Source organism: Vigna unguiculata, chromosome 4 (genome assembly GCF_004118075.2).
Source record: "Vigna unguiculata cultivar IT97K-499-35 chromosome 4, ASM411807v1, whole genome shotgun sequence".
Taxonomy (NCBI): domain Eukaryota; kingdom Viridiplantae; phylum Streptophyta; class Magnoliopsida; order Fabales; family Fabaceae; genus Vigna; species Vigna unguiculata.
In genome coordinates, this window is record NC_040282.1 from 39,554,656 (window position 1) to 39,832,334 (window position 277,679).

Here is a 277,679-nt window from a genome sequence, read left to right on the forward strand (position 1 = left end):
ATTTAACTTCATAGTCTCGTAACGTTCGTTTTCTGGTAACGCAATTCTTTGCACTTTGACTTTGTTATTATTTCAAAAAAGGCAAGAACACATACAAACCTACATTTGCTTGCTTTATTGAATGTGTAATGGATTAGCAAGTTTGTTCGTCCCACCTTACGTGTGACCCGGTGAGTTGGCGAACTGGACGGGCCATATTATTGTGGATAGGCATGTTCAAATATAAATCCTGACTTACGTTTATTCAGTTGGGTTGACAGGCTTGCTTGTTGTTCCAACTGTAAAGCACCTAGAGTTTTTTTTTTTTCTTCTTATGAGTGATACTGAGGGAGAGAAATGAACATGAATAATTATGTAACATGCTCATAGAAAGGACCATAACCCTTTATGTAACTTTTGCCGGTTACTTAATTTCAATGTTTCTAATTTGGTCCCTTCATCAAATTAGAATATTGTTAGCATCTATACATTTAATATATCATGACGTGCACTTTGGCATCTTAACTATAGATTTAATTAATTAGATCATTTTAATACGTTGACTAATAAGATAATGACCCTAACACATTTAATCCAGTTTAACGTTCTTTTGGTGCAAATTTTTTTTTTTATCGACAATTATTAGTTGTTAGTGGGGAGAGTTGAATCCACAATTCTCCCACCCTCCTTAAGCCCTACCAAATTAACCTTATTTCTCCAAATTGTTAGTAGGAGATATCAAACACACGACCTTTCCCTTCCTCTCTTTTGGATGCGTGACGTGTAAGAATTGTTGGGTCGGACTGCATGACATGAGTTGGTGCAAAGACGACACATGATTAGCGTGAATTAAGTATGCAGTGACAAAGAGCATTAATGAAGGATGTTGATGCAATATGAAATTATGAAAATGTAAACGATGCAAATTTTAAAGTGAATTAATTTTTTTGGCAAGGAGCATTGGTCAACTTGTGCTAATGCAAGATGAAATTATGAGAATGAAGCGTGTAACAATTCAAATGAAGTTCTTGGTGTAATCATTTTTTACACAAAGTGAGACATTGCCAAACAACTCCTACGCTTCAGATCCTCCTTCGATAGACTTTGTGTTCCTGTTAGTAGATGGAAGATACCAAAAATCTTCTTTCCGATTATTGTTTTCCGGATCCAGAAAAATCCTCATTGATAATTCCGGTGACCACGTTTCTTGAAATTTGTTATCCGGATTTCATGTTCCGGTTGCCAAATTTTTTGGATTTAGTAATTTGATATATACTTCCGGATCTGGGGTTATCAAATCAGAATAGTCATTTAGGTGCAAAACTTTCTTGAAGGGTAAAATGAGAGAGATTGAAAACATTGGGGGTGTAGGAAGAAAAACGTGAAGTGCAAAAGAAGCCCCAAGTTTACATACATAGGCCCAATAACTTGTACGCATAGGTCCACTATATACGCACAAGTTATTTGGCTGATCCCCGGACCTAAGTAAATTTTCGAAGAACAAAAAAACAATAAGAAAAGCTTTAGAAAACTAAAACTCAATTTTAATTACTAAAATAAAACACTAAAGACTAGTTTACTTGTTAGAATTATTAAATATGTTTATTATTTTATTATATTTCATGTAAACACAAAATATTATTAAATAGGAGGGATGTCACAAGTTTACTTAGTCGTAATTAATTTTTTTTTTCACTGGAAAAATTAGCTTTCTTAACATCTATAAATTTTTGTGTTTTTGAAATTATTGGAGATAATATCCAAATTTAAAGATAAGGAAATGTTAGAAGCATTATTATTTTTTAAAATCACATAACTGTTAACTTTTAAAATAAGAACTAAAACTATTTTACTTATTGAGATCATTAATTAAATTTCTATATGAAAAAAATATACATTAATCAGTTTTAAGTTTATATATTATATAAAATGTTAAAAGTGTTAAGATGTTAGAGACAAATATAATTTTAACATTAACAATATCATACAAATAACTTTATCAAAAGAATCCAACCCAAGCAACATGTACAAGAGATCACTGTCCACTGTATTCTGCAACTCTGTTTCATAGTATATCTTTATATGCAAGTGTCAAGCTCACTTCATGAAACAGAGATGAAGAATTAATATATAGACACATTTGCTAAATCAAGCACCAAAACTATGCAGCAGCCACATCTCAAGTAGCATATCTGCTTCAAATGTTTTTTGTGAATCATTATTGCACTTCACTGTATGTGAAAACTTTGATCAACTAATGAATGCAGCACTCCAATACTGAAGAAATAATATTTTTCACTGATATCCCTAAATGCTGTTTGCGAGACTTGATGTGAGGGTAAAGTCCCAAAACATGCTCTGGCATAAAATCATGGCGTGTTAGAATCCCAACAACTGGAGGTCTCTGCAACATGTAGAGTTTGTCAGCATATTTTTCATCAGTGAAGCAAAAGAAGTTGTAATGTTAAAAATGTGTTTGACAAAAACAGCTTAACTAAGTACTTATTCATTAAACTAAGTTGTAATGTCCAATTAAAAACCTCAGCTTATGGACTAAACTAAAGTGATCAATATTCAATGCTTCATGAATTACTTATATACTACTTTCATTACTTTAGGAACTGTTTATGAGAGAAGGTCTTAATTCAAGGAAAAAAATTGATGGTTTATTCAGTTTAGAATCTTCAAGTAAACACAGAGATGAAAAACTGTTATGTTTACATGTGATGACAGATTCCGATGAAGAGGTTTTATTTTTTAAATTTGTTTTAAGTCTTCTAAACTCTTGAGTCACTGGATAAACTATAACAATCTTTGATGAGAGAAAAAGCACTATACATACCCCTTGGCTCTTGGGAACAACACACATGTGCCTGAGTCCATGTTGGCGGAAAATAATAGCAGCTTTGGCAAGTGGCATTGTCTCAACAACAGTGTAAGGAGATGCATTAGTTATGGGATGGAGATCAACATACATATCCATCTCTTCCTCATCAATATCAATATCCTCTAGTTTGATACCCTTTCCTGATCCTGCTTTTCCAAAATCTAAAGTAGAAATTCTTTGGAAGCTACTTTGATTTATGAAATCCTTATCATTTGAGAAAATCTTCTCCTTCAGCATAACCAGTAAATGAGACCTCAGTACAACCCCACATAATTCTGGTGCCTCTGTTAAAGGTGGTTCATCAATGACAGGAAATCCATTGTGCCCTGTAGCATTCAAAGCATGCCATATAATGCCCACCTTTTCAATGCCAGAAAAGGTAATCAATGGACCTGAAACAACATCACGTGCCACTAAATTCTTCATGTAAGGTTCTGCATGAGCCTCCAAATAAGGAAGTCCTTTGATCTGAAGTATTAGATCATAGACACCCTTGTTGAAGCTGTCAGCCACAGTTTTTGAGACTAATAAGACCAACATCACTAGTGGAAGTAACAAGAGGTCATTAGTGAGCTCAAGCAATATGACACAAATAGAAACTGTCATTCTCATAGTGCCACCAAGGAAGGAAGCAGCTCCAAGTAGGGCAAAGAGTCCTCTGTCAAGTCCGGTGATCGGTTCAAAGATCCGGCTAACAAGACGGCCGTAGGTAGCACCCGCAAGTATCACAGGAATGAAGAGCCCGGATGGAATGGCAATACCATAAGTGATTATCCCAAGACAGTAAATAGTAGCAAAGTAGATAAACAAACTGGAAATATGAAACTCTTTGGTTATCTTGGGGCTGAGTAGATTGCGAATAGCATCATCATTGGTGTTCAGAAAGAGGGAAGCAAGATCATTGTAGTATCCTGGAGGGCACTGAAAGTTTTGATATTCTCCGGACTCATCAACAGAGGGACAGGCCAATGTTGAACTAGAAGGACAGGGAATGCAGTGTGCAACCCATGGCAAGAAATAAAAGCAACATGATGTCAGAAGAGCAATTGTCACAACAAGAGAGATTTTGAAAGCTGGACCTTTTCTGCCAAAACACAAAGAAAGGGGTTATTAGTTACATTGTTAATACATTACAGGGTTAACCATGTTTATGATCCTTAAACTATAACGTGATTTTGATTTTCGTCTCCATCTCAAATTTTGGTGTTGTTAGGTGTCCATACTCAAAATGCATGAATGTAATTTTTTTTTTGCCTAATAGTTTTAACTGTCTCTTGGCATGAAAAAAACGAATCACGTTGACCTTTTAAGATGTTGACAGGAGGGGAACCTATGGACCGCATCCAATGTCATTTGTCCAACATAGTTAACCCTACATTATATTATACTACCGGTACTAGTTTGATTAGGCTCTTGTGAAGCAGGGAGCTGAGTGAAAGTGAGAAAGTAAGGATGAACCTATCCTTAATTTAAGTGGCTAAAGGTACTACTCTATTAATCAAGGCTAGATGCACCCTTTTTTTCTCTCACTTTATAGGTATGATGCAGCAAGTAGATGACTTAAGAACTTTTTAACTTTGAATGTGAGACATACTCATTGATGATGCTATATGTTCGAACAACCTTATCCACAAGGTAATTATATATGCTTCCGAGAATTCCACCAACGGCTCCCAAAAGTAGTACTGCAAATATATCGCTAGCACTATATGTTATATTGGCTGAACCAACATCATACAATATCAAACCACCTGCACCAAATAGCCCACATTTTCCTGTGGCACAAAACTGAATTGCAACTCTTAAAACAACAGCAACTACTGCAGTTGTGAAGAACGTCCTCCAAAGAAGTGCACTCCGCCACCTGAAGTTGTGCCCCATGGAAAAAAAATGTTCAGTTTTCTATAATGGCAATACTTTAGATGAAGCAGAGTTTCTTTCAAAAATATTTTAAATAGAAGGTGTATAACCTTTATGCAGAGAACAATCAAGCACTTAAAACATAAAGTAGAAGATATATTATGCAGGCATCATCTTTGTTTGTCCAAGGGAAAGAAACAAAAATCTTAATATACATTTCCAGGATTAAAATCTTGGTAATATAATATTTGTGCTTTTCAAATAACATCTTATACTGCATATATTAGAAGATAATATTTGTTTGTTATTAATAGTTTGAGATTGTAGAGATTTTCTTTCAACTAGAATTACAAATTTGCAATCTAAAGATACCATGAAGTTAGAAGAGAGAAATTTTTGAGAAGAAATATATACCATGAAGCTGCCTCTTCAAGGGCAAAGAGGACACCACCTACTGGTGCACGAAAGGCAGCAGCAACACCAGCAGCTGCACCACAAGTAATCATGTCTCGCCGGTCTCGGTCGTTTTTGAAAAATCTAAGCCAACTGCAAGTCAAGTGATACTTGCGAGATCCACCCTGTCCCAATAAAGAAGCTATGCAAGCACCTGTATGTACCATAGGTCCCTCTTTGCCCACCACAAATCCAGCAGAAACTCCAAGGATGGAACCAAATATCTGTCACAGTTTTTCCATAGGTTTCATACAGAAATTTAGTATCCACCAAGTAAAAGATTTCAATTTGTACTTAGCACTAAAAAGGAAAATCAAAACACTTGATACATTAGGAACGAATCAAGAAAAGTTAAGATCGTCAATGAATATGTTGGTTGTTGGAAATTTAAGTGAGTCTAAGTCTCGCATTAGATAAAAAAGAGAATGTTAAATATTATATAAAAAAGAAGACCCATAAATTTATTGACTTAAGATCTTGAGTGAAAGTGTTGTCAATCCTTTATGTAAATTGAGCTTATCTCATATTTATGTAATCTTTCCTAACAAATTCCTTCAAAAGATTCATGAGTGATATCGGATCCATTAGTAGTATCAGAGTCCTTGGCGGCACATTTCATCCATACTACACCTCTAGGCAGGAATATTTTGTTGTTGGGATTGTATCCTCTAAAGAAATCTTAACAACACTTTCAACATATATGATTATGTGAAATTTATTACCCATTGCGAGTCAACTAGCCCAAATAAAATAACTTATATCTGTACAACAAAGAATTATCTTTTGAATTTGATGGGCAATTTGTCATAGTTTATTCTATTCTTATTCACTATCACCCTAGAATGAGGATAAGTTTTTTTATTGCTTAGCCATTGAAGTATATTTCATGTCAAGAAACAAATTCACCCCAAAGTTTAAGTGTACACACTGGAATAGGTTTTATTTTATCTCTTAACATTTAACATAGCTACGTCTATCTTCTCCATATTATTTTACAGAAACACACAAGAGAGAAAGGGTAGAAAAATCAGTAAAAGAAATACACGTCACAATAAATAGTATGCATACAATAGCCTATCTTGAATAATTAAGAAATTGTATTAACATAACCTTGGTAATATCGCCTGGATTGAACCCTTTGAAAGAGAAAGGAATATAGTAAAAGGCTTACTCAAAAGACAATACTAACTCTTCACAAAAATTCTTTCTTCTAAAATAGAAAGCTGATGCTGTGTAATTTTCATTTGTTCAAGGTACTCAAACTTTATATGTGTGCTCATGCTTGCTAAGTCAAAAGAATCAGACCAGAGGTAGACTTGGTTCTATTATTGTTGTAGTATTACTTACTTTTACCAAAAGGGTGCTGGGAGCCAATATATAGTGAGCATCCACGCCATTGAGATATGCTTTTACCTCTGGAATGCCAGAGCCTGCCGCTGCTGGAGCAATGAAAGCACAAAGTGCAGCAGCTGCGGCTGCTAAACATATATTCACACCAGCATATGCTAAAAATGCCTCAAGATATCTGCACTGGAACTTCTAATCTGTGAGAATACATGAACGGTAATGCCCGCCAACCATAATTACTTAACAAGGATTTGTGGAGTTTCCTGAGGAGAAACATTGTTAAAAGTCCTTCTACTTATATATTGTTCATCTTATACAATTTTATTCAATGTAGAACTTTTACCTCAGGTTAAATTCCTAATAGGATCTGTGATAAATGATAGCAAATACTTTGAACCAAGGCCCTAAAATAGTTTCTTCAAGGGTTTGTTCATTTATTTGGTGAATCATGATGGAAAACTCAACAAGCTTACAATATCAAAAAAGACAAAACGAAAGGGGAGTATAAGGGAAAAAGAGTAGTCACAAATTTATTACTTATTTCTAGAAGCATACTATACAATATATCCATTTAAGTCGGTAAGCACATGGCACATGGTCTATAAACCAATAATTTTGAGCAAAGGCTTTTCTGTACTTAGGAATAAAACATTTTCTGTGCTTCACTCTTTAGAAAAATGGAAAGAGACACGAAAAGCATTACAGAAGTATTGCTTGTGAAGTTATATGTGATAGGAATTCAAGTCTGAGTGAGAAATTTGATATTGAACAAAAATAAAGAAGATGAAAAAATTTACAAACTTATCTTTCATGCAAAAGTAACTTAGGAAAGACACAATTAGCATTCTCACACAGAATCAATAAGCAACACATCTGGTTGGAGCTAAGCTAGGAACAAGCTCACCTGTTTTTAGTCATGAGAGTGGTGGTGAGAAGCAGCTTGAAACCAGATATGTTCTCCACTGCAAAACTGTTAAAGAAGCCAACCAATCCAGTGCCTAATCCAATAAGAAGAGCAAATCCCCACTTAAGCACAGTATATTGGATCTGCTGATGCTTCTGTCTGGACCTCCAGTCATGCTTCAATATATCATTATAAAAAATCCTGAAATTGAAGAATAAGGATTCTACCATCTCTGCTAATTCCTTCAGCAACTACTAAAAAGTCCTGAAATGTTCATAATATAAAGAAACGGAGGTTGCTTACTCATAGTCAAGGCTTTCAATAGGGCTTAGGTTGGAACCAACTATAGCGATCTGTGAGGTGGTGTTGGTCCTCTTCACAAGAAGTGGCTTTGTATGAGACATGCTTCTGTCAGATAACCCAGACCAGTACCTTCTATTTTCCTCATACCCATCCAACAGACCTTCAATTTCTATGTCATGCTCATAATCACCACGGTTCACATCATCTTCTTTATTCATCTTCCCAGCTGTGTCACAAAAGGAACTTAATTTATAGCAGATGTATAATTATTACTCAGAACCTGCAAAACTTGTGGTGTGTGTGCTCTACATTATTGCAAATCCAACCCCAGTTTTCAACATTTTACAGCTGAAAGCACTAGCCTTGAAAAATTGACTCTTTCCACAAAAAGGGGTCATGGGAAAATTCTCTCACCACAAACTAATGGCTCCTCAACCCAGATGAACCAAATCCTGTATATGCCCAACCCAAATGCAAACACATTATGACAATTAACCAGAAAACAAAAAAGAAGAAGCTTGAGCTGGATAGAGAAAGCTCTGATAGAAGTAGCAGAGTTCATTGAATTGAGCACTTAAAGAAGTAACAGAATTTACCTACTTTCACAGCAATCAATGATCTTCCTTTTTCTCAGGAGTGTTCCAATTCTGGAGATCACCTCAAGAAAAAGTTCGTTATCAGAGCATCCCTTTGGAAAACCAAAATGATTGCATAAGCTTGGCAGGAATATCCAGACAAGACACTCAATAATTCATTGCAACGTATTATGGTTAGGACAACAAAGACTTTTTTCTCCTTTTAATCAATCGATGCAGGAAAAAAAAAAACAACCACAGAAACAGCAAAATCAAAACACAGTATTATTCATTTGTGAGAAAATGTTAAAATTGTGTTCTTACCAAATTATAACACATGTACAAGTAGTAAATGATTATAAAATATCTGATCAACTTATTTTTGTCTTTTTCTCACTAATTTATTATAATGTTTTTACTAACGATTTTTACTTTTAACTATCATTTTCAAAACAGAAAACATGGACAGCTGGAGTATTTATTTTCATAATATGCAAAATATTACCTATCAAAGTCTAATAATTAAGAGTACAAGTATTTTATGATCTTTAATTTTGTTGAACTAACATCTTCTTCGATGCTCTTCAGTAATTCCTTTGACCCCAAAAAATATAACACTTGTCTATTTTTCTATTATATGTTTTAAATGTATATTTGACTTTTCTGTCAGTGTTGTCAGCAATCATGAAGTACCTTATTTTTTTAAAACAAAAGATAATGCTGGTGACAGCATTAACATGTTCAGGTAAGACAACACGTTTTGTAATATATTTTCAGGTTTCAATTTGCAGTTAACACAAAGTGCTGACATAGTGCTACCCCACTCTCACATTCTCTATAGTCTTTTCTGTATAACTTTATATATTATATTAGTTCGGTTATTTTTAATAAGAAGCGTATTCCAAACAAGATCCCAACTTATAATTTAACATGCAGATTCATGTTTTTTTTAATGTAAATGATTACTAGATTCTCCTGTTCTCTTTTTATCCATTAACTTTTTCTAGTTATTGATATTTATATATGTTGTAAAATATGACGTGACTAATATGTTGTAAAATAATAAGTTTGGTTAAACAATTCTAAAATACAAAATGAAAAATATATATACGAAAAATTATAAATTAATTGTCTTAATATTTTACATTGAAAATAGTATTTTGATTTTCTATATGAATTAACTCTAAGTTGTTGAATAGAATCTCTCTTTTAAGTGTAAAGAAAACGTAACTGAGATCTATTACGTTAAGGTTAGATTTCAACATATAATAATGTAGATAGGTATTTATTCTCACTGTTGCCACGTAAAGCGGTGTAATTGGCAAATGCTTTCACCAAATTTCCCACACGACAAGGACTCTTTTGTTATAAAAAGAAACCTTGTTGAATTTGTCGGGCATGAGGTTGGGAATCAGTGTTTGTCACGCAAGTCCAAGAGAAATAAATAAACAAAACAATGAATATGATAAATAATGGAATGAAAATAACAAAACAAGGTATGGTGAAGTTTTATGTTTTCTTACCTTTTTCAAGTTTATACGAGAAAGAGTAGGAAAGGAAAAATAACCAAGAGTTCTTTTCTATGCAAAATTTTAAAATAGAAAATAAGATAAAATAAGTTATCTCCTCAAATCAAGCAAAATTTATAGAGATAAAACTGATTTTCATAAATCACAACATGAAATATTAATAAACATATTTTATTTCACAAAAGAAAATTGTTCTCGTGTAATATAAGAAATCTTATTAACAATTCGCATTTTTCATTTAAAATGTTTTCTCTCGATCTACGTATTAATCGGATATAATTTATTTTATATATATATATATATATATATATATATATATATATATATATATATATATATATATATATATATATATATAAGTGTAGCAGTTAGATGATGATATATTTCGGCTAATACTGTTGAAAACCCACATATGAGAACATATCAATAAAAACATATTGAAGGCTTTAAAAAGATATAATATAAAAATGAATATTTTAACTTTTTTTAAAACGGATCAACGGATCGGGTTAAAATGGATTGAATGTGTTTATGGACTGACCTACCTAATTCAATCCATTTTTCATCCTTAATAACACACGATAATTATTTAGAGTGAAAAGAATTTTGAACAGAAAAATTTGATTTGATCGTACTTTGCCTTAAAACTATTTTGTAAAATAAAAAATAAAGAAAAAAAATACATGTTTTGCAAAGTATTGAAAAGAGTTTGGGAGATGAAAAAGAAAAAGAAAGCTATTTGGTTAATTTAGTTTCGGAATATATTTTTTTGTTTGCTAGTTTTCATCTTGCTTGGTTTCAGAATTAAAAATAAAGGTGAATACATAAAAAACTTACACAATTTTGTTTCTAAGTTTTAAAAGCAATTACATTAGAAATAGTTTTGAATTCTTTTACAAAAGAGGTTACTCAGAATAGAAAGTATTATTTGATAGATACAAATTAAAGTGTCATTTTAGTGGCCCACTTCAATTGAGAATATGGTGTAAATATAATGAAAGTTTAAGTTGTGAATTGGCTAGCTAGTATAATATATTATGTTGTCACGTTGCAACCTAAGACAAATGTTGCTCTTTATGGTGCGAAGTGCAAAGAGGTGCTAGATGATGATCTTTCTAGTTTTAAGTTAATTGTGATTTACTTACTTAAGATGTATTGGTACTATAATGTTTTGGTACGTTATCAAATATCATTATGTGATTTACTTTGATTGTGATATAGTGAATGCTTTCTAATTTGTGGATAGAGTAACTTTACATTCATAAATATGTAGATAATTGATTAGTAAGCGAAGCTAAAGTTCGATAGTAAACAAGCTAAAAATTAAATTTTTTTGAATATACAAATAAGTTTATACAAAAGTATGTACTAATTTTAATCTATTAAGAAGTTACTTTCAAAGAGATATAAGAATGACCCATTGATAATTATCGATAAAATAAAATGTTAATTTCGATTTTCTTTCTTTTGTTTTTTAAGTTCTTATGCAAAACTAATTTTCTAAGTTTGTCAAATATCTATCTTGGCTTAAAAGTTAAATTAAACCCACTTCTCTTTTTTGGAAGTTGTTTGTTCTTATCATTGTGACATTTTTTTTTTTTCTAATTTGAGCCTTACTCTTGTCAATAATTTTTGGTAGACTATTTATTTTTAAAATACTAACTTCTTTGCTAGAACACTAAATAAAAGTTGACTATTAGATTTTGAGTATTAGTTGCATCCAAGGAAAACAAAACAACTATGGCTAAAGAGAATGCTATTATCATAAAATAAAAATTCATTACTACTAAAAGTCGTGTGTAAAATGTGTGTCATAATTGTTCTTGGTACTCTTGTCTATTTGCAAATTGTTTTGTGTCTCTAGTGAATTTATATATTGATTTCATTGTAGCACATATAAAAATTAAATTTTCCACTAATGGATGTATTGAAGTCTAATTTTTTTTTGTCTTCATCAGCTTTTCATTTCACAAATTTTTAATAATTTTTTAATGAGATACACTTTCAAATAATAGACATCTTATCAAAAGAAAATTTTTGTTAATAATTATTATAATCACTATTAATTTATTCTCCGTATTCCATACTTAATAGTATTAAGGAAATTGAAACATTTGAACTGCTTATAACAGTTAAAGTTACATTCGTAATGTAATTTTGTATTTTTATATCAACGTGTATTGTTAATTTACCAGCACATGTTTTTTTGTTTTTATTTTGATGGATCTCTTTTATAATGAAATATATATTTGTTAGAGATGTGTATAGAGAGAATTAATTTAATGATGGAATCGTTTAAATGATAGTTGTCCTTATATATTTGTTTTTTGTTTTTTTAAAGTAGTTGGTGCTGTCTTCTTATCACTAATTATGCATATTTCTATAATTTCAAAAATATGTAATAATAATAAAAAAAAAAAAAACGAAAGGAAACATGGCCATGTTTTATACTATGGCCATTAAATGAGTTGGGACCAACTATTCTATCCTTTGATGGTATTTGTCCTATATTCAACAAGTTGAAAAATATCCTACATTATTTTATATATCCAAAATTGTGAATATTTTGGTATTTTTTTTTTTAAGTAAGTTTATTTAAATATATTTTATTAAAATACAAATTAAATAAAATTAATAGTTTAATAAATAAAGTTGAATAAATTATACGAAAAAATAAAATTTATTTATTTAACGATTTCAATTTCGTAAATTTAAATACAAAGTATATAGATCTGTAAAATAATTATCCAGACTATTGATTTTATTCATTAATAACTGTTTTAGTTGTTCAACTTAAAAAAAATTAAATAAAAATGATTAAAAATAAATAATTATCACAATACTTAAACTTATTTAGTTAATAGAATGCAATTAACTAATTTTATTTGTAAGTATCTATTAAAAATTACTTATTTTACGTATATTTTGTCTATATATATGTCACAAACACCCTTTTATCAATAGTAATTTTGAACAATTTAGAGAAAGTTGAATTGTAAATTTAAAATTTGTGGTAGTATTAACTATTGTAAATACTTTGGAGACTTACTAATTAATTGTTTTTTTAATTATATTATTGTGGTAGTGTTTTGAAAGGTACGGAATCAGGCCAAAGGGGTATTGTCAATATAGTTATTTGATAACAGTAAAAAAATTATAGATGGACATTTTTCAACTTTTGTATTTCTATCTAATACTTATTAAAAAATATTTTTTAAATATTTTTATTTAGTTCTTCTTAAACTATTTTATATTTCAAGATAGAAATATAGTTTTATTAGTATTAATGGATGTAGAATAAAAATTTGAGTGTACATATATCATCATTCCAGTACACATGTCGTTGGGTTATATATTTACCAATTTTTTTTTTCTAAAATTAATTTATCTTTTTATCTTATTTATTTATTTATTTATTTTCAAATTATTGTCCTTTTTATAGGCTTTCATTCATTTCTTAATTTTTTAAAAGAATAACTTTATCTCTTTATTCAAAGAAAGTTGAAGTTAGGAAATGCATTGTTTGATCATGATTTTCTGCTACCATTGAATTTATTTAAAATTAAGAAATCAAATTGAGCTGTTTAAAATTGAACATAAATGAAAATGTTAAATAAATAAAAGCGATTAAAAAAAACATTTTTAACTTTTGAAGGGTGGTTGGTAGAATGACAGTTAAAAAATTCAGTTACAACCAAGCCATAGTTCACTGTTCGGTCACGTGTTTTTTCTCTAAGTAGTTGAAACCATGGTTTCAATTATTTGATCGGATCTTTGGTATTTATTAATCCAAATAATTCAAATAATTGAATCTGATCATAGATCCAAATTTATTTTATTTTTTCTGCAGAATTAGTGTGAATTTTAATAAAATTTAAACATTTAGATTAAAATTTAAATATTTGGATGAAATTAAATTTATAATTTATTTTTTTATAAAAGAAATATTAATTGAATTTTTTAAAACTTGTGACATCGAGACTGACATAATTGAATTTGGCGAGATCGATTCGTCCAAATTTTGGCATGGATCGACGTGGTTGAATTCTGTCAAATTTTGCCAAGGTCGACTCGTTGACTTTCGTCGGGGTCGACTCGATCGACTTTCGGTCGGATCAACTTGGTCGAACTTCAGCCATGGCCAACTCAGTTGAATTTTGTTCAAGGCCGACTTGGCCAAATTTTGGTTGGGGTCGACTCGGCCAAATTTCGACGAATTTCAGTCGGGGTCGACTTGATCGAGTACGGCCAGATTTCGGTCAAGACCGATGCGACCAAATACGGTCAAATTTGGTTCAGGATCGACTCGGCCAAATTCCGATTGAGGTTGACGCGACTATATTTGGCCGAATTTTGGTCGAAGCCGACTCAATCCAATACAACCAAATTTATATCAAGGTCAATTCGACTAAATAAGACCAAATATAGCCAAATTTGGATCAAGGCTGACTAAACCAAAATTTGACCTGGGTTGACTCGACAAAATTCAGCTAGGATTGACTTAACGAAATTCGATCGGGATAGACTCGACCGAATACGACCAAATTTTGATAGCGACCGACTCAACCAAATTTGGCCAAATACGGTCAAATTTCATGTGGGCCTAACTCTGCCGAATTTGGCCCAATACAACCAAATTTTGACTAGAGTCGACTTGGACGAATTTGGCTGAATACAGCTAAATTTCGTCTAGGTCTGACTCGATCGAATGCATCCAAATTTGGGCCAAGACTGACTCATCCAAATTTTGATCGAGGTTGACTCGACTGAATTCGGTAAAATTTTGGCAGGAAACCGATTCGACTGAATACAACAAAATTTTGGTTGAGGTTGACTTATCCATTTGCTCAAATTTTGTTCGGGGCCGACTCTGTCGAATTTAGCTTAATATGGCCAAATTTGGGTCGGGGCCAATTGGACAAAATTTCGGTTGGGATCACCTCGACAAAATTTTGCCCTGGGCCGACTCGGTCGAATTTTGGTCAAGGCTCACTCGACCGTATTCGGCCAAATTTTAGCTGAGGCCAACTCGACTTAATACACCAAAATTTTGGCTATGGTTGACTCAACTGAATTCGGCTGAATTTCGGCTAGGATCAACTCAGTCGAATGCGACTGAATTTTGACAAAAGCCGACTCGACCGAAATCGATCGGGGTTGAGTCTGTCGAATTTCGACTAGGGTCGACTCGACCGAATACGAGTTGGGATTGACCTTTCTCGACCTTCATCTTGGACCTAGAGATGGCAAATAAACCCGTCCCCGTGGGTATTGTCCGAACTCGTCCCTGGGTTGACGGGGAATCCCCGCATTGACTGGGTATGGGTATGGGAAATCTCCGACTTTTTCAATTAGGTATGGGGATGGGGATGGGGATGTACATAGCCCCGCCATAATACCCGTCCCCGCCATTCTCCATTCTCGTTTAAATTATTAAAATCTTCATAATTAATTAAGTAACCATATATATATATATATACTTTATATTTTTTATTTCTTCTAATTATTTTGTTTGTATGAAACTCATTCGTATCCAATATATTTTTCATCTTATCATAAATCTTTTTGTAATTATGTTAAAATGATGTATGTAATTAAAAATTTTTATGTCTCACATTTGAATATTTATATTATTTTTTAATATTTTTATTTATTGTATATTTTCCTTTCACATGAGAATGTTTAATACTCTCAATTTAAGTGTTTAATAGCATAAACCTTTCATTTACAAGGTAATATAAAAAAAAAAAAATCTTTACTTATTATTAATAATTTTTGTTTCATTTAAACAATTTTTTTTGTTTCTCTAAAATAATTTTTGTTATTTATTTACCATTGAGTATATATTTGAAAAAAAAAAAGATCTCTAAGGTATTTTTCATCTTATCATATCCTTAATTATACATTTATTTTCTTTTGTGTGATTTCTTTCAGTAGACTCTCAAATTGTTTCTAAGACACACATTTGTTATTTTTTAATACTTTTATTGTTGTTTATTTTAATCATGTAGAATACTCTTTTGATATATTTATCTAATTTTTTTTTATTTTCTAACTCATTATCAATCATACTGTAATATTTTCACTATAATTGTATAAATAACTTTTATTTACTATAATATAAAAATTTAATGTAATTGCCATGAATATTTTTTTATCACCATCCAACATATATTGGAGTTCAAAAGATCTTTTGCGACATTTTGATCAAGTGATGTATTATAACTTTTTGGTTAAATAATTCCTTTGGTCCCTATTTTCGTAGTAAAACATCAATTTGGTCCCTATTTTGGGAGATTTGATGCAATCAAGTTTTTTCCGTTAGTGGTGCAGTAACGGTGTTAAATGGGGCGCTGTGTAAGTTTTTGAATTTTTTGAATTTTTATTAATTTTTTTTGAATTTTTTTTTATTTTTTTTGAATTTTTTTTAAAAAAATTAAATATTTGCCACGTGTCAAGCTGACATCGTGCCACATGGTAGTGATAGTGTCACGTGTCACAATTATGCCAGGTGTCATTTCCCTATTCTTAATTTGGTCCTAGTATTTTAATTTTTGTCTCAATTTATTCTCAATTTTTGTAAAAGTGGTGTAATTTTGTCCCTCTCCAAATTTAAACCAAATTAAATTTGTATATAAATGTGCACAAATATTTCTATCAAAATTGATATTTCAAGTTAATATTTTTAACAAGATTAAGTTTATTTTAATTTATATTTTACATTAAACTTTATTTTAAATTATTTTAAAGTTGTTAATAGAAAATAATGCTAATAACAAAAAAAAAATCATAAATTATATTGATATTTTATTACATCATACTTTAATATTATTTTTTATTTGAATTTATATTTTAAATAATTGTATTTTTTAAAATGTGTGAAATTCAATAATTTTTATACAAATGTTTTAGTTGGTGTAAAAAGAATAATTATATAAATTTAAGAAAAATTAACTAGTTTACGTAACAATAAGAAACAAATAAATTTGAAATTTGAAAACAATTTTAAGTAAAATTGAATGTGAAACAAATTTAAATAAACTTAGTTTTGTTGAAAATATGTAATAAAAATATCAATTTGAATAAAAAAATCAAATTTAATAAAAATATTTGTATAACATTTATATAAAAGTTAATTTTTGTTTCAATTTGGAGAGAGGCGAAATTCCACAATTTTTACAAAAATTGGGACTAAATTGAAACAAAAATTAAAATATATGGACCAAATTGAGAATGAGAAAATGACATCTGGCATAATTATGACACGTGGCACTGTCACGGTCATGTGGCACGATGTCAGCTTGACAAGTGACAAATTTGTAATTCTTTTAAAAAAATTAAAAAAATAATAAAAAAATTAAAAAAATAAAATAAAATATTCAAAAAATCTAGAAACTGACACATGGCACCCCATTTAACATCGTTACTACACCACTAACAGAAAGGACTTGATTGCATCATATTTTCCAAAATAAGAACCAAATTAAGATAAAAAAAAAAATTGAGGGACTAAATTGATATTTTGCTACGAAAATGAGGACCAAAGGAATAACTTAACCTAACTTTTATTAGTATATAAAAAAAATATTGATTAGAATTTAAGAAATTGAAGTAAACAAATATTTAAAATATATTTTAATTTGAATATTTGTTTTTCTTTTATATTTTAAAAAAATATTTTTAAATTTTATCAACTAGGTTTCATTAATGTTTGCAAATTTAATAAATATTTTTGTTCTAATGAAATTTTATTTGGTATTCTAATCTAAAATGTAAACAATTATAATTTATTTCAAAGTAATTGATATTGAAGAAACAACCATCGTCCTATATATTTGATAATATTATGTTTCTTTTACTATAATTTTTTATTATTTTATAAAAAAATAATTAAAATTAACACTGAAGTGGTAACACAACGGGTATGAGTATGGGTACTAAATTATACCCGTTACCCGGTGGGGATGGAGATGAGACAAAAGTTTGATACCCGTTGGGTTTGGGTATGAGACAAAAATTTGATACCCGTTGGGTTTGGGTATGGGATGGAGATGAATATTTTTTATGGGGATGGGTATGGGATAGCGAAACCCGTCCCCGCTCCGCCCCGTTACCATCTCTATGGACCTGTTCGTCTTAACTTTCGATCAAGGATAGCCCATCTTGACCTTTTGTTCAACCCAACCAAAAAATTATATTAAAATTTTGGATTAAATATTTTGAATTTTTCATTTTTAAAAGTTTCATCTAACAGATTTGAAATTGGGATTGGATAGTTACCGATAAATAAAATTTAATCAAAACAAAAAATTAAGCCTCACCAAACCTAAATATACCAAATTTTAGTCGGAAAGGAGTTCTTAAACTTGTTGAGATATGCTTTTTTTTTTTTTCTCGCAACTAAATTAATTAATATTAAACTACAAATCATTTTCTGATATATTCGAGGAAAGAGGGAAGATTCCGCGAGCCCGTACTTGAAAAACGGGTAGATTATTACCGAAGAGATAAATATTTAAAGAGATAACAAAAAGTATAAAACTAGAGAGATAGAGAATAAGTGTCTTCTTTGAAAAAAAAACAAAGAACATGTTATAGAATTGATAGGCCTGGCCCATCGGACCTTACAATTCCAACTAATTGGCATGATATATTATATTTAACCATGTATTTATATATCACAAAATTAAAAATATAGAAATTTAATTTGGATATATTTTAAAATAAAAAACATCATATTAAATAAATTATTATTTATTAAATTAGAAATATATTATTTATACATAATTGTTTAAACACTTATATCTTTTAGATAAATATCTAAGTTTAAATGATTCGAACTATAATTCAAGTCATAATTAAATCTAAATTATATATATAACTTTTATCCTATATTTTGATCCGATTGATAAAGTGTAAAAAAATAATTATATACGACAAAAAATAATATGAAATATTACTTATATAAATATAATTAGATTAACCATTAAGATTAAAAAGATATTACAATTTGGAAAATCCTTCGAATTAAACACTGACGTACACAAATAGAATTTCAACTTTGAAGGAATGATCATGACAACAATTATAGCAACTAAAGTAAAAATTTATTACTTTTTCAGAAACAAAAAACACATTTGCTCATAAACGAATATATGATCTTTTAATTCTTACATTAAATATCCTTGATGGAAGTTAGTTACATGAGCTTCTTATCATTAAAAAATATATTATAATATGGATATTACAAACACGAGTTCTTTAAAATCAATATTTGAGACTTGCATTAAAATATTTTGATTGATAGAAACTTTTACAAAACCTTTTCACTAGAGATGTTATAATAATAATAAAAGATATCTCAAAATAAAAACATATACAGAATATTTTCATTTATGTTTAAATTATAAAAAAAATCCGGATCAATGTAACAAAAACACTATCCAAAAATAACATTCCTAACCGAAATTTCTTAATTATAAACATATAATATGGTCGGATAAAACAAAATACCAACTCCTTGAATACTTTATTTTAACATGTCGTGTTAAAACCAACTTGTAATTCCCTTTTGACAAAAATCACCCGATTGGCTTCTTAATAAAACATGTCAAAAGGTTATTCAACATTTAAGTGATAATTGCAATTAAATTGAAATTTAATCTTATAAATTCTAATCCATAATATTGGGTTGATGAATATAGTACATTTTTTAAAGTTTCACACCACTTAGTAAAGGGAGTGAGTGATAGTAATTATATAACGGACTTTAAGTTTATGATGTTTATTGTCATAAGTCAAAAACACTTTTAAGTAAGTATTTAACTTTTTTTATACTCTTGTAGTATAGTGTTGTGAAGTTTAAGTTAAATTATTGCTTTGGAAAATGTGAGTGTATTTGGGGTTAAAGGGCAGAGAGTTGTTATATGTGTCGTACAACTTTTCACATAATATTTTTCAATGATGGTCATTAGACAACGTTATGGTTTTTCTCCAGGTTTGAAGTTTTCATGTTATATTCTTTTGTTGATTTTATTTCTCTATAGATGGGGTGGTGATTCTTAAGAGTAAAATGTTGATGTTTTTCATGATGACATGTTTTTCTCCCATCAGAGTGGTATCAATAACTTATGGTTCGATAAAATATTTTTAGTTTGCTTTGTGGCTACAATTTAATTTGATCTTCCACAAAAGGAGAAGAAGAATATGAATTCTTTATTGTTGGAGAATTATCATTGGTTGCTAAAAGGAAATTCTTGGGATGATTTAGTTCCAAGTGAGTATATTATCCATGGTGGAGTATGATTGCTTGTACAAACAATGAGGATGCATTTATTTTAATCATGGTAGAGATTGATGGGTTGATGAAAATAATATATCTTAGAAAGTCCCATGTCACCCAAGATAAACAAGGAAGTGAGCGATAATAGTTATATAATAGACTCTAAGGAGGGAACTCAAAGTGGGTCAGGCCTGACGAACCGACCCACCAACTCAACTTAAAAATTGTGGGTCGGGTTAAGTGATTGAACCTACAAACTCATTGCATTTGGCTCGACATGACTGACATCCCGATGCGTTGCAGGGCGGGTTTATGCGAGCCAACCCGCAACCCGTTTGCACCTAATTCATGTGTTGTGATGCTTTTATTTTTGTCAACCCATTTTCATTTTCATTTGTATGTTTGTGAGAGAGGTCGAGAAGCAACCCTTTCTTCCCTCCAAAAGTCTATCCCCAATCTCTCATTCTCATCTTCATCATCTTCTTCTCCATCTATCACATTTTCATCATCATTCAGTTTCATCATTTTAGTATCCAACATTTGAAATCGCACACCTAACAGAAAAAGCCAATACTCACATAAACACTCACACAAATAGATAAACTCACTCCATTATCACGTTTCAAACCATCACACCTTCGTCGTTGGAAAGGTCGTAAGAGACAACAAGGTCATCAACAACACGTTGGTGACTCGACGTTTGTTGATGCGACTAGATTTGGAAGGAGGAAGTTGTGTGCCTACATTTGAGTAGAGAGGAACGATGGTGAAGGCTTCAATTTCGTTTCTCGTTTTGTAAACCACAATGATCATAATTGGGGTTTCTCAAGTTAGGGTTTGGAGGCTTCTCGATTGGGGTTTTTTGATGTGGTTGCGATTTAGAGTTTTTGATCTGCTTGTGATTTGGGTTTCTTAATATGTTTGTGATAATTTTGTAGGTTGGGTTTTTGTAGTGGGTTTTTGTTGGTTGTGATGGTTTTGTGGCTTTTTTTTTTTTTTTTTTTTTGCAGAAAACAAAGAATTGGAGAAAACGAAGATCATTGATGATGAAGAATAACACAATGATTGGAGACGAAGAAATGGTTTGTCAGCCCGCCAACCCAAATTTGGCGGGCCAAAAGCGGAAAAGGCCTAAACGGGTCGGACTGACCTGTTTTTACATTGGCGACTCTAAGTTCACAATGTATTTGAATTTTCTTATATTTTTGTAGTAGAATGTTGTGAGATTTATGTTAAATTATTGTTTTAGAAAGTATCAATGTATTTGGGTTCTAAATACATACGAGAGTTGTTTATGTGTTGTACAAGATTTCACATAATGATCTTATCTTATTATCATTAGAAATCGATCATTTTTTATTTTATTTTAGAGTTTTTATGTTTGCGTTGATCTTATTTATTTATTAGTAGATGATTCTCAAATATAAAAGATATTGATATTCTTCATGATTGATATTTTTTATGATGACACGTTTTTGTCCATCAAATATATTTATGGCATTGCACAATCTATAAGTTTATATTATATATCTTTATTCTCTTTTTGTCACCTGCTTAAAACAAATAAATTGATATTAAAAATCTAAATATAAATCGAAAGTTTTATATTAAATAAAATAAAAAAGTTAAAATGATATAAAAAAAACATAAACATTAAGTTTCAAGTTTTTATATTAAAAATGATATTAAGATTATGTATGAGTAACTTATATCTTTCTGAAATCTATCAAGAAAAATTCAAACACTCATGCCATTGCTAATACTTTTTTTTTTTTTCTAATAAAACAAATCCTTGTTATAACACAATAATTTGTTATTCTAGATATTTTTGTTTTAAGGAACTATTAAAGTCTTCTTTCTCTACCACACAAATGTTATCTTAATGCTATAAGTGTTAAAATTGGTTATTCGATGCATACATTCTAAACTAGCTGTGATTTTTAAGTTTAGTTTAGTTTTATATCAAGTTAACGGAATTACATTAATAATTTTTAATATATATATATATATATATATATATATATATATATATATTTATTTATTTATGCACATGCATATTATTGCTGTTGTCAATTAATACCCTTTTATTAATTTTTCATCTTTCATCAAACAATTTGAAAGCAGGTTTTATTAAGTCCTTTTAATTAAATAAACAAAGTTGAAGGTTGTTTTATCTATATAAAGATAAAAAAAATCATTATTTTAACAAAATGTATTGTATTACAAATATTTCGTATATAAATATATATTTTATTTTAACTGTATAGAATAAATATAGATATTTATCCCGAACTAATAACGCGATTTAGATGTTTAAAATCATTTTATCTCTTAATCTAAATTTTCATTGTTCTGATAATTTCAAATATGAAAAAATTAAATTTATATTATATTATATATAAAAATAAATAAATAAACGTGGAGGCCACGGTATATACCACTACAAAAACACAATACCCTAATTTCTCTCCCCGACTCTCTTACCCTGTTTTCAGCTCCGGCAACTTCTCTTCCGGCGCCGCCGCTACCTCCGCTTTTATCTTTGCCGTGACCTTCCATTCCTACGCGCTTCAATAGGTATTATTCTCTTCATGATATCCCCAATAGGTATTATTCTCTTCATGATATCCCCAAATTAGGTTATGGATGATTTCTGAATTGGGGGTTCCCTCTTTTTTCCAAATTTATTATATTTATTTGATTGGGTCGCTGAGCTGAAATTATCACGAAGGTTTCAGATACATAATACAATAATCCTTTTTCATATTTTAATTAACAATAATAGACTAAACTAGGTGCATGCTTGTGAGAATTTACTCTTGCATGTTTTTAAGGATTTTTTGTTATGTTTAAAAGATTCAAAATAAAGGAGTGCAAACTAATTGTATTTTCTTTACACGGATAAAAAATGTATCACTTTCAACTGAGTTTTTGAATGTTAAATATTAATAATTAATAATGTAGCAAATACAAAATATACTCTTCTTGTTGTGTTCTACCGTGTTTGATCATGTCTACAAATGCTCTAAGCAGTAGAGAATGCACATTTTTTTATGTGGCATTAAAATGAAGGAGTTTCTAGTGGAGAAGTCACTCGTTTTCTGTTTGTTTTTCTTCTTTTTTATTCAATTTTGGTGAGCATCAGTTGTAGTTAGTTAATTTGTGAGTTTATCATCTGAAACTGTCGATGTAAGAAGAGTTGTTTGAGCAACGCTGACCCCTTCTATTTTTTTTTTTCCATAAAAGTTTCTATCTAATATTCAAATTCCAATACCTTAATGTAAAGTCTAATAAGGTGAGAACCTGCATCCACAGATTGAGAGTATGTGATGGTTACGTGTTTTAAATGAGGTGTTTATTGTTTAAGTTTATTTATATATGAAACAAGGAACCTTTATATGTTTTTCTGATTTGAATTCTGGTGCTGTAGATCATCAATTTGATTACTTGGGTCAGATTTCTGTCATTCTCAATCATGGCAACTAGTAAGTGAAACATATATGTTTTCCCTATCTGTTTAATTGGTACCTATACCAAGTTTACTCATTCATGTTTTTTGTGTGTCTATTACGTTATGGTCTTCTTTGGTGGAAATATTTTTTACTCTTTAAATTAATATATCTGATGACTATGGATTTCCTGCAGGACTTCAGTTTGAAAATAATTGTGAAGTTGGAGTCTTCTCTAAACTTACCAATGCCTACTGCTTGGTTGCCATTGGAGGTTCTGAAAGCTTCTACAGGTTTTCATTCATCATGGACTATTGAAAACATTGCTTAGTATATATATATATATATATATATATATATATATATATATATATATATATATATATAGGTTTCAATTTGTTATGATAGTTTTATAGATGAATTCAATATGTGGCTTGATACAGTGTATTTGAAGCTGAGTTAGCTGATGTTATCCCTGTGGTCAAGACATCAATTGGGGGTACTCGGATTATTGGTCGTCTTTGTGCCGGTAATGTTTTTCTTATCCTCATTTGTTCTTTGTTTCTCAAGTAGTTATAGTCCATTGAGATGGATCCATCCTATAAATACTTATTTTCCTTTTCTAATTAACCAAAAACTGCACTTATTTCTTCTTTCTAGTTATTTTATCTTAGGACAATGATACTTTAACTTACTTTTTTTGACCCACTTTTAACCCACCACCTCGATCACCATTAGATCATCACATCACATCACTAAAAAGAATAAAAAAAGATGATCTAATGGTGATTAAAGCAATGGGTTAAAAGTGGGTAAAAAAAAGTGGGTTAAAATATCATTTTCCTTTTATCTTATTGGACATAATTAATTTTCCTTACAATTGGTTTGCAGGAAACAAGAATGGGCTTCTCTTGCCCCATACCACCACAGATCAAGGTGATTCTTATTTCTGTTATGTTTGTTTTGGTTCTTTGTACTCTATTATGCAATTTTACTATCATGTTCTAGGGCCCGATAGGTTTTGGAACTCCTGTCTTCCCAAACCAAAATTCATCCTATTGACTTTGTGAATAAAATATGTCAAAAGGTTACTCAACATCTGCTTGGTGATTCTGATGGCTGTTAGCACATTGGATGAGTAATCGCTTATTTTGATAAATTTTTTTACTGCTATTGTATAGCTGTAATTGAAAGGATCCTGACAAATTACTAGTTTAAATGTCAAATGATTGACTTCGGGTTTTGGATTGGTTAGTGATTGTGCAATTAGCTGATTTCATAAAGATTCTGAATTATGCTCATTTGTTTGTTAGTATCTCCATCTTTATCAACACTCTAGTCTCTATTCCTTTAATTGCTCCCAATTTTACTGAGTTTTGATAATCTATTATTTCTTTGTTTGTTCAAATTCTGTATATTGAGACCCGAGGATGGGATTTCTGGATTGACATTATATTTTTTAGAGTAACTTACCCTTTTTGTTGGCAGTATATAATCCACTCTAGTAATGATATACTAACTTATGGTATTTGAATTTTTTTTGTCTGTTATTCCTGTAGAACTTCAACATTTGAGAAACAGTCTACCTGATCAAGTTGTTGTTCAGCGTATAGACGAAAGGCTATCTGCTCTGGGGAATTGTATAGCATGTAACGACCATGTGGCCCTGACACACACTGATCTTGACAGGGTATTGCCTTATTGTTGACCAATTATTTTTTTTCTGTAACTGTTTATTCATATTTAGAATTAGAAATTGATTTTCATCTGGAGCACGGTATATTATCACATATATTGCTATCTCTGAATCTGAGCGCCTTAAATTTTGACAACTCAATATTTAGCATGTATCAAAGCCTAGGGAATTTGATCACCTAATGCTGGTTTTTGTTGATAAAACAAATCCGTTTATAACTCAAAATGCTATTCTGGCTAATTCTCTACCCAATCAAGTTTTGTTTGTCTGCCAAAAACGTTCTCTTATTGCTATGCATAGGTAATTTCCTATATAGGTGTCAAAATTAACACAGTGATCATTTTATTTATATTAATCCATTTTTCTTCTTCAAACGCTGTTAGTCCATCATCTTTATTTGCATCTATCTTTGATCTTTGATTTTATATATAAATCTTGGCTACCTCGAGTATTCAATATTAAGCTTTTGTTCAGGAGACTGAAGAGATGATTGCAGATGTTCTTGGAGTAGAAGTTTTCAGGCAGACCATAGCAGGCAACATTCTTGTTGGTAGTTACTGTGCCTTCTCCAATAGGGGTGGTTTGGTGAGTAAAATATATTATTAGAAATTCATAATCTAGACATCTATATACACTCTCTTTTGACATACCCTCGATGCAGGTCCACCCTCATACTTCCATAGAAGACTTGGATGAGCTTTCTACGCTTCTTCAGGTTCCTTTGGTGGCCGGAACTGTTAACCGGGGCAGTGAAGTGATAGCAGCTGGAATGACAGTTAATGACTGGACAGCATTTTGCGGTTCAGACACCACTGCAACAGAGCTATCTGTAATTGAGAGTGTTTTCAAGCTGAGAGAAGCTCAGCCTAGTGCCATTGTGGACGAGATGAGGAAATCCCTCGTTGATACCTATGTCTGAACTGTGTTAGTAATAATGTTATGTTTTGTGCAACAAGATATTGCACTGCTGATTGTTAAGATATAAGTTTTGGCGATAGTTTTGATTTTGTAATGTGGACATATTTGTTCCCATCTGTTTGTACTTTTCATTAACTGTGATATCATGTAATATCTGGTGATCTTCGTGATACACAGATCAAATGCATGTGTGGCTGTTATTGCGTACCTCGTGTTGACGACTTAAATAATTGCTTGGGAGACTCAATGCAATCATATTCTACGTCATTTAGTAACATGTCTATAAACTAAACTCTGAACAAACCATGTTGAAACTTACTGTATGCTAATTTAGTTTTAATATTGTGGCAACTATGAATTGGTAATTTGAATTCCTACACACCATCAGGGATGTTGAGAATTACAATCACAAATAACCCATGGTTGCGAAATTTGCGTTGATTTTAAGGCAGTATTTTTGGCCATTTCTTCTACACCTCCATAAACATAACTTGTTCCTATAAATTTTTGTATTCTAAAATGTAGAATATTGTAGAATTGTAGAATACAAAATATGATTTTTGTATTATAAATTGTACACTATATAGAATAGAATACCAAAAATTATATTCTGGATTGTATATTTTGAAATACAAAAAATTTTATTCTAAAATATAATGAGAAATATCAAATTTATATTCTAAATTTCACAATTCCATGTACAAAATTTTATGGGATCAGGTTGAATTTACAGTTTTTCAGCACATTTGTCTGCGTAATGAACCGAAATCAAATCAAAATTTGAAGTCATGGTGACGCCGAATCGTTTAAATTTCGCAAATTGATTTTCGTGACGGTTGGCATCATTAGTTCTTCGCACCCATCTATTTTTTTCTAGGTTTGGAAATATGCTATCTTATCAATTAGCCGTATAGTTATATCATCGAATCATTATTCTGATTCACATAAACATTATTAAAACAAGAAATATGCATCTAAATAATGTTTAATATCGACATTAATACAAAGATTCATAAATAATCTTAATATCACTTAACAATTAGATTATGATATTCCTAGGCAGAATAATTGATGATTAGATAAGAAACACTACTTATAATTATATTGTAAACAAAATTTCACTACATTTTAATATCTATTGACGTATAATTAACATGAAATACCCAACAGAAACATTTCTTAAATCTTTGCTACTTTTCTAAAATCAGATAATCACTGGCGAACTAATAGGCCACCACCTTCCAATAACAATGTTATACTGGCAGAGGACAGCTTCCACGCAATTACATTTTCAGAAATCGAACACTGTTTATCAGCAAAAAATAAAAATAAACATTTCACCACAATTTAACATACATAGTTCTAAGGAAGTGCGTGTATGTAAAAAACGTTTCACAAACGAATAGGAACAGAAACCAGAAACAGCTCAACAAAATTGGTGAAACTGGTATGTTTGACCCCGCCACAAAATCTCAAACAGTTGACCGAAAACACCCAATAACTCATACGCTAGTTAATAAAGTCTTTAAAATAAACTAAGGTTCACAAATCGCTATAGCAAACAGTACAAGGCACAAAAAAAACAGCCCAGTCAAGGACCCAAAACTTCTAAGAATATTGATAATATTTAATGAAGACCAAGAACCTAGTACGTCATCAACTCTATCAAAAAGCAGTGTCAATTGAACCGAGATTCTCAGTCAGGAAGGATTTGTTCATTGTCAGCATCTGCCTCGGTCTCAATCTTGGGTTTTGAAGAACCTGAAGCTCCAGGGGCCTGCTTCTTCTTGATTCCACTCACTATATCATCAATCCTCAGAAGCATGCAAGCAGCTTCAATGGCAGTCTTAAAAGCTTGCGCCTTCACATTGTAGGCATCCCAGATCTATCATCACAGTAGAGCAGAACATTTTGAGTTCACATACTTTGAAACAAGATAAGGTGGCAAATTTCAGGAAAGAGGTTCGGTAACAAGCAAGATAATGACTATTCTGCTAAGGAAATAAACAGAGTGTTTCTCACTTTGTTGCCTCTTCTGGGAGTAACTGATAAATGTTAATTCTAAGTCTGATGAGATTAAGTCCAGCAGGCAAAATAACAAATGGCAGCTTTTGGTATCATTCAAAATATGCACATGCAACAGAATAGGATGAAAGTGAAATACCTTGCGCTCTTTCATGTCAGTGATGCTACCGGTAGTTCCATCTATACCAATCCATGCATTTTCCCCATTTGCGTGCTAGTATTTTCAAGAACACAACGTTAAACATTATCAGACCTTCATAGGAAGACAGTATACAAGTGCTACCAAACTATTCTTACTTTTCCTTGGAGAGCAGTCATAGTCCGGATGACATTTACTCCACAATTTTGTGCCAAAGTTCGTGGTATAGCTTCAAAAGCAATGGCAGCAGCTTCATACGGCCACTGATAGTCAACAAGAATCCTAAGTGAGAACCAGTGTAAACTGCTACAGATAAGAGATAGAACTCCAATGCACCAAATATAAACAGTACAGCTACTGGTTCATATAAACTAAACTCACTTTTTCTATGCCCTCGATAGAAGAACTCTTCTGTTTCAAGGCAGCTGACACTGTCAACTCTGTTGCACCACCTCCAGGAACAAGTTTTGGATTTTTTATTATGTTCCTTGCAACAGACATGGCATCCTGAAAAAAAAAAGTTTACGTAAGCAGTATGATATGATCAAGTTCCTAGAACATTTGAATAGCTTACCTGTAGGTTTCTTTCAACTTCATTTAAAAGATCCTTACTAGCTCCCCTTAGTAGTACGGTGCAGGCCTTGGGGTCTTTACAATCAACAATGTATGCAAAGTACTCATCTCCAATTTTCTTAATCTCAAATAATCCAGCACCAGTACCAACGTCAGATTCCTGCAATTCATCTGGTCTGTTCACAATAACAGCACCGCATGCCTTAGCAATTCTATTATTATCAGTTTTCCTCAGCCTCCTGATTGCACTAACTCCATGCTTGCTCAGATAATGACAAGCCAAATCACTCAGACCCTTCTCCGTGATTACCACATCAGGCTTAAACTTCAGTATCTGCATGCACATCTCCTCAATATATTCTTCTTCCATCTTCAATAAGAGATTCCAGTCTTCTTCTTTGAGTAGTTCAGCATTTGTTTGGTTTTCACCCTTTTTATACTCAATGGGACAATCAAGAAGAATGATGCGTGGGTTAACAATCTTTCTCCTCATTTTGCCAGGTGCAACCACATCTTTGTTTATCATAACACCCTTGAGTACTCTAGAATCCTCCAGCTGCCCACCAGGGACCTTTTCAACCTTAATATAATTTTTTATATCTACATCTCTCAAACCTTGGCCAATCTCAACACCTACTGTTGCAGTAGCATCAATAGCTAAATCCTGGAAGTAACCAAGGAAGAATATATCAAACATAACTCAACAGATCCTGAAATACTATGTAATAGCAGAAATATAATTTTCAACAATCAAGCATCATCAGGTTTAAAACCTATTGACTCAAGCAGTAAACAACAAAACTGAAGAGCAAGAGCTAAATGAAATCAAATCACTATAAAACTAAGTTTTCACGTATCTATACAAATGTAATAAAGAAAATATATTAGTTTGATGAACATAGAGAAATAACCTAAATTCAGAGGCCCATCTAACTAAATGAAGATAACTTAAAACACATTTGTTTAGAAGAAAAAAAAAATTAGATAATGAGCAAGTAAACTGTATTCATCAAAAAAACAAGCCACACTTTCGTGAAAAAAACAATGTACAGATGTCAGGTAACATCTAACATCATTGAACACAAATCGGGTAGATAAATTTACCTACCAGGCTTGAGCCAAAACTCTCCTTCGGGGAAAATATTCAGACTCAACAGAAAATCACTGAGACATGTCAGTAACTAACCACAGCCTTCCTATAGATAACTACAACACATAATTGAGTAGCTGCTACAAAATTGTACTACCATATAAACGCCCTATTACAAAAATAACTTCTTCATAAATGTCCCACACTACCTATTACTAATTCCGGCCTTCTATTTTCAAATTTCTCCTAGAGTCCAGAAGCACCACATTTCGAGATGCTTTCTGCACAATCTAGAAGCTTACCGACATCTTGACTCTAGATTGTAACAGAATTTAAAGAATAACCATTTACCAGAACAAACATACAGCTCAACAATTATATCAAAGAAAAACGAAAAATTAGAAACCTAGCCCAAGAGATAGAGGAAAACTCACAGCAATTAAATCCCCAAATTGACCTGTGAATTTGGTACCTATGCAGCTTTTTACCAGCCCCAGCATTATACCTCCTGCAGTTTAATTAATCATAGCTTTCAGTTATACATGAAGTAATTAAATGGAGCCATCATGCATGGTTACTGAACATTACTCAAATTACTAGAAGATTTGCACTAAATTTTAATCCAACAATGCACTGGCAAACTTGAAAGAAATCACCTCCCTGTTGTAACTGAAGTATTTTTATTTTAGAAAACTTACCAAGGCTCTTGGTCTACAAGCCATTGGAGTACAGAATTGAAAAAGTTTAGCACACCATAAACATTTTTGGTCCAAAAGTTTGGGAGAAGAGAAGGTGCACCAGAAAATGCTTATATACTTAAAGGGGACATTCATTTGATCCCATCCTATAAAAATGAGTGAAAACTCGAATTTGCAACTTGTCAAATGTAAGACTCAGGCTTCCTTCATTTTACCAATTCCTTAAGGATAGCAAAGAGAAAACTTTTTTCTATTATTGAGGAAGAAATTTATTACACAAAGGTAAAAACTTGGAAAGAGACTTACGATCCTGAGCATCAATAGGCATTGCAATTTTGTCAAGAACAGCAATAGCATCCTCCAAAGCTTTGGTATATGCTGCAGATTACATAATCGTAGCATTCATTTATATAAATAATTTTACAGATTGTAGGAGAAAACCACTCATTAAAAGTATACTAATAAGTTACCTCGGCAAATAACTGTAGGGTGAATTTTGTCAATGAATGCATCAGCAACATGAAGCATCTCACCAGCTGCACCCAAAATACAAGATAATGATTACTGTAAGACAATATGGTGGCCCAAAAATTAAAGTAAGATCAGATCCGCTATTCAGAAAAGTATAACAAAATCCAGAATTTTCTATTAAATCACACAGAAGCATACCAAGAATGATGACAGATGTTGTTCCATCCCCTACTTCTTGGTCTTGGGTGCGACTTAATTCAATCATGGACTGTTTACGTTACAAGAGAACACTGTTAGAAAGTTTTATAATAAAGAAAAACTAAGCCAGCCAAATCACAGAACCGATGGTCATAAAATTCTAAGTTTGGAGTGCAGTGTGTATAATGTATAATGACAAAGCAATATCAATGAATTCACACAAAAGATACAGCAAATACCTTGGCAGCTGGGTGAGCAAGGTCTAATTCACGTAATATAGCATTTCCATCATTGGTAACAACAATTCCTGTTGATTTGCAATGAAAAATAATGAATGAGCACCATATATATGCAAAGGACACGAGGGTCTTCAATAAGTTGTAGTATGGTTTAAAACATGAAAACACTAACCTCCTTGAGCGTCAAGAAGCATTTTTAGCATGGACCTGGGTCCCAATGTTGTACGGACTACATCAGCAACAGCCTGGCATTCGTCAAAAATATTAGATTAGAAACATCTAATGAACATTTGTAGTAACAAGTTAGGTACTGTTCAAATATTTTTTTTCATAACTACTTAAATCAACATATGAACCTTAGCTCGTGAAAAAGTGAGACGTTAAATTCTATAAAAGTTAAGCAAGTTCAGACAATTAAAGAAGAAAATAACTTCTTTTCTTCTTCCATGTAAATGCACACATAAAAATTACCTTTGCTGCCTGAATAACAGCATATCTCACTTTAGCTCCAGACTCCCGTTTCAAAGAGTCCTCTGCAAAATCAAATACACAAAAGACAAAGCCACTTAAAACTTAAAACCAATAAAATGCGAAAACAGACACTAAAATCATTTAAAAATAAAGAAGAAAAAGAGAAATTATGAGCGTAAGATATGACAAAGAACTTACGGAGAACGAGAACTGGCGCGTGCATGATTTTTTGGATTCAAAAGATTCCGAGAATTTTCACAAGCGAGAACTAAATCCAGCAACAGAGGATGTGCTCCTGACGAAGCTCGTGAGAGTCTAAGTTCGCTAAAGCAAGTTAGTTTCAAACTCAAACGCCGCGAAGTAAACATATTAACGAGGAATCCAGAAATAAAGCAAGTTAGTCGTCAAACTCAAAAACAGTTTTCTCTTAACAAAACGACGCAGATTCAAACATTTTCCGCATGTAGAAAACGGACAAAATGAAAATATTATCAGTGAATCCAAAAGCAGAACCCTAAATCACAATACGAGGGTGGCGATGCAGTAAATGACGACTCAAACAGCACCAGATCAGAGACGAATGCTTGTTACCTGAACTTGGCCGGAGAAGGCTCGATCGGTACCGGAAGCGGCGAGAGAAACGGTGGTTGGCAGCAGCGGCGGCGGAGGAGGCGCTAGGGCACAGAGAAATGATCGAGAGATAATCGGGCGGAAGAGTGTAGTGTGAGTAACTACGCTGAGGTTTTCCGCCAAAATGTGCTAGAAAACCCTTGAACCTCCCAGCGCCTCATTTTATTGATTTTACTTCTTTTTACCTTTTCAAAATTATTACTGTTACTTTTTTTTTTTAGTTATACTTATATCACACTATTCAATTCTACTAATAATTTATTTTTAACATATGATTACGAGTGGTAAATAATGAGAAGAGACTCGTTAATTGAAATTACAAAAGATAGACGTAAATACTTTTACAATTTTCTGATTAATTATTAATTATTATTTCTGATTTATTATTAAAGTTTAGTTGATGATAAATAATATATTCAAAACAATTATAACTAGTGACAATCGCTTTGTTTTTAATTATTATTAATATTAGTATTCATATCACTTGTATATTTAACATGGTTCTCTTTTTAATTATATTTTTTCATCAACATATTCGAATTTAAGATTTTACTCTAGGAGATCGAATTACTTAGTACGCGAACTAATGACCAGTTGATAAAAAATATTTAAATTTGGATTTTGTAAAATACACACTTATATTTCTATGAAGGAATTATTATGGTAAGCTCTTAACATGGACTAAAGAAAGTAAATAAATTTATTATGTCTTAAATAGTTGAATCAAAAGTCTCTAATATAAAACTTGGTATATTTTTAGTCCTCTTGGTTATGACTGGTTATAAAAACAATTGTAAAAAGAGTGAATTTGTGAGAGAGTATTGAGTGGGGAAAAAAAATAATAAGTGATTAATTTGATCATTTGTGAAGTTTTTTTCTTTTATGTGATGTATGTGTAGAACTATCAAATATAGTCCAAATCAACTCAAATTGGTTCGACAAACCAATATTGAAAACAGGGTAACTTAACTTAAATTTTCATAAACTATATCTTTTGTTGACATGTCAAATCAAATCATATTATGTTGGTCTATTTTAAATTAGTTAGTTTAGCATTAGTTGAATTAAAAGTGAATCATTTAACCTATTTCACTACAATGTTTTATTTCATTAAATATTATTATAGTTAAATAAAATATCAGCTTACATAATTTAATAAATAAATTAATTAAATATTTAACATTATTGAATAACATTCTTTTCATTAAAAAATGAAATTATTGACCTAAAATTAGTAAATAATTATAATAAAAAAACTTATGAAAAATGATAAAAATATAATAAAAGACTATTAGTAGTAGTTTATATCAATAGATTAGGTGAATAAATTTAGTTTAAAAATATTTATTTAGAACAATTGTATTTTTTCCAACCCAGCCCATTTGAATAGGTGGTGTACCGGATTTAGAATTTTGAATTATTTTTTAATGTTGCCGGACATGTATGTACGACGATAGTTGGTAACAATGTCAATAGGTAAACTAATCAATAGTGAAAGAGATGGAGGGAAGTGGAGAAAGATGAAAAAAGATTGTACATATATATTATACTAGGATCCTCTTTATCTTTTACACGTCAAGGAGGTATACGAACAAACCATAAATAAAATAAACCCTAAATCCTAAATTCTTAACATAATATTATCAAAATTGGTAACATAATATTATCGGTTTGAATAGTTATTTGTAATCTAAACTTTAGAAACATCTCATGTTACTGTATTCACCACTTTTTTACTAAATAGGGATAATTAAATTTTAAAATTACCTATCTAGGTTCCTTTAAAAAAGATTACATGTAGAATATAACGATTTCAGTTAAAAATTAATTACACTGAAGTTGCCACAAGAAATGACGACTTCCGTTCAAAAATAAAGTTGTCACACTAGATGACGACTTCTTTACAATGAAGTCTTCTGTTCCGGTGTAAGCACAACTTGACCTTTTAGGTATTTTTTTTTAAAAGGAACCATATCTGTAATTTTCAAATTTAATTAACTCCGGTTGTTAAAAAAACCGCGCATTCACAGTACCCGCAGAATGATTCAATATTATCTATTCGTCTTGACCAGGTAAAGAGATGGACGAGATGGACGAGCAAGGAGGAGAAGGAAAAATAATTCAATTAGAGAACAAAAGTTTTTAGTTACAGTTAAGTTGTATATTGGTTGGCTGCCCAGGTATCAAAACAAAAATTTGAGCAGCATTTTACAACGTGCATCAAAAGAAATTTGTTCAAATGGTAAAAAATTGGGCTAGTATCTTCACCAGTAATACACTTTGATCCTGCCTATCACCTGACTTCCAGACCCTGAAATCTTCAGCAAAGTACCCAGCATCACTCCAACGTCTAAGAGAATTCAAGGAAAATGGTCCTTGTACGTTACCCGCGGGATCTCTGTAATGCCACACACAGAGATCCCCCGACTGCACAGCTTGAACCAATTTTGTAATGCTTGCTTTTTCATTTTCTTCTTTATCGTCATCGTCATCATCGCTCAGCTCTATAACCTCGGATGGTTGCATTTTTATGCTGGGCAGCGTAACCTGAATCTCAGATGGCTGTATCTGTTTGCTGGACAATGTAACCTGAACCTGAGATGGCTGTATTTGTTTGCTGGGCAGTGATCCAGAGATCTCCGCTTCATGTGATTTAGCTGGCTTAGACATGCCACTGTTATATGCAAAGTCAATTTGTTGCTCTTCCGGTTGTTGATCAGCTAAGTCATCATATATCTCTATAACATCCAACTGAGATGCTTGTATCTGTCTCTTGCGCAATACTTGAGAGATCTTCACTTCGGGTGATTCAGCTGGCTTAGACTCGCCATTCTTATGTGATAAGTTTGTTTGTTGCTCTGTCGACTGTTGGATAGAAAAGCCATCACTTAGCTCTAAAACCTCAACCTCAACCAGAGATGGCCCTGTCTGTTTGTTGGGAAATGCTTCGGAGGTCTTCCCTTCATCTAATTGGGATGGCTTAGGTGTGCCATTTCTATATGCAGCGTCTCTCGGTTGTTCTTGCAGCTGTTGCACATATAAGCCACTGCTTGTGTGAATCTGAGATGGCCAGATCTGTTTGTCGGGCAGTGATTGAGAGATCTTTGTTTCATGTGATTTGGTTGGCTTAGACACGTCATTCTTATATGCAAAGTCTGTTTGTTGCTCTGGCTGCTGTTGGACAGGTAAGCCACAGGATCGGTGCTCTGCCAAAATATGCGAAGAACATCAAAGAATGACATTAGCATAAGCTTAGATGAGTAAGTACGCAAAATTACCATTAAACACATTCACAGATAAAAAACCAGCTTACAGTAAAAGAGAGAACCAAGGAAAATGAAAGTGTTTATAACAAACCTGTAGTGTCATGTGAAGCGCGGTTCGAAATAGAGCTATTCTTTGTGAAATCCAAAAGAGGAACCTCTGGTGGTCTTCGGAGAATGGGAATGGACTTTGGTGAGTTGCTTTGTGGTTTTACAAGATCAGCAATATCCAGTTTTGCATTTGTAACTGCCTTTGCGTCCTCAGTCACTAAAGATGATTTTGTACAGGCGGCCTGCCAGAACTCCTGTAAATTGTTTTCTACTTTTTTATCTCGATCATCTGGAGTGGTAGATGCTGTTTCTTGATCATCTGCAATAACTTCAGGAAACTCACACAATAACCGTTCCTGCTCATCAGGTCTCTGAAGCTTCTCTCTTCTTTGTAGATATTCCTCCAGTGTACTTCAAATTGATTAAGGAATCTTTGTTTCAAACAAATCCTTTCTTAAAATTTTACTTAAAAAGGATCACTAAACAAACCTTATACACATGATCAGGCAAATAATTATATTGCACAACGTTGATTACCACGACTGACTGCTTTCTAAATCAGATGTGTACTACAGCACAGTAAAAAAGTTGAGACCTAACTAGAAGGTATTGTAATGCAATCAGTCAGTATGACTTTCGAAAGGAGTGGCAGCTTTACGGTGGTATTTAGTTTTATTACACAAAACATAAGTCTGATGCTGGATTTAACAGAGGCACGGAAGCTACCCCCTCCTCTCGCATGTCACTTGGGCATAACTCAAGTGATCGGTGTTTGGAGAGCAATTGAGTAAATATACAAGGTAGGTGATGTGGCTAGGAAGATAAATGCTTCTCCCTAAATTTATCCAACAATGACATTGAAAGAATTAATGCTGGAAATATTAGCCAATTAAAGAAGAATTATACAAGTGTCCGATGAAACACAGACAGACTGAAAAAGAATTGGTTTGATGACCCAAATCAATCAGGTGACCAACTCTAACTGCTTGGGTCCATGTTTAACTCAATCCCAAAAACTAGCTCATAAGATGAAGGTTGCCCACCATATATACACACTACAAAACTATTTCTAGTTAGAATGACACTAGTGTTTTTGTCAATACACCCGTCACACCCAAAAGTAGTCCAATAAAAAATCTAGGATAAACTCCAATACTAGCGTATAATTTGGGTTTAGGGCAAATTCAACCCCAAAAGTCACTTCATAAGATGAGGGACACCCTTTATTTATATACATTATTTAGTTATCTATAATAGATGTAGGACTTGGGTTTTTATTGTTTATTTATTAGTTGAATAAGCACATCAGTATTATTATTATTTGCAAAAACAAAATAAATACAAAAAATATAAATCTAACAATCAAGGATCAGGAAGTAATGAAGCTGTGTCATGGGTTACTATGTATATATAAATTGCCATAAATAGCCCATGATGGTTATTATTTATTACAAATAGTACAGTTAATGATAGTGTAGTGTGGTGTGTTAACTAGGTTGTTGGCATCTTCTGATGCAAAAATTGGATGGGAAAACATACCACAGTATAGAAAAAATTGTATAATGAATAACTGAAAAGGATATTCTCTACGCCAACCCTTTTCATTAGCTCGATCAATGAGATTTTGTAGCAAAGTAAGTTCTCTAGCAAGCCACTGAAACAAAATCATCACATCAAAAGAAAGCAGAAATAGGAAATATTAGAGTAGAGTTAGGCGAAATGAACCCAGATATCAAAAGGGTAAAATAAATATGAAAGAAGCATGTTAGGGGCATGCCCAGTTTCTGTGTAAACACAGAACCAACAGGACAAGTTTATACACCTGAGCATGAATGTAAAAATTGATAATTGACATACAGACAAACATCAACAAGAATGGGAAAAGATATCTGGGGTATGGCTAGCATGTATTAATAAACACCATAAGTAGTATCTAAGAGTTGTCCAATACTTGAACTCAGGTATTCTATATATTTCCAAGAGTACTGTAAAGAGGTGATAGAATGTGACACTGAATGGAAAATTCTATTTCCGATGTGTCAGTGCTGGTAACCGATCAATTAAAAGACAGCATGCAAATGAAATTATTATCAAGTTAAATATAATTTGCAACGGAGCATGGTTTGCCACTAGCATTGCAACGTATTGAGAATAGAAACTCATAATAGAAGTATAAAAAAAGTCAAGCTGCTATAGAAACGAATTTTGGCTTTTCCTGGTGCATAAACATATTACAAGAAAACATCAGCGTATAAACAAACACCAATATTTTGGGGTAAAAAGCGGGAGTGGCTCAGAAACTACTCCAGCTGCCGACTTATAGCACACAACAATAACCAACCAAGCGTTTTCCCATTAGGTGTGTGCTTACTTAAGCATGTTTTGAAGATCACTTATTTATACCAGCTTTCAAAGAGAGCTTTAGAAGAAAACGGAATTGTTTCTGAAAGTAATCTATTACCAAACATAGACTAGGTGGTGCTGTCAACACGATGAAATATAGGACATTCTGTTGCTCTTTTTTTTTTCTTCCTAAATAGAGACTTCACACACTTAATTATGACTTGGGATTTGGTTAGTGAGCTTGTGATCAAGCTATTTTTTCAATTTATTATTGGTAAAATTTGTTAATTGAAATCTATACATTATTTGTCATTTATATGATATATTTCAAGCTATTTTTAATGTATCCTCCGTTAATCACAATTTGACGATATTCACGTTTCAAAAACCAGCTTGACAAATTATGAAGAAATCATGAACAGAAGCACAAACAAAGCAACTAAAACACAAGGTTCAGCTACAATTCAGTGCATACATGCTTAGTCATATCCTCATGCAATATTCTTGCTCTGTGCTCCATATCCGCCTACAATGTATAAAAGAAAGTGTCACATTACATACATTTGTTAAAGCATCAGACACAGTATCTAGACTCTAGAGTAAAACATACTTCCATGAATACAGAATACACTGCTCCATTCCTTTCAGTTCACAATCTATGGAAGTGGATTGTCATAGTGTTATAAGAATTTTACCATATTTAAAAAAAAAAATTCAAAGCAACTGAAAGAGCTTACAGTCATAGGTTTCTTGACCAAGCCATCTTTCACTCTTCGCTGCAAATCCTCACACTCCTCCTGAAACCAGAGTCACATAATCTCAAACCCATCATCAACTTGCAGTTAACATGTGCTTAATTAAAACTGTCACTTAAGTAATCAAGCATTAATTTGATAGAAATTAATCAAGAACAATGAATGCATACAGATACCTAAAACTTTTGGCTTAGCACCAGAATCAAGGAATAATTACAACTATTTTTGCTAAATAAAGCAAAAGAAAGCAAGATAAAACATACCTCAGAGAAATTATCATCTGAAAGCATTTGAATTCTGATGTCCTTAAAGAAACCAGAAGCCTGAAGGTGAATTTCCCCATTTACTTCAGAACTCTTTTTCATACCTGGGTACACCCAAAAAAATTACACATCATCCAATTAGAAGAAATAAATGTCATTGTCTACTTTTTCTATATATGTCACATTCAATTGTCAATTGCATGCCAAATTCACAAATAAATAATAGATTAAGACAAAACACAAAGAGAAATAATTCCAGGAAGGACTGTGGAAAATTAACTAGAAAGCAACTGGATTAGAGTTTTTTTTCACTGTTATTTGTTGTGAATTGTCCAAAGTATTCAATTAGGATGAATCACAGCTGCAGAAGACCTATATTAATGTTGTCAAAAAGCAGTACATGATCATGTACAACTTTTTCCAAGTTATTAAAATCGTACCCAACATGAGATTATTAGATTAGATTGATTTGTTCATTGTCATTCATGGTGAATAAATCAAATCAATCAGTAAGCAGCCTTGACTTAGGGCATGCTTGGATGAACTTCTCTACAAACTAGATTCTCCATAAACTAAAATTAGCTTATGCATGGGTTAATTTGTAGAATCTCTCTCAGATAGTTTATATAATTTTTTATTAACTTGTACACAAGTTAATTTTAGCCTATAGAGAAGTAAATTTCATTTATTTTTTCTCTTCTAGAAAAACTTATAGTGAAGTTCGTCCAAATAGATCGTGTACTAATAATGCCAAAATAGAGTTCAAAATAATAAGCACATGAGGTTTGCTTTATTTATGAGGATCCCGGCAAAAGTGATGTAACAGGCTTAGTTAATTTTGTTCATTGTTATCTTTGTGAATACTCTTCAATCAAGCAAATTTGACTAATTTGCCAGATCATCAGATGCATTTGATGTAAACAATAATGTAAAAAAGAGAGTAAGCACATTTCAGTTTTTTTTTTTTTTGTTATAAACCTCCGCTTGTTAGAAACATAAGAATTCAACTTAAGCAGTTGTCGAACATACCTACTGAAAGCGAACTGTACATTTGGAAGAAAAAAAATAGCTTTTATTTGAATGCAATGTTATAATTAATGAACAGAGGCCAGATTACCTGTGACTTGCAAAAGCTGGTGTGAGTTTTTCTGAAGGTAATCATTTGGGTCATTTTTTATTCTTATGAAGCTTCCAACCACTTTAGTCTCAAAAGTTTCAGGGTCCGTTAGAAGCTTCTCAACTAGACTTCTCTTCAAATAGACAAGCTTGATATTGGCAGGAACAACGGCAGCAAAGCAGCTCCTCGGTTTTTCAAAAACCGGTTTCTTCAGTTGACTCCTCTTCTCTGAAGGTGCTGTTCTCGGGGTTTCACACATTGAAAAGGCATCATCCTCTTCTGAGTCAAACAAAAGATCATCAGAGGATTCCTCACGATTCTCCGCAAAGTGTGACTCAAGCAAGTCATTGATTTTCAACCGGCTAATGGTCTTCCTTTTAAACAGCGAGTGCAGCTTCTCATCACACTCAATTCTCTTCTTTTTTGTTTTATGAAGGAGATTTTTCTGCTTAACATACTCCATTACAATATTTGCAACCTCGCTTTGAGCTATCTCCTTGTCTGTATCTCTACCAATGGATTGGAGAAACAAAATAAGGGAAGCCGACCCCCATCCTAGAAATTCCTTTTTCTTTGTCCTGTATTTCCTTTTCCTCCTCATGGGTGTCTGGACCTTCCCATTAATTTCCTCCATCCAGAAAGAACCACCATGAGATTCATCATCCATTCTCCCTACCATAAATAGACCCAATTTCAACCTTCTCCACTAAATGCTCGCAGTCGTCTACCTTTCCAATTCCCCCCTCCCCATGCTCTCTCTGTCGCCAATCCACTAAAACTTAAATTGATTAAAAAAAAAAGACATAAATTGGAGAAGCAATTAAATATTTTCCAGACAAAACGATTCGTATCAATAACATAATTATAACAAGAAAACATGACATGCATCTTCCATAGTCGCTGAAACCTAAAAGAAAAAAGAGTTGAACTGAAACCACCACCTAGAATCAGAGAATATAACATGAAAACAAAAAAAAAAATTAACTATAAGAAACACACATTCAGAGGCAGAACGAAACAAAAACCCTATAAATTCGTCTTCAACAATACATAAACATGCGCAAAGAAACATGCAATTCGGTGAACGAACGAAGAGTTAATAGACAAAATTGAGCGAGCAAGAGAGAGAGTAGTTACCTTCGATGAAAGGCGCGTTGGCTGAGAGAGAGAGACAGTTATGAGATAGTAGCGGCGAAGGTTCGAGAAGAAACAGAGAACTCTTCTCTGATCGATTGTGGAGGCAGCTCTGAGAATTGTCTCTGAACAGAGTGAACAAGTGTCACTGAAGAACAAAGTGCCAAATGAAACTCGAATCTAACTATGAGGAAAAATAGGATGGGCCCACATGACCAAATACGAAAACACATTCTGTAACTTTTTATAGATATTAATCTTTTATAGAAAATTATTAGATGTTAGTGACATATTTAATTCTCTCTACACTTCGTGTTTCTGTGGTTTTTGGAAGAAATAAGAATAAAAGTTTTTATAATGTTTAATTTATTATACAATGTTTTGGAACATTTTGGAACATATATTATGCAGTGTTTAAGTAAATGCCTAAGATTTATTTATTTTTCTCTTAATTTTATAAAACTCGGATTGCATTTGGTAGGAATAGCTAAGTAATATGTATTTTTTTTTTTCAATTTTCTATTTTTAATTTAAATTTTATTTCATTTAGACGTGTTTGTAACAATTATATTCTTATTTTAAAAAAAATTATAATGGATTAAGAATGCTTCAAATATTCTATCTCATAGGTTGCTTTGTGGTCTAGAGAAATAAATCTATGGTTTATTGTGAGAAAGAATATAAGTTATGAAGAGAAAAAAGTTGTCAACACTTTATTTAAAAATAAGATAAGTAATTTTGAGTGATTTGTGATATGGAACCTTAATAATTATATATATTAATAAACAAAGAGGGTATAAGATTTACAATATTTTTGGATGGTTGTACAAAGTGACATAGTTTGATTAAGTAATTTCAAATTAGATGTATTATGTTTGATAATTTAATCATAATATATTTTTTTTAAATAAATGGATATAGTTTAAGAATATGTTTAATTCAATCGCTTAATAATGTCAAATAACACATGTTTTAAATCACAGATGTGATGATAATAAAATATTGTTAGATTGAATATTTATTATTAAACTAAATAAACTTTATAATGAGAGTAAAATCATAATTTTATTTTATGTAAGACTCAAGAACATAATAATTTGATTGTAATCCGTTCACTTAAACAATTGATACACATATACACAAATCATGATAGTTTTCACTTTAGTAACCCATGAGTTTAATATCTAAAAAGTGCTGTTTTTTCTCTTTTTTTTTTAATCTAAAAAGGACACTTCGTATAAATACCCTTATGAGACTTATTCATTTAATGATTAGAGGAAATACTTGCACATGAACCTTTTTTGTTTCAAAGCAATGTAGTTTTATACTCATATGGAGTGAAGACAAACTTTGATTGGATCTTTATAACAAATAGCAAAAAACTGAATTTTCATACTCACACCATTTCTATCTTAATTTTAACAAATTTGACTTGAAGTTAAGAATTCACTTTTACTACTTCACAAACACAAATAACTAATATTTATACTTCAATATCATTCCTAATTTTTTTTTTCTTAATATAACTTGTGTCAATTATAGTATGTCTCTTTTCTAAATAAGAAATTTTAGAGAATGATGTTTTCAAAAACATTAAAGCTAGAGATTCCTTAAGTTTAAAATAATCATCTCTTAACTACTAGATGTGAATTATGGATGAAAATATTTTTTAGTAAAATTATTGAACTCCTTCTTCAAATGAGTTTTCATTTGATGAAGATTCTAGTTAATCATAGATATTTTCAAAATAATCAAATTGATCTTATATTTAAACAAATTTGTGATGTTATATTTAAGTTACATATACACATAATCCTTATATTGATATAATGGATTTAATTTTTATAAAATAAAAGTTATTTAATATAAAGTCTATTCGAAACTAATAAATGTCATAATCGTATTGTGATTAGAGTTCAAATTTAAGACACATTTTTATATATTTTGTAAATGTAATTAAATAAAATCATTGTCACTGACAAAAAAAAATGATAAATATATATAGTGTGAAATTGAGATTGATTAATTTTAAAAGTATAAATACTCGCTTTTCGATAAAAATAACTATACCTAAAATAAACTAAAACACAACAAAGCCTACATTTTATGTATATAATAATTTTTGTAAAATGAATTTCTGTTAGAAAAAATAATTTTGATAGTTTTGTAGTCATGTATCATACATTTATGAGTAGTTTAATATGCGATTTTCAAATAATTTTATACAAAATTTAAATAATGAAAAATCACAAAATATAGATGGAAAACAAAATTTTTGGAACTCCAATAATAATTAAAAGACATTAAGAAGTCATTACTAAATTACACAAATTAATCCTTATTAAAAATAAGTTTAATTATTCATTTGGTTTTTTTTTTTCAAAAATGTTAAATTGGTTCTCCAATTTTTTTAAATTTCAATTTGGTCATGATTTCTAAGAAATTGATATAATTTTGTTATTTTCGTTAATTTTTTAAAACGAATTAATGATTTTTCCTATCAAAATTGGCATTATGATTATGTTAATTATATCAATAAAACAAATTATCCTTACTAACAATTTCAATTTTGATGAAAAATCCTTGATCCGTTTTAAAAAATTGAATGAAAAAAACTAAGTTACATCAATTTTTAAAAAAATCATGACCAAATTAAAACTTAACAAAACTAGAAGAACAATTTAATATTTTTAAACAAAAACAGAAAAACAAATAATTAAACCTTTTAAGTAAGAATAAATAACCATGAACATGCGGTATCAACCTAAACTCATCACAATTTGAATGAAAAACACTTGTTTTAGCCTACTACAAATATTATTTGGTTTTTTAAAATTACTGGTATGGAATTCATACTGTCTCGTTATTTTATCATATATATATATATATATATATATATATATATATATATATAAATTTAAAAAAATTATATTTATAGTTTAAATATTTAGAAATATAAATTAATTATTTTAACATTTAAATCATTTAACTTATAAAATAATCAAATAAAAAACTTGAAATATATACTTAACTAAAAATATAATATAATTTTAATTTTTTAATTAAAAAAAATTAATAATTTAGTATATAAATTATTTTAAATTTACATGTAAACTAAAAGTATAAAAATCAGGTGAGCCGTGAATTATTGAAATATTAAATGCACTTTTACGAACCCGCGTAGTTGGCCGGTAACCCGCCCCGACCCGGTGCTACATGTTTTGAATAATTGTATCTAAAGATTGTTGGCATGGCATATGAATTTGTCATAATTATATAAATATAATTATATAAATGACCAATAAAATGAAATCTTAATCAATTAATTTATAATAAATTAGACTCATTGAACTTTATAACATTTTTACATAACCCAATTTAAATCAACTCAACTAAAAACATGTTAATTTAGATCGAATCAACAACATATGCGATATGTAAAATAGTATTTTGAAAGAAAACATGAAATTTACCCAAACATATATATATATATATATATATATATATATATATATATATATATATTATATAGTACAGACATTAAATATATAAAAAATATATTTTATTATGATTTATTTAAATAGACTAAAAATTAAACGAAAATATGATTATTTGAACATGAAAGTTAATGTATAACAATTAATAATAAAATAAATTCATATCATTATTACTGTTTGAGGTTTATCGAAACTAGGGATGTCAAAAAAATCCGTATCCGCGGGTATTTGCGGATAAAACCCGCAACGGGTAGAAAATTGATATTAAAAATTGATACCCGCTACCCGTGGGTATGAGTATTTTTGATACCCGCATGTTAACGGGGCGGGTACGAGTATCATAGTATCCGTACCCGTGGATATGAGTATTTTTGATACTCGCATGTTAACGGGGCGGGTACGAGTATCATAGTATCCGTACCCGTGGATACCCGTACCCGCTAAACTTTACCCTTATATATATATATATATATATATATATATATATATATATATATATATATATATATATATATATATATATATATATATATTAGTAAAAAACATTATGAATCTTCATTCAATAATGGTGGATTCTTACCCCACAAATGAGTAAATTACTTCCATATACTGTGGAGGCATTGATGTGTCTCTAAGACTGGTTGTGGACCAACATGGAAGGTAATGAAATTAACACTTTTACTTAGATATTTTAATTAAGTGATTGTTAGAAATTTTTACTGAACTTCTTATGTTTTAAGGTTCTTCTAGATTAAAATTGGACAACCATGAAACTTTATACAATGTCGCAAGAGGTGGACATTGATGAAGTTAGTAATTTCTTTAATATTTTATTCAAAAATAAACTATAATATAAATTAGTAGTAATTTTTTATTTGTTTGTTTTTCAATAATCAATTGGAGAAAGGGGACGGACTTGTTGATCTAAGCACTAATTATGATTAAATATTTATTTTTTAAAATATTTTTGTAAATACCCGCGGGTACCCGTGGATATCCGCGAATATGAAAAAAATAGATGGGTACCCGCATAACGGATACCCGACGGATATGGATACGGGTACGGGACAAATATTTATCCAGCGGGTAGGATATGAGAGAGCTACTACCTGTACCCTACCCGCCCCGTTGACATCCCTAATCGAAACACACACTTGCAATAAAAAAGTCAAATTACTGAATCTTATTTCTTTTAGCACAATAAATGGAAAATAACGAGGGGAGTAAACTTTTATTGTTTCTGTTAAAATAATAAAATAAAAAATATTTAATACAATTCAATAATAAAAGAATAATAAATTATTAATTAATATAATACAATAGTAAATTAATGAAAACAATTCATTATTAAAAATTTATAAACTTTTGTTGTCTCAATTAATGAAAATAATTAATTGTTAAAAGTCACAAACTTTAATCGCGTCAATTAAAAAAAAAAGTTAGCATAATTACAAAATAAAAGAACATTTAATTATTAATTAATACAAATTAATAATATATTAATGAAAATAATTAGTTTTTTAAGAAGTAAATAATAATAAATTAAAAGGTTTGCGCATTTATTAGCTTTATATTGTCACAATTAAATTAGAATATTAGAAGAAAATACTAAATTAAATATTATAGAATTTGTAGATTTTAATTCGATGTAAATTGTTAACTTTTTAAAGTTAAAATACAAAATTATTTTTACGTATTTTAATTATTTATGAAATCAGTTTAGTAAAATTTAAGTTAACATTAACTATTTTTTTATAACAGTTACTCATAAAATTAATTTTAAGTGATTTTAGTTATTTATAATAAATAATATTTACTTTAGTGTTCATTGACTGAATCAGTGCTAATAAAATTTAATTATTATTAGATGTTTATAGACTTTGCTTAATCTTGAATGTTAATAGAGACATTGATACATTTTTTATTCAATAAATTATTTTTTTAATCTTTTAATAAACTACTAACTAGTTTAATTATTTATAACTAAATGAGAATATATAAACAAATAAAGTTATGACTATAAAAAATATTTAGTATATTTAGAATATTTATAACTTTTCAGGTTTTTAGAAAATCTACATCCACAAGATAAAATCTAAAAAAATTATCAAAATATAAAAATTTATTTGTAACGGCATTACAGTAAACTTCCCCAAAAATTTTAAAAAAATAAATACATAGGTGCAGTTTAAAGAACCGAAGTAAAAAGGTGAGTTTCTTTCTCGATAACATGTGAGGCCAAAATATAACATGTGAGGCCAAAAGTTGATTTTTTTTTTCTTGGTCTTATATGTTGCGGTTCTAAAATCAAAACATAATAGCAAAAATAAAATCAAAAAATAAAATCAAAACATAATAGCAAAAATAATTAGCAAAAATAATTGCGGTGAAATAACTATTTGTACCGGTGATATAAACTATTATTTCACTACACCATTACTTAAGTTAAAGTGATAGTCAATTCTAAGAACCTAAAACTTTTCTCCATGTGCTGGTTTCTTTAATCTCTTCGTACCAAGTTGCATTTAGGAAATATGAAAATGATTTTTCTTTTTGAAGTTATGCTTAATTGAAAATCCTAAAAGCAAGGAATAAAGTGCAAGTAAAAGAAACCACAATGCATAGTTTATGCTAGTTTTTATCCGAACACACAGCATTTAAACTACAACATTTGCTGAATGCAAATGATGAACAGCACTAGCTTTTATTCCAACTTTTATTCTGTCTTCCCTTACACAACAAACAAAACTCAAGGGCTTTATTCATCTGAGAGAGACTTCATCTTCCTTTTTCTTACTCATCATCTTCATCCCTGGACTTGCAAGGTTTGTAACAGAAATCAGCAATGTCAAGGCAACGACACTTGCCTGGCATTGATCGTGTACACATGCAGGATTTGCAAGCCGAGTGACACGAATTCAACCTGATATCTGTACAATGGCATTGAGGAGGTATTGATTTAGTGCAGATGCATGAATCGCAGCATGGTTCTGAAGACTCAGAAGGTTCATCGCTTGAGTCATCATGATGATTACTTCCGAGGTGGTTCAGATCCATGGCTGCAGTAGTAACCCCTACAAGGAAAAGTACCAGCACACACACCTTTAGCACCATCATCTTGTTTTCAAACTTGAGAGTTTTTTGTTTTTGCAGTGAAGATATAGAAGAGCCTCGTGAGAGTTGTTTATATAGAATCTGTAGATGGAACAGTGAATGATTATCTGTTTGTTGCTTTCTGCATTGCGTGTGAAAGGTGGCACACATGCACAATATCATACCTGAGTTTGCTTACACGATTGCTATATGCCGTGTCTCTTTCATTGTTCGTGATGTAAAAACAAATGTTTTCTTATGGAAACAAATAATGAGAGAGTGTAAGAAAGTAAAAAAAATCTCTAGTATTTGAAGATTCAGAAAGGTTGATAATGGTGATGATAAACATTCTGCTTAGTGTATTTGATCATGGCACAGAAGAAGTTAGGCTGAATTCATGACATTTTGCAAATCCTGTATATGTGTAACTTTCATTTCATGGCAAGTGTCGTTGCATCGACACTGATATCTGTTACACACCTTGCACGTTCAGTGGTGATGATGATGAGAAGGAAATGGTGATGGAATTTTTTGAAGTGCGTTTCAAATGGACAAATCCCTTTTTGGCTGTGATCGTTAAATGAGGGAAGACAAAACAAAAACTTATTTACCCAAGTCGAAAAGTGACAAAACAGGACAACAGAGAAAAAAGAGTTTCAGGAATCTTGCAATCGTGTAAGCAAACTCAGGCATGATATCGTGCATGCGTGCCACCTTTCACATTGCAATGCAGAAAACAACGAACACATCACTGTTCAATGTCCATAATTGAATCAGATCCTTATTCCATGTGCAGAGATTCTTATAAAATATGTTAAAGAAATAAATTTTGAAAACTTTATCTTATAACATGAAATGAAACGATGTGTTTCGGAATAGTTAAGTATGAGTAAAAAATCTCATTTGGATAGAAAAGACAAAGTTAAACACTTTATAAAAATAAAGACTCATAACACATTTATCTTAAAATTTTGGTGTAAAAGTGGTGTCAAATGGCTTGTATATGTAATACAAATGTCATATATATATATATATATATATATATATATATATATATATATATATATAACCACAATCTCTCAATAACCATGATCATAATCCTATATGAAAATACATATACATAAACCTAACAGTGGTATCAAAATCGATGGTTCGGAGTGACGGACCACATAACAATAACCATGAAGGGAAATATATCCATATAAAAAGGAAAAAAAAAACACGGGACTCACCTTTGATGGGAGTTCGTTGGGAATAATCCAAGTGTGAGTCAAAAGTTTCACATTGGATAAAAAAAACAAAATTAAATACTATATAAAAATACATACCCATAATACCATTATCTTAAGGTTTTGATGTAAAAGTAATGTCAAATGCCTTGTATATGTGTAATAAAATATCATATATATTTATATAGAAGCACAGTTTCCCAATAATCACGACCATGACTCTATATGAAAATAGATATACATCAACCCAACAGTCTTCTAAATAATTTTGAAATATAAGATAAAATAGAAACTATTTAGAACATGTCATTTTAACCGTGAGAAAAAATTATCCAAATTTAATCGAATATCATGTTTTTTGTGGTATAAATAAGCATCTGGAGGGGCATTTTGAGAGCAAGAACAACACAATGGTGGTAAAGGTGTGCTTGATGCTACTTTTCCTTCTGGGGACTTGTAGTGCTAGCTTGAAGGTGTCTGAGGTAGGTCAAGTCATCAAAAGTGGTGATCATCATGAAGCAACTGATGAGCCCTCTGAATCTTCAGAAGCATGCTGTGATCGATGCGAATGCACAAAATCAATACCTCCTCAATGCCGCTGTTCAGACGTAAGGCTCAATTCGTGCCATTCAGCTTGCAAATCATGTGCCTGCACATTTTCCATTCCTGCACAGTGTTTTTGTGGTGACATAAACGACTTCTGCTATAAACCTTGCAAGTCCTCCAGTCATGATGATGATGACTGGGATAAGTAATGAACAAGTTTAATGTAAGCTCTCTCTAAAATGGATGAAGCCCTTTCGGGCTTTGTTCGTTGTGTAATGAGATCAATAAACTTTGAATAAAAGCTCTTGTTTTCGTGCCACATAACGTCTTTTCTGCAAATCTATGTCTTCTTCATTCTCTGATGCAAGTTTCTGAGTTTATAAGAGGTTAACACCAAAGTTAATATTTTTTTAATATGATCAGATACTCATCTACGTGAGAAAAGGCTAAAATTCAGTTAAATTCTTACATAAATTACTGGTGTCGAACATTAAATATTCTCGTTTATATAATATATACAAAAATATTTGCTGCCTTCTTCGTGATTTCAAAAGTTATTAAATAGCTTTAGTAATTGTACAGTATGTCCAGTCGGTCAGGCGGTCGTTACTAACCCTGACCATCGGTCTCACGGGTAAACGAACAACCACGTGGTATCATTAAAGGACCATCGGTCAAACGGTTGAATATATAAGTCACGACTTAACCATACTCATACCCATCGGTCCGTCGGTAAAGCATCAGCGATGGACTTCTGACGTTAAGGGTCCATCGGTTCATCGGTAAATCAACAGCGATGGCCCTTCAACCTCGAGGGTCCCTCGGTCCATCGGTAAAACTTCAGCGATGGCCCTCCAACCTTGAGGATCCATCGATCCATCGGTAAAATAACAGCGACGGATTTTATAAAATCACCTGGCGGTCGATCGGTAAAACACATCGTTAACTTGTCAACAACACAATGTCATCAACCCAGCCAAGCGACCATCGGTCGCACGATTATATAGCTTAAGCCAAGGATTATCGGCTAAACGAGTCAATAATCTTCATTAAGGGGTCATTGGGCCGTGATTAAGAAACCCTAATTACAAGCCCATGTTGAAGCTATAAATAGGGCCCAAAGGTAGGTTGGTGAGGATCTTAATTGCGCATTTATTACTACTGATATTCTGACACACCGATCGGCCCCTCCTGACTTAAGGTTTAGGGTTTTTAGACAGGTAGCCCGATCGTCATCCCAACCGATCGAGCTAAGGAGTGGATTTCGTTGAAGTCATTGGAGAGGAGGAAGATAATGCGAAGTGAAGGAGTTCATTTAGCAGGCTCTCGGTCCCTACACCCGAAACAGTAATAATCGTATCGTGTGTTGGTTTGGCATATATAAACGGTATAAATGTTTGGGCCCCGATTAGAGGAAGAAGGAAATTGACAGAATTTGGATTTTTGTTGTACTATTATTTTAATTGTATCTTCATAATACATTGAAGAAAATATTTAAAATATCAATACAATATATTTTTAATGTTCAATAAAGAAGAACACCAAAAAGAGAATCTAGACTCAAATTCACACTAAATTTATTCACGGGAGATCATAAGGATAAATTTATATATTAAGATAGATTAAGTTAGGACCTAGTTCGTCGGACCGATCCGCATGTCCGACAAAAGCGTGGAGCGATTCAAATCTGGAGGTCTGGAGGTCTGCAGTAGCCTGGCTAGCATAAATAAAAAATTTTATCTGCATAACTTTTTACCTCGTATTTTTTCTGTTTTACGGTTTATTTAAACTACAGTTTTATAGTTTTATTGGTTGTTGTAATTTGTAGACAAAAGCAATTTTACAGGATGTTAAATAATTGTATGACACTGGCGGAACGTGAAGAAAATATTTAAAGGTGTTAAATTAATTTTTTTATATATAATTTTTTAATTAAAATAATTATTTTTCTTTATATAAATCATGCAATTCAAACTTTTTAACTTTTAATCTTCTCAATTTATTGAATTCACATAAATAAGTATTCTAATTTTTATTTCAATTCAAGATTATTCAACTAATTCATTGCATGTAGTTGAAAATACAAAATATCAACATTTTATAATGTTGGGTTATACTAATTTGAGAAAATATAATTAGGGTTCATGCCAATTTCATACAAAAAATTTCTAAAATCATAGTTAAGGTTCATATTAATTCGAAAAAACTTAATTTGGGAGAAATATCATAATGGAAAGAATCATAAATCTAACATACATAAATCATACTAAGATACGTATTCATGAGATCGTGTGAGTCTGCATTGTTTGTTCTCTTTATTTTCCAATTTTTTTTCCTAATCTGTCTTTCTTTTATTTCACACCTTTTTTATAACTTGTTGTGAAAGAACCTTATATCTATAGAACTTTAATATTTTTAATCGAGTTATTAATCTACCAAATTAATTTTTATTTTACTTTTTAAACAAAATATATATATATATATATATATATATATATATATATATATATATATATATAATTAAAAGCTTGGGGGAGTTCTGTTTTTTTTCTTTCTGCAAACATAATTTTTCATTCTCCCAGTAATATGGGAATTCTTTCAATACCTGAACATTAACTTGAGTTTCGGATTATTCTAATCTTATATTAAAAGATTCACTTTATATTTAATCTAATCTTATAAAATTAATTCATATAATAAATTTTACATCAATTTATATATTATGAATTTTATATATTATAATTTTGTATTAATTTTAATCGACAAATATCTAGCTAACATAACTTACAATGAAGTATTCATAAAGAAACAAAAACACAAGTTAAATGAATTCATGAAATTAATCGTTGCTGGTGCAAATCAGGTTATGATCCTAGTACTGGTATGTAAAAAGATTCATATGCTCTGGTGTTGTAGACACCAATTGAAGGGATGAGAGAAAAGGAACTCAATGTGGTCTAAAGAGGTATATTGTAGAGATGAGAGAAAGAGATCTATCATACATATAAATCTTGTCTATTTTCAATATTTTAATTATTTTTGTCTGATAATTTTTTAGAAAAAATTAGAGTCATGACACTAATTCTTGAAGGAGAAAATTCCAATAAACATGAACCTTTATTATTTCTTTTCTTAGTAAATTTTTTATTAAAATTTATATGTACAAGACCAAAGGTTGGATATCCAACGTATCAAAACTAAGGAAAGACAAGGAAAATGATGGAATTAAGTTAGATTTAAAGTTCAATCTCAACGATAGTTATTGTTTGTTAGATTTATGGTATTATCCACTATTGAACTATTATCGAACTATTTATTAATGTTTAGTTTCATTGATTTTTTTGGAATTAACTTAGTTTTAAAGTCTATTTTTTAACATCTAATTTAATATTCTTAAAAAGTTAAAGAAAAATTTTAATATTAAAAAAATTCACGTGTTTACATGATAGGAGGCCTTTAAAATGTAGGACCATCTGCTATGATTTTCATGCATGATATGGCTTCTTGATATTTTTTTTTTCTGGTTCCCTCTTGAGTGCGACTCAAACAAAATGCATGTACGCAGAAGTGTTTGTCATTGAAAAGAAACTCACCAAATTCTAGGAACGTGGTTTATGATGATGCAATTTGATGTGAGACATCATTTTTATGCTACAATTATGGTAGATTTTGGTGCATTTTGCTTTCGAAAAATAAAATGAAAAGAAGCATCTTGGATTGTGATTGTTTGCATGGCTTATCATGGAAGGAAATGCACGCAAGCCAAACATGAAATACGTGCTTTGCACGATAAGGACTTTCTTTTTTGGAAACAAGCTCTTCTCGGAAAATATATTTCTCTCAAATTATACGTTTGTTTTATTTTTAATAATTTTATAAGGAATTTCATTTATTTAACACTTATACGTGAGATAGGTTAGAAAATTTATACCTAGTTTATATTTATCATCTATACCTATATATTCATATTTATATATATTATACAAAGGAAATTTTAATGTGTAATATGATGTAAATTTATATAGGAATTTGAATTTCTGAAGATATGTAATATTGTCATATGAAAGCTGAAGTAAGTGGGAGTTAACTTTTGAAGAAAGGATTATGATCTTCTTTTTCTCATGTTGGGAATAACAATAAAAGTTATAAAGAAAACAACACATTCACGATTACATTGATCAGACACGTATGTTATAATATTAGGGAACTTTTAGCTATGGAATCATGTAATAAATAAAAAAAAAATATTAGCTAAGTAAAATTTTAATATATACAAATCCGGAGCATAATTGAAAATTTTAATTTGCAAATAAGAATTTACTTTTTTTTTTAATTGGATGCAAATATGTGATTGTGGAAATTAGTATATGATCAATTAGGTCTGGATCATATAGACACAAACCATTTCTTTGGTGCACCAAATAACTTCAAATAATTGAAACATAAATATATAATTAAATTCCATTACAATTTTTTTTTCTGTGTTGACAAAAAAAATAATAGAATATATTATTTGTTTTATCTTGATATTTCAAGATTTATACAAGCATAAAATTGCTGCGGAAAGGAAGGGTTTAACAGAAATGAAATAATTCAGCAAAAAAGTTATTTTGCTTAGTTTTTTTATCAGTAAAAAATATAATTTCAGTTAAAACTATGTTCATTGTGTTTTATTTATTTAAATCAATTTAAATTTATTAGATTCATAATGTGTTTTCCAAAGGATGGGTGATCCTTGAAAAAAAAAATGATATAGACAATCACTCAAATTGATGCAATTGCATAATAAAACTTTAATTTTCCTTTTCTTTTTATTTGTTAAAGCTTTAAAATTTTCTTTCGATAACCCAATAATATTATAATACTACATTCAAATTTTTGTTTTAAGAAAAAATATATAGACAAAAAAAACTATTTCATTTTGATAATTTTCTACCACAAACTTGACTAATACGATAACTTCATTTATAGTGTTTTTTTTTATATATTATAATAAATATATACGCAATTTGAATAAAATAAAATAAAAATACGAAATAAATTATTTAGAAGCGTATTGAAAATTGTATAGTCCTTTTGCTTTAAATAGAAACGACAAAACTGGTCCAATTGAGTGGTTGTTGTATATTATAAAAGCATGTCCATCAAACTTTTTTACGATCCATAATTTAGATTAGAAAGGGACACATATTTAATCTTCTTCCACTTTGTATCCTTTTGACCACATTTCTTTATTATTCTTTCCAATACTTTGGAAAGGTAAGATTAGATAGACTTAGATATCCTTAATATTATATCAACTAACTCCAACACAATTTAATAATTACACTTTGAAGTTGTTTAAATATAATGCCAACATATAAAAAGGACTTGAGTGAAGAAAACAAAAATTATATGCGAAATTATTTCATATCTTAAAAAATTAATCTCGTATAACTTTTAATATTTTATTCTAAAATTAAAAGTCTTTTACGTTACAATTTGATTCATCTTCAATTTTAAAATTCTTTTAAGATTTGACAGGTTTACATAAAATAAAATAATAGTAATAATTATCATAAAAGCAATAATAATAATAATAATTACCGTCATAATAAAAATAAAAAAATAAAACGAAGATGAAAATTGATAAAGTCAAACAATTCTTATCACAAGAATAAGAAAACAAAGTAAAATTGTAAGTGAAAAAAAGATAGAAAGAACCTAGATTGAGACACGTAAAACATTCTTGTTAGAGAGAAAAAACTTTCACTATTCCTCAGTTGGTTAAAGCAATTTTCTATATGTTTTATTATTGATAGGAGGAGAAGTTCTGTTTATACATACATGGTCTCCCATAAAAGATACAAATCAATTAGTTAATACAAATATTTTGAATATTTACATAAAGAGTAATAAATCATAAATCATACGAGGATCAATAATATCAATCATAGGAGTAGATATATCAAATCGACCATTCATTCATAACACTATTTATATTTTAGCGACTTATTATTATTGATTCTAAATTAGTCTCTATTTTTAAATGAGATACTAATTTATAATCAATAATGATAATGATAAGTATCTAAAATGTTGGAAAGCTAATGTTATTTAAATTCTAAATTCTAAACCAATTAATAATATTTTATTATTTTTATCTCTAAATTTTATTGCTATTTAATAATTTTTTTGAAGTGAAATATACCTTATTTTTAATTTGGTTGCTATTCAAGTAATTATTTCACATAAAAATGCTGCCCTAAAAGATAATTGATGATGCTGAAGACTGAATGCAAGAAACTTCATAGTTAAGTAGTAATAAGTCCAAACATTTTTTTTTTTTTAAATTTCAATGGGCAAAATAAGCATAATATCCGAAGGAATAAAAGCATATATTTAACCTAAAATCAATGTAACATTTTCCACGGTATAAGAAGTTTGACTTGTAAATTGTAATAAACTTCTTTACTTTAATTTTTTTATGCTCTGAACTCTCCACAGTGTGCAATGGTAAAGTTCAAGAAGCAACAAAGTGAAAGTCCCGTTGAAGTTAATAAATATTATATCAGAAGTTTGGTAGTCTCATAATATAAAATATGCAAAAGTCTTCAAAACTTTCTCACAATGAAGGGTTTCTTTAATGGCAGCTAAACCTAATTTAATTGAATGTATGCATCAAAGCATTTCTAATTTTAGGCTATAGTATGGAGAAAAAGGCATATGCACTGAATTGACTTTGTAATTAAGATCTATTCAGCACAAATTCTCATTACTATATCAGAAATTTTTAAAGTTATGCTAAACCATAATCAATATTCTAATTAATTAAATGCATTTTTTTTATCCCATGATTTTGACTTAAAAGATCTCTGCTTATTTTTGAGACGAGTGGTCGCTATTTGGTGGGTGGGTAGTTCGAATTGGATTCCTCTAGATTCCATTTTTCCAATGTCCCTACATTCCAACAGAGGAATTTTAATTTACTCTCGTGTATTTGTTTAGAAATTTTTGAATAATTAGGAGAGGAATAACAAAAAAAAAAAGGAGTATAAAACAAAATAAGTTACGTAAGAAAGCTATAATAAGCAATAAAAATATGAAAAAATTAATTAAAATTATCATAAGTTATTTAAAAAGATAGTTAGCCCATAATTATATGAGTCCAGATTTTCTATTAATTTTTTTAAGTGTTATCCAACATTAAAAATATATTGTGTTAGTTTGTATTTTAAATATCTTTTTAGTATATTTTAAAACGTCAGAATTAATGGTAATTAACAGATTACAAAGACATAATAAAAGAACGGTACAAAATAAATCACAAGAGAATCCAAATTCCAATTATATGTATAACATTACATCATCTATTACATTTTTCTCATCAAGACACTTATATTTTTATTAAAACTTATCAATAATTATAAAATTATATGTCATTCAAATAAGTGAACTATTATGGATGCAACGGGCGTGAGAAGGCATAACGTGGGAGAGACAAAAATAAAAAAGAAGTTTTTATTGGTAATAAAGTTATCTTTTTAGAGTTTCAGAAATAAAGATCCTTTTAAGAATAGTCAACAAATAAATAGGTGTCTTAGAGATTTTTATGCTCAATTAACGTTTTTTTCCAAAAAAATTGTTTTTTGTCCAATAAAGTTAACGTTTTTGTTTTTTTTTTATAGATTATGTTTTAGTAGAGTTTTTCTTTTTGACTATTTTTTTTTAGAGAGGATAGGACAACCCACTTACTCATTTAATTATATTTCTTCGTGCCGATAAAAAAATTAATTTATCAATAATAACATTAATATACTTATTTTTTATTTTTATTTATTGTGAGTGTAAAGTCGAAAGTCACACATTAAATTATATAATATATAAAAAGAAAAATTCACAATCTCATTGAGATTTTAAGTAAAATCTTTTGTATGCAAGTTAGTTCGAAAAATCATATAGATATTCAAACATTATTTCCAAAATAAAACTAGAATTTCATTTAAGTAGCACTAAACTCATTTTTTTTTCTCAGGTAGCACCAGCACTAGCACCAGTAGCCCCTAGTTGCCAACATATCTTTTTGCTTTTGATGTTGTTCCACTCACACTATTTTCCACTATATATAGAACCCTTGTGGCTGGGAGAAAGAATCCAAAAGGATCACGGCATTCATATATAGAAGAAGCAGCGAAGCACACACTCACAACACATAATAACCCGTTAACCACACAAAAGAGAGAGAAGCACAGAAATTTTACCATGGAATGGAGATCATATTATCTTGATATGATGCTTGTACCATTAGCATATCTGGTAAACGTTGCTTATCATGTTTGGTTGTGGCATAAAACTCGTACACAACCCTTCTCCACCACAATTGGTATCAATGCTCATGCACGACGCTTCTGGGTGCCCTCCATGTTGAAGGTATGCTAGAAACCTCACCTTACAAACTGTTTTTTGGGATTGAATTAGGCTTAAAGTCCACTTCTAATATAGTATCAAAATCTATCCTAACGAGATTTCTGTTCCACCCTTTATTGGAGGCGTGACAGCTTATAAGGCACCACAAAATAGTTCTTAACATCTTTTGATTTTTCTTATTATGTTTTAATTCATGGCAGGACATTGAAAAGAAGAACATCCTAGTTGCACAAAGTCTGAGAAACTTGATTATGGGATCAACCCTTATGGCCACCACAGCCATTCTTCTCTCAGCAGGTTTGGCAGCAGTGATAAGCAGCACCTACAGTGTGAAAAAGCCTCTTGATGATGCTGTCTATGGTGCTCACAGTGAGTTCATGATAGCACTGAAATATGTGACACTCCTCACCATATTTTTGTTCTCATTTTTCTGCCACACTCTATCAATAAGGTTCCTGAATCAGTTGAGCATCCTTATTTGCACACCACAAGATGCCATGTCCTTGGTGACCCCAGAGTATCTCACAGAGATCTTGGAAAAGGGAACTGTGTTGAACACTGTGGGGAACAGGATCTTCTACTCAGCAATTCCTCTTTTGCTTTGGATCTTCGGGCCAGTGCTTGTTCTCTTGTGCTCTGTTGCCATGTTGCCTGTGTTCTACAACCTTGACTTTGTTTGTGGGAAAGTGAAGATGATGGTGGTGAATGATAAAAGTGACTTAGCTTGATTTTCTGGTGTTCTTCACTTCACCCGAGACCAACAACATGGAATAGATAAGGTTGTTGCGTATGTGATGTTTCGAACTTTGTCATGTAAAGGTAGTAAGTATAGAAGCTTTATCGAAATAATTCAAAATGGCTTTTCATAAGTGGCTTTGAATAAGATTGCCATTAGCCTTTTATGTGTCACCAAAGCTTTTTCTGTGTGGCACTAGAAGATCTTTTCATTGCTCATAGGCCATGACAAAATGTGTAATATTTTTACCATGAACATCTTTTCATTGCCGAATGAAATAGGCCATGACAATGTGTATTTAAACGATTTACATTTATTGATTAGTATATTAAAACGAAGAGTTAACATTCTCGTAGTATGTTAGTGACCCGGAAAATATCAAAAGATACCTTATTACTTTCGCACCAAACAAATTTTTACATCTACTTTATATTTACTATTTTACTTTTCAATCTTTCTTTTTCTATATAAATACAAAAGTTTAATTTTTTTTAACGACTAAAAAACCCCTAAAAGTGGATTGTCAAGTGATGTATTTTGTGTTAAAAAAAGATTTTTCATATCAAAATTGACTTCACCACAAACAATCCATGGAACAGAAGGACGCCTAAGATTGTGATAACTATCTCTATGATGGTTGTTAAAAAATCATAATGATATGAAGTTTAACATTTTTTACTGGGTAGTTGACATGAATAAAATAAAATGGAAACAAAAAGAAGACATGGATAAAGGAGAAAGAAAGTCACATGAAAGAAATTAAGTACACGAAAGTAATTTATTATTCAAAACTAATAATATTTTAATTTATTCAAATTGAGATGTCAATTAATTAATTAAAAACTTTAAAATTTTTAACATGTTTGAAATTTGCCTAATCAATCTCTTTTAAAAGGACATATAAGATCACTCTCGAACGTTACATTAATAAATCAACATTTATGAATTTTGAATTCATTTTGTATCCCATCCAAATCAACATTATTAATTAATTTGTGTTGATTTTTGTTTGTTAAGTTTGATTTTTGGTTAATATTAAATGTTGATTTCTTTATAGTTATATGTATAGATAATTAGTTATTTAAGGATTGTTATGTAAGGATCCTAATTTTTCATCACTCTATCAAAAGAAAGTAGAGAAACTAAACTCTCCCAAATTTTATTATTGTCATCAAGGTAGTTAAAATTTGATATTTTGAATCACAATATGATAAGATTTTATGATTTTACGTTATATTTACGAGTTAGATCCTACATATCATAATCGTAATATAATAAGACTGGTATGATCATCGAACAAAATCATAAAATTTTGTAAATCATTGTTTTTTTCTTTTTCAAATTTTCTGATATAGTACATGTTCATATTCTTTAGTCAATAAATTTAACTTAAATTAAACCTAATTAAAAGTTAATATAATTACAAATTTTGCATTGTTATATGTGTTGAGTCACACAACCACCTTTCACATAATTAAATTAAATATTAATATAATTAAAATTTATTTCTCAATTAAAAATTAATATTAACTACAAAACACTGCCCAATCAAAATTTAATACATTTATAATTTTTTAATTTTGCAGTTACAATTTTCTATAGACACAAACGTTAGTATTTATTAGTTAGTATTTATTAATTATAACGTTAGTATTTATTAACATATAAAGAAAATTTATTATTTTTTATATAAAGAAATTTATATTAATACTATTTATGAACCAATATCAGATAATTTCTTTTGATATATTATTTCTCATTAAATTTCTTGAGAATTATGATACAATTTATTAAATTTTAATATATATATATATATATATATATATATATATATATATATATATATAAAGTAATAAGTTGTTATGATTTATTTTTTTTTCTTATTTTATTTTAATTTTTTTCGTATTTTTATATTTTATTACGTTAATTATTTTCATCTATTTAAAATCTCAAAAAATAAAATTAGATCAATTTCTACTTCCAATCAAATTCAATAATCATTTTATTGGTAAAATATTATTTACTTTACTAACATTCAAGCACTAAAAACTCTACCACATTTTGTTTCCTTATTTACCTTAAAACATTAACAAACTAAAAGTATTTATACATTCATTTAGCTTTTGTTTAAATTTGAAATATTTATAATATATTAATTAAGTATGAAGTATCGTGAAAGTTATTAGTTCTTAAAACTTAGTTTGATCAAGACTTTTGGTTTGATTTTATTCCCGATGATATATATATATATATATATATATATATATATATATATATATATATATATATATATATATATATATATATATATATATAAATAAAATTGATTCTTCATGTTCAATTTCACGATTTACAATTATATTAATCTTTATCTTGATTGTGACTATAATTCGGTTATTTTTCCTATATTTTTGTCGCAAAGTCTCGCAAACTCATATCTCTAATCATTAATATATATTCAACTTCTTTAGTATGAACACTCCTACACTTTGCCCCCACTTTTGAAATATTATTTCTTCATTTTATTTTTTTGCCAAACATGTTTAGAAAATGTGAAAATGTATTTAATGTGTAAAACTATCCTTATCCTACCAATCCTCTCAATCTTGTTCATCTCTCCCTCAAGGTGTAGGTTATGTTGAAAGTGATGTTTTTGTTGACTTCATCCTCCTTAATTAATCAACATCTTTGTTTCATTTTAAATTTAGTTATTTGATATATAAATTATAATATACACATATTTTATAATAATTTTATTTCTTAAAATATAATAATTCTTTTATAAAATGGATTAATCCACAAACGAATTACGTCTTGCTACATCCGAGCAAGTTTTTGTAGACTAAAAAAGAAACCTAATTCAATATAAATAACACTTTTTTCCACGGACATAACCTATTACACAAACTTTTTAAATTGATTGATGAGACAAATCTATTTAAATAGTTGTACGTTCAATTTATTATAATGAAATTTGTGTAAAGTCTAGACATTATTTAATTCTCGAGCTCTAAAATTATGATAATAGTAAACACATGTCACTGTCCAACAATGTTGGTAAAATAAAATGCAAATCCTTCAAAAATAAAACATCACCCTTTACAATGCTTCAAAATCCTTAATAAATGTGAAATTAAATTCATCTAGTGTTAGGCTTTTCATAATACCGAACCCTACACTTCTATCTTCAAATTTTGAAATAAGCATTATATTTTCTTCCAAAAGTTCCCAAACTACATCTCATCAAAATTTGACTAATCTGAAGCTTATTTAAAATTTGTTTGAAAAACTTTTCCTCCTTTTCTCCAATTGCCTCTCAACACAAACCCCTGCTTTATATTTAGACCTTCAAACACGTTTTTTTTTTGTTCACTAAATTAGTGCAAATTTTTTATTGAAATAAATAATTTTAAAAAATTATGTAAATGCATAATAATGTATGAGAAAAATGATTTCAAAATAAAGAAGTAGTTTTGTTTTGAAAACACGACTTTAAAATAATGTTGAAGAAATCATATTTTAAAAGAACATTTTCAATTTTTAAGAGAATTTGTATTTTAAATACACAATTTATTTATTTTTTATATATTTGCACATAAGTTGGACTATACACGACTTATTTTTTTCAATTCCATATATATATATATATATATATATATATATATATATTAAACACTAAAAAATCTCTTAAATAATAATCAAATTTATTGATAAAAAAATTATTAGTCTCTATAGTAACTACTTTAAATAATAATTTATAAAATAAAAATTATTGATTGCTAGAATAATCACTATTATAAATAAAAAATAATAATTGGTAGTTAAATTAGTCACAAATTAATTAAAGACTAACTTAGAAACTAATTCTTTTGACAGTCAAAATTTTGATAGCTAATATTTAGTGACCAAATTATAAACTAATTCTTCTGGTAGCCAAAACTTTTGGTAACTAAATTTTACAGACCAATTTGAGATCAATTATAATTTTTTTATTTATAATAGTGGTTATTTTAGAAACCAATAATTTTTATTTTATTTTGTTAATTGGTATATAAATTGATCATTATAGTAATTATTAATTTTTTGTGATTAAAATTAATTGTTAACAGGTAATCTTTTTGTAGTGAAAGTGGTGAACAATTTCTTTTTATTATTTTTTTCAACACTTTTACTGTATCAGTTATTTTCCATTGTAGTGATTTTAAATTTTTTATATATTTTCCAAATTTTTATATAAACATCCTTTTATCTTATATTGTTTTTTAATAATTCAATAAATTGGGTTTTCCAAATTTTGTACCTTTTTTAAAATTTTAAATGATTATCTTTTTATTCCGAGATATCTTTTTAATACTATGACTAGTTTAGTAGAAATATCTTTTTCTCTGTGTATCCATTATTTTAAAGAAAAAACATAATAATTTGTATTTTAATTTACTATGTTATTTTTGTTATCTTCCTTATACATAATCTTTTCAAGTTTTCAGGTTCTTATTTTAAAATAACTCCTTTACACTACAAGAAATCTGTTAATTATCAACGGATTAATATCGACAGATTAAAAAACGTCAGTATGTATAATTTTTTGATAGATTTAACGACGGATCTCAAGCAGAAAAAATATCAACGAACATTTTCATCGGCAATAACACAAGAGACATTTGACGACGAATTTATTTGTCAATAATACCACAAGAGACATTTGGCGACGAATTTATCTTTTGGTAAGGTGACCAGACAATTACTGACGGTTGACCGACAAATTAATCCGTCAGTAAGTTCGCAGATTAAACTTAAAAAAGTCAGATTAAACACATTCCCCGAATTGCAAAACTCGTCAGTTCTTCTCTTCTAAACACATCACTGAAGTCACCGCTACTGTTGTTGTCCACTGCTGTTGGCACTGCCCCTGTTGTGTCACTCCCAATTGCTGCCGGGACGACCTTTTACCGACGGATTTCAACCCGTCGAATATTAGCTACGACTCTTTTACCGACAGATTTCAATCCGTCGGAAAAATTAGATTATCGACAGATATTTGTTGTTATTGACGGATCTCGACCGTCGATATTCCCTATTTTTTTTTTTAGTGTTAGACACTAGTGTATTAAGTGGTACTAATCTCAACCCAACAAATTAAGAGATACTCAATATATTTGTGGAGATCTAAAATCTGATGGTAGTACTATAGTAATCAATGTAATAATAAGGTTATAAACCAAAATGCATGGTAGGTACACTTTGCCTGCCAAAAGAAAAAATTGAGGAATATTATGAAACAAAAATTATTTTGAAGATTCCACATAGATGGAATAAACACTAAAGATTCCTTTTTTAACCGTTATGAAGCTTGCTCCAACAAAGTATTCGTTGGATGGTTCCTTAATTTTGTTCTCTTCAAAGTAAACACTGAGATTCTTTGTTTAGATTTAAAAAATATGAAGGAACCAAATTCCATCTACTAAATAAAGTGAGTGCTATGCTTCACACGTATGGTGATGCCATGTTAGGTGTGCAAGGGACAAATTTGCATATCAAGAATATGTATTAGGGATGCCCTTTGGAACAATAACCAACATAATTTGCATATCTACCTAACAAGTTTTTCAAAAGAGAAAAAAATATGAATAATCGAATATAAGTGATAAGGTAACTTAATGATGAGATAAAAGAAAAAGAAAAAAAAAATCATAAATTTGATTTTCGATTAACAATTTAAAAAAATAAAATTAATTTGGAAAGTGAATTTAGAAGGGAGAACGAGAAATGTTAAAGATTTAACTGTTCTCACTATAAAAAATTAACAACTAACACCATGCCGTATTTATTTATAAAATACATGAGATGGTTTTTTTTTTTTTTTTCTAATTAACTAGAATCATTTTAAACATATTTTCAACTTAAAACTTTAAAAGAATGAATATGTATTTTTTTATTATTTAACTTTTTCATTTTTTCTTAACTTGGATTAACATCTTAATTCCTAAAAGTCGGCAACTAATATCGCTTTAATTTTGAATTAATTGTGGATACATTGTAATATATGTTTTTTATTATTATTTTCATCTGGGCTCTCTAACTCATTCCTAGCACATTCTAGAATCCATGCCAAACTGATAAGCTTTTAATGGGTTCAGACTCAGATTTTAATTCCTAAAATAGGTGCCAAACTAATAATCTTTTAATTTCAAATGGGTCTGGGTTCATCTTAGATCCATTGTTTTTTTTAATAAAGAAATGAGCTTAAATATTATATAATAAATCTACGGGAAGCATATTCGGAAAGAGTTAAAAGCATGGTTTATTCTTAATCACCCCGGCTTCCAACTACTTTAGCATTTTGGAATCATTTCAGAATGCTATGATCTACTTTCTCTCATTTTCTTATTCTTTTAGGTTATGACTCATTAACTAATATTATAGTGTGACTTTGGATCAAAATGCATATTTGTACGATGAGAAACATCTCTATTTCATAACATTTTTCAATCTTTAACTCCACCTCTTAGAAATTCAAGTTTTTTTTTTTTTAATTAGAATCTTCTTTTCACAACTTATTCAAACAACAAATTTAGAGTTACGGTTGTGAAAAAAAAAAGACACCATAAAATATTGTAAATTAATATAACTTTTTAACAATTAGTTTAAAATTATCATTAAAGGTAGAAAACACTGAGAGTCAACAATGATTACTTATAGAAATATAGTTAAAGTCAATAATTTTTAAAAATAACGATGATTTTTTCATAGTCGACATTGTTTCCTTTATTTCGGTCAAAAAATAATTAAACTCTACCAAACGAGTTTATGAGATGATAATCATCCTCTAGTTATATACTTTTTAGATTCTTTAAACCCACGATACTTGAATTTTGTTAAAAATAAATTTAAAGAACTAGTACATGCATAAGAAAAAAATATATATACCGAAGAATATTAGATAGGAAATCATAAGATGTGACACAAAATTGATGATATACGAATGGAATATAAATGGTTTAAACTAACTATAGTAGAATGGAATATATAGAGTTGTTGAAATTCCCTAGTACTACTAGTATATAATAAGGAGCTTCTTTCACAACTCATTGGTGGAGAAGAAGTGCACAAAGTCATGAACATATATATATATATATAGAGAGAGAGGCATTGTTCACCAAAATTGAATTATAAAAGACTCATTTGAAATAGGTAGAGATATATATAGATGCATATGGAATGGAGGACATTTTACCTTGATGTGACGCTTATACCCTTAGGGTTACTCCTAAACCTTATCTACCATGTTTGGTTATGGTACAAGGTAAGGACACAAGCTTCCTTAACCGTCTTCGGAATAGATGCCGACGGTCGCCGTTTATGGATTCCCGCCATTATCAAGGTATATATATGCTTCCTAAAATTTCATACACTTAGAGTTTAATTCATACGTTAAAAATTCAAGTATACTGTATAAAGATAAACACTCCTTAAGTCATTGTTTAAGGTTTTGAGTTAAAAATGATGTCAATCGTTTATACGAGGGGATTCACATTTGAGTGGTATTGTATGTTTCCGATGAAGTAACATTATTTTATCTTATTTTTCATATGGAAGGATATCGAGAAGAAGAACATTATAGCAGTGCAAAGTGTTCGGAACATGATGATGGGGTCAATCTTTATGGCGAACACAAGCATTGTTCTCTGTTGTGGGCTTGGAGCAGTGATAAGCAGCACTTACAGAGTGAAGAAGCCTCTCATAGATTCAGTTTATTATGGAGCACAAGGGGAATTTGTTGTGGCACTAAAATATTCAACCATCTTTACAACATTCTTGTTCTCGTTTCTCTTTCACTCTCTATCAGTTAGGTTTCTCACCCAGTTGAGCATCCTCATTTGCTTACCACAACATGTCATCACCTTGGTTACCCCTGACCAATATCTGACCGATCTGTTGAGAAAAGCCACCATTTTGAATATTGTCGGAAACAGACTTTCACACACCGGACTTTTCCTTCTGCTATGGATCTTTGGACCTGTCATCGCATTCTTCTGTTCTGTTGCCATGTTGTTGGTGTTTCATGAGGTGGACTTTGTTGCTGGGAAACAAAAAACGAACTTAGGAATTCGTGAGGGGAATGATGGCTCACTGCTTGAGGTTTGAATTAGATTTTCGAGTTTGACTTTATAATTGTATTGTGAGGAGTATTTTGCAAAATCTCATTACTAAAACTGCGCCAAACAAGACAAGTTAACCAAACACGGCCAGAAAAATGAAGAACATAACGCCTCTGTTGAAGTGCCTGTTACGTGGGGATAGATTCTCAGACATGGCTACTTTAACTTTGATATCCTCAATCTCCTCCTTTAATGTGATTTTTCTCTTGTGCTTATATGTTTGAGTGGACCATGATATTTTCTTGTGCATTGTTATTTCTCAATTCCATATTAGGTTTGGGGACTTCTTACTGCACCCATTATTTTTTTCTTCACCGTCAAACTTTTCATTGCTTCCCATTTTGTCCCCTCCTAATTATGTATTAAATAATTTAATGTAACTATCATCTTCTTCCTCCCTGATATTGAATCAAGCATTAGTTCTCGTCATTCTTAAATGCTTTGCTGGTATACTACTTCAACAAACTAGCCAAACTCAAAAGAGTATTTTGGACATTATAAAAAATTTGGGGTGCAGGAAGAAAACAATGGGATGCGAAGAAGCCCATTTTCTTTCTTTATATACAACTTCAATTATATTTTAGTGTATAACTTCTAAAAGAAAAATTGATACTATCGAATCAAAATATGTCATTAATAATTAAAATTCGTTGATAAAATTACCATCTATAAATTTTACCAACCAATCATAAATTTTGTCAATAGTTACCAACAAAAAAATTCATTAGTAAAAGAAAAAAATACATAATAAACCACAAAGAGATTAGCAGCTTCAACTCTGCACTAAGTTGTAATATTGCTTCTTCACGAGAGACCTATAATCGGAGATACTCACTGTCTCATTCACCAACTCATGGGTTTGACCAAAGTGATAATTCTAGCCAAATTGTATCAACCTTAAGATACAAGTTTTAAAAAATTCAATTTAAATTTCTTTTATAAAAAATAGATTATGGATTTTGAACTTGATCCAACTATTTGAACTGGATTTAAATCTTGATCCAAATATTTAGATTTAGATTTAGATTTTAAAAAAAATCTAAACTTATTTTATTGACAAAATAAATTTGGATCGAAAATCTAATCTAATTTTTTAAATCTAAAATACATTGAATCATTAAAAATGCTATCCATAAACATCATAAAATTCACCGTCTTAGATCCATTTGTAAATCCAAATCCACCCTAACGTCATAGCTCTTTGAAACCGAAAGAAAAGGTCACACAAGTAGGGTTCGAGTTTCGAGATTGAAAAAAAAGGGAAATGAGATGGACAGAAAAGTAATAATATGTTATGAAATAAAGCAAATAACAGATAAAATAATAGATAATAGAGAAGAGAAGAAACGAGAGGAAACAAATAGAGAGTAGAGAATGAGAGAATATGGAGCAACTCATCTGTGTATTATTATTGATAGGAAGAGTCCTATTTATACATACAACATGTAATCCATAAAAGAAACAAATCAACCTAGTTAATACAAATATTTACATAAAGAGTAATGAATCATATGAGTATAAATCATATGAGTAAATGTATCAAATCAATGGACAATCATTAATTCATAACACTCTCCATTGAGTGTCCATTGATAAAAGAATGTGCCTCGTTAAAACCTTACCAGGAAAAACCCTTTGGGATAAAAAAACCTAGTGAAGGAAAAAGAGTACAACATTCTGTATTCTGTAATACAATATTGTTCATCACATATTCTATTTCTCCCCCTCATGTAAACTTACATAATTAAGGTGACAGAGTCCGAACTTGTGCATCATTTGCTCAAAAGTTCTTCTTGGCAAAAACTTCATAAATAGACCTGCCATATTTTCACATGAATGAAATTTTGGATATCTATATCATTCTCTCAATTGAACAATACATTATTGTCTTCATATATGGTTGTTGATTCCATCTTTGTCGGGGATAGTCACAAGTTTCTTGCACATGTTGAATTATAGACCTTAACTAAACATATTCAACACTTTCTGCGTAATTTTATATGATTAGACGATGTTGCTACTGTGGTTTGTTTCATATACCTTCATGAAACCATTGTGCTACCACATGTGAACAAACATCTTGTTTGTGATTAACCATTGTGACATTGTAAGAATATGTAAAATAACATGCATATACATAACCCATTGGTTTGAATGTGAATCATTTGGATGAAATAAGCTCATATTCGTACCCTTAAAGTAATGAAGTATATGTTTTACTCCAAACAATTTTCTTCTTGTAGTTGAAGAACTATATCTTGCTTAACAAATTTACAACAAATACAATATTAGATTGAGTATAATTAGCAAGATACATTAGTGTTTCTATCACACTAAGATATGGTGCTTCTGGACCAAGAAAATCTTCATCATTTTCTTGAGGTCTAAGAAGAGTCTTTATCAACATCTAACGACCTCACAATTATTGGAGTGCATAATGGACATGACTTGTCCATTTAGAACATTTTAAGCACCTTAATTATATAAGCCTTTTGACGTATAAAAACACCTTTATTTAAATACTCAATTTCTAATTTCAAATAAGACTTTGGCCTTCAAAGATCATTCATCTCAAATTATTTCTTTGAGTAATCAATTGCCTTTGTGAGCTCATTAGGAGTTCCAACGGTGTTTATGTCATCTACATAAACAATAATTATGACAAATTCATTTTTGGATCTTTTCATATAAGTACAAGAACAAATAGGATCATTTCTATAACTTTTTAATAAGTACTCAATAAGACGGTTATGCCACACACGTCCTGATTGCTTTAAGCAATAAAAAAGCATGTTCAATTTTATTGAATAACCCTCTTTAGAATTTGTCTTGTTGGGCAAATAAAATCCTTTAGGGATTTTCATATAAATATGATTCTAAAAAAAATAGGTTGTAACATCATCCATTATATGTAAACATTGTTGTGCAACAAGGATAATCGAATATTGCAATGTTGTTGCATCCAATACTAGTGAATACGTTTTTTGACAAATCAATACAAGGTTTTGTGAACAACCTTGAGTAATCAATTGTGCTTTGTATCTAACAATTTCATTATTCTTAATTTGATTTTTGCGCAAAAACTCATATGTACTCAATGGATTTCGCACCTTTAGGTGTGCGAACTATAGGTTCAAAAACCTTTCGTTTAGCAAACAAATATAATTATGCTTCTTTGCATATTTTTATTTTGGTCAATCATTTCTTTGTCGACAATCTTCAATGATAATTGGTTATTGATCCTCATTGTCATTCATAGCATTCATCGTTATATTATATGTAAAAGTTTTGTCAATGTTGCCTTCATTTTGGTTCCATATTATATGATTCATGACATAATTTATCGAGATCTCATCATTTTGAAAAATTTGAGGCACCTGAGGTTCTTCTGGAACCGAACCATTAATTATGTCAAATGAATCTTTTGGGAATTCAACCTTTTCGATTAGGTCATTTTGCATTTTAGTTTCCTTTCTCATTCAAGAGTTTTTATCTTTGGAACTACACTAAAAAATTCTTACATGAGAATATTAGGTCACTAACCAAAAACCAATTGTATAATAGAGTATTTGTGGTAACTTATTGGCTTGACGCGAATCAATAATACAACATGCGAAATTGCATATTTTCAAGTAGTCATTGGAAGATTAGCTCTCGTAAATAATGGTCTTGCAATCAATTTTAGACGTTTTAGTAATGATTTCGCAAGTCTATTTTGAGTATCAACATGTGTTACTAGATGCTTAACTTCAATTCCAATTGATATACGATACTCATGAAAAGCATGAGATGTAATTTCACCAGTATTATCAAAACAGATTTTCTAAATCGGATAATCTGGGAAGTGAGCTCTTAATTGTACTAATAACTTTGCAATTACTTGATTGTGAGTTGATAATAAACAAATATGTGACCATCTAATTGACGTATCATTTAAAACCATGAAATATATAAATGTTCCACATGGTGGGTGTATTGGACCACAAATATCACCTTGTATTCGTTCTGAAAATGAGATTGACTCATTTCTAATTTTTCTAGTGATGGTCTATTTATCAGCTTCTATGAATGTATAGTACATGAAAACTCATTGATCTGAAGAAGTTTATTGATTCTTAAGTGGGTGTCAACATGAGTTTTTCAACCCTTTTTTCACATCATAATAGATCCAGGATGACACAAATGATCATACCAAACAAGGAATTCATTTTGATTCGTAAACTTCTGGTTTACCATGACATGCCTTTTAATTGTACTAATATATGCATAGTACTAATCATCCAACTGATCATGTCAAACAAGGCATTCATTTTGATTCGTAAACTTCTAGTTTACCATGACATGCATTTCAATTGTACTAATATACGTGTAGTATAAACCATAAGAAAATGTTGATAATTTCTCCAATATACATTTTTTTTTCAACTCAATCGTAGATATATAAAGATATTTCATATATTTTTCATTGTTTGTCTCAATATAATATCCATTTAAACAAATATCCTTGAAAATTAATAAGTTTCTATTCAACTTCTTGGTAGAAGTATAATAGCTCTTTTAGAGTCTTCAAATATATTTGTAGTACTATAAATAATACTAACATTGATGTCTCACATTATCAAACAAGAGAAAAATTTATTACTATTGAGAATTGTATAAGTTGTTGCACTATCAATAAGACACATATCATTTGGTACTAGTGCAAACATTCGTTTTTCATATAAACGTAAATATCAATATGATATTTATTTATTTATTTAACACTCTCATAATCAATGAGGTGATCAATGCTTCCATTTGCTTTAGCAAAGAAAATAATAATATGAAGATGAGTAGCATCCATATGGCCATAATCAGAATTTTTATAAGCAAAGTGTGTTTCTGTGTTTTTCTCATTCTTTGTAAGATGTTCTAGTGTACAAAAGTACAACTCAAATGGCCTTTACCACCGTAATGATAATATATACTTTCATCTTTTTTTCAATATTTTCACATTTTCCTTTTCCCTTTTATCACATTATTGTGCCACTTCTGGTGACAAAATGTGTCTTTGAAATTTTCTTTATAACCATGTCCATAATCAATATCACGATCACGATCATGAAAATATAAATCAAATATTGCTGCATTCACTTCTGGGAATGGAGCATAACCAATTTGGACAGGTTTCTTGATTTTCTATCAAAAGCTCATTGCTTTGTTCAGCCATACAAAGGCATACAATAAATTCATAATATTTATTGCTGCATTAACTTCTAAGAATGGAGCAGACTAGGCGGATCTCATGATTTTCCATCAAAAGCTTTATTGCTTTGTCCAGCCAGCCATACATATGCATGAAATAAATTCATAATATTTGTGAAATCTCTTTTCACAATATTTTTGTCATGAGCAAATTAGTTGTTTAGATGCTTTATTTCTTTATTTAATGGTATCCCAATATCCATTGCATCTAAATATATTTCAACATTTAAAATCCAATATAAGGAATTCTTCCTTGTAATATCAAAGGTCACAAATCTAAATTTTGCAACGTTTCGCGTGGTTAGAACTAGCACATAAAATAATAATATTAATAATAATAATCATCAAAATAATAATAATAATCACCGTCATAATAAAAATAAAAATAATAAGACGGAGATGAAAATTGATAAAGTTAAACAATTCTTATCACAAGAGGAAGAATTTTTTTTTTATCAGCACAAGAGGAAGAATATAAGATAAAATTATAAATTGAGAAAAGATTAGAAAGAGTCTGGATTGAGACAAGCAGAGCACTGTCGTTAGAGAGAAAAAACTTCCATTAGTTCTCAATTGGTTGGAGCATCGTGCTGATAACGTGTTATAAAATAAAGCAAATAACAGAGAAAATAATAGATAATAGAGAAGAGAAGAAACGAGAGGAAACAAATAGAGAGTAGAGAATGAGAGAATATAGAGCAACTCATGAGTATAAATCATATGAGTAAATGTATCAAATCAATGGACATTGATTCATAACATAATAATAATAATAATAAGGAATTCATATTTTAAAATAAAATATTAGGAAAATATAGGATTAATTCGTTAATTGTTTTAAAATTGTTTAATTGAAAACTCCTTATTTAATAAACAGCTCAAGCATTGAAAATATTTTATATTGCCATTATTTCTTTTAGAATAAATCATATATTTATATTAAAAGTAATTCAACAAAAATATAAAATTACTTTGGCACGATTATATTTAGTCCTATATTTGACAAAATCAACCCTCTTAAATCCTTTTTATTGTTAATTTGAATCCCTTAATTTTAAATTATTTATATAATTGGATACGAATATTATTTTATAAATCAACTAGCATCATACCCGTGCCTACGCACGGGTCTATATTTTTTATTTTTTTATTTTGTATTTGCATATGAATTTATTTGTGTTATATTATAAAATTGATATAATAATTAATATACAAAAGAATAATAATATTATACAGTTAAAATTTGTTATTGTGAATTTTGGTCCCGTATAAAATAAACACTAAAATTGTTAATAAGACTACTAATACTAATAATAATTATAATAACAATACTAATAATAAGAAGAAAAAATACCAATAAAAAATATAATTATACTACATTGTTAACTTTTGATTTAGAGGATAGTGTTGGCTAATAAACCGTAATATAACACTCAACCTACTGTATTCGATAAAGTCCTATTAAGATTTCATTTTTTAGCTTAAAACCTAATATAACGCATAAATTTATTTAAATTCCTAATTCATACCATACTTAAATCCTAGTGTGTGTGTGTATATATATATATATATATATATATATATATATATATATATATATATATATATATATATATATATATATATATATAGATATATAAAAGATATTGTTATCACACATTGACTCTCTATTAATTGTTTGGTACAACATACATGTTTTACGATTAGAGTTGTTAGTTATATGTTATATTAAGATGAATATATATATATATATATATATATATATATATATATGTATGTATGTGTGTGTATGTACTTATAATTGTTAAAATAAAATATAGGTATATTGTGAACTTTGGTCTCGTGCAAAGTATTGTGCACACATGAATAATCAACCTAAAAAAATAGAGATATACAAACATATTTTGAGATGATATGGTCCCTATTAAAAAAAAGTTAGAGAAGCCTGAAATTGATGTTAAAAGTTTTAAACAAAAATACATGCAGATGTCGTTATCAACATTGACATTGAATTTATAATAAAAGTTAAACATAATATAACAAATACGAAAGTATTATAGTAATTAATTTTGTTTTTAATATTCAACAAATAATTAATTTTGTTTTTAGAAGTTTCTTCACACTACGTATATATCTAAAGGTTACTTAGAAATTTAGAACTTTAAAAAAACAATTTTAAGGATATATGTATATAAATAATAATTAATACTTTAGAGAATATATAAAAGGTAAAAGTTACTTTTATTACAATTATAAAATATAGTTTTAATTTGAAAGAAAACTTATCACTTTTTTCTGCAAACTATTCAAAATAATTAGTAATATGGTGTTTTGTGATTCAGATTTATTTTTGAAAAACTTATATAAAACATTCTAAAATAAAATTATAAATGTCTTTTTTATGTAAAGCAAAAGTGATTTTTAATGAAAAAGAAATAACTAAAACAAACCGAACACTTAATTTTGCTGACAAGCAATAACTTACGAAATTCATTTACATTTAAGCATATGAGCAACTTTGTTTTTACTATCGAAATCTGAAATTTATGAAATTTTATGTATTTGTTTCATGGCAATTTATGGCAATTTCTATTATTCCTTGCTGCCATCTTTATCTTATTCTGATGTCCTTGTAGGTATTCTGCTTTTTCTATAAATGTAATCACAAAAACCACGTCAGTAAAAAGAATCACTTAAGGAAATTATATCTTCCTTGTTCAATATTCTAATGTCTTCTACCTTTTAGAGAAACAGCAGGAAAATTTTAGCATTGTCAAATTAAGTCATATCAGTGGTTTATACTAAATAATTCTCAAATCTACAATTCAATTTCTTCAACAATAGAAAAAGAGAAGAGGGACAAGAATATAAATGGAAGCTATAGTTTTCTCTCATCCAATTCTTGAAATGTATATAATTTCTTTAACTAATTACTAATTCATTCATTTTGTCCATATCATTGGTAGCCTGAGAAAATAGTAAGGCAAAATAGGGAGAGAAGTTATGGAAGGCTTCCAAACTGTTCAGAAAAAAATTATGATTAAACAACACTATATTTTTATTAATAGACAACACTATATTGGAAATAAATTAATAAAAATGATAAAAGTCCACCTTTGGAACTCTTTGTGATTTCATCCAAGATCTTCTCCTCATCAAACAATAACTTTTGCAATTGTGGAATATTGTCCTCAAGTTTTGGTATCAAATCAGTGCATTCCTCGCCCTCTTTCATAAGGGCTTCAATTTTGGATGAATCCTGACATATAAAGTAGAAACAAAAGAATTAGATGTCTCGTTGCAATGAACTATGACTTGCTTTTCTACCTTTTCAAGTTTTTCCCCTAGCTTTTTGATCTTCCGGTAGTTAACATGAAAATTGATTCAATTACAAAACTCATAAAATCTTTCCGGTAGTTAACAATATGATATCTACATAAATTACTCTAATTTTAGTAGCAGTTAAGGAAAAAAGTTATATTAATTTTAGTTGATAACTCATCTCAAAAAGTGAAGCCAAGGTTAAACAATGTTTGTCCTTCATTGAAAGACACAAAGTTCCTCACATTCTCCAACAAAAAAAATACTTGGCTAGAAATAATCAGCAAATGATAAGAAACATCAGTATCATCTCACACTGGACTTTCCTCCATCTGCTCTAGCTAAACCTATTCATCCTAGAGAAACCCTGGAGCAAAAGCAACACATTATTGAAATATTACCCAATAATATATTCATCAGCAAAATAAATAAAAAAGCCAACAGTTAGGGAGACCTGCATGGAGGACCCCATCAATGAAATCAACTTGTCTAAGCATTGGTAAACTATTTCTTTCCTTTTCATCAAGCTTTGCAACCAATTTTGTAGCCTCAATAAGGATCAAGCTTTTATAAGATAACAATAAGGATCAATTAATAATTGAAGCATTAATTTAAAAGGATTAAGTTAAACTATCTAAATGAATCAGGCCTTCAACATATGCATGAGGAAGTTGCTTACTATGTAGACCCACATGTGGATGTTGTCATCCTTTGGACTCCATGCATATCCTATATGTGCAAGTGTTTATTTGAATTGCTGCAACATTTCACTTGAAATCATCAACAACATTTCACAACAAAAAGAAAATCTTACAAAAATTCCCATCAACAAAAAGAAAATTTACTTTGACATCCCCTCTGTTAATAGCGACTACAAAAGTTCAGAAAAAGAAAAAATGAGAAGCATTTGAAGCATAAAAAAAAGACTAAAAATCAAATTTTTTTAATCCTCTTTTGCAAACTACCTTAAATCCTTGCCTCCAATCCTTGTTTCTCCAAACCTAAAAAATTCAAAATCAAAAGTTCTCAAAAAAATTAACGCAAAATTGCATTAAAGATTTAACCTTTCTTCAACTTTCTTTAAAAGGGAATAAAACCATTACATGAGGAACTCGTAAAACATAATATTGATTAAAATTTAGAAAACAACCAATAGCATGTTTGGAGCTAACACCTGTTCTTGTCTTCGTCCTCGATATCACAATTTTCGTTGATATGTAGAACTTCTAAAAAAAAAAACCAATGAACCATGAAATAAAATCAAATAAGGAAACAAAACCTATAAAACCTAAAATAAAATCAAGCATACCAGGAAGAACAAAACCTATATGTGCAGGTGTTTATTTGAATTGTTGCAACATTTCACTTGAAATCACGAACAACATTTTACCAAAAAAAAAATCACCTTACAAAAATTCTCATCAACAGAAACAAAATATTTACTTCAACAATCCCCTCTGTCAACAGTGACTACAAAAGTTTAGAAAAAGAAAAAGATGAGAAGCATTTGAAGCATACAAATAAAAAAAAAGACTAAAAATTGAATCTTTTTTAATTCCCTTTTACAAACCACTTTAAATCCCTACCTCCAAGTCTTTTTTCTCCAAACCTACAAAATTCAAAACCAAAAGTTCGCAAAAAATTAACACAAAAATTTTAACGGTTGAATCTGGGAAAAAACAAAAGTTCTCAAAAAATAACTCAAAAATTTCAACAGTTGAATCTGGAAAAAACAAAAGTTGAATCTCGGAACCAAAAAATGGAGGAGCAGGGAGTTTAGGAGGGAGGAGACAACGAAAGATTTAAATTCCTCGTAAGCCAGAATCCCAAAAGATGGATTTGTAACTGAGTGGGAAGAGTTAAAAGGGTCAAAAGAGAAGAATGACAAAAAACCTCATTTTTTTTCTTGGAACCGATAAAATGGAGGAGGAGCAGAAAGGGTTTTTAGGAGGGAGGAGGAGCTGAAAGGGTGTTTATGCGGGAGAGAGGACGAAAGGGTGTGTAGGAGGGAGAGAAGACGAAAGAACTTTGAAATTCGTAAAATTAAAAACCTAAAAGTTAAAAAAGATGAGCGGGAAGGGAAGCACAAAGGTTAAAAAAGTTAAAAGACAAGAATGACAAAAAAACCAAAAAATTGGACAGATGTCAAAAAATTAGATATGGGTATAAGGGTAACGTTCAGAGGTGTTTGTTTTCATATATTTTAGATTTTGTAAGATTAAATTAGTTTATTTCAATAAAATTTATTGTTAAATTAAATTTAAAATTCATTTTTTATTATATTTTTTGTAAATACTTTTTATTTTATTTGTAATATATAGCAAGTTATATTTATAATAATCATCGTAATTTTTTTACGTAAATCTTTCTTGTGGCGTGGAGTAAAACACTTCTCTTTGTCTCTTTTCTTCTCCCATCAGTTTATCCAAAGCACCCCTCTTATTCTATTTCTTCTTAAATAAGTTCTTCATCCTTTCACCCTCAACCAAACGAAATGTAAGTACAAAACGTTCCTATCTTTTCATTCATTGGTAATAAATTTAACTTTTTTCCTACCTAAACTTCTTTAGCACGTGCAAATGAGCATTGATTAAATGTTTTTTCTCTTTCTCTCTCTTTATATAAATGCAGCTAACTAGGGTGAAAAAAAGTAAAAGACGAAACAGTAGATGAAGAAGAGAGTTTAATTTGAGATGGAGTGGAGAAAATACTATTTGGATGCGATATTGGTGCCATTAGGGTTAGTGATGATGGTAGCATATCATGTTTGGTTATGGCATAAGACTCAGACACAGCCCTTCACCACAACCTTTGGAAGAGAAGCTGATGGTCGCAGATTATGGGTTCTTCTCATGATCAAGGTATTCTTCATCTTTCATATATTCTCCCAAAGTTTAATTTTCATTACATTTTAGAACTTATATAATTCATTTTCATTTCCTTCTAAACTTTTCATTGTTTTCCTCTAAAATTAACAAACACAATTCACTTATCCTTGTCCTTAAACTTAATTTTTTCGAGTCTCCTAATTTCTTCTCTCTCATTTTCATCTTACTTGACATTTTTGTCTCAAACAAACACCTCACTCATTTGCAAAAACAATAATATAGATATCCAAAGAGTGACTTTTAAACAACTAATAATTTGATTATGAAATTAGGGAAGTAAATCGATGAAAATAATAGATTTGAATTTTACTGATGCAGGATGTTGACAGAAGGAGTATCGTAGGAATCCAATCTCTTCGAAACTTGATCATGGCATCAACACTTATGGCGACATCAGCAATTCTGATATGTGCTGGGCTGGGAGCAGTGATAAGCAGCACTTACAGTGCTAAAGAAGCAATCGATAACACAATTTTTGGAGCACACGGAGAATTAATGGTGGGTCTCAAATATGCGATTCTCCTTGCAACATTCTTATTCTCATTTCTCTGCCACACTTGCTGCATAGGCTTTCTCAATCAAATCAACATTCTCATTTGCTCTCCACAAGATCACAAATCCTTAGTCACTTCACACTATTTAACTCACCTTTTCGACAAGGCCATCATCTTGAACACACTCGGAAACAGGCTTTTCTACTCTGCACTTTCCTTCTTGCTTTGGATCTTTGGACCTGTCCCAACTTTCCTCTCTTCAATGGCCATGCTGCTTCTGCTATACAACCTAGATTTTCTTTCTGTGCCAAATGGTGGTTTTGTTCATGAAAATGACAACACTTAGTATGTCTCAGTTTAAAGCACCAAGAAAAGAATGTGTATCATATCTCTGTCACCCAAAGTTGTTGTATGAGTATGTGTTTATGTATCAAAATTAATCCAGAGTAAGGATATAGATGAAGAAATATTTATCTGGGTTTACAATCTTTTTTCTTTTTTTTTTGTTTCTTTAGTCTTTCATTAAAATTTTGATGCATCGTACGTGACTTCTGAATTTTTTTTTTCTGTTGACATTTGTTTATGAAATAAATGAAGAAGTGTGTTTATGAATTTAAGGAAAGTAACTTAACCTAAGTTGTAGGAAAATAAACAATCTAATTTCAATAAACATAATTTCATCCCTAAAATAAATAAATAAAAGTGCGTCTAAAAGGAGAATAAGCATTTATATTTGTTTTTAAATTTAAGTATACTTTAAATTTAAAATTGAAATATTTAGTGACTGAACTTGAACAGAAATTTGAGGGGACCAAATTATATTTGTTATATATAAATTATTTTTTTTGATTAAAAAAAATTATTTCTTCATATCATTTATCCTATTCAAAATAAGCACTCATAATAATAGAATCCAAACAATATGACAATATATATATATATATATATATATATGAAAGAGTAACATAAAGTTTATCATCAACAATAATATATTAAAAAAAACAAAAGTTACCTTTAGTTAGTGTTTCTCTATACTCTTTCAATGACTTTAAATATTTAATAATCGAATCAGAACTAAAGCTAATTGCAATATATAGATTATTATAGTGCTTGCTAAAAATTCAGCCATCTTATTTCTCAAATTGTTCTTGATTATCTTCATTGCAAAAAAAGAGTCATGATAAGACGAAATAATTTATCAATCAAGTAGAAACTTCAGACTTTTTTCCATTGTTAACTTCCCTCCAACTTTTAAAACCTCTAAAAAAATCATTCAAAAAGTTAAAGCATGTTGATGACAATTAACTCATTGCCAATTAGAATTCAATAAAAATCAACTCAATTACATGTAACAATGAAAACATCTACGTCAGGCTGTCCACTTGGTTTTTTACTAAAAAGATAGCACAGTAAACAATATGCAACATCTTTTAATGGCGAATACTCTAACTATGAAGGAAATAAGCTAAACACTGAAATCTTCTTGGATGATCATCTTTACTAGACAACGGATAATTTTCTAGATGCATTTGATATGGATCCCATTTTAGATAGCCCTTTTGTACCTCATCAATTTGATTTGGTGGGTATTGCCAAATTTGAAGACGCTTCCCGGATCACGTTCTAAAGCATTTTCAAATTCATTATATGTAACTTTAGGAACCTTAGAAAGTTGTTTTTTGTTTTCTTCAATTTTTGGACTCTTATGAAGTTTCTCAATTTTAGATGACATAGATGCATTTTTTTCATCTTCATCACAAGCCTTCCTCTTGAAAAAATAATCAATTCTTTTACTCTTTACCATAAATTCTAATATAAATTTGTCACCTCTCGCCTATTTAGATAAAATTATGAATACCCAAAATTAAATCTTAAAAGCAAGACTCAATATTTTAAGAAAATTAATAACTTCTAAATTATTATTTCCCTCACCTTAGAGTAGATTCCTAATCTTGCTCTTCCCTTACACTACTTCAAAGCCTACAATAGCTCTATCTACACAAAGAAGAGTTTGATCAACAATTAGAGCATGATTTTATGATCCTAACAGGTAGAGATATACCTAAAGCATAGAAAAACCACATACAAGAGGAAAACATATTGTTTCAAAAAAAGGTAAAAGATGAACTTTCTCAAAAGAATAAATTGTTCGGTCCAAAATGTTCCTTAACTCCTCGATTTTGGCGTAATGCAATTTGATTTTAAAAATAATAAAAAATTGATGGTGAAAATTGAGATGAAAATAAGATGAGAGAAAAGATGGAAACATGGAAGAGAGAGAAACCAAATAAAAAAGTATAAAACATTATAATAGAGAAGAAAAACATGATTTTTAGATTTTAAAAAAACTTTTTCAAACTAAATTAATATAACTAAAATAATAATATAAATAAAATAATAATATATAAATATATTTTTAAAATATATAAAAATAAAATAAATAAAAAATCTTTAGAATTAATATAAATAAAGTAATATATATATATATATATATATATATATATATATATATATATAATTTTTAAATATATCGAAAATAAAAAATCGTTGGAGGTGGCTCCCCTGTCAAGCTTTTGGTCCACCACTGCACATTTTTAATATAAGTTTGTGTTTGGTTTCCTAAAATCTAAAAATTGTGTTGGTGGGATAAAAAAACGGTTTTATGTTTGAAATTGATATTTTTAAAATTTATGATATTCAACATTTAATAAATATGAATATGTCACTACTTGCAAAAAATTTTTGACTCTTGATCATATCTTAATATCATTAATTCAAATTCACATGTTTATGGAAGTGTTAGGTATACAGAAACACATTTGTCAAATTTTAAATGTACTAATTTCACAATACATATATAGCTATTTTAGAAAAAAAATTATTTAATCATATATACATATATACTAATTTCTACAATTATTTAGTTTTAAATATTCATTTTTATATTTTTTACAATAAAAATATTTATATTTTTTCAAATAAAAAAAAATGTATCGATAGTAAACAAGTCTAGTTGATGAAGTGAAATGTATGTTGCTCTAATAATGTTAATAAAGATATGAAAGAGTCTACTACTTTGAGTTGTTGTTCAAACTTTGGCTGGAGTTGGATCAAGGTCGACTCTAGGTCTAATCAGATAAAGTCTTTGCTTTAGGCTTCTCTAAAAAAAAAAGAAAAAAAAAACTAAACCTCTAATATTTTTTAGTTTTGGTATATCTCTATTAAATTAATTGTAAAATTATATTTGAGAATAAAATATAATTAAAATATTACGAATGACTATTAATTTTTAGAATAAATTATTTGATTAGTAAAAATGTCTCATTTTTAAATATGTTTGTTGGTCATGCATAGGTTATTACCTACTTCTTGGGAATGTATATGAAATGTTTGAAAAAGTTTTTTGTGGTATATGTGGAGAATAGAGTAAGATGAGATAGTTTTTTTTTTTGTAAATGGTAGAGGAAAAATATAAATAGACTCAAATTTGATACGTGACATTTTTCAAATGATATTAATGTAGATTTAATAGAAGAGATCATATTGAGTATATTTAACAAACAACAAAAACTCAATTGAATAAAAAAATAAAGACATAAATAAATTATAAATCGTGTTTATTTAGACTTTTATTCATAAGAGTTATAATTTGTTTATGTTTTATGAATTGTAATTTTTATCATATATTTAATGTGATATGCATGTTTTGTATTTATTTATTTAATAAATTTTCATATCATAAAAAATAATTAATCAAATTTAAAATATCAAAATAAGTAAGATATCAAAGTTTATAATAATAAAGATAACCATATTTGAAAATAAATTATCAGCTCAAATATGAAGATGAAATTAGTATCAAACACAAAAAAACGTAAGCCTATTTTTCCTTAAATACATTGTTATCTTGAAATTTAATGCTAATCTGTAAAAGTTTAATTTTATCCCTACTTAGAAAACATGTATCTAGACACGTGGAGTAAAACTACACCACTTAAATGTATGGTCTAGAAACGTATTGAGTTTTGATAGGAACTAAATCTTTAAATATTTTTGCGGGAAAAAATCATATTCATCTTTAATTATAAAAGTTCATGATATTTATTTAATTTTAAAATTTGTACATAACATATTAAAAGATAATATTTTTATATAAAGTTTAGCACATAAGAAAACTAAAATAAAATAGAATTTTAATTCAAAAGAAAGCAGAAAATACTTTTTAAAAATATTCTACGCCTAACTTCCTCGTATAGTACGGAAGAAAAAAGTCTTCGTTTTTAAGTTGCTTTAGTGTCCAGTATTATTAATAATTATCAGTGAATTATTTTAGTCAAAGAGTTGAAATTTAAATTGTATGTATAAGTTGGTTTAGATATTTAAGTTTGCATTTATGATATGAGGTTTATGTTTATGTGTTTACATTAGCCTAATCAAATATAGAAACGGATTATGATTATTGTTATCTTTATTATTTATTTTTAAATCTAAAATCCTCTCACATTGGATATGCAAGCATCATCTAATTGGGTTAAGCTCATTTTCTGATATATTAGTTTTCTGAACTCTAAAATTATTATATTCTATAAAAAAAAATTGTTCCGTACAATATAATATAATTATTCTGTGAAATCCATCAACTGATAATAGAGCCTAGGATTGAGTATGTTATGTTTGCTTATATTATAATAATATTCAAAGTTTAATATATTAATTAATATTTAATTGTGAAATTGGAATCACCAAATTGTCATAAACTGAACTTTCTAATTCTTTGGATTTTCATGAAAACCAAATATTAACTAACATCAAAAGGTTGATGTCATTCACAACCTATTCTTTAAAAAGGAATAATTTTAAAACTAAACTCTTAACTAATCACACGTTAACAAAAACAAAATAAAATCCTTCAACCAAGCAAAAACATATGCTAATTTAATTAATTACTTGTACTCATAAATTTTATTTCCTTTTCTATAATAAATTTTAACTATTATTATTGCTGCTATTATTATTTTCATTTACTAAATAATAACTCTAGTTAAATTAGCAACTTAGTTTAGCTAAACAAATTAGTAGAATAAATATGTGGGTTAACTATGCATTTCTGTGTAAGAGAGGACGAAAGCCCACTACTAAAGAGAGTTAAAACTCAAACTAAAAAAAGGAATTTCTACCTGCACCACCCTTTTTCTTCATGCACTCCCATAACTACTGAAATGACCGAAGTATTCTTCACTAACAAGTTATTTTACACCCTGATATTTCAAATATTCCTCGCTTTGTATTTGAAAGCAGCGCACGCTGATTTGTCATCCCTACCTGCATAAGGAATTATTTTTTAATAATTTTCTTCTTAATTTATAAGCTGTAAAATACTATGTTTTAATTTAATAACCTATGTTTTAATTTAATAACCTTATTTTGATTTAATTAAATGAGTAGAAATAACAAATTTTATAAACTTATTTATTAAAATGATTAAAATTACTAATTCTATAACTTATATAAACATATTTTGAAATAAATATTCACAGTGAATTATGTTGACCAGTCTCTTGACTCTGTAATTGCCCTGGCGCTCACAGAGTACAAGTCATGCGACAATGGTCCAAGCACTTTTTATTACTGGCCATGCTAATTGTGCCGCATCCCCATCTTCCGAATCATATATAACTTTTAAATTGTGGAATGCGAAAGCATTCCCACCTCTCCTCTTCTGCAGCTCCCTTCGTCTTTCGCCGCCACTCTCCCTTCATGTTGGCCATTCGTTGTGACCAAGTCAGGTGGTGGCGCACGGTGGATCCCTTAAAGTGTCCAAGGTCCTCGCCGATATGTCGAGTCCGTACATTGACTGACGCGGGATAACCCACGGGAACTCACTCTGGAAGGTGCGTTTCTTTCTCAAGATTTGAAGTTTCGCGCTTGTGTATTTCCATTGAATTTTTTCTTAGATGATCATGAATCATTACAATTTCTTTTGAGTTTTCAAATTGCAATCCATGAGTAGCTGATTATATTATAAGGCTTTGTATTGTTTTGGCTGTTTTGAATCAGTTCAAGCCGATGCTGAATTCGTAAAGAACCTTTTTAATTAATTTTTTTTTGGGATGAGGTTTTCTATTTGCTCTGGACAACAATGCTGTGGTTGTGGCTTTCAAATCTTTAGATGTTTTGTAGAATTGAAAGGAAATGGGGGTGCGAAAGTCATTTTTTTCTTTCGAACTTCAATTTCAAAGTTATTTTTAATTTTCAGATTATACATTTCAAAATTAATTTTTTAAATTAATATAATCTGAAATTTTGTTTTATTAAAAAAAATGTGATTTTCATATTATGTAATCTGATTTATTTTTTCAGAACTGTATAATTCAGAAATATTTTAATATTCGGACTGTACGTAGATTGGATGTTTTTTATATTTACAGAGGTGCAGGACGAAAATATAGTGATGGTAGGAAGAATTAGGCATAAAACAAAGATGAGAAGCAACAAGAACTACTTCCAACTTTATGTAACCCACGAATTTCTTGAATACTTATCATGCATTTATTGTTGGACTTTCCAATGGAAAGCCCATTCCAAAATGCAAAGAAGTTGCATAAAATTGTGGGAGTGCAGAAAGAAGCACTCGACTAAGTAAAAAACAAAAGTAAAAACAAAGCAACCATTAGAAACTATTGTTTGGTGCATTTTTTTTTTCAAAATAAACCTATTTAAAAAAAATTGCTCAAATAAACTCATCTCCACTTCAATTTCTAAAATAGACTCATATATTGTTCACGCATTGAGAATTTAATGTCTGAAGAGCCAAATTCTCAACAATGAACAACACCACCAAATTCTAAAAATTGAAAAAAATTAAACTTAAATATGACTCTTCTAAGATCAAATTCTCAACATATTCATTTCCGCGTAAAGAAAACCTATTAGTATTTGATTTGAGAAAATCAAATTCCAACCTAATTTTTTAAATTTTATGCTAAAATGGAAAAAAGTGAGTGAGAGTTGTTTGAAGTTAAGAATTCGGCTTCTAGTGACTAGTAAATAGATATAGTTTAGGAATTAAAGTAGAAATAGGTTTATTTGAGTATTTTTTAAATCAGTTTATTATTGTGGGGGAAAAATTATTAAAATTGAGCCACATCATACGAGTATTATGTTACTCTACCGTCAATGTTGGCGTGCTACCAACAGCAATTTAAAAAATTCTTACAATATTTGTGCAGCAAAATCTTTTACATAATTTACTATTTATTCTACACTGTTGTTTGTTTTTTTGTGTGTTTTTCCAATTATGTTCTTTTATATTTTAACAGTTATTGCCGCGTTTTTGGTGAGACTTTTGTTTTTTACCTGAAATGTATGCATCAAAGGGAATTAAATAGAAAAAAGGTTACGACATAGCAGTTATAATCGGTGGAAAAAAAGATAAAAGAAAAGAAAGTAGTATGAACAACAAGAACGGAAAATGATTTGAAAGTGATGATTCAATTTATTAAGTAGAAGAAAAAAAATTAAAAGTAACGACTTTGACTTTTGAAAGCAACCCTTATATGATGGATTGAAGGCATGAAACAAAAACCAAAGCATTTTGCGAGTTTCGTTATTATGGCATTAAAACAAGCACCTATTTCTTCTTCTTCTTCTTTTACGTCAAAATACAGTTATGATGTTTTTCTTAGTTTTCGTGGTACAGATACCCGTTTTGGTTTCACTGGTAATCTATACAGTGCTTTGAGTCAAAGGGGAATCTTTACCTTCATCGATGATGAAGCTCTCAGAATGGGAGAAGAAATCACACCTTCTCTTCGCAAGGCAATCCAAGAATCCAGGATATCCATCATTGTTTTCTCCAAAAACTATGCTTCCTCAACATTTTGTTTGGATGAACTCCTCCAAATCATTGAATGCCACACAAAACAGAACATGTTGATTTTGCCAGTGTTCTATGACGTAGAGCCATCACAAGTGCGACATCAAAGAGGGAGTTACCAAGAAGCATTTGCAAAGCATGAAGGTGAAAAATTCAAAGATGACATTGAGAAGGTTCAACAATGGAGGCTGGCTTTGCGTCATGCTGCGAATTTGTCTGGTTTGCATTTCAAAACTGGGTAATTCATCTCTGTTACAAATTATTAGTATATAACAACAGTCTCTCTGATTTGCCAAAATGCATGTGACACTGATTTGATTGCTCTTGTATGAATGGCAGTGAAGAGTACGAGTCTGAGATAGTGAAAAGGATCGCAGAAGAGATCTCCACTAAGCTTAATCGACCTCCCTTGCACATTGCTGATTATCCTGTTGGTTTGAAAGTTCAGATGCAACAGATACAACAAATCATGGGTGATGAGTTTGATAACAAAGTGACCATGCTTGGGATTCATGGAATGGGAGGAATAGGAAAATCAACTCTTTCACGTGCGATGTACAACTTGATGGCAAATCAATTTGAAGCTTCGCACTTTCTTGCTAATGTCAGGGAAAAGTCAGAGAAGGACGGTCTAGTGCATATCCAGGAGACAATGTTGTCTGAGTTGGTGGGGGAAAAAATCAAGTTAGGAGATGTGCATCGAGGAATTCCAATACTACAGCATAGACTCTGTGGGAAAAAGGTCCTCCTTGTGCTTGATGATATTAGTAAAAGAGAACAATTGCATGCAACTGCTGGAGGACTTGATTGGTTTGGCCCTGGTAGCATCATCATCATAACAACAAGGGATAAGCATTTGTTAGATGTTCATGGAGTTCAAAAACAATACATGGTTGGTGAAATTAACGAAATGGAAGCCCTTGAATTGTTTAAGTGGAATGCTTTCAAGAACAAGGAAGTTGATCCATGTTACAAGGAAGTCACAAAACGTGCAATGTATTATGCCAACGGCCTTCCACTGGCTTTGGAAACGATAGGCTCAAACTTGTTTGGCAAAACCTTGGATGAATGGGAATCTGCATTAGAAAATTATGAGAGAATTCCAAATAGAGATGTTCAGGAAGTTCTTAGAGTTAGCTATGATAGTTTGGATGCTTATGAGAAAGAAATATTTCTTGACATAGCTTGCTTCTTCAGAGGATGCTCTGTTAAATACGTTACATATACGCTTGAGGCAAGAGGTTTTCCTACAAAATTTGGTCTGAGAGTGCTGGAAGAAAAGTCTCTCATTAAAATTCGGGAATGTCGTCATGAAACTGTGACAATGCATGACCTGATTCGGTGTATGGGAAAAGAAATAGTTAGACAACAGTCAGCTCTGCCTCACAAACGGAATAGGTTGTGGTTTTATGAGGACATTGTTTGCGTATTGGAGAAAAACAAGGTAAGAGTCCTATTCCTTTCCATTGCTTTCATGAGTTGAACCTGTACACATTTCATGATTCTTAACTCTCGATAGTAAGAGCCAACAAAACTTTTACATTTTGTGAATTCTAAATTTTATGGTTCCTTTTGTGCTTTTGGCCTGAAAGGAAAATGATAAAATTGAAGCGATGATGTTGGACATGCCAGAACACCAAGAAATCCAATGCAAACCAAAGTTGTTTGGAAAAATGAAAAGCTTACGGATGCTTATTATAAAAGAGAAAGTTTGCTTTCTTAGAACCCCTCCTGCTCTGCCGAACAGTTTGAGGGTGCTGGAATGGCAGGGATATCCTACAACTTCTTTACCGCGTAATTTTCATTTGAAGAATCTTGTCATACTCAACTTGTCATATAGTTACTTTGGATGGGAAAAACCACTAGAGGCATGTACAATTAACTCTACATGATTTAAAATTAATTTAGCTTTTGGTTGAACACTTGATTCTTCAAAAAAATAAACTAATAACTGTAGACTTGTTATTTTGCAGAATTCAAAAGTTTTGAGACAATTGATTCTCAAAGGCTGTAAGAATATTAGACGAATACCTGACATGTCTGGTTTCCCCAATTTGACAGAACTCCGTGTTGGTGAATGCACAAATCTGTTTGAGATTCATGATTCAGTTGGATCTTTACTTAATCTTAAAAAGTTTTGTGCTGAAGGATGTAGCAAGCTCACGATTGGTCCAAGTCGCATAAAGTTGATATCTTTGGAGCATCTCTGCCTTCGGGACTGCAGCAGTCTTGTTATGTTTCCAGAAGTATTGGCACCAATGCACAAACTAAAATACGTTGACTTGGTAGGAACTGGCATAAGAAATCTGCCACTTCCAATGCAAAGTCTTGACGGTATTCAAGCATTGTCCCTTGGGAAAGGCAAAATGCTTGAAATTAATGAATCCTCCAATTTCTTTCAAACCCTGCCAATATTCTTTCCTAATTTGACAACATTATATTTACGAGACTTAGACATTACAATCCTTCCTGCCAGCATCGAAGAATATCACTCCTTGAAATATCTGCACGTGACCAACTGCAAGAAGCTTCAAGAAATTAGAGGACTTCCATTGAGCATAAATGAGTTCTCAGCAGCAAACTCTCCAGTTAAAGCCAACTCTTTGACATCAAAACTCAGACAGGTGGGTGTGTCTATCTTCTTTGAGTGACTCCATTAATTAGCTGTCTTTCTTTTTCCAAACTCATCATTCATATGACATGACCCGTTTCACAGGCCATTCATTCTGCTGCAATTAGAATCTTTGTTCTCCCAGGTCGGAAAATCCCAGAATTATTTGACCACTCTAGCAGGGGAAACTCTCTACTTTTTTGGTTTCGTAAAGAATTGCCCTCTCTCGCTGTGTGTGCTATTATTGGAGTCTGGGAAAATGTCAACCCTCCTTTCGTTGCCAGGTTTAATTTCCATGTTAGAGTGAATAATATTTATAAGTGTGTTTCTTGTTTCAGTTGTGGTAATATAAACTGGACAACTGAGGATAGTCACATAATTATACTCAATCGTCAAAAAGATTTTCAACATCCATTGAGTTCGGATATTCAGAGAGCGCTTCTGACGAATGAGTGGATTCCTGGGAAAATATTGTTGAGCATAGAACCAGATAATGATTCAAATAAGTTGGGAGAAATCAAAAGGACAGGGGTTTATGTAAATCGAACATGTAGTAGAATGGAGGATGTTCGGTTCAGAGATCCTTATGATCTCCATAAAGCAAGTACTACGGAAAATAAACTTGTGTTGCTTAGTGAGGCATCTGATACACAACAACAAGAACAGTCCTCACCTTTATTAAACTCCACAACCCCATTGGAATCTGCTGTTGGGGAACAACCTTTGAATTATGTGTACAACAATTCAGATTCAAAAGAATCGACATCCCCTGTTGACTCCAATAACCAAGGTAAATTATCCTTTGTCTTTCCTTTCTTACTCTTTGATCAAATTAGTTCTGCTTCTATTCATATTATACTTTGGTTCAGATGGAGTGCTTCTAGATGATCAACCAATATTAGCTCCAAGTTTTGCAGAGATGCAAAATGACGAGGCCAAAAGAGAAAGGGCACCACTGATATTAGAAGTTTCAAGTGAGTTCACTGCTCAGAGCAGGGATTACAGTAAAGTAAGTATGAAAATTGAGTCCACAGCATCCCAGTCACGTAAAGTTGATGAAGTAGAAGCAGGTTTGGAAACTCAGAAGCAGTTCAGAAATTCCATGGTCTTGGAAAATCAGATACACCAAAGGCTGACCATGATTAAGAAAATGGAAGAAGAATTAGGAGATAAACTCGGTGCTATTAAAGCCGACATCTCTGCCATTGAAGCTAACAACTCTTCCATTAAAGCTAACATCTCTGACATTAAATCTATATTTCTCCAGACTGATCTGAGGTACAACAATTGAAATAGAATTTCTATAGTATGTGATGGATGAAAACAATATTATTTTCATTGTTCAGATTCTAAAATTTCATGGTTTGATGTGAGTTTTGGATGCATCTCAATATAATAAAGATGTTATTTTGACAGTGGAATATCGAAATGCTTAGATGGTATATAGGCATGATGATGATACACTTAATTAGAAGCTCTTGTTTCAGTGGCTTTTTTGTTTTCGATTCGTTCTCAATTTTATTTGGAAAGTTTCAGTGTGTTAAGAATTGGAAAGGTATATATATAATCACAATCTCTCAATATTACAATCCCTTACGAAAAAAATAACCCAACACTTGTTGTTCATTTTAAATTGAACTCACCACTCATAAATTTTATGAAGAACACCTTTTGATAATTAATTTTAACAAAGACCGATTGAAAAATATTGGTCTAACAATCCTCCAATTTTTTTACTAGTGATTAGCACAAGGAAAGATGAACCTTTGGATAACATTTCATTAGTATGAAACTCGTTCATAACTTTTTTGAACTTAAAACTCCTACATTACGATAAACTTTTCTAAAGGGTACATTCTTTTTCTAAACATATAAGAATTATTTCACACCTTCGTCCAATTGTTGTTCATCTTCCATCCACCTACCTTCCACTTTGCACTTTGTTTTTCTTCTCCAATTCACCATTTAGTGAATAAACTATGTATTGAAACCAACACCTTCGATCCACTTATTTCTCAATTTTTTATACATCAATTATTTGTATATTCTCTAAACTCCTTCCAAAAATTTGTTGGATTTCTTCCACATTAATCTACCTTCTTCACCCTTCTGTTCTTTGTTTCTCAAAGTTCAAACACAACCATAACACGCAAACCAAAATAAATTATCCAAAGATTACGATACACATCCAAATCTTATAAATTTCCCTTCACACTTCTTTTATATTTATTTCATATTAAAATAGGGTGGCTGTTATTGATCATAGTATTGTTCCCACCTAATATTTTTGGGAAGATAGTGGTATTATTGTATGTTATTTAATTGACCGAAACTATTCACACTACTAAAATATTATATATTTCCTCAATTTTGTTTTGAATTTTTTCATAGAAAATAATTGTAAATTTTGTTATGAAAAATGATTTGCAAGAGATTGTTACCAATTTTTTGCAAAATATTTTGTACAAAACATGTTTTACAAAAAAAATATGTAAGAAATACTTGCGAAATTTATAATTTTGTAGAAAATAATTATCCACTCTGTCAATTAAAAATCTTAGAAAAAATAGAAAGAAAATATTTTTTTTCAAAAATTTTATAAAAAAATTTCAAGAAAAATTCTATGAAATATGAAAATTTTCAGTAATGTGATAATAATTAATATTTTTTTTCATAATAGAATTTGGTCAAGCAAAACAAAAAGGATATCCTAAATATATACACATCAAAACATATACATAAATCGACATATAAGATAAGATTTGTAGTCACTTTATATATTATAAATTGACCTTACTTACGATGAATGTAATACTTCAAACTTAAGAACAAATAAAGTTGTATTACTCAAATCAATATTAACATATTAAACTAAACCTGATACCAATAACAAACCACTGTAATATTTTTTTATGTATGTTATATATATATATTTTAAATTATATTTATATATTATTATTTTATTTATATTAAATTTAGTAAAATTTTCATTGTATTGTCTATTTTATTTATATATTTATTATTTAAAAATAAAAATAAAAATTAATTTAATGGATATTGGTTAATAAGGTAATAGGGTTCTATCCCTAGTTTAGTTATAAGGTTTTTTTTACCATAAATGATTAAAAAACAATGTGAGTAAAAAGAAAGGTAAAGAAATTGATAGGAAAGAAAAGATCGAAAAACACACAATATCTCTCATGTGATTAGTATCTTATTATGATTTAGGTACTTATGATCATTTATTAACGATATTTTTCTCAAATTAAATTTTTTCCAAATTAGTATGCCTAATTATGATTGTAGGGATTCTTTTATAAAATTAGCATGAACCCTAATTATATTTTTCCGAAATTGGTATAACTTAAATTATGAAATTTAAAAATTGTTGTGTTTTTCACTGTATATATGGTAAAATTTGTAAAATTTTATAGATGTATGCATCACGAATTTTTATGCACATAATAAATTAGTTGAACAGCCTTGAATTGGATTAGAGATTAAAGTGTTCGTTAATTTAATGAATTAGAAAGATTATAAATTAAAAATACATACAAGAATTACTTTATAAAAATGATTTAAACAGAAAAAATGAAAAGTTTTTTTATTTAATTTAAAATATAATTTATATATAAAAAATTTAATTTCACATTTCTAAAATTTTTTGATAAGTTCCGCCACTGCCAGTTACTTTGTCCAACTATTATAATTCTCTTATCTAAGAAAGGGGATTTTTACAAAAAAAGCTAAAATATCATTTAGAGTATGTCTTATAGGAGGAAATATACGTGTTTTAAAACTAAAAAAAAAAGTGATTTTCTCATAAAGATTTGATATATACCTCATTCTTGTTTAATGGGAAAACGAGAATGCAAAAAAGCTATAAATTTAAAATATCATTTGAGTCAAATAAATACATCCGCTTCAGTAAGTGAACAAATTATTTCTTCTAGAAGCTTTTTGGCTCTAAATAGCTCGTGGGAAAAAATATATTTGAAGGTCAACTATGGTTATGTTTCTTAATCTCCACCAAATCAAGAATCACTAATTTATTTCAATAATTGGCATTTATTTTGAATAATAATCCACAAAAGACATAATAATAAAATAAAGAAGTGATTCCTTTTCTTTCTCCTGGAGACATGGAAATTCTTTTAAAGGGTAAAATGTGATGTCTATTAAAATAAAAATGAAGCATAGTTTCTTAGGTCAATAAGCTACATTTAATAACGTCTTGGGATCCAACCACCAGCAATTATAATGCTAAATTAATGATATTTTAAAACCACATGCGATTTGGTCCCCTAGATAAATACTTGTTAACCATAGTGTTTATCTCTAAGCACTACAAACTAATCACTCTCTAATCTCTCATAGTGTCACAAATATGAGCGAAGAGGAAAATGCAGTGCGTTTCGGCATTCTTGGGTGTGCTAACATCTCCATCAAGCTATGCAAAGCCATAAGCAAAGCACCAAACGCGAAGCTCCACGCCATAGCCAGTCGTTGGGTCGAAAAGGCTGAATCTTTCGCGGCCGAACAGAAGCTACCTAAGACGGTTAAGGTTTATGGAAATTACGAGAATGTGTTGGAAGATGATGAAGTGGATGCCGTTTATATTCCTCTTCCGACGGGTTTGCATGTGACATGGGCGGTGAAGGCGGCGGAGAGAGGGAAGCATGTACTGCTGGAGAAGCCGGCGGCGATGAGCGTGGCGGAGCTTGACCGGATTCTTGAGGCTTGTGAGGGTCATGGGGTGCAGTTCATGGATGGCACCATGTGGATGCACCACCCTCGAACGGCTAAAATGAAAGAGGCTTTATCTGATGCTCAACGCTTTGGTCAACTCAAATGGGTATGTGCAAATTAATCAATTCATAATATATATATTTCCTTTTTGTTCTTTTTCTTGTGAAAAATATAGTTTAAATTTGAATTACCTTATGGATTCATTATTGCATGAGTATACATACTAAAAAAAAATCATTAAATAACTATTTTGAGAGATTATTTAGAATCTAAATTAGTCTTTAATATTAATCATTAATATTTTTGTTATCAAAAATTTAGTCTTTAAATTAGATTAAGATTAAGTTAGACACTAATTTTCTAATTGTTAAATTTAGATTCTAATATTAATTAAAAAATTTATTATAATAAAAAAAATTTTAGATACTTTTATAAATTAATATTTAAATTAGTTATTATAATGATTAATTATTTTTTCTATAAAATTAATTGTTATATAGTGATTTCTTTTGGTAATTGTTAAATTTTTTCCTTTTTTGTTGGTTTTGGTTTAGAGATAATCGGTGGTATTTTAAGGTTTCCTAGAAGGATTTGCGAATTGAAGTTGTTAAATGAAAGGTTTTTTGAAGTTTTTTTTTTTTTCTGTTTTCGGGGATTTATTTAATTAGTTTACATATATTTATCAAAGCTTACAATTAAAATCTCGCCGTATATTAACAAAACTTGTATACATGGTAGGCTTTTTCTATTTGATTTTGGCAATTTTAGAATATCTTATTTTTTAAATTTTTTTAAAGAGGAACAAATTTTATATTTGTGTTATCTACTTTTTTCATCGTTTTCTACATTTTAAAGCACTCTCTTCTTTCACGTCTTTTATTTATTGTAAACTTTTACACACGCGTAGATGTTTGTCTTTTCTCGAGCTAGCTTTCTACGAGAAACACATCTACACTCAATTGTGATGCTCGAAGTTGAGGAAAGGTAAATCTAGTAAGCATAGGTTTTTATTATTTAATTAATTCATTTTGGTTTTCTTTACGAACTAAACTCAACACGATTAAACTTGTCTTTTGGTGTCAAAAGTTTGTCACCACTTTACTCGACACAATGTTATTCAACTTTAGCAGATCGATAAGAATGCTGAATATTTAACTATTTTGTTACATAATTTTTACACGTGACAACACTTTCACATTTTGTTAATAAAATAGGTTTTTTTTTCTTGCTAGCAAAGGTGGTCTGGTTCGAAATGAAATGGCTGTGAGAGAAAGTTGATTTTTATATCGTCCATGTTGTAATATGAAAATGTTGTCATTTGTTACATTTTCTTTTTTTATAAAACGTGATTGGACGATACAAAAGATTAAATATTATGCATTATTGATGTAAATATTATACAAAAGATAATTCCTTTCAATGCCCCCTTCAGCCCAATATCATACTTAGGATTAATTGTCAATACTGACATTATTCAACTGCTGACTTAAAAATTAACATATACTAAATTAAAAATTATAGCCAAATTGCGGATATTTTAAAAACCTAAATCATTAAAAGAAATGGAAAAATGAAAATTATAGATCATGAATCGTAGAGGCAAAAAATTCAATTGTTCTTATTACATATTACATCTGTAATATATTTGTTGACTTCTTTACTTCATTTTTTCTATACCTTTACTGATATAATATTAAGCACTCTAACATTCTGTTCTTTATTTAAATAATCATTCAGTGTTTTCTTGATATATATTTCCAATTTTTCAAAATGATCATTTTTATGTAAAAGGGACTTTGGAATCACATGTTTTGAAAAAAAAAATTGAAACAAATTTTTCAGAAATTTTGGAATAAAATTTTTGGAATGCATGAAATACATTTTGATTTTTTCTTCTTCCAAAATATGACTTTTGAAACACATGATATTATCTTCCAAAACGAATTTTTTGAAAAATTATACACATTCTGTAAATAAATTGTTTTTCTGAACACGTGAAATTTGTTTGGGGAAGAGTTATTTAGAATGTGCTTTTTTTTTCGTGTTTTCTCTCTTCTTCTTCCTTTACAGTATTCTCTCTCGCTTATTTCTCCTCTGCAACAATGATGGCCACGATGGAACAGTGTCTATTTAATGATAATGGCAGCAGCAATAATGAAGGGTAGTTTAGTCTTTTTATTAATATGGACCGGGTAGTTTAGTCTTTGTAATTAATATGGGGCTGCATTATTAGTAACTGTGGAGGTGCAGAAAGCAATACCTTAAGTTATGGGCCATTATATATGATCCAAACTCTTCCAAAACTTATATATGTAAATATTAAGAAGCCTGTTATAACCTAAGTCAATCTTACAAGTTTTGATATCACAATAAATGCAAAAATGAGTTTGATGTGATTGTTAAAAATATAAATTTTAAATCTAATTCAATTCTATGATAATCATAAGGTTTATAATATGTGGGTTGTCGATATATTATATATTCTACATTATCTTATCTTTAATTGACATGTTGAATAGTGATACTGTGAGAGATTAGATTAATATTGTGTTTTGTGTTTTGCATGTGTTGTTGTTCTTCAGATACACACTTGTCTGACATACAACCCTGGTCCTGAATTTCTGAAAAGTAGCATTCGCGTGAAGGCAGATTTAGATGGTCTGGGTGCCTTAGGAGACACCGGTTGGTATTGCATCAGAGCCATCTTATGGGCTGTGGATTACGAGCTTCCAAAATCAGTGCTTGCATTCCCAGGAGCCATTCTCAACCAAGAAGGTGTCATAATCTCTTGCGGCTCTTCCATGCACTGGGAAGATGGAAGATCCGCCACCTTTCACTGCTCCTTCTTATCCCACCTAACCTTCGATGTAACACTTCTGGGAACAAAAGGCTGTCTTCGTCTGCACGATTTTCCCCTTCCCTTTGAAGAAAACTTGGGTTATGCCACCTTTTCGGAGGCCTCAGAGTTGGACTATGCCAACATCGAACCGGGAAGGTGGTGCCCTAAGCCGAATGAGCACGTTGTGGAGACACAGTTTTCTCAAGAAGTTTGCATGGTTATGGAGTTTGCTGATTTGGTTCAGAAGGTTAAGAGATGTGAAATGAAGCCTCAGAAAACTTGGCCACTTTTGAGCAGAAAGACTCAACTTGTGTTGGATGCAGTGAAAGACTCCATCCACAAAGGTTACCAACCTGTTCAAATTGTGAGTTAAATGATGAAGCATATATAGCAATTTTTTCTGCAGCATTTGTCTGAGTGAAAATGGAGTTAAATAATATATATAACCTTTTCATAAATAATTGGTGTGCAATTTGTATTTCTTACCGATCTTTAAAAAAAAGAAAACTGCTCACTGATTATTTATGATGGTGTTGTTTAATCTGATTCCATTTTTACTTAGACTAAGTTAGATAACTTCTTTCTGTATACCTGTTATATATGTACAAAGATGAGAATCAATGTTTTGGCAAATTGCAACTCTTGATGTGTTTGCTTAATTGTTGAAACTAATTTATGTTAATTATGAGTACATGACGTTTATAACTGATAATAGTAGTAATATTTAGAAGAAATAAAATTACAAGTGCCTGATCAACACTAATTTATAGTTTCTCCCAGATAATAGTAGATAAAACTATTATGCATTTGCATACACAATAGTATAAAAAATAGAGATTTTTTTAACATTTACGAAGGTGCAAAAGGAAAATATGGGGTGTGAAAAGAAATCTCTTTATGCTTGGATCTAGTGTTTTTATTGCTTGGGCTTGTCACTCATAGAAATGAATAAGCTGATGGCCCATGCATAAATATAGTCATTTGGTAGATGTAATTTTAATTTAGGTATGCAAAATATAATTAAAATTAATTTAAATGTATTTTTAATTTTTATTATGTAAAATTACTTAAAAAATAATTTTATTTATATATAAAAATTAATTATAACTGCTTTTGTTTAAAAGTTAATAAGAATCATTTGCATGCACTTTTAATTTGGTAGTTGTAAATATATAAATATAGTTTTTTTTAATTACTTTCTTTTGAAACAATTACTTTCTCTGCAATGCAACCGGGTTGTTTAATAACTTCTTTTTTCTCGTTGACTGAATTTATGTAAGAATAGCAATATCAAATAAAAGTACTTTGGAAACTTCTTTTGTTAACATACATTTGCCGAGAAAAAAAAATTAAAAATACAAATCACGTTATAATAATTTTTTTTTTATTAAATTTGAGTTTACAATATATTTTTATTAAAATTTATATTTACAAACTTTAATGCAAGCAGACATTTTGGACTAGAGTTACACATTATGTTAAAAATGAAGTTCCACATCGGTTGGTTTCATTTTCTGAACTTCTAATTTTTATTATATGAAGGAGTTAGATTGTTTTTTTAAAAGTGATTTAAAGTTCTTTTAATATTGATTTTATTTCATAAAAAAAAATTAAGAGAAAAAAAGTTGATGATTTTTATGGTAATGATACTTTTCGTTTTAAGAATTATTTTACTTATTCTTTGGAATATATAATAATAATATAAAATTTATTTAAATAATGCATTTTCAATTGTTAATTTTATTTTGTTTTTATTTTAAAAGTTTTATATATTATTTTACTCTCACACCTAACACACAATCACAGTGGTGCTCTAACTCTAAAGTAAGTATATTTTTTTCATATAAATTTAATCCCTTGTTATTAGTTAATAGTAAATTGTACATGTCTAAAATAATTGGTATTATATAATTTAAACCATATTATGTTTGAATAGTTGAGACGGTGGAAAGAACAAAATAATAATAATAATAATAATATATTTTACTATTATAAACTGTAAAAGGTTTTATAGGAATAAGATGGAAATCAATAACTTTTCATCTCGTAGCTATATTTGCCTAACCACGTGGTGAACCGAACTGAGTCACCAATCAAAATTAGGTTTCAAATGTCATACCATTGTCAATCGCATTAGTTGGTTACATTTTCCAAACCGAACAAAATCACCGAAAGCAGAGGATGCACAGTATAAAGACATACATGTTAGATTTTCCCTTTAATATCTCAGAAAGTGTTTTTCGTAGCTCAAAACATAATATGCTTGGAATGTGTTTTATTACACATGTATTATAAGATACACTCAGACATTTCTAAGATATGTTAAAAAAAATTGTATTTATTGAACATTTATTCGATGATATGATCAGACATTTTTATGTCGTTTTATTATACATTTATTATAGGATAAGCTAGTTCAGAATGTATGTCTTTCCTATCTTTTTGTCACACATATTCGGTCTATCTATAATTATTTACAATAAATTAAATTTTTTATTGATTTTTTTAAATTTTATTTAAGTAAAAGAATTTTAAAATTACAGTTATTCTACCACAGCCAATAAGATTAAATATATCTTTTATTTATCTATCTTCATTTTTTTTGGTCTTCTATAATTTCAATAACTATATAATAGCTTCTACACCATTCACATATGAATTTATTATATTAAATATATTAAATGAAAAGAAAAAGCAAAACAAAAATATTATAGTGAAAGATATTTAGAGGTACTTTGAGTTTTTTAAAACAACTCTTTTATTTAATACTCCCACATCACATTTCAAAAGTTTCTCTACATAATTACAATTCAACTTTAAAATAAAAAAAACAATATTTTATTATTTATAACAATAAATTTTATTTTAAATAATAATTAAATTTAAATTTAAAAAGTACAAAAGTACAAACTGTTTAACATTCTTTATACTTCCTGAAAAAAAATAAGTACAATTTATTTAATTATGATATAATATAAAGGAATTAAAAGTTATTATTTTTCAATATATAAAGCAACTCATATAAGTTACTTTTATTGAAAATATTTTAAAAGGTATATAATTATTTTGTTACCAAAAAAATGTTTTACTATATTTCATATTCAGGTAAATAAGCTTAAAAACACTATAAAAAAAAAGAAAAGAGAAAGAGTAACAAATACTCTTTTCATTTCAACGCTTTAGTTAGTACATGACACATAAGAAACTATAATGGTTATATGTAAAAACTAAAATACTCCATAATTAATGTAAGAATTTTACAAAATTTTGTACCATATAGGAAAAAATATTATAAATGTTAACTTGGATTTTAGAACAACTAGTCTTAAAAGCACAATGTATAATGACAAATCATCACACTTTCCTTTATGGATTTTCTTGTGCTCATATTAATTTTCTTGTTCTAGTTAAATATGCATTTATGGATTGGAAAAGATACAAAATTTGTTTTAAATAAATAGTAATTTAAGATTCTATTATGATATTATGATAAGAAGTGAATTATAAACTTAATTTAACTTTATAAAAATAATTTATAAGATGAGATTTATATTCATTTATATATTTTAAATTAGTTGATTTTATTTTAGTCGATGTGAGAATTTTGAAAAAAAAAATATTGTGAGAAAGAGAAGTAAGGATATGCTTAAACAAGTTTTCTAATTTATAAACGAAAAGGACAAAAAAGACTAGAAAAGTGAATTTTGTTAAAATTACATATTTGCAACGATACCTAAAATAAAATCTAAAAAACTTGTGGAAAAGCAAGAAAACATATTTTCTAGGGGCGAAAGGTATCATGTGACTTATGGTCCTATGTTAATGTTATAGGGTGAGGTATGGTATGCCATCTCAGGCTTTTCCAAGCACTATCAAAAGCATGAAAGCAATTTGTCATAAAGCAAACATGGAACCATAAGGCCAAAAAAGGGGACACAAACCCCACAACACCCCATCATCGTTTCACTTTTTTCTTATTCATCATCAAAAAACATTGTCAATTTTCAAAACCTAGACTCGTGTGCTATATAATGTTATTCCATGCATCTATCTTAACTATTTCTTCGTCATTTTCATGTCCATGTTAATTGCAAGTGTTTATTAATCATGACGTGTAACATTTAAGGCCGAGTATTCTTGATTTCAACTTTCTAGGTTGCTATTTGAAATCTTGTGCGATGGATCACAGTTTCATCCTAAGCATGCAAAAAAGGTCAAAAGGATAGTCACCTCATGCCACCGCAATCACTAGACAACAAAACTTTTCAAAGAATTGATTTTTGAGGTGATGTTCAAATCTTATACTTTTCATTCAAAGTTGTTTTCTAATTACTGTTTCAGGGACTTGTGTTCTCTTTTGCTAGCTACATTGCATAAACTCCAGAAAAGATCTCTGTTATCACACTGTAAAATATGTTCATATTATTAATTGTTGAATCACAAATGCTTTATTTTCACCATAATTATCGCAAAGGTTGTATTATTGATATGATTGAATGAGCATGTAATAAATATGTTTTACACTGTTAAGACTACGAAAATTGAGTACATAAACTGCCTTTTACATAAGTGGGTCTATATCTTTTTTGTTTTGGTGACATTCTATAGTAGCTTCAAATTTTAGTTTATATAAAAATTACTATTTTAAATTGACATTTTAGTTTATATGCAAAAAATGATAGATATATAATAATTTTTCATCACTTATTATTAAGAGTTTTGTTATTTTTTTATCAAACACATTTTACTTTGCTATTACTAATTTTTTTTACTAAATATTTTAAAATAGACAGATAATTATATAAATATAATTAAATTTGTGGTGCTTAATGAATAGTTTTTTCAAAATACAAACATTATGCATCATGCATTTTATATATATATATATATATATATATATATATATATATATATATATATATATATATATATATATATATTCATGTATACAATATTTGCATAACTATGCATTCTTGAGACCTTCATTGCATCTACAATATCATATTTACAATCGTCTAATTAACACATGTGGTAGACGTACTATCCAACAAAGTAAGGTAAGTTGACATATTTTTATCACTACAAGAAAATATTTTATTAAAATTAATTTTAGTAACCAAAAGTTGTTAGTCACTATAGTGACCAATTTAAATATCAATTTACTATTGGTTACTAAAATAGTCACTATTATGAATAAAAAATTATAATTGGTTATTGTTTTATGACAATGAAATGGGAAAAATGATGGAGTACTTATTGTTAAGACTTTGGCAAGTGTACCAAGTCGCGCAAGTAGTAACCGGTAAGACCGGGATATCGTTTCCCAAGAGACTCGTGTATACTAATTAATTGTGTAATTAGTGACTAATTTAAACTAATGAATAAATTCATATTTTGAGTTTCAATGTATGAAATTAAATTTTGCATAAATAATTAAAATTGAACTTTGGAAGTTAAAGGCACATAGTGAATGGAAAAGATTAGAAATGATATGACTTGATATTGCCGGGGTTAGAATTGAAGAAATTGAAGAAATGGAAGAAAAAGAGATACCAATAGGAAGATGGAGTTGTTCCCACAAGCCCTAACACTCCTTCAAGCTCTCCAAATGCGTTCTTCGTGTCTCCAAAATGCCAAAGATGCGTTTCCCCTCGCGAAAACAGAAAAAGAAGAGCCAACTTGCCACATCAGCGAAAACTGGCGCCTTGCGGAAGGGTCTCACCGACAGGCGCTAGCGACAAAACAGTGGGCAAAACTACCCGCTACCGCCCAGCGGTGTCCAGGTCCCGCCAGGCGGTGACTAACAGTAGCGCCTGTTTGGCGCTTGGCTGGCGGTCTGTTCCGCTTGGCGTTGGCTTCGCGTCGTCAGGTGCTTCCTGTTGACATTTTCCTTCTTCTCCTTGCTATTTCGGGTCACTCATTAGTCTGGATTTTTGGAACAAAGCTTCCCATCTACAGAAAGGACACAAAAAATGGGGATTAGTGGTATATTTAAATCAATGTAACCCAAAATGTATTTATTTACAAAAGTAAGGTAAAATTGAGAATTAAGTAGGTTAAAAGCTTTGGAAGAGATGATTTTGCTAATGAAATATAGCTTGGATAATGGTAAAAATTAATATTATCACTTATCCATCGCAAATTTTGTGATATGTTAGGGTATCATGATCGCGACACAGGAGCAAACACAAAAAAGTCTGTTCCAGTGAAGATAATGTTCTATTTACCTATAATTCCAAAGGTGAAGTAGCTCGGGCGTGTTACATAATCCCTCATAAGGTGAAGCTTGGAAGCATTTTGATCAGTTACATCCAGACTTTGCAACCGATCCACACAACATACGCTTGGGTTTATGCTTTAATGGATTTAACCCATTCACTCAATCATCAATATCCCTTACTCTTGTTGGCCAATAATTGTCACCCCATACAATCTTCCCCATGAAATGAGCATGACAAAGCCATTTATGTTCTTAAGTTGTCTAATGCCATCCAACGACAGGAATTTATGTGTATCTTGAATCTTTGGTGGATGATCTAAAGAAGTTGTGGACTGGTATAGATACATATGATATTTCAAGAAAGAAGAATTTTATCATGAGAGTCGGTTTAATGTGGACTATAAATGATTTCTCTACATATGGGATATATCTAGTTGGGGTACTTAAGGTAAATTGGCCTATCCACATTGTATGGAGCATTCAAAAGCCTTTACATTAGAAAATGGGGAAAAAAAATTGCTGGTTTGACCCACCACCTACAACAACACTTGATTTGGTTTAGGAAGAGTAAGGTATTAACTAACGGCCACAGAAAATCCTTGTTTGCCAAAATTACAAGGATATGGCGAGTTTCATAACTGGAGGAAAAAAAGTATATTTTGGAATCTTCCTTATTGGAAATATAATCTCTTAAGACACAACCTAGATGTCATGCACATAGAAAAGAATTCTTTGACAATATATTGAACATTGCCATGAATGTCAGTGGTAAAACCAAAGACAATGAGAAAGAAAGGATGAATCTCGCTTTGTATTGTAGTCGCCCTGACTTAGAGCTCAAACCGCTAGCTAATGGAAAAAGATCTAAGCAAAAAGCCATTACTCTTTAAGTATTGAGGAAGCGAAATTAGTTTGTCGTTGGATAAAAGAACTCAGGGTGCTTGATGGTTATTCATTGAACTTGGCAATATGTGTTGATGTTGAAAAGGGAAGGATACACAAGGTGAAAAATCATGATTGTCATGTGTTCATGGAGTGCTTACTTCCTATTGCATTTAGTACATTGCCAATGCATGCTTTGAATCCCCTAACCGAAATAAGTAATTTCTTTAAAGATTTATGCTCTACGACATTGAGATATGAAGATTTGGTTATAATGAAAGAAAACATTTCACTAATTCATTGATTCAATGGAAAATCTCCTAATTCATCTTGCATATGAAGTTAGACTTGGTGGTCCAGTTCAATACAGTGGATGTATCATTTTGAAAAGTAATACATGATTAATGTATTTCATTTCATATAAAATTTCTTTAACTATTACGAAGCATGACCCATTTATTGTATTTGTATAGTTTTGTGAGAGATTCTGAGCTATCAATAAAAAATAAGGTAAGGATTGAAGGATCGATACATGCATCTTACATATACCGAGATACAATTTATTTGTGTTCCCATTATTTCAAAAGTTATATGTTGTCATTACCGAAGTAGTAAAAAGGAAATGCGAGTTAAAAATCAAATATGTGTACCATCGCTATCCATCTTCAGTCATCCAACTCGTTATATGTATATAAATTTCTCAATTATAATTCCTAAAATATATTTTTCATACAACATAATACAGAAGTTATAGTTTTGTAAGGTGTAGCTTACAAAAAAGTTGGTCAGTAAAACATATTTGGTTTTGTTATCTGGTTTGTTTTTAAGTAACATTACATAATAAAAGAAAAATATTCAATGCATTTTTTTCATTTGAGTTAGTGTTAAAATGACAAAAGTAGATTTTGGGTAAAACAAATATGTTCATGAAGATACTCTGTTGAAACTACTATCAATGAAATAAGAGCTGAAAAAATTAGCTGTAGTTTCACGTTTCAATTCTTTCACATAAAATAGTTTAAAAATATTAGAAAATGTTATGGTATTGGAAAACTTTCATTGCAAAAGTAGATTATTGATTATTAGTAATAAAGGTGGAGCTCCATGGAAAATCATAATTAGGGCAAGAGGATTCGCCGCAAAAACCTGTCGGCGCTGACAATTGTTGACCACGCTAAGTTAATCATCAATTACAAGCTAATAAAACACATTGCTCTAGGTTTGTCAACTCTCACAGAGTTTAATATCAGTGATTTTGCAAAAAAATAGATTTTCTTCACTTTATTGTCATTGATAATGCTATTACTACAGTTTTAAAGTTACTAAGAATGATTCAAAAACATGGTTTCATATAATAAAATAATGAAAATATTAAAAAAATCAAACATTTGATTAATTTAGTAGGCGGTGATATTTTAAGTTTTAACACAACCAAATATGAGTTTAGTTATTTTTTAAAGGAGTTAAGTGTGATTTTTTTTTTAAAAAATAAAGAATTATATAATTTAAATGTCTCTTAATAGTAACACTTTTACTTCTTTCTAATAAAGAATACATGTTTATAATATATAAATATATAAATAAGTGCAGACAGAAAGAGACTCATCTTTGGTATAAATTTTATTTACAAATTCAATGGTGGTTTTGCTAAATACGAGGGTCTATTAAAGAACAAAATTCAATACTCTCTTGCAAAGAAATTAAATGTATTGTTAATATCTAAAAAAATTGGCACGCCAAAACATGCATAATTCAAAACAAAAAGGGATAAAAGTGTAATACAACTAAAAGAGAATTCATATTTTAAGAGAGTACTGAAACTTAAGAACATTATAACTTGTATAACTACACTACTGCAGTGAAAGTGTTATACTAAAGTTATTTTCCATGTCTAAAATAAGATTTTAGTTGATAATAATCGTAGTGTATAACCTTTGATAGGCTAATAATGTTTCTTTTAGAACCATATTTCATTATTCATACGTGTTTATGAAACAAGTTATCTAACATTTATCAAATTATATTACATAAAAGTGCAGAAATTGATTATCTTTTGCATAAATTTTATTCAGTAATCGAATATTGTTTCGCTAAGTTCGAGGACCTTATTAAAGAAGAGAATTCAATACTCTCTTTGCAGATGGTATCAAAATCTTACACATGGACAGAACTGTGATAGAGTATGTAGAGGCAGTTGGTCCCAAAGGAAGTACCTTCTAATTAAAGTTAAAATAAATTTTTGTCACTACAATATTAGTCCAAAATATCAAATTGTTTTTTCTTATTCTGACTTTTTAAAATTTTACCCATAGTTTTCTTTCTTGTATGTCTCTACTTAGAAAATTTTGATATTGAATTTTTAACATATTATTCAAAATAATCATTATGCATGCTTAATTTGGGACTTTGCGAGTCTTTCATAAAAATAAACAGGGTGATGTTTTAATGTTCTTGAGATTAAAGTCGGAAATCAGAATCTTCAAAACAAGAAAAAAATGAAATACTATATGTTTTTTTTATAATTTAATTACAAATTGTTTTTGAAAAATGATGTTATACGTGACATCAACGTTTTGAGAAAATAATTGAAGTTTCCTTGTTTCAAAACAAGCATCACTGTTCTTCTTCTGACGCTTCATTTAGATTCCCAACCATTTGTGTAGTCATTCATTCATATTTGCTCACTATTTTCATATAACTTTTTTTATATGAAGAAAATTCAAGCCACACACTCTTACATATTTTTACATGGAGATGATAACAAAGTTACCTTGCCAATTTGAATTATTTAAATCTTATAACATATGACCTCTTTAATATTAGAAAATAATAATTTTCTTTTAATAATATGTCAAGAACTTTTATTCCACATTTTTTTTCTAAGAAAAAATGTTTGAGTTAAAATATTTTAAGTTAAGTGAAAATGTGCTCGCTTAAGAAAAGATATTTGAACTGTGAGTTATTACCAAAAAGAGCTTCTCATTGCTTATAGACATCTATTCACATACGATGTAATATTAACACGTAGAAAATTCATATCAACGATTCGATCATTCTAACAATTTGAACAAAACAAATATTTATCTTTGAACTTTTACATCTCACATACAAACTTTACAACCCTGTAGAGATAAAATTATATTTAAAATATTGATTAGATTTAATTATAACAATTTTCATTAGAATTTTTATATTATGCTCTCATATTTAGTAAAAATGAGAAACAGAGTCAAATATCTAAAACAAAGACAGAAAAAATATATTCCTTATAAAATATAACAAAAAAGTTATTTGAAATATAAATATTTAATAAAATATTTAAATATCTACTCATGAACTGTTTTCTAGATCCTTCCTACAAGGTCAATAAATTTTAATTTTATTTCCATATGTTTTTATCTTTTAAAAGACGTTTCTAATATTTATTATTTATTTTGTCATTGACCATTCATGTATTTAATACAATTAAATACAATTAATGCCTGTGGTACACTATGATACTTTAATTTTTTTTTTCGAAACCACCAACTCGGCTCTACACCTAATTTAAAAAAAAAAAATAGTATTTATGGATTTTATGGAGCAGAAAACAAAAGAAAAATCATGTTATAAAACTAAAACTAAAGTTTATGTATTTTACAAGAACTAAAATACTTTACATTTTCATGAATTATCAACGAAAACCAAAACTAAAACATATTTATTTAAAAAAAAAAAAAACTAAAAACCCAACGAAGGTAAAAGTAAAATAAATAAAAAATTGTCTTAAAAAGCTTTAATTTATATTTTGGTGTTTCCCATTCTCTCCTCCATGACGAGCCTAGACACAAAAAAAGAGAAGAAAAAAGAAAGTGGGCCTAAAACTTGAAGGATTGGTCCCCTCTGTGGCATACCCTATCAAGTAAGATCTTTGGGATGTGTTTGGCAATGTGGCAGTCCGGCGGTGTGACTTTCACAGTGTGGCTTTCGGTTCCTATCTAAAGCCACTTCCCACTTTTGGCATTTTGGTGAATGCGCCACAAAAATTAATTCATATTATTCAAAACCCTTATTTTATTATATTCTAAATGCTACAATTTACCATACCTAGCACCACCTTATTATAAATACAGACATAGATGATGCACCAAATCATGCAGTCTCAGTCTCTTCCTAAGAGCAACTTACATGAAGAGGAACAGAGAGTGATGCAGCCAAGGATGACTTGCCGGCGTTATGCTGCATGATGCTTTTTACGGCGACTTTGCCGGCAAGTGGTTCTTGGCTACGTTTGGCTCTTTTCTTCTCATGTAAATGCTGCCTAGGACCAATTATTGCATCAGAAACTCCTTCACTTGCAGAACTTGCATACACTGCGGAAATATTGTGGTAAGTAGCCAAACTTGTGTTTTTGTGAAGAGTTTGAATATGTTAAATGTCCTTTTCTGTCATGTTTGTTTCCTTGAAGCTGCACTTATACAGGATTTTTGTTTATTTCGTTGAGAAAGATATGTAGGGAGAAACGGTGTAAAAGTAAAAGCTTTGTGTGGAAGTGTAAACTATGGACACTTGAAAGCTATTATGCAGAACAAAAATGGAAAAACATGAATGAGTTCTTTATGCTTTAATCTTAACATAGGATTTTGTATTTGTTTTTCCTTTTGTTGTTTATTATATAAATTGGTTTCTGCAGTGAAAACAATAGTTTTTTTTGGTATATTGTTTGACAGAGAGGTTGTGCATGTACGTGTTTTCTAGTGTTCTGCTTAATTGGCGTAGAGATCAAGATAATATGTCAGCATACAGCCAGGCCAAGAAACAGAGAATTGAAATTTTGAACTTTGAACAGGTAGTCCATTCATGCCATACATTATTGTCATTTTCTTTGACCAATTGAACATGGCACCAAAAAGATCCACATATTGATGAAGGTGATGTGACTGAGAGTGAACAAAAATTACAAAAGCAAACATGTATTTAGTCCTTTGTGTTTGTTTATACTTCATTTTTTTTGTATCTCTTTATTACATAACACTGTTGATCTCATTTACTGAAGATTTTAATTATTAGTTCCGAACAGTGATAGTTTAGTAAGGTGACAATGTATGTCACGGTATGAAAGTGAAATATATGTTGGAAAGGCACGTTTATCTGTGCACTGTCCGTGTCCATGTGCAAGAAAAATGCTTAATTGCATGCACATGCTGAACTTTTTGTACGTGGGGCCATCCAAAGTGGACCAAACAATTATATCTCTGCTTCTTTTGTACATTTTGAGTCTCCCAAAATGATTCCTGAAATGCATCATGTGCAGCAGTTATGTGTCATTGGTACGTAAGCAAAATTTATTTTTCTTTTCACATCTCTATATTATATGTATGTTTTTACACATAAAGATTATCTGCAATATTCATGTGTCTATGATGTTCCATCATCATTGAGTTATGGATAGCATTTATGAAGTAGCGGCGTACATTTTCATCAAGTGGACCACTCAAAATCTCTTTTCTTTCATCTAATTTATGAACTAATCTAGGGTTTTGTCTCACTATTTGGTTTAAGCTCTCTGTCATGTTACAGCAATTTTCTTCTTTCTAAAGCTCTCTCTTATAACTTCACCACAACCACCATTTTCTTTAAAAAAAACCTAATATTCTTCAATTATTTTCTGTCAAATGTTCATGGAGAGAATCAAATTAAGGAAAAGCCTTAGCCTCCCTTTTATAAGAAGAGGAGAAAGTCCCTTACAATGTTTTACTGGATGTGGGACTTCTTCTTCACATTTTCTCTGTTCATGTTCTTCACAGATTTCTCACATCACTATTAGAAACTCAAACATTGCAAGGAAATGAAGAGATAGATATAGAAGGGTATTTGAAGCCTTTCACGAATGAAAATACACAGACAGAAGATAAAATGACAGAGATTCCTTGACGACATCTACCAAGAAAGAGGCTGTCGGAGACACTAGATTAAGCAAACAAGAGTGAAAAATCTTGTATTGATATTCATTTTTGTATATATGCACTGTAAAATTTGCTAAAGCGATTTCATAGTTTTGCATGTTTCAGATGTTGAAGTTGTAGTGGAATTTTGGTGTGAACATTTTCCAGTTTCCGGCAAAAATTGTTCTCGGCGGTGAGAGTGGGACAGGACGAAGTACATAACGATAACAATGTCTTTTTTTTTTTTTGTTAATTAAAATTTAATCAATTCTAATCTTTAACCATTGAGATAATTTGATAACAAATTTAAGGACTAACAATGTCAGTGAACTCGGAGATTATTTAATATGATTCTTCACCCTGAAATCCACCTGAATAAAAATTGCATGAACTTTAAAATGACATCGGCAAAATCGAGAAAGAGAAGAAAAGGTTGAAGTGACTAAAATATTAGATTTTGTTTAGAAGTTTATTAAAGTTAATACTAGTTAATTTTTAACTGTTAAAAATGTGTGTCTGAATCAACTAATGAATTTTAAATTAGAGTGTTAATTTAATAAAGACTGCGTTAGAACAGGTGCAGTTGTTTTACTGTATATGACAAAGATCTTTAGTTTTACATACTCTTCAAATTATTTGAATCATTTTTAGTCTGAAAATCAATCACATTTAATGTTTATTGACTCTTTTTAAATATTTGTTTTAGGAAAAAATTAAACTCAAATCTATTTTCAGAAATTCTGCATCATATTGTTTCTTTAACAGTTGAATTTTTTAAATTTAGTTATCATTTTAGATGTTCTTTTTTGTCAAATATATATTACTTTTCACTTAATATCTTTAATTACTTTATACATACACAATATATATAAACTACACATTTGCTTAAATTGTTGACATTTTTACTGAAGTGTTTAATTAAACTACACATCTATATACATAAAAAACTTTCATTAAAATCCTCCAAAATTATTAAGCACACACAAATTCACTTCACCCTCAACAATAAAGATTTGCTCAATTATGTATATATCCTTTTTATTTGTGGGTTGTAACATGAGAGAGGACCCAAAACACAGAAGCTTTCTTTTTGGGCTATTGCTGATCCATGACAGCTTTAAATAACATTGATAGAAGCAAAACTAAATTGAGTAAAAAGGTTGAGAGAGGAAGGAGAAAGCACTATTGAATTCTGTGAATCTAAATTGCTTGACACATGATTCAAAGTTTGTTCATCAATTTCAGAGTCTAATGAGAGGTTGATTAATGTAATGATTACTTTGTATGTGAGGAGCTTCACAAACACAAGATTTTTTTCCACATAGATTGTGTTATTAGAAGGATAAGGATCCATTACATAACATGACTTTGTTAAGTACTGTTCTAGATTGGTTCTGCATTGGATGCTGAAAATGGCATTGAAGACTGATCATAAATATATGGTGTTTCTGAGGAAGCCACCGGTTTACATTATTCCCGAAAAGGAACAGAAGAAACACATGTGTCAACATCATTAATTTCATTGAGAAAGTAACCTTGACATTATCACAAACTTCTGAAAGTGCACACACAGTGAAAGATGGCAATTTATTACAAAACCTGAAACATAGAGTTTCCCCAAGTAGAGTGATGAAGCCATTATGGGATCCGTTGACCTTGCAGAGGATAGAACTGTAATGCAGAAGAACTAATAATCTGTCATTGTCAGATTGGAAAAAAAACAACAAGGGTGTAACAAATTCTTACTAACACAATCAAAAATCTATGGGGACCTCGTAGATTGGAAATGCCAACAACTAAATCATAATAAGATCAACAATGATACGATTTAGAACCTGTGTCTCAGTTCCTGTTTACTCCACAGTTTCACAATTAGTGGCTTTAAAAGGAATTTTAATTTCTACAAATTCAATTTGAAACAGTGTTACTTTCAAGCATGATGACTTTGTTACGAAGTGAGCACCCATAAGCCATTGTATTTTGTTGCATTCGAGCTTTCAATCCAACAGGATAATTGGCAATAAGCAAGTGACTTCGATTAAGCTTACCAGATACATATCTGATTTTTTGAATCATCTTGTACTTATTAAGTAAAAAATAGTTTAGTAATACAACTTCCTCCAATGTTTAAATTTTAGGAATTCACTAAGCTTAATTCATCTTTATGAGTATTATCTGCTGTTAATGTGGGCTGGTTTATTTTGTTTTACTTTTTTCGTTTTTGGTTTAGAAGAAGTGTGGGTTCCTGCACCTCCATATTTTCTTCCTGCATCTCATATTTTTTGAAAATTCCAATATACCACTACCAATGCATAATTATGGTTGAGATCGTCCGATCCATAAATATTTTGAATTGTATAATCTATAATACAAATTTACGTTTTAAATTGTATAATTTATAATATAGAATTACATTCCTGATTGTACCATTGTAATGTAATTTTACATTACGAATTGTATAATCTAATATGCACATGAATTCATGTGAATTATGGAATCTAGTTACATTCCACATATCCTTTATCGTGGATCTTTTGTAGTTAATTTCTATCTTTTTCATTACACTTCATATTATTGCTATCTTCCATTTGTTTTAATAGACATTTGTGAATGTTTTTAAGGTGGAGGTGAAGAAGAAAATGGAGTGGAACTGGAGAAAAATATGAAGGTGCCGGAGAGGAGGGAAGAAGAGGGAGGCAAAATTGATTTTTTACTTTGTTTTTTTGTGGGTGTAGTAAGAAAATATGGGGGTGTAGGAAGAAATTTTCAAAAGTGTGTTGAGGTGATCAATTTCGGGCCACACACAAGCAAATTATTCTTTATTCAAATGTACATAAAAACTAAATAAAAAATAACAATATCATCCCATTATGAACATTAAAAGAAAAAAATTAATTATTAAAATAAAGAATAAGATTAAGTTATGCAGCTACCCACTTTTGACATGCAAAGCAGTTTTGAAATGCAATACTATGATTAATAATAGTCTCTTATTTTAATATGAAGCAAATATGATTATAAAAGAAGTGTGAAGGGAAAAGTATAAGATTTGGATGTGAATCGTGATGATGTGATAATTTATTTTGGTTTGCGTGTTATGGTTGTGTTTGAACTTTGAAAGACAAAGAACAGAAGGGTGAAGAAGGTAGATTAACTAGGAAGAAATTCAACAAATTTTTGGAAGGAGTTTAGATATACAAATAATTGACGTATAAAAAATTGAGAAATAAGTGAATCGAAGGTGTTGGTTTTAATACATAGTTTATTTACTAAATGAAATGTTATCCAAAGGTTCATTGTGCTAATCACTAGTAAAAAATTTGGAGGATTTTTAGACCAATATTTTTCAATGGGTGTTTGTTAAAATCTGAAGAAGCAAGCTATGTGAAGAAATATTTCTTTAAAAAAATATTTAAAATGTCCTTTCTTTAAAATTGTGTAACTAAAAGATTGGTAGAATAATATAATGGAGTTAGTGACGGAAATAATAATTCATTGCTTAATATTTCATCACAAATTCAAATTAAACCATTCATCTGTTTTTTTTTTTTTCGTTACAAATATTTTCACTGTTGTCTAATGAATAAACTCGACACTTAATTTTTGTGCTTCGAATAAAAGAAAATCTCTCATTAATCGAGAAAGTAAACACTTAAGAAAAACGAAAAATCAATATCTCCGGTGAAAAATTGAGATAATAAATTCAATATTTCTTATGGAAATTTATAGAAAAATATTTAACTTGTGAAAAAAATTAAAGATACACATAATTCAAATTTGAAAAAACTCATTCAATACTAAGAACTGTCATTTTTCTTAAACTTGGATTTCCTCACATACCAAACCATAAATTCTACAGTATTCAATTTGTTTAGAAAAAAAGAATATTATTGTGTATAATTTTTATTAATCATTAAAATATCCTCTTGTACAACTAATATAAAATTATTATTTTATTTAATATTTTCTTAGTCAATTTTAATATTAATTATTATACAAGGCTTACTAAAGCTCACTTTGAATATTAATTATTGAATAAGTAGACTAAAACCCATTAACTATTGAATAACATCAAAGAGTAATAATAACAGTTGACTAAAACCCATTAATCATTAATTATTGAATAAATTGTTGAAATGTAATACTTATAATTATTAAAGTTTGAAATATAATACTTATTTTTTTGGTAATTTTTTCCTTTGTAATTTGGAATGAATACTTAGATCATAAAATATAGTTTACGTTTCATGAGCTGAAATTGTATTCTCAACGACACAGTTCAAAATTCCTAATTTTATATTGCGTAATTTAAAAGATATTTATAAATTTGTATAATTTAAAATACATCTTTAAAATTAAAAGTATATTTGGAATTATATAAATTAAAAATGTATTTTAAAATACATAGTTTAAAGATATTTAATTATAACCAGAAGTCAATTATTAGACTAAGTACTGTTGATGGCGATTGATGGTATGAATCAATTTCATTAATTACATAAAATGTAAGATGTGTTTGGTTCATCATTGAATCAATTCTCCATATAAGAATTAGTTATTTTTCTCTTGAATTTTTTATTTTTTAATTAATTTTGAAAACTAAATATGTACGATTTCCACATTTAAAAATTAATTATAATCAAGTTTACATCATTTTGATATAGAACTAAACACGCAAATCGTCAATTTATAACTCCGTTCTTATCGGCGACATCCTTATATGTGAAATGAATTCATGGTTATAAATTACGTGAATTTAACATTTTTCACGTTTCAAACGCAAGCATATGCATATATCCAAGTAGAATCCAGCAGATTTTGACTTTAAATTTGAAATAAAATAAATGTATGATTTTCATTTTAAAAATGAAAAAGGCTAGTAAAATTTGTCAAATTATGGAAAAGAATTATAGTTTGGACATAAATTTTCTTCTATCATTAATAATAAATATATTTAATAGAGAAAATAAAATTGTCTCAACTCATATACAAAAGAAAAAAAAAAGAAAAAGATATATTATTATACTAATTTTTATTCTATTTAAAAAACATGCTTTTTAATTTATTTTTTATCTTTATCTTTTTACATAATATATAATTATCTTCTAATATATTATTTTTTCAAATAAATTTATTTTAGGTATTATTATAATTTTGACATCTCAACTAATGTGTTAAAATTCTTTAATAATTTTGTTATGACATAAAATTTTATTAAAATTAAAAATAAATAAATACAAACCACAAGAGATGATACTAAATTGGTGATAAAAGTTACATTTAATGAAAAATAGACTAACTATATATATTTTAAAAGAATTAAATAAATACATGAAGATAAAATATTATATCACTTATATTTATTTTAATGTATATAATTTTAAAAGTGTTTGACCCTTTTAATACAAATCTTGAAAAAAAATTAGAAATAACTTTCTTTCTCAGTGAGGTTCTTTATCATTTATTCATTTTAGATATGGACATATATAGTAACATTTGGTGAATGCAAGTATTGATTTTAGATAAGATTATGCAAAAGTATACGTATGGCCATTATAATTTATAATGTTTATTTTAGTTTATTTGATGGTTCTTGTGATGTGCAAAGGAAATAGGAAATATCTATGGGTATTTATTGCTTATTCAAATGTATGTACACAAACACACCCACGTCAATACTTCTTATGATTGATAGGTACAATTCTTTTTCAAAAAATTGAATTAATTACCATTTTATTTTGTGGTCCAATATAACTCAAATAATCCAAAATTAAATTTTCCTTATGACGGGGTATGTGACAATGATTGGTTTAACATTCCATAAAATTAAATAAACATTTAATTTATAGAAATTAAAATGGTGCATACAATAGTTTATCCCATAAAATAAATATTAATAAACTTTTAAATATACATACTTCTAAAGAAGTATATATAACGAATAAGAGTTTTATTAGAAATTTTCGTAAATGCATTATTTTTTACTTATTATTTAGTTAACATGTTTTAGATGAAATTTGAATTTTATTTTATTTTACATCTTTGGCACTTTCATTTTGTAGTAGTATTTTATAATGCAATTCATCTCAATTATACGAAATATTTGTTTACGCGATACATTACACTATTTTAATAATTTAATAAAAAGAAATTGAAAGTGTGTTATCTTGTGTGAAAAATTCAGGACTGTTTGTAAATAAGAATATCTTTTGTAATAATAAACCATAGTATTATGAATTCATGCATATTTTACTGGAGATTTAAAAAATTACGTTGTCTGTGGCACCCTAATGAGTGTGTTGCTCATCCACCATCAAAGTTTTTAGAAAGAGTTAACTTTTTTATAACACTATTTCCATGTCATTCAAAAAAACATTTTCCACAATTTTAGTATTTTCTCATATCATCTTCATTAATCATTCTTTCACAAACTTCTTTCTTTTTCTTTCTCATCTTTCTACTTCATAATAGCTATGAAGAAACTGATATTTCACCTATATAAACAATCAAGACATTTTAGTGGCAAAAAGCAAAGAACAATTAACCAATTCTGGTAACAAACCGTATTGCATATTCATCAGCCAAATTAAGCAAAATCCCAGATGGCCTCTCAATCAATCTTCAATTCAGAATCCGACGAAGATCATTGGGTAATCCAAATCAACCAAATGGTGAGTGAAAGCCACAACTCAATCTTGAAAAAAATACCTGTTTGCATATTCCATGTTCCCAAATCTTTGAGCTATGCTAAACCAGAGGCCTTTTCTCCCCAACTTATAGCCATTGGTCCATACACCCACTTTCGCCCTGAGCTCTATCCCATGGAAAGGTTCAAGATTTTTGCTGCAAAAGCGGTTCTCGACCACTTCAACAAACATGACCTCAAACAAGTAGTCCAAGAATTCCACGACACAGCAACCTTCATCCGTGCTAGTTACCACAAATACTTGGACCTCAAAGATGAAACCTTGTTATACACCATGGCCATTGATGCTTTGTTCTTGTTGAATTTCTACCACAACTATCTCGATAAGAAAGTATCTGGCTCTTTCATGATGGGACTAGAGGACCCAGTTCAGTTATCCGGTGTGAAGATAACTAGGAATGCCACCATAAGGGACATCCTCATGGTGGAGAATCAAATTCCGAACTACTCTTTGTTGAAGATCTTGCTGTTTGAAAGCCCCGAACCTCCTCATTTAGTTCAAGAGTACCTGGGTTCGATGCTCTTGTCGTTCTGTCATCAGCATTCTCCACTTAAGTTCACTCACACCATCACTTGTTCTGAAGCTGTATCAAAGCATCACCATGTCTTGGATCTCATGTACCATTTGGTCGTATCTCACGCTGTAAAGTCTGAAACACCGGTACCTGATCAAGGCGAAGGTATGTGTGGGATAACAGAGAAAATATAAGATGATTATTCAAAACTATTAATAACTTTCGTGGTAATATTGACTCTACCACAGGTACTTCTGAACTCCAGAAAAGCTCAAATTCTGAAGCCATAGCAATTTCCTTTAAGAAATTTAAAGGTGTATTAACATGGACAGTAGAATCTTTAAAGAAGCTGAAGGACGTGAATATCCCTCTTGTGAAACCCGTTAAACGACACCTAGATCCAGTGCTAAAAGTTTCCTCTCAACTTGACGCTCTTTCATCACATCCAAAACTTTCTGAAGAAGAAGAAGAAGAAGAAAGTCATATGATTGTCAACATCCCTTGTGTCCGTGAACTTGATTCAGTAGGGGTATTTTTCCAACCCGTGGAAGGTGGCAACATGGCCATTGAATTTGACGAAAAGAGGGGCATATTTTACCTCCCTGTGGTGAAACTGGACGTGAACTCTGAAGTGATAATGAGAAACCTTGTGGCTTATGAGGCCTTGACCCAACCAGATTTTCTGATCTTCACAAGGTACACGGAACTGATGAGGGGAATCGTAGACAGTGTGGAGGATGTGAAGCTTCTGAGAAAGGCAGGGATCATAGAGTCAAGTAGCACTCTGAGTGTGGAAGAAACTGAGGAACTCTTCAACGGAATGAGCAAATCCATTACACCCACCAAAACCCACAAGTTGGATGAAACGATAAACAAAGTGAACAAGTACTACGATTATAAGAGGAAGACGAACATCTTAAAGGCCTCAACAGATTATGTGTACAGATCATGGAAGCTCTTCACACTTCTTGCCACCTTTGTTCTCTTGGCCATGACGGCTATTGAAACGTTCTGTGCAGCTTATGATTGTCATAGGTATTTTGCACCCGAATGAGGTTGTCATTTTGTTTTCTACTTTTACTAGAGCATGGTTTCGAGTGTGTGATGTTTCTGAGAAAATGAAGTACACCCTAAGTTAGACTTTCATATATGATGTTATTATGTATGTTTGATGCGTTATTCAACTGGAACTAAACTATTGATTATATATATATAACTTATAACTATTAAACTTGATGAACTTGATTTGTGTTAAAGATGATGTTATATATGTTAATGTTATATAGACAACTTATAACTGATATGCGTGTAGACAACTAAAAAAATATTAAGTATTCATAGTTAAGGGTTCTTAAATCTAATAATTTTGTATTGTTGAGGAAAACGATTTTCTGTTTCTGAATAAATGTTGCAAACATATGTGTCTAAGAAATAGTGGAAAAACATTGGACGAGGAATTTCAACAATTTCAATAAATTTAAATATCTAATAATTGAATCATTTATAATTAAATTATCTTTATTTTTTAAATAAGTAGTTTGGATGAAGTAATTGAATATCTTATATTTCAATTTCCTTGTTTGAATAAAGTATTTTTATTTTTATTTTTCGATGAACTTAACTTTACCTCTACCTTTGAGTCTAGTATAGTTTGACCTTTAATTCAGTACGACTCGTCTTGACTTTTGTTTCAAGTCAAATTGAGCCGATTGAACTCGAACTAGTTTAACCTAGGTCAATTCGAATCGATTCGACCTGGGACGATTTGAATAGATTAGATCTTAGCCGATTCGAATTGATTTGACCCGAGTTGACTCGACTCAACTTTGAACTAGGGTAAATTGGTGTAAACCTTATGTCAATGTCAACTTCACTCGATCTTCGGCCTCGGTGGACCTAGTTTGACCTTCAACTAGGGTCGACTCACCGTAAAGCCATCTCGTTTGGACCTTCAGTTTGGGTCGACTCGGCTTGAACTTTGGCCTAGGTCGAGTAGACTCGACCTTCAGTCCAGGTTGACTCAACTTGACCTGCAACATGGGTCGACTAGGCTCAACCTTTTGCCTAGATCGACTCGGTTCAGATCCATCTCATCTCGACCTTCGACTTGGACCAACTTGGTTCGACCTTCGGTAAGGTCGAGCATACTCAACTATTCTTCAAGCAGAATCGACTCATATTGACCTTCAATCCAAACCGACTCTGTCGACCTATGATTTGGGCTGACTCGATCGACTTATGGCCTGGGCCGACCCTATTCGACCTTTAGCCCGGGCTAGCCCGACTTGACCTTCAGCCTGAACGGACTCGTCTCGATCTTCTACTCTGCTTGACTCGACTATTTGGACCTTTAAACCTTTTATGTTCTAACAAATGAGCAATTGCGCAACTTTGAGAACTTGAATTTTCTTCCTTTTTTAGTAAATTTCGAATTCTATTATTTTAGTTAGTTGAAATGTTTTCTTAAAACTCTTCAATTTCACTTTAATTATCCAAACATGTCATTTTCCTTAGAAGAATTTCAAATTCTTCAAATAAATAAATTACTCTATTAAATTGTTTCATCCAAACATATCATAAAGAATGATTTTTATATATTTTCAACTACTCCTATCATCCTAGAATAGTAGTATATTTGATGTAGCTAATTCGACCGATATTAGTAGACAAATACAAATAAATATAGATGGTAGTTTCATTTAAAAAAACATAAAAAGAAAATTGAAAGTAAAAAAAATGTAGGAACGGATATAGTATTAACGTCGATCTAACGTGACGGAAATTTTTTTAAAAGAACTAAAATACTAAATTAAATTAAAAAAAAGAAGATGATAAAAATAAACCAAACCTATATAGTAGAAGACTAAAACATTGATTAAATCCATGTATAAATTAAAAAAAAAAAAACTAACAAAAGAAACTAAAGTTAAACTTTAGGGCTTTAGGGCTATAAGATGATCCCGGTGTGTGAAATTTGTAAATTAGATAAAGTAGTTTTAGTTTTTTAAATTAATATGAAAAACGTTTTTAAATTGATTTCGACAATTGAATCCATTGATGTGTACTTTTTGAGATTTTATATTGCTTGTGATCACAAAAAATATATATAAAAAAAAACCATAAAATTGGTTGTGATAAGAATGGTGTAGGAAATGGGTGGGTATGATTGGGATGGAAGTTAAGGGAGTTAACTACAACGATAAAGCCAATGGATCAAATATGAGAAACAAAATTAGCATTTGTTAGGTTCACGTGATAAAAATGGGAGACAAGTGGGTGAAAAGAGTTTCATGTGTGGTGGGAGAAAAGACAAATAATAAATTGACTTTACTTTAAAGGACAATATAATATACGTGGACACTTTTGTTTGATATATTTATTATACGTTTATCTTTTTCTTATATATTTAGATAACCATTTTAGATGTCAATAAAATATTCTCTAATTTAAAATAAATTATTAATTATTAGTTTTGTAAAGGTTATTCATTATGAAATTATAAGTCAAGTTCGCATCCTCAAAATTCAATAATCCTTTATTATTAACAGAAATAAAGTATTACTAAAAAAAAAGAAATACAATGTATTATGTATTTAAAAACAAAACTATTTTTTTCTTACACATATTTTGTTAGAATGTTGCTTTACAGAACAATATTATAATGTGGATTTATATAAAATACATCTTTTATACGTTGTTGTTATCATGATATCTACAAACACTTGTCAACAATATTTCCTTTGATAACAGGATCAAATTTTCCCTCGATAGGATTCTCATTCTTTTTCAGCCACACAACTTCTAGTACGTCCTGAACTATATTTAATTCAGTTTCTACCACTATGAAGCAGGCTTCAAGTTTAATGTTTTTTCAAGAAAAAAGTTTTAATTAACTTTTTAAAGATTGACCTAACCCAATTTAGTCCCAATGATTGGTTTGGTAGTTATACACAAAAACCAGTTAAATAAGTCAAGCACACTTTATATTGAAATAAATAAATTGGGAGTGCATCCAAAATGATTTAAATAGGGTGATAAAACGGGTCTGCTCGAATATGGCCCTTCAAAAACAGACCAATAATCATAACTCGTCCCGTATAGGACTAGCCTGTCAGGTTTTGTTGTTTCTTTTTTTAAAGTTTTTTAATTTGTTTTCAATTTTTTTATATTTTTATATTTTTTAAATTTGTTTATATATATATATATATATAAATTATTATTAAAGTCATATTTAATGAAATAAAATATTTTTTAAACTTTTAATTCATTAGTTAATGTTTTTAATGAGATAAGTTAAAATAATTATTAAATTTACATATTAAATTACTCAATTATAACTAATAATTTAAAATTAATTTGTAGGGATTAATGATTTAAATTATAATACTATTATATATTTGTACATTTAAAATATATAATATAAAAAAATAATCTTTTTAATTATTTATTTTATTTTATTTTTTTAAAACGGGCCAACGGATCAGGACGAGCTAACTCGTACTTTAGCCTATCAAGTTCACGAACTGGACGGGACGGGTCAGAACGGACTGCCAGATTGAAATCTTCAACCTAACCCCTTCTTTTTAACATGGGTTGACGGACTAGTTCGTTAGACATGACCCGTTTTGTCACCTCTGTATATAAAGTACTGGAATAACCAAATTATGCATCTAAACATGCTAAAACACATTCAAACTGATTTTAATCAATATAAAATAACCAACTTAAAAATAAACATGAAACGATTTTTATAATTTTATTAAAAAACATAATTTTTATCATTACTTTAAAACACATCTATTATTTTTTTTATTGAATTTTAGTAAAAGAAGGGATTTTTTAAGAATATAGTTTAATTAAAATAAAACTTAAAATTGGAATGAGAGTGGGACGTGGGAACCAATTGGGTGCAGGAATTAATAAAGAGCAAAATTAAATATATAAGGGTGCGGAAATATTAAAACGTGGGGGTGCAGTTGGCAGGAAACATAGTCCATCAAACAAACAAATAGGATGCAAAGAATAAAAACAAGGGGTGTGGAATGACCAGGTGCACAAAGTAAAGATCCAATCATCAGATAAGCAAGAAAAAAAATGAGAGTAAAGATTACGGGTGCAGAATGTTAAGAAATGGTGGTGCACAAAGTAAACATGGGTGCATAAAGTATAATTAATGTGTGGAATGTAACGAATGTGCATGTGAAATCAGTAAAAGAAAAAACCAATAGTGAGGTGTGTGCATTGAAATATAAGGGTGCAAAAAATAAGTCCAATTTAAGTCTAATTATAATATGGGGGTGTGGGAAATTAAAATAATGGGATGCAGAAGTAAACTTTAACGGACCGAATTTTTCTTCTATTTTCGAGACGGGGGCTTCTTTCTGCACTCTCAAACCTTCTCCTGTACTCCCAATAATTACCCTTTTGACCTTAATCAAAAGTATGAAACGGATTCCGAAATCCGTTTCATAAATTTTCATGTTTTTTTATGAAATGGATTTCAGAATCCGTTTCAGAAAAGTATGAAACGGATTCCGAAATCCGTTTCTAGAAAAAAAATTAAAATTTGTGAAACGGATTTCAGAATCCGTTTCAGAAATGTATGAAACGGATTCCGAAATCCGTTTCACAAAAAAAAATTAAAATTTGTGAAACGGATTTTGGAATCCGTTTCAGAAATGTATGAAACAGATTCCGAAATCCATTTCACAAAAAAAATTAAAATTTGTGAAACGAATTTCGGAATCCGTTTCAGAAAAGTATGAAACGGATTTCAAATTCCATTTCAGAAAAATATGAAACGGATTCCGAAATTCGTTTCTAGAAAAAAAATTAAAATTTGTGAAACGGATTTCGGAATCCGTTTCAGAAATGTATGAAATGGATTCCGAAATCCGTTTCTAAAAAAAATTTAAATTAAAAACGTGGTTGTCGTTGATGTCGCTGAGGGAGGAGTCGAAGGTAGTGTCGAACTCGACGGCGAAGGAGATTGAGCTGGGGAAGGGTTTGGGGAGGCCCATTGAGAGGGCGGGGAAGTGGGTGGAGGAGGCGATGAGGAAGGCAAGGCCTTCGCTGGAGGGGCAGAGGGAGGAGAGGATGGAGAAGGAGAAGCGGGAGGAGAAGGAGGCGGTGGAGTTGGTTTGGGGTCAAGAAAGCAAAGGGTTAAAAGGATAATTATTGGGGGTACAGGAGAAGGTTTGGGGGTGCAGGGAGAAGTCCCCTTTCGAGACCCTAAGACAACAAGGGTCTTCTTTTGTTGCGTGAGGGCAGCCCCACCTTCCTCCATTTCAATTCAAACCACAGCAGATAGTTGCGATGAAAATTTCGTTTAAACTCACATTTTGATTTTAAAAATTTGATGCAAATTTAGTTGGGATGTATATTTATGAAATTTTAAAAATTATATTACAATATAAAATTATGAGTGTTAAAACTTTTTAAAAATTATAAAAATACTGAGAGATATAAAATATATGATAGATATAAGAAATATGTTATAAAGAGAACTTGTTATTTTATTTTACTCGTATACTATATATATATATATATATATATATATATATATATATATATATATACCATTCACAGCGGAACAAGAAGAATCACACTCGACTCAACTTGTGAGCTATCGAGTAAGTAGCGGCCTTTAGAGCTGGGATAAGTAGGGTAGCAGCTAAGATTAAGGCCTCTCCTCAACCGAGACATAGAACTCCTAGCTCTGGAGCTGATTGAATTGATTCTTTTAACAGCTACCGAGTCTTCTCCTCGCTCACTGAACTCCCCCCAATCTAGTCTCAGGTCAAGAGATAAGAGCGATGGCATACCTTGAGTCACTCGCTTCCATTGGGCGAACTTTCATCTGTTCTCTTTCAGCATTTATGGTCAAATGAACCACCTTGCTTATCACAGTTAGGTCGATTTTATTTGATCCTCATCTCGTTCAGTTTTGATGGCCGCTAGTTCCTTTATTACGTCGTTCAGTTCAAAGAGTCATTCGGGTATCTGCTTTCAATGTTTGCTAGTAAACAGTGGTTGTCTCCTTGATACCCTCTCGCCCTTACATACAACGTATTTGAGTGCTTTTTAGTAATATGATACGCTGTGAAGTGAAGAGTCGACAACTGCAGATAGGCCTCTCCCCCCAATGCAAGGAAAGGAATGTTCCCTACCTATCCGGCACCTTTTACTGGAAGCTAGTCCTTCCCTGCTCTTGAATAGCGTAGTTGTAAAATCCTCTCCTTTCTTCGTTGCAGAACTCCCTTTCTAGAAGAAAAGAAAGGGTCTACGCTCACTTATTTCTTAATAAATGTATTAGGACCTCTCTTTCATTTCTCAAGGCAGATGATTTGGACGATTCCAATACGTTTATCTCCGAGCTAGTCAGTCTGTTCCTCTCGCTATCGGTCAAGCAACTATGTACCTTTCAGTCGGTAAAGTGGCTTCGCTCTTTCCCCGCGCATTCCCCTAGCAGTGGATTCTCCAACTTTTGCAAGAGTAAGAGTGGAACCACAAGTCGAAGGTTCCAGAACCAATGAAAGAGAAAAACCTAGTTCTCAAAGGCTAGGAACTCCGGATATGAGATTGGACTAGACTGGGCTAAACTTTTTATAGTTCATGAGATCAAGTAGAACCGCTTACTTACTAATTACTTAACACTAAACATCGTCACTCTCGAGCGAAGGTGGTATGGAATTGACGATACTTAATACTTTAACTAAAAACTAAACGAGCGGGATACATATGATACCACACCTAAAGACTCTGGAACGCATTTATGCCGGATCTGATTGAACTTGCAGAGTAATACAAGTTTTTCAGAGAAAGGAAGAGATTCTCTGTGCCATGAAAACAGGCTTTCCCGTAGATAGGTTGTTAATTTACTCTCCCTTCCATCAGTCAGTCCCTATAGAAAAGAGATAGGAAAAGTAATTTAGACACTTCGCGAAGGAGGAGAGGATTGACTTGCTTTTCACCTACTTTGGTGAAGTTCAAGCACTTTGCTTTTCGATTGTATACCAGAGAAATCTCCATCTTTTTGATTAATGATTGAGTGAGAACACAAAGAGTAAAGCCTAGATTGACCACTTCACTTAGCGTACTTAAATCTCTCGATATCATATTCATTCCACAGTCATTCATCCCTACGATCCTCCTGCGAATTCCCAAGCCTTCTTTGATTTAAGTGTGCACACTTTTTGTACAGATAGGGACCTAATCCGAAGCAGAATAAGTGAGGTTAGCCAAGCAGACTTTCCCTTTATAGTGCTTATTGAGTCAGTGATAAAGACTTAACTAGTATATTTGAAAGAATGGAATCGCTGAAAAGGACTCGAAAGAATGAATTGACCTCCGTCCTTCTCCCCCAATCATAATCCTCTGTGAATGCTACTGCTTGTCTTAATGGCAAAGACCTGCTAGTCGGCTCTTTTTGGGGCATTCTTTGGTGCTTGATTTGAGCCTCTAGTCATCCCTTTTCTACCTACTCTATTCTCTTAAAGGCTAGAGGCAAGGCTCAACATATATATATATATATATATATATATATATATATATATATATATATATATATAGGAATGTCAAAATGGGTCGGACCCGATGGGCCGGCCCGCCAGCCCGACCTAAAATACATGGGCCGGGCCAAGAAATTCAACTCGTCAACCCATGACAACCCGACCCGTCAAGCCCGTTGGCCCGTCGGGCCAGCCCGCGGGTCAAAACGGGTCAGCCCGCGGGCCATATAAGTTAATGAATCACGTGCAACAGGTGGGTGGTGGTGTGGTGTGTTTAATTTTTTTTCATTCTCTTCTCTGCTCTGCCACTGCCAGACTCATTCCTTCATTCCTCTCACTCAGCCTCGATGCAAAAGAGAAAACCTAACCTACCCTAGCCACCTCCGTCTTCTTCCCCGTGTGAGGCCACGACGGCAATACTTCCACTCACGGCTGCAACTTCCTCGCCGTTAGCATCGGAGACGAAACCTACCACACCCATCTCCATCTTCTTCTATTCGTGAGGTGACGACAACACCACCTCCACCCATGGCTGCACCTCCCTCACACCGTCGTTAGCATCAAAGTCGGCATTGCTGCATCTTTTCCAGGACGCGTTGTTGGCTAGGAACTTCGATGATCTCTTCTCCATTATTGTTCAACCTTCTTCCTTCTCTTTAAATGGGTCTGGTTGTGGGTGTTTGAGGTGAAGGAGAAGACAATAATGGGAGCTAATGGTTGCCGAGATGTTAGGAGAAAGTTAGGGTTTCTAATTTTTTGTTAATTGAGAATTAGGAGATAGGGTTTCTGATTTGGGAGTTTTAATTGGGATTTCTGATTTTTGGGTTTCTGATTATAGAAATTGCAATTGGGATTTCTCATTTTGTACCTGATTTGTGAATTAGGGTTTTTGATTTTATGAATTAGGAATTGGGGTCTCTGATTGTAATAGGAAGGAATGTGAATCTGATTTTTGGTTGCGTTTTTGGAATGTGTCTTTCTTTCTTCCACTGATTATGTTGTATCTTCTTTACATTGCATATGTCCTTTGTTTCAGATTCACAAACGCACCATATTTCTTCAACCCGACGTAGGGATAAAGGAAGAGAGGGGGAAAGGGGCGGGCCGGCCCGCCAACCCGTCATTCCGTCTATTGGCGGGCCGGGTTCAGATTCTCAACCCGTTTAATAATGTCGGGCTGACCCGGCCCGGCCCGATTTTAACGGGTCAAAAACGGGTCGGGCTGAAACGGGCCGAGTTGACCCGTTTTGACATCCCTATATATATATATATATATATATATATATATATATATATATATATATATATATATAACAAAATGTAATAGAATATAAAGTTAAATAATTTTACGTGATTTTTTTTTTCTGAAAATAAAGTTATAAAATTATTGATTTGAGAATTTTTTTCCTTTTACAAATGAATTTAGGCAAGATACATATTTAAACGAGTGTAGAGTTAAGCGAATGTTTCATCGGGCAAACCCGTGTCTACCTTGCCAATCCGTTCAGCTAACTCATTAAGTTCCTGTTGTCCAATTGGAAAGAATTAGCAAATTAAAGTTTTTAACACTGAATAATATTTTAGTATGGTAGAACTCAGAGCCAATCCACATTCATAAAACATATATGCTTGCCTCATATGACATGTTTTGAATGTCCTCATATGACATGTCCTGAATGTCCATGTTGGGTCTAAGAGGTTGAGAGTGATGTGTAAATGGTGCATGCATTAAGGAAGAGGTTGAAGGATTTGTTGGAAGTGTATATGATGGAACAAGACGTAATGGATAATCAAAGTGGATGGAGTAATAATAAAAGGAAGTTGGGTAAATCGGATAGGAAAATTCACGAGGAGCAACTGAAGAAGTAGATGAGAGTGGAAGACGTTGATGTCCAACTCTTTCATATTCTGTCATTCTATAGTCGTAGGCATTTACTATGTAATGAGAATCTATGTTACTTCCTCTCATTATTGTGCACTCATCAAGCCCAGACATGTTTCTTCCTTTGAAATCTATACCTTTCAATCTAATCCTGATATATCAAAAACAAATTGTATAAATCACAAGCCCAACCTATCTGTAATGGAAAATTAGAAACCAAAATTTCAAATATTCGATTCATGAAACAATTGAAAAAAACATCACACGACTTTGGAACCGACAACATCATCCTTGCTAATCAAACCAAACTCAAGCCAACAGAGACTTACCACGTTATGAAGTCACAATTTTTCCTTCTTATGAAAAAGCAGGTGAACCCCAAAGAAAGAAACAACAATGTTTCTTTTTTTTAACACTTGTGTTAAATCCATTGTAATATCAATTATTTATAGGTATGGTATACGTTTTAAGGTGAAGATTTAAAGATAAATAATCAATTTTAAATATTTAATTCTAGATATCTTTTGTTTGATTTTGGTGCCACTAATTATTCTATTTATCTTTCAAGATTATATAAAGAAGAGCTGATACATGTATTTACTCCATAAATATTAAATGCTATATCTATTTACGATTTAAAAAATGTAAAGAAATGTGTAAAAGAGTAAAAATAAGATTGCATTTCCCATATTTATGTAAGGATGTCATTATCTTTTCATATTTAAATATATAATTTGGATTGATATTTCTTTAATCATCGCATTGAATCAGATTTTAGTTAATCTTAAAAATACATGTAAAGAAAGATTCTATCTATCTATAAGAAATATAATATAGATTAGCAAATATAGAATATATCTATTTCTATATATACATGACAAATTCTTTTTTCTATATAAAATAGATTAACCCCAGCAGAATCTTTATTATAGATGTTAACAAGAAAATATTTTCTTATTTAAAATTAATATAGTGGGAATTTAGTGAAAAGATTACTTATGAGAGAACTTCTGGTAGAAGTTATATCTAATTGTATCCCTTTCATTTAATTAATGCTCATATTTCATTTCATTATTACAAATGAATCAATTTTCTAACAAACCAAGAAAATAAAGATAGAATATATCCATATGTACAAACAAAAATAAAATAAAGTTGATTTACCCTGTACATAATTTTTTTTCACTTTTATTTTCTTAACGGCCACTTTTTTTTAATTCAATTTAAAAAATTTATTTCTAGATATCCCTTTTATTTGATTTTAGTATCATTAATTATTCTCATTTATTTTTCATGATTATATAAAGAAAAGGTATTACATGCATTTATTCTATAAATATTAATGCTACATCTATTTACGGTTTAAAAAAGTAAAAAAAATGCATAACAGATAAAACATAAGATTGCATTTCCCGTATTGATGTAAGGATATTATACTTTCACATCTATATAGATAATTTGGGTTGATATTTATTTAATCATTACATTTTAATCAGATTCTAACCAACCATCATAAAATACATGTAAAAGAAAGATTATATTTATCTATAACAAATATAATAAATATTTTTTATGAGAAATTCTTGGTTCAATATAAAACTAGTAACTAAGATAAAATATTTTCTTCCATTATTTATTATAGATGTTAACAAGAAAATATTTTTCTTATTAAAAATTAATATAGGGACAATGTAGTGGAAAGATTACTTATGAGACAAATTCTCCTAACAGTTATATAATTTTATCACTTTCATTTAATTTGTGTTAATATTGCATTTCATTATTACAAAAGAATCAATTTCTAACAAACCCAAAAAATAAAGATAAATAAAGATAGAACATACCCATTCATACAGACAAAATAAAATAAAGGGAGTTTAAAGTTTTACTGTACATAATTTTTTTTACTTATATTTTTTAACATTTACTTTCTTAAATTCAACTTTAAAAATTTAAATCTAGATATCCTTTTGGTGCGTTAATTAATCTCATTTATCCTTCAAAATTATATAAAGAAGATGTTTAACATGTATTTATTCTATAAAAATTAATGCTACATCTATTTATGGTTTTAAAAAGTAAAGAAATGTATAACAGATAAAATATAAGATTGCATTTCCCATATTAATTAATGTAAAGATCGCTTTATTTTTTCATATCTATATAAATAATTTGGGTTCATATTTATGTAATCACTACATTTTAATCAGATTCTAACCAAACATCATAAAAATACACGTGAAGAAAGATTTTATCTATCTATAACAAATATAATAAATATTTTTCAACAAATATATGATAATTTTTTTTATCAATAAAAAATAGATTAACTAATAACCCCAACAGATAAGATAAAATATTTTCTTCCATATTTTATTATAGATAATAACAAGAAACTAATTTTCTTATTTAAAATTAATACAGGGACAACTTAGTGGAAAGATAACTTATGACAAATTCTGTTAACAATTATATCTAATTTGATCACTTTCATTTGATTAATGTTAATGTTTCATTTCATTAATACAAATGAATCAATTTTCTAAGATAACAAGAAAACAATATCCACATATACATAATTTTGTTCACTTTTATTTTTTTAACAACAAATTTTTTAAATTCCGTTTTAAAAATTTAATTCTAGATATCTTTTTATCTGATTTTCGAGTCGTTAACTATTCCCAATTGTTTTTCAAGATTATTCTATAAAAATTAATCCTACATCTATTTACGGTTTCAAAAATTATAGAAATGAATATCAGATAAAATATAAGATTGTATTTCCCATATTTATGTAAGATGATGCTTTCATATCTATAACAAATATAATAATTATTTTTCTATAAATATATGATAATATTTTTCAATATAAAATAGATTACATAGTACTAACCCCAAAGGATAAGATAAAATAATTTCTTACATCTTTTATATAGATATTGCCAGAAGAATATTTTTCTTATTTAAATTTAATATAGGAACAATTTAGTGGAAAGATTATTTATGCACAAATTCTCTTAACAATTATATCTAATTGTATCCCTTTCATTTAATTAATGTTAATATTTCATTTCATTATTACAAATGAATCAATTTCTTAACCTATCAAGAAAGTATAGATAAATAAAGATAGAACATATTCATATGTACAAACAAAGATAAAATAAAGGTGATTTACCCTTACAGTGTACGTAATTTTTTTAACTTTTATTTTTCAACAACTACCTTTTTAAATTTAATTTTAAAAAATTTAATTCTGGATATTCTTTTATTTAATTTTGGTGTCATTAATTATTCTCATGGGATGTGAGACTGAAAACGAGAAAGGTGAGTGACTAAGTTGGAGGGGAAAAGAGTGAAAGCTTGATGGTGTAGGCAGTTAATGGAGATGTGATGGAAGATACAACACCAATGTTAGGATTTTAAGAAGGGATATCACTGGGAAAATATAATACCAATGATACCTGAACCTAACTGCGTACGTCATTGACACTACTCTTAACCCAAAACTTTAAGACAATGGATTCATGAGTCTTTATTTTTATATAATGCTCTACTTTCTCATTTCTAGCCAACGTGAGACTTAGACTCACATTTAAATTCTTAACAATATATACATATTTTAAAAAATATGCTAAAGTATATATTATTTCATCATGTGTAATTCAATTTTAAGAAAAGTAAATATAAAGAACCGGAATAATGACATTATAATTAAATAGTTAATCAGTTATTTTTTTTATACAATTTTATTAATACTCTAATTTGGTAAAAGTTATACCGATACACTTTTAACTCTCTTTTAGTTTATATAAATTAAAAAAAAAAGCAAAAAAAGAAACTGAAGTTAAACTTTAGGGCTATAAGATGGTTCCGGTGTGTGAAATTTGTAAATTAGATAAAGTAGTTTTAGTTTTGTAAATTAAGATGAAAAACGTTTTAAAATTGATTTTGACAATTGTATCCATTGATGTGTACTCTTTGAGATTCTATATTGCTCGTGATCACAAAAAATAAAATAAAAAATAAAAAAAAAACCTTAAAATTGGTTGCGATATTAATGGTGTTGGAAATGGGTGGTGGATATGATTGAGATGGAAGTGAAGGGAGTTAACTACAACGATAAAGCCAATGGGTCAAATAAGAGAGAAACAAAATTAACATTTGTCTTAAGTTTATGTGATAAAAATGGGAGACAAGTGGGTGATAAGAATTTCATGTGCGGTGTGAGAAAAGACAAATAATAAATTAACTTTACTTGAAAGGACAATATAATATAAACAATAAAGGTCTTTAGGAGAAAGCCATGAAGAATTAACCAATTCTGATACCAAAACGTATCTTGCATATTCATCAGCCAAATTAAGCAAAATCCCATATGGCCTCTCAATCAATCTTCAATTCAGAATCCGACGAAGACCAATGGGTAATCCAAATCAACGAAATGGTGAGCAAAACCCACAACTCAATCTTGAAAAAAATACCTATTTCCATATTCCATGTTCCCAAATCTTTGAGCTCAGTCAAACCAGAAGCCTTTACTCCCCAACTTGTAGCCATTGGTCCATACACCCACTTTCGCCCTGAGCTCTATCCCATGGAAAGGTTCAAGATTTTTGCTGCCAAAGCAGTTCTGGACCACTTCAACAAACATGACCTCAAACAAGTAGTCCAAGAATTCCACGACACAGCAACCTTCATCCGTGCTAGTTACCACAAGTACGTGGACCTCAAAGATGAAACCTTGTTATACACCATGGCCATTGATGTTTTGTTCTTGTTGAATGTCTACCACAACTATCTCGATAAGAAAATATCTGCCTCTTTCATGGTGGGACTAGAAGACCCAGTTCAGTTATCTGGTGTGAAGCTAACTAGGAATGCCACCATAAGGGACATCCTCATGGTGGAGAACCAAATTCCGAACTACTCTTTGCTGAAGATCTTGCTGTTTGAAAGCTCCGAACCTCCTCATTTAGTTAAAGAGTACTTGGGTTCGATGCTCTTGTCGTTCTGTCATCAACATGCTCCACTTAAGTGCCCTATCACCATCACTTGTTCTGAAGCAGTATCAAAGCATCACCATGTCTTGGATCTCATGTACCATTTGGTTGTCTCTCACGCTGTAAACACTGAAACACCGATACCTGATCAAGGCGAAGGTATGTGTAGGATATATAATAGAGAAAATATAAGATGATTATTCAACACTATTAATAACTTTCGTGGTAATATTGTCTCTACCACAGGTACTTCTGCAGTCCAGAAAAGTTCAAATTCCGAAGCCGTACCAATTTCCTTTAAGAAAGTTAAAGGTGTATTAACATGGACAGTGGACTCTTTAAAGAAGCTGAAGGACGTGAATATCCCTCTTGTGGAACCCGTTAAACGGCACCTAGATCCAGTGCTACAACTTTCCTCTCAACTTGATGATCTTTCACCGCGTCCAAACCTTTCTGAAGAAGAAGAGGAAGTAGAAGAAACTCGTATGGTTGTCAGAATCCCTTGTGTGAGTGAGCTTTTTTCAGTGGGGGTGTTTTTCCAACCCGTGGAAGGTGGCAACATGGCCATTGAATTTGACGAAAAGAGAGGCATATTTTTCCTTCCTGTGCTGAAATTGGATGTGAACTCCGAAGTGATAATGAGAAACCTTGTGGCTTATGAGGCCTTGACCAAACCAGATTTTCTGATCTTCACAAGGTACACAGAACTGATGACGGGAATCGTAGACAGTGTGGAGGATGTGAAGCTGCTGAGAGAGGCAGGGATCATAGACTCAAGTAGCACTCTGAATGTGGAAGAAATTGCGGAACTGTTCGACGGAATTTGCAAATCCATTGCACCCACCAAAACCCACAAGTTAGATGAAACGATCAACAAGGTGAACAAGTACTACGATTATAAGAGGAAGATCGACATCTTAAAGGTCTCAACGGATTATGTGTACAGATCATGGAAGTTCTTCACACTTCTTGCCACCTTTGTTCTCTTGGTCATGACGGCTATTGAAACGTTTTGCGCAGCTTATGATTGTCATAGGTATTTTATACCCCATCATTGAGGTTGTCATTTTCTTTTCTACTTTTACTAAGCATGGTTTCCACTGTTTGATGTTTCTTTAAAAAGTAAGTTAGGCTTACATAGGATGTTTGTGTATGTTTGATGTGTTATCCAACTGAAACCTTCAATTATGTGATGTGATATATATATATATATATATATATATATATACGCTTTCTCTCTTTCCTATGCTCTTGAAGTCCGAGTTTTTCGCCATTGCAGTACATTACAAGAGTAATTCTATTACGCGACCATCGTAATTTAAGTTAAAAGTTTTATATTAAGTAAAAATATAAAAGAAAATTATAATTATTAAACTTTATGAGCTTGATTTATGTCAAAGATGATGTTAGATATGTGAATGTTATATAGGCAACTTATAACTGATATGCGTGTGTACAACAAAAAGATATTAAGTATTCACAGTTAATGGATTCTTAAATCTACTAATCTGGTATTGTTGAGGAAAATGATTTTCTGTTTCTGAATAAATGTTGCAAACATGTGTGTCTAAAAATTAGTGGAAAAACTTTAAAGAATGAGTTTTATATAGTTTATGTAGAGAACAAATGTAGCGGTTGTTATATGTATCTGTTTTGCTTGGAACCAAATTTGTTGTAAGAAAAAAAAGTGATAGGTTTGAATGAGAAAAATGAAACTGTACTCAATTTTTTTTACTAAAGATTATAAGGAAGAATATTTGTTTATTGAAATAATGTATTTTGAAAATTTATTATTAAATTGAAAATCAGTTCATATAGATCACATATATCATATAAACAAAAAACTATGTTGATATAAAATTTTTTAGTTTATTATATATATATATATATATATATATATATATATATTATTTTAGGCTTAATTCATATTTTGGTCCTCTAATTAAGATGTATGGTTCATTTTGGTCCCTTAATTTTGGTGAGGTTCAATTTAGTCCTCTAGTTTTTTAAAACAGTTTAATTTGGTCCATCCCGTTATCTTTGGTTAAACGGCGTCAGAATAGTGCAGTTGTGTCACTTTGGAACAGAAACGTAGCATGTTTTTTGATAGCTGGACATCAATATACTATGCTCAGGTGACAACAAAGTATATGGAGGGAGAATTGGTCAGCCCTAATTTCACAATTCATCTTCTTTGTACGGGAGTTCTTCAACATTTGGACATTTGGTATATGTTGATTGTGAATGATGTCGAGGGGGCACTCTTCTTCTTTGTAGTGTAATTCGCAGAGAATGCAAAATCCAAGCTCATCCAATCCTGGTGATGGTTTTTCCTCTCACAGTGGTGGCTTTTCCTCTCACAATGGAGCACCATATTGCAACTGTGGGCAGCGAACACTTCCTCTTCGAATCCACAGCCAAGACGACAGCGAATACTTCATCTTCGAATCCTTCTTCTTCGTTTGGTTTTTCCCAGATTGATTATGCTTCTCCACCAAATCCCCCAATTTGATCTTCAATTCCCTATTTTCAAAGAATCCTAACCCTAATAGATTTACCCCTTTCAAAACAAAGTTAATTTTTTTAACTCAATTCCACATCACCCAATCTCAATACAATGCCACCTAACCCTAATCATATTAAAACAATCTGCCGTTAATTTTTGTAGCGTTGTTAACGTTGATGACTAAATTGAACCTCTTTCAAAAACTAAAGGACTAAATTAAACCTCAAAAGAATTAGGGGACCAAAATGAACCTCACATCATAATTAGAGAACCAAAAGATGAATTAAGCCTATTATTTTATCATATGTAATTCCATTTTAAGAAAAGTAAATAAAGAATCAGAATAATATGATATAATTAAATAGTTAATCAAGTTAATCTTTTATACAATTTTATTAATACTGTAATTTGGTATAAATTATACCAAGACATTTTACCTCTTTCTAGTATATATAAATTTAAAAAAAAATAGCTAAAAAAGTAACTGAAGTTAAACTTAGGCTGTGTTCTTTTTGGAAGATAGATTTGGAAGAGAGTCAGAAGAGAGATTTGTGTGGATTTGAGTTGATGAATATGTATGTTTTTATGAGTGGATTTAAAGGATAAAGTGAGTGAATTTGAAGATAAATTTTATAGGAGTTAGTAAGTGATTTGAGTGATGTGATAGATTAAAAATTTATTTTAATAGATAAAATTTGAAGATTACCAAAACACCCTTGATGATAAAAATAAAATAAAATAATTATTAAATGGGATAAAAACATTAAAATTTAATAATATTTTAATTATTATACATATATATATATATATATATATATAAGTATATTATGAAATAAATAAGATAAAAATACTAAATTTTAAAATTTTTTATATAATAAAATTTAATAAAAAATTATAAATTTATATTATATTAAATTATTATTATTATTTTCATAATAATAATAATTTAAAAATATAATCATTAATTTATATATTTATTATTAATTATCATATATATTAATTTTATTATTTATTATTATACTTAATTACTATATATCATTTATTATATACTAGCGAACACATAGGCGTTGTCGCGCCTATGTATTCGTATTTCTTAATTTTCAAGAAATTTAAGTTATGATCAATAACAAATATATAATTTTTAAAATAGTTGTTAAATATAAAATTAAAAAAAAATAAGATACATAAAAAGAAAATTTAAATAATGATTTAAGACAAAAGAGATTTCTAGAAAAATGATTAAAAGTAAATTATTTATAAAATAATTAATTTTTAAAATAATTAAAGGTAAAACATGTATTATGAAATGTAGACTCAAAAAGAAGAATCCTCTTTATTATTATAGAAGATTATAGAAGATAGAATAGATAGATAGATAGATTATATTTATATATATATATATATATATATATATATATATATATATATATATATATATATATATATATACACACACACACGTTTTGTAAATTAGTATGAAAATCGTTTTCAAATTGATTTTGACAATTGAATCCATTGATGTGTACCTTTTGAGATTTTATATTGCTTGTGATCACAAAAAATACATAAAAAAAAAAAACCTTAAATTGGTTGTGATAAGAATGGTGTAGGAAATGGGTGGATATGATTGGAATGGAAGTGAAGGGAGTTATCTACAACGATAAAGCCAATGATAAAATATGAGAGAAACAAAATTAACATTTGTGTTAGGTTTATGTGAGAAAAATAGGAGACAAGTGGGAGATAAGAATTTCATGCGTGGTGGGAGAGAGGACAAATAATAAATTGGCTTTACTTATACGTGTACACTTTTATTTGATATATTTATTATATTTTATCTTTTTGTTATATATTTAGATAACCATTTTAGATGTCCATAAAATATTTTCTAATTTAAAATAAATTATAATTATTAGTTTTTTAAAGGTTATTCATATTAAACATGAGTTAAGTTCGCATTCTCAGAATTCAAAGATCGTTTATTATTAACCGGAATAAAGTATGACTAACAAAAGAGAAATGCTGTAAGCCCCATTTCAGTTTTATTTTTGTTTGGGCCTAGCCATTCGTGGGCCTAAGACCAGTCCAGTAAGGGGGTCCCAAGACTCCCTTCTGCTTTCTCATTTCACTTGTCTCCGTTTCTGAAGCTGTCTCCTTATCCCCTCTTGTTCTTCGGCTAGGGCACGAAATTGTCCGTCTCGGATCTAGCAAGACTCATACTTCTCCAGGTAAGTTGAGCTAATAGGCCTTCTGGTCCCTTCTTTTCATTCCTCCACTGTTGAAAAATGTTAGTCAAGTTAGAGTTAAAGTTTCCTAACTTCGTCTTGCGCGAATCCTGATGTTTCAGCTCACTGCCTTGGCCTTGGAATTGAAGTAACCCTTAGTCTCGGGATTGTTTTCGTTTTGGTTAGCCTCTGAGCAAGGTAAGGGAAGCTAGGGTAATCGTCTTCTTAAGTGTTTTTACCTATTCTGAACGGATCTTGTGTTTTGGTGTTTGAATCTTGTGGCTTGATGTATGAAGTTGGTTGCTGGGTGTGTGTGTTCGATCAGATGAGAGAATGCATGTACTGGCAGGTGAGAAACCTGCTAATCTCGCCCAAGCGAGTAACCCTCGCCTAAGCGAGAATAGCAGGGACTCACCCCTGAATTTCACCTCGAGTTGTCGCCTAGGCGACAAGCATGATTTTTTTAGCGAGGCACAGTCTCGCCTGTTAAAAACAGATCTGTCTAATTATCTTAACCACAAAGGGATCTGAATTGATTAACAAGCTTTTATATGGTTTAAGATGAATCTTGAATAAATCTTTAGGTTTTAAAGCTCAATTAATCAATTTCGCAGTTCTGGGTTAATGGACTGTTTAAATCAATCAAGAAAGATTATGAGAGAGAAGAAATAAGCAAGACACACAATTTATACTGGTTCTATTCAATGCGAATCTACATCCAGTCTTCTCCTAAGTAACACACTTAGGAGGATTCCACTAAACAGAAAGGTTCCAAGAATTACAAGCACACCTATGTAATTCTAACCCCCAAAACCCAAGAACTTGATTCAACAATCAAGAACTCCCCCTAGGAGCAATGCATCCACACAATTGCACCTAGGTCCACACTTCAAACACTGAAGCTACTGTAATCAGAAATACAGAAAACAAAACAAGAAATGAAAACACCTAAGCTGTGCAGATTTGACTTGATGCTCCTTGAATCAAGCAAGATCCATCATGGTAGAATCAACCATCACTTCTTCTTGGATCTGTACTTGAGTTATCTTGCAGAATCTTCTGAAACTTTGTGTCTCTCAGATGGCTCTATCTCAGATGAAAACTGCGTGATCTTTCTGATTTTTTCCAGACCCAAAACAGATTCCAAAACAGCTTTTATACAAAGGTTTTTGCTGTCACTAATTCGATTAGCAATTTACCTAATCGATTATCGTGAGTATATTTTCACTTACTTTGTACCATACTCAAAGCTAATCCATTAGTTAAAAAACTAATCATATGCAGAATTACACAGCAGGTCTGAAATACATTTGATAATGGAAAAACTGTTAGCCTAATGCATAACCTAACAGAACCAAATCTATGTTCTATTCTAAACCAGTAGACATCATCAAAAACATTCTTCATTCATAGGTGAAGTAGCTCCCCCTACCAACATCGCCTAGGCGAGACGTTGTCACCTGAGCGAGAATTCGATGAAATTCTTGCAGTGGTCACTGTTGGACCCTCGCCTAGGCGAGAAGGGGTCGCCTGAGCGAAAACGCCTGGGCGAGGATCTTCAGCTTAGGCGAGAATTCGTGACAAGGGCTGCTGTGTTGGCTGATGCTACTCCATGCTTATGTTAATTACTTTCCTTATTCATAGTATGTGATCATGCTTAGTATGTGTACTTGATTTGAACTGAAAAGTAGTCATTGTTATGTATGATTTATGTTTTGAATGTTGGAAGATATATTGTTATGCATGTGATGAGCATGAGTACAGAAACATGATATTCTTGAGTGTCTGAATGCACTGAATTTGGGTGATTGATAGGCATGTGATATGTGTTGAGAGGGAGTTTCATGGGGAAAACTCCTAGTGATATATATATATATATATATATATATATATATATATATGTATATATATATACATATATATATATATACATATATGTATATATATATACATATGTATATATATATATATATACATATATATATATATGTATATATATATATATATATATACATATATATATATATATATATATATATATATATATATATATATATATATGTATATATATATATGTATATATATATACATATATGTATATATATATACATATATATATATATATATGTATATATATATGTATATATATATATATATATATATATATGTATATATATATATATATATGTATGTATGTATAAGTGCATGCCTAGTGTATACCTTGATATAGGAGATGTCTAGATAAAGGAAGGTATCCTGAACTCTAATAGACCTTCACGCTCATGTAGAGCAGAATGGTTTATGTGGTGAGAGTGGCAGGAGGTCCTAGTCTTGGGACAGTTTGGGCCCGAGACATTAATGGATTAACCCTGTGTGTGGTTGGGTGATAACCCCTTGCGTCTAGACTCTACAGAGTTTAGAAACCAGCACAGGTGCATACTTCCTTTAGAATTCTATATCAAGTGTATGATCCGGATATCGAGTCATAGGAACTTGCATTTGTCTGCCCTCTCATGATTGGAATGTTTATAAGTTCATTAATAATAATCTGCTTTGTCTTGTACGTGTTTTATAATATGTTAATGACGTTTGCACTAGCTCACCCTTTGCATTTTGTGTATGTTCCTGTACTGTCTTTTCTTTGCAATGATCACCTCTTGGTGGGAGCAGATGGGGCAAATCCTGGTGGTAGATCCGATGGGGGCAGTGGTGCTGCATAGCTGAACCTGTTTCTTGTGGCTCCTAGGAATGACGTTTTGGCTATAGAGCTTCTATAAAACTCTTGTCCTAGGACATATCTCTTTTGAAAACTATCTTTTCTTTTGACTTTTAATTGTGGTTAAGGCACTGTGATTCTGCCTAAGACTTTTACATGTTTATGGATGACTGTAACAGTGATTTCCCTAAATACTTTTTTTGATTTCCCTGTTTATATGTTTATAGCTATGTGACGTGGTTATTCGGTAGAATTAAACCTACTTAAATGGGATGTCACAAATGCAATGTATTTTGTATTTAAAAATAAAATTATTTTTTTCTTAGACATGTTCTTCGGTTAGAAGGTTACTTTACAGAACAATATTTTGCCATTAAATTAAAAATACATAATAACAAATATTTTATTATATATTGATTATGTTAAACTCTCTAACACACCAAAAACGAGAGTAATCAAGTATACGTTATTATAGACTTCTTTTTTGTCTTCATGTACTTTCGTCTAATATATGCTAAATTTTCACTATGTGTTTGACACTGTTTATAGCATTAATCATGTGCCAAATAATAATATTTGACTACTACACATATTTTGTATGATGAACTGAACAGTATTTTCAAGATTTTCTTATGACTTGTCTTGAAAAATAAGAGAAAAATTAATTTATGTATGAGTTAAAATAAGACTTTAGATAGGTGTGAATACGAATTAACTTCTAGAATTTGTTATTTTTTTTTATCCAGAAGGTGTGCGAGGTTGAGATTTAATGAGATTAAGAAATTAAAAACTATAGAACTTTAATATATTAGAAATGATAAAATTTATGATATTGCTTAAATACGTGTTAAGTTTGATAAGAGATTTTCACATTTATTAGCACGAGTACAAATTTATAAATATTTTTTTTTTAAATTATATATATACTTGTTTCATCTCTCTTTAACTTATTTCTGTTTAAATTTATTAATTATATCTTTTAATTATATTTTTTTGAATATATACTTGTTTCATCTCTCTTTAACTTATTTCTGTTTAAATTTATTAACTAATCTAAAAAGCTTTTTTCATTTACTAACTATATTCTCATTTATTATTCATTTACCTTTTTTATACAATATTTCATTCTCCAACTTATTTGATTTTCATATTCAATAAAAACATTATCAACTTTATACATCGAACTACATGGTCTATTAATAATAGCATCCAAAATGTTTCTATCAATAGATTCAATTAAAATCTTGATTATTATTCCAAAATTGATAATTGACGTCATAAAGCATACATGGTCAATAATTATAGATAAAAAGTATTTTATTCAGAATTATCTTCTTGAAAACGTATTTAAACTTGAATAACTTTCAAGAACTCATTCTTGAAACTAATTGTTAGAATTAGGATTTAGTTCTAGAGAAGTGGGTGAATTGAACCATCACCAATTATTTAAAGTAATATGAAAAATTATTATTGAACTTATCGATCAATATCACAACAAATTAATTAAAAGATATGTTAGGATGCACGGTACATGACAAGTATAATATGCATTATTATAAGGAAAATGATTTTTTAACACCTAAATTTTGATAACTTTCTCTTACAACTTGATGTGTCATCTTTTAAATGGTCTTATATTTTTCATTCTTTCATTTTTTTTATATATCTAAACCAATTAAAAGATGATACTTCAAGTTATAAAAAAAATATTGTCAAAATTTAGTTATCAACATATCATTATTCTTATTATAAGTACATGGAATAAAATGAGAGAATGAGAGAGAAAGAATCACATTAGATACATCCATTTACCTAATTACCTTGAGAGAAATCTTGTATACTTTTAAATTTTACAAAATCCTTCAAGAATATAACACTCTACAAGATTTTAAACCCTATAAGAACTTTCACTACAAAAAACATTAATTTTAGGAGAGATTACTAACAAAAGTTACAAAAACCCCCACTAATAAATACACAATAGAGATTTTTTAAATCCCCGGTAGTTGTTTGGAGTTTTTGTAAAAATCCCTAGTAAATGTTTGTATTTTTGAATGAAACTAGATAAATTTCAATTCTCTCTCTCTCTTTTTTTTCTTTTTTCAAAATCCCTCCATTCTTATTTCATATCCCGATCAACACTCTTTACTCTCATTTTGTATTCTGAAATCACTCTTCTATTTGTGTGAACCTTCTGCAAATTTGAACCTCGCATGACCCTTCTCTTCCTACAAATCAGAACCTTGTGTGACCTATGTGCAAATCTTCATTTCTCTTTGAATCGCAGCTTCCGATCGGAGTCAATCGTGTGCCCTAGTTTCCAATTTCTCTCATTTTTTTCTCTGTTCGAGACATGTACTGAAGAATACTGAGGTTAATTGGTTTAATTTTTTCTTATAAGAAAAGTCTGTTTACTTCTTATTGAGAGAGATGTTGATTGAATGGTTAACCATGGCGTGTGGGCACGAATGAATGAGCACTGTTAGTGTGCTCTCTAGAGAGTGTGAGACTGAAACTTAGAATGGTGTGAGAGATAGAAAAGGAGAAAAAAGAACACGAGTGATCATAGAGTGTTGTCATTTTTATTCAACTTAGAAGTTTGACCAGGCATTTATGTTGAGATTTTCGTTGCAACCCCAAATGATTGAAAATTACAGTAAAATTATGGAATCTGAACTTTCGTTGCCTCAGTTATGATTGGTAACCAAAATTGAAAAAATATGTGAAGAAAACAAAACCCCGCATGTGAACTTTGTTTTCGGAATACTTATTATTGGATTTGACTTGAATTATCATTTTTTATATAAATTGATTGGATTTTTCGTGTGTTGTAGACCGTTAAATTTATGACACGGATAAACCCTATCCTACGAATTTATAACAATATATTAAACATTTAAATACGATAATTTTCATTCAATTGGTTTGATTTTATTATCTTATAATTAAATTTTTGATTGATAAAAAAATAAAAAATATATTTCCTAATAAAATATTTAAAATTATATATGAAAATAAATTATTATTTTTAGATTCTATTTCCAAACACATTGGATTGCTATACTCTTACTTTAATTTCAAAGTGGAGTTAGATTTTGCTTTGGTCCATTTGTGGCATATATCTTGAACAACAAGCAATGGTTCTAAATTTTACGAATACAATGAAAGCCACAATTTTATTAGAAGTCACCAATTATATGAATAATATTCAGTATTCAGAACTATAATCTAAAGACTGTTTAAAAAACTCTCTGCTGTGCTGGTTTAACATTTTTTATTCTTCTAAAGGTGAAAACATTGCATTTTTTTCCTTAGATGATGACAAATTTATATAAATAATGTCATCTTGCTTAGATTACGCATTCAAAACCGTCATCGAGAAAATGTGTAGGTGTGAAGTGTTTCATGCGATTAAAATGTGTTGTTTGGGTGTTGGAATTCTCTGGTATTTGATTCTACATTTACCAAAATGTCGGAAATTTTCTAAGAACACCTCCATATTGGTCCCGTTGCACGTCCACCTCGTACTCTGCCTTATCGTACTACCAAACAGACATTTGTTTGTTCCCATTCAATTGCAAATTAACAGACCTTCATGAATCTCCTTTGTGAACACAAAAAACTCATCGTTATCTTTTGTCCTCATTTTAATCTTGGGGACAATTTTGGAGGAAAGGTTATTATCACGTGTACAAATGGCTATTGTCACGTGCACCAATGACTCACATACATGCAGGACCAACAATTTGGATAAGTGGTCACCAACTTCTCTCTCTCAATCCCTCTATCTCAATACTCTATATTACTGAATTGCACCTTATTTTCTAGGGCTTCTATTTCACCCATTTTTATTGAATAAATAAGTAGAAAATGTGAATACGAAACCTTTGAATAGAAAATCACTAACAAGATAATTAGACTAAATTACTTATTTATTTTTGTTACATATAATTTTACATAATTCCTAATTACATTATATTAACTCCCAAATCTATGTTGGTACCAACATCATCGTTGAAACGTTGAAAGAGATGACAGGAACATCCAAGAAGATTTCCTAATGGGTTACGAAAACTTTATATGATGAAATTACATTTAAATAAATATAAATAAATAGATGAAGTGACATGTAAAATGATTGCACATAGATTCTATTAATGAAGAAAATTAAAATTAAAAGCCCTTGTAGTGGAGAGAAACAGAAGCAATGGCCTATATATAAAATTTCTCGGTTTCGAAAAGCCAAGATTTAACTCACACACTAACACGAATTTCACAGAACAATTCATCAGCAAAATTAAGCCAAATCCCAGATGGCCTCTCTCTCGATCTTCAATTCAGAATCCGATGAAGATTGTTGGGTCATCCAGATCAACGACATGGTGAGTGAATCCCACTTCTCACTCTTGAAAAGAATACCTGTTTGCATATTCCATGTTCCCAAATCTCTCATCTGTGGCAAGCCAGAAGCCTTTGCTCCCCAATTCGTAGCCATTGGTCCATACACTCACTTTCGTCCAGAACTCTATCCCATGGAAAGGTTCAAGATTTTTGCTGCCAAAGCCGTTCTAGACCACTTCCAAAAACATGAACTCAAACAAGTGGTCCAAGAATTCCACGACACAGCAACCTTCATCCGTGCTAGTTACCACAAATACCTCGACCTCAAAGATCAAACCTTGTTATACACCGTCGCCATCGATTCTTTGTTCTTGTTGAATTTCTTCCACAACTATCTCAACGAGAAACTATCTGGTTCTTTCATGAGGGGACTTGGAGACCAAATTCAGTTGCGTGGTCTCACACTAACCAAGGATGCCATCGTAAGGGACATCCTCATGGTGGAGAACCAAATTCCGATCTACTCCTTGTTGAAGATCTTGCGGTTTGAAAGCTCCGAACCTCCTCATTCAGTTCAAGAATACTTGGGTTCGATGCTCTTGTCTTTCTGTCAGCAACACTCTCCACTTAAGATAACAAACAGCCCCACATGTTCTGAAGCCGTTTCAAAGCATTACCATCTGTTGGATCTCATGTACCATTTGGTCGTCTCTAACGCTGTAAAGTCTGAAACGCCCATACCTGATCCAAGCGAAGAAGGTATGTATGTGTAAACTCAGTCATAATATAGAGAAATTATAAGATGATTCAAAACTATTATGATCTCTGTTAATAACTTTCGTGGTAATATTGACTCTACCATAGGTATTGCTGCAGTTCAGAAAAGCTCAAATTCTGAAGCCATACAAATTTCCTTTAAGAAAGTCAAAGGTGTATTAACATGGACTTTAGGGTCTTTAAAGAAGCTGAAGGACGTGAATATTCCTCTTGGGAAACCCCTTAAACAACAGCTAGATCGAGTAATAAAAGTTTCCTCACAACTTGATATTCTTTCGTCAAATCCAAATGGCTCTGAAGAAGAAGGAGAAGAAGAAGAGGAAAAAAAAGATGAAGAAGCTCCTATGATTGTCAACATCCCTTGCGTGCGTGAACTTGATTCAGTCGGGGTCCGTTTCCAACCTTTGGAAGGTGGGAACATGGCCATAGAATTTGACGAAAATAAGGGCATATTTTACCTCCCTGTGGTGAAACTGGATGTGAACTCTGAAGTGATAATGAGAAACCTTGTGGCTTATGAGGCCCTGACCCAACCAGATTTTCTGATCTTCACACGGTACACAGAACTGATGAAGGGAATCGTAGACACTGTAGAGGATGTGAAGCTGCTGGTGAAGGCAGGGATCATAGGGTCAAGTAGCACTCTGAGTGTGGAAGAAACTGAGGAACTATTCAACGGAATGAGCAAATCCATTGCACCCACGAAAACTCAGAAGTTAGATGAAACGATTAAGAAAGTGAAAAAGTACTACGATTATAAGAGGAAGACGAACCTCTTGAGGGCCTCAACAGATTATGTGTACAGATCATGGAAGTTCTTCACACTTCTTTCTACCTTTATTCTCTTGGCCCTAACGGCTATTGACACGGTTTGTTCCGCCTATGATTGTCAAGGGTATTTTAAAACCAAATGAGGTTTTCATATCTTTTATACTTTTGCTAGCCTGGTTTTGAGTATATAATGTTTCTGAAAAATTAAGAACAGCTTCATAAAGTTATACCTTCATAGGATGTTAAAATGTATGTTTGATGTGTTATGCATCGGAAACCATCTGTTATATGATTGATATTTTCTCTCTTTCTTTTTATTATTTATTGCACTTCAGATGTCTGAGATTTTCGCCAATTCCAACCCATTAAAGAGTATATGTTATTATGCAACTGAAACCCTGAACTAAGGTTGGAAGTAGACTGAACAAACTCATAACTAGTTTGGGTTGTCTATCGTTTCAATAAACTTGATTCGTAAAAAAAAATGTTGAAGTTAAACAAAACTATGTTAATTAAATAAGAACAAAATTATGTTATTTAATGAGCTAAATTTGGACCACCAAATATCACTTTCTGATGTGAGAGTTTAAAATATACCAATATTTTATATCATTTTTATTATAAAGGTAACTGTGAATTATTTCTCACTTTGAAAAAGGCAGATTTGGCATCTAGAAATACCTAAAGGGGTAGCAATAAATAACTATAATAGCTACACAAACTACCTAGAATCTCTGTTTTTTCCAATTAGTAAGGATGAAAAGGCTTTTACCTTGTTTTGGAAGGAATATGTGGACCACATCAAAGAGACAGAAATGGTGTTTTCACGATAGAGAGGAAACATAAAGAAATGATGTCAAAGAAGTTAACGTGTTAAGTTATGTTTGATGCAGACAAACAAAGTGTTGTCACATAACAATTACGTCGACAATTTCTTTTCTTTTTGTTCTTTTTTTCTTCTTCAGAAACTAATGGAAGAAGTTCTTATATCAGTATGTGGAGACCAAGTGTCGAGGTGTATGCACCTTTTATGTTTAGGAAACAAATTTGCAGTAAAAGAGTTGATAGTGAAATTGTATTTACATATTACTTTTTACTGAATATCACATCCTTCAATATTTTTTTTATTAAATCATGTTTTTTTAAACTTATTAAATTTAAAGTCATTTCTCATAAATCATATTTGTAAAAGAATTATGTTTATATGAAGTTATTTGATATTTTGTTTATATGTATATCAAAATCATCATGTAATGTATGTTCTATAAAATATATTAAAATATGAATATTTTTGTTATTGTTGGTCATTTAAACAAAATTAACGTAGACAATCATATGACGTTATAATTAACGGATCAATCAATAAAAAATATTTTGTTTATGAAGATAGTAATCATGTACTTTGATCTTTCCATTAAAAAAATGTGTTAATAAGAAGTTCAAGTCAAACTTAATTTAGGCAATAAAATGATCTCATTAAGTTGTGCATTTTTGCGGTTGTGAAATTTGTAAAGAGATATGATTAGGGATGTGGAAAAATCCGTAACTGTGGGTATTCGTGGGTAAAACTCGCAACGGGTAGGAAACGAATATTAAAAATAGATACCTACTACCCGTGGGTACGGGTACTTTTGATACCCGAGATGAGTACGTACAGTATCTGTATTCGTGGATACCTGTACCCGCTAACCTTTAATTCACAAAAATGTCCTCATATATATATATATATATATATATATATATATATATATATATTAGTAAAAAACATTTTGACGTAAATTTTTCTAAGCTGCACATTTTGTCTTGTATTCTGTCTTCATTCTTCCAGCTTCAAGTATTGGTACACTGTCTTCTTTCAAGTACACCCCTTAACGTTCTTCTCTTTCCTTTTTTTGAAATTGGGCGGCATATATATCAAACCTTATATAGATAGTGACATTTATAGTATACTTGTTATCAAATGATGGAATCAAAATAAGAGTACTTGACACGTGGCAGTTGAGGTTTATTATTCTTTTATTTTGTTTATTTTTCAGGAATCAATCGGAGAAAGTGGGCTTGTTGATCAAAGCACTAATTAAAGAATTTTCATTTTGTTGAATGTCATTTTATATTTATTTTTATAATTATTTGGACTTGTATGAACTTGAGTTTATTTGAACTTTATTTAAAATTTATGACAATGATGTATTTTATTTTATTTTATTTGAATTTATAATTAAATATTTGTTTTTTAAATAATTTGGTAAATATCCGCAAGTACCTGTGGATACCTGCGGATATGAAAAAAATAGGCAGGTACCCGCATAACGGATATCCGACGGATATGGGTACAGGTATGGGACGAATATTTATCCAGCACGTAGGGTACGGGGAGCTACTACCCGTACCCTACCCGCCCCATTGATATCCTTAGCTATGATATGTTAGCAAAGTTGATTTTGAAAATTGGGTTGAATGATTTATATATATATATATATATATATATATATATATATATATATATATATATATATATATATATAATTTGAGTTTTAATATTGTTTGTAATCAACAAATATAAAAAAAAAAACATATAAATAGGTTGAAACAATTTGATACCACTTGTTAGGTTTACAGAGAGGGTTTCATTGGAGAGATACAACACTAATGAGACTTGACCCAACCACATAAGGCATTGACACCATTCTCAACCAAAAACCTTAAGGCAATAGGTTTCTGGGTCTTTATCATTATATAGTGCTCTACTTTCTCATTTCTAGCCAATGTGGGACTTAGACTCACTTAGATTCCTAACATCCTGCACATATTCAAAGCCATTATGCACATGCATTGAATGCCTAATTCACAAATCAAATTACCAACAACTTATGATTTGGCAAATACCAGTCAAATAAAATAGATTCATCATACTACTAAGAAGAATATAGCAAAATGCATCGTTAACTTTTTTAGTATCTCATTTAGCAAACACACTTCAAACATTCAAACATGCTTCATATATCTAAATGTGGCAAAACGAATATTAATAGAATACCAATAAATTATATATATCTAAGAGTTGAAGTGGTGTCTCACATATATGTTAAAAACAAAATCAGAGTTGAATTACCTAGGTTGAATTAATAGAATCCCTCACCCTTGCGGTCTACACCACCAACACTCCAACACTGTAGGGCCACCACTTTGACACTATAATAACCCTTTTTTTCAGTTGGCCTCCCACCACCTCGCCTTCACTTAGGTAGATAAAAATAGCTATAACACGGGGTATTCAATTGGGAAAATAGCTGCCAAACATTTCTGAAATAGTTATTCAATCAATTGGGAAACTAATTTCTTCAAATGATAAATATATTCAAATATGAGGGATTAAAACTCACTAGCTCATTTCATAGAGAATGCGAGAAAAATATCGAAGCCACCATCTCCCTTTGGTGCCCACTACCCACCTCCTTCAGCACCAAAGAGAACACGAATATGAACCCACTACGTCTTCCGGGCCCAACAGTCGACAACTCCACCACGTCTTCAGGGTCGATCCCGCTGCTCTTCAGTAACCACAACTCACGAGGGCCGAAATGGTTTTTTGTTGAGCGCCAATTAAAGAAGAGACTGAAACTTTCTGGGTGAAGGGATTGAAAATGAGAAAGGAGATGGAGCAAAATGAGAATGGAGAGAAAGAAACTCTCTGCGTGCGAGAACGAATACGAATAGAGTTAAAATTTGGTAAAGTTAAAATGAGACAATTGGTAAAATTAAAATTTATCTCAATTTTTCACCTACTTCTTTAAGCGTCGGCCAACCCATTCTCCCTTCTAAAAATAATATTTTTTTTTTAACTTAGGCCAAGTCATCTCTGCAAAATTAATTTTTTATTTTATTTTTATTAAATTGTGTCGCCTAGCTCACGCTACTGATTGCGTCCTTTAGCTCTCCCTACTATCTTAATCTATTTTTCCATTAAAAATAAGATAAGAGTGTTGGTCAACCAACTCTATTCTTTAATAATAATGTTTTTCTTTTCACTTTACTCCAAGCCATCTCTGCAAAATTATTTTTCCTTTTCTTTTATTTTTGCTAACTTGCGTTGGTTAACTAACGCTATCGATTGCGGCTTAATCTATTATTTTCCATTACTTTTACAAAATAATATCAAAGCGTCCCTTGAGCGACGCTAGTCTAAAATACAATTGTGTCCCTGAACCATTGCTCTGAAATTTATATTTTTTTTAATGCGTTTTTTTTAATATTGAGTAACTAGCATCCCTTAAGGGACGCTAAGAGTGATTATCAAGAGTCGCATAGCCCACGCTAAACTTAACATTTTATTTTGTGACTCTTAACCATCGTTATTTTTTACTCTAATAGCATGTAGGGTAAAGCTGACGCTAATATTTCGACTCTAATTCCTTGAATTCTTGTAGTGTTAATATCATTTATTCAAAACAAATATAAATTTTTTCATTAAAAAACCTTAGTTTAATATAAATTTTTAATCCGAAAAATTCAATCTAATTGATTCGCAATCTGAACAACTCAATTCTAATTAATCCAATAAAATAAATTAAATGACTAAATATAACTTTTAAAATATTAAATTAGTTATTTTAGATCCAACTCACAACTATGCTTATCTTTACTAACTATAATTGACAATAATGTGAAGAAAACAAAACAGTGCCACCCACATATGCAGACCAATGACATGTGAACTTTGTTTTTGAAATACCTGTTACTGGATTTGAATTGAATTGACATTTTATTTGTAATCACTTTTAAATTGATTAGATTTTTCGTGTGTTGTAGACCGTTAAATTTATGACAAGGATAAACCCTATCCTACGAATTTATAACAATATATAAAAAATTATACAGGATTATCTTCGTTCAATTGGTTTGATTATATTATCTTATAAAATAATTTAAATGTATTAATTTTATTTTTATAATAAATCACATTAATTACCATTAAATAAAAAATGTAAATATTAAACAATTAGTAATGTTCGAACGCGAACCCATACTAATATTCCTAGCATTCAAAACTCTCTCACATACATTAAGTCATCGAGAAAATGTGTAGTTGTGAAGTCTTTCATGCGTTTAAAATGTGTTTTTTGGGTGTTGGAAAAATCTCTACATTTATCAAAATGCAGCTCAGAAAATTTCTCAAAAACATTCAGTGAGTTTCTCTAAAAAAAACATAACTTTGCTTAATTTTTAACTTTATTTTTATATTTTATTTTTAGAAAATTAAAATTCATCATTCAACACATAAAAATTAAAAGAAGTTACGTGTGATCGAATCCATCTCTTGCATCGCTCTCATTACGCGTCCACCTCCATGAACCTTCTTTGTGAAGACAAAGATTCCATCCTTAGCTTTTGTCTCATTTTAACTTGCGAACAATTTTGAGGAAAGGTTATTTTTCACGTGTTTGTCATGTGCACCAATGAGTCACTAAGTAGGAGCAACAATTTGGAGGCTTCGTAATATTACATTTTTCATGCAAGTGGTCACCAATACTCAATATTACTTATTAATTTTTATTAAATAAGTCACTAAAAATGCCTCATTCTACGTACAAAAATATCAATTAATATGAAATGTATGAAATAACAATTAATTTTTTGTTGAAAGTAAATAAATAAATAAAGTCACGTGTAAAATGATATCACATTATGTTTTTAAATGAAGAAAAACAAATATTTTAGAAGCCTTTTTAGAAGAGAGAGAAGCAATGGCCTTTATATAAAGCTTCTTTGGTTTCGAAAAGCGAAGAAGAATTAATACACACTAACACGTATTTCATACATCATATATATTCATCAGCAAAATTAAGCCAAATCCAAGATGGCCTCTGTCTCGATCTTCAATTCAGAATCCGATGAAGATTGTTGGGTCATCCAAATCAACGACATGGTGAGTGAATCCCACTTCTCAATCTTGCAAAAAATACCTGTTTGCATATTCCATGTTCCCAAATCTCTGAGTCGTGGCAAGCCAGAAGCCTTTTCTCCCCATTTGGTAGCCATTGGTCCGTACACTCACTTTCGCCCAGAACTCTATCCCACCGAAAGGTTCAAGATTTTTGCAGCCAAAGCCGTTCTAGACCACTTCAAAAAACATGAACTCAAACAAGTGGTCCAAGAATTCCACGACACAGCAACCTTCATCCGTGCTAGTTACCACAAATACCTCGACCTCAAAGACGAAACCTTGTTATACACCGTCGCCATTGATGCTTTGTTCTTGTTGAATTTCTTCCACAACTATCTCAACGAGAAACTATCTGGTTCTTTCATGAGGGGACTTGGAGACCAGATTCAGTTACGTGGTCTCACACTAACCAAGGATGCCATCGTAAGGGACATCCTCATGGTGGAGAACCAAATTCCGATCTACTCCTTGTTGAAGATCTTGCTGTTTGAAAGCTCCGAACCTCCTCATTTAGTTCAAGAGTACCTGGGTTCGATGCTCTTGTCTTTCTGTCAACAACATTCTCCTCTTAAGATAACTCACAGCCCCACATGTTCTGAAGCTGTATCAAAGCATTGCCATCTGTTGGATCTCATGTACCATTTGGTCGTCTCTGACGCTGTAAAGTCTGAAACACCCATACCTGATAAAAGCGAAGAAGGTATGTGTAAACTCAGTCTCTATTTTAATCTTAACATAACATGAATGTTGTTATTGTTATTCCTTTTTTTCTTATAAAAGTTTTCGAGAATCATGGAGACATAAGTGATGTTGCCATGTTGGACTACCTAGCTAATTATTTTCGTGGTAATATTAACTCTACCACAGGTATTTCTGCAGTCCAGAAAAGCGCGAATTCTGAAGCCATAGCAATTTCCTTTAACAAAGTTAAAGGTGTATTGTGTTGGACAGTAGGTTCTATAAAGAAGCTGAAGGACGTGAATATTCCTCTTGCGAAACCCTTTAAGCGACAACTAGATCGAGTAATAAAAGTGTCCTCTCAACTTGATGATCTTTCGTCAAACCCAAATCTTTCCGAAGAAGAAGAAGAAGAAGAAACTCAAATGATTATGAACATCCCTTGCGTGCGTGAACTTGATTCGGTCGGGGTCCGTTTCCAACCTTTGGAAGGTGGGAACATGGCCATAGAATTTGACGAAAATAAGGGCATATTTTACCTCCCTGTGGTGAAACTGGATGTGAACTCCGAAGTGATAATGAGAAACCTTGTGGCTTATGAGGCCCTGACCCAACCAGATTTTCTGATCTTCACAAGGTACACAGAACTGATGAAGGGAATCGTAGACACTGTGGAGGATGTGAAGCTGCTGGTGAAGGCAGGGATCATAGGGTCAAGTAGCACTCTGAGTGTGGAAGAAACTGAGGAACTCTTCAACGGAATGAGCAAATCCATTGCACCCACGAAAACCCCGAAGTTAGATGAGATGATCCAGAAAGTGAACAAGTACTACGATTATAAGAGGAAGAGCAACTTCTTCAAGGTCTCAATAGATTATGTTTACAGATCGTGGAAGCAACTCACACTTCTTGCCACCTTTGTTCTCTTGGCCATGACTGCTATTGAAACGGTTTGCTCCGCCTATGATTGTAAAGGGTATTTTGATACCAAATGAGGTTTTCAAATCTTTTCTACTTTTGCTAGCATAGTTTTGAGTGTGTAATGTTTCTGTAAAATTAAGTACAGCTTAAGTTGATGTTATATGTGTTATTCAAACCATATGTTTCAATTGTATAATGCATCCATAAAATTAAGTACAGTTTAAGATATAATGTTCTTAAAATAGTCTCTAATATTATTACGTGCTGTCACAAGTCTTTTAATGACATCATTCAACTTCTATACTTAAACACATTACTACCAAGACATAATTAATGAACTCCACAGTCATTACATAGAATCACTCCTAACATTTACAATTCTCTAACACAATTAATGATAACAATACTTAGTGACCAACTTATTATTTGCTTCGGTCAACTTCTTTTTAACCTTGACCGACTTATCCTTAAATGAGTTTTTTATTGTCTTTATGGCCAGTTTTTCATAATTATTTATAGACTTTAAACTTGGTCTTTCAACTTCTAGTACCTACCTTATCAGATGTTATAATGTATGTTTTACCTTTCTACCTCTACTTTTAGTTACCTTTTTGTATTCTAGAGTATTTAAACTCAATATGTAGAGTTTTCTCGTCAGTTTTAGTCAATGAATAAAACTTTCTTTCTTTTCTCTGCTATTCTGTTTCTCTGATCTAATATGGTATTAGTTTGCAACCCTACCTTCCGCATTTAGTTTTTTTTCAATTCTTTCCTTGTGTTCTTCATGGCTTCTCCTGTCATCGTCAATCCCTTACCGCTGTCCCAGTCTTGGATCCCCATGATCCTTTATTCCTTCATCATGGTGATCATCCAAGCAAGAGTCTTGTTTCTACGTATCTGAATGGTGACAACTTTGGTTCTTGGAGGTGCGTAGTCACCATTGCTCTTGAATCGAAAAACAAAATGGTTTAGTTGATGGATCCCTTCCCGAACCCACCGACCCAACTCAATTTTCTTTGTGGAAAAGAAATGATAGCATAGTGCGTTATTGGCTTCTTAATTCGGTAACAAAAGAAATCGCTACCAACATCATTTACTCTTCTACTACTGCCATCTTATGGGAAGATTTAAATTCTCGATATAGGCAAAATAATGGTACTAGGGTTTTCCAGTTGAAGAAAGTGATTTTCTCTCGCCAACAAGGCTCAATGTCTATAAGTCAATACTTTGCCATGATAAAAAAGTCTCTGGGAAGAATGGGGTGATTTTCAACCATCTCCTTCCTACACTTGCGGTGGCGTTAAACCCTTGATTGACTATCTGCAGTCTGAGCATGCCATGTCCTTTTTAATGGCTTAAATGACAATTTTTCCCAAATCAGCGCTCAAATTCTTCTAATGGATCCTATTCCTTCCATTAGCCGTGTGTTTTCTCTTGTGGTTTAAGAAGAAAAACGACAATAGGTTGGTGTTCTAACACAACAATCTTCACAAATTGCTTTTGATATTCCTCAATCCCAAAACAAACCACAACAATCTAGTTCCACAAAGAAAGAGCGATCAAGATGCAGTTATTGTAAGATTCTTGGTCATACTGAAAACAAGTGCTACAAGAAACATGGATATCTAGCCGGATACAAGAAAACCTAATTCTGATGTTCACCAAGTCACGAATTTCAACAAAGGAGTGACCCCAATGCAGCTTACTAAGGCTCAATATGATCAACTCCTAATTCTTCTTCAGAATCAGGTAGCACCTGTTGGTTCTTCCCAGCAACCACATCCTTCTAATTCACGATATGTATAGTTTCTCCTTTTTTAAAAATTTAGCTTTCACCACATATCCAAATAAAGGAAATTCCTCTGTCTGGATTCTTGATTCAGGAGCGACTACCCACATTACATGTTCTTTGGATAATTTTATTTGCTTTAGTACTTTAGAAAATCAATTTGTATATCTTCCTACTGAAATGTTGTTCTTGTTAAAGCCATTGGCACGGTTAAGTTAAATGATCATATCATTCTTCACAGAGTTTTATTCATACTAGATTTTAAAGTCAACCTTATCTTTGTAAGTTCTCTCACTCAATTTACACAAAACAAGATTCTATTTGACAACTGTTCTTTTGCCATACAGGATCCCCAGGCATCGAAGGTGATTGACAAGGGTAGCATCCGGGATGGCCTCTATATTTTTCAAAATACTTTCAATAAACTCTGTAGTACTTTGATGCCTTCTTCTATTATTCTTGTTGGCAATATGCATACGCATACGAATACTTTGAAATGACATTATAGATTAGGCCACTTATCTGATGACATTCTTAGATTGATTCATGTTGATAAAAATCTGCATTTGCCTAGTAATTTTTCTTGTAAAACTTGCAGTGTATGTCCCTTAGCTAAGCAAAAACGCCTTCCCTTTACTTGTCATAATTACTTCTTTGATGCCTGTTTTGATTTAATCCATTGTGACATTTGGGGACCCTTTCATACCCTTACTTATGGCAATCATCGATTTTTTCTTTCAATAGTTGATGATCATAGCCGTTTCACTTGGATTTTTTTACTGCAATCTAAACAAAAAGCCTCTGTTTGTATTAAAATTTTTTTGCAATTTGTTAAAACTCAGTTTCACAAATCCATAAAATGCTTAAGAAGTGATAATGCAAAGGAATTTTTGCTAACTGATTTTCTCGCCTCTGAAGGAACTTTGCATCAATTCTCATGTCCTTATACACCAGAACAAAATTTTGTTGTAGAAAGAAAACATCAACATTTGTTAAATGTGGCTAGATCTTTGTTATTTCAGTCTAATGTTCCTATTGTCTTTTGGGGTGACTGCATTTTAACTGCTACATATATCATCAATAGGATACCATCTCCTGTTTTAAATAATTGCAGCCCTTATCAAATTCTTTACAATATTGCTCATGACTATTCCAACTTTAAGATTTTTGGGTCTTTATGTTATGCTACTACCCAGAAACAAGAAAGACACAAGTTTAGTCCCAGGGCTGAACCTACTATTTTTATTGGTTATCCTATTGGGTCAAAGGTTATAAGTTGTATGACCTTGAATCTGGAAAAATTGTTATCTCTAGAAATGTGATTTTTCATGAAAATATTATGCCTTTTATCATGCAACATTACAACTCTACATCAAAATTAAATTAGACTAGCGACCCTTTTATCCATATTGTTGATCCTCAGCCAGTAAATGATTTTTCTCCTGCCACAAACTTTTTTCAACCACCAAGCACTGAAAACAGTCATCCTTCTCATAATGAACCTAATCATAATGACAATAATGATTTGACTGATCAACCTAATATTCCTAGAAGATCTTCTCGCAACATTCGTCCTCCTGCTTATTTAAATGAATATATTGTTTCTATGCCTAACTTGCAGTCATCTAATTCTATATGTCACTCCATTTCATATGATAAGCTTTCTATTGCATACCGCAATTTTGTTATGCAAATCAGCAGCATTTATGAACCAACACATTATCATCAAGTTGTTCGATTCCCTGAATGGCAAGCTGTTATGGATAAAGAGCTTGAAGCAATGGATACTAATCACACATGGGATATTGTTCCTCTACCTAAAGACAAAAAGGCCATCAGCTGTAAGTGGATTTACAAGGTAAAATATAATGTTGATGGTACCTTAGCCAAAAGAAAAGCTAGACTTGTAGCACGTAGGTTTACACAAGAGGCACGTATTGATTTCCTTGACACTTTCTCTTCTGTTGCTACTATTACTACTATACGTGTTCTTTTATCTTTGGCTGCCATTAAACAATGAAATTTTATTCAGCTAGATGTACAAAATGCTTTTTTGAATGGCTATATAGATGAAGAGGTATACATGAAAATACCACAAGGTTACAAGACCCAACAAAATGCTAATGGTAATCTTGTTTGTCGGTTGAATAGATCTTTGTATGGCTTAAAGCAAGCATCTCGACAATGGTTTAAACATTTTTCTACATCACTAAAATGTCATGGTTTTATACAATGCACTAGTGATTATTCTCTTTTCCGTTATGGTGAAGAAAACAACATAGTTTTTTTGCTAGTATATGTCGACGATATCATTCTTGCAGGACCAAACACAGATTGTTTAACCAGTTGCCAAAACATCCTTCAGAATCTTTTCAAGCTCAATGTTGTAGGAGATCTGAAATTTTTCCTTGGACTTGAAATTGCAAAATCTAAACAAGGCATCAATCTATGCCAAAGGAAGTATATCATCCAACTCCTACAAGATATTGGTTTTCTTAATCCCAAATCTGTTGTTATCCCAATGGATCCCAATCTACATTTGACCTCCACAGATGGTGACTTGCTGCCTGATCCTTCTGCATACAGACGACTACTGGGCAGACTCATGTACATTTTGTATCTCTCGACCTGACATTTGTTTTGCTATCAACAAGCTCAGCCAGTTCATGAACCAGCCTCGGACATCGCATCTTCTTGCAGTTCATCAAATTCTTCGCTACTTGAAGACCAATCCTGAACAAGGGTTTCTTTTCTCTTCTCAATCTAGTTTCACCCTTAGTGTTTATGTGGCTATTGATTGGGGCAGCTGTTTAGACAGTAGAAAATCCACCACTGGCTTTTGTATCTTCATGGGTGATTCTCTCCTTACTTGGAAATCAAAAAAATAGCTTACCGTCTCCAGATCTTCAACAGAAGTTGAGTACAGGGCTATTACTTCTATCACTTCAAAGTTACTTTGGCTCAAGCAACTCCTCCGGTTCTTTGACCACTAACCTCAAAAGGTTCTTCTTTTATGTGACAATGTTTCTGCCATCCATCTATCATCCAATCCTGTTTCACATCAGAGGTCTAAACACATAGACATTGATGTCCATTTTGTGAGAGAACACGTGGAATCTGGTTTCCTAAGGCTTATCCACGTGAAGTCACATCAACAAGTTGCATATCTCTTCACTAAAGCCTTACCACATCAAAAGTTTGCACCGCTTATCAGCAAGTTGGCTCTCCAAAACATTTTTGCTCCAACTTGAGGGGAGCTTTTACCTTTCTACCCCTACTTTTAGTTACCTTTTTGTATTCTAGAGTATTTAAACTCAATATGTAGAGTATTTTCGCCAATTGCAATCCATTAGAGTATGTTAATATGCAACTGAACCCTGAACTAAGGTCGGAAGTAGGCTGAAAAACTTAATTAGTTTGGGTTGTCTATGGCTTCAACAAACTTGATTCATAAAACAATGTGTTAAAGTCAAACAAAAGTATGTTAATTAAATAAACGAGCAAAATTTGGGCCACCAAAAATATCACTTTCTGATGCGAGAGTTTAAAATATACAAATATTTGTCATTTTTTATTATAAACATTAAAACTTAATATGGCTAAAATTTACCTTTGATTTGGTTTTGTTGTGAGTTATTTCGGGTAGTATACTACACTACCTAAACAAACTACCTAGAATCTCCTTTTTATTACTTCTGGGAGGAATATGTGGACCACAGCAAGCTAAGAAACAGAAATGGTATTTTCACGATAGGGAGAGTTGTACCAGGAAACAAAGAAATGATGTCAAGAGGTTAACGCGTTAAGTTATGTTTAAATTTATGCAGCCAAACAAAGTGTTGTCACAATCATTATGTCGACATTTTTTTTCTTCAGAAACTAATGGAAAATATTTCTTTTATTAGAGCTATTAAAATTGGTTGAAACCCGAGAGTCAATCCGGCTTCCATGGGTTTGGGCCAGATCGGGTTGATAATTTTTTATAAATTTCAATACGGGTTTATTTTTGACCCGGTTCACTTAGAATCCGGCTCACCCGAATTGAACCCGTGGTGAGCCGTGTTGACTCACAAACCTGCAAATAAAGGGTCACACAAGTTTTTTTTTGGTAAGTTGGACTTTGCATTTGGGTCATGTTATGTTGTTTTTTTAGCCAACACATAGATAATTTGTATTTTTATGATTTTGGTTTGTATTTGGATTGCATTGGAATTTATTTATATTTTAATTAGAATTATAATTTAGTTTTGACCCCAAAAAAATAAAGAAAATGTATTTCTTTTTAATTAAGTGAGCTTGTGAACCAACCCATTCAACCCACCAACCCGTGGTGGACCAGACTGGGTTCGAATTTTTTTGACTCGCTAATAAGTGAGTTAAGTTGGGTTGACTCATTAAGTGATCAATATGTGGTGGATCGAATCGGACCGGGCCAGGTTACCAATTTTGACAACTCTACCTTTTATAGACCAACTTTTTTACAAACAATTATTCACCTTAATAAAACATTATATTAAACTTAATTGATAAGTAAATTAATTAAAATTTAAGTAAATTGAATAATAATTATATAAAATAAATTCATTGTGAAAATATCATGACCCTTTTTAACTTTTCCAATAAATATTTTATCAAGAAGTTGAAGAATAGAGATAAGAAATATGAGTACATACAAACATCGTACAAGACATCCTATCTATTCGTAATAAGGGGACCAACCAGCCGTTGGAAAGGAACTTGTGATATATATATATATATATATATATATATATATATATATATATATATATATATATATATATATATATATATATATCCTTGTTTTGCACATGGGTGGTATTACGTTCACACACCCGTCAAATAAAAAACATTCGCTTTAGAAACCTTAAATAGTGATGTGCTAACTATTCTTTACTTTATTTTTTAATTTAAAATCTTGATATATATATTATTATATGGTTAAAGTGGATTGTGAAGTGAGAGTAATTATTTTTGAAGAGTGTCAAAATACATTTTTCCTTTGCACATTATAAGAATGTTTCTGAGTGCTAATTAAATTACAGCAGGAGACAACTAAAAGGTGTTATAAAAATATATATTTATATGAAATTATTTGATATTTTGTTTATATGTATATCAAAATCATCATGTAATGTATATGTTCCTTAAGAAATATTAAAATGTGAATATTTTTGTTATTGTTATGCATTTTAAATAAAATTAACGTAGATATGACTTTATAATTAAATAGGTAAATCAATAAACTTTATTTTTTATAAAAAGTTATTAACAATGTAAGTTCATCTCTTCATTAAAGATGTGCTAAAAAGAAGTTGAAGTCAAACTTTAGGGCAATATAAGATGATCTCATTAAGTTGTGCATTTTTTGTATGATTGTGAAATTTGTAAATTAGGTAAAGTGGTTTTAGTTTTGCAAAGCAATTATATGGTAATTTGTTTTTAAATTGATTTTGAAAATTTGGTTGAAGGATATATACTATTTGAGTTTTAATATTGCCTGTAATCACAATACATATAAAAATGAAATTTTAAATAGGTTGAAATAATAATGAATGTGATTGTGATTGAATCGAAGTGAAGAAATTAATAGAGGAATTGGATGGAGGGAGTTAACTACAACGACGTGTTTGAAGATAAAGGCAATTAATATACGCAATAATAATATAGACTTTTTGTCCGCATGCACTTCTTCCAATATATGCATGCTTATAATGTCACTATTACTGCGTTGTTGACACTATTAATTATGTGTCAAATGCTATTAGCTTTTCCTATTTGAAATATTTTGTATGGTGTTTGAAGATTTTTTATATATATAAATTATCTTCGGTAGAACAAATAAAAAATTTATCTGTAAAGTAAAACTTTATTAACTCTAGTTTATTTTATTTTATGATTATTCCCCAATATCTACCAGGTTGATATTCCACAGAACTAAAAAAATGACTTTCAATTTTTTATCAATTTTGGCACTGAGAACCAAGTTAACCAAGACATCAAACTTGACTAAGTTCAAAATTTACGATAACTACTTTTATGAACAAAAATTTTTTGTAGTAATTATTTGGAGGCATTTGGAGTTTGTTAATCCATTTATGCATGTTACTAATTAGATGACGAGACATTTGATTATTTTAAGAAAGTCATCATTGTTTATCCATGCTAGATAAATTTCTTCACTTTAACCTTCAGACCACTATTCTTGACAAAAATCACATTAGGTCAGTAATGTCGTGATAGGAGTTTTAAACTTTAAAGTAGACAATACATTAAATGTAATAGTCAATAAAAGATCATTATTGTTCATGAAGAGATTTTAGCCCCTCATTTTCTTTTATACAATGATTAATAATGTTTAGGGTTAAATATATTTTTGGTCCCTTAACTTTCAGTAAATTTTGGAATTAGTTCATTTTGAAACTTTAGACCAATTTAGTTCTTCATCTTTCGAAATACGTGAATTTAGTCCTTTTAATCAAATTTTGTTAAATTTATTTGACATCTCAAACACATTTCATAATAATATTTGACTTAACATTAAAGTAAAAATGTGTCAAAAAGTATAAACAACTCCAATACAATCCTGAAATGTGTACAAAACATCAAATAAACCTAACAAAATTTGATTAAAATGACTAAATTCATATATTTCGAAAGATAAAGGACTAAATTGATTTAAAATTTTAAAATAAACTAATTCCAAAATATAAAGGACCAAAAAATATATTCAATCCTAATATTTATATCTCTATTTTGATTTTCATATCTATTTCAAAGTTTGATCCGTTTAAATTTCCATATTTAAAAATACATATATTCAATTCTTTTTTATCGAACACTATTTACTTTTTCTTGGTGACAAATGCGCGTTAGTCTTTTGGTTTTTAATGTCAGTTACGAAACTGGTTTAACATTAATATACATATTTTTTAGAAAAAAGTTAAAAATACTTAGCGTAGCTTCAGAACTAACATAGTCAACTTTATTTATTGACGTCCAATATTAGGAAGATCGTCTCCATCATTAACACATAATTATTTATTAAAATTAGTTCAAAATAGTTAGTGTCAACATAGAATGTGCTATTAACAAGTAAATTATATAAAATTTATTTTACGTTTTTAAAATTTAAGAGAAAGTTAACATTTTGGGTCGGGTTTGAGTTGGAAAAACTGACTTTAATAAAGTTGCAATTTAGTCGACATTAACATTTGAAAACTACTTTGATATTTTTCTTGTTGTGATCAATTATCTTATTTTAGGATAAATTCACCAACTGGTTTATTTGGGAACTAACTATGAATCACATGTTCATGAAATTTTTGTACTATTTCTTACATGATTATGAAACACATGTTTTTATGACTCACTCACTCACTGCACGCTAACACAAAATTTAAATTTTAAACTTTTCTAGATATTTTTATTATTTTCTTTATATGCATGCATTTGAGCTTTAAAAACAGACGTCTTAACTGTTTAATATACAAAAAGTTAAAAACAAGTTTTAACAAATAAAACATGTTTTTTTTTTCTCACAAACAATTTCTTCTTCTATAGAAGCATTCCGTTGTCTACTTCATCTTTTTTATTGTCAAAAGTATAATATAAGAAAGAAATTAGGGTGCTCCAACCCTTAGTATAAAGACCTACTACTATATGCATAAAGATAGCAACCACTTTTGTTATTCTTTGTCAATTATTGGGTTAATCTTCAAATTTGATGGAAGAGAAGTTCATCCCAATTACATCCAACACTCATAAGTTATAAAGATTATTTCGATGTTGAAAATAATTCAATTGAGTTTAAATTTTATATTGAATATGAATAATAAAGTTAATAATATAAGAAAAAAAACTCATAAACTTAAAAATGGTGTAAATTTTTATATCAGTTGACTTTATATATATATATATATATATATATATATATATATATATATATATATATATATATATATATATATAATCACTTCCTAATGACCTCTTAAAAAAGAAAAAGAAAAAACCCACCATCTATAAATTTATCTATCTAATACATACAAAGATCTAAAATATTTGAGTTTGAAATACATACAAGATCACGTATGAGGTTAATGTTGGGAATATGAGTCAAAGATTTTGGGTTAAGAGTGGTGTCAATTTTTTATGTGTGAATTAGGCTCATGCTCATTGATGTTGTATTTCTTCGGTGATCATCTCTTGAAAGACCCAACAATTAAAATCCATAATACATCATTTTGGTATTATTATTTTTTAAAAGAATTATTTAATCAATATTTAGGATAATACAAAAATACATATGAAGGTAAGTACAAGTATAGCGACTATATATCCAAAAATAACGCGTACAAGATACATATTTCATATCTAACAAATGATGGAAATGAAGATAAATATATTTGTGCTCTATTTTTATCCATGGTTTTAACCATATTAATATGGAAAACGAAACGGACACGAGAAAAAAAAGAGAAAGAATTTCTGTATTATTCATCTGAATCGACCAATACAAGAAAAAAACTTTAACAAAATCACAGTTCAATGTTTCCCATTTAAATACTTAAAATATTTAGTAAATATTTATTGAAATTGAAAAAAAAAAAAAATTTGTCAATCTGCTTCATTCTTGAAGTTGTCAATGGAGCTAAAATGTTGTGTCTACAATCTGCTTTGAATTTGAGAGTTGGATCTATGATCAGAAAGTTCCAAACACTCCAAATCCTCGTCGTCAACATTTCTCAAACACTGATCCACCATTTCATCGCTAACCAATTCTAACTTCGATGGTTCCCACTAATTAATAAAGCAAAATAGGAAGGTAAAATTATTCATTAACACAGCATAATAATCAAAATAAATCTATATAATTAAAATAACACATTATACAAGTTAGTCATACCTTTGGTTTGTTGTCTTTGCTAAACAGTCTTGCTCTTGAACCCTAAATTGTGTTTCAGTTCAATAAAATCAAGAAACAAAGAAAAAAGAGTTAATAAATTTAAGGGTTAAATATGTTTTTGGTCTTTCACGTTGCAGTGAAATTTGGAATTAGTCCATCTTCAAAATTTTTGACTAATTTAGTCATTCATCTCTATAAATGCGTTGCTTTAGTCCTTTTAACCAAATTTTGTTAAGTTTATTTGATGTTTCAAACGCATTTCATGATAGTATTTGAATTATTTATACTGTTTGACACATTTTTGCTTCAATGTTAATTCAAATATTATCATAAAACGCGTTTGAAATTTCAAATAAACTTAACAAAATTATATTAGAAGAACTAAATTCACGCATTTTTAAAGATGAAGAACTAAATTGGTCAAAAATTTTAAAAAGAGACTAATTCTAAATTTCACTGAAACTTGAGAGACCAAAAACATATTTAACCCTAGATATATTTAACCCTAAATTTGAATACGAACCCTATTTTGTACACTGAAAATCAGAAAAAATTAACTTCCAAATCATTAAATGGAGATGTTCCAAAATAATTACCTCATAAAAATCATTGCTAACTGTTCTTCTAAGAATGTGAGCACCAATGGTATAATCCCGATGAAGGCATTGTTTAAAGTTTTGAACACGCCCCAGTCTTATCTAATTAGACAAAAGAAAAAAGAACAACGTATTTAATCGATTGATCATACATAATTAATAGTTTTTTTTTTCACAAAGATCATAATTAAGCATATTAATTTCATTTTTCTTCTGATCATACTTACCGATTTCAGAAATATTTTGAGGCTCAAGGGACAAGATGAACTCATGGAACTTAATGCATCTTTTATCCACTTTTCTCCTCCATTTTCCAATTCCTTTTCCTATACATAATTCAAATGATATCCCACACTTATATATTCAACTTAGAAACTACACAAATTAGAAAAAAAAATATAAAAGAAAAGAAAATCACATCTTAATATTTTTACATACCAAGCATATAATAATTTCCTCCACTGTCCCTTTTGAGAAACATTTGTTTATAACTTCCAATCTATTTTCAGTGACAATTCAGCTTTGATTAGTTGTCAATTATATTATATGTCTCAAGTCTTAAAGTGCACAAATTTAATCTTAAGAAGATGATTAATTATAATTTCATAATCATCACTTACCTTTTAAATGAACTATCTTCCTTCAGAACTGCTTTATCTGTGAATGTTTCTATAAGTGTCGCCATTGTTACATCCGAAGTAATACTTTGCAGAACACTTTCTAGTGTATTTAGCTTCTGTTACACAGAAAAGAAGAAAATAAAATCACAAATTTATTTGGCTAAAGAATACACACTTCAAAATAACCCAAGGAATTCAATGTATTAAAATTCATCCTAATCACAAAATTTTACTATAAATCATTTGTTTTTCAATTTAACAGCATGAGAATTTATAAAATAAAGAGGTATTAAATATAGTTTTACCAGTGAATGGACAAAATGAGTAGCTAAACCACATGCTACCATTTCTGCACCATCTAGCTTTGCACCAGTCAGTCCAATGTACTCACCTAAAAAATCAACCAAAAGTAACAATATATATTATTTGATTTTATTTCTAATTGATCTAAATTTTCAGCATAATATAATTAATTTCTTCCTAATTTTTTTAGTCTAAAAATAAAAATTAATTAACAAACAACATATTTAGTTACCAAAATAGCCAGGTAGTCTAGAAAGGAAGTAGGATGCACCAACATCTGGGACATGTCCAATGAATGTTTCTGGCATCGCAAATATCTACAAACATATAATGAACAAATATATAATTTTTTTTTAGAATTATACAATATATATATATATATATATATATATATATATATATATATATATATATATATATATATTTAAGAAGAGAAGTTGTACCGCTTTTTCAGTGACAACCCTAAAATTCGTGTTCATGGATAGACCTGCTCCAGCTCCCATGACTATTCCATTGATGAGAGAGACCTGATTTCAAAACCGTGTAGATTTTCTATTAATTAACGAAACAAAAAAATTTACATTATATATGTAAGATATGGATTAGTAGAGATAAATTCTAAAATGATGAAATTTAATTTTTTTATTTTTTATTTTTACTTAACATAAAATTTAGACTCAATCTTAGATATGTGGATGAGTCTTTTGAGAGGGGAAATTACATATACATTGTCTAAAATTATATACCAATATCATTTTAGCTTTCCACGTTACTAATTCAAAATTATTCTAAATCTTAATATCACAAAAGTAAAGATTAAAATATATAATAATTTTAGAGACTAAAATGGGCTTTTTTGTATTTTGGGGTCAATTTCTAATCAATTTTGTATAAATGGGTTCGTTACTTTTTTTTTTTGCAAAAATGGGTCAAGTCGTCAGGGAGGAGGACGACATTGAAGATGAAGTCGTCCTCCCCCAGACCGGTTTCTTTATTTTTCTTTAATCATTTGGAAAAAGTGAAGTCGTCGTCCTACATGACGACTTCACTTTTTCATTTTTTTTGTTTTCTTTTTTGTTTTCTTTTTCATTATTTTTTAGTTTAAATTTATTAAAAAAATAAAAAATAAAAAATAAAAAAACATTAATAGAATAAAAATAAACATTAAATTAATATATTTTAATTTGAATTAATAATTAAAATATAACAATTAAGTTAGTAGAAAATTATAAAATTAAATAATTATAAATTAAAAAAAAATGATAACTGAAAAATTTTAAAAAATAAGAACAGATAACAAAAATTGAAAAAAAAATAATGATCAAAACTGAAAAATAAAAAAAATAAGAAAACTAATCAAAATTGTTGAATTAAAGAAAAAGGAAAAAGAAAATCTGAAATATTTAAAAAAGAAAATAATTAAAAGTGAAAATCTTGAAAAAAAATTAAAAAAAAACTAAAAAGTTTGAAAACAATAAGTGAAAAGTGAAGTCGCCATGTTAGACGACGACTTCACTTTTCAATTAAACCAAAACCGTTCTGAGAAGTAACGACATCATTTTGAAAAAAAAAAAAAAGCAAAACCGGTCATGGGGAGGACGATTTCACTTTGAATGTCGTCCTGCCCCATAACGACTTGACCCAATTTTAGAAAAAAAAAATTAACGGACCCTATTTTACAATTTTTTGGTCAAAGAGACCCTGAAATACAAAAAAGCCGACTAAAATGATATTTATAATTTTAGATAATAAGTAATTAATATTTATAATTTTAATGCACTCACCGTGGGCTTTGGACATGTTGCTATAAGATACTCCAACGTAAGCAGTTTCTTGTAAAAGAACAAACTAGTGGTCCAGTGTCCTGCTTTCATGTACAAAATCAACTCATGCATGCCATAATAAATTACTCACTAATTTTTTACTTTAAATGATAAATATAAAGTAATCAATATAATTTTATTATTAGTACCAAAATCTCATATAACAAAAATTAAACAACTTTCGGCCATAAAAAAATTGTACCTGCAAGTGAACACACGGTTACCGACACAATATCACCACCAGCACAAAAGGCTTTTCCATTAGCCTATTATTGATCAATTAGATGAAAAATAATTATACAGATAATCATTTAATTTAAAAAAATAGAAAGAAAAAACGAAATAAAAAAAAAACACTTGATAAAAGAAAAATAGTTACCTTTAATATCACAAGCTTCACGGAAGGGTCTTTCTCATACATTTGTAAATATCTTTTTATTTGACAAATCTGCGTACAGTCAAAGAATATATTGTCAATTTAATATAATTTCCACACCAGAGTGGAAGGAATTTTGTTTCATATCAGGTTTTCCTTGTATAAGAGTATATTAAACAACAAAAACGAAAGTTTTATTAAATAAATAATTACACTATTTATCTATTTATTGCATAAAAACTTACCATATCAAAACTAAGGGTATTGAGCTTCTGGGTTCTGTTCAGAGTCACTGTCTTTACACAAGAATTTCCAGTGAAAAGTACCTTAAAAAGGTGGAATATAGTCAAACAGAAAGAAAACACACCGTTATTATAGAATTTGTTCCCCGAAATTTCAGGAACATTGTATATCTTAACATCACTTTTAAGGTAAAATTATAAAATTCTATACTTTGAGAAAAAAAATTTCTTACGTGTTATTTAACTTTTTATTTTTATTTAATATGAAATTTTTAACTCATGTTTGAATTTCAATAAAATTATACCTAAGGTTTTCTCTTTTTCCATTTCTTTCCGAATCCATTTTTAACCTTTAATTAAGACATCTTTACAAAATAAAGCTAAATAAAAGTTTCAAGTTTTAACTGCTTGAAACTTAAAGTTAAAGAAATTGAGATGAAATCCAACCTGACCATGCATTTTTAACAATATTCTCTTCATGCTAAATTTAAATTGCATATTTAGTTAAAGTCTCTTATTAAAACACTATTTTATTGAAAACTAAATACTAATAATTTTTGATAAATCTATCTGGATAGGACACTTAATTTATATTAATTTATATTGCAACAAACAAGTACAATTGTTCGAAATGATTGCTAAGAAACAATCATCAGTGCTATTAATTACAGAACTTAAACATCACTATCAAATATTATCTGTTAACTATTAATGTATAGGAAAAATTTAAAAATAACAAGGACCAGTTAATATTATTTCTTAACTAATATATAGAATAAGTGCAATGTACAAAATAAAAAATGTATTATTTTGTTAAGAATTGACTTAAACTTAATTAAATCAGTGAAACTTTCAACATAATTCTCACGTCGAAACATATACATATCGAGTGTGAGATTAAACATTTTTAAGTGGTCCGATAATAGATGAAAGAATATATCCAACAAACAATAAATCTCGTTAAAATAGACTTCAACTTGTGACTCATGTTAAGAAAAAAACTTTAAGTTTAACTCAACTTTACAAAATTAACTTATAAAATAAGATTTATACTTTATATATTATAAGTGACCTTATAAATAAAGCATTAATGGCAGAATATAGAAAACCTGGTCTGCTTCTTTGTGAAAGTTGAGACTGAGAGCCATATGTTGCTGTATAGTTCTCCGATGAAAAAGGTTTAGAAGGAAATAGATGCATGCCTTAACACAGAAACTGCTCTAGATATATATAATATAATGAAGAAGAATGAAAAAAAAAAACTTGGTCTCGTTAATCACATATATGCATGTGAATCATACTCTGAATAGTTTAATGAAAATTCAACGTGACATGTTTTCTGCTAATTCCACAGGTCCTCACATCTGGTTTAGTCATATATACGCTTCACGTGTATTTAGTGATGTTCATTTATTATCAAAGGAAATAATGGATTGCGTAGACGTTAAGAACATTGTGCAGACAAGTTAGGCAGACAATTAAATTAATTTAGTGCATTGATTTTTATTTGGATACATTCAATCATCCTATATCACTTAGTAATCAAATTTAATGATAATTTAAATTCTTTTCCTTTTCTTGCATACCACCTAACAAAAATACTATATCAAGGCAATGTTGAAAATGAAGTGTCCTCCTTAAGGAAGTATTTCCTAATTTAGTGCATACCAAAACTTGTTTTAATCATACATCCATCAATACATTTTGTTTTTTTATCCGCAAAGACTAGAAATGACAACGAAACGAGACGAAGCGGGACTGAGTTTCGCTATCCCATATTCAATATTAGAGAAAAAATTCATTCACATTCCTTTACTTAAATCCAATAGATATCAAATTTGTGTCTCATCTCATTCTACACCGGGTAGCGGGTATAAACTGGTACCCATACATGTATATCTATTTTCTCGCTTTCTTACAGTTTCAATGTTAATTAATTAATAATTATAAAATAATAAAAAATTATGGTAAAAAAATATAATATTATCAAATATTCAATATTAAAGAAATTATAATTATATACATTTAAAATTAGAATACCAAATAAAATTTTATGAGAACTAAAACATTCATTAAATATTTAAAATGAAATAAAACGTAATTGATAAAATTTTAAAATATTTAAAAAATATAAAAGAAAAACAAATATTCAAATTAAAAAATATTTTAAATGTGTCCTTACTTAAATTTTTAATTCTAATGAAATTTCATTTTTATACACTAATAAAAGTTATAATACCTCACTTGATCAAAATCGCATAGAGAACAAAGATTAAACTAATAATAATAATAAAATTTTAACATAGATCTTTCATTTTTTGAACTTAAATATATGTTGGATGGTGATAAAAAAAATATGGCAATTACATTAAATTATTAGATTACAGTAAATAAAATTTAATTATACAATTATAGTGATAAATATATGATAATGAGTTAGAAAATAAAAATAATAATATAAAAAATATCAAAAAAATTATTCTATATGATAAAAATAAATAAAAATAAAAATATTAAAAAAATGATCAAATGTGTGTTTTAGAAACACCTTGAGATGAAAAATATCACACAAAGAAAAATAAATATATAATTAAGGGTATGATAAAATGAAAAGTGTATGTATGTATGTATGTATGTATGTATGTAGCCCGCCTTTTTATTTTATTTATTTATTTAATTTTACTATTTTTTAATTTTTATGATAAAACTTTCAATGTTTAAAAATTGGGAAATTTTAAGAAGTTCACAAAATTAAGTAAAGACTTTAGAGAATTGGATGATAAATTGATAATTCAACATCTTCGTCATGTTCATACTATGACATACAGAATGTATTCTTTAAGTTTTAGCACATTAAAAAAATACATAATACTTGTCTTTTTCAATTATACAAGAATTTGAAACGTTAATGCAAGAGTCCATAAAAAAAGTAATTAATATACAAATGCAAGTTTTTTTTTATGCGGGCTTGCGGGCCAGCCCGCATGGACTGCAGACTTATGCGGACCGGACCACTGCGGACCTGTAGGCTCACTACTCTGGCCCGCCGCACTTTTTTTTTCGCAGGTTTGTGGACCAAGCCCTAATTGCCACCCCTAGACATATATGTATTCCAATAAAAACATGATTTTTTTAATCCTTCTAAATTGCATCGATTACACAACCCTTTTAAATTTACACAAAATAAATTATCAATGAAAAAAACACAACCAAATATCACATATAAAAAAAACATAGATCCATCATTATAAAACATTGTATATTAATAAAACATTGTATCTATTTTATTAATTATTTTATTTATTTAATTTAATATAATGATAAAAATATATTTATAGGTATTTAATTGTTATAAGTTACATATTAATTTTAAAGTATATAATAAAATTAATTAATTAAATCTAATAAAAATATTAATATGTAATTGATGTCGTCGGAATCGATTAGCTTGCGTTATTTTCAACCTTCTTTGTTTTTACTTGCATATGAAATGAGAAAGTTTAAAAGAAAAAAAATGTGTCATTTTTTGTATGATCCGTGGGATCTTTCAAATTTGATTAGCTTGTTGTGACTTGTTCAATTTGGTGCAACCAACATAATATTATCTTTAGAGAAAAGACACCGAATAATAAAACAAAATTGAATTTGTTATTTTCAGGTCTTGATCATGATTATAAGGTATAATGAAGGGGTTTTCTACTTCTTTTGTAGATTGTCTTAACATTCCTTGAACCAGTTGACATGACCTTGTTGAATTCAATATGCATGACGCTAATGATCTCAATGTAAGCAATGAGAAACATGAAGGAAAAAGGAACGACAGAGAAAAGGTAAAACATGAAGAAAAGAAGTGTCTTATTAATTGTGAATAAGAGTACACATGGTCTCCTTTTATAAAAGAAGAAGAAGATATACACAGAGGAAAAAAGAACCGGTTAGGAAAAGAAACTAACACTTGTCAGGAAAAGAAACAAACACCTAGGGACCACACTGACACACAAAGCTGCTAAGCACCGCTTTACTACTTATTTCGTGAGATGGGTATTGTTCTCTTAACAGCCCCCCTCAAGCTGGGAATAGATGTCTATCATTCCCAGCTTGGAACGAAATTTATGAAAAACATAAGGAGGTAATGCTTTGGTAAGGATATCGGCTTGTTGTAAATCTGAAGAAATTGGAAGAAGTTTGATGACGCCTTGCTGGACTTTATCTCTAATGATATGGCAATCAATTTCTATATGTTTAGTTCTTTCATGGAAGACTTGATTTGATGCTATTTGTATGGCTGATTGATTGTCGCAATAGAGGATGGAAGGTTGATGATGATGGATGTGTAGATCTGTCATGAGGTAAGATAGCCATTGCACTTCACAGGTAACTGCTGCCAAGGCTCTGTATTCTGCTTCAGAAGAGCTTCTGGATACTGTAGGTTGCTTCTTTGATTTCCAGGAGATGGGAGATTGGTCGAGATACACAATATATCCACTGACAGATCTTCTTGTGTTTGGGCAACCAGCCCAATCAGAGTCACTAAAGCACTTGAACTGAAGTTGGCTATTAGCAGCAAGGAATATTCCTTGTCCAGGAGTTTGCTTGAGATATCGAAGGATGCGTAAAGAAGCTTGATGATGTTGTGTAGTAGGAGCAGAGACAAACTGGCTTAAGTGGTGAACGGCAAAGGTGATATCCGGCCGAGTATTGGTAAGATATATGAGTCTCCCAATTAATCTTCTAAAGGATGAGGGATCTGCAAGAGGCTCTCCAGTACTGGTTCCAACACGCTTGGAGAAGTTCATGGGAGTGGCAACAGGAGCAGAAGCAAGCATTCCAGTGTCTTTGAGAAGATCTAAAGTGTATTTTCTCTGACTCAAGTGAATGCCCTTGCTATTCCTTGCCACCTCGAAACCAAGGAAAAAGGTTAGATCACCAAGGTTTTTAATTTTAAAGGTTTGATCAAGAAGTGCAGTGATGTGAGTGATTTCAGAAATGTTATTTCCTGTAAGGATCACATCATCAACATAAACAAGCAGTGCTGTAAAATTGGAGTTAGAAGCTTTTATGAATAATGAGTGATCTGCAGTTGCATGTTTGTAGTCATGTTTAAGAAGAAAGTCAGATAATTTGGAGTACCATTGTCGACTGGCCTATTTCAAACCATAAAGAGATTTTTGAAGGTGACAAACCTGATTTTCTTTGTCACAGTTGAGCCCAGGTGGAAGTTTCATATACACTTCTTCATCTAAGTCTCCATGCAAGAAGGCATTATTTACATCTAGTTGCTTCAGAGGCCAGTTATGTATGGCAGCAAGAGATAATAATAATCTAACAGTGGTTATTTTAGCAACGGGAGAAAAAGTTTCAGTATAATCCAAACCTTCTAGTTGTGTGTATCCTTTGGCTACAAGCCGGGCTTTGTGTCTCTCAATTGTTCCATCAGCATTGTATTTGACTTTGTACACCCATTTGCATCCAATGGCAGTCTTATGAGCTGGAAGAGTGGTAATGGTCCAGGTATTGTTCCTTTCTAGGGCTGCAAGTTCTTCTTGCATGGCCTTTTTCCAGTGCTCACTTTGAGAAGCTAATTCATAGGTTTCAGGCTCATGATTGGCATCAATGGAGAGAATGACCTGTTTAAAAGATGGAGAAAGCCGGGCAAAAGAAACATAGGATTCTATGGGATGCCTAACTTTGAAATTCACAGAAGAAGCACTGTTAACGTGGAAATCATTAAGGTATGCAGGGGGAACTCTTGGTCGAGTAGACCTGCGAACATTAGTTTGCTCAACGATAGGCTCTAAAGCTTGGTTATCAATCTGATTATCTATAACAGGCTCTAAAGCTTGGTTATCAATATGATTATCTATAGTAGGATTATTTTCAATAATAGCATTAGCATCAATTACAGGAAAATCATGCATGATATTCAAGTTGTGATCATTAGAAAAATTGGTTTGTGTGGAATTGCCAATCTCATGCTTGATATTAGGAAACTGGTTTTCACAGAAAATAACATTCTTAGATATGTTAATATCATGTGTATGCAGGTCATAGACAATGTAACCTTTCATATTAGACTTGAATCCAAGAAAAAGGCCAGGTTTGGCACGAGGATCCAGCTTCTTCCTGTTAGCATTTAAGGTGGATATATAACACAAACATCCAAACACACGCACATGACTTAAATCAACTGTTTTGTTGTATAGCTTTTCAAAAGGAGAAGAATTATTTAGAAATGGGGTAGGAATGTGATTTATTAAAAAGACAGCATATATGACAGCATAATTCCAAAAACTCATAGGAATGTTAGCTTGAAAAATCAAAGCACGAGTAACATTCAATATATGTTGATGTTTCCTCTCAACAATCCCATTTTGCTCAGGTGTTTCAACACAACTTGTTTGATGCACAATTCCTTCTGTATTAAAGAAATTGATCATATTAAATTCAGGTCCATTGTCTGATCTTATAATCTTGATAGTTTTGGAAAACTGAGTTTTAATATAGGCAACAAAGTTTACTAAGTGAACACGTGTTTCAGCTTTGTTTTTCATCAAATATATCCAAGTGAATCTAGTGCAGTCATCAACTATAGTGAGGAAATACCTATCTCCATCTAAAGAGGAATAAGAACAAGGACCCCAAATATCAACATGAATTAAATCAAAAGATCTATCAGCATGAGAAAAACTATTAGGAAAAGGCAATTTCTTTTTCTTGGCCATATGACAAACAGCGCAATCATCAACATTTTTGTACTGAATATAACAATGTTTGTCTTTCATAACAGACAGCCTATTAGCAGATAAATGTCCAAATCTAATATGCCAAAGATTATTCTTGCAAACAGTATTGCTAGGGACAACAATATTAACTCCAACATTGTGAGAATCAAGCACATAGAGGCCATCAGAACACCTAGCTATACCAATCTTCTCGGCTGTTTTTTGGTCCTGTATAAGGCAGAAATTTGAGGCAAATTCAATTTTGCACTTAAGATCAGAAATCAATCTATAAATAGATATAAGATTATAGGCAAAATTGGGTATATACAACACATCTTTTAAAACAAAATTGGTATGGAACTTAACGGTGCCAGCACAAGTAGCTGTAACTTTGGTGCCATTAGGAAGATTAACAACAATAGGCTGAATTTCCTTATAAGAAATAAAATTTGTAAGAGAAGATGATATGTGGTCAGTGGCTCCAGAATCTATGATCCAATTACACAATCTTTTACCTCTACATGAATTGATGAAGACAACACGATTACCTGAATATGAGTTGCAGGAGGTGATGGATCCAACTTGATTGATTGCAGAAACATTTTTATTGTCCTCAAGATTGTTTTGCTTTAATAAAGTCATCAAAGCTTGGTACTGTTGTTGGGATAATCTGAAATCCTGGTCAGCCGAGCTCTGCACAGAATCACCTTTTGTTTCTTGATTAGTCTCAACATGATTGACAGAATTACTTTTAAAGAACTTGTGTCCAGGTGGATAACCATGCTTTTTGTAGCAAATATCAGCAGTATGACCATTCCTTCCACAATGTGTGCATACTTTCCTGCCATTAAAATTTTTAACATTCTTATTTTCAAAGCTCTGTGGATACCCATTTTTTTCTTGTAGCAATTGGCTTCAGAATGACCATTCTTGCCGCAGAAGGTGCAGTTGTTTGAGGCAGTAGTAGCATTAATTTTTGATTCCACCGATGTAAAGAAACTATTCCCCATGATCTGCCTTTCTTGTTGAGATACAAAAGAGAAAATTTTGGAGATGGGAGGGATGGGTTCCATGAGAAGAACATGAGATCGTATATTGTTGTATTGATCATTCAGCCCTCTTAAAAATTGCATAACCTGATCTTCAGTTTTCCTCTGAGTGATTTTAGAGGCCATCTGACAGGAGCACTTGGTGGGGCAATTGCATGTTGGGTCCGGACGAAAGTTATCTAATTCATCCCAAATGGTTCTTAATCTTGTAAAGAAGTCTGTAACACTAAGATCCCCTTGTTTCAAGGAGGATGCTTCCATCTGCAGTTCTGAAATTCTCAAAAGATTTCCTTGGAAGAATCTACTCTTCAAATCTGCCCATATTTCTTCAGCCTTGTCCATCCATAAGATGCTCTGCCTAATGGAAGGAGATACAGAATGCACTATCCAGGAAACAACCATATTATTGCATCTTTTCCAAGCCTGGTACAATGCATCTTCTTTTGATGGTTCGGATGCAGTGCCATCGATGAATTCTGACTTGTTCTTGGCACTTAGAGCTGTAACAAAGGACCTGCTCCAAGAATGGTAATTAGTGGTATCCAGAAGGGGCGAAACAAGAGGAACAGCGGGGTTTTCTCCAGGGTGAAGATAAAGATGACTTTGCAAAGAAATGGTTTGCACAGGTTGAGTGGTATTAGACTGCACCAATTCTGCACTCATGTTGGAAAAAAAAAAAGAAGAAACCAAGAAAGCAAGAAAAGAAAGAAACGGGAAAGAGCAGCGGATGCGTAGCAGAGCTCTTCAAAAGAAGAGCTCTGATACCATCTTAACATTCCTTGAACCAGTTGACATGACCTTGTTGAATTCAATATGCATGACGCTAATGATCTCAATGTAAGCAATGAGAAACATGAAGGAAAAAGGAACGACAGAGAAAAGGTAAAACATGAAGAAAAGAAGTGTCTTATTAATTGTGAATAAGAGTACACATGGTCTCCTTTTATAAAAGAAGAAGAAGATATACACAGAGGAAAAAAGAACCGGTTAGGAAAAGAAACTAACACTTGTCAGGAAAAGAAACAAACACCTAGGGACCACACTGACACACAAAGCTGCTAAGCACCGCTTTACTACTTATTTCGTGAGATGGGTATTGTTCTCTTAACAGATTGGTTACTAAATCGTGGGTTGCATTTCAAATTTGTAATATCTGATGGAAGATAATTAGGTATCTCTTAGTACATAGCATTTCTAGTTAATAAAAATATATACAAACGTAAGAAATTAAAGACATTTTTTAATAATTTCACTTGAAGCAATTCATTAGCGTAGTGTTCTACTTATAATTAGAGTATCTTGACTAAAGTTTCAAGGAAATTGATGTATAAACTTCATAATTATTATGATGTTTGTGGTAACGTTAAAGTTAAATTTTGTAAGAACATGGATTAATTAGTAAGAATAAACGTTTATTGCTAAGGTTGAAATACAAAATTGTTTAATTAATTTGAATTCATTGTCCATGAGGACTTCATAAATGCCATAATTAATCAGGACTAATAGATTTTAGATAATCTAGTCTAGAAGATGTTTTTGTAGGGAAATGAGAACACAACATCATATGAAGAAAGTTTGAAATGCAAAAGTTCTGTTTGAGAAATTCAAATTTACAAGGACAATGAATAGAAATTCAAATCTCTATTCATTTTCATATTATCTTATAAATAACCTTTAAAAAAATTACAGTAAATATATACTATTATTAAAGATTTAATATTAGAGGAACACAAAATAATTGTATAGATACTTTAAAATATGTTATCAAATGATTTTTTTTTATGAATGTAATGTAATTATAGAAAAAATAAATAGCTATACGTAATTACAATTTTATGATAACTATCACATTTATTATTCTTGAAAATTTTGAGGGGAAAAATACTTTTAATATAGTAAAAACTTGTAAATATCAAACCACTTTGAATTTATATTTAGATTGCTAAGACTACTATATATGATTTAAGAAACCGTCATTAGTTGTATCTAAAATAATATATAAAGGAGATTTCTCTTTTTGTGTCCACATTTCAAAATACTAATTTTACCCTTTAAATCTATAACAATATATAAAGAGGATTCCATCTTTTGTGTCCACATTATATAATACCAATTTTATCCTTTATAATATAATTATTTATAAAAAAATTTAAAATAATGGTTATTTTTACCTATTTTCTATAAAACTGTTTATCTTTTTATCTTTTTTTATTCATCAACAATTAATTTCTCTATTCATTTCACTTTATTTTTAATAAATATAAATTTATTTTATATATTAACTTAATAACATTAAACTATTATCATCTACTAACATATACTATCATTAAAAAGTGTGTACACAGGCGCGATAGCGTCTGTGTGTACACTAGTAATATATAAAGATGATTTCTCTTTTTGTGTCCACATTTCAAAATACCAATTTTACCCTTTAAATATAATAATTTATTAAATTTTTAAAAATTGACCGTTACTTTTACAAGTCTTTTATAAAATTTATTTCTTCTCTTCTTCTTTATTTATCAATGGTTATTCTTTTATTTGTTCTGATATATTTCACTTTATTTTTAATAAATATAATTTTAATTTATATATTAACTTAATATCATTATAATATTATCACCTACTAATATAATATCATACATATTTAAAAAATTATATACGTGTATATATATATATATATATATATATATATATATATATATATATATATATATATATATATATATAGATATATATATTAAGGAGGAGGAGGAACTTTATTGCTAAAATATTTACCTCATATAAATCATTGCCAAAACTTCTTCTTGCCAAGTGGCAGGCAATGTTATAATCTCTATAAAGGCATTGATCAATGTTTTCTACCCTTCCTTTCCTGATCTGAAATGCATCAAATCATTGTTTAAATTAGAACATATATATATATATATATATATATATATATATATATATATATATATATATATATATATATATATATATATAAATATATATATATATATATATTTGTACAACATTGAATTCAGTTACTATAATTTATATCTTTTTTCTATTATACTTACTGATTTTAAAAATATCTTGAGACAAGTAGGAGAAGACGTATGCATGTAGCTTAATGCATTTCTTATCCATTCTTCAGCTCCATTTTGTAATTCACGTTCCTATAAACATATGAGTCAAAATATTATATACTTATTCTTCAACATATAATGAATACAAAATGTTTGCACAAATACTTACCAAGGATTGAATTATTTCTTCCACAGTCCCTTTCGAGAAGCATTTGTTTATAGTTTCTAATCTTTTTTATTTCATGACAAGAATATTAATGTGTCAATTCTCATAAAACACAAAATCTCTAAGAAAACAACCATGTATAATTTTTCCTGATTCACCTCCTAAAAGGACTGTCTTCTTTCACATCTGGTTTGTCAGTGAACTTTTGTAACAGTGCAGTGATTGTTGAAACATTTGGAGAATTAACAACTTGTAAAGCATTTTCCAATGACTTTAGCTTCTATTACACAAAAACAACAACGAATTTTGGATTATGTTTCTTAAAAATTACATCATAAATCACAGTGTAACATTATGTTTTGTTTATGGAAGTATTTTGATAGATGAATATAAGTTTTTCTGTTGAAGGCACAAAGTGTGTGGCTAAACCACATGCTGCTATTTCTGCTCCATTCAAACGTGCTCCACTCAACCCTAGATATTCCCCTGCATATATTACAAATTAATATCAAAACAAAAAAGCAAAAAAAAAAAAAAAACACAAGTATTGTTACACATCTAAAGAGCTTACCAAAATAGCCAGGAAGTCTAGAAAGGAAGTAACTGGCTCCTACATCTGGAAAATATCCTATGTTAGGAATCCAAGTGTGAGTCTAAGTCTCACATTGACTAGAAATGAGAAAGTAGAACACTATATAAGAATAAAGACCCATAAACCTATTGTCTTAAGGTTTTGGGTTGGAAGTGGTGTTAATACCTTATGTGGTTTGGCTCAGGTCTCATTTGTGTTTGTATCTCTCTAGTGATACCCCTCCTTATAAATCTAACATCCTATAAATGCCTCTGGCATTGCAAATACCTACAAATAATCGATCATAGTAAATGCTTCCCAGTCTTACAATTCATGAGTATTATAAGAATAAGGCTTATCAAATTACATATTCAGTAACATTCACATGTTAAAGAAAAAGTTAGGTAGAAAGGGTTAATACATTTTTCTGATAAAACTTCTGGTTTAGTTACAAACTATTTGGATGATTGAAATAAATTTAGGTTTGGTGTTCTAATCTAATTCTGGGGGAGAACAGCATATGCATACAGTTTTTTCAGTGACAGCCCTGAACCTCATGTGCATGGATATTCCTGCCCCTCCTCCCATCTACTCCATTGATCAGAGAGACCTGAATCCACCAACTTTGAAACAAAACCACTCAAATGGTAACTAAAATATTATGAGATGTGGAAGAATGGATATATGGTTTGAGACTTAACCAACTCACCATAGGCTTTTTATAGGTTGCTATCAAATGATTCAGAGTAAGTTGTTTCTTGTAAAAGCTAGCAGCATAGGTCCTGTGTCCTGGTTTAATTCAGGAGATTGACATATATATGTATTTAAACATTACAAAGGGATTTAGTTTGTCTATAAGAACATAGTTTCAAAAGTAAACATCACTCATTAAATAACATTATAGTTCAACATGAAGGGTTAAGTCGTGGTATTGAGTTTATATTTCATGATATGAGTTATGGTTATTGAGAGATTATGGTTATGTATATATGACATTGGTTTCTGTTAGTGTCTAGTATATATTATGTTAGGTTATCTGATACAGATGCTCACTTATGATCCTTTTTGTTTGTGAATCATAATGCTTCTATAGATTGTGACCAAGTGTTTTAGTTGGGTTGTGGCCGGTGATGTTATGATTCTAAGTTAATGCATCAAATCATACAAGGTTTTTTTTTTTTTTGTATAAAGGTTAGAGCACCCCTCAAGTGCTCTGTTGATTTAATTTTATTCTTTGTTGATAAAAAAAATATGACATTGGTTTATACATATAAGACATTTGACACCAATTTTAACCGAAAATCTTAAGACAATAATGTTATTGACCTTTATTCTTATATAGTGTTTGACTTTTTCTATTTTATTCAATGTAGAACTTTGATTTAGACTTGAATTATTCCCAATACATAGATTCGATCTCTCTTCCTGCTAACAATTTTGACAAAATAAAATTGATTTGATAAATTTAGAAAGAAAGGTGTGAGATGCTATGGTTCAACTCTCTCACTAACAAAAACTAACAACAAACATTTGTCACTAAAAAAAATTGCTGAGTAACTGAATATTTCTCATAAATTTCTTGGAGGTTCTAGACAAGTTTGACTTGCAATTGAACATGTAATTGCTGATTCTATGTCACCACCAGCACAAAAAGCTTTTGGTCAAACGTAGATTCAAAAGACATAAATTTACGTATTGTAAAATACCAAATGTAAACTTACGTCTGATGCAAAGTTGATTAACGTAAAAGTACATGTGGTATCAAGGAGTCAAATGTAAATTTTGGCTTGTATTTTCCACATTTTAGCACCAAAATTTACAGCCAGAAGTAAATTTACGTCAGTTAATAATTCATAGTCAAATATAAATTTAACAGTTTTTTTAATATCTTGTTCTTTGTTGGTTTTAACGTAACACCAAAACTTGAAAACCAAAAAACAAATCAAGAACACCATATATATAGTGTTAGAAATATTTTAATATAATTTAAAAAATAAATAATTAAAATAAAAATTTTACTGTTACTCATGTTTTTATAGACATTTTTTTATGGCTAACGGTTATATTCTTATTACTATTTACTTCTTTGTCTCCCTTTACTACCTATAAATACCACCTAGGTGCATGGGGAAAGAGACAATAATAGAAACAATAAACACTAGAGTTCTCTAAAAAGTGTTCTTCATTTCTATATAATCTTTAAGACAGTGGTGTTCATAAGGTTCGGAGATCCTTTACTGCACTCGATCGATTATAATTGTTGATCTTTTATTAATATTCATTGATTTATATATATATATATATATATATATATATATATATGTCTTAGTGTTTTTATTATCTTAATAATTATTATTATATCATTTTATACTTTTATTATTATTAGTATTATTTGAGTAATCATTTTCTAATATATAGTTCATTTACGTAGTTCATACAAAATATAACACAGTCAAAAGTACATAATACAAAGGATAACAAAATGAAAAGAAAAAACTACATAAAATCTAATCTTCTAGTAAATGTTTGAAGAGATAAGTTGATCACTCTCATCTTATTTTTGACATGTCATCTTTTGACAATGGGGACGCATATTGTAGTCCTAAAATAGTAATACAATGTTAGCATGTGTAAAGTTTCACAAAAATATACAATTCATGAACAAGTTATAAGTTTTTACATACTTTTGTCCAATCACCAACGATTCATGTCTTAATTATAGTTTTAATCCAATGCATCTCATAATATCTACATCCAAAAGAACTATTCAACCTATTACACTAAAATAAAGGGAAAATTTAAGTTCACATATAACTTCTATACAAAATAATTAAATTATAGGTGTGATTCCTAACCTTTCAAAGTTATAAATTGAACATTTTTTTTATCTCCTATGTAGTAATTGGTTTGATGTTGCCACAACTCTAGTTAAATTGAAAAGATGTTAGTCATAATTGTTATATACTAATTGGATGTTATGTAACATTACCTTTGTAGAAAGTCCTTCGTGTCGGAGTTGAGTTTCTTATGAATGAAACAAAACCAAACAATTAGGTAATCATGAGTAATCATAATTATTAACTTCCAATAAAACTTACAATGAAGGAACAATTGTTAGTTCAATAATTACCATAACTTAAAAAGAAAAACTCAGTAAATAAGACTAACCCTTCGATGTAAGGACCCAAATAAATACATCTCCCTAATATGATAATCCAATCTGTCATATATTTTGTGCTAAAAAATCTATACACCAATGAATTAAAATGTTAACTCCCACAAGGAATAAAATTATTTTGACTTTAGTATTATTTACTTTGAATTAAGAGAATTCTCTACCTCTTATTTTTTATTTGAGCACTGTTAACTTTTTACTTTTTTCTGGATCATTATGTAAATGGAATTAGAGTGTTAACCATATGTTGTATTCTTATGAGTTTTCACATGTTAACATGCTATACTTTTTATTGAATATTTAATAAACCATCCTAATAAAATGCACTTTTGGCAACATTGTCATGTCCCTATTGTTAAAAGGGTAGGAAGGTACGGTAGTTTGTTCGTTTTTCTATTGATCAATCTGAACATATAGAAATAATATTATTTTTTATATATGAGGAGGAAATTGAATAGTGAAAGAAGGAAAGAGTGAAGATAAGGAGGCCAAGAGATATAAAAAAATGAATGGTAATGGTTTGTTGCAAAACCATGACAATGACTATGTAAGGTAGATATTTAAAAAAAAAATCGTTTTACAATATTCAGAACAAATATATATATATATATATATATATATATATATATATATATATATATATATATATATATATATATATATATAAGTAGAAGATGACAGAAAGTGCTGATATTAAGCTTTCAATCGTCTTGGAAAGTAGGGTAAAAAATAGAACCCTAACGTACTGTGTGTTTCCTTTCATAGAAACACAGGGGACTGATTTGCAAGAAAACAAAAGACGAGATAAAGAAAAGGTACGAAAATTGAGATAATTCTTTTTAAATTTTTTTATGTAACGCCCCATTTAATTTAATACATAAAATTAAAGGAAACGTCACACAGAGATAAATCAACAATGCAGTCCTGGGGTTCATAGTGTCACCCCTACAAAACCAGGCACACCACGATGCCAACTAAAAGCAGGATAACCGTTTACTTAAGAGTTTACAATCCAACAACTACGAATACAGGGGCCATAGCCCTAAAGAAAACATGAAAAGAAGAAGCGTGAGATCTAGCCCAGATGGCTAAGTTGCTGGATCACCGTTTCCCTGCTGACCACGAGAACTTCGCCCATCTGCTCCCATCAACCAAGTCGATGATCATCGCAAGAAAGAACAGCCACATACATCACAACCATGCAACAAAACGGGTAAGCTAGAGCCAATCAACATATTCAACATGCAATCAAATATATTCTCATCATCTCATCCACATAGCAACCAAACATGTTATGACTCTTCATTCAATACACTACGACTCGACTCGACTCATCCGGATACGTATAACTCGGTCGGATTCAGCGGATGCTTGCACTTGTGGTGGATACCCCTGCTCGACCCTGAGCTGCTCGATCCTGAGCTATGTGATACCAGTGTTACAATGAATCAAAATCTCTCCCACCACAAGGTTAGCCCTTAGTGAGTTTCAGGCCTCCTGCTACTCCCACCACAAGAGTCAGTCCGCTCTAAGTGAGACTAACTAGCTCCTCGGAGCGTCAGGATGCAACCTTACCTTGAATCCTTACCTAGTTATACAGATGGGGCACCACCATGAACACCCCCTAGCAGGGGCCATGGAATTACGTCCCGACCACTGAAGCGCGACCCCGGAGGTCTCACCTAGAGACCCCAAGGAATTACACGCTGACACGGACCAACGTTCATAAATCAACGATAAGAGAATATTGAATTATATTTTTCAATTCCATAACAACCCTTGAAGTTTAATCCTCATATCAATCACATCTCGAATCCATACCTCCGATCATCACCACCCCAATGAGTCTGGGGCCTAGTCTCATGTCAATATCATGTTCCTTTAATTTCAAACCACACATTCATTTCTCATGCTAAGCCTCATACCAACCCATTCATCCACAATTCATGAATCATGCCAAAAATATACTTCATGCTCCATTACATACATGTTCATCATCATACAATCATACTCAACCAACATGAATCACTCGGGAAGCATTAAACATCCAAATCACAGTACTGTCTCGTCCAGCATCTCGCTCAGGCTGAGGGGTCTCGCTCAGGCGAGCCTCCCCCTCGCCTAGGCGAGAGTGCCAAAAACAAGGGCATGGGCAACACGGGATCTCGCTTAAGCGAGATCCCTCTCGCTTGGGCGAGTTGCCTGCTCGCTCAAAAGTTGAGCGAGCCGCCTGGGCGACGTTTCGCGCAAAAAACTTAGGCGAGCTCCCTGTTTCATCTCGCCTAGGCGAGATGGACTCGCTTGGGCGAGATTAACAGGTCGCGCCACTGTTCTTCACTGTACAACCATGTTCTTCATCCAAACTACTCATGCAAAACACTCTAACATACCAGAACAAAATATCACACCATAAAATCAGCAACCAACTCGCACACGGTTCAGAATAATGACTCGAAACTAAAACCCTAACTTCCCGTACCTGGAAAAGCTTAGCGAAGACCTCTACTACGTGGCCACGAGCACGGCAGCTCCAAGGATGCGCTACAGGGCTGCGGTGAGAGTGGAACAGAACCAAACAGGTGGGTTAGCCAGGGCTCTTACAACAGATCACGAGAGATACAAAAGGAAACTAGCACGAACTCGAAAGTCACTTACATGGAGTAGAGAATAGCTTCGAGCTAGCTTGAAGATGGCACAACCTAACCCTAGCAGAGCTTTTCGTGAGAGGGAGAAAGGGCTGACGGCTGGTTTTCTGAAAGAGTGAGTGTGAGATGGGATTAGGGCAACATAGCAAGGTTTATATACGTTGGGCCAACCCTTAGGCCCACTTACAAGGGCAGCCCACTAACGTTAGGGCAGAAAAGAAATGGGGCCTTACATTCTCCCCAACAACAAAAATTTTCGACCTCGAAAATAAAGACTCACTAGGTAAACAGATGTGGATGTGATTTTCTCATGTCCTCCTCTAACTCCCAAGTCGAGTCACCCGTCCTCCGATCCCAGATGACTTTGACAAGACTGACGGTCTTTCCACGACGTTCCTCAACCTTGCTATCCTCAAGAGCTATGGGTGGTACTTCCATTGTGAGATCTTCCCTGATCTGGATATCCTCAGCTTCCAACACATGAGCCGGGTCAAAAACATACTTCCTCAGCTGTGACACATGAAACACTGGATGAAGGTTCGCCAACTGCGGGGGTAAGGCTATCTCATAAGCCACTGGCCCAATCCTCCTCGTGATCTGATACGGGCCAAGGAACTTGGGTGAAAGCTTCCTTGAGCGGAGGGCCCTTCCCACGCTCGTGGTTCGGGTCACCCTCAAGAACACATGATCTCCCGCTGCAAACTCCAAAGGCCTCCTCCTGCGATCCGCATAGGCCTTCTGCCTACTCTGCAAAGCCAACATCCTATCCCTCACCATCCTCACCTTCTCGGTGGTCTGCTCTAACAACTCTGGTCCAACTAATACTACCTCCCCATCCTGATACCAACAGAGAGGAGTCCTACACCTCCTGCCATAAAGAGCCTCGTATGGCGCCATGCCAATGCTCGCATGAAAGCTGTTGTTGTAGGTGAACTCTATCAAGGGCAACACTTCGTCCCAAGCGCCCAGATGATCCAATATGCAAGTCCTCAACAAATCCTCTAACGACTGGATCGTCCTCTCAGACTGGCCATCAGTCTGAGGGTGATACGCTGAACTCATGGTGAGCTTGCTACCCATAGCACTCTGCAACGTCTGCCAAAATCGGGACGTGAACCGTGGGTCTCTGTCTGAAACTATGCTCGAGGGGACTCCATGAAGTCTTACTATCTCCTTAATGTACAACTGGGCCAGCTTGGCCATAGACATCCTCAAGTTCATCGCCAAAAAGTGAGCACTCTTGGTCAACCGATCCACTATCACCCAGATAGTGTCATGTCCTCTAAAAGTCCGTGGAAGATGAGTCACGAAGTCCATGGAGATGCTGTCCCATTTCCATACCGGTACCTCCAATGACTGTAGAACGCCACCGGGTCTCTGATGCTCCACCTTCGCCTTCTGACACGTCAGACAAGCGGACACAAACTGAGCCACATCCTTCTTCATCCCCTGCCACCAGAAAGTCTCCTTGAGGTCCTGGTACATCTTAGTCATGCCAGGATGTAAGCTAAGGCGACTCTTGTGTCCTTCCTCAAGGATCAACTTTCTCACCTCGGCATCATCAGGTATACATACTCTGCCTCAAAACCTCAGTATGCCATCATCACTCACAACAAAGTCTCTAGCCTCATCTGATCCAAGCTGTTCTCTAACTCTGTTCAGACTAGCATCCAACAACTGCCTCTCTTTGATCGAGCCCAAGAAGTCACTAGATATAGTAAGGGTACCACACCTAATGGACTCGGACCCCAACTCCACCTGTAGCCTCATGTCTCTGAACTTCTCTAGTAGCTCTGCCTCTTTTATCATAAGATGTGCTGTGTGTACCGTCTTCCTACTCAAAGCATCTGCCACTACATTTGCCTTTCCCGGATGATATAGAAGCTCGAAGTCGTAGTCCTTCAGGAATTCCATCCACCTCCTCTGCCTCATGTTCAGCTCCTTTTGATCAAACAAGTACTTTAAACTCTTGTGGTCGCTGAACACTCGAAACTGAGCACCATACAGATAGTGCCTCCAGATCTTCAAGGCAAAAACTATAGCCGCCAACTCCAAGTCATGAGTGGGATAGTTACGCTCATGTATCTTAAGCTGCCTCGAAGCATATGCCACTGCCTTCTTTTCCTGCATCAAGACGCAACCCAGTCCAAGATGAGACGCGTCGCAGTAGACCTCAAACGGTTTCCCCACATCTGGAATTACCAATATAGGAGCACTCGTCAATCTCCTCTTCAGCTCTTGAAAGCTCTCCTCACACTTGTCCGTCCAAGTGAAGGGTTGATCCTTCCGGGTAAGCAAAGTCAGAGGCGCCACTATCTTGGAGAACCCCTCTATGAATCTCCTATAGTAGCCCGCTAACCCCACAAAGCTCCTGATCTCTGTGGCTGATCTAGGACTTTCCCACTTTACCACGGCCTCGACCTTCGCCGGGTCCACTGCAATCCCCTGGGCTGATATCACGTGCCCCAAAAACTGAACCTCATCCATCCAGAACTCACACTTGGATAACTTGGCATACAGCTGCTTCTCTCTCAAAACACCAAGCACCAACCTCAGGTGTTCTACATGTTCCTCCTGAGTCCGGGAGTAGATAAGGATGTCATCTATGAAGACCACGACAAACTTATCTAGAAAGGGTCGGAAGATCCTGTTCATATAGTCCATGAACACTGCTGGGGCGTTGGTCACGCCAAAAGGCATAACCACATACTCATAGTGGCCATACCTGGATCTAAAGGCTGTCTTCTGTACGTCATCAGCCTTTACCAAGATCTGGTGGTAACCTGATCGCAGATCTATCTTCGAGAACACTGATGACCCATGTAACTGATCCATCAAGTCGTCAATCCTCGGGAGCGGATACTTGTTCTTGATAGTCATCTTGTTCAGTTGCCTGTAGTCCACACACAGACGTGAACTCCCGTCCTTCTTCTTTACCAACAACACTGGTGCTCCCCAAGGTGAAGTGCTGGGTCGAATGAACTGTTTCTCCATCAGATCTTCTATCTGTTTCTTGAGCTCTACCAATTCTGCTGGAGCCATACGATACGGAGCCATCGATACCGGACCCGTACCTGGGACTAGATCAATAGAGAACTCCACCTCTCTACTGGGAGGCAACCCTGGTACCTCCTCCGGAAACACATCCACAAAATCCCGGACGACTGGTATCACAGACGTCATCTCTCCTCTCTCCACCCCCATATGCGTGAGGATCATGTAGCACTGCGCACCATCCTGTAGTTCCTTCATAACACACTGGGAAGACACCAACTCCAGCCCCTCTGAGTCGGGAAACAACAACTTCTTCTCCCGGCAGTCTATCAGAATGTGATTGGCAGAGAGCCAATCCATCCCTAAGATCACCTCCAACTCCTGTAGAGGTAGGCAGATTAAGTTCACCCTGTATCTGCGTCCCTCTACCTCTACTGGAAGCCTAGCGCACAAGGACGACGTCCTGACCAAACCCGACGCCGGAGTAGATACTGCAAGCTCACACTGCAGCTCGCGCACCGGCAGACCCAACCGTTCCACACATGCATTTGACACAAAAGAGTGTGTCGCTCCAGAATCATATAACACACAGCAAGAAGAACCAGCTATCATACAACTACCCATAACCAAGTTACCTGAGCCTGATGCCTCAGCCCCTGACATGGCGTACACTCTGCCCGTCGCCTGAGGCCTGTTGCCTCTGTCCCTCCCCTGATGCTGCTGGGGTGCCTGAACTGGAGGGCGTGTCGCTGCCCTAGAAAGGTTGGGGCAATCTCTCCCAAAGTGGCCTTCCTTGCCACAGTTGTTGCACCTGCGGTAACCCTCCCTGCGGGGACAAGCATACCTCGGGTGAGGTCCTCCACATGTGTAACACTGCACTCGACCCTGTTGAGGAGGAAGACCCCTAGACCCCTGGGACTGATGGTGAGGCCTATCATACGGTCTCCTCCGCTCCTCGTGTCTGGGCCTGGACCCCGATGGTCCACCGATCCTCTGAGACGGCTGTGTCTGCTGTGGGCGCTGGCCTTCCACCTCGCGCTTCATCTTCTCCATCACTCTGGCCTTTTCTACCAGAGCAACAAAGTCCTTGATGGACAAGGGTGCCACCATCAAGCGAATATCTCCTCTGAGGCCGTTCTCGAACTTCCTGCATCGCCACTCCTCATCTAGTGGTAGTGTATAGAAACGGCTGAGATGCTTGAACCTCTCAGCGTACTCAGCTACAGTCTTCCCTCCCTGGGTCAACTGGAGGAATTCCACCTCCTTGGCGTATCGGATACTGTCAGGAAAGTACTCCGATAGAAATCTCTCCCTGAAGACCTCCCATGACACGGGCTCATCCCTCTCCTCCAAGATGGATCTGGTGCTGCTCCACCAATGCTCCGCCTCTCCCGTGAGCATGTACACAGAGAACGCCAACCTGTTCTCTGTAGGGCACATCTTCGCATCATAGATGCGCTCCAGGTCCTTCAGCCATTGGTCTGCGGCGTCAGGACAAGTCTTCCCGTCAAACTTCGCAGGGTGGTGCTTCAAGAAATCCTCTAGACTCCACTCCCTAGCAGCAGGTCGTGGTTCAGGACCAAACACAGGGGCAGCCGCCCTGTTCTCCTCCAACTGACGGAGGGCCTCCATATGCTGCCTATGAGCATCCTCAGCAGCTACCCTCGCAGCCTCCATCTGCTGCATCACAGCCTGTTGCTGCTCAAACGACGCAGCCTGTCGTTGCATGGATGCCTCATGTTGCTGCATCATCGCAGCACTTTGCTGCGTCATAGCTGCTACCATCGCCTCTATAGCCCTGGCGATATCTGGTGTGTCTCCCTGGGATGACTGAGAAGTCCTACGAGGAGGTGCCATAGTCCACTGGCACACAGAAAATCACTTGGTTAGGCTCGATAAAGGCAAGAATTTAACTAAGAATACTCAGAAGATACACAGAGAAAGCTAAGCGGGCATCCAAGTCCACAGACCTAAGGGATAACCGCTCTGATACCATAAATGTAACGCCTCATTTAATTTAATACATAAAATTAAAGGAAACGTCACACAGAGATAAATCAACAATGCAGTCCTGGGGTTCATAGTGTCACCCCTACAAAACCAGGCACACCACGATGCCAACTAAAAGCAGGATAACCGTTTACTTAAGAGTTTACAATCCAACAACTACGAATACAGGGGCCATAGCCCTAAAGAAAACATGAAAAGAAGAAGCGTGAGATCTAGCCCAGATGGCTAAGTTGCTGGATCACCGTTTCCCTGCTGACCACGAGAACTTCGCCCATCTGCTCCCATCAACCAAGTCGATGATCATCGCAAGAAAGAACAGCCACATACATCACAACCATGCAACAAAACGGGTAAGCTAGAGCCAATCAACATATTCAACATGCAATCAAATATATTCTCATCATCTCATCCACATAGCAACCAAACATGTTATGACTCTTCATTCAATACACTACGACTCGACTCGACTCATCCGGATACGTATAACTCGGTCGGATTCAGCGGATGCTTGCACTTGTGGTGGATACCCCTGCTCGACCCTGAGCTGCTCGATCCTGAGCTATGTGATACCAGTGTTACAATGAATCAAAATCTCTCCCACCACAAGGTTAGCCCTTAGTGAGTTTCAGGCCTCCTGCTACTCCCACCACAAGAGTCAGTCCGCTCTAAGTGAGACTAACTAGCTCCTCGGAGCGTCAGGATGCAACCTTACCTTGAATCCTTACCTAGTTATATAGATGGGGCACCACCATGAACACCCCCTAGCAGGGGCCATGGAATTACGTCCCGACCACTGAAGCGCGACCCCGGAGGTCTCACCTAGAGACCCCAAGGAATTACACGCTGACACGGACCAACGTTCATAAATCAACGATAAGAGAATATTGAATTATATTTTTCAATTCCATAACAACCCTTGAAGTTTAATCCTCATATCAATCACATCTCGAATCCATACCTCCGATCATCACCACCCCAATGAGTCTGGGGCCTAGTCTCATGTCAATATCATGTTCCTTTAATTTCAAACCACACATTCATTTCTCATGCTAAGCCTCATACCAACCCATTCATCCACAATTCATGAATCATGCCAAAAATATACTTCATGCTCCATTACATACATGTTCATCATCATACAATCATACTCAACCAACATGAATCACTCGGGAAGCATTAAACATCCAAATCACAGTACTGTCTCGCCCAGCATCTCGCTCAGGCTGAGGGGTCTCGCTCAGGCGAGCCTCCCCCTCGCCTAGGCGAGAGTGCCAAAAACAAGGGCATGGGCAACACGGGATCTCGCTTAAGCGAGATCCCTCTCGCTTGGGCGAGTTGCCTGCTCGCTCAAAAGTTGAGCGAGCCGCCTGGGCGACGTTTCGCGCAAAAAACTTAGGCGAGCTCCCTGTTTCATCTCGCCTAGGCGAGATGGACTCGCTTGGGCGAGATTAACAGGTCGCGCCACTGTTCTTCACTGTACAACCATGTTCTTCATCCAAACTACTCATGCAAAACACTCTAACATACCAGAACAAAATATCACACCATAAAATCAGCAACCAACTCGCACACGGTTCAGAATAATGACTCGAAACTAAAACCCTAACTTCCCGTACCTGGAAAAGCTTAGCGAAGACCTCTACTACGTGGCCACGAGCACGGCAGCTCCAAGGATGCGCTACAGGGCTGCGGTGAGAGTGGAACAGAACCAAACAGGTGGGTTAGCCAGGGCTCTTACAACAGATCACGAGAGATACAAAAGGAAACTAGCACGAACTCGAAAGTCACTTACATGGAGTAGAGAATAGCTTCGAGCTAGCTTGAAGATGGCACAACCTAACCCTAGCAGAGCTTTTCGTGAGAGGGAGAAAGGGCTGACGGCTGGTTTTCTGAAAGAGTGAGTGTGAGATGGGATTAGGGCAACATAGCAGGGTTTATATACGTTGGGCCAACCCTTAGGCCCACTTACAAGGGCAGCCCACTAACGTTAGGGCAGAAAAGAAATGGGGCCTTACATTTTACCTTATGAGTAGAAAAAAAATGGAGGAAGTATAGTAAAAATCTATAACAATAATAAAGAGAATTCCCTCTTTTGTGTCTACATTTCATAATACCGGTTATACCTTTTATAATATAATTATTTATTATTTTTTAAAATTAATGGTTATTTTTACCTATTTTCTATAAAATTGTTTATCTTATTTTTTTTATTCACAAACAATTAACTTTTCTATTCATTTCACTTTATTTTTAACATTTCACTTCATTTTTAATAAATATAAATTTATTTTATATATTAACTTAATAACAAAGAGGATTCCCTCTTTTGTGTCCACATTTCATAATATCAATTATACCCTTTATAATATAATTATTTATTATTTTTTAAAATTAATGGTTATTTTTACCTATTTTCTATAAAATTGTTTATCTTATTTTTTTTATTCACAAACAATTAACTTTTCTATTCATTTCACTTTATTTTTAACATTTCACTTCATTTTTAATAAATATAAATTTATTTTATATATTAACTTAATAACAAAGAGGATTCTCTCTTTTGTGTCCACATTTCATAATACCAATTATACCCTTTATAATATAATTATTTATTATTTTTTAAAATTAATGGTTATTTTTAATTATTTTCTATAAAATTGTTTATCTTATTTTTTTTATTCATCAACAATTAACTTTTCTATTCATTTCACTTTATTTTTAACATTTCACTTCATTTTTAATAAATATAAATTTATTTTATATATTAACTTAATAACATTACACTATTATCATCTACTAAGATACTATTATTCATATTTAAAAAGTATAGTAAAAATAAACATAATAATATTTCGTTATATTTAATCAATTAATATTATTATATATTTTAAAATTAATATGTAACATATAATAATTAAACATTTATAAATATATTTTATTGTTATAGTAAAATGAATAATTAAAATAATTAACAATATAATCATAATATTTTGTTAATGTATATTTTATATTAAAATAATTAATTAATTAAAATTAAAATATGTTTAAAAAATATATTTTTAAACATATATTAAAATATTTTTAAAACTAATTCTATAATTTTTTAAAATATATATTAAAAATAAAATCTGTTACAAACTTTTTTTCTCACTTTTTACACATTTCCTTTAATCCCAACCATCTCATTTTTCACTCTTTTGTTTTCATCTCCTTTGTTACAGGAACTTTAAACATGGTAAAAACATGAAAATAAAATAATAAAAAGTCTCATTAAAAATAATAAATTTTGTTAATTTTATTTTCTTGCTTAAAATTATAAAACAATTCATTTTAGAAGAATTTTAGGTAAAATAATTTATGAGCGAATTAATTTTCTATAAAAAAGACATTCAGAAAATGGATAATCGCTCTGCATAACTTGTGTCCTTTTTTATATCCCTCTTATTTTTGTCAGCATAAATTAGTTTTTTTTTTTTTCAACTCAAAAGTTGATCGAGAAAAATTTATCAATCATAAATGAATTAAGTAAACTAAGCTTAAATTTTATATTTCTAAAAAATAAGTTTTAGTGTTTAAATTTGGGTTGATAACATTGATAATTGCCTTTCTCCAGCAGATATAGGAGAATAAACACTTAAAAAGTCAAATATTATTGTATTGTAATTCTCAACAACAATTCTTCTCCTATAGAAATACAATGAATTGGCTAGGGAAATGTGAATTTAGTTTCCAAGAGAAGAAATAATGGTTTGTGATAGAAACAATGAGTTGAAAAATTCACTTCAAGCTATAAAAATTGTTGAATAATAACTCTCTACAACAATTATGTTCAATGAGAGACACGAGAGATTGGCTTGGAGAGTGTGAATGGGGTTTCCAATTGAGAAAAGAAAGGTTTGAGTGGAAGAAACAACTAATTTTCATGGAAAAAATATTAAACGAAGGAGCTACAAACACATTAACATAAAAGGGGACAAATATGTTTTACTCAGTCAAATTTGCGTACTCAAAGCTTCATCAATATCAACAGAGTACAGAGAAAACGTTTTTCAACATTTTCTTTAGTATCAAGATCTATGAATATATTGTTTTTTGCTTTGAAGTTGATTCATAACATGTTTTCAACTAAAGATAATATATGAAGAAAAGAAACACGACACTAGATCCTGCAGAGTCAAAATGTTCTTTATGTGAATGAGAATGTTGATCATATATATCATGTATTCTTATGAGTTTTTTCACGTGTTAACATGCTACTTTTGATTGAATATTCAAGAAGCTATAGAATTAAAATGCAATTTTTGCAACATTGTGATACCCTATGGTTTGTTTTTCTATTATTTGGTCAATCTGAGCATATAGAAATAATGTTATTTTTTATACCATACCAGGCAAAAGAACTAGCATATATAGTTATTTTCAGGTCTTGATCATGTCACTTAATCCTGAGAAGGGAAAATAATTGAGTTCAAGTGAGAACAAATTAGAGATGAAATCTCTTAAATAAGGGGTCTGGGCACAGAAGCAAGAAAAAAAAACAAAGGAAAACTGGTTTGATCTGAGTAGTGCAAGCCTTTACAAAGACGATGCAGAAATTGAAAAAACAGTGAAAGGAGGAAAGAATGAAGAAGGGTGAGAAAGATCAAAAGAAATTGTCCTCGGGTTAGTTACAACTTTTTTTTATCAAAATATACTTTTATATATTTTGTATACAAATATTAGTATTTAGTAATTTGTTGACAGAAAAAGTTGAAGTCAGAACATCTACCTTTTAAACTATCTTTATTCCTCAAAAATATTATTCAAAGATTAAACTCACTCATTTCTAGTTTCACGCATGAGATGTATATACCTCGACGTGAGGGGTGTGTTGGAAGTCGTACATGAACTAGGAATATGACTATTTTATAGTATATAAGTGAGGGTGCAACCTATCTTACAAACTAGTTTTGTGAGGTTGAATTAGACTTAAAGTCCACTTCTAACAAACGAAAAGGGAAGAGAAGATATTTAAACTTGATTAAACTCGACTTCTAAACGATACGATACTATTAAACGTAAACATCAGGTTACACGAAATTTCTTAATTCTACATTGGTGGCTCTTATCGCTACGTGAGACTCGTGCTTCTTAACTGTTTAACATTCAACTATATATCTCTCCTATCTTTATACCATTTCATACACGGTCATCTTCTAAGTATGGCATGCGCACAGCTACCAATTCCTGCAATGAGGTATGAACAAAAACCTAATATGCAATGCCTGTGTATTGGTTGCTTATATTAGTTGCACTTTAATCATAAAACACACTACTATTTGATTTTAATTTATAATCCCATCCACAATGAAGACAAAAATTAGATGAACTCATTTCAGATCCTTGATTAAAAAAAAAAGTCACTATTAAAAGTCCAGAGTAAAAGTTGATGCTAAATTTTGAACTATACATTTTGTTACATTGTACAATTATTTTGCAGACTAGAAGGAAAAGTGGCTTTGATCACTGGTGGGGCAAGGGGCATTGGTGAGTGCATGGCAAGGTTGTTTTCCAAACATGGGGCAAAGGTTGTAATTGCCGACATTCAAGATGAACTAGGTCAAGCAGTTCAAGCTGACATAGGAACTGAATCTGCATCTTACATACACTGTAATGTGTCAAAAGAAAAGGATGTTGAAAATGCCGTTAACATGGCTGTGTCCAAGTACGGAAAGCTAGACATAATGGTGAACAACGCTGCAACAATAGATGATGCCAAAGACATCATTCTGGACAATGATGTGGCTGAATTCGAACGTGTTGTTAGAGTCAATCTGATAGGTCCGTTCTTGGGAACAAAGCATGCAGCAAGAGTGATGATCCCAGAGAAAAAGGGAAGCATAATAAGCATAGGAAGTGTGAGTTCAAGTGTTGGAGGGATTGCAACTCACGCGTACACAAGTTGTAAACATGCCATTGTAGGACTCGCGAAGAATGGTGCTGCTGAACTTGGAAAATTTAGCATCAGAGTGAACTGTGTGTCACCCTACTTCATCAGTAACGAATCTGGAAAAGGGTTCTTCAAACTTGATGATGATGGTAGCTCAAAAGTTTACTCAAATCTTGGAGGAGTTGCTTTGACTGAAGAAGATGTAGCACATGCTGCACTCTATTTGGCAAGTGATGAATCTAAGTACATCAGTGGCCATAATCTTGCAGTGGATGGTGGTTTTACAACTATTAATCCAATTTTCGGTCTCTTTTCACGATCGTCTTTGTAATTTTCGTTCCTTTTCCTTCCTTTTTCTATGATTATGCAACTGTGTTTTCCATGTATTAAACTGTTAAATTTCGTCTATTTCTGAATTTGTAAAACGCATAAAGTCACTTTTGTTGAATAAAAAATGTCAAAAAGCACATGGGGTGTTTGTAGTGTAATAACTTTTCATCACCTATGTTGAGGAGTTTCATCTACATGATGAGAACAGGAAAACTCATAACATTACAATTAAAAATATACATTAAATTAGCTTCCAAATATTAATGTTAATTAAGCTATGAAGCTGTTAAAGTCGTTAAATTGATTCTAGTGAAATATAAAAGCTTAATTTGTTTTAAAAAAAATTCAAATATATAAAATTAATTCTAAATAATTTAGCTCGTGATAGAGACGGTTTAACCAATTCTATATTCATGCTAATAATTTTCAATTCTTTTGTAATTAATAAATATATATTAACGTTAAATTAATATTAGATGTAAATCTAATATTAGATATTAATAGTCATATCAACATAATGTCAATTAATTTAAACCTTCTTTTTTATTGAGTAAAAATGATTATCACAGTAACACCAGGACATTTTAAACTGATATTAGTCTTATTTAAATTTAATATTTATATATATTTAAATTAGAGTTAAATATGTTTTTGTCCTTCGACTTTTCGTGAAAGTTAAGATTAGTCCCTCTTGACTACCTTAAACTAATTTAGTCTCTTATCTTTATAAATGCATGAATTTAATCTTTTTAACCAAATTTTATTAAGTTTATTTGACGTCTCAAACACAATTCATTATAGTAATTTAGTTTGTTTAGACCATTTGACACATATTCACTTCAATGTTAACACGATTCAAACGTCAAATAAACATAATAAAATTTAGTTAGAATGACTAAATCCACTCCTTTCTAAAGATAAGGGACCAAAAGGTTTTCAAGAATAACTATAATTCCAATTTTCACTAAAAGTTGAAAGACCAAAAACATATTTAACCCTTTAAATTAGTATCGACTAAATCAAAATTAATTTGTATCCATGAATCCAAAAGGCTTAAATTTAAATATAATAAATCTCTTAACAATTTTTCTCTCTCATTCTTAATATTAATATTTTCCCACTTATATTCTTCATTCTCTTCATCAACACTCAACTCATTCTCCCACATTTATTTTGTTCATTTACACACATGTCCTTTATCAACATTTTTTCATCTACTACATAACTAGTTTGGGTAAAATTTACACCCATTTATATATATACTTTAAATTAGTATCTTTATGTGAGACTTCCAACATTATACAAGAAATGTTTTTGAAATTACTCACACTAGCGTTAGTCAAATTGACAAAAAATGACAATGTTATAATTTGTCATTATCATTAGTCATTTTACACTAACAAAATCAATCTTTTTTAATTCTTGACTTACTTAGTCCTCATCATTTTGATATTTTTAAGAAAATTGACAAAGAAACTTCCTTTCTTAAAAAATAAAAATAAAAGATAAAAGAGCAGTTCTTTTTTTTTTTTACTCCTCAAAATGATACTATATATAAGACAAAGGAGAAAATACAAAATAGAAAAGCCTCGAGAGAATCACGTCCCATCAAAACTTCAATTTACTTAATACTAAATTACACCTCAACTCCACTTTATTCATAGATTACTTGTTGAATATAGTTAATATGGCTAACCAGCAAGAATGAGTTGAATTAAAGCTCGTAGCTTCAATCTACAATTTGCACGCAATTTGGTAATTGGATCTATCAGGAAATCGAAGATATTCCCACTCCTCATCATTGATATTCCTAAAGTATTCATTCACCATTTCTTCATCAACAAGCTCTAGCTTCGAAGGCTCCCACTATAAACAATACAAAACAAAAGTGCCAAAAAAACTTAGGTTTAAAACAGATATTCAAACTATATCCATGGAAATGGAACATTACATATTATGTCCTACCTTTGGCTTGTTGTCTTTATCAAATAGCTTTGCTCTCGAACCCTTTTCAGTACATCCAAGACAAGAATTGTTATAACATAAAAATATTAAATCTCTATATCCTAATTTAGAGAGAAAAAAAACTAATGTACAGTCAAAATAGTTATAATTTCATTATTGATGAAATATATGAACAAAAGAGAGTCAGGGAAATATTTACCTCGTAGAAATGATTGCCAAAAGTTCCTCTGAAGAAGTGGCAGGCAATGATATAGTCTCGATGAAGACATTGGTCAATCTTTTCTACCCGCCCTCTCCGAATCTAACACTCATCAAAATCATTCTCATTAATATGGTTGCAAAAAAAAAAAAATTAATGTAGCAGAAATTTGATTGTAATATTTTGCAAACAACTAAAGTAAAATTTCAGAAAATTCTGATAAAAGATTAGAAATAGTAACATTGATTAATATTTAAAAGCATCATGGAATTTCACCATGTCGCTTTCTTGGTAAATAAAAAGACAGTAAATAATTATATTTCAAAATTATGATCAACAATTAATACTAGTTGAGTTTTATCCCTGTTGAACTTACTGATTTCAGAAATATCTTGAGGCTAGTAGGACAAGATGAACGCATGAAGCTTAATGCATTCGTAATCCATTTTTCAGCTCCATTTTGTAATTCATGTTCTTCCTATAAAACATTATCATATGATTCAAAATTATATTATATACGAAGCATTCAACACTGTAGGAGAAATGATGAATTTTTGCAGAGAGAGATACTTACCAATGATTCAATTATTTCCTCCACAGTCTCTTTTGAGAAACATTTGTTTATAACTTCCAACCTTTTTTTGGTTACAGTGGAAAACCATTAATTTGTTATGTGTTTCAATACTCAAAAAACACAAAAATCTAAAGAGCAGAATCCTATATAAGTTTTCCTGATTTACCTTCTAAAAGGGCTGTCTTCTTTCACGTTTGGTTTCTCTGCGAAGGTTTTTATCAGAGCAGAAATGGTTGAAACATTTGGAGAACTAAGAACTTGTAAGGCATTTTCCAATGACTTTAGCTTCTGTTGCACATAAAAATAATTTATTTGTACGGATTTATAATTCGTACATTATTAAAACTAATTACAATCAAAGTATATTAATTAAGGAAGAAGTGATAGTTTTATACTATTGAAGGCACAAAGTGTGTGGCTAAACCACATGCAGCTATTTCTGCTCCACCCAAACGTGCTCCACTCAACCCTAGATATTCCCCTGCATATATTACAAAATAATATCAAAACAAAAAAGCAAAAAACAGAAACATGAGTATTGTTACAGATTTAAGAAGGCTACCAAAAAAGCCAGGAAGTCTGGAGAGGAAGTAATTGGCTCCAACATCTGGAAAAAGTCCTATAGATGCCTCTGGCATTGCAAATACCTACGAATAATCGATCTTAGTGAAAACTTTTACCGAAAAAAACCTAATTGAGATATATTTTCAAAAGTTGATACTTAATTGACACCTTTTTAAAAACGGATACCTAACTAACACATCTAAACAAAAGCGATATAATTCTAATTCTGGGAAGTGATGGTGACAGAAGCTTACTGCTTTTTCCGTGACAACCCTAAATGTTGTGGGCATAGAGAGACCTGCTCCTCCTCCCATCACTATTCCATTGATCAGAGACACCTGATTCCACATTTATTCAACTTTTCTTAAACTTTTCTTCTATTTCACCACAAAACAAACAAAAAGTAATTTTGTGAAACTTAACAAACTCACTGTTGGCTTTTTATAGGTTGCAATCAAATGGTCAAGAGTAAGCTGTTTCTTGTAAAAGCTTGCTGCATAGGTCCAGTGTCCTACATTCACATATATGTACATAAATCTTAAAAATATCAAACACCTTAGTTTCAAAACCAACATGTTCTTGAAATATGTTGGATTAGGGAATTTTTGGTATAAATTTTGCTAGTTTTGGACAAGTTGTACCTGCAACTGAAGACGTAATCACTGATACCACATCACCACCGACACAGAAAGCTTTTCCATTACCCTATAGTTAAAACCGGGAAAGAAAGAACGGTTAATAATGATATTGGAAACTCATCATACATAAAGATATTTAACTAAATAGGTTGTTCATTTCAGAAAAGAAAAAAACAATTGTCACAAGCTCAATAGTATAATAATAAAATTGAAAAAAAACTGCAAATTTTGGTTATTTTTCTGATTCTTAATACAACAAATACTACTAAAAAAACATTTGCCGGCAGGTGATGATTTGCTTAATTTACCTTCAATATCACAAGTTGAACTAAAGGGTCATTCTCATACAACTGTAGATTACTTTTTATTTGACAAATCTGCAAAACAAAAAAAAAAAAATCCATTGTCATTCTTCCACAAACGATGCTATCTCTTAATTTAAAATTGTTTACATTATTTTGTTATTAATTATCAGCCAACTGTCTTTGGTGACTCTTCCTTGCATCTAGCGGGTATCCTTTAAAAATTAATCCACTTGAGCCCCAAATAATAATGACAGCTCAATTAAATAACCTTCCTAGTAATCAAAGCAATCTATTTTATGAACTTACCATTTCATGGTTAAGGCTGTTTAGCTTCTGAGGTCTGTTTAGTATCACTACCTTCACACAAGAATTTCCAGTGAAAAGAACCTGTGTAGAAGTCATGCAATAATTTATCATAAAGAACTTCATATAATCAATTCATTATTAAACTATTCTTTTCATCTTTTTATATAGTTATCTCTATTATAAGGATTAGTTAGAACACAATTGTAATTTTAATTTCTGCACAACCTTTCTTTGCAGTTTATCACTGTCCAAAGAGTTTGTATAGCAGAACTATCAGAAAGTCTTATCTTGTATCATAAGGAACAAGACTTATGTGTTTAGAGATTAAAAGATATATATGAGGAAGACAGTAATTATAAGAATTGAGAGAATACTTAACCTAGCTAGTCAATTTGATAAATGACTATAAAATTTAATATTTTTTTTATCTAAGCATATTTCATCCGGTTTTAACAGATAAACTGTATTAGTAAAATTGGAATATAATATAAATTTAAGGTTGATTATAGGGTTGTATGACGTTTATCAAACATTCATGTAATAATATTATAAAAAGATTTTCATTGAAAAGAAGAAGAAAACCTGGTTTTGATCCCTGTCAAAATTGAGAGTGGGAGCCATGATCGTGCAGTGTGAATTTTTACAATAAGACACTTTTGATTGAAAAGAACTCAATAAAACCTCTCTATTTATAGATCTCAGAATAAACATTAGCTTCAGCCTCTGAATGGCAAAGTAATACTATATTAAATGAAAGAGACATTGTGGTTGTTGGAATAAGAAACAAAAGTCACGAGGTAAAGAAGATGTAGGAAAACGAAATGAAAAGAGAATAAAATAGTCAAGGTGGAAAGTAAGCATTGTTGTGGTTTTTTTTTTTTAATTAATTAAGGTTTGGTCTGAAATTAACTTTATAATGAATTTATATTTAAAAATAGATATATTGTAGTCTAGGAACGATTATATATACATGTCAAACTATTTTATATATGCATGACAAAGTATCATTTTTTTAACTTTCTATGATAACAAGTAGATACAAAATATTTAAAATATTACCGTCATCCAAAAAAACACATTCCTCTTATAGGTTCTTTTCAAGTAAAATATATCATGTCTTGTTATCTAAGTTATAAAAAACACATAACTATGGATTCTAGACTTAAACTAAGAACATTATAAAAAAGATATAAATTTCACTTTCAAGTATTAATATCGACAAAATCGCAACGATATTAACATTAACTTAGTAATATGGTATAGAAGATTCATATTTTAAAAAATCCTAAAATTATTTTTAAATTTTCTTATTAAAATAGATACTTAATTTAACGTCACTAGAACACAATTTATTTAAGTTAATATCAATTAAGCTTACGGTAACAATAAAAAATAAAATAAATATTAAAAATAAATAATTTTAGTGTTACCTTAATTGATGTTTTATTTATTTTAATATTTTATTTATTTAAGTTAATATAGATCGAATTAACACCAAATAATAATATAAGTATTAAAATAAATAAAATTAATATCGCTAACTGTAAAAAAAAAAAAAGTTTGTTGTGAGTCCAAATATTTTGATTCATATACAAAATATAAAATATGTAAACCAAATATTTATTTTTTTAATTTTATTAGATAAAATCTAAAATATTTAAAAAGATAATAATAAAAGAAAAATAAAACATTGGCGAATTCTTTTTTTCAAATAAATAAAAGTTGACTTTTGATGGCCCTCTCAAAATAGTGTTGGTTAAGTCAATAATACTTCATCACTAATCTTAAAGTTGAATTAAAATTAGTTTAGTCTGCGGACCAAATTTTAAAACTAATTTCTCTACTTAATTGTACACATAATAAACAAAATAAAAGACGTCCTACGGTGTTTTATTACTCAGTTAAACGATGTGATATAAAAAGATCAAATTAAACATAAATTACAAAATAAAGGTCATTTTAAACGTTTGAAAAAAAAATTAAAACCAACAACAAACTGCGAAAATAAAGACTAAATAGTTATTTAAGTTAAATAAATAATATCACAATCAAGTAAATATTAACCTAATTTATTAATACTTATTTTAATTAATATCAATTAAATTGGCACTGATATCACCGACTCTGATCATGTCTCATTTTTATCCATGGCGTATTATTTGGGAAGCTAATTTAATATGTTCTTTTATAACAAATTATCATACAATTTTATAAAAAATATATTAAAAACTCCTCATGTTTTTGTTATGAACATATAGGTTCTTTTAAAAAATCATCATAAGATTACAAGTGGCCTCGTAACAAATTATCATGATCAAGTCTTACTTACATCAATCAAGTAGTTTACAAAAATCGTTGAGTGTGAATTCAGATAACTATTTTAAATAACTAAGATGGTTAAGTCTTACATTAATTATAAATAGTCAAAACTATCATAATTTACAAGAATTGTTGACTGTGTAGGCAAATGGGCTTTAACAAGCTGTCATGATTAACGTTGCATCAGTTACAAATAATCCTAGTATCCTAGTCTACAAGAATTGTTGAGTGTGAATATTTAAAATAAACACATGCAAATATCATCAAAAACTGCTTAATTTAAGGATGGTTCGAGGATATTCAAGTTAATGTGAACACGTTAGAGACAAATGATGATAAAAAAAAACATTTCGTTAGATTTTGAAAAATCTAACCACTGATCAAAGGAGACAATTCATTTGAAGGAACATCTCCTCGGATACTATATGCATATTCATGTGACTACATGCTCATCTTGTTCCATGAACTCAACTCCACTAATCTTAGTCATAATCAAATAACAAGGAACATAGACTTAAAAAACACAACTTATAATTGAAATTGAGGCAACTTTTTTTCAAAATATAAAGATCTTTTGTTATAAGATATACATATATAGATCTTGTCAACCATCCATGTTCCTTAATTTGTGAATAATTATTATATTCTGTCTTATGGCTGATATCATACTATACACGTATACATGATTGCAAACAAATATTAAATTAAAGATTGTGGTTGTAATTTTCAGAGACAAAAGACTAGGTAACAAAACTAGTTGTAGTGCTAAACATTGAACAACAAATTCATAAAAAAATTACTTGTGTGGTCAATTAGAAATAATAAACCTTGCCAACTACAACAACAAGAATAATCTACACTTTGGGTCAATGTTTAATAATAGTAATTTGAACACTTAGTAAATTATTTTGTTTTATGTTATTTTCCTCATCATTGACTAGAGGGATAGAAATGGGAACAAAATAATAACCCAAATAAAGATTTTCCAACAGTTACCCCCAAATCACGGAATAACTCCTTACCTCAATCAAGAAACCATGATAAAAATATCCCATAGTTTGTGAAATCTCATTTTAGGAATCTAAAATTTATTCAACAAACTTGTTTAATATCTCTTAAATTTCAATAGCTATTTTATCTTTGTTTAGGCTAAAAGTCACCTTGTAACAAAATTCTTAAATTTCTATTTGAACCGGTATTGATTGATCGGTTTTACTAGACATGTCAAGCCAACCTGGCTCACACGGGTTAGCTCACCACGAGCCGGGTTGAAAATGAGTGAACCCAACCCGGCTCACTTTCTGGTGAGCCAGAAATTTTGTAACCCGGCTCAACCCACCACGGGTTGGTAGGTTAAGTGGGTTGGCTCACCAACCCACTTAAAATTTTTTTTTTCTTTTTTTAGTATTCAAATATTTAAATAAATTTTTAAGTAACCCCTGAGATAACAATCATAGTAAAATCAAAAATCAATGTTTTGATCATGCTCACCACTAATATATGAAGAATTATTTTCAAAAAAATATCCATTAGTATAAGAAAGCATGACTAATATTACAAATTTTCTGTCATGCTATTCAACAAAATATAAATAAAAAAACTATACATTTTTTTCATGCTAATTTAGAAAAAATTGTTTATAAGATGGTTACTTGAGTAATTTACTATAAAGATTATAGTTAAAGATTAAAGTAACAATATATATATATATATATATATATATATATATATATATATATATATATATATATATAACTTGACAATCAAATTAATTAAACATTCAAACTATTCAAATATAATTAAGCAACATTCTAGCATTTAAAAATATTAAATTGTGAACAAATATAAAAGAAGTAGTAAATAATTATTAAAAAAATTTAAAAAAAATTTAAAAAAAATTAAAAAAAAAATTGTAAAAAAATGTTGGTAGGTTAAGTGGGTCAACCCACCATCAACCTGGCTCGAACCCATTTAACCCGTGGGTTAAGTGGGCCGAGTTGAGTTCAACCCACTTTTGAAAAAGTTAAATTTTTCTCAACCCAACTCGGCTCGAACCCGTGGTGAGTCGGGTTGGCTCACGGGTTGAAACCCATTTTGACATCTCTAAGTTTTACACTTCTCTTAATCTTTTGTTATGGATTTGGAATTAGTCCTCCCATGATTTATTGTATTCATTTTTTTTATATAATTACAAGACATAAAATTTTATAATCAAGACATGCCATTATATATATATTTCTTGATTTTTTGGGTGGTTGGGGGGATAGATGCGTAAATAAAGTAAAATTTATATGGCTGTTGGAATTAAAGAATAGCCACTGATCGTATATAAATAACCAAAGGGGGTAAGGGTCAGTGGGATTAGGTATGCGGTATATACATATATATTATTTTCGTTTGTCATAGTGTGTATATATTGTATATTTATTAATCATCTTTATATAAGTTAATGACGTTCTCTATCATTTTAATATATATTTCACTGTTCCTGCAGCAAGCTTATTTTATAAACAATAATGATCATATATAATAAGTTAACAAGTACTGACATTACATATTCTTATTAAAAGTAACATTACTTCCTGTTCTCCAAAATATATACATCTTTGGAAAAAAAAAACAAAATAATACATTTTCAGCTTAATAATTAATGGCGACATCTACGCTTATTAACTTAATTTCAAAATATTATGATTAATAATACATTTGTTGATAGAATGCAGTGTATACCTACCCATTTCGCCATGATTATATAAGGAACTGTGTTTATATACGATCACAACACCCAATCTTAGACACTGCATAGAGATTGTTTTACAGTGATCTGGCTAATATGGCATGCATTCAACAATTGCCCCTTCTTGTAAGAAGGTATGCCGCTGAATTTTCTTCTAATTTTGATTCATTTTCAATACATGTATTGCTATTTGGACTTTAATTTACAATCCCATGATGAACACAAATGTTACATGGGTTCATCTCACACTCTGGACAACACAAATAAAAATTACTAATTTGTCAGTTTTTATATTCTGCATCTTCTCCAACCCTAGATGGTTTTTGGATTAAAACTTCATTTGCATACTGTTGTAAAATATTTCGCAGATTAGAAGGAAAGGTGGCGTTGATTACCGGTGGGGCAGGGGGCATTGGTGCGTGCATGGCAAAGCTGTTCTGCAAACACGGGGCAAAAGTGGTGCTTGCAGACATTCGAGACAACCTAGGTGAAGCACTACAACGTGAGATTGGAACTGAATATGCAACCTATGTACACTGTGATGTGACCAAAGAAATCGATGTTGAAAACGCCGTTAACACAGCTGTATCCAAGCATGGAAAGCTAGACATAATGGTGAACAATGCTGCAATAATAGATGATGGTAAAGCCAGCATTCTTGACAACGATGTGACTGATTTCGAACGTGTTGTTAGGGTGAATCTGGTTGGTCCGTTCTTGGGAACAAAGCATGCAGCTAGAGTGATGATCCCAGCGAAAAAGGGAAGCATAATAACACTAGGAAGTGTGAGTTCGAGCGTTGGGGGTGTTGCAACTCACGCATACACAAGTTCTAAACATGCTATTGTAGGACTCGCGAAGAATGCTGCTGCTGAACTTGGAAAATTTGGCATCAGGGTGAATTCCCTGTCATGTTACTGCATTCATAATGCTCTTGCAGAAGGGTTCTTCAAACTAGATGATGAAGGGTTCTCAAAAGTTTATTCAAATCTGAAAGGGGTTGCTTTGACAGAAGAAGACGTAGCAGAAGCTGCACTCTATTTGGGAAGTGATGAGTCTAAGTATATCAGTGGACATAATCTTGCAGTGGATGGTGGCTTTACAACTATTAATCCAAGCTTTGGTTTGTTTTCACAATCATCTCTGTAATTTTCCTTCTCTTTTTTCTATGATTATGCAACTGTGTTTTCCATGTATTAAACGGTCAAATTTCGTCTATAATACAAAATACAAATGATGCTATAAGACAAAGGAAAAAATACAAAATAGAAAAGCCTAGACAGAATAATGTCCCATCAAAAACTTTAATTTACTTAATACTAAATTAAACGTCAATTCCTTTTACATTATTCATAAACTACTTGTATAAAGTTATTATGGCAACCACCAAGAAGAGTTCAATTAAAACTTGTAGCTTTGCTCTCGAACCTTTTCAGTAAATTCAAGAGAAGAATTGTTACAACATAAATAAAACTAATGCCTGTAAAGTTAAGGTAGATTTAAATTTCAGTAAATTAATAAACTTTAATAATTTAGAAACATATTTTTACCACGCATGTGAAACATCGTATTCATTTTTTTTATCAAATAGTTTCATTAATCACTTTTAAAATCATGAGCAGAAAAGTTAAAAAGAAAAATTACTATTAAATTTAAATGTTTATTGGAATCAGTTGACAAATTTAGAATGGTATACATATTTAATTATTCGAGATTATTTATGACAAGTTTGTGTATCAAGTCAGAATAGGTTTTAAATTTCTAAAATAAATTATTAAACACACTCTTACTAAATTTCTCCTCCCAATCATATTTATTTTTCTTAGTAATTCAAATCATGTTTTATATTTACCTCAGAAATTATTGCCAAGAATTCCTCTGAAGAAGTGCGAGGCAATGATATAGTCTCGATAAAGACATTGATCAATCTTTTGTACCCGCCCTCTCTTAATCTAACAGTCATCAAAATCAATCTCATTAATATTGCAAAATTTGTAAAAATAAATTTAAATGTACCAGAAATTTGATTGTAAACTTATGAACACAACGTAAAATTTCAGAAAGTTCTTATAAAAGATACTAAATATTGTAATATTGATTAATATTTTTACAATAAGACAGTTTTGAAAAGAAGGCACACAAGTTGAGCTTAATAAAACCTCTATTTATAGATCATTGAAAAGAAGACACACAAGTTGAGTTCAATAAAACCTCTCTATTTATAGATCTCATAATAAATATTAGCTTCAGCCTCCAAAGGGCAAAGTAATATTATATTAAGTGAAAGAGACATTGTGGTTATTGGAATAAGAAACAAAAGTGACGAGGTAAAAAAATCAAAAATTATACTTTGACAAACAAAATATTGACAAACTATGACAATTTGTATTTTACACTACAATAGTGTTGTTTTACTTTTTATTTTTTATTTTTTTAAAAGAAATTCACTTTTGTTAGGAAAAGGACAAAGGACCGTCAAGTTTGTTAAAAAAAAATTGTCAGCATATCATTCCCCTAAATAATTTAAGAAAACGAAATGAGAACAGAGTACGACTGTTTATGTTTTTGTTTTAATTAAATTTTTGGTCAGAAATTAAATTTTTGATGAATTTTTAGATTTAAAATTTGATAATTTAAATTATTACATTATTATAATATTATTTTTTTATTTTTTATTGATATTTTTATTATTTTTATTTTTAATAATTATAAATTTATTAAATAATTTTTTAAGCAATAAGTATTTTATCGTTCATAATTAAGATTTTATTAGATAATTTTAAAAAAGATATTATCTTTTACTAGATGATTAATATTTTTTTTAATAAATTGAAAAATATAAGTAGGTATATATTTTGTAGTGGAAATCTTAAAAATTTAAGAAGTTATTAATATAACCAATTATCAATAGATTGGTTATTTCAATTACAAAATTTAAGTACAAATTCTAAGTTTAGATTTTATAGTCTTTAAATTAAAAGGTCTATGAAGTTATAAATTAACACATTTTGGAAAACCTTCCATTTTGGACGAGGGAGGGATTTTATCTAAAAAGAGAGTAAAGACTCATTCTAAAAGTTGGAAACATCCATTATTATTCTTATTTTAATGTTTAAAATGTATAGGAACAAACCTCATTATTTAAGAAACATTAGATATAATATATCTTAATTCTTTGTTATTTCTGTTATTCAATATATTAGAGGTGTTTCCAGTGTTATAAGTGCATCAACTCCAAACTCTTTATAATTTTATCATATAATTATTCTTTGTTGTAAGAATTGTTCTCCCGTATCAATTTTCATTTATCCATATAACTATCTTTATGATTACTATTTTTTTATTATTATGATAATTATTATTATTTAATTTTTTTTCTAACATTCATAGAAAGAAAAATTGTTGTTCTACTTTATATTGACCATTATTCATGTTATTGAAAAAATAAATGGTAATATTATGTAATATGTTTGTCATGATATAATTAAGTCATTCTTAAGTAAGTCTAGAAACATTTATGTTTAAAAATCTTGTCTACATGTAACAACAAATGAAATCATGATTCATGTTCAAAAACTACTATTTTTTCTATTGTATGAATTGATGCATTAAAATCTTCTACTGCAAAAACGAAAGATGTTTTATATCATGAACATATTTGAAGTGTTGTGTATGATAACATTTATAAAATAATATGTCATTCTAAAACTCCTTTTGAGTTATAGGAAGCTTCACACTAAAATTATGCATTGCAAAAGAAAAATATAGAGTTTATCTCAAAAATAATTTAATTTCAAATGATTGATAATAAATCTAATTTTAATCAGATTCATAAATTTGAAAACTTTGTTTATCACATAAATTTAAAAGGAATTATTTTACTTGACATTTATGAATTTTATGACTTAAAATGATCTCTTCATGATTTCATTGTGCTCAATTTTTAAAACATAAGATTGCTAACTTCTTTTTTGATATTTTGATTGTAAGAAAAAATCGTCTTTTTTTTAAAGCTTATTAAGAATTTTTAGTGTAATTCGAAACTTGGAGCTAATAGATGTTGTTACAATTCCCAACTTAAAGATATTATGTCATTAACCTTAAATTAAATTATGTTTTTAAATTCCTTTTAACTATAAATATTATCTATTTGCATAAGAAAAAGACATAACAAAAACAATAATTTATACAAAATTGTTTTCAGCCTTCTTATCTATATTGTCTTTTAAAATATTGGTTTTCATAAGATTTCGATATTTTTTTATTACATTCGATCGATCTAATGAATTATTATGTTTGGGACAAGAAACGCATAATAGTTTTTAAAACAATTTTTTAGGTAAAATAACCGATATAAAAAGTGAAAAAATTTTATACTGCCTATACCTCGGTATAAAAAGCCTTTTTATTAACTGGTGTAAGATAAAATTTCTACAATCATAATCTTTTGAATTTTTCAAGAAAATTGACAAAGAGGAACACTTCCTTTCTTAAAAAATTTAAAAAAAGATAAAAGAACAGTTCTTTTATTTTTTATTTTTTTACTCCTCAAAATGATACTGTATATAAGACAAAGGAGAAAACACAAAATAGAAAAGCTTGACAGAATCACGTCCCATCAAAACTTCAATTTACATTACAATTCAATTCCTCTTATGTACCTTAATTCAAATGTAAATGTAGACACACTCCACTTTATTCATAGATTACTTGTTGAATAGTTAATATGGCTAACCACCAAGAATGAGTTGAATTAAACCTTGTAGCTTCAATCTATAACTTGCACACAATTTGGTAATTGGATCTATCAGGAAATCGAAGATATTCCCACTCCTCATCATTGATATTCCTAAAGTATTCATTCACCATTTCTTCATCAACAAGCTCTAGCTTCGAAGGCTCCCACTATAAACAATACAAAACAAATGTGCCAAAAAAATTTAGGTTTAAAACACATATTCAAACTATATCCATGGAAATGGAACATTACATATTATGTCCTACCTTAGGCTTGTTGTCTTTATCAAATAGCTTTGCTCTCGAACCCTTTTCAGTATATCCAAGACAAGAATTGTTACAACATAAAAATACTAAATCTCTATATCCTAATTTAGAGAAAAAAAAAACTAATGTATAGTCAAAATAGTTATAACTTTATTATTGATGAAATATATGAACAAATTTATTTGAGGGATGACGCTTAAAAAGTGATTAAAACTTTTATTACATAGTAAAATTTAAGTTTGATTTAACATCATTAGATAAGTTGAATAAAGTGAAATTTATTCTCACTTATATACTTATATATTGTAAATAAATTTTATCTTTAACTAAATCAAGATCTTTAACATCCTTTTATACCGAAGATATTGTGCGTTCACGTAGAAAATCCTCTCATTTTGAATCATTTAAAATCTATCATAGTCAAAACTTAAATTTATTGTTCAACCTATTATCGAACATCCCGCATGAAACATGTGTCAAAAATGTCGTACCAATTAAAGATATGATTAAATAAATTTATCGTTCAACCTATTATCGAACCTCCCGCATGAGACATGTGTCAAAAATGTCGTACCAACTAAAAATATGATTAAATCATGAATCAGTTTAGTTAAGTTTAAATTTTTCTAAACTAATAAACTTGAATAATTTAGAAACATCTTTTTATCACGAATATATAAATCTATCTCTAGACAAAAATATTATATTCATTTTTTTTATCAAATGGTTTCATTTAGGGATGGCAATATGGGTCTGGTCTGTAGGTCTGCGAAAAAAATGCAGGGCGGGCCAAGGTAGTGAGCCCGCAGTGGCCCGACCCACATAAGCTCGCAGCCTGCGTGGGTCATCCCGCAAGCCCGCATAAAAATTAAAAAAAAACTTGCACTTGCATGTATTAATTACTTTTTTTATGGATTCTTGCATTAACATTCCAAATTATTGTATAACTGGAAAAGACAAGTATTATGTATTTTTAAATATGCTAAAATTTAAAGAATACATTGTGTATGTCATAGTATGAATATGAATATGATGAAAATATTCAATTATCAATTTATTATCCAACTCCCCAAAATCTTTACTAAACGGGTCGGACCGACCCGCATTGTCATCCCTAGTTTCATTAATCACTTTTAAAATCATAAGGTGAAAATTTAAGAAGATTACTACTAACTATAAATTATACTACAATCAGATGATAAATTTAGAATGATATATTTAATTATTCGAGATTATTTATGATAAGCTTGTGTAGAAAGTCAAAATAGGTTTTAAATTACTAAAATAACTTATTACACTCTTTTAATAAAATTTCTGCTCAGAATCATATTTAGTTTTTCTTAAGAATTCAAGTCATCATGTTTTATACAGAAATATTTACCTCATAGAAATCATTGCCGATAGTTCCTCTCAAGAAATGGCAGGCAATGATATAGTCTCGATAAAGACATTGGTCAATCTTTTCTACCCGCCCTCTCTTAATCTATCAGTCATCAAAATCATTCTCATTAATATTGCAAAATTTGTAAAAAAATAATAATAATGTAACAGAAATTTTACCACATCGTTTCCTTAGAAAAAGACAAATTATGATGAACAATTAATAATAGTTGAGTTTTATCCCTGTTACTTACTGATTTCAGAAATATCTTGAGGCTAGTAGGACAAGATGAACGCATGTAGCTTAATGCATTTGTAATCCATTTTTCAGCTCCATTTTGTAACTCATGTTCTTCCTATAAAACATTATCATGTGATTCAAAAAGATATTATAGACGAAGCATTCAATATTGTAAAAGATAAATGATGAACTGATGCAGAGAGAGATACTTACCAATGATTCAATTATTTCCTCCACAGTCTCTTTTGAGAAACATTTGTTTATAACTTCCAACCTTATTTTGGTTACAGTGGAAAACCAATAATTTGTTATGTGTTTGAATTCTCAAAAAACACAAAATCTAAAGAGCAGAACCTATACAAGTTTTCCTGATTTACCTTCTAAAAGGGCTGTCTTCTTTCACATTTGGTTTCTCTGCGAAGGTTTTTATCAGAGCAGAAATGGTTGAAACATTTGGAGAACTAAGAACTTGTAAGGCATTTTCCAATGACTTTAGCTTCTGTTGCACAAAAAAACAATTCATTGGTATGGATTTATAGTTCTTAAACATTACATTATTGAAACCAATTACAGCGAAACTTATTATGAAAGTATATTATACTGTTGAAGGCAGAAAGTGTGTGGCTAAACCACATGCTGCTATTTCTGCTCCATTCAAACGTGCTCCACTCAACCCTAGATATTCCCCTGCATATATTACAAAATAATATCAAAACAAAAAAGCAAAAAACAGAAACATGAGTATTGTTACAGATTTAAGAATGCTACCAAAAAAGCCAGGAAGTCTAGAAAGGAAGTAACTGGCTCCTACATCTGGAAAATATCCTATAGATGCCTCTGGCATTGCAAATACCTACGAATAATCGATCATAAAAAAAAGTGAAAACTTTAACCTTTTTCTAATAATTCTAATTCTGGGAAGTGATGGTGGCAGAAGCTTACTGCTTTTTCAGTGACAACCCTAAATGTTGTGGGCATAGAGAGACCTGCTCCTCCTCCCATCACTATTCCATTGATCAGAGACACCTGATTCCACATTTATTCAACTTTTCTTAAACTTTTCTTCTATTTCACCACAAAACAAACAAAAAGGTAATTTTGTGAAACTTAACAAACTCACTGTTGGCTTTTTATAGGTTGCAATTAAATGGTCCAGAGTAAGCTGTTTCTTGTAAAAGCTAGCTGGATAGGTCCAGTGTCCTACATTAATATGTAGGTAAATGTTAAAATACAACAACTTATATAGTTTCAAAACCACTGATTCAACATGTTCTTAAAATATGTTGCATTAGGGAATTTTTCTTATAAGTTTTGGATAAGTGATTGTACCTGCAAGTGAAGACGTGATCACTGATACCACATCACCACCAGCACAAAAAGCTTTTCCATTACCCTAGTTAACACCACAAAACAAAGGATGCTTACTATATCAATGATAATGGAAACTTATCATGCATAAACTAATAATGTAGATATTTAACTAAATAGGTAGTTAATTTCAGAAAAAGAAAAAGTTGTAATTAATTAGCTCAATTAATCAAAGAAACTGCAAATCTTGCTCTTTTTTCTTCTGATTCTGTATCCAACAAATAGTAGAAAAATTCACCTGCAGGGTGATTTGCTTATCTTATTACCTTCAATATCACAAGTTGGACTAAAGGGTCATTCTCATACAACTCTAAATTACTTCTTATTTGACAAATCTGCAGAACAACAGAAAAATCCATTGTTATCATTCTTCCACAAAAGAACCTATTTTCTCTTAGTTTAAATTTCGTTGGTGACTCATCCTTGCATATCCAGCGTATGAAATGAGGTATCCTCTAAAAATTAAATATATTGAGCTCCAAATAATGACAGCTCAATTAATTACTTAACCTTCCTACTGTTAAATGGAAGCAAATGATGTTAAAGGCATTTAAGAATTGGCTTTATGAACTTACCATTTCATGGCTAAGGCTGTTTAGTTTCTCAGGTCTGTTTAGTATCACCACCTTCGCACAAGAATTTCCAGTGAAAAGAACCTGTGTAGAAGTCATGCAATAATATATCATAAAGAGCTTCATATAATCAATTCATTTACATGATATATTTATCTCTAGTTTAAGATTTAGTTAGAAAACAAAAATGTGAGTTTAATTTCTGCACAACCTTTCTTCGCAGTATATTGATGTCCAAAGAGTTTTTATAGCAGTACTATATTATCATAAAATCTTATCAGAAGAACAAGAAGAAGAAGAAGAAAACCTGGTTTTGTTCCCTATGAAAGTTGAGAGTAGGAGCCATGTGCAGTAGGAATTTTTACAACAAGACAGTTTTGATTGAAAAGAAGGCACAGAAGTTGAGCTCAATAAAAGCTCTCTATTTATAGATCTCAGAGTAAATATTAGCTTCAGCCTCTGAATGGCAAAGTAATATTATATTAAATGAAAGAGACATTGTGGTTGTTGGAATAAGAAACAAAGTCACGAGGTAAAAAAGATTTAAGAAAACAAAAAGAGAATAAAAAAAGCTGTGGGAAAGGAAGTGCAGTGTTCATGGTATTTTTTTAAGTAAGGTTTGGTCAGAAATTAACTTTTTGATGAATTTAGATTTAAAATTAGATATGGTGTACTTTAAGAATGATTATTAATGTTTAGTGTCATTTCAACTTCATCTAATGCTTCATATAATAAATGTCAACTAATTTTATATATACATTCCATAATATCAGGAGTTTCTCCCAATTTTTAAATAACAAGTAGATAAAAAATATTACTTTCAGAAAAATAAAGCATTTCTCTTAGAGGTTCTTTTCAAGTAAAATATAAGAGGCATAGGACTGTGGATTTTAGAGTTTAGCTGAGAAGGGAAATAAAAATAAAAAAAACACATGTTGTGTTATGTTGGTGTTAGTACGAAGGATTTAGCCACGTTGACATCTACTAGCTAACACCAACGAGTTTTTGGTCAATTGAACTTTAGATAAATATATCTTTGTAATTTGAAAAATTATCTTTTGACAAAATATTTTTTTTATAAATTTAACAAAGTTTCTATAAATAGAATTAAAATAGATTATTTTTTTATTTTTTAATTAAAATAAAATAATAAAATAGTTTTTTTTTTCCTTAAAAGAAAAGTAGTTTGTCAAAGTTTATAAAAAAAACTTTGTTAAATAATCATTTTCGTTGTAATTTATATGATAATTTGATAGGTTAACACTTTTTTGTTGTTAGTCATGTTTTCTGACATTATAACTTAATTAGTAGAACAGATGTAAGGGTTTTTGCAAGGCTAAAAGAAAGGCTGACTGATTCAGATTGAGTCTATCCCATTTAATTTTTTAATCTTTTTTCTTTCTATAAGGTTGAAATAACCTATATATTTCCTATATTTAATTCGCTTTTCCAGTCTAAAAAGAGGCCAAAAACTTATTTTAATAAACAAAAACAGACGTTAATTATCATTCAATAGTGTTGTTGAATTTGCATCGCAGTAGATCTAAAACCATGGATGTTATACAAAACGTTGACTTTTTATAGTCATTTCCAAATATTACTTTTTAAAATTTTTCTTAATTTAGAAAATATGTTCCAGATATCAATCCAATGTTGTGTGCCATGTGAAGTAGTAGAGTCATGTATAATTACTTGTTAGTATTTTATATTTGTTTTAATGTTCTTTATTTTGTTTAATGTAATCCCAACATTTTTTTAAATGAATTAATTTTGTTTTTTTTTTTAAATTAAAATCAAATTTAATTTTTATATAAATGTTATTTTAATATTTTTATTAAATATTTTTGGTTTAAGGTTAAAGATGATTTAAAATTAGAATAAAAATTTTAAGAAATGGAGACTAATTTTAAGAGCTTAAACATTACATAAAGTATTAAATAAAAATTAAAATTAAGATTAATACATTTTAAAGAAACTGTTGTAATTATTATTATGATAAAATATTGTCCGTTAATTATTTAAATGATGTTAAAAAAAGATTAAATTGAATAAAATCGAAAAAATTTGATATTAGTTTAAAGAAAAATATTAAGAGTAAATTAAATAAATTCAACGAAGACAATTTAATAATTTTATATTTTAAAGATTTTATATTACGTAATTTTATTTAAAATAATTAGAAAATATAAAAATATAAAAATATTCAAGATACGTATCCATGCGTATTTACATGTATAAAAAAATGTGTGGGTATTTTTTATAAGTACATGATAGGTAATGAGGTGAGTAAGGAGACAGTTTTTTGACGAGTCAAATATGGATAATTTACTACTTATATTCAAGCGGACTTGTCTACACTTTTAAATAATATAAAATTAAATTTGAAAATAATTTTATGATTTTTAACTTTTAGAATAATATTCTTTTATGTCATGATAGAGTTCACTTTGATTTTAATCTTGTCGCATTTTGACCATTTGAAAGCTAATTTAATACTTTTTATATAATAAATTATCATACAACTTTATAAAAATATATAAATATAAAAAATTGTTCATGTTTTCCTCATGAAGAAATAGGTTGTTTTAAGAAATATTTAAATTTGTTTTTTTTATTAACATAAAAGTTGGAATTAGTTTTTTTTTTTAATTTTGGACCAATTTAGTTTTATATCTTATAAATATGTTGATTTAATCTTTATAACCAAACTCAGATAAGAAAATTATAAATAACTAAATTGAGTTTTTTGTATTTTAATGTTTACTGAGTTTTTTTATTTAATGTTTATTGAGATTTTTTATATTTCAAACGCGTTTGTCAGTTAACATTAAAGTATAAATGTCTCAAATAATGTAAGCAACTCAAATATATTATTATAAAATACGTTCAAAATATCAAATAAATTTAACAAGAATTGGTTAAAAAGACTAAATTCACATATTTATAAAATTGAGAAACTAAATTAATTAAAATCCTATTATCATTCTAATTTCAATTTTTATTTAAAGTTAAAAGAAAAAAAAAAACTTATCTAAACCTTTAAAAAACTATCATGATTGAGTTCTGTCCCTCTTCTAACAAACTATCAGGATCAAGTCTACCATCAATCATCATAGTTTACAAGAATTGTTGAGTGTGAATCCAAATAACTCTTTTAAATAACTAGGATGGTTAAGTCTTACATTAATTATATAAAAGTCAAACCATCATAATTTACAAGAATTGTTGACTGTGTATATATACAAATGGGCTCTTTACTGTCATGATTACGCGTAGCATCAGTTACAATCATGTCCTAGTTTACAAGAATTTTTTAGTGTGAATATTTAAAATAAACACATGCAAATATCATCAAAACTGCTTAATTTAAGGATGGTTCAAGGATATTCCAGATAATGCAGACACGTTACATCATAAAATAAAAAATAAAAAATTCCTACCACTGATCATCTTTTTATAAACTAAGGAAACATCTCCTCGGATACTATGCATGTTAATGTGAATATATATATATATATATATATATATATATATATATATATATATATATATATATATAACACTAATACGGTTCAGCGACTTTTGATCATGTCTCATTTCTATCGATAGTATTATTTAGATGCAAATTTTCTATTTTTTATAATAAATTATAATTTTATAAAAATATATAAATATTAAAAACTCCACATGTTTTTCTTATGAACACATAGGTTCTTTTAAAAACCCATCATGATCAAGTCTTACATCAATAATCATATATAGTGTACAAGAAACCTTGAGTGTGAATACAAATAGACTTTTATTAAATTTTTTAAATAACTATGATGGTTAAGTCTTACACTAATTATAAATAATAAAACTAGCATAATTTACAAGTATTAGGCTCTTTAACAAACTGTCATGATTAAGTGTTGCAACAGTTACAAATAATCCTAGGATCATAGTTTACAAGAATTGTTGAATGTGAATTATTTAAAATAAAATCGTGCAAATATCATCAAAAACTGCTTAATTTAAGGATGGTGTTCCACGATATTCCAGATACTGTGGACACGTTACAGACAATTGATAAAAAAAAAAAAAAACATTTCGTACAATATGAGATTAAATATTTGGTTGTAATTAGTTTTTGAAAAATTTAACCACTGATATATCTCTTTATAAACGAGACAATGCATTTGAAGGGAACATTTCCTCGGATACTATGCATGTTCATGTGAGTGTATGCTCGTGTTGTTCAATGAACTCTGTTACACCAACCTTATTTAATTGTAGAGAAACAATAACAAGTATAATCAAATAACAAGGAAGAGTACAAAGAATAATCAAATAAGATTGTGGTTGTAAATTTCAGAGACAAAAACCCAGGTAGCAAAACAAGTGTTAAACATTAATTGAACAACAAATTAATCAAATAAGATTAATTGTGTGGTCCAATTACGTCAATATTTAATAATAGTAATTTGAACACGTTTAATTAGTTAGTTCTTTTGTTTTATTTTATTTTCCTCATCATTGACCAAAAGGGATAGAAATGGGAACAATAGTTTGTGAAATATCATCATTCTAGGAATCTAAAATTATTCAACAAACTTTTTTAATATCTCATCAATTTCAATAGCATTTTATCTTTGTTTAGGCTAAAAGTCACCATGTAACAGATTTCTTAAATTGCTATTTAAACCGGTGAGAAGCTTGAAAGGTTTGCTTTAATTTTGAGATTGGATCTATTTGAATGAACCTAAGTAAACTATATAATGGTTTATAGATGGTGGAAGTCCATGAAATCGTTTCCATTTATATATTTCTTTTACCATCACATTTATATGATGATATATAAGCTAAATGTATATATTCTTGACAGGGAAGACGTTTTAACATGTGGACTAATATTCAAATATCTTTAGAATGTGAATTCTCCAAAATCAGATTTGATTGATATTTCTTCACTTCTTTTAATATTTTATCATGGATTTTGAGCTGGTCCTTTAATTTTTTTTTTCTTTTTATATCATTAAGTCATGTTAACAAGTAAGACTCAATACTAATTATCCATTAATGTTAATTTGTCTCATTCACACGTGCAATTCTAAAATCATAGATATTAATTCATTAGCATTGATTTTTAAGGTCGACTTTATATAGATTTGGTTATTACTAATTATAAATAAAAGATATATATTAACGTTGGCTTAACTATAACACTAAATAAAATATATTTAAAGTATTAATTTTAGTAGTATTGGTTTCACTAACACAGATGATAATAGTAATTTAAAAAAAAAAAATCCTCATATAAGATCTCAATCTTCAACAAAATATAATAAAAGTAAGGAAAAGTTTGAAATAAATGTACTGAATAAAAGAGATTGGTATGAATAAAAGAAATAAGTGTAAATAAAATAGATGAATGAGGATGAAAGATGTATGTAAATAGTGGAGATGTGCGCGAATGAAAGAAATGAGTGTAAAGATATTTACGAGTGTAGATGGAGATGTGTGTAAAAATATTTATATAGAAAGTGAGATTGGAAAATTTTTAGTGAGAAGATTTATTATCTTTAAAATTATGCCATAGGATTAAAATAATATATGAATCTATTGTTACGAAAATACATGTGATTCATGGTGTATAACATAAAATACAAGAGAGATGCAATGGTTTAATGAGTTCATTGAAAACGTAGAACTAATAAATATCAAAATGGTAAGGAGAAAATTCACATGATATAGACCAAAAGTTAAGCCAAAAGTAGGTTGGACAGACTGTAATGTCTCAAGAATATGGTTTGATCTATAACCAGAAAATAAACAATACTTTTTGGAAAGAATTTGTTAGGTCATTGTACCTTAGTCCTCAAGACAACATTTATAGACTAAGGTCCTAAATTGTTCAAAACAATAGATGTAAGGCAGACTGACTCCAAGGTTTAAAGTTGTTAGGGAATTTTGGAACATGTGACAATTGGTGTGAAGAACATGTGAGAGTCAAAGAGGAGATTAAAGAGCACTTTATAAATATTTGTAACTTTTCTCCATTTCCTCTTTCTTCTCTGTTTTATTGTGTCTGTCTTTCCTTATTGTTGTGTTAAGTTCATAGAGGGATCATAGAGAGAGTTTTACTCGAGAAGAATAATCACCAATGAGACCTGAGTTTAATCATATAAGGTATTAATATCACTCTCAACTTAAAATTTTAAGGCAATGAATTTATGGGTCTTTATCCTCATATAGCACTCTACTTTCTCATTTCTAACCAATATGAGACTTAGACTCACAGTTGAATTTCTAAGTGTTTTGCTATGATAAAACCACAATAATCAGTGATTATATTTCACTTTCATATGAATCTGGTTAAGTTGCTAACAAAAGATATATGAATACTTTCCATGGGAAATATATTGTTACATACAGATAATATCTAACTGTTTTATAAGAGAATATAAAACTGTAGTAACAGGAAAAGGAGGGAAAATTACATACACGATATATCAATAATTTCCAATGGGAAGTATTCTTACACATACACAGATACATGACAGACAGTTGCGGAACAATAAGAAAAGCAGGGAAAACTATACGTAGAGGAGTGATGAAGTGAGAGGTTCAAACTTATTGGGATTGTGAAAACAAACCAAAGCTTGGATTAATAGTTGTAAAGCCACCATCCACAGCTAGATTATGTCCACTGATATACTTAGACTCATCACTCGCCAAATACAGTGCAGCTTCTGCTACATCTTCTTCTGTCAAAGAAACCCCTTTCAGATTTGAATAAACTTTTGAGAACCCTTCATCATCCATTTTGAAGAACTCTTGTGCAACTACATTATTAATGCAATAACATGACAGGGAATTCACTCTGATGCCAAATTTTCCAAGTTCAGCAGCAGCATTCTTCGCGAGTCCTACAATAGCATGTTTAGAACTTGTGTATGCGTGAGTTGCAACACCCCCAACGCTCGAACTCACACTTCCTAGTGTTATTATGCTTCCCTTTTTCGCTGGGATCATCACTCTAGCTGCATGCTTTGTTCCCAAGAACGGACCAACCAGATTCACCCTAACAACACGTTCGAAATCAGTGACATCGTTGTCTAGAATGCTGGGTTTACCATCATCTATTATTACAGCATTGTTCACCATTATGTCTAGCTTTCCATGCTTGGATACAGCTGCGTTAACGGCGTTTTCAACATCGATTTCTTTGGTCACATCACAGTGTACATAGGTTGCATATTCAGTTCCAATCTCACGTTGTAGTGTTTGACCTAGTTGGTCACGAATGTCTGCAAGCACCACTTTTGCCCCATGTTTGCAGAACAGCTTTGCCATGCACGCACCAATGCCCCTTGCCCCACCAGTAATCAACGCCACCTTTCCTTCTAATCTGCGAAAATTTTGACATCAATATGCAAATGAAGTCTGAATCAAAAACCATCTAGGGTTGGAGAAGATACAGAATATAAAAAATTCATGGAGTTATATATGTATTTCACCCTAGTTCTTAATTCATCGGCATACCTTCTTGCAAGAAGGGGCAATTGTTGAATGCATGCCATATTAACCAGATCACTATGAAACAATTTCTATGCAGATATCTATGAATGAATGCTTTGAAATCGTATAAGCAAAGCTCCTTAAATAATCATGGCGAAAGGGTTAGGTACACTGCATTCTGTCAACTCTCATGTATTGGTCATAATATTGTGAAATTAAGTTAATAAGCGTGGATGTCGCAATTAATTAATATTGTATTACGTTGAAACTGAATCTCAAATTTATTAACACAATTTGGCCAATATGATTAACTTGGCTTCGTTGTGTTCACATTTTCTATTGAATGTGATCGCTTGTGTGTTCACATGGACCAACCAATGAACAGACATTAGACAATACCGGTTCAGAGTTGTTCATGTTAGGTAAAGGTTTTCAAACGTTTTTTTTTTATTTTATTTTAATGAAAGAGAAAACAAAAATAATATTTCATCTGTTCCGGCTGTAAAAAAAAAGTGTGGGAAAAGAAAAGATAAGAAAGATGAATTCATGATTATAGAAGAGAAGAGTAATTTTGAAAAATACTTGTTTCTTAATATACTTCTTTTTTTTTCTTTCTATTTTTTTTTTGGCAAAACACAAATCCAAAAGCTAAAAGCATGTGCAGTTTTTTATGTCAACATATTATTTATATATATATATATATATATATATATATATATATATATATATATATATATATATATATATATATATATATATTTCAAATATTCAAGTTTCTTCTCTTCAATGTTATCAGACTAGACTAAAATTGTAAAATTTGAATTGTAAAATTGTAAAATTTTGTTTATTATATATATATATATATATATATATATATATATAAAAAATAATAAACAAAATTTACAAATAAGGATTAATTTATATAATAATAAAATATATTTTTATAATTCCTTAATACATAGATAGTTTTTAAAAAATTCTTTAATAAATTATTTTTTATAGAATAGTTTGTATATTATTATTTTTAATTAGAAATTCTATTTATTAGCTTCAACTTAGCTATTATATTATGTTGTATCTAATTCTTAACTAATTACCTAACACTTAACTACCATATTATGTTGTGTCTAATCACTCACTAATTAGCTTCAACTTAGCTATCATATTATGTTATGTCTAATCTCTAACTAGTTAGCTACAACTTAGGTACCATATTAAGTTGCGTCTAATTCATAACTAATTAGCTGCAATTTAGGTACCATATTATGTTGTGTATAATTCCTAACTAATTAGTTACAACTTAGCTATCATATTTATATTGTGTTTAATCCCTAACTAATTAGCTACAACTTAGGTACCATATTATGTTATGTTTAATCCCTAACTAATTAACTACAACTTAGTTACCATATTTATGTTGTGTATAATTCCTAACTAATTAGCTACAACTTAGTTACCATATTTATGTTGTGTATAATCCCTAACTTAGCTACTATATTTATGTTGTGTTTAATCCCTAGCTAATTAGCTACAACTTAGCTACCATGTTATGTTATGTCTAGTCCCTCACTAATTAGCTACGACTTTGCTACCGTATTAATTTGTCGATAATCCTTCACTAATTAATGACAAATTAGTAGCAAAATTTTCCCTCACAATATCATCAAATTTCTTGTTGTGCTAATATCTTGAGTAGAAAATTTGTTTTATGAATAGACTAAGTTTAGTGTATAATTAACTATATGAAATTAAACTAGAGCATTCTCACATAGTTGATTATGATAAAAAATAATTAATTATCTTACTATGCTTTTTGGTAGATAGAATGTGAATACTTATTACTTAACGAGGGAACTTCAATATCATACATTTCAAGAAAATATTTCATTAAAAACTAATTTTAATGATCAAAAGTTATTAATCAATATAAGGGTCAATTTAGATACCAATTATAAAATAAAAAATATTGGTTACTAAAATAAACACTATTATTAATAAAATATTATAATTGGTCGCACTGATTAATTAAAGACTTATTTAAAAATCAATTCCTTTGGTAGCAAAAAGCTTGATAGTTGAAGTTTAGAAACCAATTTAGATATCAACTATAATTTTCTATTCGTAATAATAATCATTTTAGCAATCAATAATTTTTAATTTGTAAATTGTAACTAAATTGGTCACTATAATAACTAACAATTTTTTCTCATTAAAATTGATTTCTAATGGAATATTTTTTTGTAGTGATAGAAAAATATATTTTATAGAATAAGGATGAAATCTTGTTATGTATAACGAAGAACTTTTTTTTTTAATTAATATTATATGTACAATGTTATACATATCATATAATTGGGTTGGATATAATCGATTATTTTGAAATATAGTTGATTACTTTAGAAATTTTAAAAAATATATATATTCCATTAAGTCATGTTATAATTAACTAAATTCCAACACATAGCATTAAATATTGTTTTGTATTTGTAAGATATCTAAGACTTTAAATAAGATCTTGGTATTTGCTCACATAGACTAGATCCCTATTTTTATACTTAGAAAATTTAGTAGTGGAAACAGGGTTACAATTTGTTATTTTAAACTTTCTCAAACAAAATTTCCAAACCAAGGAATACTTCATAAGACCCAAGTCAGTCATCTCAAACTTCTTCTTCGTCCCTTCTTTAAACTCTTCAATAAACTCGACATTATTCCTCAACAGATAAGGTCATCAACATACAGAACAACAAACATCACATTTTTTCCATTTTGCACATACCCATTCTTCTTAAAGTAAGTAATGATTATTTCATTCCATGCTCGAGGAGCTTGCTTCAAGCCATAACTTTCTTCAATATCAACATTTTATTTTCTTCGCCTGTTTACATATATTTAAATGGTTGTTCAATGTATATCCTCCAAGATTTCATATAGAAATGTCGACTTCACGTCTATCTCCAAGACTCCATTATGAATAATCTAAATGTAATTTTCTACATATTTCATTATCAACAAAAAGTCATGTATCTAATATTACATATAGATTCTTTTTTGTATGTAAGGCTTCAGACACCTATTTTACATACAAATTTTCTTTTGTATGTAATCCGTAAATAATATTCAATTACATATAAATTTTATACGGTACATGTGGATCTTATAGAAAAAATTGATTTTTTTGATATTGGTGTTTAGCAGCATTTAAAATTATAGCTTACTAATCTTAAGTTGTAATAATCTTAAGTTGTAAAAATTATACTATATAAAAACCATTTTTTATGCGTTTTTTGTTTTGGAAAATATATATTCCATTAATTAATGATAAAATCAAATAGAGATAAAATAAATTAACATTACCATAAACAAGTAACCATTATTCCTAATTGATTTCCTAGATTGTTTATCTCAAAAAAAGAGATTAAAGGTTTATTAATTACGAAAATAAAGAGGAAGTAATTTATAATCAGGGAAAAAAAAGATAAATATACGTGTTTATCATAATTAAAGCGCATTTTCATAGAAACAATCAGTAAAGAAATACTGGTCTATCTCACAAACATTAAGTCAAATCAATCAATCTAAGTCAAACACTGAAACAACTTAATAAGGCACGAGTATAAACATAATCTTTGAATTATCAAAAAAAGTTCATAAAAAAATTGTTAATTATAGCTAAGGATAAGGTTATCTAAATAACTAAGATTTTTTTTAATTATTTTATTGAAATTATTATATTTGCAACAATCTTACACATTTCTGCAAATATTGTTGAGCTCCTGAACTGAGGGTGCTAGGAAAAGCTGGGCTCAGCCCAGTAAATATCACCAGCAGAGGGAGACTAATACTTCCTGCACCACCATGTTTTTCTGCTGCACCCCCCTAGGCATGAGGAAATAACCCTTATATTCTTAATCAAAAAACTAATAGAAACCTAAATTATACTTTCTTCCAATTTTTTCTCTGTATTCTCCTCTATCAGTAGCGCACCTTCCATCTCCATTTCTCTATATTCCATAGGCAAAATGAACAGAATACACTCCAACTTTATTTATTTTCATAAGGGTAAAAATGGTATTCCACGGAATATGAGGATGCAAACAGAAAATACAGGGCTGCAGGATGTATTAGCTGCAGAGAGAACACACGATTTTGAAGCCCAATATGGATTCAAACCCAAACCCAAAGGAAAAAGAAACGGAAGAGGACAATTTCTATTTAAACTCCCTCTAATTACTATTATACTCATTTTTTTCTCTTTTCTTAAATTAATTCACAATAATATACATTTTCATTCCGCTTGCCAACACTTCCATTCATCAATTGGAATTTTCATCAAAACTTGAAAACCTTACTAACAAGGTATTCCATGTTCACTTACGAATAGAAATAAATAAAAAATAAAACAAACGAAAAAAAAAAATAACGTCAAAGAAGTGTTTTCATAAAATACTTTCTGAAACAATTTCGGAAACTAATTTTTTGAATTCTCCCGAAAAGTACTTCTGAGAATTATTCCAAAATGAAGAACAAAATCATTCTTATTTTGTGCACATATAAAGAAGAATTTGATAAAAAAAACTACCGAATAGTTGAATTCATTGAACTACAATGAACGAAATTAAAGCAAATACTTTATGCCCTCAACAGATAGAAGACACGAAAATTGGTAAGGATTGAGTGAGGAATCAGCAATGGAGGGTAAAGATTAGGGTTTGGGTTTATACCTTTTTAGATCAAAGGGTATACTTGGTAATAAAAGAAGAAAAAGAGAGTGTAAACAGCAATTAGGGGAATGTAAATAACAAGGGGCTAAAAGAGAAAAAAAAAAAGATTGAGCAATGTGAGAGAAGAGAAATGTACATTAATTGGGACACGTGTGGTGTTATTAGTACTGTTATTAGAGTGGTTGTAGTTTAGGCAGTGGCTGAAAGTTGGTGGTTGCTGCCATTATTATGGTAGTTGTGCCTTTAACAACAAACAAATACAAAATGGGTGATGATGAGTGTTGCTCAGTATGGTCAAAATGGTTCATCCAATTATAGATTCATTTTAATAATTTAACATGTGATTAGTTTAATTTCACTTAAGCATTCAATTAGTGAACTTTTAAGAATATTTTAATGGTCCAATTGTGGTAAAGTTGCTTAACCAATATAATAGTTTTCAAAGTTTTGAAGTACAACTAAAATGATTACTTATATAAATTCTCTTTCATGTGTTTTTCGTGCTGTTCTTGTTTTATGTTTCACATAAAATAAAAACATTTTTAATATATTTTAAAATATTAAAATCAATATATTTTGAAGACTATATAAAAAGAGAATAGGAAAAAGTCAATACATAATAATCCAAATTTGTACAACAAACAAATTGAATAATACAACTTTCCCTATAATCAAATAAAAAAAAAGTGTAATTATAGTAAATTTCAATAAACAAAAATATTCTTATATTTATACACTTGACAGCAATCCAACAAGTATGATTTAAGATAATTTACAAGTCATTTTTTTTAATTTAGAAAATAAAAAGCAAACTTAACTAATATTATAAAGATTTAATTATGTCTTTGCTCCTCATTTTCGGGTCAAAATTTCAATTTGATCCCTCTTTTTTTAGCTGTCTCAATTAGGTCCCCAATTTAGTTAAAATATCTTAAAATTGTCCTTTCTGTTAAGTTTTTGTAAACGACATTAACTGAATAATGATCTGGCATGGTTAGCCCATGTTGAAATAGTAACAAAGACCATAAATCAATGATGTAGCAACCAAAAAGAAAGTTAATTTAAGAATTAAAAATAAATTGAAATTAGGGTTTGTAAAAAAACTTATTTCTGATCCTTTTCACTTTTTCAGCACGGGTCAACCATGTCAAGTCACTGTTCAATTACAAAAAGGACAACTTTGAAACATTTTAACTAAATTGGAAACCTAATTAAGACGGCTAAAAAAGAGGGACCAAATTGAGATATTTACCCGAAAATGAGGACCAAAGGCATAATTAAACCTATTATAAAATTAGATACTTTTACTTATATTTGGTTAGATAAAATTTTGTAGATTTTGAGTTTGAGTATAAGTTGTTCATTTAAAATACATTTTTCTTTAAAGGTTCAACTTAACCTAAACGAAGTTACGTTGTGAAAATTTAACACCAAAATTAAGGCTAAAATATTTCTTTTAGACTTTACAAATCTACATAGTATATACTTGTTTCTAGGATTTAATATGGCATTCACTCAGCCAATCGTGATCAAAATTAAACATATCCTTTGCATATATCATGACCATTATGATTAACCAAGTGACTAGTGGTTAAGAACTTTAAGATATGGCTACTCATATCTAACTATATTAACTTCTGAAGCAAAATTAATCATACCTCTCTATGTATATAACATGAATGAACATGAATGAGGATGAACACCGGTGAAAGAAGTAAATTGATATTTTTCTGAAATTATAAACAAGAAGTCACTGATAACTTACTCAAAGTATGGTTAAAGAGCAAGAATGTGTAAAAATAATAAGAATTTTGTCTGACATATATATATATATATATATATATATATATATATATATATATATATATATATATATATATATATATATATCTAATCCTACTTGATAATGAAAGGTTGATTGTTTGAGTAAAACTTTGATGAGTTCACTTTGTTGGAGGGGAAACATAGGTTCTGAGAGATGGTGACTGAGTGAGAAGATCAGGTGCAATGGTTGTGTTCTGTGCTCCACTCTTCTGCTGCATTCTCCTCCTAGCCAAGTACCCTCTCACCCATGGTGTCACATCCTCGTTGATTTTGATCATAATAAAGAAGATAATGCGGTAGATCACAATCATGCTGAAGATCACACTCAGGTTAATCCACTTTGATCTGTTCACATCAATTTGGAAAACTTTTTCCAAGATGTACTCTCCGGGTATCTTTGGAAGATCTGGTGTCTGGTTGTCAAATATCAAACCCCTCAAATCATTCTGGTACTGACCCTGAAACATTTTTCACAGTTTTTATCATCAAACTGAGATGTAACAACAATATAACAACAGCACATGGCATTCAAGAAGTGAAATGTGTTGCTTCTGTTACCTGCAGTGCCCAGAAGTGGAAACTGATGTATGACATAGGGTAACGCCAGACTGGCTTTGGGATATCATGTGGAAGCCTAAAGTAGCCTGAGACCAACATGAATATGCCCTGAAATTTGAAAAATAGAAAAACAAATCAGGTGTGAATGGATGATCAAGATCAATGGTTTTACAGAATGAATCCTGTTGTGTTGAATTTTCACATGATCCTGCTGTCAAAAAAACCATTGTGTGCAGCTGTCTTCACAGGCATTGTATATGTGCAGATTTATCAATATTTGTGAGCATCTAAAGAGAGGTTAAGACAGCTTGTTTGGTTTTATATTTTGGGTGTGGTACTTTCAAACATGACCATTTCCAAATCCTAATTTCAAATGTGTTAAGAAATGGATTTTAAACCGAATTCAACCATACAAAACTGACTTGTAAGATATGTGATCTCCATCAAGATCTGCAATTAGTACTCTTGCATTTAGTAGGTTGAATTTAATAAAACAATGATGGAGAAGGTTGAATTTTGGGTGGTGGTTTAAAGGAAAATATGGCATTGTTTTGGATGGGTGTAATTTAATGCACATGTGCATATACTGTGGGAGGAACTTGCATACCTGAATTCCTGCTCCAATAATGATGCCCATGAGGAAGTTGGGGACAATGCTAGCAATTGCCATCATTAAGCTTTCAACCACTGTGACACTGGCATAAAGGCACAGCACGAAGAAGAGGTAATGCCAAAAGCCAGGGTGAAGGCGAACCATGAAGTAGCAAATGGTTCCAGAGAGAAAAGTGATCAAAATCAGGAAGGGCATTGCAGATAATGTGTTGCTGATGACAAATGCAGTGACACCATAGTGACCATTAAGCCTCTCCCTTTGGAAAACCTGTGATTCAAATTGAAAATGTAAGATTTTATACTACATTGTTAGTTGTTGCATGGGGGGCACAGAACATTATTCACCTTCATGTCTTCAACAAATGAAGGGAATCCACCAATTGACATGAAGGTCACAAAACCAAAGACGAAAGATGCACAAGAACCTCTGGCCTGAAATAAAAGGGAAGAAAACACATAAACTCCAAGGCCAAATTTCTTGCAAAACTGTGATACAATGACAACTTCAAATTGCTTTCAAAATGGGAAATAGAAGTACCAGAATAGAGTTGTAGCCTGTCCCCACATTCAAATAAATGGTTCCAATACAGACAGTGACCACAATGTAGATAACAAGCCTAAGCCAGTAGTAGCCAAAGTCCCTTGACATGTTGATGAAGGAACGTTTGGTTAAAGTGTAAGACTGCATCAAGAAACTTGCCTCACTTCCTCCAGCTTCAAGCACTGTTCCCTTCTGCAGAATTCATCATGATCACAACATTCAATAATTGACTCCAGAAAATGAACAAGAAAAAGAGGGTATATACATGTGTGTATTGCATCATTCTTAAGTTTTGTTATTTTTCATCAGTAAGTAATCATTGAAAAGCACTTACAACTTTGGATATCTCATCCACTTTCTGTGTTGCAGCATAAGAGTGCTGAGAAGTGCGGTAGAAATCAATAAGAGTTCTGATTGCTTCAGCAGTAGTGATCCTGTCCAAAGGATCATCACTTCCCTCAAACTACAGAAAAAGTTCAGATCAGACCAAATGTTAGCAGAGGTATGTATGTTGGAAAATAATTGATGAAAAGCACATATTAAAATGTTGAAACTATGTAGAGTGTAATGAAATTGAAAGACAAATTTGTGTCATAAAGAAGAAAAGTTGAATACCCTCAATTTCATGGACCCTTTAAGAGTGGCCTTGACCTTGTCAAAATCAGAATTGATGCACCTGAGGAAATGATCAGAAGGGTTCCTCAAAGCAGGACAAGGGAAACCAGCTTGTGCAAAGAACTGCAGACAAAGTCACTTATATCAGTCATCAAAAAGCTTCATTTCTTTACAACCATTGCTGATTCAAGAAACTATGCATAAAAAGAGAGTAAAAGTGGAATGTGAGTTTGACCTCATATGCCTCTGAAGCCTGTCCAAAATAAACAGTTTTGCCACTAGAAAGCAAGTACAATCGGTCAAATAACTCAAACACTTCACTGCTAGGTTGATGAATAGAGGCTATCACGGTTCTCCCATCCCTTGCCAAGGCACGAAGTGTCTGAGTCACAAAGAATGCTGAAGCACTGCCACAGCGAAAAATTCCAAACTATGACATCATTTCACCAAAAAGAGATGTTTCTACTTTACAAACTTGATCAATAAGAGAGACAGCACAACAACCAAACATTCTCCATCAAAAGAAAGAAATATTATATAATATTGCAACCCCTTTAGAAAAGGTACACACAATTTGATGTTGTGACAATGCAAAACATTATCCAAAAAGACGAAGAAATAACTTCCAAAATCACTTTAGAAAATTGTAGGCTAAAGTTGTATTTGTTTGTTTCTGCATTTTTTGTATAGAGATAAGAACAAATTCTAAGATAAATGATATACAGACAACACATGGCCCCTTATTTATTGCACCACGTTTTTCCTTTCCAAAGATACATAGAAATTTGATCATTAGGAAGAGATAGAATCATGTACAAGACAAGCACACATCAATCAATAGTTACCAAAAGCAGCAACAGAAAAGACAGAATACTCCTTCAATTAAAAAGCTTATTTAACTGTCAATTTAAGAACAATGTTAAAACATCTCTATCTCATATTTTTACTGTTTTAATTTGTTTCAAAATGTTTTTCACTTTAAAAATTAAAAAATTATTAGCTACTTCTTCCGCTGCTATTCTCATTTATTATTAGTATCCATCCACCTACATACTTAAATGAATTAACTACCACAATCCAACTCTTTTAATAAGGATACCTGTACATGTTAAAAAAAAAAACTATTTTATCAAAGTATAGTAACTGAGTGATTAATTATCTTTTAAGAAAATCTGTTTTCAAAATATCAGATATTAAGAACAAACTTACTAGACCAAGTTTTTCTTCTACATAAATGCCAATTACTTGAAAAGCACAACCATTGGACACAGTTACATATACAGTACATATTTGGTAGCAGTTAATTAGATGGGAATTGACGTGTGATAATTTCATATGTCCATGCAAACCACTTAGGACAAGGAAATTAAATTCACATAAAGTGATGTGTAACAACCTGTCAAGTCCACTGGTTGGCTCATCAAGGAAAAGCAACCTTGGTCTCATCAAGATTTCCAAGGCAATGCTAACCCTTCTCTTCTCCCCGCCACTGATTCCACGCAAGTGCCAATTTCCAATCACTGTGTCTGCACAATCTTGCAGTCCCATTGCAACAATGGTGCTCTCCACCAATGCTCTCTTATCTGCCCATGGCATGTTATCAGGCAGACGCAAACGAGCTGAATATGATATCGTCTCTCTCACTGTTAGGGTACCAATCAAGTTATCATCTTGTGTCACATAAGCCTGGTTAAGTTCATAACACATCATAAAAACCAAGTTAGGAACAAACCCTTTTGCAGAATTAGCATAATAAAGTTGTAAAACCTGACATGGGAAAAAGGGTAACCATATTTAGGTGCTATAATTAAACCAAACCTTAAAAGTTCAAAACCAAAGTGAAGAAGAGTGATGACCTTAATATATATTATCTACTAACTACATTCTTCCAATGAAACATAGACACAGCTACAGCAGCATTTAGTAGGGAGCATTTAGTACATAGACAGACGAGAATGAAACATTTTGTTGTTTTCTTGATGTTAAAATCTATGTATCATCTTTCAAAAAATTATCTTTTTTTTATTCTATTCTGAAGAGAGTTGCCTTGCCAGTGCTACAGTATCTAAAAAAATCCAAATATTTTGATTGAGGTGTTTTTCTGGCCAATAACTGAAAGAGTTGGGTCAAAGAGAGGAATAAGAAAGAAGATCTCAAGGGTACCATAACAAAACCTTTAGAACATATATATATCTAACAGTATTAAATAAATAAAGATCCAATATTATATTCATTTTGTTTGAAAGCATCCACCAAAGACTATATGTTCAGACAAAAGAACCAAAGAGTGCATGTTAAGGCAAAAGAGGAAAAAGACTCACTGCAGTGCCAAAAGAGAGTTTGGCTTTGCGTCCATTGAGAAGGATGGTGCCTGAAAGAAAGGCATTTGCAGCTAGGCGACTAGAAAGTGCATCAAGAAGAGTAGATTTTCCAGAACCTGAGGGTCCCATGAGAGCAGTGAAGGTTCCTGGTTCAGCATAACCAGTTAGACCCTCCAAAACGTTTTGTGTCTCACCGTTGCTGAGAGTGACCATCACTGTCAGATCCTTCCATGTGAGTCTTGCTGAGACATCTCCGATGATCTCTGAGTTGGCCTTCTCTCTCCAAAGGGTCTCACTGAGAGGACTCAACCCTGGTAGGGTGGAACCATTTCCTGAAGGCCTAGCTGTTGCTTCTATCTCCATACCAGCATGTGTTGTTGCCTCAGAGTTTCTCATGATGCTTAACTTTCTTCAAACCTCTCACACACACTCACCTTTTAGGCTTCAATACAATATGGTCCAAACTCTCCAAAAGAGTTTGGCGGTACTGATCAAATCGGATCCACCAAAAGAGAAAAAGGGTAGGAGCCAAATTCAAAAGCCAAGCAGTGAAAGCTATAGAATATGTGAGTGTATATATATGAGGAAGTTACTATGATAGAAAAACCAAAAGGGGACAATAGGATAGGAGGGAGAGAAAAGTGTGAGTGGTGAAATGGGAATGGTATGATTGGGGAGTTTTGACTGAAAGAAAGGGTTTTTTTAAGAGAGATGATGGCTCATGCAAAAAGAGCCTTGTTGTGGAGTTGAGTTGCATACATAGATTTGTTGCAACTGTTGAAAGGTTTTGTAAGCTGTTGCTATGAACAAGAGGAAGTGATTGGAGCAAAGGGTGTTATATATTCTGATCCAACTGATGCAAGCGATGACGAACACAATTACAGCTACAACATGAACATGGTATGATATGATATGATATCTACTACTACATGCTACTCGTTGTTTGGGATAGCTCAATTCTCGATGGAAATATTTAGGGAAGAAGCAATAAGTTTCAGCCATTATATGGAAGCAATGAATTAATGGGTGCAGCTAGTTGTTGGTAGCTACATTTATTGCCAAACCGACCCCCATTTAACCCTGAGGCTGAAGGATCTGTTCATATTACGTGTGTGTTTTTCAACTTTTCCCTCTCATCACACACACACACACACCCTTTCTTTTCTTCCATTCTCATCTCATTTTCATTATCATAAACGTTTATACAAACACTTTTTAGTACACCATTATGAATAACTTTTGTTATTAAGTCTCACTCATCACTGTAAAAGAGTCCCACTAAGAAAACTTATTAAAGGTTAGAACTTTCCTTCAGGTATGGTAAATTTGGCATAAGAAATGCATTGGAAATTACAATTAACAATGTTTTCCAATAAAAAAGGATTAAAGAGTGCTCCATACGTTAAAAAAATGAGATTTTTTTGATGCCCTAGTGAGATAGAAATGTGATGGTGTGTGGGAACATGAGCGTAATTAATTTGGCATGCCCGGAAAGGGTTTCTTTGATGGTAAGGAAAAAAAGCAGCAATGGTGGAAAGATGAGATTTTGACTGAGAGAAGGGTATCCACGTGAGATCATGGATGGGACCAATTAATACTCATCGACTTGTATTCATGAATGAACATTGGCCATCCTTGTCATTTGGTTACAACTTACAAGGATAATTCATTCATTCTCATTAGTACTACAATTATTTTATTTTTATTTTTTTAAATTCTTATTAGTTGGGAAGGAGTTGGGAGAGGAGAATTGATTAAAAGGATATAAATGATGGATAACAAGAAAAAAAAAATGCTAGGTACGAGTAGATACGTGTCATGATGTAAAAGAAAGTTATTCAATTCTAGTACACCATCTTCCTTTTTATAATTATTATTATTATTTTGTGAGAAAATATTAATTGTAACGAGATATTTATGTTGCTATTACGAGAGACCTATATAGTAACATACTCTTGAAGATATTATTTTTTTGTTATTGAGTTCCCATCAAATCATATAGTTTTTCGTGTAATAATACTCTGAAAGTTCGCCGTTTTTTTTAATTAAAAATTATTATTATTATTATTATTATATATAATTTTTCTACTTTTTTATAATAATCACTTTAAAAATTATACTAACAATTATTGTTAACTGATTGACACGGAAGTATTTGAATGCAGACATTTATTTTTCAACTTTTTTTAATTAATGTGCAAAAAATAGATATTAACACTACTTATTTTAAGAGTTGTTCTCTTAGATTTGTTTTATGAAGATGAACTAAATTGATGAGTGAAAGTCAAAGTCGATGTGGGAAGAGGCGTATGCATTCACGGTTAAGGACCGCCATACCTTCCACACGTGAGTTAGGTATATGGGAAAGAAACTACTAAAATGTAGGGTACGAGTTAGTGATTTTATATATTTTTCTATGATTAAATTATAATTATTATTACTTAATAGTAGTGTATTTTTTGAATAAGTTTATTTTAAGTATTTTTATAAACTTTTGCATCTTATTTATATTGACATTTCAAAGTCTATTAGTTATTTGTATCACATAAAAATTATTAAAATAAAAATAAATAAATAAATATAAAGTAAGATAATCATATCAAATTTATGATAAAAAATATACTTCACAAAACATAAAAACTCAAAAACTCAAATTAAATGATTATTTTCAAAAAAACATAAAAACTTTAAATTACATATGTTAATAGTGTATTTTATTCATGATTAATTTTTGTTTAACCGTGTTTAGTATTAAGAAGTGAATTTAACTCTAATTTACTTTTATTTATTTTTATAATTTATTTGTAAGAAGAGATACTTTCATTAATATATCATAATTTGGTCATTTAGTCCATAACAAGTGACACAATAAAAGAAATAAGTGACACGATATATTCAATAAACACTATAAAAAATTATTAAATAATAATTAAAATTAAAAAAAAACTAATAATTATATTAATTAAGTTATCATTTTATAAACTAAAATTTATTAATATTTAATATTTACTTTTAATAAAAAGTTATAATTCATTTGTAAATTAGACTTTAAATTAACCTCTAATAATAATTTTTTTATTAAAACAACTATAATATCGTATTAAATAACAAAATTAAGTATTAAATAATAAAATTAAGCTTATTAAAATATAAATATAAATTAATTTATTGATCAAATATTTATTAGTGAATATATTGTTAGCATATATATTGTATTATATATTTCTAGATATATATAGATATAAAAAAGTAATAGTGATGAGTAGACAAAATAGGCAAAAGATAATAAATTGATTCATGGAATTCTTAGTTGGTTCATAAAGTAAGACAATGAAGGAGGGTAACATTTTAATTACCGATGCGTACGTTAGGACTTGTCGACTTTATTGTTGAGAGTAACACTTGTCCCTTCCCTTCTCTCTTTCCAAACCAAAATGGGACAACTTTTTACATTCATGCTATAACAACGTTTCGCTCTTTATAAATCAATAATTAAAACCCTGTGTCATGAAAAATAAGGTTAAAAGTTTTTTAAATAAATTAATTTTTTAAATTTATTTCAAGATTAAACATTTTTAATTGTTGTTTAGTGGAGGTTCAAACTTCATATTCAACCCTTGCTGATTTGTTCGAACGCTTCATTTCACGCACTGTGTTATTAAATGTATGTATAATATAACACCAACATTGTCACATCAATGATACGTTGTCATAGTGCTTCTCATCATATAACACTACTTTCTTTATTTATATATATATATATACTATTCAAAACACGCGCATGTCACACTAGTTATTCGCATTAAATTTATTAATTATTAATAGTTTCTTCTTTAAAAAATTAACATTTTTTTTAAATAATTATTTTCTCTCTTTTTACATAATTATTTTTATCTAATTAATTCTTATTCAAAAAGATAATAACGATTATATAACATGGATTAAGTATCCTCTCTCTTCCTAATAGAAATGATTTTTAATATTTGTTTCTTGCGACTAAAAAAGTTTTCATAAATTAATTAAGAACATTTTTATCAAAAAACAATAATTAATTAAGACTGAAAAAGAAACCCCTAAATGCATTATAAATATTCTAAAAAGTATGTTATGCACGCATGAAGGCACTGCATTTAGAGTATATTAACAGTTTTGTTTTCCTATTAGTTATAATTTGAGGTGTTTTTTCTAATTAAAATTATGTGAAATTTGTAATTAAATACATAATTTGAACCATTGCTTATAACATAATATTTATCAACTGTCCTGTTTCTCATAATTCCGGCCCCATTTCATGGCCCAAATTCACAAGTGTATAACTGAAATTTTAAAAATAAATAGGGTGTAAGAAGAAAACATGAAGGTGCAAAAAAAAAATTCAAAAGATAGGAAGAAATTTTCAAAGGGGACTTTTCTCTACATCTCCGACCTTTCAATGGTTAAAATTATTTTTTTTTTTCTGTCTCATTTCTCTTATTTAATGCCTGATACCTTAACATACTATTAGTTAAAATTTATAAAATCATGAAAAATACTATTGATATCCGTAACATGCTCAAATAGAAGAGATGACAGAGAAAATTAATTAATTTTAATCGTTGAAAGTTAAAGGACTAATTGGAAATTTTAAAAGAAATTGGATGCAGAAGAATGGGTTGAAAGATGGTAATATAAACAGTCAAAGGTTTGTATGACACTATTTGGGTTCAAGAATAACAGCCCAACTTAAAAGAAAAAATAACATTCCATAAGATCTAATTCCTTGTCTCTTATAAATATTTTTATCAACATTATTTCCTTTTAAAATGGATAGTTCATAATGTATTTGTATTCTTGATAACCCACTGAAATTTTCTAAAATTCGAAAAAAATTAAATACCCCATTCTAAATTACTTAAAAAGTGTTGTGTAGTTTCTGGTCAAGAAAAAAAAAAGTAAATTTAATTTCACTTTATTTTCTTTCCTGCTTATATCTTAATAGAGAAATTAATGAGAAGTATTTTATAAAAAAATTATGATTTCTTTAGAATTATTTGATACAAACGTTATAAATATTTATATACTTACTGATATAATATACTTTTATAATATCTATAATATTCTTTACTTAGTTTTGCTTAAGTTTTATAAAAATGTGCATTCTATATGTAATTTAATATCATAAAATGGATGAAATTTATATCTATTTATATATAATATTGCTAATTAATGTAAGATGTTCAATAAATATATATATATATATATATATATATATATATATATATATATATATATAAATTCATATTTCCTATTAATTTTGTTTTGAATTTTTTTTAAGGAGATACATACAAATTTTGTTGTGAAAAAAAATTGTAAGAAATTACAACTAATTTTTTATAAAATATTTTGTATAAAATATTTTTCGCAACAAATTTTGTAAAAAATACTTACAAATTTTATATTTTTGTAGGAAATGATTACCTACGGAAGAATTATCTATCAATTAAAATTCTTAAAAAAAATGACAGAAAAAATTATTTTCTTACAAACTTTTTTTCCAAATTTACAAGAAAAATTTTATGTAATATGATAATTTCTAATATATATATATATATATATATATATATATATATATATATATATATATATATATATATAATCGAAAGTTTAAAGTATATTAAAATCGTGGCAATATTTATTAACTACCATGCTAGCCAATAAGTAAAACACAATTGTTCTTTAAATCAGAATGGTAAGAAGTTTCACTAATTAAAAGGCCTTTTTTTAACATCAAATAATTCAATAGAAGGACGTGACTTTTTAAGTAATTTTTTTGTTTATCTTAAGCAATGATTTCAAAATCAGACTAGTCATTAAACTAATGAAAAGTAAATTTAAAGTTTCAATCGGCATAGAACAAATTTAAATGAAATATTGTCATTCTATTTTTTTATAAAATAATATCATATAAGAAGCAATATTAATAAGATAATTAAGAACGATATATATAAATTTATGTTTTACATAACTAAAAATTTAGGCTTTACTTTTAAATAACATAAGTTGTAACTTATAACAAAAGTAAGTCATAAAAAATAAAAAATAAATAAATATAATAACAAAATTTAAGTTTAAGAATAATAAATAGAAGTCGTTAGTAACTATAATTGCCTTAAGAAAATAATGGTTAAAAAAAACACGGTCAATAATGTTTTCGGAAAAGATAACGTCTTGGTTTTTATGTATCGAATGATCAAACTTTATTTAAAACAAAAATTAGTCAAAAATTAAGCAAAATTAGGTGATTTTTCCTGAAAAAGTATTATTAAATTCGTAGCCATTAATTATATATGGATTTAAATGAAAAATTATTTTTAGAAAATCACTTTCAATAATTATTTTTAAATTACACTTAAAAGTCAATTAATTTAATCCATTTGACTTTGTTAGCCACATGCATACACCAAATTCATTATATGATTTACGTTTTTTATTAGTTGAACAAAACATTCATAATTTTATTGATATTTGTTAGAAACTTGATACATTATTTTTACTAAAGTCTCCTCTCTTTTTTTATCATATTGTTCTTATTGACAAAAACTGGAACTTTAAATTATTCTCTATATATATTAAATGAAAATTCTATTATGCATGCATTCCGCATGTTGAAATAAAGATTTAAAAAGAAATGACCTTTCTCTAAATTGTCGTCATGATGCTTTTACCATTTTCCTACAGTCAATTTTACTTAGAATAATAGATTGCGATTTAAATAGTTAATTATTTAGAAAAAAATTATAATATTTGATACAAGATACTTACATAATATAATATTATTAGATTGCATATATGTTATTATAGTCTCACATCATTTAGATATTGAAGTTAAACACAATTTAAATATTTTTTATTCCATTTCAAGTTTCAGAGCGAACAATATTTTGGATATGTGACCGTTGATCCTAATTAGTCTCTTAGAGTCAGACTTACAGTCGGAACATTGATGTTGTCTATGGAGACGACAAATTCCCTTGCTCTTGACTGAAGGACTTGTTCTAGTATCCAATATACTTCACCTGATATACTTTGAAAATACGGTCATTGATCTTAACGATGCGGTCAGACTTGTGATTGGAACAAAAATTAAGTAAGATGAATCACAAAGCAATTAATGTATTTATGCAAGTTTATAAAGATAAACTAGCTTGGAAAAAAGTTTACCATAAATTTTTCTCTTTTTTATTTTGTGCATCTAATTATTTTTCATATTATTTATATAAAGAAAAATTAATATAAATTTCTTTTCGTTTATTATTTGTTATTTTTATTATCTTCTCAACATATTATTTAGAAAAAAGTGTATCATTCTAGTAATCAATTATGTGGAATAATACTGTTATATTATTCGTAATTGAATGACGAAACTGTCATGTAAGTTGCATCTACTCACCTTACCGAGCCAAATTTTATATTTTCAAGAAATTTTGTACTTTGAAAATTAAAGTCGAGAGAATATACAATTTAATTTAATGAAATATTGATAGTTTAATAAATTTTTGTTTATACACGGTGTAAATTTTCTACTTATTTTTCCTCTTTTTTCACACACTTTTACTTAATTAAAATAACCAAACTTCCCATTCTAATTATTTTCTTTCTTCTTCTTTTTCACTCCATTTCTAATTATAAAATTTCTCTCTTTTACTTTGTAAACTCAACAATGTTGGGGACCTATACAAAGGTACTCTCAATAATAAAAGTTTTTTGTTGTTGGAAAAAGAAAAGATTAATGCATAAAGAGTTGAAACAAAAATCTTTCTTTTTTCTGTTCATCATAGAAAGTAGCCTTTAGCGTGGGTCTCTCTATTGGCGTGTGGACCACCAACTATGCATCATTGAAGTGTAGCCCAATTCTTTATTCATTAATTTAGGTCCAATTATAAGTACCACCACATCACTAATTTAATAAAACAAAAAAAAAAGAAAAAATCTAGCCATATATTTTATTTTAGCATGATCAATGTGCCTAATTACAATTTATTTAATATAATTCAAATTTATAACACTTGTGTCTAAGATTTATATTTTTTTATTGGTTTATGTTGGCTTGGTTTAACATTTGTACACTTTATTTGGATACAGTCATATTATGTTTACAAAGAAACGAAGGCATGAAAATATTAGTTATTGGACTCTGAATTACTTGTTGGTTTTTTTTGTGTTGTCTTCTGTTCAGTATTAAAAAAATATTATTTTGGTACTTTAAAAATAATTTTAGTATATTTTAAAATTTTAAAATTAATGAGCATAGGTGTATTTTGAAAACACAAAACAACATAGAAAAACAATATAAAATTGATGTTTGGATTTGTAAATAATTGCAAAGATGGAAAGAGGGAGGAGATATTAATCATGGATTTTACTTACAAATAAAAATATTTACATATCTTCAAAATTTCACTTCATATACCTAAGAATATTAAATACAATGGTATCAGAATTGTGTTGTTTTATTTATTTAATTATGGTCATACTTCATCTTCTAAAAATATAATTAAGGACATTCTGGTAACTGGGTATATAACATAATTAATTTTAATTTTTTTTTATGTTCGTCAATCAAATCAAAGCACCAACTTTTCACTCGTTTATACTTCGTTTCTATTAATTCAAACATCTTCATTTCACACATTTTCCTTTCATTTATTTCTCTTTTCATCTCTACCAAATCTAAATAAAGTATAAAAAAAAGTTGTCTATTCATATCTCTTTACTTTTATTGTTTTAATCTTTATTATCAATATCCTAATATGAACATAGAGTTAATTAAATCTAAATCCAAAATCTAAAATAAAAAATAATGAATTTTTTCAAAGCAAAAAAGTAAATAAAAAATTATAATCTTATAATGATGAAATAAATTAAGGACAGGGGGTACAATCAGTAAAGAAACTTATTACTTCAATTGGCGCATCTTTTGATTAGTGTTATGATTATTTAGGTATTGTAGCCTTAGTCTTTTAAAATTTTGGACAATTTCATTTTTGTCTTCCATCTTAAAGTTATTAATGTTTAGGAAACACATAACTATTGAGTAAGAAAATTTAAAATCACATTCTTAAACTATTCTAAAATATTTCCTATTAATTTGAATTTTGTTGGTTAGATTGGAATAACTTAATTTTGCGAATGGATGTGTATCTAAGTCCATGTATTATATGGTTTTGGTTTGATCTAGGTAAGCACACATGTTGAAATATAAATAAAGTTGTGATTTGGATAGTAAAAAGCAAGTTGAATTTGACATATATAAAACTAGTTAGAATATATATAAGTAGTTGCATTGAAGTGGACATTTTACAAATTGATATTTTATTTTATTCTACGTATATTGTTTGAATGTTAAACATGGACATGCAAAACATAGAAAATATTAAAAATTAACACAAACCAAAAGTTTAGCTTTTCGTATTTGACAAAACGAGTCAACGTAACTTTGTCACATATATAGAACCATAATTTCTCAATGATTACTTTTGAGATGAAAAATATAAATCCATCAAGAATTCCAAGAACAATAAAACATCTTTGGACTTAAAGGATTTTTATCTACATCTAGGAACAACATAAATACGATCAAGGTAATCATTAGAATCATTGATTAACAACGACCCTTGTTCATGATTAAAAACGCATGCAAGTGGAAGAATGGTCATAAGCAATAAAAACCAAAAATAGACAAAAAAAAAAAGAAGCTTAAACTCAACTTGAACGAAGAAACTGATCAATCCAAATTCAAGAGTTCATTGCGAGATCCTTCGTACGGTCTCATATCTTCAATCAAACAAATAGAAGATGAAATCTCTAAAAAAGAAGTCAGATAACTCTACCAAAGTGGTTTATAGCAAAATTGTGTGTTTAAAATAATAAAACTCATTTATAACAAAATTATTTATACTCACTTTTTAATATTAAAATAATCAAATTTTACTATTTTTAAATTACTTTAACTTTTAAAATACTATTTTCTAAATTTTTACATGGTGATGATGGTTACAATGATTATATAATAAATGTGATGTGTTATGCACTTAGGGGATTTAACTATATTTCAAATTCTACTTATATATTCAATTCTATAAACAAAGATATGTAATGAATCATATAGATAAGAGTAAGAAATAGTGAGAATAAATAAAATTGAGTTTGTGTCTGAATGTTAACATAACTTATATTATCAATCGAAATTTAGTTTAACTTTATATTCTCATTGTGATCGATAGTCCTAATATGGTTAATTTTATAGAATCAAATGCAAAAGGAGCTTGTGGAACTTTTATTACATGTTAACATTTAACATATAGGTAAAACGCATACAAATTAAAAATGCGATAATAAAATATGTAAAAAAATGATGTTCAAATTTAAAAAAGTAATAACCGAGGATAAAATGTTTTATTAAACAAAAAATTGAAAGTAACTGGAAATAAAAAAAAGAAAAAGAAAAAGAATAAATTAATAGAATTTACTTTTTTATTTTACTGAAACAAATCTGTTTCAACCCAATCTAATGTAGTTTACTTACTTTTACTCTTTTTTCTGCATTGCCACTGAAAAGGAATAAAAGTGATTAAGTAGATGACAGATGTGTGTCTTTATCATCACTCTTACACAATTTGTCGTTTACTTTTTTCTCTTTTGTTCTATTCTTTGCTCTCATCTCTTCGTGGCACCATTTCTTCAAACTAAAGGACCACGTGTTTTACGATTTTTTATTTTTTTCTTAACACTTTTTCTTCTCTTCTTTTAAGAAAATCAATCAAGTTTTTCTTATAGGAGTTTCTGGAACTGAAATTACAAATTAATTGAAAATACAAAAAAGTTAAAAACAACTGAAATTTCACAGTTTCATATTACATAATCTAACATAAATAATTCCATGTGTGTATGATTTAATTTAAAGTGAATATCCCTTTAGAAAGTTCAATCTAAAATAAATATATTCATAAATTACTTAATATTTGATAACTAAATTTCTGTAGTATGGAATTTGAAATAACTATATTTTCATACCAGTTAATTTAATTACATGTTATTTAAGTAATAATATTTTCTGATTCTTTATGTAAAATAAGCATATTTATGATTTATGTATTTAAGAATAATCATATTTTCGAATTACCTAGTAAAAAAGAATTATCCTTTTTAATTATTTAATTTAAAATAATCATATTCTTATTTTACATAATTTAAAATAAGTATAAAACACACAATAGACAAGATAAGATAATTTACAAATAAAGTTAATCAAAAGCAAGTAAGTCATATCACATTCACTAAAACACAAATATAATCCATGTTTATACACACATAACAGTTGACATTAAACTCAATTATCTGGATACATGCTTTTGATGTAGAATTCACTGGAGGTGTACCCTTATGATGGTTCCTAGACTTTGTAGAGTCTAGCCTCAATGGGTTATAACTTAATCATACAGAAGGTTAATCCACTTCACGCCTAGGACCAAATAACAAGTCCTAAAATTAGGATATCTTGTGACTCTCACCACATAACTCATTCTACTCTATTTGAGAGTGAATGATTATTAGAGTTCATGATACCTCCTTCTTGACATCTCCTATATCAAGGCATACACTAACGATACCATCACCACGAATTTTCTTTGAAACTCTTTAAACATCATCACTTCACATACTCACGCATCATTCAACATAAACCATCATCTTACATATTCATAACAACATATTCACTTCAATTTACAATTATTGAAAGCCATAAAATATGCTTAGCATCAATTATAGAACATTTAAAAACAAGAAAACAGGTAAAACATACAACACACCAATTTACAGCAAATCATCCATCTTAGTTCACATTCATCAAGTACCAAAAATCAATTTTATAAATTCCTACACATTGAGTGCCTAATTATACCACAATAAGTGAAAACTTTCTTGGAATTTGAGGGTTGAGATTTATAGCCTTTGGACTTCTAATTTGGAAAATCGTGTTTACGATAGCATACATTTTCTGTATGGCCACTTCTGCCATAAAAGGTGCATGAAAAAGTGGAAGCAGCATTGGCAGAAGCGGTGGTTTAGTGTTGGTGGTCCAACGAAAGGACTAACTTTTTCAGCGAGTATATTGGGTCAGTTGTAGTGCAACAAGGTCGAATCCACAAGGAGGAAATGATGACTAGATCAATAGTCTACAATTGACTCAAAGTTTGGCAATGGAACAATAAATGAATTTTGGTTTTTTATATGATTAAGTTAAACTAAATAAATATATGAGAGTAGGACGTTGGAATTAAACTTGACCTCTTAACTTCATCGTATTGACCTCTAATTATCTATATATTATGTCCATTATCTTAGTGTTCATGGAAGTACGCTTACTTGTAGAACTAACCTTATGTTTGTGCTTTATAATCTAAAGGTGTCAGACGCATATGCCAAGGAACATGATAATGCAGGTGGAAGAACCCTTGCTTTGAGAACAAGACTCTTTACACCAATTGAGCCCGCATATCCATGTCTAGCATATGCCAAGGAACATGATACTTGATTGGATCTAAACATTAGACCATATGTCTCTGCATCTAGTGCTGATGAGGTGCGATGATTGGCAAAATCACCATGGAGTGAAATACAAACCAAATAACCAACACGTAAAACAAGAACACAATAGATATATAATCAAGTGCAATACAAAGAGAGTCTATAAGTTGCATTTAATCCCAACTATGGGGGAATTAGATACTCATGATGATGAATACAAGATGAACATGGAGAAGCATCCTTCCTTCCATATCCTTTACAAATTATTTACTAGGAACTATACTAATATAAATGTTTCTCTCTATAGACTACACTACAAAACTAATATAAGATAGCATCTAAAATCAACATCCTAAATCAGCATGAAAATAACAGGGGTCATGCCCTATATTTATAGAATTTCGAGTGCTACTTTGGCTTCCAAATCTTGAAGTTTAGCCATGGAGGTTTTCTTCCAAAGTGGGTTTCTTCCCAAGCTTGGGCATCCATCTTTTGCAGGTCAGCAATGGAGGTTTCCCTGTCATAGAGGCTTCCTATTCGTGCTCAGCTTCAAATCTGGAGCTTCATGTTTCTTTGTAGTGAAGTTTTCTTAGAATCTAACTTAAGCGCCAAATTCCACTACTCAGCCGCAAGCTTAAAATTTAACTTTTCAGTTCATCTTTCTGGCTTGAGCTGCAACTTTTGGGGCTCAACACCAACTTTATAATTTACTTCATTTTACTTGCAAAACAGCACAAAATGCATTAAATTCCATTTTTTCTCATTTCTCACTACATCATTCTATAATTATGTAAAATTAGGACAATTCTAATGATTTTTAAATAGATTTAGTACAAGATAAGTGTTTAGATGATATGCAATTTAACTAATAATTGACACTTATCATTCAGTAGAAGTGGTGGAGTGGGATGCAATAGTGGGATTTTTGTTGATGTTGATAGTGAGATGAGGGTTGGATATTTGTCTCTCTTATTGCATGATGAAAGAGAATATCTTTGGGATCAGTGGCATAAGTTCCATTAGTAGAATGTGAAATTTGACACTGTTGAAATGATCATTAAGCCCACGAAGAAATTGCATGACTCGATCTTCTTGTCTATGTTGTATGATGACATAAAGAGCTTGGTAGGTACATTTTGTTGGACAAGTGCAAAGAGAATCAGACCAGAAGTTTTCCAATTCATCCCAAATAACGCGTAATTTGGTAAAATATTCAAAGACATAAAGATCTCCCTGGTTGAGAGTGGTAGTGCCAAGTTGCAAGTCAAATATGCAGGAAAGATCACCATGAGAAAATATGTGTTTGAGGTCATTCTAGATATCAATGGTGTTGTCTATCCAAAAGATGTTGTGACGTATAAAGGTAGAAATAAAGTGAATTAACCAAGAAGCCACCATATTGTTGCATTAATACCAAGTAGAAAAATAGGGATGACTTTTTTCAGGAGGGGTGATGGTGCCAAGGTTGAATTCAACTTTTTTTTCTTGGTAGAGAGTGTTGTTATATCCGATCTGCTCAAAGAATGGTAATTGGTTGTATAAAAGGGAGGGGCAACCAAAGGCGTAGCAAGACTTTCACTAGGATGGAAGAGAAGATAACTTGGAAGAGGGTAACGGTGACAATGGAAGAAATTGTGTCTACCATAGAAAGAAAAACAAAAGGACAAGGAAGACAAAAGAAAGAAAGAAAAGAAAGAAAGAAAGGACAAAGATGATACATGAACATGTCTTCAGATCAAGAAATTGAAATGAAAAGGCCTAATACCATACTATGCTTTCTGCAATTTACCATTAACAAACATACGAGAGCTAGTCATACCTTTCAAGAACATTGGCTAAATATGGTACTTGATGTTAAGATGCAAAATATGACAAACAAGCAAGGGGGAAAAAAGCAAGAGAAAGAATAAAAAAACTGAGAAGAAAATGATATTATTGATATGATTCTTAAGTTACAAGAGATTGGTACGAAGAAAAGAAAATAAAAAATAAAACAAAATAATTATCATAATTGTAGGAGCATTGAGCACTTTATAAATGACACTAGACGTAGGAAAAAAGAACTAGAAAAGATTAGAAATAACTAAATATTATATAATCTTTAATAAGTAAAATCTCTTAAATGAGACAATTATAATAATAATAATAATAATAATAATTATTATTATTATATTAAGAAGAAAAAACTGTATAAACCATAGGCGATTTAACACAAATCACACTATTCTACAAAACGTGCAAGATGTAATATTATCATATCATATTTTCTTCTATATCCGTACAACTTCAAAAGATTTTCTACCAATTCTTAGGGTTTAATATTTTAGTCTTCAAAGCACACAACCACGTGTCGCTGTGTGGGGACCATCGACGTGTCAATTTCAAACACGTGATTTTGTTAATTATATATTATTGGTACCACTTTCGCATGAACAAATCATGACAAATACATGTAGCCATAAAATATGATAATCATATCTAAAATAATTATTTTATTTACATTTAAAAAGTAAAAAAGATAGGTCCGTCCATATATGAGCATATCAATTACTTGAAAAACTAGAAAATAGGTCCAAATATATACCCTCGTACTTAATTTGTATATATGAATTTCAATAACTACTCGAAATTTTTTGAAGACCAAGGAGTGTGCAAATAAAACTAATTACTCCATATTAAATCCAGCCCATGGATAAAATGTATAAAGTAAACTAAAAAAATTAAATTAAAAAGAAAATAAATTAAACTCATTTTTGTATTCAATGAAGTTTGTCATTGTTTGAAACAATTGTCTTCACCAATTGCTTTATGTGGACACCCTAATTCAATTGTTTTATTTTTTTTTTTATCAAAACATTGTTTTCATCATGATGTAAACAATTTCGTTAAGTTTCATATGTGCCATAGAAAATTATATTACACTTTATCTTTTGTAAGAAATAATTGTATGGATAAAATTCATCTACCTTTCCTTTCATAAAAAAATATTACACTGTCCTTTAATAGATACAAATACATTGCAATCACACAGTTGATATTTATGCACGTTTGAAAAACTATTTTTTAATATTTTTATTATAAATTATTCCCCTGTTGAACATTTTTTATTATCCTTTATAATATACTAATAACATTTTTTTACAATATTTACTAGAATTGATCTAGCAGTGGACATTTTGACTATTATTCTTAATTTTGAATTTAATTATTAACTGAAAAAATGAATATAACTGTTGTCATAGCATAAAAAAAATTCTCAACTACTAAATTGATATAAAGATGGACCAATCAACTTAACTAAAAAAAATCATATTTATTGGTTCTCTTTCATGTTTTACTTTGTTTTGTTTGATGTGTGGGTATTATCAGAATCTTTTATATTACATGAATTTCTTTTTTATAAATTTGTTAAAATAATTTGTAAAACAAAAATATATTTTTGTTATTATTTTAAGAATTTTAATTGATAAATAACTTTTTTGCGTTTAATTATTTTTTACAAAATTATAAAATTTACAAGTATTTTTTACAAATTTTTTGGCAAAAGTATTTTGTAGAAAATATTTTGTAAAAAATATTAGTAACAATTTTTTTTAATTTTTTTTCATAATATGCTATTTTTTACAAACAAAATTTAAAAACAAAATTGGTAAAAAATGTAAGTTTTTTTAATAATATATATATATATATATATATAACTCCAAATGTAATAAATAAATATACATTAATTTCTATATTATGTTATTAATTTATTTTTTATTTGTAATTGGTAAAGCGAAAAAGCGAAAAGAAATAAAAATCACATTTATTTGGTTCAGTCTCATGTTTTACCCTTTAAAAAAAATTGCAAATATATTAAAGCTATATTAATTTTTATATTGTTCTTAAGTTGTTTGACTTGTATTTGACAATTGTTAACTGAAAAATTAAAAATAATCACATTTATTTGGTTCCATTTCATTATATTTTAAAAAATTGCAATATTGATTTTTTTTCTTCTGGTATTTGATATCAATACGTTAGAAATAAACTTTAAGCCCAATTCAACTCAACAAAATAAGGATTTATAAGGTGAAGTTTGCATCTCAAAACAGATATCTCGTTCTGATACAATATTAGAAGTGAGTTTTAAGCTTAACTTAACCCTACAAAATCGATTTGTAAGGTAAAATTTGTACATTATTTATATATTATAAAATTATCTTATCTCTAAAACAATATGCAAATTATCATCGGAATTAATATAATATTCTAATAAAAATTTTAGCCACGTGTTAACATAATATTAATAGTCTAAATGACTTGGAATATAATATAAAAAATGGGATAAATACATTCAGTGCTGCTGTAAACAAATTGTCTTTAATCACTTTTCTATTTGTTTGACATAATTTGAGATAAAATATATAAAAAGAAGATTTATGCAAAAGTTATATTTTTGTAAACTTTGTTGTTGAATATAGTTTATAGAAGAAAAATCTCAGATAACATGACAAGTGACTGAGTTATCAACCATACCAAACAATGAAATATTAAATATTTTGAGTTAAGAAAGGATCCAAAATTTATTCAATCATAGACCCAGCAAGAAGTGAATTAGGAAGATTTGAGCATCACTTTGTCCATTTATTCAATAAATGAAAGGTTGACTTTAGGAGTGAAAGATTGAGGCAAGAGACAGACACAAGACCTAGGTTAAAAGCACAATGTCAATGGACTCACATGCACGTGATAATAATTGAAAAGAAAAATAATTATTGAACACATATTTCTTTTTCATCATTTTATTAAAATAAAATCAAGATAATTGTGATAATTATCGTTAACTCAAATTTCAGATTATGTTGACTTCAAAATTATTATTAAAATAAAACTTAATAACACATAACAAACATGCAAGTATACACACAAAACATAATGTATATATAAACATGGAAAGAAAAGTTCCTCCACCTTCCACCATGGCCTCTTCCCTGACATCATTATTTATGGGGTCATCTCATAACATTTTAGAAGTCTATAACATAATATTTTTCAAATTAATATATTATATTATATTATATATCTTTTCAACGATTTAAATATTTTACCATTAAACTAACAATTTAGTTAATAAAATAACAATTATATATATAATAAAATTAAAAAAATTTGGGAATCATGATCCCTGTGATTAAGAAAATCCGACGGTATTGTTGGTATTGGGCTCCCTTCCTATGTGGAGAAAAGGCCCAAAATTTGAGAAGCACATGTCTCACTTAACCTAGTGGAAAAGAGACTATAAAAAAAGAGAGAGGCAGAACAATAGAGTGAGAATACACTGAAAGCCCTAACACATAGAGGGAGAGATAGAGGGAAAATTCTGTTCACGTTTTTCATAGAGCTGTTGCAGTAAATTCGGCGCTGCGGATTCGTTCACCGTTGGATCGGGCTGAAATTTTTACAGCAGGTTCGGAACTCATTGCTCTTCATTCTGACCAGTCGGATCTTTGATACGAGGTCTGAGTTGGGAGATATTAATTTCGCACTGCAGCAGTGATTTGTAGAGGTTTTCCCCTCTTGTTCTTCTCTATTTGAAAGCTTTGTTGCTTTGTTATTTGGTTGGGTGTTGGCACTAATTTGTGCTATTGATTGAGACTCTTTTGTACTCTTGTTGATCATAGTGGAGCTATTTCTTTGGTCTAGACGACTCGTGGTTTTTACCCTTGATTTTGGTGATTTATTATTGCTGCTCTTTGATTATTGCTCCTCATAGATTCTTGCAAGTTAAGGAAAATTATATCCGCTGCATTCTCTGGTATATTGTTTGTTGTTGTTTTCCCCATCAGAGTGGCATCAGAGCTCTTGGTTGGGCTATATTTACTTGTTTGAATGATGGAGACAAATGCAAAGATGGTTGCTTTGAATGGTACAAATTATCATTTGTGGAAGGGCAAGATGAAAGATTTATTATTTGTCAAGAAATTGCATCTTTCGGTCTTTACTACACAGAAGCCAGATTCTATGTCTGAAGAAGAATTGGACTTTGAGCACCAACAGGTATGTGGTTTCATTCGGCAATATGTTGAAGATAATGTTTATAATCATATTGCTAATGAGACACATGCCAGAGCTTTGTGGGAGAAGATTGAGTCTTTGTATGCTTCTAAGTCGGGCAATAATAAATTGTATTTGTTAAATTGCTTGATAAATTTGAGGTACAGGGAGAATTCTTCTATTTCTGATCACTTAAATGAGTTTCAAGGGCTCCTACATCAATTTTCAGGAATGGGCATAAAGTTTGATGACGAAGTTATGGGATTATGGTTGCTTAATACTCTACCAGAGTCTTGGGAGGTATTTCGGGTTTCAATTACGAACTCTACCTTGAATGGTGTTGTTTCTTTTCAGATGGCAAAGAGCGGTGCTCTTAATGAAGAGATGAGGAGGAAGGCACATGGTTTTTCATCTCAGTCTGAGATGCTTGTTACAGAAGCTAGGGGGAGAAGTCAGAAAAAGGAACATAAAGGTGGTAGAGAGAAGAGTAGGAGCAAGTCCAAGTCAAGATACAAGAATTTAGAGTGCCATTTTTGTCATAAAACTGGGCACATTCAGAAATACTGTTTTAAGTGAAAAAAGGAGAACAAAGACAAGAAGGGCAAACAGAGAGAGAATGACCATGATGATGATGATCGTGTCACTACTGCTACAGATGGTGATCTTGTTCTTCTTCGTGACTTTGAGTTCGTTAATCTTGTATCTGATGAAAGCATGTGGATTATTGATAGTGGTGTTACACTGCATGTTACACCTAGGAAGGAGTTCTTCACATCTTACACTTCTGGTGATTTTGGAGTGTTGAAGATGGGTAATGATGGTGAGTCTAAAGTGATTGGTGTTGGTGATGTTCGCCTGCAAACCAACATGGGAGTGCAGTTGTTGCTTAAAGGAGTCAAACATGCTCCAGATGTTCGTTTTAATTTAATCTCTGTGCAGTTGTTTGATGATTGTGGTTATGACAATCACTTTGGTTCTAGTAAATGGAAGCTCATTAAAGGTAATTTGGTTATGGCCAGAGGGGAGAAACAATCTAAATTGTATTGGACTAAAGCTTTGGTTGCTAAAGACAATGTGAATGCTATGTATATGGAGGCATCTTTGTGGCACCGGAGGCTTGGTCATATAAGTGAGAAAGGGCTTAACTACTTAGCTAAAAAGGATGTGCTTATGGGATTGAGAAATGCAGAATTGGAGAAATGTTCTCATTGCATGGCTGGTAAACAAACTAGAGTATCTTTTAAGAAGCATCCACCCTCAAGGAAGTCAAAATTGCTTGAATTGGTGCATTCTGACGTTTGTGGCCCATTAAAGGTAAAGTCATTTAGTGGTGCACTTTACTTTGTTACTTTTATTGATGATTGTTCCAGGAAGCTATGAGTCTATGCTCTTCAGCGGAAAGGTCAAGTACTTGAAAAGTTCAAGGAATTTCATGCTATGGTTGAGAGGCAATAAGGCAAGAAGCTGAAATGCATCCGTAGTGATAATGGTGGTGAGTACCGTGGATCTTTTGATGTTTATTGCAGGCAGCATGGTATTAGACACGAGAAGACTCCTCCTAAAACTCCTCAGTTGAATGGTCTAGCGGAGAGGATGAACATGACCTTGGTTGAAAGGGTTACATGTATGCTTTCGGAAGCAAAGTTGCCTAAGCACTTTTGGGGAGAGGCATTGCTTGCAGCTGTGCATGTTATTAATCTCAGTCCCGCAGTTGCTTTGAATACTGAGGTGCCAAACAATAATAATTTAAATGTATATGTAGATCTTTTATATTTTAAACTTTAATCTATATTAGATGATGATAAAAAAGATTCATGACAATGACATTTAATTCTCATATAAATTTGAGTTAAATTTAATAAGAAATATATAGTTAATTTTTAAAATAGTTGTTAAATTGAAAATTAGAAAAAAAAATGTATACAAAAGAAGTTTTTAAAATAACTGATAAAAACAAAAGAAGTTTTTAGAATAAGGGTTAAGAGTAAACTATTTATAAAAAGGTTAAATATGTTTTTGGTCCCTTAACTTTCAGTGAAATTTGGAATTAGTCTATTTCGAAACTTAACTTTGGACCAATTTAGTCCTTCATCTTTTGAAATGTGTGGATTTAGTCCTTTTAATCAAATTTTGTTAAGTTTATTTGACATTTTAAGTGTGTTTCATAATAGTATTTGACTTAACATTAAAGTAAAAATGTGTCAAATAGTATAAACAATCCAAATACAATCCTGAAATGCATACGAAACATCAAATAAACCTACCAAAATTTGATTAAAATGACTAAATCCATGTATTTCGAAAGATCAAGGACTAAATTGGTCCAAAGTTTCGAAATGGACTAATTTCAAAATTTATTGAAAGTTAAGGGACCAAAAACATATTTAACCCTTTATAAAATAATTAATTTTTAAAATAATAATTAAGGATAAAACTGGAATAACGAAATGTGGACACAAAAGAGGATATCTCTATATATCGTTATAGATAAATAAGATTCATGACAATGACATTAAATTATTAGTAGCGAAATCATAGGCATTGTCACGTTTGTGTATCCACATTTTTTAATGTTCATAGAAATTTGAGCTAAATTTAATAATAAATATATAATTAATTTTTAAAAAAGTTGTTAAATGTAAAATTAGAAAAATAAAATAGGTATACAAAGGAAGTTTTTAAAATAATTGATAAAAACAAAAGAAGTTTTTAGAATAATGGTTAAAGATAAATTATTTATAAAATAATTAATTTTTAAAATAATAATTAAGGATAAAACTGGAATAACGAAATGTGGACACAAAATGGATTATCCTTTTTATATATTGTTATAGATATTATAGTAAATTAAACATCTTTATACAATTATGGTGCTAAAATAACACTCGTGGCAATGAGTTAGAAATATATATAATTATATAAAAAACAGTTTTCTACATGGTAAAAATAAACAAAAAATAAGAATATTAAAAAGAAGTAAAAATGATAAATTATATGTCTTAGAAACAATTAGATACACCGTTAAAAAAAATTGCACAAAAAATAAAAATGTATAATTAAAAGTATGATGAGATGAAAAGTAGCATGGAGATCTAAATAAGCTTTCTGGATATTAATGTAGTTGAACCATTGAGAAATAATGAAAATTATTTCAGCGATAAAAATTCTTTAAATTAAACAAAAGTTAAGGATCAAAGAAAATAAATAAGATAAATGTTTATATTTTCCTACTAACGTACTTGAATTTGAGAGTCAAATATTTTCATGTGAAAAAAGATAAACAATAAATAAAAAGAGTAAAAAAGAGTAAAAATATGTAAATGTGTGTTGGAAATTTAAGTGTGAGTCTAAGGTGCACATTTGATATAAATGAGAAAGTTTAGTACCATATAAGGATCAACACCCATAAACCTATTGCTTTAAGTTAAGGTTTTTGGTTAGAAGTGGTGTCAATTCCTTATATAGGTTGGACCTAGGTCTCATTAGTGATGTCTTTCCCCAGTGAATCCACTATCTAAAGACTTATCAATGGTATCAAAGTTTATGGTTAGTCTTGGTGATCGACTCATATGAGTACAGTATGTGCGTTGTATCGAAAGTTTTCCTAACAAAGGTTCAAGTAAGCGTATTGTTAATATGAGCGACAATAAAAAAAGGAGTATTTGTGGTTGGGAATACTTTTGCTTGGGGGTGGGGGGGGGGGGGGGGTGAGGGGGGGGGGGGGGGGGAGAGTGTACCAATGTGAAAGGGACTTACCCTTGGGGGAAAAGTGTTAGAAATCCAAGTGTGAGTCTAAGTCTAACATTGGATAAAAATGAGAAAATTGAGCAACATACAAGATAAAAGATCCATAAATTCATTGCCTTAAGATTTTAGGTTGGAAGTTGTGTCGATCCCTTATGTGGGTTAAACTCATGTTCCATTGGTGTTGTATCTCTTCATAAATCCTCCTCTCAAAAGACCTATATATGTGAGACTTAAAAGCTATTTGATTCACTAAAATTGATAATACACCATTATAACATAATTGTACAAAGAGAAAAAATGTACAATCAAGATATTGATAACAGGAAAAGTACCTTGGATATGTGAGTGGAATTTATGAATTTATACCAAACAATTAAAAGCGATGAAGAGAAAATGTGTGTATATATATTAGGTTACCTAATAAACTAAGGGTACTTTAATAATTTAAACAAGAAGGGGATAAAGACGAAGATGGACATTAGGGTCGAGGACACAACAGATATACCCATCCCTTTCCATATATCCAATTAAAAAAATTGGATATTACATATACTTATACCTAGTCATTGCGAGGAATCTTCGTCAAATAGAGTCGAGTTTGAATAATACCCATGAGAACGAATTCATTTGTCATCCTATTAGTCCCACATCACTTGGAACATGTCATTTTCAAACTTATTTGATGCTCGTTTCTGGTCCTAGGACGTCCCGATGTCATGTTGTTCACAAAAAAAACATTAAAGTCATTTGGAGTCCGTGTGTGGTGAGATGCTCCTAGATCTACGAAGGACGTCCCAGTTGGTGCTCGCATGTCCCAATGAGTGATGTACGTTGGAGATTTGATTTGTGTGAGTCATAGTTTGCGACATGTGCGTGGAGGAAGTACTCTACGGTTTACATATATGCTTCAACAAGAGTCAATAGAGGTGTTACGCCAGTAGGTGTTGCGTCTCCGACGAGGGAGTCAGACTACACAGTGGCTGCGAAATGCAGAAGTTCAATTTGTGGCTTTTCACAATGTTTTGTGGTTTTGCGTCATGGGTTGTGTAATGGTTACGACAAAGGGTGTATGGTGTTTATGCGTGAGCATTAGCTAATATTTATGCAAGGTGTGTGGTGATTATACACGGGCATTGGTTAGCACTGATGTAGGATGCATGGAAATTCTTGGGATGACTATTCAGAGTGGAAATTCTTGTGATGGTTTGATTCCAAGTGGAAATTCTTTGGATGGTTTGATTCCAAGTGAAAATTCTTCGAATGGTTTAATTTCAAGTGGAAATTCTTTGGATGGTTTGATTCCAAGTGAAAATTCTTCGAATGGTTTAATTTCAAGTGGAAATTCTTGGGATGGTTTGATTTCAAGTGAAAATTTTTTGGATGGTTTGATTTCAAGTGAAAATTCTTGGGATGGTTTGATTCTAAGTGGAAATTCTTGGGATAATTTGATTTCAAGTGGCAATTTTCGAGACGACTTGATTCCAAGTGATATCCCCTATGGCGGCGTATGATTGCTGGTATAGACAATAAAGATGTGTTTATTTTAATTAGGATGGAGAATGTTGGGCTGATGAAAATAACATGTCTTGAAAAGTCCCACATTGCCTAGGACAACCAAGGAAGTGGGTGCTAATGACTATATAATGGGCTCTAAGTCCATGACGTTCCTTGTTTTGAGTCAAAGATACTTCAAGTTTATATTTGACTCTTCTTATTTGTTAATACTCTTGTAATAATAAGAGCGCTATGAAATTTGTTAATACTCTTGCAATAATAAGAGCGCTATGAAATTTGTGTTAAATTATTATTTTAGAGAATGTAGATGTACTCAAGACCAAAGGATATGTATATATTATCTATGTATTTTCTTATGTTTATTTTATTTATCTATTAATAAAATGATTTTCAATTAAAAGTGATTCTTAGGAGTTTTTTTCTAGCTAAGGAGACCATTCAGATAGAAAATAAAAGTAGAATTTAAAACTTAAATTAGAATCTAAAATAAAAGTAACTTTTCTTACTTAGTTTCAATGTACACCAAAGTACTTAAAAATTGCAAAAATATCAAATATCTCCTTAGATCACCTCAGATTTCAATCCTAATCATCAATCATTATAAAATAAGTTCAAAGTCAACAAAAATTTCTTACATGCACCACACGAAACACTGATTTCACCATCTTAAATTCTTTTTTGGCTATTTTCAACCAAGAAACTCCATTAGTTTACTGTAACCATTACTCAGCCTCTCTTTTCAATACAACTATTATACTCCTTATAGACTCAAAACTAATCCACATACTCCATATCTATACATATAAAATACAATATTAATTAATTAAAATGTAAATATAATATAAATTAAATTATCATATCATCAATTAACTTTACACATTTATTTATCCCATGAAAAAAGCATCTCCTTTACACAGATAATTTGGAATCAAGATAATATTTGTTAACATTAGTTATTTTTAGTCTTTAGACCTATGGAGCCCAACTAATTCGACTAATATTGAATAAATTTGTTTGGAAAAAAAATCTTTCAATGTTTTTATGCGTATAAGACATTTTTTTTTACCTTTTTATAAAAAATAATATTATTTTAACCCATTTTTATAAATTCTACTAGTTGACTTTGGTACATTGGATATTCTTTTGAATGTCATTAAGTTGATTTACTCATGGAATAATGATTAGAGCAAATTTTCTTTCAAAATGTCAAAAGTCAAAATTCACTTTTATGAAAGCAATTACTCTTGAATAATATTGACAACTTAAATTGTTAAAAGGAAAGTTAATTATGTCAATCAATAATATTCATTAGTTTTCGTCATAAATATCTTCATTCCATACTTTCTCATAAATATATATAATATCAATGTCCATTGTACATCTCTATAAATATCATACCTCGTATTTATCACAGAGTTGAATTTCCACAATGTACGTATATTTACACTATTAATTAATTAAAAACCATTTTAAAAATAAAATATTACAACTGTCCTTCTTTGCAATTTTGCAAATTTATACAAAAATCTATATTTCTTCTTTCCCTACACTGTGTTAACCCTTCTTAGTAGTTTAATAATACAATTACACCATTTTTCAATATAAAAATTCTATATTAAAAAATCAAGGTTAAGTGCAATCACAAAACTACAATATCATATTTTTTTTCAAATATAATTTTTAAATAATCGTTATAGCATTCAAAAATTCATACATAAAAATTTGTAACGAAATGCTTTTACAAAAATGTTTTAATTCTATCAATATATCAGTATATATTTAACTAAATTGTTGTAAGCATTTATATCACAATATTTCCGTTTCTTAGCCAGTATATATATATATGATATAAATTGATCTCATGAAACGTATATAGAAAATATAGAAAATAAACTCCATAGTTATTTTCTAAAACTCTTTGCATTTCCATGTTACATTGTAAATTATAGTTATATATACGTTACTTTGAATTATCAACTTAAGAATTTACTCTAATTTAATTAATTATTGCACTTTTGAACAACCCCATAATTTAAAATGCAATATACTTTAAAAAAAAGTAAAATATATGCCTATAACATTATGTTAAAAATAAAATATCATCCCTATCCTTTTATTTTTAATTTTTCTAATTTTAAGTTATTAACTTGTAAATTAATTTATTTTTAATTGAGTTTTCATTAAACATTTTTAGTTTATTAAATATTTTTAAAAAATATATATTTTAATTAATAATATGTTAATTAAATAACATTGTGTCTTGTCATTTTTGTATTAAAATAATAAAAATTATTTATCATTTTATATTAATTGTAACGTCATTCTATATTTATCACAAAAATCTCACATATTTTATAGGATGTCTTTTAAGTTATTTTGTCCCCTCATCTTAGTTCTTTGTCTCTGTCTATTAAGAAATTTCTACATATTAGTTGGATGATAGGTATGTATTTTTTATTTGATTATTTGTCTTAAAATAATTTTGTAAAGTTTTATAGTTAATATAGATGATATTGTAATTAACGTAAAATATAAATGATTTTTATTATTTTTGTAAAAAAATAACATTTATGTCATCAGTTTGATAAAGGAAATAAATATTATCAAATAATATAAATTTAATTGAAAAATATCGAAATTTTAAAAACTTAATAAATAGCAAATTATTTATAAAAAGTTAATTAAAATTATTTAAATTTATTATGCGCTTAAAAATTAATTAAAACTATCACTACTAAAAAATTTCATATTAGATGAGATTTTTTTTGCAAATTTGTTAAAAAATTTGCAAGAAAAAACTTTTTCCTGCTATTTTTTCTAAGAATTTTAATTGATAGGTAATTGCTTCGTGGATAATTATTTTTTACAAAAATATAAAATTGGTAAGTATTTCTTACAAAATTTGTTGTGAAAAGTGTTTTATACAACATATTTTTTAAACAAATTGGAATAATTTTCTATAATTTTTTATAACAAAATTTATAACTATTTTTTTTAAAAAAATTTTAAAAAAAATTGGTAGGAAATATGAGTTTTTTTAATAATATAATTCTAATAATTTGATTTGTTATATTCTGTAGTGGTCTAATAACTTACTACTTTTTAATAATTTGTGTTTTTTAGTTTATAATTTTTAGATCAGTTTGATTACTTTACCGTGAATTAGTATAATAAGTTAATGTTAAACTATTTGAGTCTATCATTTAAAAAACTAAAGAAAAAAACTTTGATAATTTCAGTGTTATATCGTAATTTAACCATGTTACTCAATTCAGGAGACCAAAAGAAGTAAGAAGAATCTTTAAAATTTAAAAGCTTGAATGAGAACTATAATCAGAAATCTCAAAAATAATAAATGCAAAATAATATATATGCTAATGGTTTAAATTTTTTTATCACCGAGTAATTATAAATCTAAATACCTATTAAATTTATTATTTTTATAATAATTATCATGAAAGACATATTAAAAATGATTTTAAATTAATTATTAATATATTCACTCTCACAATGCATAAAAATCTTAAACTTTAAACATAGTAATAATTCAGGTACTATATTTGATAGAAAATGAGCCATCATTATAGAATTTGTATTTGTGGATAATGATAAATCCAGAAAACGAATTTTATGACTACTCATCTTCATCATCATCACCATCAGATTCAATTATGGCTCTGCTTTTTACAGTATGCACCATTTCTCTTACAGAGAATGGAGAAAAGAACAAATAATTAAATATATATTACTGTATTAAATTTATTTCCATTAAAAAAATCTAAGACCCCACTCATCTTATCCCAAAAGATATTCGACACGTGTATCATGTTGGACCCAAAATCTTACAAATAAAAAATACGGACAGAAATTTTGAATTCTCAAAAATTTCAAGAAAAGTACAAAAATGTTGAATTAATAACTGATTAATGTCATTAATCGGAATAAAAATAATAAATAAAGTTATTAATAAATATAATATGATAATTAATAACACATTAATTACTTAGCCATAACTGAAACTTTTAAACTTATATACTTTCTTGAAACTATAATGATCATCACAATATAAAATTTCCAGTTTAGGTATAAAAAAAAGTTGCGATTTATATAGCTCTGTTCATGTTAATGTTACACCTAAAATGTTCAAGTAATCACACCCTCTCAATAAATACATTACTTTTATACATTCTTATAAAAATAAAAATATTAGCATAATAGAAGTAAATTAAGAAAAAAATTCTATAAAACGACAAAAACCATTCAATTAACCTTTCTTTAAAAAAGGTAAAGTACAATCAAGATAAAAATTGATATAAAATATTCATAGAAACAGGATATTCTATTGGTATAAGAAATTTCTCAAAATTATATATTTTGAAAACATAATAAAATAATAAAATTAAAATTCTTTAGTTCTGAGTTAAATTAAAAAAAAAAAAGTACTGACAACACTTAAACCTTAACACGCGGCGAAGCGAACTCTCTCCCAATCGCCACCGCGACGCGCCATCACGTACTCTCTTCATCACTCTCTCTTTCTTTCTCTCTCCTTTTCCTGTTTCGTTTTTTCCTCTTTCTCTCACACAATCTCTCTTTCTCTCTCTATAAATCTTCTCTTCCTATGTCACTTTTGTCAACACAACAATCAGAACAAAACCCCCCAAAATCCGTTTCTCTTATCCCTCAATTAATACCAAAACCAGTTACATTTTCTCTTTTCTTTCCCTTTCTTTTTCCTCTGCAACTCCAAATTCTCCATACCATAAAAAAACTTCAACCTTTTTTAGTTTCATGGAGCATTTATAAAACCCAGAAGTGTCAATCAATTACATCTTGCATTTCCCAGCTTTAAATATTGAGTGGGTGCACTTTGTCAGTATTCTCCATCCCTTTCAATTTCACAGATTTATTTTCCTCTTTCCATGAAAAATGTTCCAAATCTAGTAGTTGCAGAGGTCACCTTGTTTGATTGAACACCATAACCCAAAATAAAAATATGATCTTTCGTGTTTTCCGTGTCACCACCCTCTTGTTCACAATGAGTGAGACCTGAGAGCTTCCTTAAACCCCATTTGCTCCATCTCTGCTTTTCTCTGCATTTTCTCTCACTTTCTCGTGAAAATCACTCACAAACGACAATGCCCTCTTCCGTCACCTCTTCCGATTCTTTCTCCTCTCTCTCAACCTCTTCTTTCGCATGCTTCTCTGCAACTTCGCCATCAAACCTGCAACGCTTCCTTCAATGTGTCACTCCTCGTGTTCCTTCTCAGATTCTACCGAAGGTATTTGTTTCATTTATTTTTTATTTATTTCTCAATTTTTATTTTTGTTTTTTCCTTTTGATTCTCTGGGTTGTGTTCAAGTTGCATTCTTTATCTCTCTGGGTTGATTGATTCTCTCTGTTTCCGATTCATCGGACGGTGCGTTTGTTTGTTCATTTGTGTTCATCTATTTTTGTATTTTTTTAATTTCTGCAATTACCATATGCAGAGAGTGGAATATTTATTTGGATTTTTCTTCAATTTCTATATTGTTTCCTTTTCCCCTCATTTTTTTTTATCTGAATGAATCATTGCGGGTAAAATATTTTTTTATTTCTTATAAAATGTCAAAAATGTCACTGATTTTGATTTGCAGAAGAGACATTCACACATTCTTTTTCCTCTTCAAACTATCAAATTGCGGGTGAAATATTTTTTAATTTCTTATAAGATGTAAAAAAATGCTACTGATTTTGAGTTACTGCAGAAGAGACGTTAACACATTTTTACATTTTTTTTCCCTTGAAATTATAAAATGAAGAGAGAGAAACTCCGCTAAATATTATAAAATAAAAACAATATTATCCTTATGGATGAATTTCAGTAAAAAAATTCTTCAAAAAAATAAGTAATTAATATTTCCCTCTGAATAAATACTTTTTGCATTGACTTTTTAACATGTTATTCAATTAAAATTAAATTTAATAACTTTGCATTAATAATTTTAGACAATTTCATCATTTTTTTTATTTTGGAATGTTTTTAACATAATTATAGTAATAGTAAAAATTAATAAATCTAGAAGATTACAAATATAAAAACAGTGTCATTAAATGTTTATGTATCATAATTTAATTTAATTGATTTTTTATTATTTTAAATTTATATTATAAATTTGAAAATTTGGATATGTTTATTTTTGTATTTATTTTATTTTAGTTTAAATTAAATTTTCTTTTTCCTTAACTTACTATTGTGTGTATAACTTTTGTTTTGTCGGTTCTCAGAATATTTGTACCTGTCACGCCCATTTATGAGTATTGAGAGAAAGTATAGTTATTTTTAAAACAAATTAATTTAGTTATTGGAATTTCCAAAAGTGGATAAAGAATAAAAAAATAAAGATGTAGTTTTGTTCTTTCATAGTCCGATCTCAGATAATAGTTGAGAATATAGGTGTCTTTTTCTTAAAAGAACTATCTATATATTTGTTTCGTCATTGAAATTTTGTAATAATCAAAATGAAAAAAAAATTCTACATGTATGATCTTAATTATAAAAATTAAATGATTTTTTTTATATTTATTTATACTGACAATTTTAGAATTATTCTATTTAAAAATATTAATATGGGGTCACCGTTACTTTTTGATGTGTGTTTTGTTTGAGTGTTGAATAAAGATGTAAAAACGCGTTATTTGTTATCCTGGTATGACATTAATGAATTTAGCATCTTTCATTTAAGAATTTTATGGTAACTGTTCATTAGTTGTGATATTAAATTTGTAAGATGAAATAAGTTTGTATCAAATTAATAACATTAATATGGTGTTTATTATATACTTAATATATAAAAAAGAATATTGTGTTAGAGCCAATTGAGTTATGGGCAATCAATAAATAAGTCAATATTTATTTATTTATTTAAATTATTATTAATTTTTTTATAATTCTTTTTGTATTATTTTCCCGTGATTTGTTCTTTGGGTGGGATGGCTAAAAAGATGTCGTAAATCCCTCTTTGTTATGTGTCAGGGAATATCCATTCGATGCCATTTGAAAAATCCTCGTCCACGTGTCATTTTTATTTAATCAACCATGATTGACATTGACACCAGAGTTTTATTGCTTCAAGACAAATACTTTATTTTTTCAATTATTAATTTTTCTTAATTTAGAAAAGTCAGAATATAAGTTCTTTTTTTCTTACAACTTTCATTAATTATTTATGTTTTTTCTTACCCAGTTGAGTGAGATTAGTCTTCATAGGTGGATACGAGAGTCCCCGTTGTTGTTATCCTTTCCGTAATTTAGTTTGAAAAAAATGAAAAGTAAATAACTAATTAGGCATTTTTTATATACTTTTCTTGTAGGATTCAAATTTGATGACACTTACCCCCTAATCATTCTTTGGTTAGAAAATTCAAAAAATCTAGAATAGGAATGCAATTTTTTATTGATTCCAGTTTTTTTTTTTTTTTACTTTACAATTTTTCAGAAAGAGGGATCATACAGAATCTGAAAATCTGATATATTTCTGAAGGGATTCTGGTGGCTTTTGTCTTGTTTAGGCATGAACTATGGGTAATTGTTCGTAGTCAAGATGGTTTTATGGGGAAATTACGATACTTGATTTGACTAGAGAGAAAATATAAATATAGGTTTATTCTTCAATCTTGGCATGTGGTTCAAGGGACAAGAGCCAAACTTTTGAGATAAAACCATCGATTTTCATTAATGAGATGAGTATGTGTTTGTGGCTGCTTCTACTTTTCATCATGTGTCGTATGTGACGGGGAAATTGGTCATTGCACATTTTGTGGGCTCAAGCCAATAGTTTTCATTGGTTGTCTCGTGAAAAAATGTACGTAGGAGTATTATAATCGTTCATTATTTGTGACAACCTATTACTGAGAAAGATATGTCCTCTGGGATTTTCCTACTTCCCATTTCAAAGTTGGCCACATTCTTACAATGTCATTTATTGAGTGGTTTTCCATCAGCATCTGCTGTTTCTAGGATCAGTCAATGCTTTTTGGCTTTCCAGAAGGGAGACAAATGATGGAAAGAAAAAGAAAACAAGGTTTTCTGGAATATACTAGGTGCTACCAACCAACACCTATGCTTTTCAAGCTGTTACTGCTATTTTAAAAGTGAACAAATTTACTGTCCATAACTGTTTGTTATAGATTAACAGTGTGAAATCATTTACATATTCAGTGTATGTACCGTTTTACTCTTGCATTAGTTGTCCTCTTGTAATAAACTATTTTGTTTATAGTCTAAGAGATTGGAGGAAATGAAATTGTGTTAGTTAGTGGTGGATGTGTTTCAATTAAGAAACATTGCTATTCATTAATTTATTAGAAGGAAGAAGGACCATTACCTGGTGATTGGTATCCTTAATTTTCTCTGCTTTTATCATGTAATTTGCAGAGCTGCTTTAATGATCTAAATCCCCTCTGGCAGCCTCTTGGCAAGGAGAAAGTTGAATACTTCACTCTGCAAGACCTTTGGGACTGCTACTATGAATGGAGTGCATATGGTGCTGGTACTCCAGTGATGTTGGAGGATGGTGAGACTGTGACTCAGTACTATGTTCCATACCTATCTGCCATCCAAATCTACAGCAACAAGTCTGTTGCAGCATCTCGGTATGTGGGAGACAACAAGGCCTAGTGTGTATATGCTAAACATGTCAAAAAAATGGTGTAATTGATTTTCCTCTTTTGTGTTTTGCAGCAACCGGAGAGAGGATATCGATGGAGTTGAATTTGAAAGTGATTCATGGAGTGAGGATAGTTCAAGTGATAACCTTTCCAGATCATTGAGTAACAATTCCAGCAAATCTTGGGAGGATGTTTCTGAGGATTCATGCTGTGATCAAGAGGGTTCCTGGCTAAGGGATAACAAGCTTGGCTACCTTTACTTACAGTACACTGAGATGGCTTCTCCTTACTCAAGGGTTCCTCTTGCTGAGAAGGTATTCTTTTGTCAAGAATAAGTTTTTACCAATAGAAATAACATATGTTTTTGGATTTGTATGTCACCACACTCACCTGTTAACATTGTTTTTGGTTTTCATGTTTCAGATTGATGAGTTAGCTCGATCCCATCCTGCATTACTGACATTGAAGAGTGTGGATCTTTCCCCAGCAAGTTGGATGGCCGTTTCTTGGTGAGCATAGTTTGTTGCTCTTGTTACATGTGATTTCTGAAGATTTGGTATTTAACTGAACTAAAAACATGTAATGTGATAATGTAGTTGATCTCATGTAGTAGGATAAGACTTTGTTATTGTTATTGTTATTGTAATTCATGGCAAAGTTGATCTTATCTTGTTTATGTTACTTTGTATCAGATGATTAGCCTCTGTTAATTCCCATATTAGATACATGTTTATACTGATTTTTCATCACTGAATAGGTACCCAATTTATACTGTCCCAAGCCGAAACAATGAAAAGGAATTGGAAGCATGCTTCCTCACTTACCATACCCTTTCATCATCTTTCGAAGGTATCTCAATCTTTTGTTTTTCCAATCAATAATTGTAGTTCAAATTTTTGAGGTTTGCTGGTTTATCTCATTGTTCACATCTGAATGCAGTATTTTCAAATATTATAGTATCTGATTGTGTTCAAATGAGCTATATATCATTAGATAAGCATGCAAAAGAGTAGATTATACTATATTTCCCTCTAAAAGCTATGTGAAGAGGTAAGTGCTACACACAATTTCATTTCTAAACATTTTTCTCAGAGAAACTCAATGATGAGCATTGCATAACCCCTAAGGTTCTTGGCTTGTTTTTGGTTGACATAATATGTTGTGAAACCTGAATGTGATCTCATAAAATGTGTGTGCAGATTGTGCAATGGAGTGTGATGACATGGAAATAGGGAATGATGTATGCTGTTTGAACGAAGGAGAGAAGTGCAAGAAACAGAAAAGTGAGGATATTTCACTCCTTCCATTTGGACTAGCAACATACAAAATGCAAGGAGATGTTTGGCTAAACACTGACCCTTATGACAATGAGAGCATATCATGTCTGTACAGTGCAGCAGACTCTTGGTTGAAACAGCTGAATGTGCATCACCATGACTTCAACTTCTTCACATTACATTCCACCATGTAAATTGGCTGAGCCATCACCATCTTCATCCTTCACTGACATCACTTTGTTAGGCTCTGAACTCTGACACCGGCCTAAGAAAAAATGGTTCCCCTGGGAGAGCAATTCTGGAAACATTCACAAACTGAGGAGTTATATCTCAAAACAGAGTGTATAACCCCATGGAAATGGAATGTAGAGTTTTGTTTAGGGGGTGAGTTTTTTACCTACCATTTTTTTTTAATAGTACTCTTTTTGAGTAAGATTATAACAGTTTGTTTTAGATAACTGAACTATCATAAATGTCTTGTACTGTATACCTTTTTTTTTTTTTTCGAACTTTTCATCAATTGCAATCTTGTATATTTTGCTGCTTTATGCAATTGGTAGTTTTAAAAGGATTTGTAATTTTATTCACTTTCCATCGTTAAACCGTCACTCTAGGAAAAGAACAATCACTCTTAAAATTTAATAGGATTAAACATGTATTTAGTCTTTAAATTTTTACGTTAAATTAAAATTTTGACGTCAAATTTTAAAAATGATCAATATAATTTTTTTAATTTAATTACGTTAATTCTTTATGTGTTAAATTTTGTTTTATGTCATTATTTAAATTATTTATACCGTTTAATATATTTTTGTTTTAATATGAATGAGAAAATTTGACATTTAAAAAATATAACGACATAAGAATTATATTCATCTTTTTTTTATGTTTTAAAATTAAAATGTATTTAAGTTTCAAACAAAATTAAATTTCAGCATAATTTAGGTAATAAAACTATATTTAATTATTCTTTTATAGAAATTAAGATAGTATTTGAAAGAAAAATTGTACGAAAATGAAATATGATGTTATGTTTTATATTATATTTGGTGCATTCTAAAAGGTATTATAAAAAATGAAAGTGTATTTTATAAAAGAATAAAAGATTAAGTTAAAAAACTACATTTAGTTTTAATAAAATGGTTGTAATGAGTTCTATTTTATTTTAGTCTCACTATTAAGAAAATTGTTCCTTTTAATAAATTGATTTAGAATTTTAATAATATAACTTTTTCTTTTTTTTCTCTTTTATTTTCTTTAGTCTTTTCAATAATTTTAAAATATTTTTCTACATTTATTTTGTTTCTTAGTTGAATCTTTATTTAAAAATAATAAAAGAAACTCAATGTGTTTTTTCTATCATTGTGATCTTTCAAAGGTATCATTTCTCATTATTATCTTCTACATTTGAATTCTTTTTCTCTTATTTGTTTTTTGTTTTCTCCTTCCATCTTCTTTAACTTCACTCTATCTCTTTCACCTCCTTCCACATCTATAATGAGCCATTCCATCTCACTCAATTTTTTTCTAAATACCAACAAAACCCTTCTCGGACATATCATGTGCATCTCTCACAAACTCAAATTTCAAGTAAGTAATAATCGATATACATTCAACTTCAACTCAAATTTTAACAATCATCTATGATACTTTAAATTAGATCATGTATTTGTGTTTGACATGTATCCGTGTTCGATACTTTACCGATACTTATAAATGAAATATCTAATATATAAAATAATAATATTTTTATGTTGACCATAATTTATATCATTTTTATGTCGATAACTTCAATGCATATAGTTTTAATTTAGATTTACATAATAACAATAATATATTTATCATGTTTTTAAGTATTATTGTACAATTTTCAATATGTATATATCACGTATCATATCATATTATTTTTAAAATAAATGTATTGACATATCGAATACGTATCGTATTCGATATACATGTTATATTCGTGCATCATAGACAACAATCCATAAATCGTAGAAATCATACAAGAGAAATAAATAAGAAAATGGTGGTTGAAAAACAAAGGAAAAAATTGCAAAAGAGTAACGAAAAGTTGCCGGTGAAAATTCAATCGAGTAAAAAATAAATATAAAAAACAATTAAATAAAAAACCTTAAATATATAACAAAATTATTAATTAAACAAAAAACATCAACAAACTTTATATTTTTCTAAGAAAATCAACACTTACAAAAGAATGGAAAGTAAAGGGTAGTTTTCTTCGTAATTACCATCTTTTTGAGGAATGACAAGACGAGGACATTGTTAAATTTGAAGGAAACATTAATCCGTGAGGGTAGGATCATTGACACTTTGACATGTGTGTGGATTTTGTGGATGTAAATTTCTTTAATTTGAAACTAGACAAGATGAGGAACATGATATAAGAAAATCAAATCAAAATAAGGTATTTGTCTCTGTCATTCATGTTCACCAGACCTTAGGAATAAGGAAAATGGCACTATGTTATTGGTCAAGACGATTGTGGCTCATAGCCAAACTACAACCATGACTTCTTTGTCTCATTCATGTTATCTATCTACTCTTTAATTTCATCAAAACTTTTCAAGTTTCAGATTGTATTTGCGAAAATTGGTTCAAGGTGGAAAAGTTAATTGAAAGTTTAATATTAATTGATAGTTAAAAGTTCTTAAACTAGTTTGTAGTATTATAAAGGGTTAAATATGTTTTTGTCCCTTAAGTTTTAATGAATTTTGAAATTAGTTTCTCTTCTAAATTTTATACTAGTTTAGTTCTTTATCTTTAGAAATACGTGAATTTAGTCATTTTTACCAAATTTTGTCAAGTTTATTTGACATTTTAAACGCATTCTATGATAATATTGAGTTAACATTGAAACGAAATGTGTCAAACGATGTAAATAATTCAAATACTATCATGAAATATGCTTGAAACGTCGGATAAACTTAATAAAATTTTGTTAAAGTGACTAAATTCACGCATTTTTAAAAATAAAAGACTAAATTGGTCAAAAATTTTAAAAATAAATTAATTTCAAATTTTACTGAAACTTGATACAACAACGACGTATTTAACTCTATTATAAAAATTAAGTAACTTAGTTAAGGGTTGTTAAATTTGGATAATCAAAATTATAATTGTCTCAAATTTGGTGGACTAAAAAAATAATTTATGTTCATTGAGGGAAAGAGATTTTCACTGTGTATATTAAACTTATTCCAGTCAAATAAAAGTATAGTCTTGTATAATTTCCACCAAAATAAATAGTATACTAATATAATGTGATTATGCATAGAGAAAAAAATAAGTTTGTAAAGAAAAGGTTGGTATGCAAAAACGCGCAATTTCAGTTAAGGCGGTTTCTTCTGCAACTCCATAATTTCTTCCGACACCTCCATAACTATACAAAATGTTAAAAAATATTTCCTCCCTCCAGAAGATTCTAGATTGAATAGTTTTATTAAGTTTTCTTATTATATAATATAGAAAATAAAAATTTAGTATTATATTTATACTATTATATAAGAAGGATTAATATTTTTTGTATTCACAATTTTTTTCAATTGTATTCTTTGATATATTTTTTAATTTAAATCATTATTCATAATAAAAAAATATTTTTATTATAATAATTCAATTTCATATCATTAATTATAATAATTAATTGTTTATATAATAAAAAAATTATATAAATTATTTACTTTCATAATTATTTTTAATAAAAATTATTTTATAGTTTAATAAATTTTTACTGTAATAAACAAAAGGTGGACACGATATATATGTTTTCACTGGTCTAAATTATATAATTTAAAATTACTTATTGTTAATTAGTGAAAATATATGCATTTTAACATGTGTTTTTAATTATTGTAGATATAATTAATTTAATTTAAAAAATAAAATTTAAATAAAATTATTTCATCTAAAAGAATAAAATAAAAAATAAATTGTTTATATAAAAAAGATGAGTTTTCTTTATAAATTGATAAAAATGATGTTTAACATTTCCGGTTAAGTAATTTAAAAGTTAAAAATTTGAAAGTTATATTTATATAAGTTAAAATTATTTATTTTTAACAACACAAAATGATTCTAAATGTATTATGAATTGGAAAGTGAGATTACAAAAATTCAAGAATTGAAAATGAAATTTGGGGAATAAAAGCTCACTTCACATATTTAATATTCATTCAATCTCTCTTATCATACTTTTTAAGTATTCAAATTCAATTAATCAATTTAATTATTTAATTCAATTAAAAACATAATTAAACTAAATAAAAATATCATTTAATATAATCCTTATATAATTATTAAATGAAGATGTAAGTAATTCTTAATTTTATTTCTAAAGTGGGGACATAAATTAATGTCATAGATTACAAATTCAAAATCAGAGACAACATACATAGCCTCCACAATTCATATACAAAACTTAGTAATTCCCCATCAATGAAGAAGAAATAACACAAAAAGAAAGATCTGAAATTAAGTGAAAGGAGAGAAAATCACAAATTCTCAAATTAAAAAGCTAAACAAATGAATTAAAAATCTTTTAATAAAGTACCTTTAGGCTATATATAACTTATAAGCACTTATTAGTTGTATGGACGAGCATAGACACTTTAAGTAGGTATATAAGTTCAATTAGGAAAGTTCATACTAAAATAAGAGAAATCAAATTCGTATATGTTTCTATAAAAAAAAAACAATAAATCTGTGTCAACTTCTACAAATACAAACAAAATACAAAAAATTTCAAATACTCCAAACTTTGTAGTTTAGGTAGTGAAACATAAAAAATTACATATTATCTCGAGTCACAACATGATTATAACAATGGAGGGATTAGGCTATGAAGTTTAGGAAAAGGAAAAATGTGAAAAGAAAGAAGAAAATTGATCTGGTACAATTGAAAAAAAGTTTCCTAACTACTATTTACATATATGCTGCGTTACCAAACTTTCCTTATTTTCTTTTTGGTATAATTATGTTTCCTAACTTTTTTGTTTAGTTCAATTTGATTTTCATATTTTTGGTTGGTTCAATTTAGTAGTCCAATTATTTAAAAGAGTTCAATTTAGTCATATCCGTTAAATTAGAGTTAACACCGTGTTCATACATGACACGTGTAAAGTTGTGAAATTTTTTATTTGTTTTTCTAATTTTTAATTTTTTTTTCTAAAAATTTATAAACTGTAACATGTCAGGTTAATGTCGTGCCTTACAATCATGACACGTGGCAGTGATAAAACTACTTTTCAATTTAGTCTTTATTAAAAAATTTTATTCAATTTAGTATCCCAATTCTTTAAAACGATCAAATTTTGTCTTTTCCAATTTGAGACCAAATTAATAAATAAGTTTAATTACAACTTATATATACATATTAAAATAATTGTTTTGAATCCATACATCAAATCACTACAGCTAAATATTCAAATTATTTTACTTTTTATAAGTGTAAAAAATTATAAAAATAAAAATGTAAAAAATAAAATAATTTGAGTATTTAGGTGAAGTAATTTGATGTATATATTAAAAAAAATTATTGTAACATGTATATAATATAAGTTCTAATTAAGTTTATTTACTAATTTGGTCTCATATTGAAAAGAAAAAAATTAGATCGTTTTAAAAAATAAGAGTACTAAATTGAACCAAAAAATTAATAGATTACTAAATTGAAAACAAGTTTTACCACTATCACGTGTCATGACTGTAAACTGCCACGTAGCACGATAGTAACCTGACATGTGACAGATTATAAATTTAAAAAAAATAAAAAAAAAATAAAAAATTTCACAGCTTGACACCTGTTTTGTACTTGGTGTTAACTCTAACTTAACGAAAAGAATCAAATTGAACCTTTTTAAATAATTAGGGTACTAAATTAAACCAACAAAAAATATGAGGACCTGAACAAAATCAACAAAAATTTAGGATCAAGTCAATAATAATAATCTTTTTTTTCTAAAACCCAAAGCAGAAAAAACTTGAACTTCTCTTTCATGGTACTCCACTTAATAAAATATTATTCTCACTTCTTAACTTAGACATAACTATTATCCTCTAAAACATCGAAAACTAATCTGCATATATAAATTTAATTTTCTCTCTTTAATTTATTTTACACATTTTATATTAGAGTAGGAAAACCAATCCTTTCAATAATACCATTTAGGATTTAATATAAAAAAATTATAAACACATTCTAAATATTGAAAGAAATAACATCACTAATGCAAAGATATTTAATACTGAATTCAGAATAAAAGTAGTAGACATAATTTTAGAAAATCAAGTTGATTTATTTTTCACAAATTTTCCATATATAGAGAGAGAGAGTTCAGTCTATTCTAGAATTTTGTAGATTATAATGCATATATATTCCTAAAATTAGGATTTGGTCTCTTTCCAAATGCGCATGATGATTGTTACTGTCATGATATGGTTGAAATTAGGGTTTCATTGTTATTATATTTTGTTTAACAAGTTAAATGTGTTTTTATTTTCTAAATTTTGACACAAAATTAAATTAATTTTTATTTTAATTTGATATAATTTAATTCTTAAATTTTTTTTAAAAATTAATATAATTAAATTTTTTTTATGTATCAAACACGTACGAGAATAACGTTTGAATTATTTAGATTGTTTTAATAATTTCTAACTTAAAAATCATTTTAAACATCACTTAACAAATCTAAAAAAATTAACTTCATTAACTTAAAAAAATTATATATTTATTTTTATAGTTGGAATACTTAAATATATCAAAAATTTGAAACATGCATCAAAATCCTTTGTTTAATAGTTTCATTCTCCATTTTATCAAAATGAACTGACTTTAGTTATTCAGTTTGATGCATGCGAAAAGACTACTTTCTTTTTCCCTTCTCGCAAAATGTTTGGATAGGTTTTATTTTATAAGATTTTGTATTCAGAAAAAAAATTTATTAAAAGAATATTATTGATTTGATAGAGAAAGGCTCATTTTTATATTGTTGTTATTCATTTAGAAGTGATTTAAGTTATTTTGGCTTCATTCATGCATGGAAAAATATCACATCTTAGTTTTATAGTTTTGACAGGGAAAGTATGATTTTATACTCATAAAACAGTTTTCATTCACTTAGAAGTATTCTTAGAATTTGATGAGTTTAAGAAGTTATGTTTATAGTTAAATAGAAATTTAACTGAATAAGTTCAGCAATAGACATAAGTAAAATTTCACAGATTAAATGTTCAAATGGCTATTAGATCCAATTTTGAGACTTCACTCTTTGGACAATCATTTTAGAGACATTAATTAAAAAGTCTCGAGCTAAAACTACAGAGGAATGTTATGCATGTTAGATTTGTGAAATGTGATATGTTTTTTTATTTGATTATATAAGAGATCTTACGTAAAACTTAAGATACACCAGAAATAAAAATATTTTCTAGTATAGTTGTGGACGTAGACATACACAATATACGTTGAACTACATTAGATTTTTTGTATCATTTTTTTCTTCTTTATTTTTATTTTCTTGTTGCTAACATATTTTTCATAATAAATTTAATGAAAGTAGAGTTATATATTAAAATATTAAAATGATTAATATATGGTCAATACTATTTTCTTTATATAACTTTTTATATTTTGAAAAGAGCAGCAAGTCTAAGAATTGACCTGGTGGGAAGTCTTTGACCATAAAAAATAATCTGGAATCTGTCAAAACTTGAAAAAATTGAGTAAAAGATATAAAAATTGAAAAATGATAGATAAATGGCCACATATTAAATGAAATCTAAATGGCACATAGCACCAGTAGTTGTGGTATTTAGTGGGACTATAATTAAATAACAAATAAAGATCTATAAATATAAAATTTATGTTTAAAGTTAACAATATTTAAAATGACATTCAATGAAAATATTATTAAAACATCATTGCATATAAAATATTTAATATTGACATTGAATGGAAATATTTTACTAACATTAGAGTTTAATGATTCTAGACTATGTAAAATAATTTTTTGTTTTCATCCCAACACTATTAAAAGTTAATAAACTTATCTTAAGTTATTATTTGTCTTGAGATCACATTGTAAAACTACATTATTGTTAGTGCGTAATTCTTTTTTGTATTAAGGTGTTAATATATTTACAAAATAATAAGCTGGAATAAAAATATCATTGAACAACAAGAGTCAATGGGAAAAAAATGAATTCAAGACAGTTACTTGCAAAGTATTAATGATAGTTTTTTTTTTACTCTAACAAATAGTCATTGTAAGAATTTTGAAACTTTTTTTATAATTATTCTGGTCCTAAATTCCTTAAGATAATTAGGGTTAATTATTATATTTAAATATTTTTTAAAATTTAAAATACAATTTTATTATTAAAAGACACATTTAAGAATTATAAGAAGAAAAAAAATCATAATGATGATCTTATTTGAAATTAAAAGAAAAATATATATTTAAATTATTTTCTATCTTAACTCTTAAATAATATAAAAGTATTCAATATATCGGAAAACCAAAAGACTTGAAACAACATAAAATAAAATAAATGATTAACTTTAATGAAAATAAATGATGCTCTAATTAAATGTTATAAAAATGTATAAAAAGAAAATATATTAGCATGGTATAAATAATATGCAAAATTATTAATTCTTACATTTAGATATAATTTAAAATCATGTAATTTTAATTAATCAAATAATTGTTATAAATTTCTATATTGTTAATTTTATCTTTAGATAATATATTTTTTATACAATATTTAATATTTTTATGAAAATAATTATCCTTCGATTTTTTTTATCTAAACATAGTGAACTAAAATAAAAACCTTAATGTGTTGAAAACTTCTGTAGAAAGTACATTATTCAAACGAATTTTATGCAATGAAAGTTCCTATGAATATTATCTTTCACTACACCCTTTCTTCTTCTTTTTTTCATAAAAAAATGCATTTGTTACTGTAGATTGCTTGTGAACTATTTTTATATTTGTATTTTAAGATTTAATCTCTTTGTAGTAAAAGAAAAATTTTTGTTAGAGCATGCTTCATTTAAGCTATTTCTTTTTTCTTTTTAAGGAATCCATTTAAGATAATTTTTTTGAAGAATTATGATATTTAACTCATTTTTTTTACCCACTTTTAATCTATCATTTCAATTATCATTAAATCATCTGTTTTGATTATTTTTTTAAGGGTTAAATATGTTTTTTGGTCCCTTAAGTTTCAGCGAAATTTGAAATTAGTCTCTTATCAAAATTTTTGACCAATTTAATCCTTCATCTTTCAAAATGCATGAATTTAGTCCTTTTAACCAAATTTTGTTAAGTTTATCTGACGTTTCAAGCGTATTTCGTGATAGTATTTAAATTATTTACACTGTTTGACACATTTTTGCTTTAATGTTAACTTAAATACTATAATGAAATGTGTTTGAAACGTCAGATAAACTTAACAAAATTTGGTTAAAATGACTAAATTCACGCATTTTGAAAGATGGAGGACTAAATTGGTACAAAGTTTTGATGAGGGACTAATTTCAAAATTCACTTAAACTTGAGGGACCAAAAACATATTTAATCTTTTTTTAATAATGTAATGTGATGTGATGATCTAATAGTAATTGAAGTGATGATGAGATAAAAATGAGTAAAAAAATAGGTTAAAATAACATTATTTTTTTTAATGCGAAAAAATTTAATTAAACTAAATTGATTTAATTATTTAGAACTTACCATCTCAAGAAACCACTTCTTGCACTTCCGAAAGCATCTTTTCTTGAAAAGGTAACTTTTATTTCCATAAGGGT

General features: G+C 30.1%; 23 protein-coding genes across 32 annotated transcripts; 14 read left to right on the plus strand and 9 right to left on the minus strand.

Moving 5' to 3' along the window:
* Window positions 1-1,928: 1,928 nt before the first annotated feature.
* Window positions 1,929-8,594, minus strand: LOC114181807 (chloride channel protein CLC-c-like). 5 transcript variants are annotated; one of them, XM_028068374.1, is made up of 9 exons: window positions 8,334-8,594; window positions 8,148-8,185; window positions 7,734-7,959; window positions 7,431-7,631; window positions 6,527-6,704; window positions 5,141-5,403; window positions 4,461-4,730; window positions 2,822-3,950; window positions 1,929-2,383 (listed from the first exon to the last, which is right to left on the minus strand). In XM_028068374.1, the coding sequence occupies exons 3-9, from the start codon at window positions 7,949-7,951 to the stop codon at window positions 2,234-2,236; spliced, it is 2,409 nt and encodes an 802-aa protein (XP_027924175.1). In that variant the 5' UTR covers window positions 7,952-7,959; window positions 8,148-8,185; window positions 8,334-8,594; the 3' UTR covers window positions 1,929-2,233. The 5 variants fall into 5 exon arrangements, with proteins under 5 accessions (XP_027924175.1, XP_027924173.1, XP_027924172.1 ...); XM_028068372.1 differs by having other exon boundaries at window positions 8,330-8,594; XM_028068371.1 differs by lacking the exon at window positions 8,148-8,185 and having other exon boundaries at window positions 8,334-8,593.
* Window positions 8,595-22,548: 13,954 nt separating this feature from the next.
* Window positions 22,549-26,392, plus strand: LOC114182464 (eukaryotic translation initiation factor 6-2). Its single transcript, XM_028069338.1, has 8 exons — window positions 22,549-22,696; window positions 23,550-23,604; window positions 23,765-23,861; window positions 24,012-24,097; window positions 24,460-24,504; window positions 25,128-25,258; window positions 25,739-25,849; window positions 25,926-26,392. Exons 2-8 carry the CDS (start codon window positions 23,595-23,597, stop codon window positions 26,181-26,183), a joined length of 738 nt encoding a protein of 245 aa, XP_027925139.1. The 5' UTR covers window positions 22,549-22,696; window positions 23,550-23,594; the 3' UTR covers window positions 26,184-26,392.
* Window positions 26,393-27,517: 1,125 nt separating this feature from the next.
* On the minus strand, window positions 27,518-32,879 carry LOC114182158 (T-complex protein 1 subunit gamma). The gene is made up of 14 exons (XM_028068945.1): window positions 32,678-32,879; window positions 32,285-32,401; window positions 32,087-32,148; window positions 31,788-31,860; window positions 31,616-31,683; window positions 31,377-31,446; window positions 31,178-31,243; window positions 31,014-31,085; window positions 30,444-30,517; window positions 28,921-29,583; window positions 28,728-28,853; window positions 28,505-28,609; window positions 28,347-28,421; window positions 27,518-28,067 (listed from the first exon to the last, which is right to left on the minus strand). Exons 2-14 carry the CDS (start codon window positions 32,307-32,309, stop codon window positions 27,879-27,881), a joined length of 1,668 nt encoding a protein of 555 aa, XP_027924746.1. The 5' UTR covers window positions 32,310-32,401; window positions 32,678-32,879; the 3' UTR covers window positions 27,518-27,878.
* Window positions 32,880-34,816: 1,937 nt separating this feature from the next.
* Window positions 34,817-41,833, minus strand: LOC114181967 (uncharacterized protein At5g08430-like). Of its 3 annotated transcripts, none has more exons than XM_028068682.1 (8): window positions 41,646-41,833; window positions 40,509-41,280; window positions 39,392-39,495; window positions 39,111-39,170; window positions 38,849-38,899; window positions 37,614-37,684; window positions 36,074-36,438; window positions 34,817-35,922 (listed from the first exon to the last, which is right to left on the minus strand). In XM_028068682.1, exons 2-8 carry the CDS (start codon window positions 41,185-41,187, stop codon window positions 34,952-34,954), a joined length of 2,301 nt encoding a protein of 766 aa, XP_027924483.1. In that variant the 5' UTR covers window positions 41,188-41,280; window positions 41,646-41,833; the 3' UTR covers window positions 34,817-34,951. The 3 variants fall into 3 exon arrangements, with proteins under 3 accessions (XP_027924483.1, XP_027924484.1, XP_027924482.1); XM_028068683.1 differs by having other exon boundaries at window positions 40,509-41,266; window positions 41,646-41,812; XM_028068681.1 differs by having other exon boundaries at window positions 40,509-41,286; window positions 41,646-41,812.
* Window positions 41,834-49,871: 8,038 nt separating this feature from the next.
* On the plus strand, window positions 49,872-50,216 carry LOC114180902 (Bowman-Birk type seed trypsin and chymotrypsin inhibitor-like). The gene has a single exon (XM_028067197.1). It carries the CDS (start codon window positions 49,872-49,874, stop codon window positions 50,214-50,216), a length of 345 nt encoding a protein of 114 aa, XP_027922998.1.
* A 7,912-nt stretch (window positions 50,217-58,128) lies between these two features.
* On the plus strand, window positions 58,129-59,465 carry LOC114181630. The gene is made up of 2 exons (XM_028068135.1): window positions 58,129-58,416; window positions 58,614-59,465. The coding sequence occupies exons 1-2, from the start codon at window positions 58,249-58,251 to the stop codon at window positions 59,139-59,141; spliced, it is 696 nt and encodes a 231-aa protein (XP_027923936.1). The 5' UTR covers window positions 58,129-58,248; the 3' UTR covers window positions 59,142-59,465.
* A 6,794-nt stretch (window positions 59,466-66,259) lies between these two features.
* LOC114182625 lies at window positions 66,260-67,729 on the plus strand. Its single transcript, XM_028069527.1, has 2 exons — window positions 66,260-66,530; window positions 66,746-67,729. Exons 1-2 carry the CDS (start codon window positions 66,357-66,359, stop codon window positions 67,292-67,294), a joined length of 723 nt encoding a protein of 240 aa, XP_027925328.1. The 5' UTR covers window positions 66,260-66,356; the 3' UTR covers window positions 67,295-67,729.
* Window positions 67,730-78,555: 10,826 nt separating this feature from the next.
* On the plus strand, window positions 78,556-79,710 carry LOC114180299. The gene is made up of 2 exons (XM_028066587.1): window positions 78,556-78,734; window positions 79,080-79,710. Exons 1-2 carry the CDS (start codon window positions 78,567-78,569, stop codon window positions 79,599-79,601), a joined length of 690 nt encoding a protein of 229 aa, XP_027922388.1. The 5' UTR covers window positions 78,556-78,566; the 3' UTR covers window positions 79,602-79,710.
* Window positions 79,711-86,839: 7,129 nt separating this feature from the next.
* LOC114182325 (TMV resistance protein N-like) lies at window positions 86,840-91,228 on the plus strand. Its single transcript, XM_028069183.1, has 6 exons — window positions 86,840-87,369; window positions 87,471-88,575; window positions 88,724-88,999; window positions 89,105-89,755; window positions 89,848-90,532; window positions 90,612-91,228. The coding sequence occupies exons 1-6, from the start codon at window positions 86,867-86,869 to the stop codon at window positions 91,031-91,033; spliced, it is 3,642 nt and encodes a 1,213-aa protein (XP_027924984.1). The 5' UTR covers window positions 86,840-86,866; the 3' UTR covers window positions 91,034-91,228.
* Window positions 91,229-94,063: 2,835 nt separating this feature from the next.
* LOC114181361 (uncharacterized oxidoreductase At4g09670-like) lies at window positions 94,064-97,963 on the plus strand. The gene is made up of 2 exons (XM_028067787.1): window positions 94,064-94,597; window positions 97,074-97,963. Exons 1-2 carry the CDS (start codon window positions 94,130-94,132, stop codon window positions 97,701-97,703), a joined length of 1,098 nt encoding a protein of 365 aa, XP_027923588.1. The 5' UTR covers window positions 94,064-94,129; the 3' UTR covers window positions 97,704-97,963.
* An 18,838-nt stretch (window positions 97,964-116,801) lies between these two features.
* LOC114181547 (putative UPF0481 protein At3g02645) lies at window positions 116,802-118,784 on the plus strand. The gene is made up of 2 exons (XM_028068027.1): window positions 116,802-117,742; window positions 117,826-118,784. Exons 1-2 carry the CDS (start codon window positions 116,959-116,961, stop codon window positions 118,629-118,631), a joined length of 1,590 nt encoding a protein of 529 aa, XP_027923828.1. The 5' UTR covers window positions 116,802-116,958; the 3' UTR covers window positions 118,632-118,784.
* Window positions 118,785-132,286: 13,502 nt separating this feature from the next.
* On the plus strand, window positions 132,287-134,160 carry LOC114181610 (putative UPF0481 protein At3g02645). The gene is made up of 2 exons (XM_028068111.1): window positions 132,287-133,131; window positions 133,219-134,160. The coding sequence occupies exons 1-2, from the start codon at window positions 132,348-132,350 to the stop codon at window positions 134,028-134,030; spliced, it is 1,596 nt and encodes a 531-aa protein (XP_027923912.1). The 5' UTR covers window positions 132,287-132,347; the 3' UTR covers window positions 134,031-134,160.
* A 10,446-nt stretch (window positions 134,161-144,606) lies between these two features.
* On the plus strand, window positions 144,607-146,605 carry LOC114181667 (putative UPF0481 protein At3g02645). Of its 2 annotated transcripts, none has more exons than XM_028068176.1 (2): window positions 144,607-145,519; window positions 145,625-146,605. In XM_028068176.1, exons 1-2 carry the CDS (start codon window positions 144,733-144,735, stop codon window positions 146,449-146,451), a joined length of 1,614 nt encoding a protein of 537 aa, XP_027923977.1. In that variant the 5' UTR covers window positions 144,607-144,732; the 3' UTR covers window positions 146,452-146,605. The 2 variants fall into 2 exon arrangements, with proteins under 2 accessions (XP_027923977.1, XP_027923978.1); XM_028068177.1 differs by having other exon boundaries at window positions 145,637-146,605.
* Window positions 146,606-152,114: 5,509 nt separating this feature from the next.
* Window positions 152,115-154,022, plus strand: LOC114182612 (putative UPF0481 protein At3g02645). Its single transcript, XM_028069510.1, has 2 exons — window positions 152,115-152,952; window positions 153,120-154,022. The coding sequence occupies exons 1-2, from the start codon at window positions 152,166-152,168 to the stop codon at window positions 153,923-153,925; spliced, it is 1,593 nt and encodes a 530-aa protein (XP_027925311.1). The 5' UTR covers window positions 152,115-152,165; the 3' UTR covers window positions 153,926-154,022.
* A 10,180-nt stretch (window positions 154,023-164,202) lies between these two features.
* Window positions 164,203-169,709, minus strand: LOC114182756 (3-hydroxyisobutyryl-CoA hydrolase 1-like). Its single transcript, XM_028069688.1, has 14 exons — window positions 169,633-169,709; window positions 168,527-168,607; window positions 168,285-168,353; window positions 168,108-168,171; window positions 167,867-167,946; window positions 166,526-166,609; window positions 166,315-166,399; window positions 166,085-166,170; window positions 165,780-165,895; window positions 165,598-165,658; window positions 165,387-165,485; window positions 165,160-165,261; window positions 164,564-164,605; window positions 164,203-164,457 (listed from the first exon to the last, which is right to left on the minus strand). Exons 1-14 carry the CDS (start codon window positions 169,669-169,671, stop codon window positions 164,323-164,325), a joined length of 1,143 nt encoding a protein of 380 aa, XP_027925489.1. The 5' UTR covers window positions 169,672-169,709; the 3' UTR covers window positions 164,203-164,322.
* A 7,329-nt stretch (window positions 169,710-177,038) lies between these two features.
* Window positions 177,039-180,690, minus strand: LOC114180904 (3-hydroxyisobutyryl-CoA hydrolase 1-like). Its single transcript, XM_028067198.1, has 9 exons — window positions 180,631-180,690; window positions 180,367-180,390; window positions 180,103-180,163; window positions 179,931-180,017; window positions 179,690-179,810; window positions 179,535-179,595; window positions 179,357-179,455; window positions 179,073-179,174; window positions 177,039-177,092 (listed from the first exon to the last, which is right to left on the minus strand). The coding sequence occupies exons 1-9, from the start codon at window positions 180,688-180,690 to the stop codon at window positions 177,039-177,041; spliced, it is 669 nt and encodes a 222-aa protein (XP_027922999.1).
* An 11,548-nt stretch (window positions 180,691-192,238) lies between these two features.
* Window positions 192,239-197,186, plus strand: LOC114180905 (secoisolariciresinol dehydrogenase-like; the record flags this gene model as incomplete). The annotated part of the gene is made up of 2 exons (XM_028067199.1): window positions 192,239-192,279; window positions 196,406-197,186. Coding segments are annotated over 2 exons (822 nt in total), but the record flags the coding sequence as incomplete, so codon positions are not given.
* Window positions 197,187-198,717: 1,531 nt separating this feature from the next.
* Window positions 198,718-202,392, minus strand: LOC114181118 (probable 3-hydroxyisobutyryl-CoA hydrolase 3). The gene is made up of 14 exons (XM_028067472.1): window positions 202,319-202,392; window positions 201,737-201,817; window positions 201,434-201,502; window positions 201,129-201,192; window positions 200,919-200,998; window positions 200,742-200,825; window positions 200,486-200,570; window positions 200,319-200,404; window positions 200,090-200,211; window positions 199,924-199,984; window positions 199,726-199,827; window positions 199,350-199,451; window positions 199,151-199,192; window positions 198,718-199,051 (listed from the first exon to the last, which is right to left on the minus strand). Exons 1-14 carry the CDS (start codon window positions 202,355-202,357, stop codon window positions 198,920-198,922), a joined length of 1,149 nt encoding a protein of 382 aa, XP_027923273.1. The 5' UTR covers window positions 202,358-202,392; the 3' UTR covers window positions 198,718-198,919.
* A 4,452-nt stretch (window positions 202,393-206,844) lies between these two features.
* On the plus strand, window positions 206,845-208,015 carry LOC114181119 (secoisolariciresinol dehydrogenase-like). Its single transcript, XM_028067473.1, has 2 exons — window positions 206,845-206,926; window positions 207,161-208,015. Exons 1-2 carry the CDS (start codon window positions 206,889-206,891, stop codon window positions 207,939-207,941), a joined length of 819 nt encoding a protein of 272 aa, XP_027923274.1. The 5' UTR covers window positions 206,845-206,888; the 3' UTR covers window positions 207,942-208,015.
* Window positions 208,016-211,302: 3,287 nt separating this feature from the next.
* On the minus strand, window positions 211,303-215,767 carry LOC114181117 (probable 3-hydroxyisobutyryl-CoA hydrolase 3). Of its 2 annotated transcripts, XM_028067469.1 has the most exons (14): window positions 215,665-215,767; window positions 215,361-215,441; window positions 215,052-215,120; window positions 214,747-214,810; window positions 214,538-214,617; window positions 214,360-214,443; window positions 214,186-214,270; window positions 214,019-214,104; window positions 213,795-213,916; window positions 213,631-213,691; window positions 213,431-213,532; window positions 213,178-213,279; window positions 211,797-211,838; window positions 211,303-211,697 (listed from the first exon to the last, which is right to left on the minus strand). In XM_028067469.1, the coding sequence occupies exons 1-14, from the start codon at window positions 215,701-215,703 to the stop codon at window positions 211,566-211,568; spliced, it is 1,149 nt and encodes a 382-aa protein (XP_027923270.1). In that variant the 5' UTR covers window positions 215,704-215,767; the 3' UTR covers window positions 211,303-211,565. The 2 variants fall into 2 exon arrangements, with proteins under 2 accessions (XP_027923270.1, XP_027923271.1); XM_028067470.1 differs by lacking the exon at window positions 215,052-215,120.
* Window positions 215,768-221,811: 6,044 nt separating this feature from the next.
* Window positions 221,812-223,002, minus strand: LOC114182323 (secoisolariciresinol dehydrogenase-like). The gene is made up of 2 exons (XM_028069179.1): window positions 222,882-223,002; window positions 221,812-222,747 (listed from the first exon to the last, which is right to left on the minus strand). The coding sequence occupies exons 1-2, from the start codon at window positions 222,917-222,919 to the stop codon at window positions 221,970-221,972; spliced, it is 816 nt and encodes a 271-aa protein (XP_027924980.1). The 5' UTR covers window positions 222,920-223,002; the 3' UTR covers window positions 221,812-221,969.
* Window positions 223,003-229,271: 6,269 nt separating this feature from the next.
* Window positions 229,272-235,040, minus strand: LOC114180311 (ABC transporter G family member 11). Its single transcript, XM_028066605.1, has 10 exons — window positions 234,053-235,040; window positions 233,128-233,417; window positions 231,967-232,138; window positions 231,732-231,854; window positions 231,451-231,579; window positions 231,114-231,308; window positions 230,921-231,007; window positions 230,571-230,843; window positions 229,964-230,071; window positions 229,272-229,863 (listed from the first exon to the last, which is right to left on the minus strand). The coding sequence occupies exons 1-10, from the start codon at window positions 234,446-234,448 to the stop codon at window positions 229,525-229,527; spliced, it is 2,112 nt and encodes a 703-aa protein (XP_027922406.1). The 5' UTR covers window positions 234,449-235,040; the 3' UTR covers window positions 229,272-229,524.
* Window positions 235,041-262,460: 27,420 nt separating this feature from the next.
* On the plus strand, window positions 262,461-268,409 carry LOC114181142. 2 transcript variants are annotated; one of them, XM_028067501.1, is made up of 6 exons: window positions 262,461-263,196; window positions 266,332-266,549; window positions 266,638-266,878; window positions 266,988-267,073; window positions 267,322-267,413; window positions 267,764-268,409. In XM_028067501.1, the coding sequence occupies exons 1-6, from the start codon at window positions 263,053-263,055 to the stop codon at window positions 268,033-268,035; spliced, it is 1,053 nt and encodes a 350-aa protein (XP_027923302.1). In that variant the 5' UTR covers window positions 262,461-263,052; the 3' UTR covers window positions 268,036-268,409. The 2 variants fall into 2 exon arrangements, with proteins under 2 accessions (XP_027923302.1, XP_027923303.1); XM_028067502.1 differs by having other exon boundaries at window positions 266,365-266,549.
* Window positions 268,410-277,679: the final 9,270 nt, after the last annotated feature.

What these genes read in the sequence shown, in the direction of transcription:
- LOC114181807 (XM_028068374.1), bottom strand. Translation starts at nt 7,951, where the DNA reads ATGAATAAAGAAGATGATGTGAACCGTGGTGATTATGAGCATGACATA. An exon ending in ATTGAAAGCCTTGACTATGA is followed by an intron (nt 7,632 to 7,733) that starts GTAAGCAACCTC and finishes CTTCAATTTCAG; the next exon opens with GATTTTTTATAATGATATAT. An exon ending in TTGTTCCCAAGAGCCAAGGG is followed by an intron (nt 2,384 to 2,821) that starts GTATGTATAGTG and finishes TACATGTTGCAG; the next exon opens with AGACCTCCAGTTGTTGGGAT.
- LOC114182464 (XM_028069338.1), top strand. An exon ending in TATTGGTCGTCTTTGTGCCG is followed by an intron (nt 24,098 to 24,459) that starts GTAATGTTTTTC and finishes ATTGGTTTGCAG; the next exon opens with GAAACAAGAATGGGCTTCTC. An exon ending in CCATACCACCACAGATCAAG is followed by an intron (nt 24,505 to 25,127) that starts GTGATTCTTATT and finishes TTATTCCTGTAG; the next exon opens with AACTTCAACATTTGAGAAAC.
- LOC114182158 (XM_028068945.1), bottom strand. Translation starts at nt 32,309, where the DNA reads ATGCACGCGCCAGTTCTCGTTCTCC. An exon ending in CTGTTATTCAGGCAGCAAAG is followed by an intron (nt 31,861 to 32,086) that starts GTAATTTTTATG and finishes GACGAATGCCAG; the next exon opens with GCTGTTGCTGATGTAGTCCG. An exon ending in AAGTTGAAAGAAACCTACAG is followed by an intron (nt 28,854 to 28,920) that starts GTAAGCTATTCA and finishes TTTTTTTTTCAG; the next exon opens with GATGCCATGTCTGTTGCAAG.
- LOC114181967 (XM_028068682.1), bottom strand. Translation starts at nt 41,187, where the DNA reads ATGGTAGGGAGAATGGATGATGAATCTCATGGTGGTTCTTTCTGGATG. An exon ending in GAAAAGGGTTGGCGTAGAGA is followed by an intron (nt 36,439 to 37,613) that starts ATATCCTTTTCA and finishes AATTTGAAGTAC; the next exon opens with ACTGGAGGAATATCTACAAA. An exon ending in CGCTTCACATGACACTACAG is followed by an intron (nt 35,923 to 36,073) that starts GTTTGTTATAAA and finishes ATATTTTGGCAG; the next exon opens with AGCACCGATCCTGTGGCTTA.
- LOC114180902 (XM_028067197.1), top strand. Translation starts at nt 49,872, where the DNA reads ATGGTGGTAAAGGTGTGCTTGATGCTACTTTTCCTTCTGGGGACTTGT.
- LOC114181630 (XM_028068135.1), top strand. Translation starts at nt 58,249, where the DNA reads ATGGAATGGAGATCATATTATCTTGATATGATGCTTGTACCATTAGCA. An exon ending in GGGTGCCCTCCATGTTGAAG is followed by an intron (nt 58,417 to 58,613) that starts GTATGCTAGAAA and finishes AATTCATGGCAG; the next exon opens with GACATTGAAAAGAAGAACAT.
- LOC114182625 (XM_028069527.1), top strand. Translation starts at nt 66,357, where the DNA reads ATGCATATGGAATGGAGGACATTTTACCTTGATGTGACGCTTATACCC. An exon ending in GGATTCCCGCCATTATCAAG is followed by an intron (nt 66,531 to 66,745) that starts GTATATATATGC and finishes TTCATATGGAAG; the next exon opens with GATATCGAGAAGAAGAACAT.
- LOC114180299 (XM_028066587.1), top strand. Translation starts at nt 78,567, where the DNA reads ATGGAGTGGAGAAAATACTATTTGGATGCGATATTGGTGCCATTAGGG. An exon ending in GGGTTCTTCTCATGATCAAG is followed by an intron (nt 78,735 to 79,079) that starts GTATTCTTCATC and finishes TTACTGATGCAG; the next exon opens with GATGTTGACAGAAGGAGTAT.
- LOC114182325 (XM_028069183.1), top strand. Translation starts at nt 86,867, where the DNA reads ATGGCATTAAAACAAGCACCTATTTCTTCTTCTTCTTCTTTTACGTCA. An exon ending in GGTTTGCATTTCAAAACTGG is followed by an intron (nt 87,370 to 87,470) that starts GTAATTCATCTC and finishes TATGAATGGCAG; the next exon opens with TGAAGAGTACGAGTCTGAGA. An exon ending in GCGTATTGGAGAAAAACAAG is followed by an intron (nt 88,576 to 88,723) that starts GTAAGAGTCCTA and finishes TTGGCCTGAAAG; the next exon opens with GAAAATGATAAAATTGAAGC.
- LOC114181361 (XM_028067787.1), top strand. Translation starts at nt 94,130, where the DNA reads ATGAGCGAAGAGGAAAATGCAGTGCGTTTCGGCATTCTTGGGTGTGCT. An exon ending in GCTTTGGTCAACTCAAATGG is followed by an intron (nt 94,598 to 97,073) that starts GTATGTGCAAAT and finishes GTTGTTCTTCAG; the next exon opens with ATACACACTTGTCTGACATA.
- LOC114181547 (XM_028068027.1), top strand. Translation starts at nt 116,959, where the DNA reads ATGGCCTCTCAATCAATCTTCAATTCAGAATCCGACGAAGATCATTGG. An exon ending in GGTACCTGATCAAGGCGAAG is followed by an intron (nt 117,743 to 117,825) that starts GTATGTGTGGGA and finishes ACTCTACCACAG; the next exon opens with GTACTTCTGAACTCCAGAAA.
- LOC114181610 (XM_028068111.1), top strand. Translation starts at nt 132,348, where the DNA reads ATGGCCTCTCAATCAATCTTCAATTCAGAATCCGACGAAGACCAATGG. An exon ending in GATACCTGATCAAGGCGAAG is followed by an intron (nt 133,132 to 133,218) that starts GTATGTGTAGGA and finishes TCTCTACCACAG; the next exon opens with GTACTTCTGCAGTCCAGAAA.
- LOC114181667 (XM_028068176.1), top strand. Translation starts at nt 144,733, where the DNA reads ATGGCCTCTCTCTCGATCTTCAATTCAGAATCCGATGAAGATTGTTGG. An exon ending in ACCTGATCCAAGCGAAGAAG is followed by an intron (nt 145,520 to 145,624) that starts GTATGTATGTGT and finishes ACTCTACCATAG; the next exon opens with GTATTGCTGCAGTTCAGAAA.
- LOC114182612 (XM_028069510.1), top strand. Translation starts at nt 152,166, where the DNA reads ATGGCCTCTGTCTCGATCTTCAATTCAGAATCCGATGAAGATTGTTGG. An exon ending in ACCTGATAAAAGCGAAGAAG is followed by an intron (nt 152,953 to 153,119) that starts GTATGTGTAAAC and finishes ACTCTACCACAG; the next exon opens with GTATTTCTGCAGTCCAGAAA.
- LOC114182756 (XM_028069688.1), bottom strand. Translation starts at nt 169,671, where the DNA reads ATGGCTCTCAGTCTCAACTTTCACAAAGAAGCAGACCAG. An exon ending in ATACCCTTAGTTTTGATATG is followed by an intron (nt 168,354 to 168,526) that starts GTAAGTTTTTAT and finishes GACTGTACGCAG; the next exon opens with ATTTGTCAAATAAAAAGATA. An exon ending in GAAGATAGTTCATTTAAAAG is followed by an intron (nt 165,659 to 165,779) that starts GTAAGTGATGAT and finishes CACTGAAAATAG; the next exon opens with ATTGGAAGTTATAAACAAAT.
- LOC114180904 (XM_028067198.1), bottom strand. Translation starts at nt 180,690, where the DNA reads ATGGGAGGAGGGGCAGGAATATCCATGCACATGAGGTTCAGGGCTGTC. An exon ending in TTGCAATGCCAGAGGCATTT is followed by an intron (nt 180,164 to 180,366) that starts ATAGGATGTTAG and finishes TGGATTCCTAAC; the next exon opens with ATAGGATATTTTCCAGATGT. An exon ending in TTGGCAATGATTTATATGAG is followed by an intron (nt 177,093 to 179,072) that starts GTAAATATTTTA and finishes GAATTCAACAAG; the next exon opens with GTCATGTCAACTGGTTCAAG.
- LOC114181118 (XM_028067472.1), bottom strand. Translation starts at nt 202,357, where the DNA reads ATGGCTCCCACTCTCAATTTTGACAGGGATCAAAACCAG. An exon ending in TTGACAGGGATCAAAACCAG is followed by an intron (nt 201,818 to 202,318) that starts GTTTTCTTCTTC and finishes ACTTCTACACAG; the next exon opens with GTTCTTTTCACTGGAAATTC. An exon ending in CAACCTATAAAAAGCCAACA is followed by an intron (nt 200,826 to 200,918) that starts GTGAGTTTGTTA and finishes ATGTGGAATCAG; the next exon opens with GTGTCTCTGATCAATGGAAT.
- LOC114181119 (XM_028067473.1), top strand. Translation starts at nt 206,889, where the DNA reads ATGGCATGCATTCAACAATTGCCCCTTCTTGTAAGAAG. An exon ending in TTGCCCCTTCTTGTAAGAAG is followed by an intron (nt 206,927 to 207,160) that starts GTATGCCGCTGA and finishes AATATTTCGCAG; the next exon opens with ATTAGAAGGAAAGGTGGCGT.
- LOC114181117 (XM_028067469.1), bottom strand. Translation starts at nt 215,703, where the DNA reads ATGGCTCCTACTCTCAACTTTCATAGGGAACAAAACCAG. An exon ending in GGGTTGTCACTGAAAAAGCA is followed by an intron (nt 214,271 to 214,359) that starts GTAAGCTTCTGC and finishes GATTATTCGTAG; the next exon opens with GTATTTGCAATGCCAGAGGC. An exon ending in TAGACTTCCTGGCTTTTTTG is followed by an intron (nt 214,105 to 214,185) that starts GTAGCATTCTTA and finishes TAATATATGCAG; the next exon opens with GGGAATATCTAGGGTTGAGT.
- LOC114182323 (XM_028069179.1), bottom strand. Translation starts at nt 222,919, where the DNA reads ATGGCATGCATTCAACAATTGCCCCTTCTTGCAAGAAG. An exon ending in TTGCCCCTTCTTGCAAGAAG is followed by an intron (nt 222,748 to 222,881) that starts GTATGCCGATGA and finishes AAATTTTCGCAG; the next exon opens with ATTAGAAGGAAAGGTGGCGT.
- LOC114180311 (XM_028066605.1), bottom strand. Translation starts at nt 234,448, where the DNA reads ATGAGAAACTCTGAGGCAACAACACATGCTGGTATGGAGATAGAAGCA. An exon ending in CCAACCAGTGGACTTGACAG is followed by an intron (nt 232,139 to 233,127) that starts GTTGTTACACAT and finishes TCGCTGTGGCAG; the next exon opens with TGCTTCAGCATTCTTTGTGA. An exon ending in AAGGGTCCATGAAATTGAGG is followed by an intron (nt 231,580 to 231,731) that starts GTATTCAACTTT and finishes CTTTTTCTGTAG; the next exon opens with TTTGAGGGAAGTGATGATCC.
- LOC114181142 (XM_028067501.1), top strand. Translation starts at nt 263,053, where the DNA reads ATGCCCTCTTCCGTCACCTCTTCCGATTCTTTCTCCTCTCTCTCAACC. An exon ending in CTTCTCAGATTCTACCGAAG is followed by an intron (nt 263,197 to 266,331) that starts GTATTTGTTTCA and finishes TGTAATTTGCAG; the next exon opens with AGCTGCTTTAATGATCTAAA. An exon ending in GGGTTCCTCTTGCTGAGAAG is followed by an intron (nt 266,879 to 266,987) that starts GTATTCTTTTGT and finishes TTCATGTTTCAG; the next exon opens with ATTGATGAGTTAGCTCGATC.